The sequence below is a fragment of the Oncorhynchus mykiss genome, chromosome 2 (genome assembly GCF_057628025.1).
Source record: "Oncorhynchus mykiss isolate SJ-2025 chromosome 2, ASM5762802v1, whole genome shotgun sequence".
Classification (NCBI taxonomy): Eukaryota; Metazoa; Chordata; class Actinopteri; order Salmoniformes; family Salmonidae; genus Oncorhynchus; species Oncorhynchus mykiss.
Window position 1 is genome coordinate 66,115,317 of NC_143023.1, and position 273,085 is coordinate 66,388,401.

General features: G+C 42.8%; 13 protein-coding genes, 2 long non-coding RNA genes and 1 pseudogene across 51 annotated transcripts; 12 read left to right on the top strand and 4 right to left on the bottom strand.

The window, feature by feature from the left end:
- Positions 1–3,205: 3,205 nt before the first annotated feature.
- Positions 3,206–4,374, bottom strand: LOC149985191 (uncharacterized). The gene is made up of 2 exons (XR_016487888.1): positions 4,104–4,374; positions 3,206–3,682 (listed from the first exon to the last, which is right to left on the bottom strand). It is a non-coding gene; the product is annotated as an uncharacterized LOC149985191 (long non-coding RNA).
- Positions 4,375–9,963: 5,589 nt separating this feature from the next.
- si:ch211-194m7.8 (olfactomedin-4) lies at positions 9,964–12,504 on the top strand. The gene is made up of 5 exons (XM_021568771.3): positions 9,964–10,243; positions 10,482–10,640; positions 10,801–11,013; positions 11,249–11,381; positions 11,539–12,504. Exons 1-5 carry the CDS (start codon positions 10,211–10,213, stop codon positions 12,375–12,377), a joined length of 1,377 nt encoding a protein of 458 aa, XP_021424446.1. The 5' UTR covers positions 9,964–10,210; the 3' UTR covers positions 12,378–12,504.
- Positions 12,505–12,576: 72 nt separating this feature from the next.
- si:dkeyp-50b9.1 (uncharacterized) lies at positions 12,577–25,107 on the bottom strand. Of its 3 annotated transcripts, none has more exons than XM_090205308.1 (12): positions 24,831–25,107; positions 23,449–23,584; positions 21,010–21,202; positions 17,901–18,065; positions 16,439–16,526; positions 15,759–15,883; positions 15,616–15,677; positions 15,464–15,530; positions 15,156–15,240; positions 14,836–14,907; positions 14,625–14,696; positions 12,577–12,957 (listed from the first exon to the last, which is right to left on the bottom strand). In XM_090205308.1, exons 1-11 carry the CDS (start codon positions 24,972–24,974, stop codon positions 14,670–14,672), a joined length of 1,164 nt encoding a protein of 387 aa, XP_090061434.1. In that variant the 5' UTR covers positions 24,975–25,107; the 3' UTR covers positions 12,577–12,957; positions 14,625–14,669. The 3 variants fall into 3 exon arrangements, with proteins under 3 accessions (XP_090061434.1, XP_090061432.1, XP_090061440.1); XM_090205306.1 differs by having other exon boundaries at positions 14,832–14,907; XM_090205314.1 differs by lacking the exons at positions 17,901–18,065; positions 21,010–21,202; positions 23,449–23,584; positions 24,831–25,107 and adding an exon at positions 16,787–16,988 and having other exon boundaries at positions 12,779–12,957; positions 14,832–14,907.
- Positions 25,108–25,122: 15 nt separating this feature from the next.
- Positions 25,123–58,041, top strand: smpd3 (sphingomyelin phosphodiesterase 3). 3 transcript variants are annotated; one of them, XM_036953530.2, is made up of 8 exons: positions 25,123–25,654; positions 40,667–42,372; positions 48,907–48,982; positions 52,843–53,001; positions 53,164–53,253; positions 54,221–54,284; positions 55,217–55,376; positions 55,891–58,041. In XM_036953530.2, exons 2-8 carry the CDS (start codon positions 41,002–41,004, stop codon positions 55,990–55,992), a joined length of 2,022 nt encoding a protein of 673 aa, XP_036809425.2. In that variant the 5' UTR covers positions 25,123–25,654; positions 40,667–41,001; the 3' UTR covers positions 55,993–58,041. The 3 variants fall into 3 exon arrangements, with proteins under 3 accessions (XP_036809425.2, XP_090061426.1, XP_036809435.2); XM_090205300.1 differs by lacking the exon at positions 25,123–25,654 and adding an exon at positions 31,248–31,423; XM_036953540.2 differs by lacking the exon at positions 25,123–25,654 and adding an exon at positions 36,833–37,129.
- Positions 58,042–63,519: 5,478 nt separating this feature from the next.
- On the top strand, positions 63,520–67,126 carry LOC110494096 (C-C motif chemokine 4). Its single transcript, XM_021568818.3, has 3 exons — positions 63,520–63,832; positions 64,064–64,184; positions 66,522–67,126. Exons 1-3 carry the CDS (start codon positions 63,763–63,765, stop codon positions 66,634–66,636), a joined length of 306 nt encoding a protein of 101 aa, XP_021424493.3. The 5' UTR covers positions 63,520–63,762; the 3' UTR covers positions 66,637–67,126.
- Positions 67,127–67,786: 660 nt separating this feature from the next.
- Positions 67,787–99,808, top strand: LOC110494104 (septin-7). Of its 3 annotated transcripts, none has more exons than XM_090205324.1 (13): positions 67,787–68,387; positions 79,400–79,496; positions 87,356–87,462; positions 88,944–89,044; positions 89,215–89,349; positions 91,943–92,060; positions 92,146–92,238; positions 92,405–92,501; positions 95,066–95,117; positions 95,237–95,365; positions 95,608–95,743; positions 97,674–97,819; positions 97,960–99,808. In XM_090205324.1, the coding sequence occupies exons 1-13, from the start codon at positions 68,349–68,351 to the stop codon at positions 97,997–97,999; spliced, it is 1,290 nt and encodes a 429-aa protein (XP_090061450.1). In that variant the 5' UTR covers positions 67,787–68,348; the 3' UTR covers positions 98,000–99,808. The 3 variants fall into 3 exon arrangements, with proteins under 3 accessions (XP_090061450.1, XP_090061442.1, XP_021424525.3); XM_090205316.1 differs by having other exon boundaries at positions 67,797–68,387; positions 79,397–79,496; XM_021568850.3 differs by lacking the exon at positions 67,787–68,387 and adding an exon at positions 78,983–79,129 and having other exon boundaries at positions 79,397–79,496.
- LOC110494122 (C-C motif chemokine 4 homolog) lies at positions 99,805–101,129 on the bottom strand. Its single transcript, XM_021568881.3, has 3 exons — positions 100,829–101,129; positions 100,483–100,603; positions 99,805–100,292 (listed from the first exon to the last, which is right to left on the bottom strand). Exons 1-3 carry the CDS (start codon positions 100,890–100,892, stop codon positions 100,211–100,213), a joined length of 267 nt encoding a protein of 88 aa, XP_021424556.1. The 5' UTR covers positions 100,893–101,129; the 3' UTR covers positions 99,805–100,210.
- A 6,229-nt stretch (positions 101,130–107,358) lies between these two features.
- anln2 (anillin, actin binding protein 2) lies at positions 107,359–133,127 on the top strand. 16 transcript variants are annotated; one of them, XM_090205369.1, is made up of 25 exons: positions 107,364–107,544; positions 107,767–107,864; positions 108,136–108,312; positions 108,460–108,555; positions 108,669–108,844; positions 109,034–109,126; positions 110,119–110,208; positions 113,376–113,487; positions 113,647–114,480; positions 116,874–117,178; positions 119,153–119,247; positions 119,403–119,532; positions 122,444–122,579; positions 122,789–122,986; positions 123,226–123,352; positions 123,668–123,716; positions 123,845–123,901; positions 125,215–125,247; positions 125,366–125,387; positions 125,480–125,589; positions 126,393–126,446; positions 126,741–126,827; positions 131,194–131,301; positions 131,603–131,748; positions 131,945–133,127. In XM_090205369.1, exons 2-25 carry the CDS (start codon positions 107,774–107,776, stop codon positions 132,054–132,056), a joined length of 3,438 nt encoding a protein of 1,145 aa, XP_090061495.1. In that variant the 5' UTR covers positions 107,364–107,544; positions 107,767–107,773; the 3' UTR covers positions 132,057–133,127. The 16 variants fall into 16 exon arrangements, with proteins under 16 accessions (XP_090061511.1, XP_090061495.1, XP_090061532.1 ...); XM_090205406.1 differs by having other exon boundaries at positions 113,647–113,943; XM_021568953.3 differs by having other exon boundaries at positions 113,911–113,943.
- A 1,299-nt stretch (positions 133,128–134,426) lies between these two features.
- On the top strand, positions 134,427–140,014 carry LOC110494179 (uncharacterized). The gene is made up of 4 exons (XR_016487923.1): positions 134,427–134,805; positions 135,422–136,523; positions 136,704–136,801; positions 136,977–140,014. It is a non-coding gene; the product is annotated as an uncharacterized LOC110494179 (long non-coding RNA).
- A 481-nt stretch (positions 140,015–140,495) lies between these two features.
- On the top strand, positions 140,496–141,339 carry LOC118937288 (protein arginine N-methyltransferase 7-like). Its single transcript, XM_036934652.2, has 3 exons — positions 140,496–140,657; positions 140,794–140,893; positions 141,153–141,339. Exons 1-3 carry the CDS (start codon positions 140,562–140,564, stop codon positions 141,242–141,244), a joined length of 288 nt encoding a protein of 95 aa, XP_036790547.2. The 5' UTR covers positions 140,496–140,561; the 3' UTR covers positions 141,245–141,339.
- A 3,824-nt stretch (positions 141,340–145,163) lies between these two features.
- LOC110494195 (anamorsin-B) lies at positions 145,164–156,044 on the bottom strand. Of its 3 annotated transcripts, none has more exons than XM_021569030.3 (9): positions 155,905–156,044; positions 148,036–148,198; positions 147,711–147,854; positions 147,534–147,613; positions 147,277–147,445; positions 147,111–147,187; positions 146,895–147,016; positions 146,612–146,693; positions 145,164–146,504 (listed from the first exon to the last, which is right to left on the bottom strand). In XM_021569030.3, exons 2-9 carry the CDS (start codon positions 148,190–148,192, stop codon positions 146,394–146,396), a joined length of 942 nt encoding a protein of 313 aa, XP_021424705.3. In that variant the 5' UTR covers positions 148,193–148,198; positions 155,905–156,044; the 3' UTR covers positions 145,164–146,393. The 3 variants fall into 3 exon arrangements, with proteins under 3 accessions (XP_021424705.3, XP_090061626.1, XP_090061622.1); XM_090205500.1 differs by having other exon boundaries at positions 155,893–155,971; XM_090205496.1 differs by lacking the exon at positions 155,905–156,044 and adding an exon at positions 153,568–153,626.
- Positions 155,940–159,420, top strand: LOC110494184 (ubiquinone biosynthesis protein COQ9, mitochondrial). 4 transcript variants are annotated; one of them, XM_021569009.3, is made up of 9 exons: positions 155,940–156,058; positions 156,582–156,822; positions 156,994–157,129; positions 157,239–157,381; positions 157,511–157,595; positions 157,908–158,108; positions 158,383–158,538; positions 158,689–158,742; positions 159,014–159,420. In XM_021569009.3, the coding sequence occupies exons 1-9, from the start codon at positions 156,001–156,003 to the stop codon at positions 159,047–159,049; spliced, it is 1,110 nt and encodes a 369-aa protein (XP_021424684.1). In that variant the 5' UTR covers positions 155,940–156,000; the 3' UTR covers positions 159,050–159,420. The 4 variants fall into 4 exon arrangements, with proteins under 4 accessions (XP_021424684.1, XP_021424692.1, XP_090061618.1 ...); XM_021569017.3 differs by having other exon boundaries at positions 157,908–158,012; XM_090205492.1 differs by having other exon boundaries at positions 155,963–156,231; positions 157,908–158,012.
- Positions 159,421–159,869: 449 nt separating this feature from the next.
- On the top strand, positions 159,870–164,984 carry LOC110494202 (DNA-directed RNA polymerase II subunit RPB3-like; annotated as a pseudogene). Its single transcript, XR_016490496.1, has 8 exons — positions 159,870–159,946; positions 161,621–161,668; positions 161,950–162,001; positions 162,110–162,238; positions 162,337–162,386; positions 162,501–162,669; positions 162,772–162,844; positions 164,700–164,984. The product of XR_016490496.1 is annotated as a DNA-directed RNA polymerase II subunit RPB3-like (transcript).
- A 7,105-nt stretch (positions 164,985–172,089) lies between these two features.
- Positions 172,090–176,460, top strand: LOC110494222 (diacylglycerol O-acyltransferase 1). 4 transcript variants are annotated; one of them, XM_036953675.2, is made up of 19 exons: positions 172,090–172,216; positions 172,314–172,458; positions 172,622–172,835; positions 172,934–173,021; positions 173,139–173,179; positions 173,259–173,344; positions 173,461–173,513; positions 173,605–173,710; positions 173,879–173,983; positions 174,142–174,201; positions 174,310–174,413; positions 174,519–174,557; positions 174,704–174,745; positions 174,833–174,877; positions 174,978–175,090; positions 175,183–175,248; positions 175,380–175,467; positions 175,665–175,727; positions 175,829–176,460. In XM_036953675.2, the coding sequence occupies exons 3-19, from the start codon at positions 172,705–172,707 to the stop codon at positions 176,003–176,005; spliced, it is 1,407 nt and encodes a 468-aa protein (XP_036809570.2). In that variant the 5' UTR covers positions 172,090–172,216; positions 172,314–172,458; positions 172,622–172,704; the 3' UTR covers positions 176,006–176,460. The 4 variants fall into 4 exon arrangements, with proteins under 4 accessions (XP_036809570.2, XP_090061649.1, XP_090061645.1 ...); XM_090205523.1 differs by having other exon boundaries at positions 172,622–172,768; XM_090205519.1 differs by having other exon boundaries at positions 172,114–172,458; positions 172,622–172,768.
- Positions 176,461–176,873: 413 nt separating this feature from the next.
- Positions 176,874–223,306, top strand: LOC110494212 (NEDD4-like E3 ubiquitin-protein ligase WWP2). Of its 4 annotated transcripts, none has more exons than XM_021569080.3 (24): positions 176,874–176,992; positions 178,005–178,086; positions 178,815–178,968; positions 179,110–179,231; positions 179,617–179,754; positions 190,334–190,415; positions 191,582–191,727; positions 191,895–192,117; positions 192,240–192,329; positions 193,761–193,935; positions 209,660–209,717; positions 213,059–213,140; positions 213,960–214,088; positions 215,172–215,250; positions 215,399–215,470; positions 215,670–215,758; positions 216,999–217,158; positions 220,162–220,295; positions 220,447–220,587; positions 220,767–220,887; positions 221,047–221,151; positions 221,249–221,345; positions 222,375–222,447; positions 222,600–223,306. In XM_021569080.3, exons 2-24 carry the CDS (start codon positions 178,017–178,019, stop codon positions 222,697–222,699), a joined length of 2,640 nt encoding a protein of 879 aa, XP_021424755.3. In that variant the 5' UTR covers positions 176,874–176,992; positions 178,005–178,016; the 3' UTR covers positions 222,700–223,306. The 4 variants fall into 4 exon arrangements, with proteins under 4 accessions (XP_021424755.3, XP_090061660.1, XP_090061662.1 ...); XM_090205533.1 differs by lacking the exon at positions 176,874–176,992 and adding an exon at positions 177,168–177,733; XM_090205534.1 differs by lacking the exon at positions 213,960–214,088.
- A 12,146-nt stretch (positions 223,307–235,452) lies between these two features.
- On the top strand, positions 235,453–260,917 carry adat1 (adenosine deaminase tRNA specific 1). Of its 4 annotated transcripts, none has more exons than XM_021569147.3 (9): positions 235,458–235,807; positions 235,936–236,001; positions 236,111–236,165; positions 236,267–236,397; positions 239,992–240,616; positions 241,144–241,289; positions 248,597–248,696; positions 248,902–248,988; positions 260,038–260,917. In XM_021569147.3, exons 1-9 carry the CDS (start codon positions 235,525–235,527, stop codon positions 260,168–260,170), a joined length of 1,626 nt encoding a protein of 541 aa, XP_021424822.3. In that variant the 5' UTR covers positions 235,458–235,524; the 3' UTR covers positions 260,171–260,917. The 4 variants fall into 4 exon arrangements, with proteins under 4 accessions (XP_090061681.1, XP_021424822.3, XP_021424832.3 ...); XM_021569157.3 differs by having other exon boundaries at positions 239,992–240,487; XM_090205555.1 differs by lacking the exons at positions 248,597–248,696; positions 248,902–248,988; positions 260,038–260,917 and adding an exon at positions 243,571–246,072 and having other exon boundaries at positions 235,453–235,807; positions 239,992–240,487.
- The last annotated feature ends 12,168 nt before the right edge of the window (positions 260,918–273,085 follow it).

Below are 273,085 nucleotides of genomic sequence, written 5' to 3' on the forward strand. Positions count from 1 at the left end.
GTAGACAGGTAACAGGCCTCAGGTGAACAGTAGACAGGTTACAGGTGAACAGTAGACAGGTGAACAGGCTACAGGTGAACAGTAGACAGGTAAACAGGCTACAGGTGAACAGTAGACAGGTAACAGGCTACAGGTGAACAGTAGACAGGCTACAGGTGAACATTAGACAGGTAACAGGCTACAGGTGAACATTAGACAGGTTACAGGCTACAGGTGAACATTAGACAGGTTACAGGTGAACAGTAGACAGGTAACAGGCTACAGGTGAACAGGTTACAGGTTACAGGTGAACAGTAGACAGGTCACAGGTGAACAGTAGACAGGTAACAGGTTACAGGTGAACAGTAGACAGGTAACAGGCTACAGGTGAACAGTAGACAGGTAACAGGCTACAGGTGAAAGGTAGACAGGTTACAGGCGAACAGTAGACAGGTAACAGGTGAACAGTAGACCGGTAACAGGTGAACAGTAGACAGGTAACAGGTGAACAGTAGACAGGTAACAGGTGAACAGTAGACAGGTAACAGGTGAACAGTAGACAGGTAACAGGTGAACAGTAGACAGGTTACAGGTGAACAGTAGACAGGTTACAGGTAAACAGTAGACATGTAACAGGTTACAGGTGAACACTAGACAGGTAACAGGTGAACAGTAGACAGGTAACAGGTTACAGGTGAACAGTAGATAGGTAACAGGTTACAGGTGAACAGTAGACAGGTAACAGGTTACAGGTGAACAGTAGACGGGTAACAGGTTACAGGTGAACAGGTTACAGGTGAACAGTAGACAGGTTACAGGTGAACACTAGACAGGTTACAGGTGAACAGTAGACAGGTAACAGGTTACAGGTGAACAGTAGACAGGTAACAGGCTACAGGTGAAAGGTAGACAGGTAACAGGCTACAGGTGAAAGGTAGACAGGTTACAGGCGAACAGTAGACAGGTAACAGGTGAACAGTAGACCGGTAACAGGTGAACAGTAGACCGGTAACAGGTGAACAGTAGACAGGTAACAGGTGAACAGTAGACAGGTAACAGGTGAACAGTAGACAGGTTACAGGTGAACACTAGACAGGTAACAGGTTACAGGTGAACAGTAGACAGGTAACAGGTGAACAGTAGACAGGTAACAGGTGAACAGTAGACAGGTAACAGGTGAACAGTAGACAGGTAACAGGCGAACAGTAGACAGGTAACAGGCGAACAGTAGACAGGTAACAGGCGAACAGTAGACAGGTTACAGGTGAACAGTAGACAGGTTACAGGTGAACAGTAGACATGTAACAGGTTACAGGTGAACACTAGGCAGGTAACAGGTTACAGGTGAACAGTAGACAGGTAACAGGTTACAGGTGAACAGTAGACAGGTAACAGGTGAACAGTAGACAGGTAACAGGTGAACAGTAGACAGGTAACAGGTGAACAGTAGACAGGTAACAGGTTACAGGTGAACAGTAGACAGGTAACAGGTTACAGGTGAACAGTAGATAGGTTACAGGTAACAGGTTACAGGTGAACAGTAGACAGGTTACAGGTGAACACTAGACAGGTTACAGGTGAACAGTAAACAGGTAACAGGTTACAGGTGAACAGTAGACATGTAACTTCCGTTCATACTGCATTACACAATGAAATCATGTCAAATATCAGAGATCCGTTTCTCACTATAGGTAATTGCTTTAGAGAGTGAATGTTTAGAAATAGGATTTCAGAAGCCTGTCTCTTACCTGCTGTGGAGTGATGTTTTAGTGCACTTTGAGGCACTGTCCTTTACAGTATCAAATCAAAATCAAATTGTGTTCGCACATGCTTTGTAAACAACAGGTCTAGACTAACAGTGAAATGCTTACTTAGGATCCCTTCCCAACAATGCAGAGAAAGAAAATACAGAAATAATAGAATAATAAAAGTAATAATAAATACATGAGTAATGATAATGAGTAACAATAACTCGGCTATTCACACTACATGACAAAAGTATGTGGACATCTGCTCATCGAACATCTCTTTCCAAAATCATTGGCTTCCCCCGTTTGCTGCTACAACAGCCTCCACTCTCCTGGGAAGGCTTTCCACTAGATGTTGGAACATTGCTGTGGGGATTTGCTTCCATTCAGCCAAAAGAGCATTAGTGAGGTCGGGCACTGATGTTGGGCGATTAGGCCTGGCTCGCAGTCGGCGTTCCAATTCATCCCAACGGTGTTCGATGGGGTTGAGGTCAGGGATTTGTGCATTCCAGTCAAGTTCTTCCACATCGATCTCGACAAACCATTTCTGTATGGACCTCGCTTTGTGCACGAATCCACACATTTGAAGGGGTGTCCACATACTTTTGCATATATAGTGTTCACATGGGTACCAGTACCGAATCGATGTGCAGGGGTATGAGGTAATCGAGGTAGATATGTACATATAACTAGGAATAAAGTGACAGATAATAAACAGTAGCAGCGTATGTGATGAGACAAAAAAAGTTAGTGCCAAAAGGGTCAATGCAAATAGTCCGGATAACTATTTGGTTATCTATTTAACTAACTACATGGCTTGGTGTATCAGTACCGCTTGCCGTACGGTAGCAGAGAGAACAGTCTATGACTTGATTGGCTGAAGTCTTCCTCTGACACTGCCTGGCATAGAATTGCTCTAAGACCCATGTAAATATGAGAGGGATATGTGACTCCCTCTTGTGAAAAAGACATAAGGCATTAATGCTGATAAGAATAACGGTAAGAAAAGAAAAATGTGAAGAAAAAAAAGATGGGAAGTTAATTTTTATAGTTTGTGGGTTTGCAAATGAAATATGACCAAATGTGTGTGGTAGGGAAAAAAATATTAGGAACAGAAACAAAAACATGTTCTACTTCTGTTCACAAGGCAACACGATAGATGAGAAAAGATATCGGATTGTGCAAGAGCTTATTCTAACTCGCTCTCAGTTCCACTCTTTGTCACGCTTGGTTTGTGCAATTAAATTATATAGAAAAGTTGCCCCCGTAAAAGAAAGAATGTCTGTTCTTCGTCAAGCCTGTCTGATCTACGGCAATGCCAGACTTTAGCTATACACTTTAGTGAGCAGCTTCAAGTCTACTGTACGTTCAGTAGAGATGTAGGGCCATACAAGCCACACCGAGATGGATCTTCATTTAACATTTTAGAGCTAGTGTGGTGTTTAAAGGATTTCAAATGTAAAAATATCAAGTAGTAGTGGGGTTAGCTTATCTGATAACTTTTTAAAGAGGTCCTCTAGAAAACCATCTGGGGCTATAGGCATTTCACATGGCAATGCTTGGGTGCTTGTCTTAAGAATGGTGACTCAAACTATACCTCCAGCTCAGAATGAATGTACAAATCATTAAGAGCATCGGCTCTTTCCATGACATAGACTGACCAAATGAATCCAGGGGAAAGCTATGATCCTTTGTTGATGTGACTTGTTAAATCCACTTCAATCAGTGTAGATGAAGGGGAGGAGACAGGTTAAAGAAGGATTTTGAAGCCTTGAGACAAGCCAACATTGGACAAGACAAAAAATGTAAGTGCCTTTGAACGGGTTACAGTAGTAGGTGCCAGGGGCACCTGTCAAGAACTGCAACCCTGCTGGGTTTTTCACGCAGAACACCTCCTCCAATTCTCCCTTGTGTACATAGAGTGGAATGGTGATTCAGCTGCCAGCCTTTATGCTCTTTAAAATAAAATAATAATAAAAAACAGTTAGTCTGATACCAAAACTAAATCACAATGTATTTATTATGAGCACGCCCCACTATTGGTTAGAATGAGATTTCAGAAATCATGATGCTGTCTGCAATTCAAAAGCCAAACAGCGCTTGTGATAAACATCGTTACAGGCAATTTATAATAAAGCCAAATTTAAGCAGTTATTTAACTGGCTGCTGACTGGTTGAGTATCTATTCTTCCCGAAAGTCCTTCATAAGGATGAGTGACATGTCAAAAACATCGCCATCCAGACAGATTGAGAGGAACCTCTGACTGGATGTAATATAGCCATCATCCGCTGGGATTTTGTGCTGTATTGCTACCATCTCGCTACAACACATACACTCGTACTCTCTAGCCATTATCTGGCAGCATCCGCACTCACCCAATTGTGGCACAGCTACACCGAACCTCTAGCTGAGGTGTTTCAGGCGGCGTATCTGTGTCACTGCTACGAGAACAAACTCTTTGATCTGGGGCATCGAGCAACTCAAACATGAACGGCTTCAGTAGGTTGATTGGCTCCCCAACTGACTTTATTTCATCCTCTGTTATTAACTCATTCTCATACTCGGAGCTACTCTTGGTAAATTCAGACATTTTTGGGAGTTCCAACATGTTCTCTCCTGCCAGTGACGCAACAATACCAATATGGCGGCTAATAGCTGGCCGGCGTTCTAAATCCTAGTTCCCCTTTAAGGGTTGGTCCGAGCGTTCTGACCTCACAACCACAGGCAAGATAACTGGCTAACGTTGGCTCCTGTAGCTTACTAGCTACTTCCATACACAAATGAGAGAATAGCTCACTGACCATTTAACTCACCCTAACAGCGCTGGTTAGGCTGTTATGTTATCCAGTGCGTTGGTTACTGCAACTGTGCTGCAGGCAACAATTGACGCTTTTTGACAACGTTTACTGACACCAGCCAAAATCAACAGGTGTTGGGCGTTCATAAAGTAATCAGTTATTCTGCGCTCTGGCAGACGAGAGTGCTCTGATATCGGAGCGGATAGCCAGAGCGAATTTACCAGCTACGTCTATCAACAGTTGTCGCAGTGACATTCTATTGAAACGGTTACTTGCATAGTGGAGTCTTTTGTTCAGACAAATAGCTAGCTATGTAAACAATGAACCATAATCCCCTCTCATGACGTTAGTACCCTGCATGAATCTGCAGGTAGCTAACCAACCAGGTTCACTGTTAGGTAGCTGAGTCTTTCTACAATTGGAGGACATTTTCTGTCCCACCCTGGAAATGTCTAATAATCCAGGCCCAAAATGCTAAAACATGCACTTGTGTAAATTATACTTGTCATGAGACAAAATGTATATATAGTTGTAGAAAAGTGGTGCCAAAATTATTTAAAATACCAAATAGCTCTCGAGCACCCCCTAAAATGGCATTAGTCTTGTCCCACCTTCTTGATGACCAACTTGCACATCAGATATAACAGTTAAAATAAGTTTTAAATCTACTTAATTTGGTATGATTTTGTTATATGTCTCTTGTAATTGTTTAAAAAAATCATTAATATTAATAATAATTTAATCATCAACATATTTTAAATGACATAAATTATGCACTGAAGTTGTGTCCCACAACATGCATGCAGCCCTGTTACCAGAAACCTATTTATGTCACACCCTGATCTGTTCACCTGTCCTCATTATTGTCTCCACCCCCTCCAGATGTCGCTTGTTTTCCCCAGTGTATTTAGCTCTGTGTTTCCTGTCTCTCTGTGCCAGTTCATCTTGTATGTTCCAAGTCAACCAGCGGGTTTCCCGTACTCATGCCTTTCCTTTTCTCCATTTTTCTAGTCCTCCTGGTTTTGACCCTTGCCTGTTCTGGACTCTGTACCCACCTGCCTGACCATTCTGCCTGCCTTGACCACGAGCCTTTCTGCTACTCTGTACCTCTTGAACTCTGATCTGGTTTTGACCTTTTGCCTGTCCACGACCATTCTCTTGCCTCTTCCTTTTGGATTATTAAACATTGTAAAACTCCAACCATATGCCTCCTGTGTCTACATCTGGGTCTCGCCCTTGTGTCATGATAATTTAGCCTGGCAGAGGACCTAAAAAAAACTGAGTCACATGGCAGAGGAAATATCATCAAGCCATTTGCTAACACCATGGGTAGACCAAAGGTATGTCCTTTCTTTTATATTCCTCCAATCTTTTCAGCCTTGATTGAGTGTCACTCTAACCAACACAACCCTGTTACTCATTATCAGAATAAGACAAATTCATTTCAAAGTTCTGTTTTTATTTATGTAAAACTAAGTTTGTCCATGACCTTGACAGTAACGCTACATTCCACAGCTAGCATCTATTCCTGAGAAAAAGCTTACATTAGCATAGATTGCACTACAGTATTAGGGTTGAATCTCCTTCAGTTCAATCTGCAGGTGAAATAGTGAGGTGACAATATATTTGTTTCTTTTAGGCAACGTGATCTTCGGATAAGAAAAAGGAGGGCTGCCAAAGAAATTCAACCGTGAGCTGCAGAAACTACAAGATCAGTTGAGGAAAGTCGAACAGCGAGCAGAAAAATACAGAAAGCGGCTCCAACAATCGAAATGGAACCACCCTTCTCCAAGATCCAAAGTCAACAAGTTGGTTCCGCAAATCTCGGGCACATCCTTAAGGAGAACCCTGTTGTTTCATACAGCAGTAGCTGAGGAAGTATGTAACAAGTACGCACATTCAAAGAGGGAGCGTGACAGACAAGTCATTGCAGGAATAGTCACCAGCAGAATCCTGAAAAAGTACAGGTTGCAGAGATTGGCAGAGGAGGTTTTTGGATTTTCAAGGAGGTGGACAAAACTGGCAAATGAAAATGTCTACAGGTACCAGAGGAAGAAGCCTGAGGGTATTGCTGCCACGATGAGATCAGCGGTGAGATTATTATTTTTACTTGACGATGTCAGCAGGATCACAACTGGGGGAAAAAGCAAACGGTGACAAGAAAATGCAGAAAAGATTACTGGTGGATTCAATGAAGAACCTCAATTTGAAGTTCCTGGATGAGCATACCAACCTCCGTCTATCATATTTACCGCTCTGCACACTTCGCCCCTACTGGGTTGTGCGTCCAACATTGGCAGATCGTGACACATGCATGTGCAAACAACATGAAAATCTAGACTTTATTGCCAAAAAGCTTCACCAGATGCAAATCATCGACTCATCCGATGTGGAGAGCCTGACACATGACATCACGTGACCCCACAAACAAGCAATGTATGTATGGGGAATGTAAGCAATGCAGCAATTAATATCTATCCCCTCAAAAGCCACTACAGAGCATCTCCTACCTTCAGTAGGCCACTGTGGACAAAGAGCACAAAAATTATCCAGACTGAAGGGACCACCTGCCATATAGCAACACCTGGAGCCCATCATGAGGGAAATCCAAGAGAGATGCCCGGATGTGACAACCGTCCATTTAAAAAATATATATACATATTTTTAGCAATGATCCCTGCACACAGTACAAGCTATGTACCTCTAATTTGTACCTCTTTTGTACTGACACTTTTCAAGAAGGGGTTTACAAGAGGAACCTGGAACTACTTCGAACCCAGTCATGGCAAAGGTGCCCCAGGTGGTGTGGGTGGCACATTGAAGAGGATATCCCCACAGAGTTGATATCCCCACAGCAATATCCCTGTACCAAGCTCTGAGTGAGGGACAATCAAAGGTGAAATTGTTTTACATCCAGGGGCAAGCTGTGGAGGATGCAGTGAAAGAAATGCCCGCTGACCTTCCAGCCGTACCGTCCACAATGAGGCTCCACCAGGTGGTCACTCTTTCACCTGGTAAAATTCTCTACCGCGACGTCCTCTGCCTGTGTTCTGCAACAGGGAATCTGGAGTGTGATTGCCAAAAAACTTTAATCTCACAGATGACCACACAGAAAACCCCATACACAGCACACCAGAAGAAGTGCAGTGGCACAGTCCAGAGGTTGTGGGGAAATGGTGTGCCCTGGTGTACGACCACACCATCTACCCAGGGATCATCCAAGAGGTGAATAAGACCCACTGCCAGGTGAAATGTATGCAGAGTGGGGGTAAACCGTCCCACAACGGCCAGAAAAAAAACCTTTGGTATCCCTTTGAGGATGTGCTGGCCCTTATTCCTCCCCCAGAGAACATTACCATGGCCATCGCAAGTGAGGTATGGGATACTCTGGCAAGCCACAAAAATGATCTGAAAAGAACATCAGCTTTCTAAAATATTGATCAGTGCATGACTATTTTTGATATGCTCATTTAATGTCGCCCTACTGTAATATGACTATTTATTTTTTATATTTGTCCATTTTAATATTTTATCAGATCCAGTTTGTGGTCTTGTTGTCATGTTTATTTTTTATCATTCATACTCATCCTGTTGATCCTCCTTTGAAAATATATATTAAATATTATTAAACAACGTTCCTGTGGTCCTGGTTATTTATTTGTCAAATTTATGTCATGTTACTTTGTGCAACCCTGTAACTCTCATTTCAACCCTGTTACCATATCAGTTTTAATAAAATAATCTTAAATCATTTTCTAAAATCACAAGGGTTTAACCTATTGTCCTTCTAATAGTTGGAATGATTATATGCATAACATATTTGAAAATACTGAAATTAGTTTAAAAAAAACGTGACTATTGAATGGTTGGGCAAGCTAGATTTCATAAGTCAAGTCTTATCTGAAATTGAATGTGACTTTCTTTACATAATTGTAAAGGATTTATTAAACAATAATTTAAAATATACTTTTTTCAGGTTCCTGAGTATTTGTATCAGGTTTGCGCCAAGCATAGCACACAAAACATCATAAAAAGTGTACTTTTGATGCTTGAGCTGGAGGAATCAAATAATTTGACGGTTTATTACCAGTTTTTTTTTTTCATAACAGAAAATGATCAAATAAAGGGTTCATTTTTCAAAAGTGACTCATTTGTCCTCCAATTCTGGAATGACCCAGCTAACATTAGGTTATAACTAGCAAAGCAAATGGTTCTGCAATACGAATAATATCATACACATATCGTTATCTAGCTAACAGTACACTTTAACTTAAAATGAAAACGACTTGTTACACAATTCAAATTTTGACAATCTGAAAATGTGGCTAGCTAGACTCTTACCCGTGTTCTGATATCGGAGCAGAAAGCCAGAGCGAATTAACCAGCTAAGTCTATCAACAGAAATGGTTACTTGCATAGTGGAGGAGTCTTTTGTTAATAAGACATGTAGCTAGCTAGGTACACAATAAACCATAATCCCAACTCATGACATCACTACCCTGCATGAATATGCAGGTAGCTAACCAACCAGGTTCAATGTTAGCAAGCTAACATTAGACGAACTAGCCAAGCAAATGGCTCTGAGATAGGAATAATAAGATCATATACACGTATCGTTAGCTAGCGAGCCAGCCAGCTAACATTAGCTAGCTAGCTAACAGTACACTTTCATTTGAAATTAAAATGCCTTTGTCAAAATTAGAAACTTGTAATATCTGAAAATGTAGCTAGCTAGACCATTTTACCCGTATACATCGTCACGGATGCCATGGTTGCACTTAGTTTGAAGATGTAATCTGGAGACAGGTGTTTTCTCCATCTCTTTAGCAATCATGCTCTAATTCAATTCCACTGATTTCAAAACTTGGTCCTCCAGAACGTGGAGAGCAACATGTATACAGTTCTACTACAATGCATTTAAAAAAAGCCACGATAGACAGGATTACCTACACATTCTGACCAGGTCAAATTGACAGAAGCGTGCTATATGGCAGACCAATCCGAACTCATCTCTCGGTGTGTCCAGCCCACTCATTATCTCAGCCAATTGTGCCTTAATGGAAGGTTGCTTTCTTTGTATGTGGCTAAACCAGCTAGACTTGTAATTTAACACATATATTTGTATTTACAGATGGCATACAAGTCTGTTATTAAGGCACATGAAAGTTCAAATGTTCCAGAAGGCATTTCTCCCCAAAAATGCATTTAGATTAAAATGGCTCTGCTGTGAAGTAGTGACCCGCAACATACACCTATTCTCCTGAAACAAGTCACTATTAGGAAGGTGTTCTTATTGTTTTGTACACTCAGCGTAGATATGCAGGTATGTAAATGTGTCCACACATGTTTCATAACATATTTTTTAGTGAAATGTGAAGACCTCAGCAAAGTGGGTTGCGCAGTAAGGGAAGCATGAATTGCACAAAGAGGTAGGAATATGGAACACACTTCCTGTCACTGATTCCGCCACAACCACAGTACATGTCCATATTTTGGTTTAATGGTTTCACATCCTAGTGATGAGCTAGATCTTTCTCGAGCTCTGCATTTACATAGAAAAACCTGCCTTCTACAGCAAAAGTAGTAACATCTGTGGCTGTGTACATCTGTGTGTCTGTGTGCTTAAAAGCCAAAGTCGTTCCTTTTCGTTTCAGTGTGCCGTGGGTACTCTAACACTGACCACCATGCTGTTGCTCCTGTTGCTCCTGACATTGACTGTGAGTGCTACTCTTTGTCCACACTGCCTGTGTACTATTTTACATGACCTATATCATACATCTAATATATTTTTTAAACCTCCACAGGTTTATGTTCATTGTAATTACAGCACACCTGAATTGTTCATATCTTCTTTTTTTTAAGGATTGATAGCATATTTCTGTTCAAGTAGATGTTTTTATTTTGGTGTGTGTGAACAATTTAACATGCTTTTCTCTGCATGCTGTGCATACACAGAGTAATGGTGATGCCCAGCGTATTCCTGGCTTGAAGAAGGATGACTCATGTTCATGTCAGGTCAACAGTAGTGTCTGGGCGTTCCCTGCCAGGAAGTTTGAGGGGGTGCTGCAGCTGGTGCAGGACTGTGGCGACAACCTGCAAAGCCTCCAGGCACAGGTAAGGCGTGTTACAGTGGGCTATGATTATGTTCTGAAATGTTTTCCTGTTCCACAAACAACATGACCCTGGATATGGGATATTAAAAAAATTATCTCGTAGGGTAATACTAGTGTGTTTTAAGTTGATTGATAGCTGATATTCTCAACTGATTGTTTAGGTGAAGCTGTCCAACGAGAGGCTTCCTGAGATCCAGGCCATCATTAAGAATGTGACAGCTCGCCTGGAGCCGTACCAGTACCTGAACAACCAGGGTCTGTACACCGCCCTGCACCTGCGTCAGCTAGCTAAGGAACTGAGGGAGCTGGAGGAAGACATCAGTTCTATACACCAAGACAAGCCAAGTGATCAGACTCAGAAACTGACCCAAGAGGTACATACAGTGTAGCTCGCTTTAGTACATGTCTTTTTGGACAATCTTACATGCTATCACAACAACAACCCTCTCAACCTACAGATATATAGATGAATTACAACATGTTATACAATCTGGCCATGGTGGTTATACATGCATCTCAAATGGGGAAGAAATGAGAGCTTGCCAAGGTCTTTCTCTGGGTAGTCTAATGTGTAATATGCTAATTTTGTCACTTCACTGTGTCTCCCAGATAGGTACGGTACGTAAGGAGGTAGATAAGATACATTTGTCAAACACCTTTAACATGAAGACGGTGAAGGAAAAACTCCGCTCGCTGAAGAATGGCGTGGAGTCCTGCAGGACAATCCCAGAGGAGTTCATAAGTGAGTGTTGTGTTTATGTATGTTTATGTGAGATAGCTAAAATATGTTATGGATTTTTTGTTGTTGATTGCCATCATTTGGACTTTTATTGATGTAGAAAATCAATCCTGCCCTGACTGTATGACCATCTGATTGACTCCATTGTCTCTTTTCCCAGGCAAGCAAGGTGTTTGCTCTCAACGCATCATGTCCAACATCAGTACCCCTGTGATCACAAAGATCAGCCCGTATGGCAAAAGCTATACATCTGGGTCCTGGGGTCGCCAGGCCAAGCAGGTCATGGAAGACCAGGAGGGCAGTGGGGTGTTCTACTGGGTTCAGCCCCTCGTGAACAGCCACAGACTGGGGAACATCGTTCGACGCTACCGCTCCTACGACGACTTCATGGCCTCCAAGAACCACGAGGATGTGTCCGTGGCACCGTCCTACAGCCATGCTAATGCCATCCAGGGCTCCGGCACGGTGGTGTATGGTGAGGCAGTGTTTTATAACTGCTACTACTCCCCTGAGCTGTGCCGCTATGACCTACAAACCAAGGTCACAACTCGTCTGAAGATCCCAGACATCGGTACCAACAACGAGTTTCCCTACTGCTACTACAACTGTAAAGACTGGACAGACACCGACTTTGCTGCTGATGAGACTGGCCTGTGGGTGATCTACAGCACACAGGGTAACCATGGGAACCTGGTGCTGAGCCGGCTAGACAGCGAGGCGTTCAACGTGACACACACTTGGACCACGCGCCTCTTCAAGAAGTCAGTGACTAACGCCTTCATGGTGTGCGGAATACTGTATGCCACCCGTTACATTGACCGGTTCCATGAGGAGGTGTTCTATGCGTTTGACACAGCGACAGGTAAAGACGACAACACCCTGGCTCTTCCCCTGGAGAAGATTGAGAACGGTGTGGCCAGTCTGAGCTACAACCCCATTGACAGGCAGCTCTACATGTACAATGATGGTTACCTTCTGTCTTACCAAGCTATCTTTTAAAGTCAACCTTGTACATGAGGTATAAACAGTGTATACTGTGCGACAAATCCCACATTTTGCTGTTTTTCTGCGTGTCTTTCTAAACTTGACTTCTTCCTAAAAAATAAAACCACAGCAATGAGCCTCACTTATTTTGATTTTAATAAGAGTGGGTTTTAACTGTGTTGAGGTGCTATAAAACACAATTAACAGACTGAACTGAGCTCTAAATTACTTTATTCAGTCAATCTTTTTTCTCAATGGGGGCATTTCACTTTCCTTTCCCCAAAGCTACTAAGGTAGACATGTAACACACACACACAGATGATATGATCTCTCAGTGTAGTCTTGTTGTATCCATAATAGTGCTCTTGTGCCCTGAAAATAAATACATAGAAAATTCCATTAGTTATGAGCCCTTTTTTTTCAAAAATAGACAGCATTGTTTCTCTTGTCCTGCAAATTGTACCGGAATCTTTTTCAGCTTGATTTCATTTTCAGCCTCTCTCCTACATCTCTGCATCTAGCGACATGTCCAAAGGACTGGGAGGTGAGCTGATGGGTTCACTGGGAGATTCCGGGTCATTCTGGTTGGGATCATCTGAAAAACAGAACATCCTTAAAGCAAATGAATACTGTTTAATGTTCACATTCAAACATAGATATAAATATACAGTGCCTTGCGAAAGTATTCGGCCCCCTTGAACTTTGCGACCTTTTGCCACATTTCAGGCTTCAAACATAAAGATATAAAACTGTATTCTTTTGTGAAGAATCAACAACAAGTGGGACACAATCATGAAGTAGAACGACATTTATTGGATATTTCAAACTTTTTTAACAAATCAAAAACTGAAAAATTGGGCGTGCAAAATTATTCAGCCCCTTTAAGTTAATACTTTGTAGCACCTTTTGCTGCGATTACAGCTGTAAGTCACTTGGGGTATGTCTCTATCAGTTTTGCACATCGAGAGACTGACATTTTTTCCCATTCCTCCTTGCAAAACAGCTCGAGCTCAGTGAGGTTGGATGGAGAGCATTTGTGAACAGCAGTTTTCAGTTCTTTCCACAGATTCTCGATTGGATTCAGGTCTGGACTTTGACTTGGCCATTCTAACACCTGGATATGTTTATTTTTGAACCATTCCATTGTAGATTTTGCTTTATGTTTTGGATCATTGTCTTGTTGGAAGACAAATCTCCGTCCCAGTCTCAGGTCTTTTGCAGACTCCATCAGGTTTTCTTCCAGAATGGTCCTGTATTTGGCTCCATCCATCTTCCCATCAATTTTAACCATCTTCCCTGTCCCTGCTGAAGAAAAGCAGGCCCAAACCATGATGCTGCCACCACCATGTTTGACAGTGGGTATGGTGTGTTCAGGGTGATGAGCTGTGTTGCTTTTACGCCAAACATAACGTTTTGCATTGTTGGCAAAAAAGTTCAATTTTGGTTTCATCTGACCAGAGCACCTTCTTCCACATGTTTGGTGTGTCTCCCAGGTGGCTTGTGGCAAACTTTAAACGAGTGATCATGGGCCTCTTGGCTGCATCTCTGATCAGTCTTCTCCTTGTATGAGCTGAAAGTTTAGAGGGACGGCCAGGTCTTGGTAGATTTGCAGTGGTCTGATACTCCTTCCATTTCAACATTATTGCTTGCACAGTGCTCCTTGGGATGTTTAAAGCTTGGGAAATCTTTTTGTATCCAAATCCGGCTTTAAACTTCTTCACAACAGTATCTCGGACCTGCCTGGTGTGTTCCTTGTTCTTCATGATTCTCTCTGCGCTTTTAACGGACCTCTGAGACTATCACAGTGCAGGTGCATTTATACGGAGACTTGATTACACACAGGTGGATTGTATTTATCATCATTAGTCATTTAGGTCAACATTGGATCATTCAGAGATCCTCACTGAACTTCTGGAGAGAGTTTGCTGCACTGAAAGTAAAGGGGCTGAATAATTTTGCACACCCAATTTTTCAGTTTTTGATTTGTTAAAAAAGTTTGAAATATCCAATAAATGTCGTTCCACTTCATGATTGTGTCCCACTTGTTGTTGATTCTTCACAAAAAAATACAGTTTTATATCTTTATGTTTGAAGCCTGAAATGTGGCAAAAGGTCGCAAAGTTCAAGGGGGCCGAATACTTTCGCAAGGCACTGTAACAACAAAGCTTCATGGAGATATCAGTAACTTGGTATGGCCAGTGCAGGGTGCTAGAAGGACTAGCAATGCAATCAGAACATGTTGGCAGAGCTAGCCACACTGACCTGACTCGTAAATCACCTGCCTCTCTAGGAGCTGTCGTGTCTTCCTTAGTTTGTACTCCAAGAACTGCTGCTCTGTACACACAAACAACGCACAACAATGCTACATAATCTTAATTCTGTACAGCATTGTGGATATGTCTGATCAAAACGGAGTAGGGCCTATGTCTGAGTATATTATATGAGTATATAAACCCATGTGAAACGGACCTACTCTGTGCCGTCGCTCTCTCTCCTTGTCCAGCTCATTGTTCAGGTTGTCCACATCTCTCCTCTGTAACTCCAGCTGAATGTGTTAACACAAATACACATGATGTATATTTTATTGTGTACCTATTTTTAGTTTGTTAATTTTCGGACTTTTTAACTCTGGCTTGTTGGGAAAGGACCCATAAGAAAATATTTCACAGTAAAATCTACACCTGTTGTATTCGGCGCATGTGACAAATACAATTTGATTTGATGTACAGTTATCTATCCAGGCTATATATTCCATAGGATATCCTCAAAGGAGGAGTGGCTGATTAGTCTCACCTGTTCTCTAAGGGTCTTGACCTCTCTGACTAGCCTTGTCACACACACGGCCTGCTGCTGATAGGCTGCCAGGGCCTTTGTCCTCCTGACAGAGATAGAGGAGACAACAATTACCTTCTGACAGGGCACAACAATCATAGTGTGTGATCTCACTTTCTATGCATTATGTTCCACCATGTAATAACACTGAGACATTGCTGTGCAACCTATGTGCTACTTTATATAGTCTCTGCTCAAATAAACAATGTTAGGGGTGGTCTCTATGGCCACAGCTGGGGAGTGTCACGTTGTGTGCTTAATTAACTCACGCCATCTCCACCTCCAGCTTGAGCTCCGGCAGCATCAAGGAAAACCCAGGGTTACGGCTCTCTGACTCTAGAGGAAGAGAGGATGGTAAAGGCTGGATTTATTGATATGACCCGTATGGAGCTCCCTATGTGGTAAATGTCAGGTGGCTCACCTGTGGTGAAGGGAGGTAGATAACTCATTAGGGTGGTGTTGGTCCACTCATCCCTCACTTCTCTGATGAAAGATAGACAGAGGTAAGATGTAAACAACATGTTGAACATGCAGACTGCTGCCGGCGAGGATGTGTTTCAGTACCTGAACTTGTCGTTGAGCAGGGCGTCGTCAGTGAGGCCACAGCGTGAGAAGAAGTCCACCGCGTCTGTGTCAGCGTGAGCGAGGAACGCATCGTAGGCCCCACACACTGATTGGGTCTTTAGCAGCTGACCACCACAGAGGAATAACGAAAACAACGCTAAGCTTTTATAATAGTATATCATCATCAAACACAGATGCTGGTAGATTTGGAACTGACAGGTACTGCAGAACCATACAGTAGTAGTTCACTGTAAAGATCTGCAAATCCTCTCATGGCAAGCAGGGGGCCCTCTAACCGCACAGAGACAGAGAGAGGATCAGAGATGCTGTATGACTGCGCAGCAGACAGAGAAGAGCGCTGCCTTGATTTGACTGACACACCCAAACTCCTGACATAATAACAGACCGCTGGTTCATAGTTAAAGAAAATGTACATTCTGTATAGTTAACGCTCTGTGGTTACAGCATTTTGACCTTTCATCATGTACAACTTTTAGTTAGTAATATTATTTTTAACTGGATTTGCCAGTTAGTATTTTTCAAACCAGTATAGCCCAACATTACAGAGGGAATTTCTTCTGATTTCAGGTTCTCACTAAAGCACGGTTCACATAGCTACTGGGAACCTCTACTGTATATTCCCACTGAGCAGACAAACACATGCCCCAGCCCCACCCTACCTCTATGATGTAGCGACCCACTCCACAGTTCCGATAGCGCTTCCTGGTAGCCATCAGAGATAACTGTAGCACCTTCTCTCCTGTTGACCTGGTAGGGTGAAAGAGAGGTCAGACCTTTGCGTTTCCCAGTAGTGTTGTTGTTTGCTTTTGCTCAATGGCATGTCCATATTTCCGCCAATAGCCATTACTTTAGCGGTAATGCACATGATGGCCACACTCCTATCATCCCCATTACCAGTGATGCTCTTATACTCCTGCATTGCATGCATTAGTGATGATCCCACCAGTTATGACGATTAGCTAGCAAGCGTCTATAACTGAGTTGATCCCTCTCCTTATGGCCATTACCATCTCTGTTAATACTGCTTGTTATGTCCATAAGTAACCACTAGGGGTAATACTTCCAATTGTGATTAATATTACAGTTCCAATTTTAAGGACCACGTTCAATGGACTGGTGTGCCTCTAAAGCAGAAGATCTGAAACACTGTTGAGCTGCAGACTCTAAGCACAGTTTCTCACTCTGCCACCACCATCCACTTCACTGGACAAACTGTGAAAGTGTGGAGGCTCGGGTTGGCAGAGGGGAGAGGTGGAAGCCATTGGCAGGGAGAGGAGAGGGGAGGGTGGGGGCAGCAGTGGGAAGGGAAGCAGAATGCTGCTGCTGCTCTCTCATTGGGAGGTAATTACACACTACCTCCCTCACAGCTCAGCGCAGTGTTCAGTTCAGCCATCTTCTGGAAATAAAGGCAGGCAAGCCGAGAGGGTGTGGGAGGGATGCAGGCCACAAAGGGTGGGACCTAGACTTGACTTCCAGAAGGGGACTTATAATGACAAGGCCTCTTTCAGCTTGAAGATATACATTTTTTTTAAACTCTTTAAAAAACCTGGAAGGAATCCACCCAGTCCAAGAGGAGAGGATGGATGGAAATGGTAATGCCTGCTCGACACTGTACCCAGTCTATTCCCTATACTGACTGGGTCATTGTGTTTAAGGGCACTTCCCGGACGGCCTTGGGGCAAAAACATTCCATTTTAATATGTCCTACCAGATACATAAAAATGTGGGTTCAAATAGAATGTTGAAAACATGGTTCCACACCCTGATGTAAATGCATTTTCTTCTGTGCAAAAACAGAGACAGGTGCTCAGGAATTCCTATGCTGTTGACAGAGGACTGAAAAAGGATAAATAACAGGAAACCGATTTTGGGAGAGAAATGTAGATGAAGACAGACAAGGAAATGATGTTCCTGTGGCAAAACCTGGGCTAGAGCTCAGCAAAAAGTATAGTAACTCTTTCAGGGTGTAACCTGTCCCAAGTTTTCACCGAAAGCCCCATCACCTCACCTAGGATCATTTTCCTGTGTTACATTTTGACTGTAATCTTTGTTCATTTTTCCATAGTACCACATATCCCTGTGTACCTGATGTCTTACGCCTGCCCTCATACTGCTACTCACAATGTCTTTAACTCGTACGCTGCAGCCCCTACGATGAGTGACTCAGCTCCCACAGCTGTGGGCAGGAGTGGCTGGTCGTCTCCTGGAGTGTCTCTCTGTGCCCTCCGCTCCCGTGCCCTGGCCAGGAACTCCTCCAGCCCCGTACAGAAGGTCTCCCACGCAGACCTACAGGGATGGATCCCTGCACAGTTAGACACACAGAGAGGGACTAACTGGGCCAAACAGTCCTCCTACTATAAGACGACTAGAGGTATGGCGACTGCTACACAAGCTAATGAGGCACACCGAGGCACACAAGCTAGTAAACAAACACTACAAGGTTTTTCACTACAAATCACGAGAAGATATTTAGCCATGCCTCTGCTGTCTGATAATCAATCTGCAAAACGGTGTCGGCACACAAGTTACATATCATAATGTTTCCATGCTCTAAAAGCTCTGTATAGGTTTGTGTCTTCCCTGTGATAAAGCTGTACTGCAGGCAGGAACTGAGTAGTGGGTGTTTTTACATGGACTCTCCCTTCCAGGAAATGTCATCTCCAGAGCATCAGTGCTAATGTTAGTTGGGCCTGCTCTGCTCTGCTCTGCTCTGCTCTGCTGCAGGGAAGCTAAACTCTAGTTGGACAAGTGAGAGCACTTGGCTGACAGCAGTGTCAGCCTTGGGAGTGGATATATCCTCATAGTCCCGTAATCTCATTATCTTTAATAGAGTCGCTCTTGTTAGCCGGGTCTCGCCTTGGGTTTACTTTGCCCTCATTTGTCATTCATGTCCATTAGCATCACATCAAAATGCAGAGACACAACCTTACAGCTATCAACACACTTACGCTCACACATGCACTCTCACACGCACACCCGCATATGTGCGCACATGAACACACACACCTGGAGGATATTGACACAACAAGCGGACAACTCACAGTCCTCAGACCACGCCACAACGTATGTAATACACTCAAACACAGTCGGACACTACTCACTGGGCACAGAAGTCAGTCCAAGGTTTAGTTTTGATTTACATTGGATTGATTTGAAATCAAATCAAAATCAAATCAAACTTTTTTTGCGCCGAGTGTAGACTTTACCGTGAAATCCTGACTTACAAGACCTTAAGCATTATTTGGACAGTGTTGTACTGCAGGAAGTAGTATATTGCTATCATAATGGTGAGAGGGGGATACAATTAACAAAGCAAGACAGACAGACCACTATAACCCTTAAAAGTGTAGTTCTTTCCTTTAGAGAAGTTGCAAAGTAAGCCAAGGTGTCATTGAGTACAGTTTCATACACCATCAAAAGGCACTTGGAGACTCTGACGGGAAGAGGTCTGTCAGACCCAAAGCCACAACAGAATCGGGTGTTTCTGAGAGTCAACAGCTTGCGTGACAGGTGGCTCACAGGACAACCGCTTCAAACACAGCTTGACACTGGTCAACGTAAGCAAGTCTGTTTCAACTGTGAAGAGAAGACTTCGAGCTGTAGGTTTGAGCCGTCGAGTGGCAGTAAGAAAGCCATTGCTAAGATGACAAAATAAGAAAGAGGCTTGCCTGGGCCACGAAGCACTGCCAGCAGACAACTGAAGACCTAAAGGGGGTCTTCTGGACCGATAAATCAAAATGTGAACTCTTCGGTTCATCGTGCAGGGTTTTTGTATGCCGTCAAGTAGGCGGAAGGATGGTTCCTCAGTGTGTGACAGCAAACATGGAGGAGGAAGCGTGATGGTCTGGTGCACTTTTGCTGGATCCAGAGTTGGCGACTTGCACAGAGTGAGTGGCACCCTGAACCAAAACGGCTATCACAGCCTTTTGCAGAGGTTCATCGTACAGCAAGATAATGACCCAAAACATACCTTCAGGCTATGTCAGAACTACTTTAGAAGAAAAGAACAAGACAGTAGGCTTCAAATCGTGTGAATGGCCAGCCTTAAACCCCATGGAGCTGGTTTGAGATGAACTGGGCAGAAAGGGTGAACGCAAAGCAACCTACAAGTGCAACACATTTGTGGGAACTTCTGCAACAGTGTTGGGAAGAACTTTCCCAACACTACTTGATTTCCATCGTAGAAAGAATGCCACAAGTGTGTTTGGCTGCAAAAGGTTATGTTAACCAACAGTGCCGTTCAAGAAGAAGAAAATATTTACCAAGTAGGCTAAAATAAAAATTAATTGTAAGAATAACGAGGCTATATACAGGGGGCATCGGTACCGAGTCAGTGTGCGGAGGTACAAGCTAGTTGAGGTAATCTGTACATGTAGGTGGGTGCGAAGCGACCATGAATAGATAACAAACAAACAGCAAGTAGCAGTGTGCAAGGGGGGGGGGGTCAATGTAAATTGTCCGGTGGCGATTTTTATGAATTGTTCAGCAGTCTAATGGCTTGGGGGTAGAAGCTGTTGAGGAGCCTTTTGGTACTAGACTTGGCACTCCGGTATGCTTGCCGTGAGGTAGCAGAGAAAACAGTCTATAACTTGGCTGACTGGAGTCTCTGACAATTTTCTGGGCTTTCCTCTGACACTGCCTAGTATATAGGTCCTGGATGGCAGGAAGCTTGTCAACTAACGTGAATTCAAAGTAAAATCAACAACAACAAAAACACAATCTCATTGGATTTAGGGTCAAAGTTGGATCTGCCCTGTTATTCCAGAGCAGGGATTCTGGTAGCCCCTCTTCTGTTCTTGTCTTTCAGCCCATCCTATTTAGGCACCAAACAATTATATCAGCTTTATGGTTCCCCTGAGGATCTACCTTTATATTAATCTTCAACCCAGTATTCAGACCAATAAATATAATTTCCATGGCACTTACTACGGCAATGCATTTGGAAATGACTTCAATGTGCATAAATCCCTTATTTCATTCATTCGTTTGTTTGTTCATTCATTCGTTTGTCTTAAATGCTTGAATTGTTTAGGGATTAGTGAGACTGATGTTGGCATTCTAAGTCAGTGCTATATAGATCCATCATGTATTAGTGTGAGCTCATGGATCAACACACCTGCCAATACCAAGAAGAGCTTTTTGAAATCAGGAGTGTTACAGTACTATGAGCCAATGTAACAGTGGGTCAAAAGCAGTAAAATGTGATGCATGAGTTACTGTAGCACTGTACCTGGGCTCTGTGCCCTCCTCGCCATCTTCATGCTCATCAGAGCTGTCATCTGAACTGTCTTCTGATTCGCTGAACACTTGGAGGTATCGTCCCTCTGATTCTCTATCCCCATTTACCACTGCAGGTACATGGGACCTCACCGGTTCCCGTCGAGGAATGGGCAGTGGTCTGCTTCTGTACTCTTCTAAAACATCTGGAGAGAGAAAGGAACAGGGGGAAAGCGAGAGAGGAGCAGTGGGGAAAGAGAGAGAGGAGCAGAGGGGGAGAAAGAAAGAGAAGAGCAGGGGGAAAGAGAGCGAGGAGCAGGGGGAAGAGAGAGGAGCAGGGGGAAAGCGAGAGAGGAGCAGTGAGGAAAGAGAGAGAGGAGCAGAGGGGGAGAAAGAGAGAGAAGAGCAGGGGGAAAGAAAGAGAGGTGTGGGGGTGAGAGGAGGAAAGAGAGAGAAGGGCAGGGAGAAAGAAAGAGAGAGAGGAGCAGGGGGAGAGAAACAGGGGGAAGAGAGAGGAGCAGTGGGGAGAAAGTGGGGAGAAAGAGAGAGCTGAGCATGGGGTAGAGAGAGAGGACCAGGGGGAAAGAGATAGAAGAGCGGGGGAAAGAGAGAGAGGAGCAGGGGGAAAGAGAGAGAGGAGCAGTGGGGAGAAAGAGAGATGAGCATGGGGTAGAGGTAGAGGAGCAGGCGGAAAGAGAGAGAGGAGCAGCGGTAAAGAGAGAGAGATGCAGGGGGAGAAAGAGAGAGAGGAGCAGGGGGAGAAAGACAGAGAGGACCAGGGGGAAAGAGAGAGAGGAGCAGGGGGAAAGAGAGAGAGGAGCAGCAGTAAAGAGAGAGAGATGCAGGGGGAGAAAGAGAGAGAGGAGCAGGGGGAGAAAGACAGAGAGGAGCAGGGGGAAAGAGAGAGAGGAGCAGGGGGAAAGAGAGAGAGGAGCAGGGGGAGAAAGACAGAGAGGAGCAGGGGGAAAGAGAGAGAGGAGCAGGGGGAAAGAGAGAGAGGAGCAGCGGTAAAGAGAGAGAGATGCAGGTGGAGAAAGAGAGAGAGATGCAGGTGGAGAAAGAGAGAGAGATGCAGGTGGAGAAAGAGAGAGAGGAGCAGGGGGAAAGAGAGAGGAGCAGTGGAGAGAGAGAGGAGCAGGGGGAGAGAAACAGGGGGAGGAGAGAGGAGCAGTGGGGAGAAAGAGAGAGATGAGCATGGGGTAGAGAGAGAGGACCAGGGGGAAAGAGATAGAAGAGCGGGGGAAAGAGAGAGAGGAGCAGCGGTAAAGAGAGAGATGAGCAGGGGGAAAGAGAGAGAGGAGCAGGGGGAAAGAGAGAGAGGAGCAGGGGGAAAGAGAGAGGAGCAGCGGTAAAGAGAGAGAGATGCAGGTGGAGAAAGAGAGAGAGATGCAGGTGGAGAAAGAGAGAGAGATGCAGGTGGAGAAAGAGAGAGAGGAGCAGGGGGAAAGAGAGAGGAGCAGTGGAGAGAGAGAGGAGCAGGGGGAGAGAAACAGGGGGAAGAGAGAGGAGCAGTGGGGAGAAAGAGAGAGATGAGCATGGGGTAGAGAGAGAGGACCAGGGGGAAAGAGATAGAAGAGCGGGGGAAAGAGAGAGAGGAGCAGCGGTAAAGAGAGAGAGGAGCAGGGGGAGGAAAGAGGAGCAGTGGGGAAAAAGAGAGAGATGAGCATGGGGTAAAGAGAGAGGAGCAGGGGGAGGAGAGAGGAGCAGTGGGGAAAAAGAGAGAGATGAGCATGGGGTAAAGAGAGAGGAGCAGGGGGAAAGAGAGAGATGAGCATGGGGTAAAGAGAGAGGAGCAGGGGGAGGAGAGAGGAGCAGTGGGGAAAAAGAGAGAGATGAGCATGGGGTAAAGAGAGAGGAGCAGGGGGAGGAGAGAGGAGCAGTGGGGAAAAAGAGAGAGATGAGCATGGGGTAAAGAGAGAGGAGCAGGGGGAAAGAGAGAGGAGCAGGGGAGGAGAGAGGAGCAGTGGGGAAAAAGAGAGAGATGAGCATGGGGTAAAGAGAGAGGAGCAGGGGGAGGAGAGAGGAGCAGTGGGGAAAAAGAGAGAGATGAGCATGGGGTAAAGAGAGAGGAGCAGGGGGAGGAGAGAGGAGCAGTGGGGAAAAAGAGAGAGATGAGCATGGGGTAAAGAGAGAGGAGCAGGGGGAAAGAGAGAGAGGAGCAGGGGGAAAGAGAGAGAGGAGCGGGGGGGGAAAAGAGAGAGGAGCAGGGGGAAAGAGAGAGAGGAGCGGGGGGGGGGAAGAGAGAGGAGCAGGGGGAAAGAGAGAGAGGAGCAGGTGGAAAGAGAGAAAGGAGCAGGGGGAAGAGAGAGAGGAGCAGGGGTGGAGAGAGAGAGTTGCTGAGACAAAGATGGAGCAGGACATTATAGAACATGTTTGATGTCTGATGTCTATCTCCAAAAAGGCCCACTCTAACTGTGTGAATAATAACCATACTTTAGAAAGTGAAGTATACCTGAGGGTTGCCTGAGCAGGATAATAGTGTGCATTCCATGGCTGTATACCGTGTCATGGACATCTCGAGGGCCAACATCAGGGAGCGACACATCAAACAGAGCAACCACTGAACTCAGGATATCCTTATTTTCTACCTGTGGAAAACACACACACTCATGAACACACACACACACACACACACAACCCTTCCATATCCTACTCTTCCAAGACACTGGGATTTAGCAGGATTTGAAAGTGTAATCAATTAATAATTATAGTTATGGGACAATTAAAGGCCTGCGGCAGGAGGAATACTATTGATGATAATATGACCTATATGCATAAAATACGCATCTGTACAGACAGGCTCGTGGGAGGCAGAGAGCCAGGAAATGGGAGGCAGAGAGCCAGGAAATGGGAGGCAGAGAAGTCGAAGGGGTGGAAAGAATATCATAATGAAAGTATGAACGAGAGGAAATGAGATGGGTGACGAGAAAGAGATAATGGTGTGTGTTTTGTGTGCGTGTACAGTTGTAAGATCTTAATTTGAACACTCTTGTTGCTTAGAATTAAATGCAGACGAGATTCATGATTCACATAAATTTACTGATGACCTGAACTAACACTTGGTTATATTAACAGTATTGCACTTTTCATATATCCTCATTTTGTCCAGCTAATAGCCTAACCACCAGTCAGTCAAGCAACATTATGGACTAAGCGTTCAAATCCTGTTGCTGCAGGATTATTTTACTGTGACAATACTGGTCAAATTAAGATCCAACACCTGTATGTGTGCACTTGCTATTTTTCTCTCCCTTTCTCTCCCTTTCTCTCTCTACCCTCCCTCTCTCTCTCCTATTCTACTGTAGCTATTGCAATAATTTGTTTAGTCATCTACAGTGGTTTCGCAACAAATGAACTTCACAACCGAAGCTAGGTTCAGTGTGTGTCTATGAATAGGATGAGGGTAAACCGCAAGCAGCAACACATGCACACAACCCACACAAATGCGCATGAGAATACAGACTTGGCTGCACTACTATACAGTATCTTCTAATGATCAAACATAAGGGCATTTGTTCTATATGTTGCATCGTGGCTACACAGCAACACTCCCTAACCCCTTTGGCAGAGCCAGGCATTACTGTCGTTTATTTTTAGTGGTTCCAGAAGAGTGGATGCATTTGGACTGCACTCTATAATTAATCTGATTGCCTGTGAGAGGAATTCATCATAGAGTCGGTGGGTTTGATGACACTTGTGCTGTTTCCAGCGGAAAAGGGACGCTACGGTAGGGAGGGGATGGACAGATGCACACAAGTTATTCAATGTGAGCGAGGTAGTATGTCTAAATAAGAAGGCAAACGGATGCAGGGGAGTGGCAGGAGTTGCGAGTACCTGTGGAACGAGCTCATTGGCATCACTGATTCCCAGCAGCTCGTAGAAGTGAACTTTGATGGGCTGTGCAGTAAAGTCACCTCTGCTGCCATCTATTTTGGGCTTGAATTTCACTGTGTGGAGACGGACCACACAACCATCCATATTCACAGGCTCTTTATTTACCCTGCAGTAATGACAACAACAACACAAATACTTGTCATGTTATCATTCAAGTCGAAGCTAACAGTTAATTAGCTAACTAGTGTCTGATACGAGCTATGCCACTTACTTGCCTGCTGCTGGTAGCCTACAAAAACTCCAACGTTATGTTATGGTAACTATGGAAACACTGTGGCCGACTGTGCATTCTGGGAATTGAAGTCTAAGAAATGTGACAGCGCAGAAGAAGCGAACTAGAACCTCACTGAGAAGTGACCAGTGGTTTCAGGACGCGTGTGTGAGTGGGCCATGCAATCTCACGTTTGAATTTCTACTTAATTCAAATAGTGCATTTAATGGAGTTAAAAACAACCCAACTGCCCGAACGAGCACCAGAGTGGTCGTCATGAGAGGCTTCAGGGATTGTCTCTGCCTTTCGATTGGCGGTGATCGTTATGAAAAGGGAGTGGCATCGTAGCCGGTGAGCTATGACGTCAATGGAGCTGTTCAAAGTGTGGTGGTGCTGGAAGGAATCTCACGCAGTTCATCAGCACAGGCTCCGCGGCCATAAAGTGGACTGGATTTGAGAGCATCAAAGGCTATTATCACGGTTCAGAGGGGGAGAATACCGAAGAGAAATAGTGCTCCACCTGTTAGAAATAAATCAGCGAGATCTGAAAGAAGTGAGTAGCTATTCTGAATCGCATGATTTGCGAGGGAAAAAGGGGTTGGGTTCATGAAGAAATGTGGCTTTTAGAACATCTTGAGCACGTTGCGATAGTATAACATTTTATTTGCCCTTTCAACCATACACAAACGGTCCTGAATGGTTACTTCGGGTTACCACCTGCCTATAATAGCTTTATTGGTGCGCTTTTGTCTTTGTAATCCGCTCCTTTCACCTCAAGGACTATTGCATACACAATGGGATGATTTGACTGGTATTTGCATAAGTCCCAAGGATCGAATGTTCAAGGCACGTCGAGTGTGTGTTTGTGTGTAAAAGACGAGGGAGAGCGAGAAAGGGAGACGTTGTTCGTTTCACATAGACTAGTCTAGTAAATCAAACCAATGGAATTTAAAAAAACGTTATGCGCGCACATTTCATGTAGCCTACTCCTCGTAATTAATTGTCTCTCTACATATTATATTCTTCTTCAACGGGCGGCTAGGCGAAGTTACTTGGACATGGTGGCTAGGAGAAGTCACTTGGACATAGTTTGAAAAATATACCCTTTTATGAGAAGTCGTAATAACAGTTTGCATGAAATCAGTAGGCCTAGATATCAACACTGTCTGGACAGAATTGTAGCCTACACTCTTTCCAAAAGGGTTCTTTGCGGAGATAGGGTTCTACCAAGAAGCGTTTTTATCTGAAGAGCCCTTTTTGGAAGCCGTGGGTTCTTTGAAAGGCAAAGGGTTCTATCGAGAACCTTTTTCATCCCAATAGCCGTTTTTAGAAGAAAGGGTTATTTTATGATTATTTGGAAGGAAATAAGGATTCTTTGGAAAGTAAGAAAGGTTCTACATATATTGAACACTTTGAATATTAATACTTTTATTTTTATTTTACCTCCGTGTTTAAACTTGAACATCAGGAGTTTGAGTAATCTTAAAAAGATAGGTGTGAACATGTTTTAAACTGTACCAATAAAGACATATTTGTAGGCTAAATGTATCTGGTATTCTCTTATTGATTTTATATATACTGTACTGACATAGTTGATATCTTTGCCATGGTTTCTATCTTTAGAATTAGTATTTTCTGTGATTTTATTGAGCATTGTAGGATAATAGAAGGGAGTATGTGTGGTACACAGTAAATTGGCCAGTTTGACTGACCTCACGTTGATTATTCAGTGTAACATTTCTAGTGTTGATTCAGGAGTTAAGTTAACTTAACACTCAGTGGCATGAAATAACCTACAACCAGAGTTGAGTGTAGAGTAAAAGACTCAAAACCACACCCATCATTATGATATTTCCCAGCATGGTCTATTGCAGGTTGATTTTCAGAATTGTTTGTTTCAATATCTGTGTTTTTGCATGTAGGTTGATTAGTTCATTAATCTTATGCTATACACAGATAAATAATATACATTTTTCTAAATGAAACCAAACTGTTAGTAGTTGGACTTATTGCACCCATTACTGAGATTGATGTTCCAGTTTAGATCATTTACGTACTCTCATTAATTAATCTTCCCTACCCTGACATGTGTTCTGTATGCATGTTGTGGGTGATTAAAAGTACCAATTGTTGGCTATCCTCACTCTGGCTGGATTCCAATAGGAATTACACATCACTTTGCAAGCCAGCATAATGTGACGTGAAGACCTGATGTGGTCTGTAAACCAGGAGTTTCAGAGCACTGTTTTAATGTATAGCTAAGCCCTCAACAAAAGGCCTAATGATATATGTAATGTATTGTAATAAATCATTTTTTTAAAGGCTATTACGACTGGTGGAAGCGTTCATAGAGGGTTCTAGAAATAACTTTTAGATGATAAAAGGGTTCATGGTGGAGCCATTTATAGAGGATTTTATAAGAAGAACCCGTCATAGAGGGTTCTAGGTAGAACAATTTACAGAAGGTTCTATGAATTACCCTTCATAGAGGGTTCTAGGTAGAACCCTCTATGCAATTTTCAACCTTTTTTTCTAAGAGTGTATTGAAATAGGCTAGTGTTATTGACTGAACATGACTATTGATTTAGCCCCCATGTTGCTGTAGATTCAGTGGAAACTAAATCTTTGATTTCGGATGGTGATGATATAGGTGTGGCACAGCCGGTGTGCACAGGCTGCTCTCTCAGTCGGTGTCCATCTCTGATCCGCTTTTTGGCTGACGTGGTGAGAAAGAGTCAGGTGCTATAAAACTCCTCCCTTCTCGTGGATAGACGCTGAAAGCTGAGGTGACAAGGGAGGGAGCATGAGGATGCTGGGAGCTGATAGGCCTAAGTGTGCCCCATTAATTAAAACACAACCTGCAACTCGTGGCCAAGTGTGATAGGCTGTCTTCAAAATGTGGGTAAAGAAAATATAGGCATTCAATCTTCAAAGTAGCCTATAATTGGATAGAATTGAGTGGGTCTACTTTCACTTCATCACAGACCTGCCCGGTGTATGTCTGGCTTGCCTATCAAACACCCATCTAACCACTGTTCAATAATGAACCAGGTGGTCGGGCCAGATGGGGGTTGATGGGCCTTGCACAGGTGATACAGGATACTTCAGGATTCGGTTTCTTTTATGTGTAACCTACATTACAGTCTCATGAGTAAATGACAGCCAAATGTAAATAAGAGGCCAGTGACAGTGGTGACAGAAAAACATTCATGTTCAGTGTCACTGTCATTATAATCTTCAATACATAAGCCTGTGTTTTTGTCCATGCAGTTCCAGATGGAGTAGGGCCCATAAAGGAAAAATCCACCCAAACAATACATTTTGGTATTTTTTTCATTAGTGTTAGCTATCAAGTTTTCAAGATATAGGACTTATAAGCAAATTGTCACCTCCTACGTCATCATGTATCATGTATCAACAGTGGACAAATGGGCTCCTTTAAAGTGCTATCAAGTGAGGCTGAATACACGACTCGGTACATGGAAATGCTCTGTTGTGTATCCTGCAGGCAGGCAATTTTCTCAGCTAGAGGATGCAATCATTAATCAAATGCATTGTTGAATGCTTTTAGCAAAATAGCAGCAATACAACACTGGTCCCACTGTGAACATCTACAGTCTTGGTGCCAAAAAGTCGTTCCTGAGCTTCAAGAGGGGATGGGGCCCTACACTGCTTTCACTCTTTGTGACACTGAGCAAGTTGACAAGGCTCTCTCTCCATTTAGGCCCATACACTTAGAAAAAAGGCGCTATCTAGGACCAAAAAGGGTTCTTTGGCTGTCCCCAAAGGAGAACACTTTGAAAAACCCTATTTGGTTCCCGGTTGAACCCTTTTTGGTTCCATGTAGAACCCTTTCCACAGATGGTTTCACGTGGAACCCAAGAGAGTTCTACCTGGAAACAAAAAGGGTTTTACCTGGAGCCAAAAAGTGTTCTCTTTATGGGGACAGCTGAAGAACCCTTTTGGAACCCTTTTTTCTTAAGAGTGTGCCTTCTTCCTTCTTTCTTTCATTTACTCCGTTCTGACCATCTGCCTCATTTTCAACAGACATCATATTTCCATCCAAGTCTACTTGTCTACTACTCTCTCCTCTCTCACACAACCCTGTCCCTCTCTGTCTGTCTCTGCCATCTCCCTTTCCTCTCCGTCTGTTTGTTTCCATTCACAGTGCCCGGGTTAGGTTGTCAGTGTTGTGTAGCCTGATGTTCCCGCGGATGTATTATTATACAAAGCGAAATGGTCCAAAACTCAGCGAAGCTGGCTCAATTTAGTCTAACCCACGTCACAGTATTGACACAGCAAACTGAATCACATAAATACATCCCGTACGATTACCGGAAAAGACTTCTCTCAATGCCTCCACTTTTCAGCATAAGACATGTTGGCTCGGGACAACAAACATCATGCAAAAAATATATTTCAGTAAGATTTATTTTAACACTGATATAATGATTATTCATATACCTGAATAGTTACACAAACTATGAACCCCACTTTAAACACTCAAGCCTAAGGACAGATGATTTACTGCAGGTTTATTAACTGCACATGACCCCTCTGATTCTATGGCATTTAGAAAAGATTACCGACATCTCAGACGTCATTCAGAGTGAGCACTCAAAGAACACACAGGGAAGGAACAATATAACAAGGTTCAATTGATGATCCCACACGGTACAGCAGATTTGATTTGTGTGCTCTAAAATCGGATTTCTTCAGATGAAAGTCACTGTACAGTGTTTACAAATTTCTCTGAAATATGACCTATAATGAATTACAATATGAGTGAAATAGTTGCTAATTAAGTATGGTAAAGTGCAGCTTATCTGTGTTGGAATGGTGTGGGCGTACCCCAACAACCAAATGGTGTGGGTGTATACCTGTCATTACAAATATTAATGCGAGTACACCGCTGATTGGCCAGCTCATCCTACTCAGGATGACATCATCTCTGTGAGGAAATAGCAAGCTTTTTTTTTTTTCATGTCTGTTTGAGATACAAGTTTAAGGTGGGGTTTTTTAAGTGTTTTTTTCTCCAATGTATGCTTATGCCACAAATACAAGTATAGGATGAGTAAACAACATTATTTTGGAATGAGCTAATCGAATATGAACTTTTAAAAGTGAGATTTTCATTGGACGGTTTAGGAAAAAAAACATTTGCTGGTGGATTTTCAAATGCTAAAAATATCACTCAAAGTATTGGACAGAGCAGCCTACAATTAGTCTAGTAGAGTGCCATGGTGGGATTTACTCAGCAGGGATATGCTAAGTTTTATTTAATGACCTCTCACTGATCATGTGTTTAAGCCAGTTCATAGTATGTGTGTTCATAGTATGTGGTAGGGAAGGAGGGAGGGGGAGACCTGGGTGATATTGGCAGTGTTGTGTGAACAGACTTTGTGAACATGGAGAGATGATGTGTTCTCCACCGGTAGAGGGGAAAATATGACTGACACAAGTGGGGGAGGATTTGGGTTTTGTTCACTAAGCCAGGGTTTTGTTTTAGCCTATGTATGTGCACATGTGCGTGTTTGTGTGACCACCAGCCCTCAACTTGTCCTGTCTGTCTTTGCCGTCCACTCATCAATGCACTCAGCCACCCACACTGCCAGGCTTGACCCATGCCATCCTCTCTCCTACAAAGCCAGAGCAGAGCTGTGTCATTAGGTACAGTATGCTGCCGGTTGCTGGTCTGGGTGAGTGTGTAATTATGGTGCTGTATGGGTGCTCAGGGTGGTGCTATAGTCTTGCCCCAGACGGTGGATCGTGTGGAGACAGGCGCTTCCAACTCTGGGTCTGGAGAGGTTTCCTCTTCAAGGTCTTGGCTACAGGCTGATCACAGGGGGAGAAGTCAGTGTGGGACCTGGGTCTGGGTGGGGTTCACTCCCCCATACCAACACACCCTGCCTATCCTTCTGGAACCTATCAGATGGTCTTTCATTACCTAGAGGCCATGCTCTGACCTCAAAAGTGTGTGTGTGTGTGTGTGTGTGTGTGGTTTTGTGTGTGTGTGTGTGTGGTTTTGTGTGTGTGTGTACATTTGTGTTGTGTTGTGCATTTGGTTTGCGTGTCCTGTACATGCGTGTGTGAGCGTGTGGAGCAAGGCTTCTGTGTCTTTAGCCTACTACACTCTGTTGGCTTGTATACTGTGATTGGAGATGGGATGGACTGGCGCGGTGGAACATTTAGCAGACTGCTTGCTGCCTCAGCTACACACAGACCTGGAGAGCAGCTATAGGAGGGCTGCTGTACAACATGTAGGATGTGGTGCGTTCTTTAGAACCTGTTCACACGGTGGTGCTTGCTGTGATGGGCAAAGGTACGGACACTCGTTTTCTCTCTCTCCATCTCTCTCCCTCTTCTCTCCTGTCTCTCTCTCTCCGCTCCTAGATGGTCTTGTACTCACCTGGGTTTGCCGTTGCCTGAACTTTGAGTGGTTTCCGTGGCAACCTTCACCTCACACTTCAGGGAATACCTGTGATCTCTCTCTTTGTCTGTTCTTTCTCAATCTGTCTTGTTTTTCACATTTTGTTACTCCTGTTATGAGTAGCTATGTGTGTTGTTACCATTACATAATTTTACGTGCTGATATTGCGTTATCCCACTGCTAAAGGGATTGCCATGTTTATTATGCCAGGCCTTTGCTTTGAAGCTAAGCAGCTTATTCAAAAAGTGGCAGTTCCTTCAAGTGGCAGTTGGTTTAGTTTCTAAAGACCATATAAATGGAAATATGGTCTCTCAGTGTGCAGCTCTTTGTGGAACTTCTTTAAAATTACTTATATCGACTATTACCTGGTTGAAGAACCCTAGAAAATATCACTCTCAAGTTCCACACCTAAATGACGAGGGGCATTTTAACTGTATGGCCTTCAACCTTGCAGGAAGGGTGCAACGTAACAGTTCATGCCAGAGATTTTCAGTCCAAGGCTGGTTTCCGTTCCAATGCTGGCTTATACACGTTTTCTCTATCTGTATTTTGAATATGAATGTATTTGTTTTCACTGTCTGCAAGTTATCAGACTGAAACAAACAGTTTTGACATTTCAGATCAGTGTTGCCGTAGCCTTTAACATGACAAATGTGGAACAAATCAATGGAACAACCAATCCATATCTGTCTGTAGAAAACCAGGGCAGGGTTCGAGCTAGTGATGGATCACTTACTGTTTGTCTGTGCGTGTATGTACACTACATGACCAAATGTATGTGGACACCTGCTCATCGAACATCTCATTCCAAAATCATGGAGTAGGTTCCGCCTTTGCTGCTATAACAGCCTCCACTCTTTTGGGAAGGCTTTCCACTAGATGTTGGAAAATTTCTGCGGGGACTTGCTTCCATTCAGCCACAAGAGCATTACTGATGTTGGGCAATTAGGCCTGGCTCACAGTCGGTGTTCCAATTCACCACAAAGGTGTTCAATGGGCTTGAGGTCAGGGCTGTGTGGAGGCCAGTCAAGTTCTTCCACACTAACCTCGACAAACCATTTCTGTATGGACCTCGCTGTGTGCACTGGGAAATTGGCATAGGGAAACATGAAAGGGCCTTCCCCAAACTATTGCCACAAAGTTGGAAGCATAAAATTCCATTGAATGCTGTTGGAACTAAGGGGCCTAGCCCGAACCATGAAAAACATCCCCAAACCATTATTCGTCCTCCATGGCACTACGCATCTGGGCAGGTAGCGTTCTCCTGGCGTCCGCCAAACCCAGATTGGTCCGTCAGCTTGCCAGATGGTATAGCATGATTCATCACTCCAGAGAGCGCATTTCCACCGCTCCAGAGTCCAATGGCGGCGAGCTTTACACCACTCCAGCCGATGCTTGGAATTGCGCATGGTGATCTTAGGCTTGTGTGCGGCTGCTTGGCCATGGAAACCCATTTCATGAAGCTCCCGACGAACAGTTCTTGTGCTGACGTTCCTCCCAGAGTCAGTTTGGAACTCGGTAGTCACTGAGCTCTTCAGTAAGGCCATTCTACAGCCAATGTGTGTCTATTGGCTGTGTGCTCAATGTTATACACACAGGTGTGGCTGAAAAAGCCAAATCCACTAATTTGAAGGGCTGTCCACATACTTTTATACATATAGTGTATGTGAGCACACATGCATGCAGGATTTGCTGTTACTGTAACGAATGTGAGAAGGCATGATGTCAGCCCATATGTCTGTCTGTGAATGTTTTTCAAGGGCAGGGGAGTAGCCTCCACATTTACAGAAAGAGGAAGCTGGAGTATTTTTAGTGGTCATGGGTGTTACAGTGAGGAGGGAGGTGGGGTCCAGATGTGTGACTGAGGGAAGGTTGGAGTCAGAGTTCATAAGTCGGGGACAGAGAAACAGGGGACAGGCATGGTGCAGATGTTAGTGTATAGTCGAGGCACGGTGGGGGGAGGGGCACAGTACATTGCATGAATTGTATGATGGCACATCAGCTCATTCTTATTGATCCAGCATGATCTAGATTTGAAAGTATATTTAGTGCAGCTGCCCAATGGCAGTGTGAGCCCATATAGGCCACAGCCCAGAGGCATGCTGGGTAATTCTGAATCATCATCGTAATCCCCCATGTCAGCAGACGCCAAGCCAAGGAGGTCTCTGTATACATAGCCCAGCAGTAATACTCCACAGCAATACTGTATACTATTCCAGTTCTCACTTTCTCTTTCTCTTTCTCTCACACATCTGTTTTCTTCTTGGTACCCCTTTAAAGTACAGTAAATGTCTCTTATACAGGGTTGGGTAGGTTACATTCTAAATGTAATCCTTTACAGCTAGTTACCTGTCTAAAATTGTAATCAGTAATGTAACTTTTGGTTACCCAAACTCAGTAACGTAATCTGATTACTTTCAGTTAGTTTTGGATGACTTTCCCCTTAAGAGGCATTAGTAGAAGACAACAATAATCCATCAAATGCATGGTGTGTCATAATAGTGGTCTCTGACTCGCTCAGGTGGAGCAAACTTAAACGTGCGCCTTTTTTCAATGCTGATTTGACTGTCATTGAGAAAACAGAAAGGTTTTCACAAACATCCTTTCTGAATTTAAAAGTAATCCAAGAAGTAGGCCTAATCATCTAGTTTTTCGAAAGTATCTGTAATCTGATTACAATATTTTAGCTGGTAATGTATCTGATTACAGTTATAGTATTTTATAATCAGATTACATGTAATCGGTTACACCCCAACCCTGATCTTATACCTGTGCACAGTAATAACTCTTTAGTTACTCACCAACAACATTAATTAACAAGTTGTTACATGATAAATTAGTAAATCTGTTTAATCACTAAATAACACAAACATACACAAACAGAGACCAATTTCCCTGTGCAAGCCCTTAGAGGGAAGCTTGAGGAATGATTGTTCCTTACTAAAAAGCAGGTGGCAGGAGGGGCTGATTGAGTTATAGTGATGATTGCATTGTGGTAATAGTGATGGCATTATCCATTTCCTCTAACAGTATTACATTCCCAATTACACCCAGCCCAGAGCACACTGTGGCTCCCACATGGGCTTCCGTCTCAGTGCAAGAGGTGTCACTGCAGTACCTGGTTCGAATCCAGGCTGCATCACATCCAGCCGTGATTGGGAGTCTCATAGGGCGATGCACAATTGGCCCAGTGTTGTCCGAGTTTGGCCGGGGTAGGCTGTCATTGTAAATAAGAAATTATTCTTAACTGACTTGCCTAGTTAAATAAAGGTTAAAAAAATATTTTAAAAATGTAACTGTCCTGTCCGGCATAGAAAGGGTGATGAAAGAGAGAGAGAAACTAATAAAATGATCCAATGGGCTGTTCTAACCCAGTCTTCTACCAGCATGCCAAAAACAACCAGTGCTGCTGAGCAAAACCCTTGAGACTGTTTGTCCGGACACAGCCAATCCAACAGCGACAAAACAATAATAGACTGACCCTGATACCATAGAATATTCAGAGCATTTGGCAAAGATGCTAATCTGGCCAATATGCTTTCTGGGTTTGGAAAGGCGTAATGATGATGGATTGATTGTCTAATGAGGCTTTGGGAGGTATTGTTTTCAGCCTGCCTTTCTCATGGGGACTTAGTCAATAGTAGAAGCCAATCTTATGACATTTAAGAATGACAAATGCTTATTTATATCCCACGTGGACAGACTAGACAGGGCCAGGGGTCTGTTACAGACACCTGAGTTAGTGCGTCAGGGTGTCGATCTGCCTGTTGAAGTGTGGATCTGAATTACACCTGAATGCTCTACCTGTGTCTCAGGCTCACTGTTATTAGATTGCTTGTTCAAATTTTAAAAGGTACCTGTATCCTTGACCAGGCGTGTGTGTTTGCCAGAGTGTGTGTGTGTGCATTTGATCCAAAGTGCAGTTGTGTAGAGTGTAGTGTAGAGTTACGGTTAGACACAAACATGTGTGTGGCAGGGGAGTTGGAGGTGGGCAACATTCCCCGCCACACACCAACAGGCCTCGCTAGTACCTGAGTGCATGTGACTAGGTCACCATGACAACCAAAATCCCTTAAGCATACTCGGAGTAGCGTCATCGCTGGCTCTGGAAGTGGAGGAAGAGCGGGAGGCAACTTTCAAAGCTTACGGGGAAGAGAAAGAGATCCAGAGAAGGACCATCCTTAGGGGAGAGGGAAACAGCAGTGGGTCTGCTCCAACGCTATTCTGATCGTTTTGGATCCTACTGGTCTGTTTTAGTGCTATGCTCTGAACACAGACATCTGCCGGTGTCTCTGGTCGTCATTACTCACGATGTAGCAGCATCGTACACTTATAAACGCTCCACAATTCTGCACCATTAATAATGAAACAGAAGGAAACCACCACAGCCGGCTAGATGGGCTACATCGATCTCTGTGGTCACCGGATACTTAGCAGTACATCACTCATTTGCCCACTCTAAAACGTATTGACACAAACAGAGCCTCCACACACAAGCACACACACAACATACACACACACGCACGCACACGCGCACATGCACACGTATTTACCCAGGATTCAGCAGGAGCTTTCTCCCTTTGTCATTATCAGTATTGATCTAATGGAGGAGGACATTTCGTAAAACAAATCCATGGGGAGCGGTTGAGGCCCCCGGACCCCATTCATTTGTCATGCTCGTCCCCATTGAAGCTTGCTGATGAGTCTCTGGGTTGGTTATGCTTCAGTTGAGTGTGAATTTTTCAGGCAGGAAGACCCCTTGGGTAACTTATGAAAGATGCCAAAACATTGCTTGGAGATATACGTCACGATTATTATCCAAGTCATTTTAATTCCAAAACAAACACATGCTTGGCTAGCTAGATGAAACAGATACCACCCCTCTCAGCGGGGGATATATTCCTAGATTCCTTCCAGCAAACAGATAACAGTTGTTAGTCATGTAAACACAGTAAATACCAGAGAGCTGACTACTGTGTTAGCTACTCAGGCAGTCAGACAGCAAGGCTCTCTCAATGTCAGTACTAGATGGAGGTCAGGACACTGCTGTGCACTCTGTGGGTATGTGTGTTTGTACCTGTGTGTGTGTGTGTGTGTGTGTGTCTGTGTCTGTGTGTGTGTGTGTGTGTGTGTGTGTGTGTGTGTGTGTGTGTGTGTGTGTGTGTGTGTGTGTGTGTGTGTGTGTGTGAGTGTGAGTGTGAGTGTGAGTGTGAGTGTGAGTGTGAGTGTGTGTGTGTGTGTGTGTGTGTGAATGTGCGCGTGCGCGGGTGTGTGTGGGCGTTTGTGTGTGCGTGTGGTCTTGTGTGGCTACAGACTGCAGAAGCATTAGAAGCTGTCGAGATTTCTATCTCTTCCTGTGCTCAAACCCTGACTACAGCATTATTTAACTTTTTATGTTCTGCCCGAGCACAAGTAGTGTGTTCAGGCAGAGATCGTCACATTCAGGCCTGGTCATACTGTAGGTTCAGCATCCTGCCGTCTAGCACCACCAGGGGTGGGCTACAGTGATGCACTGGCCTGTCTTCAGCAGGAGTGGACCCAGCAGAGCAAACACTGCAACAAAATAGCAGATTGTTTCTGACAGCAAACACCCTCTCTGTAAGTGTTCCTCTGTGTTTGGTTGTGTCACTGTGCATCTGTGTCTCTGAGAGAACTGCTGTTTGTGTATGAATGTTTTATGTGTGCGTATGTGCAATTATATGTCTATGAAACTGAAAGTAGATAGGATACTATTCATACCGTTTTTGCAATGTGGCACTGTGGTATGCGTGTCTCTGTGTCCTTTTTATGTGTGGGTTAGAGACAGAGAGAGACAGAAATGATGTGTCGGCTCTTACACAACCCAGTGATATTTTCTCAATCCTCACTGTGGAGATGTATGGTTAGTTGAGTCTGGATAAGACATAGGGTGACTGTTTGATAAAACAACTGGTGTTTTTCTCTCCATTTCCCCCATATTGATCCTGCCATCCGTCACCAGGGTTGGGGAATAACGTATTACATGCAATCAGTTACATGTAATCTGATTACAAGGAAACTGTAACTAATCGGTTACGTTACCAGCAAAAATGTTGTTAATCAGATTACAGATACTTTTGAAAAACTAGATGGTTACTTCTTGGATTACTTTGAAATTCAGAAAAGGATGTTTGAGAGAAAACAACACATTATGACACCTCTATGTGCATTTGATGGATCCTTTTTGTCTTCTTCTAATGCCTCTTAAGGGGAAAGTAATTGTGGTGGAATATTCTAATCAAGTGAGAGTCATTTCTTCAAACAATCATCTTTATTCAATATCCATTAATTATTGCTAAAATGAGGCTGGTCGATCCCCCACCCTTGAATGTTGGACCGAATAACCTAACCTTTACACAAATGCAGAGTACTATATATAGCTGACACTAAAAATGCTTAGTCATGGTTGGTTCCACCCATCCCATGCAGATTGGGGCATCATAAGCCACTCTGGGTTCATCCGGTCGTTTTCTGCACGGGGTTGTTGTCTTAAACCCACCCTGGTTTAGTTTCCCAGATGCAAGGATGATTTTGAGACAATGAGGGATTGTTCTACTCCTAAACTATCCCCAGTAAAACACATTTTTGTCTATGTAATGCCGTCTTTAACTCATTTGTCAGCTCAAGCCATCTCTAGTGACCATACGCCCAGATTAGCTGCAGGGAACTAGAGTGGAGACCATACAAACACAGAAATGTTTTACTATAAGTTAAATATTTATTGTTGACCATTAATATCAAATAAATCAGGTAAATATGTCATTTTTCTCTCACTTTATCCAAAGTAACCAGATTACGTTACAGATCCAAAGTGACATTACAGATAACAGTTTTGGACAGGTAACTAGTAACTGTAACGGATAACATTTCAAATGTAATCTACTCAACCCTGTCTGTCACCCACCCCTAGGATGCAGAGGTGCAAAGGGAGATAAATGATGATGAGGACAGGAACCGGCTCTGCACCTGCTCTTTCTCTCCTCTCCATCTTTCCTCACTTCTTCTCTCCTCCGCTCTTCTCTTCACTATATCTCTCCATCTCTAGCTCTCCTCTGCTTTCTCTCCATCTCTATCTCTCCTCGACATCTCTGTCTCTCCGCCTCTTTTCTCTCTTCTCCTCCTCTTTTCTCATCTCTCATGCTCCGAAACATTAGGTGCATGGCGCCTCCGCTCGTGCACGCAGATGTGCTTTGTCTAATTCCATAAAAGGGTCCAGTGTTGTTGTACTCTGTGTTAATCACCATGACACCGCTTTAACCTGTCACCCTGAACAACGAGATGCATTAAGAAAATTGCATATGATCAAAATGTAGTACGCTAGCTGATTCAAAACAGTCGCCAAAGCCCTATAAAAAGGATCCATGCCAAGTCTGAGGCCTCAATATGATTAGTAGTAATTGCAGTTGTGATGGTGCATTATATTACAGACATACGGTGCAGCATTGTAGCTGTCTTGCTGTCATCCGGACATCAAGATACCAAGATGATCTATCTAGCCAACAAAACCTGTACAGTTTTACAAAATACAGTATCTTCCGGATAGAAATGGCTCATATTGTTGTATAGCGTTGCATACACATCATTATCTTGTTAAATGAAGTGGCACATACTCTATATTGAAGATAGAATGGATCCCCATTATTATGGCTTCATTCCAACAAACACTGACAGTTTCGCATTGGAAAGGAAATGAGCGTGTCAAGACAGCTAAGAAGAGTTCACATTGAAACGGCTTATCATCGGAGCAAAACCTACTCACAGTTGTCCCCACTGCCATTTCAGCCCAGAGGAGAAGGTCACAAACAGCCCCGGGTGCTGCCTGAACTCCAATTCAACATAGCCATGGTCAGAGGTCCAGAGACAGATGCAGTTAGTGTGCAGCCAGCCTCATCCCAGGGCATACTCCTCATTTAGCAGATAGACAGACAGACACAGGGTCTGCATCCCAAATGGCACCCTTTTCCCTATATAGCGCACCACGTCATGCTGTATGTCATCAGGGACAGATAAGGGCCCTGGTCAAAAGTAGTGCACCACTTGTGTGATTTGAGACACAGACAGGGCCTGCTCTGGGCACTATCTGTCCCTGATGACATAGAGCGTGACATCCACAACATGATAGAAGGTTTGACATTAATCATAGTGGTGACAAACAGTGACGTTACACATGAGGAGACACTATGTAACCAGAGATGGTCTATAATCTTGTAACAGGCTTTGATGTACGAGATGGATGATGAGGTGATCTTATTAAGAGAGCTAGTAGCATCAATATATTTCTGATCCATTGAAAGTGTTTTTGGCATCAGTCCTAAAAGGACTCACTAATTGCTTTGTTATCTTAAAAAGTCCATTGACAGGGACTGCATAGTCCATTGACAGGGACTGCATAGTCCATTGACAGGGACTGCATAGTCCATTGACAGGGACTGCATCATTAATTGACAGCAGCTGCACTATTCGTTCTGTTTCGTAAAACAATGACATTTTCATAGGATCCTGATCGATTCAGAGCAGCATACGTAATGGTTGTTTATACAGTGTTTGTGACACGGTCCTGCCCCAGGGTCGTGGTGGCACACTGTCCAGAGTCATATTGCTGTTGCAGTGCTGAATATGGTTTGGTGGCTCTGGGGTTAGGGTAAGGCCAGTGGCCCTTCAGTGTTTCAATTCATGAATTAACAATTCATGATTTATTTATATTGTGTGGATTGCTTCACTTTCCACTCAACCCTATATTTATATAAGGTTACCCCACTGAGTGCGTCCTATGTCTGATCATTGTTGACAGCAGTGTTATTTGCTAGGAATTCTGCCAATTTATAAACCATGTTTTGGCACTAAAACCCTTTGGTGTTTTTGTCGTGTTATGTTAAAAACAAGTCTGATTTTGACTGTTTAAAAACACGGAGAAACGAACAGGAACTGTGTATCACCTGTGATGCAGTTTTTCTAACCATTGGGGGACATTAGGGAAATGAACAAGGCCCATTTAGCTGACCACACATTTTCATCACAGTGAGTCATTGCACAGCTGATGCCCCTTCCCTTTTTTCTCCCTCTCTCCCTTCGACTCTCTCTCCCTCTATCCTTCTGTCCTCCCTCTCCTCTCGGCAGGTTCTGAAGCTGAGATGGTACTGAGATTCACTTCTTCATAGATCCGCCTTCCTGGTGTCCATGGTTTCCTTCTGACTACAGCAGCTAGTTCCACATCATCAAGATGATCTCCACCCAGAGACTCTAGTTCCTCATTCCTCCATTGGAGGACCACTGTGGTGAGGGGAGGGGGAGGGTGAAGGAGCCTCCTGCCATCAGGCAAATAGCTGCAGAGCCTGCTGGTGAAAGCGAAGGGAACCATGTAGTGTTCATTTCTCCACCCAGGGGGAGGGTAGATTTGAGTCAAGTTTGTTTTCCATTGATTTTAGTGTGAGAGTGTTTTATGTGAGCCAGAGATGGTCCTCCACACCTCTCCCTACTCCAGTGCCTTCCTGCGGTGCCTCACTAGCCTGTCATGGGGCTTTATATTCCCCTGCTACTGGCTGCTGGACCGCCTGCTAGCCTCCTGTGTGGCCACCTCTCTGGAAAAGCGCCGGCGCTCCCAGGACCCCTGCTCCTTTGTGACGCTGTATGTGCTGGTGTCCACTCCGCTCTACCTGCTGCTCCTCCTGGCCTCGCTGCCCTTCGCTCTGCTGGGCTTCCTGCTGTGGGCTCCCCTGCAAGCGGCCCGCCATCCCTATCTCTACACCCACCGCAGCCCGAACAAGCACCAGGCAGAGCAGGGGGGCGCGGCATCACTGGCCGACTGGAGGCCGCAAGGCCGCAGCTTCTGCTTCGGCAGTGCCAACGTGTGCCTACTGCCAGACTCCCTGGCACGCTTCAACAACCTGTCTGAGACCCAGCGCCGTGCCCGTGAGGTGGGAAAGCGCATCCGTAACGGGGCCAGCCGGCCGCAGATCAAGATATACATCGACTCCCCCACCAACACCTCCATCAGCGCAGTCTCCTTCAGCAGCCTGGTCACGGGGTTCCCACGCACCTCCTCACTGGACCAGCGGCCTGACAACACAGCCGAGGCCGAACCCCTCACTGGGTGCCCTGTACACAATTCTAGTGCAGACTGCCCAATACACACTGCCGGTGCAGACTGCCCCATACCCACCACTGGTGATGACTGCCCCATACACCCAACAGGGAACCAGAGCTCCTCAGATTGTCCCGTCCACGTAGCTGGTGGAGAGAACACACCAGAGTGCCCGCTTCACGCTGCTGGTGCCCATAACAGCTCTGACTGCCCTGTTCACACCACAGTGGCCCAGAACTCCCCAGACTGCCCAATGCACGCCTCTGGGGTCCAGATTAGTATCAGTGCCCCAGAGCCAGACCCCCCAGAGGCCGAGACAGGAAACCACCAAGGCGAGGGTGACGCGGAGAGCCTGACAGGGGGGGTGCCTTCTAACAACACCCTGTCCCACCGCACCTCCATGTTCAAGAAGCACAGCGGCCGCAAGCGGCGCCAAGGCGACGACGGCATCGACCACGAGATCTCTGCCTTCTTCCCTGCCAACCTGGACTTCCTGTGTCTGCAGGAAGTGTTTGACCACCGGGCCACGTCCAGGCTGAGGCGGCAGCTGCAACACTACTTCCCCTATATCCTGAGTGATGTGGGCCGCTACGCCTGGAAGGGCTGCTGCTCCCGCTTCAAGTTCCTCAACAGTGGCGTTATGCTGGTCAGCCGCTACCCCATCCTGGACGCCCACTATGAGTGCTACCCTAACGGGCGAGGAGAAGATGCCCTAGCAGCCAAAGGAGCTCTCTTTGTCAAGGTTAGGTGTTTTTCTCTCTCCTAATGATAGCATAGGCAAGTGCTGTAAATGTGTAAAAGGCTGAAGGAATGATCATAATTAGGGTAACACTTTGAGTGTTAACAATAAGTTACTGCCTCTTATTGGACCAGAACTTTGGTAAAGGAGCTAAATTTCCTCCAGGCTGCATCCTCACATCTGGCTGCTTTTTGGGGTTGGACGTGTTTCCACTGTTGTTAGACAGATATATTCAATCTTACTGTTGCAGAAACTTTGTGAACACAACGAAGTTGAATTATTTAGGCATAGTTCCCTGTACCCTTGGCTTGGGGGTAATTGAAAGTTGAAAATCTCTAGCAATTTTTTTGCAGAGACCAGGAAAAAATAAATGCCCTTTTGTTATTCAGTCTCAAATTAAATAATACATAACTGTAGACCTTATTTTTCATTTGAGGGTTGCAGATACAGGACCAGTCAAAAGTTTGGACACACCCACTCAAAGGGTTTTTCTTTATTTTTACTATTTCCTACATTGTAGAATAATAGTGAAGACATCAAACTAGGAAATAACACATATGGAATCATGTAGTAACCAAAAAAGTGTTAAACAAATCAAAATATGTTTTATATTTGAGATTCTTCAAAGTAGCCACCCTTTGCCTTGATGACAGCTTTGCACACTCTTGGCATTCTCTCAACCAGCTTCATGGGGCAGCCACCTGGAATGCATTTCAATTAACAGTTGTGCCTTGTTAAAAGTTAATTTGTGGAACATCTTTCCTTCTTAATGCATTTGAGCCAATCAGTTGTGTTGTGACAAGGTAGGGGTGGTATACAGAAGATTTGGTAAAAGATCAAATCCATATTATGGCAAGAACAGTTAAAATGAGCAAAGAGAAACGACAGTCCATCATTACTTTAAGACATGAAGGTCAGTCAATGCGGGAAAATTTCAAGAACTTTGAACGTTTCTTCAAGTGCAGTCGCAAAATCCATCAAGCCCTATGAGGAAACTGGCTCTGATGAGGACCGCCACAGGAAAGGAAGACCCAGAGTTACCTCTGCTGCAGAGGATAAGTTAATTAGAGTTACCAGCCTCAGAAATTGCAGCCCAAATAAATGCTTCACAGAGTTCAAGTAACAGACACAGCTCAACACCAACTCACCAGAGAAGACTGCGTGAATAATTGCCTTCATGGTCAAATTGCTGCAAAGAAACCAGTGCGAAAGGACACCAATAAGAAGAAGAGACTTGCTTGGGCCAAGAAACACAAGACCAAATTGGAGATTTTTAGTTCCAACCGCTGTGTCTTTGTGAAGGTAGGTGAACGGATGATCTCTGCATGTGTTGTTCCCACCGTGAGGCATGGAGGAGGAGGGGTGATGATGTGGGGGTGCTTTTCTGGTGACACTGTCAGTGATTTATTTAGAATTCAAGGCACACTTAACCAGCATGGCTACCACAGCATTCTGCAGCGATATGCCATCCCGTCTGGTTTGGGCTTAGTGGGACTACAGTATAATTTGTTTTTCAACAGGACAATGACCCAAAACACACCTCCAGGCTGTGTAATTGCTATTTGACCAAGAAGGAGAGTGATGGAGTGCTGCAGCAGATGACCTGGCCTCCACAATCACCCGATCTCAACCAAATTGAGATGGTTTGGGATGAATTGGCCTGCAGAGTGAAGGAAAAGCAGCCAGCAAGTGCTTAGCATATGTGGGAACTCCTTCAAGACTGTTGGAAAAACATTCCAGGTGAAGCTGGTTTAGAGAATGCCAAAAGTGTGCAAAGCTGTCATCAAGGCAAAGGGTGGCTACTTTGAAGAATCTCAAATATAAAATATATATATTTTGGTTACTACATGATTCCATATGTGTTATTTCATAGTTTTGATGTCTTCACTATTATTCTACGATGCTATTCCCAAATCTAGCCTACAGCATGTCTTTGATTATAATTTTGTGGGCTGTCTATTTATACTGTGACCGTATTTATTAAGTATTAAAACAAGGGGTTCAAATGTGAATTAGCACAGGGCACAGGAACAAATTGTAGAATATTTCATATTTTTAAGGATAATCTTCTGTTATAGCTGTTTTCGGGCTTTCGAGTTGCTCCAGAACTACAGACCTCTGCTATTTCAGAACATGAATTAAGTCATATTTAGCTAGTATAACCCATTTTCATCAGTGAGCTTCAGTCGTTTTCTAGTGTGGCAGCGCCATGCCGTGAGCTGCAGGTGACTGACGAGGCTCCATTGGGGAAACTGATGACAGGCAGAGCAAAGCAGAGTTTGGGTTCATTGATCACTAACCTGCGAGGTTAGGGCTACATGGCTGGGGCTGGGGCTGTGTGGCTGGAGCTAGGGCTGGGGCTAGGGCTATGTGGCTGGGGCTAGGGCTGTGTGGCTGGAGCTAGGGCTGGGGCTGGGGCTGGGGCTAGGGCTATGTGGCTGGGGATAGGGCTGGGGCTGGGGCTGTGGCTGGGGCTGGGGCTGGGGCTGGGGCTGGGGCTGGGGCTAGGGCTAGGGCTGGGGCTGGGGCTAGGACTAGGGCTGGGGCTAGGGCTGTGTGGCTGGGGTTAGGGCTAGGGCTGTGTTGCTGGGGCTAGGGCTGTATGGCTGGGGCTAGGGCTGTGTGGCTGGGGCTGTGTGGCTGGGGCTAGGGCTGTGTATCTGGGGCTAGGGCTGTGTGGCTGGGGCTAGGGCTGTGTGGCTAGGGCTAGGGCTGTGTGGCTGGGGATAGGGCTAGGGCTGTGTGGCTGGGGCTAGGGCTGTGTGGCTGGGGATAGGGCTAGGGCTGTGTGGCTGGGGCTAGGGCTGTATGGCTGGGGCTATGGCTGTGTGAATGGGGCTAGGGCTGTGTGGCTGGGGATAGGTCTGTGTGGCTGGAGCTAGGGCTAGGGCTGTGTGGCTGGGGCTAGGGCTGTGTGGCTGGGGCTAGGGCTGGGTGGCTGGGGCTAGGGCTAGGGCTGTGTGGCTGGGGCTAGGGCTGTGTGGCTGGGAATGGGGCTAGGGCTAGGGCTGTGTGGCTGGGGCTAGGGTTAGGGCTATGTGGCTGGGGCTAGGGCTGTGTGGCTGGGGCTAGGGCTGTGTGGCTGGGACTAGGGCTGTGTGACTGGGGCTAGGGCTGTGTGGCTATAGTTGTGTAGCTGGGGCTGTCTGGCTGGGGCTGTGTCCGGGGTTGTGTCCCAAATGGCAGCCTATTCACTTGGTGCCATTTGGGATGCATCCCTGGTTCTGGCTGGGCTCCAGGTCCTGCTGGGGCAGCTCAGCAGTTCTCAGCCTGAAGGTGATGATGGGTCTGGGAGATGCTGGCTGACAACAACCCTGCTAAGTTCTGTATGCACCTTTTAGTTCCACCACTCTGACAACCATACCTCCCCCTGTTGCTTATTGATTCAGATAACAAGCTCCTATGGCTTTGCCTCTATGTGCCTCCCTCCTCCGTAGGGTCATTCTGGGTCATCATCTCACTCTCTCCAGAGCTCTTGTAGGACTGACCCTTAGCTTCAGGGTCCTCGTGCAGCTTGACCCCACAGACCAGTAGTCTTTCGAAAGAATGATGTATCCAAGGGGTCTTTCTCTGCAAGATTGGGAGTCTTGTGACCCAACAAACATTATCAAACCACATGGTAATTTTTCTCTAACAATGTACGTTCTTAGCAGACCTACATGAAGTGTAAGTGGCAGATTTAATTTGCAATACAAAGTGACAAACTCAGACATTACAAAGACATGAGCTCCGGAGGAAAAGGGAAGAAGGGTGAAAGGGAGGGAGGGAGGGAGATACAGGGAGGGAGGGAGGGAGGGTGGAAGGGTGGGAGGGAGGGAGATACAGGAAGGGAGGGAGGGAGGGTGGTGGGTGTGTAGAGATACACAATTAATTAAAAATGTCTCCCTGAAGAGCAACCCAGTAATTAAAGCCTTTCGGTCTCAACATTTATCCCTCTTATTATTATTTAAAACCACAAAGTGCAAGGTTGAAGGAGGAGTGTGTGAGTGAGTGTGTGTGCATGCGTGCGAGAGAGCGTGCATCTTTGTGCATGCTTGTGCCTGTTTGTGTGGAGTTTGAATACATTACAGAGAGAACCTTAAAGCAGGCCCACTCAAAGTACACATTGAATGGAAATCAATGAAAGAAATAAACCTTAGCTTCTCCCTTTGCTTTTAATGACCAAGAACTCCTTTCAGTGCTGAGGTCGACTCCATTTGTTGATATAAATTACCTTCCTTCCTGGGGATAAAGGGACTTGCTTTTACTCTGCCTGTGTTGACGTGAAAGTCTATTTAAGCATTGGACACAGTAATGGGGTACAGTAGAGGTCGTGGCTCCTCTCTCTAGCCTCCATGCTGAGAGAGAGGGTTGCAGGAGAATTTAAAGTGGGTCACATAAACTACATGACCAAAGGTATCTGGACACCTGCTCGTCGAACATCTCATTCCAAAATCATGGGCATTAATATGGAGTTGGTCCCCCGTTTGCTGCTATAACAGCCTCTGCTCTTCTGGGAAGGCTTTCCACTAGAGGTTGGAACTTTGCTGTTGGGACTTTCTTCGATTCAGCCACAAGAGCATTAGTGAGGTCGAGCACTGATGTTAGGCAATTAAGCCTGACTCGCAGTCGGCGTTCCAATTCATCCCAAAGGTGTTCGATGGGGTTGAGTTCAGGGCTTTGAGCAGGCCAGTCAAGTTCTTCCACACTGTTCTCAACAAATCATTTCTGTATGGAACTCGTTTTGTGCACAGGGGCATTGCCATGCTGAAACAGGAAAGGGCCTTCCCCAAACTCCAATTGACTCAACTGATGTCAATTAGCCTATCAGAAGCTTCTAAAGCCATGACATCATTTTCTGGAATTTTCCAAGCTGTTTAAAGGCACAGTCAACTTAGTGCATGTAAACTTCTGACCCACTGGAATTGTGATACAGTGAATTATAAGTGAAATAATCTGTCTGTAAAACATTGTTGGAAAAATTACTTGTCATGCACAAAGTAGATGTCCTAACCGACTTGCCAAAGCTATAGTTTGTAAACAAGAAATTTGTGGAGTGGTTGAAAAATGAGTTTTAATGACTCCAACCTAAGTGTATGTCAACTTCTGACTTCAACTGTATAGTGTATCTTGTCCTTTGGGTTCACATTGAACTTTTACCCTGCTACTAGTTTACTCAAGATGCAAGGAATTCTGATTTTCATAATCATCATTATCATTTATTTATTTTCTAACATGTAGCCTATGTAAAGCACAAACACAAACACACACACACCCGCACATCCACCCACACCCAAGCGGACCTAGACACATGACCATGATTCCCTTCAGGCCTGTTGTCAGTTTTAGAGCACACAGCTACCCAAGCATGGATAAGCCTCTGAAATATTCATACACAGGGACACAGGCAGAAAAAGAGAGACAAGTGAAAGGAGAGAGAGAGAGAATGGGGAACAGGAACAGAGGGTAAGAGAGTTGGAAAGGGAGCTGCTCTACAGACTGGGTCAGGGAATGTACAGTGCATGTGTCAGGCCAAGTGGGCAGAGGATGGCTCCAAATCTCTGTGGAGGGAAAAAATGTCACAGAATGTATTATGTTGTTGTCTAAAACGTAACCCTTGCATTTCATTTTAAAGTCTCGCTAATTTGGCTAAGGCTTTATTGTGGTCCTAAGTGTTTTCTATGAGGCCCTTGTCGGTGAGACCCAAGCCAAGACTGCGATACAGTGATTGGATGACTGCACAGTGACTGAACAGAGAGCTTGAACACACTGTAATCAAATCTAATCAAACCTGCAATCGCCCTGATGACAGAGGAGATATATTGAACAAGTCCTGAAAGGTCTTTAGATGGATATTTTCTGACACTAGGTAACACTTCAAAACACTGCACATTTCCAACCCACTCAGTCAAATATTGTAGTCCATCCCTATTACCTGCACCCAACTGTGTGGTCCACCCGCTCCTGACACTCAAAAGCACCAGTCTATCCATTCAGTATAACCATTTTTGGCCCGGGCTCACAGGCCCAGTGTAATCTGCAGTAAAAGCCTCTCCATTCATTCCAGGATCATCAGTGTTTCTATGGCCAATTCGGGCCTGTAAATCGAAACAGTGACGAACAGACTATCTCCACTGAGGGGATTTCAAACAGGGACAATGTCAGAGTAACGAGTGTTGGGAGGGAGGGAGGGAGGGAGGGAGGGAGGGAGGGAGGGAGGGAGGGAGGGAGGGAGGGAGGGAGGGAGGGAGGGAGGGAGGGAGGGAGGGAGGGAGGGAGGGAGGGGGGGTGATCGTTTTTGGATTGGGCCAATGACAGAGAAAGTGAGGAGCAGAAAGGAGGCTAGAACTGCCTTGTTCTGGGGCAGAACAACAGATTTTTACATTGTCAGCTCAGGGATTTGATCCAACAAGCATCGAGACAGAAGTAGGTCTGCAGATGTACAGGTTACATTAATATATGATATTATGTGGTATTAAATATTTTCTAATTCACTGTCCAATCTGCTTGTTGTCAGAGATATTTAACTTCCTATTTTTCTCTCCCTATTCTCTACAGGTGCAGGTGGGAACCTCCCATCAGGAGCAGAGAGTTGTGGGATACCTCACCTGCACTCATCTACACGCCATTGAAGGTATTTTTATGTTTACAGTATACAGTACAGTACATGCTCACACACAATACATTTTTGAGCTTCTTTGCTAATTGGATCTTAGCTTCTCCTCCCTACTGTCTGAATAGGTCTATGCTGTTACATGAATATCAGAGGTAAATGGAACAAATGTTTGGAAATATAAAAGGGTTTGAGAGTCAAATCAAATCAAAGTTTATTGGTCGCGTACACAGATTTGCAGATACAATAATAGAGTAATATACACACAGCAATAAAACAACAATACACATATTATCCAAAAAGTTTTAACACATCTGAAATTTCAAAACCAGCAATGTCAGAGTCCTGAATATACATACAGTTGAAGTGAGAAGTTTACATCCACTTAGGTTTGAGTCATTAAAACTCGTTTTTCAACCACTCCACAAATGTCTTGATAATAAACTATAGTTTTGGGAAGTAGGTTAGGACATCTACTTTGTGCATGACAAGTAATTTTTCCAACAATTGTTTACAGATTATTTCACTTATAACTCACTGTATCACAATTCCAGTGTGTCAGAAGTTGACTGTTGACACTAAATTGACTGACAAAGATTGTACTTTTTGGAGAAATGTCCTCTGGTCTGATGAAACAAAAATATAATTGACCATCGTTATGTTTGGAGGAAATAGAGGGAGGCTTGCAAGCCGAAGAACACCATCCCAACCGTGAAGCATGGGGGTGGCAGCATCATGTTGTGGGGGTGCTTTGCTGCAGGAGGGACTGGTGCACTTCACAAAATAGATGGCATCATGAGGGGGGGAATTATGTGGACATATTGAAGCAACATCTCAAGACATCAGTCAGGAAGTTAAAGCATGGTCGCAAATGGGTCTTCCAAGTGGACAATGACCCCAAGCATACTTCCAAAGTTATGGCAAAATGGCTTAAGACCAACAAAGTCAAGGTATTGGAGTGGCCATCACAAAGCCCTGACCTCAACCCTAACGAAAATTTGTGGGCAGAACTGAGAAAGCGTGTGCGAGCAAGGAGGCCTACAAACCTGACTCAGTTACACCGGCTCTGTCAGGAGGAATGGGCCAAAATTCACCCAACTTATTGTGGGAAGCTTGTGGAAGGCTACCCGAAACGGTTGACCCAAGTTCAACAATGTAAAGGCAATGCCACCAAATACTAATTGAGTGTATGTAAACTTCTGACCCACTGGGAATGTGATGAAAGGAATAAAAGCTGAAATAAATAATTCTCTCTACTATTACTCTGACATTTGACATTCTTAAAATAAATTGCTGATCCTAACTGACCTAAGACAGGGAATTTTTAGTCTGATTAAATGTCAGGAATTGTGAAAAACTGAGTTTAAACTTCTGACTTCACCTGTATATTTATAATGGTGTGTATAGACGGTATGGACAGGATATGAATATAAAAGGTGTGTATATAATGTTGTGTATTGGTGTGACTTGACTTTAACATTAATCTGAAGACTGTTATTTATCTAATCAACTAACTATATTTAATTGTTACCTGATTAAATTAATCAGGTAACAATGAACTCATATGGGGCACCACGAGAGCGGTTCTTTAAAGAGTTACCATCTCCCGAATTAAACTCTACTTATCACATCTATAAACAGTCAACTTATTCATCATTAACTTTGTTAAAAGTAAATAATAAAATAAGTATAATTATTTTGTTGTTATTTGTAAACTCAGGTTCCCTTGATCTAATATTAGGTTTTGGTTGAAGATCGGATAACATTCAGTAATCAGAAAAGGGTCAAATACTTTTTCACTGCACTGTATACATATAAAGTCAAATAGTATGTAAACATTGTTCAAGTGACCAGTGTTCAATGTCTCTATATACATGGGGCAGCAGTCTCTAAGGTACCGGCCAGAGTACTGGGCGGTGGCCTGCTGGTGATGGCTGTTCAAATGTGTGACGGTCTGGAGATAGAAGCTGTTTTTCAGTCTCTCAGTCCCCGTCTTTGATACACCCGTCGCCGTCTGCTAGATGAGCAGGGTGAACAGGCTGTTGCTCGGATGGCTGAGGTCCTTGATGATCTTCTTGGCCTTCCTATGACACCGGGTGCTGTAGATGTCCTGGAAGGCAGGCAGTGTGCCCCAAGTGATGAGTTGGGCTGAACGCACCACCTTCTGGAGAGCCATACAGTTGAGCGTTGTGCAGTTGCCGTACCAGGCGGTAATGCAGCCTGAAAGAAAGCTCTTAATGGTGCATCTATTGAAGTTTGTGAGGGTTTTAGGGGCCTTGACGAATGTCTTCAGCCTCCTGAGATTGAAGAGGCACTGTTGCGCCTTCTTCACCACAGTGTCGGTGGAACCATTTCAGGTCCTTGGTGATGTGCACGCCAAGGAACTTGAAGCTTTTGACCCTCTCCACTGCGGCCCTGTCGATGTGGATGGGGACGTGCTCTCTCTGCTGTCTCCTCTAATCCACAATCAACTCCTTTGTTTTATTGACAATGAATCACATGGCCACCGCACTATTTACATTGACACCCCTCCCCTACATTTGTTTTGTACACTACTGCTACTCACTGTTTATTATCTATGCATAGTCACTTCACCCCTACCGCTATGTTGAAATTACCTCGACTAACCCGTACCCCCGCACACTGACTCTGTACCAGTAACCCCTGTATATAGCCTCGTTATTGTTACTTTTTTACATTTGTTTTTTACTTTATTTGGTAAATATCTTCTTAACTCTTTCTTGAACTGCACTGTTGGCTAAGAGCTTGTAAGTAAGCATTTCACGGTAAGGTCTACACTTGTTGTATTCGGTGCATGTGACAAATAAAGTTTGATTTGATATTGGAGCAAGTGGGACGACAGACTGAGATAGGGAGAGATCTGAGTGATTGTACACGAGTCTGTGAACACAATAGTAGTAGACAGATGGTGTAAGATGGATAGTGTGTTTGTAGTAGCCTACTCTGCTTTCTACCTTAGAGCAGATAAATGGATGCATGAAACCACACACTTGCTCTGCACACATGCTCTGTTCCCATGGCGATGGGCTCAAACTGTTTTAAGAGTCAGGCCTATTTAAAGCCTCTGGTCTCTGGGTCTCGTTTTTTTTAAGACATATCTCCCTGCTATTTTTGGAGCATCCTACACCTCTGAGAGTCTGCTCACTGGGCTAACTATAGAACAAGGGCTATTTCTAAAGACAAATGGAATTTAGGGAAGAGAGAACAAGGGAGGCCTTATTATGTTCTAGGTGATGCTTTACACAGTACAAAACTGATCTTTACAACAAGGCACATTCCTATTGCTGCTTGTTTTTCATGTCCCATTTTCCCCTCCCTCTTACTGCTTTACTGCTTGTTCTGTGTGTGTGTGTGTGTGTGTGATTTCTGCTTCTACTTCTGTTTATTTTGGCCTTTGCTGCTTATAACCCATGTTTTCATTGTCTTGTTGACTCATAAATGATCAGCATTGAATAGATGTTGTCAAGGGTTCCAGACCACCCCTGCTCTCCCCACACACAGATCTGTTTAGTAGCTTGGTCGTTCTTGCTGGCCACAGGGAGACTCCCCATTCCCCAGCCATCAGCCCATAGTGACCAGTATGCAGTGTGCTGTAAATACTGTTTGAGTACACTCTATGTATTTTTTCTCCCTCTTTCCTTGTGCTTCAGCCAAAATCCCATCCAAAGCTAAGCCACTCACATTTTGTATTTCCATCCTCCTAACCACCCTCCTCTCTCTCTCTCGCTCTCTCTCTCTCTCTCTCTCTCTCTCTCTCTCTCTCTCTCTCTCTCTCTCTCTCTCTCTCTATCTCTATCTCTCTCTCTCTCTCTCTCCCCTATTTCTCTCTCTCCCTCTGTCTCTCTCTCTACGTCCTTTAGGAGATGCAGCTGTGCGTTGTGAGCAGTTGGATCTACTCTTGGAGTGGGGGACGGATTTCCGCAAGGCAACGTCCCGCCCCTCAGAGGAGAAGGGTCTGGAGGACCAGGTGGCCTTTGATGTTGTCCTCGGCGACCTCAATTTTGACAATTGCTCTTCAGGTAGCTAGTTCTCTGACTGTGTGAAAAGCTTCTATTCTCTGACATCCTTCAGAAATTGCATGTTTGGGTGTTGTACTTATCATTCCATGTATCTGGACTAATGACTGGGGGATCTGGACAGACAAGCCCCTCTTTGTTTCTCATCTTATCCCTCCATTTCAGAGGATAAACTGGAGCAGCAGCATTCCCTCTTCACGCAGTACAAGGACCCGTGTCGCCTGGGGCCAGGGGAGGACAAGCCATGGGCTCTGGGTGAGTGGACAGGAGTTTGGGCTGGTACTGGTGGGAGTGGGTGTGCTTGTGTCAGGGAACTAGGCTTTGTCTCTTTGGCAGCAAATCTGGAAACACATTGTGCAGATCAAAATAAGTACAATAGATTATGAGACATCAGCAATGCTGGCATAAACCTGGAGAATGATGGTCTGGAACTGAATCTAAAGGAGAAGGAACATTAGCAAATCAAATCAAATTGTATTGGTCACATACACATATTTAGCAGATGTTTTGCGGGTGTAGCGAAATGCTTCTCTAGGACACACAGTGATGTTTGGAAAGTGATATGCGCTGTGATGGCAGGGAGATAGTAGAATGGATGTTGGCGTATATTCAACCAAGTCAAGTTTATTGTGCATTAGAGTCAATGTGTAGATACTGTATATGGGAGTTATGTTAATCACTGTGAGTCACCATGTTCTCCTTCCCATCTACTGCTCATTTATATGTTGTCTCGCCCTCCTCCTTGTGGGAGACATCATTAGCCTAAGCCTAGGTCCTCAGAGGTCCTCATTACTGTTACTACACATGTGTTTGCTGATCACAATTCTCTAAATTAACATTTTCGAGGTCCGGTGAGAGATCTGTTATGTCACAGAGGAGGCAGATACTGGAGTGTTCTTTTTTTTTGCCCAACTACAGTTCATCCATTTGTGTTATTGTTGAGTTTTCGAGAAATTATAGAGAAAACAGGCTTCAGAACTACAGGTTTCTATGAGCTGCCATCCATTGTCAGATTACGAAATTGGTCAGGTGAACTCAAATTCCTCCCTGTCAGCTGTTCTCTAACCCAGGTGTGTGTGTGTGTGTGTGTGTGTGTGTGTGTGTGTGTGTGTGTGTGTGTGTGTGTGTGTGTGTGTGTGTGTGTGTGTGTGTGTGTGTGTGTGTGTGTGTGTGTGTGTGTGTGTGTGTGTGTGTGTGTGTGTGTGTGTGTATACGTTAACAGGAACACTACTGGACACCAGTGGGCTTTATGACGAGGAGGTCAGTTCACCAGAGAGTTTACAAAAGTAAGTAAAACAACCGGTATCAACTCACACACAGACATAATAATAATAACACGTAGTACATAGAATACATATCACCCAGCTCGCACCTTTGGTTCCTTGGAAATTGTGGGAACATGTGTTTTTGGTTTCACATTGGTTATCGGAACGAAGCCACATGTTTCCTGACTGGTAAAAAAAATGTTTTTGAAACATTCTGAGAATGCAGTCTTGAAGGAGTTCCCACACATGCTGAGTACTTGTTGGCTGCTTTCCTTTCATTCTACGGTCCAACTTGTTCCAAACCATCTCAATTTGGTTGAGGTCGAGGGATTGTGGAGGCCAGGTTATCTGATGCAGCTCTACGTCACTCTCCTTCTTGGTCATATAGATCTTACACAGCCTGAAGGTGTGTTAGGTCATTATCCTGTTGAAAAACAAAAGATACTGTAGTCCCACTAAGCCCAAACCAGATGGGATGGCGTATCGCTGCAGAATGCTATGGTAGCCATGCTGGTTAAGTGTGCCTTGAATTTTAAATAAATCACTGACATTGTCACAAGCAAAGCACCCCCACACCATAACACCTCCTCCTCCATGCTTTATGGTGGGAAATACACATGCGGAGATCATCAGTTCACCCACACCACGTCTCACAAAGACAAGGCGGTTGGAACCAAAAATCTCCAATTTGGACTCCAGACCAAACAACCAATTTCCACCGGTCTAATGTCCATTGCTCATGTTTCTTGGCCCAAGCAAGTCTCTTCTTCTTATTGGTGTCCTTTAGTAGTGTTTTCTTTGCAACAATTTGACCATCAAGACCTGATTCACATAGTATCCCCTGAACAGTTGATGTTGAGATGTGTGTGTGTTACTTGAACTCTGTGAAGCATTTATTTGGGCTGCAATTTTAAGGTGTTTTTAAGTAAGTGGTTCATTGATTCCATTGACAGAGTGATGGAGAATGAGGAGGGGAGGAAGGAATACCTGGTGTTCCCCACCAATAAAAACCACTGTCCTAATCAGAAGGGCAGAAAGATCCCCCTGAAAGGCAACGGGAGGAGGATCGACTACATCCTTTACAGTGAGGCGGTGCAGCAGGACTGGAAAATGGTACGTTCATTGACAAATATGGAAACCCTGGCCAAATACCCTCAAGATCCCAAGGAGGTCGAGATGTAGAAACACACAAAAGAAGGAGGCTGAGCATAACAGAACCACAGCTGATCAAGACCAGATCAAATCAATTGGGAAAGAAGGGTTAGGACAATGTTTTCATCACATTTTGTTTATGGGTCAAAGAGGATTAGAAAACCAAATTACTTTATTTGCATAGATTGCAAATCTGTGCTCAACAACATCTCGCTTTTCTCATTATGAATCATGGCACTGAACTGCCACCTTGTGATTAAATGTAGCTATGGCAAGAATTCTGAGTGACATACATTTTCAGATAAACCATATTTTCAAGGACATTATGCACAATGGCTCAGAAGATTATGATTTAAAATATGCTGCGTTGTAATCTAGTATTATGATAACGTGATATAATTAATCTGTAATCCCATAATGTTGTATTATGAAATTATAATGATGTCATGTACCTACTCTCTGTTGCCACCTGCAGGACATTGAAGAGTTTAGCTTCATCACCCAGCTGGCCGGCCTCACTGACCACCTGTCTGTGGCCATGCGTCTGGCTGTGTCCACAGGAGAGGAGGAGCCTTAGGCCTACACCCTTTATACTGCCACGGAGGAAGAACGGGGACAGAAGAGGCAGAGGGAAGGCAAGGAACTCAGGCCTGAGAAAGACAGAGCTTGAAAAAGGAAAAGAAATGGGTGGACATAACGAAGAAGAAATAAAGGAGCAGATGCAGAGGAGTCATGTGATTCAGAGAGAACCTGGTGGAGAGAGATAAGAGAGTGGTTGTTGTGTGTGCCAGAGGTCTGGACCGGGCCCAATGCGGACCTGAGGGACTGAGCCAAAGACTCACACAAACACACACAGTCTGAGGTTGACTCACACACCTACAGGTCTCCACCGTACCATGTATCACCTCTGGTCCTCGGGGTCTATCAGCTCCCTGATGATGGAGTCACAATGATTGACTTACTATGACTAATTTCCTGTATTTAGATACTTTTATGTTTTTAGGCCTCATTTATGTCTGACCTTTTTCTGTTTTTACCTTTTGGGCTCGGAAGCGTCTAAACGTTGTTCTTTATTTGATTTAAAACGGTGACATGAGACTTCTCTTGACTCATGGAATTTAGAGTGTAGCCTGGCTTACTGTGTCTCTGTGTTGGTGTGTTTGTTCCTCTCTTACCTTAACCCCAATTCATGGAACCTCGGCATAATGTCTTTTTTTCTAACTCTTTCTAATGGTTTCTATGGTCAACGTACCATCTTTGTAGGGAGTTGAAACACCCACATTTAATACTTTAAATTTATAATGAGGTATTGTATGAAAAATAACATCTGAAAGGGATCTATCTTTTCGGGGCCAATCTGACTGGCATCTCATGTTTCAGTGGTTGTTTGGTTGTTATGCAGAGCTGAGCAGTGAGGAACACGTGATATGATTAGATAAGAGGAACTTAGTTAGGAGGGCCTGGGTGGGGGAGCGGGGGGGGGGGGGGTTCTGCATGGGGAGTGTAGTGAGGATATCAGATGCAATCCCTCAATAAGAATTTTAATCACAGACTGTTTGGGTTGAAAGCCTGGTCTCCAGGGCAATAAGCATGTTCCCCTGACAATGCAATCTCAAATGCTGCCAATGCAATGAGTCTGCATGAAATGCCACCCTGCCAAAACCCACAAACACACACACCTGCACACTCATTACATACACAGACACCATTGGCACTGATGCCTGCCTCATTTGTGACAACACCTTTTTACTCTCTCACCTGTTCTTATTGACACTGTTGCTATTGCTGGCTGTATCACAGGATGATAAGGGATGTGCGTATGTGTGCAGAACTGGCTTTGGGATATGTGACGACCCCATGTCCCACTTTAGCATGGTGCAGTATTTATAGATCTTATTCCTGGTTGTGGCCACAGCCGAGGCAACAGTTTACACACCTGCTTACTTGTTTCAGGTCATGGAGGGATCCTGGTCGGTCAGAATATCTCTGTACTTTAATATGTATGTACTGTATGTATGTACTGTATGTATGTACTGTATGTATGCCCACCTGGCGTTTCTACTCATCTACTATCACCTGGCTGCTTTTATACGCTCTAAAGCCTCTTTATTATTCTTATTATTAGTAGTATTAGTAGTAGTAGTATTGGTAGGGTTTATATTTGTGCTTTTTTAATACAGTACATGGTCCATCTTGCATTGATCTGTTCCATATTTAGGATGCTGCAGTTCCCTGGTTTAGTTCACAAACTCATAGAGATAACATCTCCCTTGTGCTGGTCTGACTCTCCAGTCCCTCAGCCTCTCCGCGGTTGGGTCTGTTTTTGAGTCAGGGACTGGGGGGGTCAAGGGGCAGGCAGGGGGACTGCTGTAAAGTGTTATGATGATGCTCCATGGCTTCTAGTCTCTCCACAGATAATGCATCACATTGCTATTCTTTTGATTTTGTTCTCTATAATAACTGATGGTCACTGATGGTTTTGTAAAAATCATTTTGTGGGGAATGCTGCTTTGGGGTAGCCTCGTTATCTGAGTGATGTGGCAGGGAATTGGCTCTCTTTTTTTAAGCTTATTCAACAGCTTATTTTCTTCTGCTTTAAAAAAAATATATATTTTCCCTCTTTGAATCACTGGTTTCTCTGTGTCTTTAATTTGAGTGTGGAGTATATGTCTGAAGGAGTCTAATTCACCAACAGTCATTCTTTGCCAAGCCTCCAGTGGAAAACACCACAGAAGCCTTCTGTCTCACAGGGACTTAGGGACTGTGTGTGTGTGCATGCGTGACCCAAACTGACCCATAAGTGTGTGTTGTGTAGGTCTTTGTACAGCAAGCGGTGCCGAATAAATGTTGCTTTACCTTTGCTGAGCATCAGATACCCAGAGGAAGAGTGGTGGGTCACACAAAGACCAGCCAGAGGTGCGCGCGTACCTGTGTGTGAATTTGTTTTCACTACCTCAAGTTGTGGAAGTCATGCCCATGAACATACCACAGCTCACAGCTATTTTCTGAGCTTCACTGTCTTAGAGTTACACAGGGTAATTGTGCTTAGTGCCACATTGTATAGGACATGGAAAGGAAAGGAACAACTTGTGCATAGAAAGAGAGAAAAGTGACAAGGAAGTAAAACCTTGTGTGTACTTTCCTCGTATGACGTGGACTTCTGCTTTTTAATATCAGGGGAGAGGGGAGTTCTATGTTACACTTGACAAACAACAAAGCACTCTTCGCTGTGACAGCATGCCCTTGAATTAGCTTTTTTGAAAACCCCAAGGAGGGGAGTCCCTGTGAACATAAACCAAAAACAAACAGAGACACAAGACCAAATGTGAGATAAACATTTGGCCATTTTGGCATCTTTTGCCAACCAGAAGGGTCCATAATAATTGCATTCCTCCAAACCAATAACGCATGCCTTATAATTTGTATTGTTTATTTGAGCTTGATGATATGCCCTAAATGCTAACGAGTTCTGCAGATTGCTTGTCCAGTCAACCAAACACATTTGTTGATAATAAAAAGCATCTCTCATTTCTAATGACAACATTCAGGCATAAATACAGTGAATCTGTGCCAACGGCAATTCTCTACTAAAGCCTTCTACATGCATGACTAGAAACACATGCAAAAACACTGTAATAGGAGGACTTTTAATAAAGAGGGGAAATCACCTGCTTGTGTAAAACTTAACATACAATATACTGTACGTTTGTCACAGACGTCGTCGTGGAAATGACCGGACCAAGGTGCAGCGTGTTGAGCGTACATTTTCCTTTATTTATATAAATGTCACCAACAAAACAAGAAACAAAGTAACGACCGTGAAGCTTACTAGACTATAGTACCACTAACAAAGATAACTACCCACAAAATACAAAGGAAAAAAGGCTGCCTAAGTATGATTCCCAATCAGAGACAACGATGGACAGCTGTCCCTGAGTGAGAAACATACCTGGCCAAGACATCGAAACAGAAAACATAGAAATAAAGAAACTAGAATGCCCACCCGTCACACCCTGGCCTACCCAAAATAGAGAATAAAAGCCTCTCTATGGCCAGGGCGCTACAATGTTAGTGGTGCGTGGGTCATCTGTTTGTTCACCCACAACCGTCTGCAATTGCTAATAACCCCTCCACAACCGCCTGACTATACGTGATGAAGTGAAAATCTGAGGCCTGCACCCAACCCTAACCATAAACACAGAAAATGCGCTATAGGCTACAGTCAAAGACTGCAGAACAATTTTTTGAAAGGGGGTGCAGGTTTTGTTTTTGCCTGAAGTTTCTGCTTATAATTTCCAACATTTTGGTAGGCTGTTTGTTAGTCTATTTATCTATAATTAAATTCATGTAGCTTCTCTTGTCATTAAATGTTGCCCTAGAAAACGAAATAAATCCTTGCTCAACAGAATCATGTCATAGATCAACATATGTCACGGTCGTCATATGGAGGAGACAAAGGCACAGCGTGGTAAGCGTACATACTCTTTTAATGAAAGAACGAACACTGAACAACACTATACAAACTGAACCGTGACGCTATATGACTAGTGCAAACAGGCAACTAAACATAGAATAACAACCATAAAATACCCAATGAATATGGCTACCTAAATATAGTCCCCAATCAGAGACAACGATAAACAGCTGCCTCTGATTGAGAACCAATCTCGGCAACCATAGACATATAAACACCTAGACTAGAAAAACAAAAACCCCTAGACAATGCAAAAAATAAACAAACCGCCCTTGTCACACCCTGACCTTACCAAAATATTAAAGAAAACAAAGATAACTAAGGTCAGGGCGTGACAATATAATTCATGCTTCAATCTAGTTGACATCAGTAAAGTTGTCTCTGTCATCTTTCGAGGAGAAAAAAATGTTTAGGGACTTAGGAGGAAACACAATAATGCAATAAAAAAAAACAGGAAAGGTTTTCTGTGCAAAATGTCCAAATGACATCAGTTTGAACGGTTGTAAGGAAAAAGAAAGCTGTAAAAACGACCCAAGGTGTTTCTGATCAGATTTCAGTTCAGCTTCGAGGTATATTTTATGTAGTTGAAATACAATCAGCTTTTACTATGCTTTTCTTAGGAAGACAGCACCTCTACAGATGGTATCGAACTGTGCATTGCATTCTCTCAAGATGCAGAAAGAAATCATATTTCTCCACTCCTGTTCCCATAAAAATGTTGCCTAGATTTGGTGTATAATTGTCCTGCAAGAAAGGCTACATTCTGCAGGAGTTATTATTAAGGCTATGTGAGAGGTTATAGACCTACAGTCAGTGTCCAAATTTCAATTTAACCCATCTAAGCAGTATAATAGGCTACAGTACCTGTAACAGTCAAATTGTATAACGCCTCACAATCATCACACATAACACCCACCAGCACTGCTGTCATCCTCTTTTACAACTTAAATATTTCCCAAACATTGCTTTTCTGGCCCTCACTTCTCTTTATTTTCAACTCTCCTTTCGCAGCTTTTGTCTTATTGAATTAAACTTCAACAACGTATTTTTTGCCTCCGTGGATTGACATTCAATTTTCTGCCCGTTCCCCGAATAATTACAGTGCCTTGCGAAAGTATTCGGCCCCCTTGAACTTTGCGACCTTTTGCCACATTTCAGGCTTCAAACATAAAGATATAAAACTGTATTTTTTTGTGAAGAATCAACAACAAGTGGGACACAATCATGAAGTGGAACGACATTTATTGGATATTTCAAACTTTTTTAACAAATCAAAAACTGAAAAATTGGGCGTGCAAAATTATTCAGCCCCCTCAAGTTAATACTTTGTAGCGCCACCTTTTGCTGCGATTACAGCTGTAAGTCGCTTGGGGTATGTCTCTATCAGTTTTGCACATCGAGAGACTGACATTTTTTCCCATTCCTCCTTGCAAAACAGCTCGAGCTCAGTGAGGTTGGATGGAGAGCATTTGTGAACAGCAGTTTTCAGTTCTTTCCACAGATTCTCGATTGGATTCAGGTCTGGACTTTGACTTGGCCATTCTAACACCTGGATATGTTTATTTTTGAACCATTTCATTGTAGATTTTGCTTTATGTTTTGGATCATTGTCTTGTTGGAAGACAAATCTCCGTCCCAGTCTCAGGTCTTTTGCAGACTCCATCAGGTTTTCTTCCAGAATGGTCCTGTATTTGGCTCCATCCATCTTCCCATCAATTTTAACCATCTTCCCTGTCCCTGCTGAAGAAAAGCAGGCCCAAACCATGATGCTGCCACCACCATGTTTGACAGTGGGGATGGTGTGCTCAGGGTGATGAGCTGTGTTGCTTTTACACCAAACATAACGTTTTGCATTGTTGCCAAAAAGTTCAATTTTGGTTTCATCTGACCAGAGCACCTTCTTCCACATGTTTGGTGTGTCTCCCAGGTGGCTTGTGGCAAACTTTAAGCAACACTTTTTATGGATATCTTTAAGAAATGGCTTTCTTCTTGCCACTCTTCCATAAAGGCCAGATTTGTGCAATATACGACTGATTGTTGTCCTATGGACAGAGTCTCCCACCTCAGCTGTGGATCTCTGCAGTTCATCCAGAGTGATCATGGGCCTCTTGGCTGCATCTCTGATCAGTCTTCTCCTTGTATGAGCTGAAAGTTTAGAGAGACGGCCAGGTCTTGGTAGATTTGCAGTGGTCTGATACTCCTTCCATTTCAATATTATCGCTTGCACAGTGCTCCTTGGGATGTTTAAAGCTTGGGAAATCTTTTTGTATCCAAATCCGGCTTTAAACTTCTTCACAACAGTATCTCGGACCTGCCTGGTGTGTTCCTTGTTCTTCATGATGCTCTCTGCGCTTTTAACGGACCTCTGAGACTATCACAGTGCAGGTGCATTTATACGGAGACTTGATTACACACAGGTGGATTGTATTTATCATCATTAGTCATTTAGGTCAACATTGGATCATTCAGAAATCCTCACTGAACTTCTGGAGAGAGTTTGCTGCACTGAAAGTAAAGGGGCTGAATAATTTTGCACACCCAATTTTTCAGTTTTTGATTTGTTAAAAAAGTTTGAAATATCCAATAAATGTCGTTCCACTTCATGATTGTGTCCCACTTGTTGTTGATTCTTCACAAAAAAAATACAGTTTTATATCTTTATGTTTGAAGCCTGAAATGTGGCAAAAGGTCGCAAAGTTCAAGGGGGCCGAATACTTTCGCAAGGCACTGTATTTGGCGATTGGCTGTGTAGGCTATTTGGCACGTGTACAGTTAAGCCCTAAAGTTTAGGTTTATGCACTTATACCAGATAGCCTAAATATAACCTGGCACAGAATATGTATTCATTTATTTGAGCATTACAGTACATGAGATCTGACAAAAAGGAATGTTCTTAATGGTTCTCAGCTCTTAAGATTCCTTGGACAACTCTTGCCTGATAAAGAACCTTTGAGTTAAATGTGGGTTTCTTGACATAGCATCTACGGTTCTTCAGAATTCTAAAAGGTTCTTGAAATGTATGGTAACCTGCAGAAGTATCCCTTTCATACCACACAGCATATTGGTCAGATTTAACCTCTTAAAGTCTAAGCCTTTGGTGGCTAAAAGTCTAAGCCTTTAGCTATTTGACTTCTAGTTTTAGGACTTCTATAGGTGTATAAAAACATTTTTTTGCCATTGTGTTCGTGAAGTCTCATCTTTCCATAGAGTGGTCATATGACTTCGTAGAGCTCGGGCAGGTTCCACTACCAATGCGGAAGGCCAACATAGGTGGATGTGGTAGATTGAGACCAGCCCATGCAAAAAAACATATCTCTAGTTTAAACTGACAGATTTTGATGGCACACGGGTGCGTCAACAGTAACTAGTGTTGTTTTTCAGTGTAGCATTTCTAGTTTCTAGAGAAACAATACCTTAAAAAGTCCATAAATGTATATACTTCTTGTGCAATTTATATAGGCTACTTTGAGGTTTTTCTTTCATTATCTAACTCTAAGAATAGTTTTGCTGATCAACAGATCAACAGGCTATAGAAATAAAAGTCCCACAAATGATGTACTTCTGGTGTAAAAACCAATGGCGAAAAAGGGAAGTGAAATACAGGCATGTCATAACGGGAGAAGGCAACACACTGATCCATGGGATGAAACCCACCCACATGTACACATACTAAATGTCAATCAGATGTAAAAAAAAAATAAAAAAAAATAAAAGGTGACCGAGACTATCACTTTCTGGATATTCCCCTAACACTCTCACCAGACTATAAATATTGGTCCTCTGTTCCCTCCACCACACAGCAGACAAGAAAGCTTGAGACCAGCATTCACAGCAGACTTCTCCTCATCTAATCTCCACCCCACCTGAGCCAGCATGTTCACCCCTCGTCTTGCTATGCTGTCTGTGCTTGTTCTTGTACTGAGTGCCATCACATTTAGCGAAGGTAAGTGACAATTGGAATGTTTGTATGTTTGAGTGTGGAAGTGTTTAACTATATTTGTGGGGGCCAGACGTGTGTGTGTGTGTGTGTGTGTGTGTGTGTGTGTGTGTGTGTGTGTGTGTGTGTGTGTGTGTGTGTGTGTGTGTGTGTGTGTGTGTGTGTGTGTGTGTGTGTGTGTGTGTGTGTGTGTGTGTGTGTGTGACCCAAACTGACCCATAAGTGTGTGCTGTGTAGGTCTTCGAATGTCAAGCGGGCCGGAGAAGTGCTGCTTTACCTTTGCTGAGCGTCAGATACCCAGAGGAAGAGTGGTGGGTTACACAAAGACCAGCCAGCAGTGCTCTAACCAGGCAGTTATGTGAGTAAACCCTATTGTACTTATGCTATTGATGTGTGTGTAAGTGGATATGTGTGTGGCGATGAGAGTTAGGCTTATTACAATTTGATTCAAACACTCAAGATGCCGTACTGTAAACGGTGATATGTTGTAAAAGTAGTGTGAAACAGGTGTCAGACAGACATAGTCATTGATTCAATTATGCTGTGACTGGGACAGTTACAGGGGGTTAGGGTTACCCATTAGTGGCCGAATCCTCAAAGCAATCTGTGTTAGAGATCAATCCACAAGGAGAGACACAACAACCTCTCATCATCCAGGGGTCAAATTCAATGTTTAGACTTTTTTGTGAGTTTACCCCTGTTGTAAAATGCAAAATGTGCTATATTCCTCCATCATGTGATTGATTTTCACTACTTCACTTTCACATTGGGCATTTTCCTCTCAAATAAGATCATTTGATTTATTTAACTATGCAAGTCAGTTAAGAACAAATTCTTATATACAGTGCCTTGCGAAAGTATTCGGCCCCCTTGAACTTTGCGACCTTTTGCCACATTTCAGGCTTCAAACACAAAGATATAAAACTGTATTTTTTTGTGAAGAATCAACAACAAGTGGGACACAATCATGAAGTGGAACGACATTTATTGGATATTTCAAACTTTTTTAACAAATCAAAAACTGAAAAATTGGGTGTGCAAAATTATTCAGCCCCTTTACTTTCAGTGCAGCAAACTCTCTCCAGAAGTTCAGTGAGGATCTCTGAATGGTCCAATGTTGACCTAAACGACTAATGATGATAAATACAATCCGCCTGTGTGTAATCAAGTCTCCATATAAATGCACCTGCACTGTGATAGTCTCAGAGGTCCGTTAAAAGCGCAGAGAGCATCATGAAGAACAAGGAACACACCAGGCAGGTCCGAGATACTGTTGTGAAGAAGTTTAAAGCCGGATTTGGATACAAAAAGATTTCCCAAGCTTTAAACATCCCAAGGAGCACTGTGCAAGCGATAATATTGAAATGGAAGGAGTATCAGACCACTGCAAATCTACCAAGACCTGGCCGTCCCTCTAAACTTTCAGCTCATACAAGGAGAAGACTGATCAGAGATGCAGCCAAGAGGCCCATGATCACTCTGGATGAACTGCAGAGATCCACAGCTGAGGTGGGAGACTCTGTCCATAGGACAAAAATCAGTCGTATATTGCACAAATCTGGCCTTTATGGAAGAGTGGCAAGAAGAAAGCCATTTCTTAAAGATATCCATAAAAACTTTGCCACAAGCCACCTGGGAGACACACCAAACATGTGGAAGAAGGTGCTCTGGTCAGATGAAACCAAAATTGAACTTTTTGGCAACAATGCAAAACGTTATGTTTGGCGTAAAAGCAACACAGCTCATCACGCTGAACACACCATCCCCACTGTCAAACATGGTGGTGGCAGCATCATGGTTTGGGCCTGCTTTTCTTCAGCAGGGACAGGGAAGCTGGTTAAAATTGATGGGAAGATGGATGGAGCCAAATACAGGACCATTCTGGAAGAAAACCTGATGGAGTCTGCAAAAGACCTGAGACTGGGACGGAGATTTGTCTTCCAACAAGACAATGATCCAAAACATAAAGCAAAATCTACAATGGAATGGTTCAAAAATAAACATATCCAGGTGTTAGAATGGCCAAGTCAAAGTCCAGACCTGAATCCAATCGAGAATCTGTGGAAAGAACTGAAAACTGCTGTTCACAAATGCTCTCCATCCAACCTCACTGAGCTCGAGCTGTTTTGCAAGGAGGAATGGGAAAAGATTTCAGTCTCTCGATGTGCAAAACTGATAGAGACATACCCCAAGCGACTTACAGCTGTAATCGCAGCAAAAGGTGACGCTACAAAGTATTAACTTAAGGGGGCTGAATAATTTTGCACGCCCAATTTTTCAGTTTTTGATTTGTTAAAAAAGTTTGAAATATCCAATAAATGTCGTTCCACTTCATGATTGTGTCCCACTTGTTGTTGATTCTTCACAAAAAAATACAGTTTTATATCTTTATGTCTGAAGCCTGAAATGTGGCAAAAGGTCGCAAAGTTCAAGGGGGCTGAATACTTTCGCAAGGCACTGTACAATGACAGCCAAACCTGGATGACGCTGGGCCAATTGTGCCCAGCGTGGAATTGAACTATGGTCTGTAGTGACACCTCAAGCACTGAGCTGTAGTGCCTTAGACCGCTGCGCCACAAGTCACATCATAATCTAAAAAAGGATGGCGTCAGTATCAACGGTATCTTGTATGTGCATTTCCCTATGGGGTTTATACTGTTATGCTGTGCTGATAACAGTGCATTTCTATGTTCAGGTTTAAGACCCAGAAGGGGAGACAGGTGTGTGCCAGGCCCTCAGACAGATGGGTGAAGGACTACATCAACATCCTGGACGGCAAGAACTTTGGGAAGCAGACGCCACTCCTGTAACCATGGTGATGTGACCCTCATCTATGTCAACGTCAAAGCAAATCCTTCAAAACCTATTTTATTACTCGGTTACACAAGAAGGACATGGCCAGAACTCTGCCTCAGAGAGAGCAGTCAAGGTCCTGAGCCAAAACACCACCTGGGTCTATCTGGGCAAATAGATAAGCTAAATGATCTCCATATAACTGTAATGCTGTGTATACCTCTCTCTTTACCATTTCATGCCTGTGATCGATAGTCAATATTTATTTTTTGAATCCGTAAAACACATATATGTGCTGAATGAGTTGTGCATAGTGATGATTAGATTAAATTAGAATGTAGTTCCATAGAATGTCCCATGGAACAACATTCTATAGGCCCATTCTGTTTGATTGCCTTCAATGAATTAAAATGCATGTGGATAAACCATTTGTTGGTTTTAATGCATCTCTCTATGTTTTAATGCTTACCTGATGAAACAGGACTGTAAAAATATATCTAAACCACATTCAGTTGTAGGCTACTTAATTGTGTCTGTGTCTAAACCTCTCAGCATGAAGCACATGTTATATGCCATTTAGCAGACACTTTTATCCAAAGCAACAGTCATGCATGCATACATTTTACATATGGGTGGGCCCAGGAATCAAAACCACTACCCTGGAGTTACAATTGTCATGCTCTACCAACTGAGCTACAAAGAACCACAAAGTGGCCAGCTAATTCTGGTGCTCATCTGCTATCTGCAACTGACCTCTAGTGGTGGATTTCTAACTTTTGTGTGTGTGTGTGTGTGTGTGTGTGTGTGTGTGTGTGTGTGTGTGTGTGTGTGTGTGTGTGTGTGTGTGTGTGTGTGTGTGTGTGTGTGTGTGTGTGACCCAAACTGACCCATAAGTGTGTGTTGTGTAGGTCTTCGAATGTCAAGCAGCCAGAGAAGTGCTGCTTTACCTTTGCTGAGCGTCAAATACCCAGAGGAAGAGTGTGTGTATGTGTCACGTTCCAAAAATGTGCGTTGGCCCCAAAAAAATGGTTTACACTCAACAAACGTGCATTCTAACAGAACATAACTAATAGGCCTAATTCAGCTACTTCAACTGCACAGCCACAAGAGAGCGCAACTAGACTGTATACGGCGGGTGTCAAAAGACAATGTGGGATGAATTAATTTACGTTTCTGTTTCTTGATCATCCTGTTGAGAATCCTAAGAATAAGCACACATGTATGCGATACTTGACCTGTGAAAATATACAAATCAAACTGCGCATTTTTGGTATTTACGTCCAAGGCATTCGTAAAAGATTCGAGGTAGTAAAAGGCTCGGCTGGCCACAATGCAGACAGTTCACCTTTAGAACCAATAGAATTCGGTAGGCTGTCGGATCTTGTCTGACATCACAATTTTAGATGTCTTTAGCCAATAGGCATGCAGTTCCAAAGGAGGACACAATCGCCTTTTGAGATTTGTAGCTTGGGGAAAAAAAATCCCTTCTGCTGTTCATGATGCTTTACTAGTGGTATGTCGATACCACCTACCCAATTTCATTATTTTGGGCCCGTTTAGAGGCATTAGGGTTCTGTTGCTACATTTTTAAAAAAAAAACGTTAAATTGCCTGAATAGGACGTGTCTTTTGAAAGCAGCGTCTCTAACGCTTTTGTTTCGTAGTTTTCTTATTTTTTGTATGCCTGATTTCTTCGGCTCCTGGGTGGGTGGTGTCACACTAGTACTACAATGATCGAACGACCAGAATCTACAGTTGCCAGCATTGCAGTAAGTGTTATTCTGATCACATTAAATCAATGTTGATATTCTGTCTCGCGTGAACTGGATTTAAACATTTCCATGAATGGATTGAAACCAATGACTTTATGCAACCGACGTTGTCTCCAACGTTAGAACTCCATTATGGTCCATGGCAATACTATAAGAGGAATGTGACCGAAAATGCTGATTTCATATAGACAATTCCTATTCCATATAGCTCTCGGCCAGAGTACGGGTTTATTCGACTCCATTATCGCTTATAATTGACAAGAAGAGAAGGGTTCCGCGCCCGGTCGTGGAGAGGAATGGACATGCATACTTATGCGCGTTTAAGAATCCACAAGGGAATTTATAAGATGACGTTTCCATTCATTTTTTTTGTTTCCACGCCTAGGCCATTTTTCAAATTTGCGTCCGTGATGAAGGCTATTATGTAGTCTTTGATGATGTCATTATAGGCCTAGGCTATAAAAAGTGGTCTTAGTCAAATATTGATTGACCATGTTCAGTTCATTATTGTATTAGAATGCAGAAAAACGTGATAATTTGAGACATTTGCATTGGCTAACAGAGAATCAGAATGCAGTTGCTATCATCCAGCTAACCCTGGTGTGCTTTTCATTCTGCACCACACACATCTTTATTCACAGTCCTCGGATCTCTCTCTCTCTGTCTCATACTCATGTATTTATTTATACCTACGTCAGTCCTTCTTCAAAAGGTCCCCAATAATTCTAGTTTCTACCGTCTGTTAGTGTTAACTCCAGGTGATGAGAGAGCTGAGATTACATCACAGCAAAGTTATATAACCCAGCATGGGTAGGGAGGGAGTATGGAAATTGCTTTGGGGCCATTTAAAATCACTATGTGCCTGTACACATAGTGAACTGTAAACAACAGCAAGATATCAATATTGGATTGACGGTCATGAACCCTTTATGTATGTGACCTTTTGCTTGGACCTGTTATTTTCCACCAATAATGTACATGTGTAAATTGAAAAACTCTTGATTGCCACTAGGGTTGCAAAGGGTTGCAAACTTTCCGGTAAATTTCAGACATTTTTCCAGAAATTTTCCATGAAGTTAAGCCTGGGAATTTTGCTTAAATTCATCAAAAAAAGTTAGCTTATAACAGTGAACCTTTTTTTTGTGGGATACACAAGGCAATTCTAGGTCTTGCGGCATATTTTGGTTCAACTATCACCAATTCAATGGAATTGCAACCCTCTGCATGCACAGTGCATTCTCCCATCACATGTACAGCTGATTCTCAAGATCTTGCGCACTAATGAGATGCTATTGAGCCCACACTACTACACTGTCTGAGCCAAGGACTAGAAGCTTTCTGGTAAGTTTTTATTACAATACTGGGTGGGGTGAATATATTTTATATCACATAATTTTTTGTTAACTAGTAAATGGTAGCCTACTGCAAAGTGTGTTTAAATCATTTCTAACTTGTTAACCATTTCTGCTAGTTAGTTTTTGCTACCATGTGAGTGTTAATACACCTGTTTCCATACATGTTTCATTTTAACATTTATCTAACAAAGGAGTTGATTAATATAAATGCTTAACTATTTATCTGTACATGGAATTGTTTTTGTTTTTTTACTTTTTTTTTACAGGAAAATGCCACGGGCACTATCTGATGTGTGAAGACATTTCACTACAGCTAATGTAGAAGGAAAAGCTGTGTACATGTGCAAATACTGTGCCAAATCCTATGTGAAGAATGCAACAAAGATGCAGAATCATCTGACCAAGTGCATCAAGTTCCCTCAGCCCTCACAACAAACAACCTCTGACAAAAGTCCCTCTACTTCTATTCGAGGTGAAAATGATGAATCAGACACCTTATCGATAGCAACAGCTCAAGATCTTCCTGGAATAAAATGTTTTTTTGACTCAATTGAGGAAGTTAGTCAGAGAAATGCTGATGAATGTCTTGCTGGAGCTATGTATGCGACTGGTTCACCTGTGATGCACACAGGCAATGTGTATTGGAAGAGATTTTTGAATGTTCTTCGCCTAGCCACCCCTCCAAGCAGACATGCTTTATCTACTCATTGGCTGGATGTTGAGTTCAACAGAGTTCAAGTGAAGGTCAAGCAAATCATAGAGAAAGCAGACTGTATTGCAAACATCTCGGATGGGTGGTCGAATGTTCATGGGCAAGGAATAATTAACTACATAATCTCCACCCCTCAACCAGTATTCTACAAGAGCACAGACACAAGGGACAACAGACACACCGGTCTCTACATTGCAGATGAGCTGAAGGCAGTCATCAATGACCTTGGACCACAGAAGGTATTTGCACTGGTGACAGACAATGCTGCAAACATGAAGGCTGCTTGGTCTAAAGTGGAGGTGTCCTACCCTCACATCACACCCATTGGCTGGTCTGCTCATGCATTGAATCTGCTCCTCACAGACATCATGACAATGAAAACAATTGATACACTCTACAAGAAAGCTAAGGAAATGGTTAGGTATGTGAAGGGCCATCAAGTTATAGCAACAACCTACCTCACCAAGCAAAGTGAGAAGAATAAGAGCACCACATTGAAGCTGCCCAGCAATACCCATTGGGGTGGTGTTGTCATCATTTTTGACAGTCTCCTGGAGGGGAAGGAGTCTCTCCAAGAAATGGCCATATCACAGTCTGCCGATTATAGACAGCCCTACCAAGAGGATCCTCCTGGATGATGTATTTGGGAGAAAGTGGTAAGCAGCCTGAAACTACTGAAACCTATAGCAGTAGCCATTGCACGGATTGAGGGAGACCATGCCATCCTGTCTGATGTTCAGACTGCTTGCAGATGTAAGATAATAAATCCGTACTGTCCTGCCCACTTCACTGTTGATCAAATCAGAGGAAACTGCAGTTCTGAAATACATCAAAAAGCGTGAAGACTTCTGCTTGAAGTCCATACAAATGTCGCAGCATACATGTCGACCCCAAGTATGCTGGCAAGAGCATCCTGTCTGGTGCAGAGATCAACAAGGCCTATGGTGTAATCACTACAGTGTCTCGCCACGTTGGCCTGGAGGAGGGCAAGGTTCTTGGCAGTCTGGCAAAATATACTTCCAAGCAAGGGCTTTGGGATGGAAATGTAATATGGCAGTCGTGCCAACATATCTCATCAGCCACCTGATGGAAGGGAATTTGAGGATCTGAGGCTCTTTCCCCTGTTGCCTCCATCCTCCAAATCCCACCAACATCAGCCTCCTCTGAGCGCAACTGGTCCTTGTTTGGGAACACGCACTCCAAAGCACGAAACAAGCTGACCAATATAAGGGTCGAAAAATGTATGGCCATCCGGGCAAATTTGAGGCTTTTTGAGCCTGACGACGAGCCATCCTCAATAAGGTTGGAAAGTCACAGTGAAAATGAGGCCTCAGTCTGATGTTCAAGACATGAACGCCTGAGAGGAAGACAACCAATGCTTTAGTTTCTAAACTATCATTTTACAGATTAATGTTGAAAACGTTTTTGGGATATGCGATGGGTCATTCAATATTCCCTTTTGTTGTTCAATGAAATTTCCCATATGAAGAGTCAACTCATTTAATTAAAGTTCAATTCGTAACAATTACAGTTGAAGTCGGAAGTTTACATACACCTTAGCCAAATACATTTAAACTCAGTTTTTCACAATTCCTGACATTTTAATTCTAGTAAAAATTCCCTGTCTTAGGTCAGTTAGGATCACCACTTTTTATTTTAAGAACGTGAAATGTCAGAATAATAGAAGAGTGATTTATTTCGGCGTTTATTTCTTTCATCACATTTTGCCGCAACTTTGGAAGTATGCTTGTGGTCATTGTCCATTTGGAAGACCCATTTGTGACTAAACTTTAACTTCCTTCCTTGAGATGTTGCTTCAATATATCCACATAATTTTCTTTCCTCATGATGCCATCTATTTTGTGAAATACACCATCCCTCCTGCAGCAAAGCACCCCCCACAACATGATGCTGCCCCCCCCGTGCTTCACGGTTGGGGTGGTGTTCTTCGGCTTGCAAGCCTCCCCCTTTTTCCTCCAAACATAACGATGGTCATTATGGCCAAACAGTTCTATTTTTGTTTCATCAGACCAGAGGACATTCCTCCAAAAAGTACTGTCTTTGTCCCCATGTGCAGTTGCAAACCGTAGTCTGTCTTTATGGCGGTTTTGGAGCAGTGGCTTCTTCCTTGCTGAGCGGCCTTTCAGGTTATGTCGATATAGGACGCGTTTTACTGTGGACATAGATACCTTTGTACCTGTTTCCTCCAGCATCTTCACAAGGTTCTTTGCTGTTGTTCTGGGATTGATTTGTACTTTTGGCACCAAAGTACATTCATCTCTAGGAGACAGAACGCTTCTCCTTCCTGAGCGGTATGATGGCTGCGTGGTCCCATGGTGTTTCTACTTAAGTACTATTGTTTGTACAGATGAACGTGGTACCTTCAGGCATTTGGAAATTGGTCCCAAGGATGAACCAGACTTGTGGAGGTCTACAAATTATTTTTGAGGTCTTGGCTGATTTCTTTTGATTTTCCCATCATGTCAAGCAGAGGTACTGAGTTTGGAGGTAGGCCTTGAAATACATCCACAGGTACACCTACAATTGACTCAAATTATGTCAATTTGCCTATCAGAAGCTTCTAAAGCCATGACATCATTTTCTGTTTAAAGGCACAGTCAACTTAGTGTATGTAAACTTATGACCCACTGGGATTGTGATACAGTGAAATCATCTGTCTGTTAACAATTGTTGGAAAAATGACTTGTGTCATGCACAAAGTAGATGTCCTAACCGACTTGTCAAAACTATAGTTTGTTAACAATACATTTGTGGAGTGGTTGAAACACTTAGATTGGAGTCATTAAAACTTGTTTATGTAAACTTCTGACTTAAACTGTATAGTGTATCTTGTCCTTTGGGTTCACATTGAACCTTTTACCCTGCTACTAGTTCAAATTGTATTTGTCACATACACATGGTTAGCAGATGTTAATGCGTGTGTAGCGAAATACTTGTGCTTCTAGTTCCGACAGTGCAGCAATAACCAACAAGTAATCTAACAATTCCACAACTACTACCTTATACACACAAGTGTAAAGGGATAAAGAATATGTACAATAAAGATATATGAATAAGTGATGGTACAGAACGGCATAGGCAAGATGCAGTAGATGGTATAGAGTACAGTATATACATATGAGATGAGTAATGTAGAGTATGTAAACATAAAGTGTCATAGTTTAAAGTGGCTAGTGATACATGTATTACATAAAGATGGCAAGATGCAGTAGATGATATAGAGTACAGTATATACATATACATATGAGATGAGTAATGTAGGGTATGTAATCATTATATTAAATGGCATTGCCACACAATGCCACTTGATATAATGATTACATACCCTACATTCCATACCCGACATAGCATTGAGTGGCAAGTGATACATTTTTCCATCAATTTCCATTATTAAAGTGGCTTGAGTTGAGTCCGTATGTTGGCAGCAGCCACTTAATGTTAGTGGTGGCTGTTTAACAGTCTGATGGCCTTGAGATAGAAGCTGTTTTTCAGTCTCTCGGTCCCTGCTTTGATGCACCTGTACTGACCTCGCCTTCTGGATGATAGCGGGGTGAACAGGCAGTGGCTCGGGTGGTTGTTGTCCTTGATGATCTTTATGGCCTTCCTGTGACATCGGTTGGTGTAGGTGTCCTGGAGGGCAGGTAGTTTGCCCCCCATGATGCGTTGCGCAGACCTCACTACCCTCTGGAGAGCCTTACGGTTGTGGGCGGAGCAGTTGCCGTACCAGGCGGTGATACAGCCCGACAGGATGCTCTCGATTGTGCATCTGCAGACGTTTGTGAGTGCTTTTGGTGACAAGCCAAATTTCTTCAGCCTCCTGAGGTTGAGGAGGCACTGCTGCGCCTTCTTCACAACGCTGTCTGTGTGGGTGGACCAATTCAGTTTGTCCGTGATGTGTACGCCAAGGAACTTAAAACTTACTACCCTCTCCACTACTGTCCCGTCAATGTTGATAGGGGGGTGCTCCCTCTGCTGTTTCCTGAAGTCCACAATCATCTCCTTTGTTTTGTTGACATTGAGTGAGAGGTTATTTTCCTGACACCACACTCCAAGGGCCCTCACCTCCTCCCTGTAGGCCATCTCGTCGTTGTTGGTAATCATGCCTACCACTGTAGTGTCGTCCGCAAACTTGATGATTGAGTTGTGGGGCCCCAGTGTTGAGGATCAGTGGGGTGGAGATGTTGTTACCTACCCTCACCACCTGGGGGCGGCCTGTCAGGATGTCCAGTACCCAGTTGCACAGGGCGGGGTCGAGACCCAGGGTCTCGAGCTTGATGACGAGTTTGGAGGGTACAGTGGTGTTAAATGCTGAACTGTAGACGATGAACAGCATTCTCACATAGGTATTCCTCTTGTCCAGATGGGTTAGGGCAGTGTGGTTGCGATTGCGTCGTCTGTGGACCTATTGGGGCGGTAAGCAAATTGAAGTGGGTCTAGGGTGTCAGGTAGGGTGGAGGTGATATGGTCCTTGACTAGTCTCTCAAAGCACTTCATGATGACGGAAGTGAGTGCTACGGGGCGGTAGTCGTTTAGCTCAGTTACCTTAGCTTTCTTGGGAACAGGAACAATGGTGGCCCTCTTGAAGCATGTGGGAACAGCAGACTGGGATAAGGATTGATTGAATATGTCCGTAAACACACCAGCCAGCTGGTCTGCGCATGCTCTGAGGACGCGGCTGGGGATGCCGTCTGGGCCTGCAACCTTGCGAGGGTTAACACGTTTAAATGTTTTACTCACTCGGCTGCAGTGAAAGAGAGCCCGCAGGTTTTGGGGTCCGTGTCAGTGGCACTGTATTGTCCTCAAAGCGAGCAAAACAGTTACTTAGTCTGTCTAGGAGCAAGACATCGTGGTCCGCGACGGGGCTATTTTCCTTTTGTAATCCGTGATTGACTGTAGACCCTGCCACATACCTCTCGTGTCTGAGCCATTGAATTGCGACTCTACTTTTTTCTCTATACTGACAGCTTGTTTGATTGATTTACGTAGGGAATAGCTACACTGTTTGTATTCGGTCATGTTTCCGGTCGCCTTGCCCTGGTTAAAAGCAGTGGTTCGCGCTTTCAGTTTCGCGCGAATGCTGCCATCAATCCACGGTTTCTGGTTTGGGAATGTTTTAATCGTTGCTGTGGGATAACATCGCCGATACACTTTCTCATGAACTCGCTTACCGGATCAGCGTTATCAATGTTGTTGTTGAACGCAATGCGGAACATATCCCAATCCACGTGATTGAAGCAGTCTTGAAGCGTGGAATCAGATTGGTCGGACCAGCGTTGAACAGACCTGAGCGCAGGAGCTTCTTGTTTTAGTCTCTGTCTGTAGGCTGAAAGCAACAAAATGGAGTCGTGGTCAGCTTTTCCAAAAGGAGGGCGGGGGAGGGCCTTATATGAGTCGCGGAAGTTAGTTATGCTGATAGAATTTAGGGACTATTGTTTTCAGATTAGCCTTGTTAAAAACCCCAGCTACAATGAATGCAGCCTCAGGATATGTGGTTTCCAGTTTGCATAGAGTCAAATAAAGTTAGTTTAGGGCCATCGATGTGTCTGCTTGGGGGGAAATATATACGGCTGTGATTATAATCGAAGAGAATTCCCTTGGTAGATAATGCGGTCGACATTTGATTGTGAGGAATTCTAAGTCAGGTGAACAGAAGGACTTGAGTTCCTGTATGTTGTTATGATCACACCACATCTCGTTAATCATAAGGCGTACCCCCCCCGCCCCTCTTCTTACCAGAAAGATGCTTGTTTCAGTCGGCGCGATGCGTGAAGAAACCAGCTGGCTGCACCGATTCCGTTAGCGTCTCTCAAGTGAGCCATGTTTCCGTGAAGCAAAGAATGTTACAGTCTCTGATGTCTCTCTGGAATGCTACCCGTGCTCGGATTTCATCAACCTTGTTGTCAAGAGACTGAACATTGGCGAATAATATGCTAGGGAGTGGTGCGCGATGTGCCCGTCTCCGAAGCCTGACCAGAAGACCGCTTCATTTGCCCCTTTTTACGGCATCGTTGTTTTGGATCGCCGGCTGGGATCCGATCCACTACTGCATAGTTTCCTAGGAACGCGAAGTGAGGCGGCCATCTCTTTCGGTGCCAGAATTTACGTTTACTCAAGATGCAAGGAATTGTGCGATTGAATCATTTGCAATTATGTCTACTTATGATAAGGTAAACGGTTTATGTTTCTGTCTCCATATGATATGGTAAATATAACCAATGCAAAAAACATCTACATTTAAATGGTATTAGTATTCATTTGCATATATTCCTGTTAAATCCCATATATTCCCGTTAATTCCAACGAAAAGTTTCCGCTTCTTCTATTCCCCAAAATGTGCAACCCTAATTGCCACAATCGATACAGATCGCATCATTTCGATGTAGGGTGCTGTGGGTGATTACACCACTGTCACATGCTGATGTACAGACCTGATTACATGAATGTTCCAATTTCCCTGAAGGAACATACTTTTTTCTTACCACTGTATAGCATGTGAATCCTTTGGAAATACCTGCATTTCTGCATCAATTGGTCATAAAATTTGATCTGATCTTCTTCTAGGTCACAACAATAAACAAACAGTCTGCTTAAACTAATAACACACAAACAATTACACGTTTTCATGTATTTTTTGAACACACAGTGCACGGTGGGAAAAGTATGTGAATCCTTGGATTTAATAACTGGTTGACCCTCCTTTGGCAGCAATAACCTCATGCAACTGCAGAAATCATTTTGTTATCAGACCTGCGCAACGGTCAGTAGGAATTTTGGACCATTCCTCTTTACAAAACTGTTGGGATGAGATTTTACAGTTGGGATGAGGATTTGATGTTGGTGTGCTGTGCCTTTTTTTCTCCACACATAGTGTTGTGTGTTCCTTCCAAACAACTCAACTGTAGTTTCATCTGTCCACAGAATATTTTGCCAGTAGCGCTATGGAACATCCAGGTGCTCTTTTGCCAACTTCAGACATGCAGCAATGTTTTTTTTTTGGACAGCAGTGCCTTCTTCCGTGGTGTCCTCCCATGAACACCATTCTTGTTCAGTGTTCTACGTATCGTAGACTCGTAAACAGACGTTGGCATGTTCCAGAGATTTCTGTAAGTCTTTAGCTGACACTCTAGGATTCTTCTTAACCTCATTGAGCATTCTGTGCTGTGCTCTTGCAGTCATCTTTGCAGGACGACCACTCCTAGGGAGAGTAGCAACAGTGCTGAACTTTCTCCATTTATAGACAATTTGTCTTCCTGTGGACTGATGAACATCAAGGCTTTTAGAGATACTTTTGTAACCCTTTCCAGCTTTATGCAAGTCAGCGATTCTTAATCTTAGGTCTTCTGAGATCTCTTTTGTTTGAGGAATGGTTCACGTCAGGCAATGATTCTTGTGAATAGCAAACTCAAATTTGGTGAGTATTTTATAGGGCAAGGCAGCTCTAACCAACATATCTCATCTCATTGATTGGACTCCAGGTTAGCTGACTCCTGACTCCAATTAGCTTTCGGAGAAGTCAGTAGCCTAGGGGTTCACGTACTTTTCCCAACCTGCACTGTGAATGTTTAAATGATCTATTCAATATAGACAAGAAAAATACAATAATTTGTGTGTTATTAGTTTAAGCACACTGTTTGTCTGTTGTGACTTAGATGAAGATCAGATCAAATTTGATGACTAATGTATGCATAAATCCAGGTAATAATTTTTGCCACTGTAGGTAGGCAGAGATGGATCTGGGCTTTGCTATAGGGCCTATTTGATGGTCAAAATAGCCTAGGTGTTTTTGTCCCTGCTACTACGGCTTATCTGGTTTTATAAGCCACTTCTCTTTGACAGGATGTGCCCTGATTTTCTCCATTGACCTGTTATCATTTTTTTTTCTAGCACAGTGATTTTACTGTTACACTGAATCTGTTAAAATACGGAAGGGGATGGTGAGGAAGGTTTCCCATCTGCCCCTTGGTCTATTTCGGGGCAAGGAGTCTTAGGACACATTTGTTATCACAGCCTATAACAATGACACAATTGTTATTACATCTTCAATCAGGGTTAAGGATTAAATCCCCTCAAATCGACCAGCTTCTGATCGGTGTGGTGTTAATGAAGCCTGAGATGTGGAAAAGGATACACACGAAGATTGTCGTAGAGCTTTTTGGCTTAATACTCCACTAACTCCTTTCCTCAAATGGAAGCATTTAGGGCAATTGCCTGCACACCTCCGACATACCACAACAATGCGTTTGCTCCCAACGCAGCCCTGTTGTGTGTCTCCTGACTCTCCTTGTTACTATAGGAGTGAGACGACACGTTTTCAGGGTGGTAGTGTCTGACTGGGCTGTTGTGTGGGAGTGACTAGTGTGGCCCCTCTCCCTTTTCTACCCCTGTGTTGTCCATTGGGACACGCATGAGAGGTCCTGTGAACAGGGGCGAGCAGTGATCAATTGTGTTTGCCTTGTGTAGCGTGAGTGACAACGCGCTGGGAGAGAGAGAGGATGAGATTAGAGCAGGCAGAGGGAGGAATGGAGAAATACGGTACTCAAGAGAAGGAGAACACACAACTTGGGAACGCGTTGGCTGTCATCTGGTGTGAGATCCACTGTCTCCATGACGACGTCTCTCAGATGATGGATATGATGGATATGATACGACTTGTAAATAAACACAGGAGGATCAGTTAGAGTACCTTATCTCCTTCCTCTCCTTTTGTACCTATTTTTGTAGTAATTTTACTCACCTCAAACCCATAACCCTGTTTCCGTTTCACCCCACTCTTTCAAAGGTGCTTGGTCACTCTGGGCCAGAGAGATACTAATCATGGCCTCTAAAACCAGCTCTTTGTCTCTCTGTGTGTCTGTGTACGCAGAAGTGCTTTTCTCACCCCAGGAGATTCCAGAGTAACTCTGTGTGTTTTCTTCCAGCAGAGGAATCTGGAGGGGTATGTGGGGTTCGCCAACCTCCCCAACCAAGTGTACAGGAAGTCAGTGAAGAGGGGCTTTGAGTTCACACTAATGGTTGTTGGTGAGTCATTTTGTCTGCTTCTCTTTTTATGTGTGGGTCTCCCTGGTCGGGTTAATTTGTCTGTCTATATGTGTCTGCTTGTGAGTCTGTCTGTTTGTGAAAAAGTGTTATGTCATTTGAGGTCCCATATTTGGTTTGAATGCATTGTATAGATCAATGTGTGTTTCATATTTCTCTGCATGGAATTGAAGTAAAAATGTCACTGAACTTTTAACTCTAGCTCTGTGAATTGGTAAACTGAGTGCATTTAAGAATTATTGAACCACAGAATTCCAATGAACTTGGAATGGAATCTGGTGGCTGAGGAGATTAGATGAGAGTGGAGGAGTGATTGGTTATACCAGCCAGGTTGCTCAAGATCCACTGCGAAAGTAGACATCCATCCAGGTAAACAGGACGTCAGGAGATTACTTCAAAACCGACCACTAGGGGCAACTGTGAATGCTATTAGAATCATGTAGGCCTGGGTTTTGCTTTGTGGACTGTTCTGAGGGTCGTGTGTTCTATCCCAGTGCTAAGCACTTGTTTTTGATGTATATAACTTAACCTGCCTAAACGTAACCTTCGAAATTTGACGTTAATGGACAAACTTCTGATTCTTCAGTGTGACTGTGAGAGCTGGTTGGTTATACAATCACACGCGCACACACACATTCACAGACCACAATCACATGTTTATTGAATTGTTACTCTGCATGAGGCGATTGATGTGAGGAAATACAGTATTGATCATACTTCACTGATGTAAGGGCTGCCTTCCATGGGAATCAAGACTGGATATTTTGTTTTTTGTCTTATGTATGCCAGCTGTGCACTCTTGCGCTTCCTTGCGAGACACACACACACACACTCTTTCTCTCACAGCCAACCAGCATGACATGTCCCACATACAGAATATCTCCCTCTGGTTTGGGTTTCCTGTTTGGTAAAGTAACACTGTGAAAGGGCTGCATGTGCCAGAGGGAGAGTGGCAGAATTCAATGTCAACAGGATTGGATTTCAGCCTTGTTACATATGGGCCTTTCCTTCCTTTTATCTCCAACCACTGCATACCCCAGCTGAGCCAAACATTACACATAACTAATGTGAAGTGTGGCAGAGAGAACAAACACAACAGTGCCTCGAACATAAAGATGAGACACTCACACTGACACACACTCACACAGTATAACTTTCGCATTATAACTTTTACACTTTAAGACACTACTATTGTGAAACTCTACCAGTTAAGACTTCTGGAGCAATCTCATCCATTCCAGCTCTGACAGACAGACAAGCACCCTCTCTCTGTGAGAGTTCTAGAGAGTGTTAGAGAACGCACACCCAGGCTCAGGGCCAGTAGAGCGAGCTGTAGCTGTAGTCGTGAGAAGATTGGCCTGTAATGGAAGCCAGCTGGGTTCACTGTTTTGACAGACTGGGGCTCTTTTTGGGAATCCGCTCGTCTGTTAGAGCCCGGTCACTTGGAAGTGTCTCCACTGTTCCAATGTCACTCTGTGAGACTGACGCCACAGGACTTTGGCTTGGGACAATTTTTTCCCTCCAAAATTCTGGAATGGAAAAAACCTGTTTCCTGGCCTTTGGGCCAGCTGGCAGAATTTCTGTACTGAACCTGGGAAAGATTGGAGAGAGCCGGGCTGCTCTACAAAGCAGGTTGTCCAAATCCATGATATACTATAGGAACAAAGTAGAGGCTAAATAGACCTCTGTTACAGTTCACCTCACAAGACTTAAGAATTTACAACACTTGGAGCTTGAGCTTCTCTTTACTCACAAGTGCCAATAGTAGATCCCAGTCTCTGTTTACAATGACGGCCTATACCGGCCGAACTTGGATGACGCTGAGCCAATTGAGCACCACCCTATGGTACTCCCAATCACGGCCAGATGTGATATGAGCTGGATTTGAACCAGGGACTGTAGTGACACCTCTTGCACTGAGATGCAGTGCCTTCGACCGCTGCGCCACTCGGGAGCCCTTAAGCAGCGCAGTTCCTCATCTGTTAGATTCACTATACGCTTGTTCTGTTCGGTCAAATGCTTTGCTTCTTATTATTCTATTTCTATGATTCGGTTCACCCAAGTTTTTTGATCGACACGGAGTGTACAAAACATTAAGAACACCTTCCTAATATTGACTTGCACCCCCTTTTGCCCTCAGAACAGCCTCAATTTGTCAAGGCATGGACTCTCTACAAGGTGTCAAGTGTTCAACAGGGATACTGGCCTTTGTTGACTCCAATGCTTCCCACAGGTGTTTCAAGTTGGCTGGATGTTCTTTGGGTGGTGACACATTCTTTATACACACAGGAAACTGTTGCGCCTTCTACCATACCCCGTTCAAAGGCACTTCAGTATTTTGCCTTGCCCATTCACCCTCTGAATGGCACACATACACAATCCATGTCTTAATTGTCTCACGGCTTAAAAATCATTATTTAAAAAGGGGGAATACTGAGTCAGTTGTACAACTGAATGCCTTCAACTGAAATGTGTCTTCTGCATTTAACCCAACCCCTCTGAATCCGGGGATAATAGCTTTCACCTGTTCAGTTTGTCATGTTCCTAATGTTTTGTACGCTCAGTTTAAAGCGCAAGTACAATCGCAATATTTGGTCAAAAAAAATTGCAATTACATGTATTGCCCATATCTTGCAGCCCTACCTACTACCCATTCATACTCCCCTCCCACTATCCCATCCCTATTCCAGCCCTACCTACTACCCATTCATACTCCCCTCCCACTATCCCATCCCTATTCCAGCCCTACCTACTACCCATTCATACTCCCCTCCCACTATCCCATCCCTATTCCAGCCCTACCTACTACCCATTCATACTCCCCTCCCACTATCCCATCCCTATTCCAGCCCTACCTACTACCCATTCATACTCCCCTCCCACTATCCCATCCCTATTCCAGCCCTACCTACTACCCATTCATACTCCCCTCCCACTATCCCATCCCTATTCCAGCCCTACCTACTACCCATTCATACTCCCCTCCCACTATCCCATCCCTATTCCAGCCCTACCTACTACCCATTCATACTCCCCTCCCACTATCCCATCCCTATTCCAGCCCTACCTACTACCCATTCATACTCCCCTCCCACTATCCCATCCCTATTCCAGCCCTACCTACTACCCATTCATACTCCCCTCCCACTATCCCATCCCTATTCCAGCCCTACCTACTACCCATTCATACTCCCCTCCCACTATCCCATCCCTATTCCAGCCCTACCTACTACCCATTCATACTCCCCTCCCACTATCCCATCCCTATTCCAGCCCTACCTACTACCCATTCATACTCCCCTCCCACTATCCCATCCCTATTCCAGCCCTACCTACTACCCATTCATACTCCCCTCCCACTATCCCATCCCTATTCCAGCCCTACCTACTACCCATTCATACTCCCCTCCCACTATCCCATCCCTATTCCAGCCCTACCTACTACCCATTCATACTCCCCTCCCACTATCCCATCCCTATTCCAGCCCTACCTACTACCCATTCATACTCCCCTCCCACTATCCCATCCCTATTCCAGGATTTCCCAACTGGCGGCCCACGGGTGTCTGTATTTGGCCCCTCAAGATTTTTAAGTACATTTTGGTTTTATTGTTAGACATTAAAGACTGTAAAAACACCAGGAAATCAGCTCCGGGTCATTTTAGATTTGGGAATCTGTTCTTAAATATTCCAGCGCAAAAGAGAGACGTGATTGTATATAAGCAAGGTTTAAATTTATTCTGTTTTAGTCAAATATTATATCCGTTTGTGCTTTTTGCGGTAAATTTGTAGTCTACAAATGATTTCTAATTATGTTCTGGCCCCCCAACCTTCCACTGAAGAAAAACTCGTCCTGCAGCTGAATCTAGTTGATGATCCCTGCCCTGTTCTATGGCAGTTTATTTCCACCTATTGGTTTCCGCTTCGTCTTCTTACTGTCATCTACTGACTCTTGTTCACTGACTAAAAAGATGGCACTACCTCAAAAGCGTAGAACCATGAAAAGAAAGGATGTTTTCAGACACAGATTTTCCAGGTGAAGGACATGTCATCACATTGTAACAAGATGAGCCACTAAGAAAAGGAAATGTATTTCACCAAGACTTACTATGGCCCTTGTGCATGAGACACAGCAGGAGCGCCTTTGTTTGTGTGAGATCAGTTGGACTGCTTCAGGGTGTGTGAGTGACTCTGTGTGGGGGGGGGGGGGGGGGAGCTGCTGCTGCTGCTGTATAATGCAGTGTGCACATGTCCTGTATGACCTCACTCGTGCTGATTGTGTCAGTTTCTGTTTAGACTCAGGGGTTCAAAGTGAATCTTTTATAGATTACCCGCTCTCTCACAAAAATCTTGGGAAACTGACTCCCATTGACTACACAGACCCAATCTTTTAATAGACAGTGGAGTAGCTAGTCCATCTGTAAGCCTACCAGAGCATCTCATATAGACTGCCTTATAGCATAGTATTTCTGGTATATCATCCTCTTTATCTTCCGCTGTATAGTAGTTGAGGTGTGTTGCAGATCTTGATCAGATTACCTTTTGACCCTACTGCAGCCATCCCATCTCCTGATTTATAGAGCTTATCTGACCCACTTAAACATCCCTTCTCACTTTCCTCTCCTCACACACACACTCTCTCTCTCGCTCTCTCGCTCTCTCGCTCTCTCTTCTCCCCCCCCCCCCTCATATAGACATTAGTACCCGTGGACCAGATGTCTCATTTTACACTCTGTGATTCAGGCCCACATGTCTGTTAGTTAGGGGAGGAGAGCTCTGTGTTTGTCAGTGGAAAAGAGCTACAGGCGTACAGACCAGAAGCACCAGGAGCCCCTTTATTTGGGGTGATGAGGAGCGGAGCAAGGGGTCTGGTCTGGCTGGGCTAAGCAGGGGAGTGTAAAAGTGGCCTGTCAGGATGTCTGGGGCCAGCTGCTACCCCAGGGGTCATTTTTGGTTGGGCATTAGTATGTTGACAGGAAGAGGGAGGAGAGATAAAAGTCCGGAATGTTAGGAATCTCTTGGGAAACGTGTCCTGTGTGTCCATCTGTATGTCTGTCCCCATACCCCTGTCAATCTGTCTCTCTCTAACTGCAGGTACTGTACTTCAGTACTGTACTTCCATTCCCTCCCTGTCAGTTGTTTTCTCTTCACCTGCCTCTTGGTCTCTCCCTCTCTGTCCCCCTCACAATGTTCCCATTATGAAAGAGGGGAAGTAAGGGGCGGGTCACCCAGCCAGCCAGCCAGCCATCCATGCAGCTTTTGGTCGTCAGGGACAGGGTCTATTTATGGAGAGTGCGTTTTCAGAGATCATGCGGACCAATATTTAATTAAAACTGAGAGGAAGGCTAATTGGGTTGGACTTGTCCTCCGGGGGTGGGGTAACTACTGCAGAGAGACGATCATTGGCGAAAGTGTCGGCTAGTTTGCACCACAAAACTGCCACTGATACTAAATAACTGTCTGTGGTATGTCGACTGTTGCTGTTCTGTGATTTTGACCACGATGTGTTACCATGAACTCCAAGGTCAGTGGTTGTTATAAGTGGAGTACACTGCGCAGGACATTAGCTGTAATTTGGCTTGCGTCCTCTTTGGAGCAGCTCTATGGTATTTGGTTAGTTCCCTGTGTTCTGGCTGTTGTGCAGCTGAGGTGGCGTGTTTGGTGAGAAAGAGGGGCCAGGGGGTGTAATTGATCCAGGTCCACAGCAGGAGGGGGATGGAGAGGAGATGAGCTGGGGGTTGGATTTTAGATGGTAGGCGAGGTGACCTTGAGTCACCTAAAATGGGTCTGGTTCTTTGTGGTAATAATGGGCCTACTGTATAAAGGATTATAGATATATGGACTGTTATCACGTTGTGATTGATGTCCTTTCTCGTCCACGTGTTTTTAGTTATTCATTTCCCTTCATTTGTTTTTCTAGCCAACATCAGCAGTCGCCCTCAAGCTAACAAAGGACGAGGAGGCTCTAGTCTAGGGACCAGAGATAAAAGCTCTTCGGCTATATTTTATACCAGGATTACAATAGAGTTCATACTGCATTTCTGCAAGATAGTTATTTAAAGTGTCCTGTGTTTTTTTTTTTTTTTTTTCTAATCAAGTGAACTCCGATCCTAATTCTGTCCTCCCCAGTGTCTCGTTCAACCCAAAACGCAGATTAGTGTCCCAGGAGCCAGACTCAGAACAGGGCCTCTCTCTATCTGGGACTTGTAGATCCATTTTGCATGCATGAGAGGCAGAGCGAAACAGGAGATCCCAGTGCCAGGTTTCAGGGCCACAGAGAGGGGCGGGAGGATGATGGGTATGACTGGCTTCCATTAAAATGCCTTCATACCTGCTATCAAGCTCCAGGGTAATGTAATCTGCAGGCACTCTGTCTGCTCTGCTTTAGATACATGCCCCTGACCCTCTGTTGCCCTCCACCTATTCCCCCAGAGTAGCGTAGGAGGTGCCTGCCTGCCCCTCTATCCTCTCCCCCTCCTGGTTTGGGTGACCTCCTCCAGCATAGGCCGGGTGCTGACAGGTGTACCCAGCAGACAGCGGGTGGGTTTGGTGTGTCTTATCTCCTGCTTAAACAGTGTGTTTTGAAGGGGGCAGGGGGGAACCTGTGACCTAGTGCTGTTTGTCAGCCAGATGTGAGCTGCCCAGAGTCTACACCTCAAAGAGAGGGTCTGTGTGAGGGGTGAAGGTTGAGACACACTATCTGAGGATTTCACAACTGGCCACGGAGTCATCATAATGACTGGTTTGGTTGAATTGCAGTATTATATGCAGAGCAGAGCACATGCAACCGCACAAATCAACTGTCAGTCATTATCAGGAAATGTGTGTTTCCATCAGTAGTGTAACACTAAAGACTTGGGGCAAATGGAATCAACAACCTCTGCATCATCGAGACAGTTGCTTTGTGAGGTGTTTTTATGGAACCTTTATTTAACTGGGCAAGTCAGTTAAGAACACATTGTTATTTACAATGACGGCCAAGCCCGGGCGATGCTGGGCCAATTGTGCGCTGCCCTATGGGACTCACAATCACGGCCGGTTGTGCTACAGCCTGGAAACAAACCAGGCTCTGTAGTGACGCCTCTAACATGCAGTGCCTTAGACCGCTGTGCCACTTGGGAGCCCGGGTTTAAAGTTCATAGTTAGCCATTGTTATGTAAATGCAGGCTGAAAAGTACCAGTGGCCTGGTATTGGCCCCAAGTCAGAGCAATATGAGCTTTTTGGGTGAATCTGATGGAAATTTGACATGAGTATGGGTTGATGTGGGAGTGTTGGGAATGGTGGAAAGCAAGGCGGTCGGGGTGCCCCCTGCTGGGGCAGTGGGGGTAATGCTGCTGTTGCTCTGCTGCTGGTGTGGTGGTCATGCTGGAACATGTCAGGCAACCCGCCCTTGACCCTCCCAGAGCACTAGAGCAGTCACTCCCAAGCACAGGTCTGAAGATGCTCACTCATTAATCACAGTAAGATGGAAGCTGTGTGTGTGTGTTTTATCCTCTGTAAATTAATAAGATCATATAGTCAAAGAAGAGAGGGTAAGAACGATTAGTGAGAGAGCGAAGGGGAGAGAAGAAATGTTTTATTCACTCGGACTTAAAGCTTACTTTCTGGCAGATAGGCTTTTGGCCTTTCCCAATGAGACAAGGAATCAGCTTTTATTTCCTGTGCTGCAGTTATCCGGGACAGAAATGACCTTCAAACGCTTGACTGTGACTATGCTACTGCAGGGTATGTGTATGCATGAGTTATTTTGGTGTATGCATACTGCATAGCCAGATAAAAGCTATATGCTGAATTCCTCACTGTGACAATGATGTAACTGACGTCAGATCTCCTCCCATAGGTGAGTCTGGATTGGGGAAATCCACGCTCATCAACTCCCTCTTCCTGACTGACCTGTACTCCAAGGATTACCCTGGCCCATCCCTACGGATCAAGAAGACTGTGCAGGTAGCCCCCCCCCCCCCCCACACACACACACACACACACACTTCCTCCACATGTGGAAGTGCAACACGAGCAAAGAGCACAAAGCTCTCAGGCCAATACAAACAAACCCAATAACCACTGGATGGTCACAGCGGCCAGACCAGAGGCAGTGCACCCAGAGCACCAGCAGCTAGAGATAGAGCCCACAGTGTTTTGTCCTTATATGTCCTTGATAAACAGAAGAGGGAGAGATAACGAGACTGGGGGGGGGGGGCTAGTTCACTCAATTGATGGGTGCACATTTTTGTTTTTTTTAGTTAAGGGTGTTTGGGGAGATTTATGTGGCCTCTCTTTAGGATGGGGACAAGAAGGAGGAGAGTTGGACTCTGGGGCTCTGGTTCCTCTTGGGGCCTGAAGGGGTCAGTAGGAGGTTAGGAATGTTCCCATGAAACAACACCCAGTGGTGACTTTCCCACCAAACACAAGACTCCCATCTCGGAGGCATCCTGGGCATCGGCGTTCTGTCTTTGTGATGTATATGCAAAGGGCGGTGTTTGGCTGCTATATTTGGGTTTTATCTCCATCACACGGCGAGCACTGAGGTGGGAGTTAGTAACCTTTGTGAGTCATCATTTCCTGAATTAGAACCACACTTTTGCAAAGCTGTTTTCAAGAAATTACTGTGTGACTTCATTTTGAATGTAGACCGACGTAAGTTGTTTTTCAGATTTGTTGAGGCCTAAGAATCCTGGTTGTGTCTCTGGTGTCCCCGTGGTTCCTGCTGATGTGTTTGATCCTCCATTGAAGAGTGCGTCCAATGTTTAGAAATGGAGCTGTTGGGGTAGACCAAAGCCACAGTGTAAATGTAGAGGGGTAGACTTGGGCCCAGTGTGCTGTGTGCGGCTGTCTGCTGCGGCTGCCGTGGGCTGGGGGGGGGGGGGGGGGGGGGGAGTATTTATATTCCAGAACAATCTCTTATGTCTGTCAAATAGTCACATTCTGTCTACTCAGATTTCACTCAATTGATGGGTGCACATTTTTGGGGTATTTTGTTTCTCTTTCACTGAAATGGATTTAAAAGCAGATATGCAGGCACGCGCACACACACACACACACACACACTCTTCCGAAAGTATTTTGAGTGCTTGATATATGCCCTGCTAGAAAAGAATGTGCATCTAAACTAAAGTGTTTTGCAAAGGCAAAGAATGTGTTTTTGCGTGTTTAGAGAGACTGAAAGAGGTCGCCCCAAAATAACTACCCTTGTGAAAGTATGCAGCAGCCGAACAGAGAGCAACTGAAACATACTGTAGTGGGAAGCTAATTATGTCTCCTAAACCGTGAAAAATCTACCAGCACCATATCACTGTCACAGCTGCCATTTTTTCCCCCCAGGACTAACATGATTAAGCTATAGATGAGCCGTAGTGTATGGGGGAGCTGAGAGATGAAATGGGAGCTATGGAGTTATGTCTTAGCGCCACTGTGTTACTGTTTTGCAGGTGGAGCAGTCCAAGGTTCTGGTGAAGGAAGGGGGTGTCCAGCTCACTCTCACCATCGTCGATACGCCAGGGTTTGGAGATGCAGTGGACAATAGTAACTGGTGAGTATTAAAAGTGAATGTGAGCATGTATGAAAGATATGGTGGAGTTTGTTTGTTGAGTAGGAGTGTGACTATATGCAATATTCTCTCTGTGTCAATGAGAGCCTAAATGTAGGTGAACAACATTTTCCTATTTTACTCTTTCTCACCTCTTTCATCCCCCCTCTCAGCTGGCAGCCTGTCATTAACTTCATTGACAGTAAGTGTGAGGACTTCCTGAATGCAGAGTCCAGGGTGAACCGACGACTGATGCCAGACAACAGAGTTCACTGCTGCCTGTACTTCATCGCCCCCTCTGGCCACGGGTGAGTACTGACAGACCGTGGGAGAACAGTCCTTTTGTGATCATGTACCAGTACTACATTGATGTCATAGGATGTATAGTATATACTCTTTGATGGCTAAATAAATGAAGCATATGCTACCCACCTTTCCTTGTCTGATAAAGAGACTCGTATGAGCTGAAACACATTTTAAATTATAACAAATGTTATACCGCATGTGTACTGTAATTATAAAGTGTTCTCTATGCTGCTTCTGAGTTAAGTGGCCATGTATTTCCATGTGCATTAACTCTGTTGTAGAAGTCATGACATTATGCTTTTGATTGCGTGTGTGTGTGCCTTTATCAATTACCTCTGCTTGCCTATGTATGTGAGCCCGAACGTGAACAGGAATGTATGAGTGGAGAGTAGGCGCATGCGTGAGTTCACATATGTGAGTGGGAAGCAAGACCGAGAGAGATGTCGGCTGCCAATGTTGTGACCTACAAGGTTGCATAACACCCACTAGACTGAGGATGAGATGGAAGCGCTCTCACCATCACTGAGCCAGCCAATCAGGAGGAGGCAGCTCACTGAGGAGCCCCTGAGCTCAGAATCCCTGGGAATGGGATGCTTTATTTTCAGCTTAGAAAAACGCCTCCGTAGATAGCCTCCGTAGCAAATCAGCTAGGCCCACTTTTTTGTGTTAGGATCTATCCAATCCTACATATTTTAACCAGTCAAATGGTTGCTGTAATTATATGTAGCCATATAAGGAGGACTATGGACACTGACGTGGTTGTGACATCATAAAAATGTCCGTTGATAGACCGACACAAGGTAATGGATTAAGAGATCAGAAATCATGTCAGTCCTTGCCTCTGCTAATGTGGAGACAAATTCAGAATGTGACCTTCCTCCTCTGCCAGGTCTGTCCCTGTCGCTCTCCTCACACTTCATATGCCCCCTTTAGTCCTGTGACCTGTAACAGCGGGTCTGTTGCTCTGTGTCTGTATATTCCTGGGATCCACAGCCATCCCCACCGCCCCCCCCCATCACCCTTACTGCTTTGCCCCCTCCAGCTCTCCCCTCCAGTCCCTGGACAGAACTCCGGCCACAGAGAAGAAGAGCCCCTTTGTCCACCTACTCCCTCATCAGCCAGAGTGAGAACATCACAGAGAGAATAACAAAGAGAATCCCTCATGATCCCACCATGACATAATTATTAGTGGTCACTGACTGGGAAAAAGAAAAGACATGAAAATACACTAAACAGTAAATACAAAAGTATTTGGACACCCCTTCAAATTAGGGAATTCGGCTATTTCAGCCACACCCGTTGCTGACAGGATAATAAAATTGAGCACACAGACATGCAATCTCCATAGACAAACATTGGCCATATTGAAAAGCTCAGTGACTTTCAATGTGGCACCACCATAAGATGCCACCTTTCCAACAAGTCAATTCGTCAAATTTCTACCCTGCTGAGCTGCCCCGGTCGACTTTAAGTGATGTTATTGTGAAGTGGAAAGTCTTTAGGGCAACAACAGCTCAGCCGCAAAGTGTTAGGCCACACAAGCTCACAGAATGGGACCGATCAAGTGCTTATCGTGTGAAAATCATCTGCCCTCGTTTGCAACACTCACTACGAGTTCCAAACTACCTCTGGAAGCAACGTCAGCAAAATAACTGTTCGTCTGGAGCTTCATGAAATGGGTTTTCATGGCCGAGTGGCCACACACAAGCCTATGATCACCATGCGCAATGCCAAGCGTCAGCTGGAGTGGTGTAAAGCTCACTGCCATTGGACTCTGGAGCAGTGGAAATGTGTTTTCTGGAGTGATGAATCACGCTTCACCATCTGGCAGTCCGACGGACGAATCTGTGTTTGGCGGATGCCCGGAGAACGCTACCTGCCCTGATGCATCGTGCCAACTGTAAAGTTTGGTGGAGGAGGAATAATGGTCTGGGGCTGTTTTTCATGGTTTGGACTAGGCCCCTTAGGGAAATGTTAATGCTACAGCATAGAATGACATTCTAGACAATTCTGTGCTTCCAACTTTGTGGCAACAGTTTGGGGAAGCACTTGACTGGCCTGTACAGAGCCCTGACCTCAAGCCCATTGAACACCTTTGGGATGAATTGGAACGCCGACTGTGAGCCATGCATAATCGCCCAACATCAGTGCCCGACCTCACTAATACTGTTGTGGCTGAATGGAAGCAAGTCCCTGCAGCAATGTTCCAATATTCTAGTGGAAAGCCTTCCCAGAAGAGTGGAGGCTGTTATAGCAGCAAAGGGGGGCCAACTCCATGTTAATACTCATGATTTTGGAATGAGATGTTCGACCATGTGTCCACATACTTTGGGTCATGTAGTGTAAATAAGACGGTCAGTGTTTCTTTGGTTCCTCCAGTGTTTTCTTGCCACTGGTGGCATAATGCACTGCGTGAGTTTGAGCAGAACGTGTATTAACTACAGAGAATTATTCAGGACTGTGTCACATCTACGCATAAGTCAGCCTTCCCTGCCTGCCTGCCTGTGTTTGTCTGACTGACTGTGTATCTGTTTTGACTGTGCAACAACAGAGCCTCAGAACATATATTTTTTAACTGTGTAAAATGCGTTGAAGGCTGAAGCCCCTGGACATTGAGTTCATGAAGCGTCTCCATGACAAGGTCAACGTGATCCCTCTAATCGCCAAGGCAGACACTCTGACACCTGAAGAATGCCAGCTGTTCAAGAAACAGGTGTGTGTATGTGTTCATTATTCGTGTTTGCACAAACACAACATGTGTATGGCAATTACTCATGTCATTTTTACCTTCAACTCAGATCATGAAGGAAATCCAAGAACACAAGATCAGAATCTATGAGTTTCCTGACACCGAGGACGATGAGGACAGCAAGCTCATCCGGAAGATCAAGGTAGTGTCCAATGAGAGAGACTGATACGGTCATTGGTATCAGTCCACACTAGTCCCCATCTGCCATTTTGTTTTGTCCCTGTCAGTTTGGTTATCTAATAGGTTGTCAATACTGTACAGGCTCACTGATTAACTATCACTTCTCCCTCTGTCTCCCTGTGCGGCAGGAGCGGATGCCTCTGGCAGTGGTTGGCAGCAACGTGGTGATTGAAGTGAACGGCAAGAAGGTCAGAGGTCGTCAATACCCCTGGGGCGTGGCAGAAGGTAGGTTCAGTATGGGCCTGGCTGGGTTCTCTGTTCTGTCTGAGATGAGACAGTGGCATGGTATTGTCTGTGGGTTGTTGTTCTGGAGAATGTTCTTTATTAATGTCACTCACTGTGCCATGCAAGTGGATGAAGCACGGAAGTGTGGAGACCTAGTGTAGGGAAACTGCATGGCCTCCCAGGAAATCCCCCCCTCCCCCCAGAGTGTTTCTGACAGGGATTCTGGAAAAGGGGGACAGGGTTCTTCTACTAGGATATAATGGTCTCTCTGGCAGTGAACACTGTACTGTACCACCCCAGGGACTTCAGAGAGGGAGACCTTGTCACCCCTTTTTTCACCATTGGCCACAATGAATCGTTGTTGTTCTCCACTTGATTTTCTTTTGTTTTAAGTTCCCTGAAATACATTTTTTTTTTCATTTTCAAGTGTTGCTCTGTGGTTGACCGTTGACCGTATCAGTGGTTGACCGTATCAGTCTTTCACTTTTTCATTCTTTCTTTTCTCTTTTTTCTTTCTGTCTATTCTTTTCCATGACTGACAGAGGGCATTTTTGGTAAACAAAACCATCTCTCACATTTGATACCCCTCTCCCTCAGGCCTTCCTCCCCTCTTCACTTTTTGTTGCTACGACATTAGGTTGATGGTCAAAGTGGAGCTCTTACTAATTGAAAAACCTATAGGCTGTTCAGCGCTAACGCTTCTCCTAGAATAGAGCAACATCACCCTCTAACTCATGTTAATAGGTACCTGATTATCTTCGAGGGATACTTTGGGATGTGGGCAATGAGGCCCTTTATCTACTTCCCCAGAGTCAGATGACCTTGTGGATTCCATTTTTTATGCGTCTGTGTCCAGTGTGAAGGAATTTAGAGGTAGTTTTGTGAGCCAATGCTAACTAGCGTTAGCACAATGGCTGGAAGTCTATGGGTATCGACTAACACGCTAGATGAAGGGCCTCATTGCCAAAATCCTGAAGTATACCTTTTTATATTAAGTCATACCTTTTCCAGAACTGCATGATCTACCGTTATTCGTTTTAGTCATCATTTGGCCACTCGTCAACACTCAATTGTAGCACTGTTAAGAGTTGAAAATGCACAAACTTATTGTATACATAGTATGTGAATGTATACATATTTTGCATGCGTTATCTAAGAACAGTCACTTATCTATATACACTCAGTTGCGCTAAATCCTTGCACCGTGATGCTGTTTGCTGACACTCCCTGTAGTTCCCACAGGGGGTCCATCACACATACTCCGTTGCATATTGATTCATAAAACATTTTACAATAAGTTCTTTGTCATGGGATAAGACATTTTTCCCTGTTCTTGGCTCATTCAATGGAAACCTCCATGCAGGTATCATAATCGAACGACCATTAGTAGCTAAAGCACTCGGGCTTAAAACTCCTGATGGGCAGCTGACCCCATGCGATAGCAGTGATCTTGCTCTCAGTGTTGCTCTGTTTTAACGGCAGAGCACTGAAAACAACAGTGAGGAGGCAACAACCATTCAGTCCAGCATACATCAGGAGTTTTCAGCCAATCGGCTGAGGGTGTGTCTTTCCATTAGAGCTACAACCATGCTTTGTTATGACCCTGTGACCCCACCTCAACCAAACCCTCCTCCACTCCCATCCCATCACTGAGGCTGGCCTGCCCTGCCAGCCCTCATCTCCCCTCATGTAACCCCTCGTTCAGTAGACAGTCAGGGTGGACAGACACGGGTTACAGGGGTCACCTGGGCAGGACCTGGGTTCCCGTGTGCCCTCTCCTCCCTCCCATCAGAAGTCACTCAGGTAGGTGACAGCAGGGGCTCTATGCATGCACCTCACGGGTAAGGTGTCCTCCTTCTCTTCCTGAGATCCACAGCTGACAGCGTGATGCACGTTAGGCTTAGCCCCAGATAAGGTGGGGCCTGGGGAGAGGAGCTATGTAGTAAAGGAGCCATGTTTTGATCAGGAAAGAGGAGAAATCCACATCCTCAGCAGCAGCAGCAGTGTCTCTGCGGTCCTTTTCCAGAATCCCATGTGATCTTTTAACCATGTGTGTGTTTAATCAGCTGAAATGTATGTCTTAGAGCAGTGGTCTGTCTGGTCTGTGACATGTCTGTCTGTTGACTACTCTATGTACTGTATACTATTGAATGTGTGTGTTTGAGCAGTGGTCCAGTGAAATGTGTCTCTGTCCTTAGGGATAGTTTTAACCATGTCTGTGTGTTCACTGAGCAGACACATTCTTGTTTACAGTCTGACTGTCTGAGCACGGGTCCTTTTGGCCAATGACTTTGTGTGTTGTCTGTGTGTTTGACTACCTAACAGTCTCATCGGGTAATTACCTGTAATAAGAATGTAGACTAGCTGAGCGACCCAGTGATTTTTGGCTCCGTGAGTAGAAATTGTCCCTTTTGATCCGAGAGCCTTTGTAATGTTACCGGGAATTCTGGGAACTGGTGTATATTCTACCAGTACCCAATAATGATTGATGGCGATGTGAAGAGAACAATCTCTGTGGGTCTCTGACATCTCTCTCTCGCTCTCTCTCTCTCTTCCTGTTTTAGTGGAGAACGGGGAGCACTGTGACTTCACTGTGTTACGGAACATGCTGATCAGGTGAGAGACAGAGGATGCATGTCAATCCTTTTATTCATCCATTATTGTCAGTGATTATACCACGGTATTTACAGTGATATAATTATTTGAGACCCAACTTCCCCAATTCTCTCCTGTAGGACCCATATGCAAGATCTGAAGGATGTGACCAACAACGTCCACTATGAGAACTACCGCAGCAAAAAGCTTGCTGCCGTAACTTGCAATGGAGGAGTGGACACCAGCAAGACCAAGAACCAAATGACCAGGTAGGAGAGAGACCTTAATCATCAGAGGAAATACCATACATCTGATATGTTCAATAGTAATCAGACAGGCTGAGAAAGAATCTAAAATATGCTGTAAAGCTTATTTCATAGATGAACCTGACGTTTGAGTCATAATGTCATTAAGTGACGGTGACCAGACTGTATAGGTTGGGATGTGCTTCGTTAATCACTGGTCACTGTTAGTGATTCTTGATGTTTGGTCCCTCACCTTTGACCTGTAGGAGCCCCCTGGCCCAGATGGAGGAGGAGCGGAGGGAACATGTCATGAAGATGAAGAAGATGGAAACAGAGATGGAGCAGGTGTTTGAGATGAAGGTCAAGGAGAAGAAACAGAAACTGAAGGACTCTGAGGCTGAGGTGTGTGTGTGTGTGTACGCCAATTGGGAGACATAAGGACTAGAAGTCGACCGATTCATCGGAATGGCCGATTTAATTAGGGCCGATTTCAGGTTTTCATAACAATCAGAAATCGTGGCCTCCCGGGTGGCGCAGTGGTTAAGGGTGCTGTACTGCAGCGCCAGCTGTGCCATCAGAGTCCCTGGGTTCGCGCCCAGGCTCTGTCGTAACCGGCCGCGACCGGGAGGTCCGTGGGGCGACGCACAATTGGCCTAGCGTCGTCCGGGTTAGGGAGGGATTGGTCGGTAGGGATCTCCTTGTCTCATCGCGCACCAGCGACTCCTGTGGCGGGCCGGGCGCAGGGCGCGCTAGCCAAGGTTGCCAGGTGCACGGTGTAGCCTCAGACACATTGGTGCGGCTGGGTTGGATGCGCGCTGTGTAAAAAAATATATAGCAGTATGGCTGTACGGCTGGTTGGGTTGTGTATCGGAGGACGCATGACATTCAGCCTTCGTCTCTCCCGAGCCCGTACGGGAGTTGTAGCAATGAGACAAGATAGTAGCTACTACAACAATTGGATACCACGAAATTGGGGATAAAAAGGCGTAAAATTAAAAATAAAATAAAACATTTAAAAAAGAAATCGGTATTTTTGGACACCGATTTTGCCGTTTTTTTTTTTATATATATTTTTTTACACCTTTAATCTTTATTTAACTAGGCAAGTCAGTTAACACATTCTTATTTTCAATGATGGCCTAGGAACGTGGGTTAACTGCCTCGTTCAGGGACAGGCAGAATGACAGATTTTCACCTTGTCAACTCAGGGGATACAATCTTACGACCTTTGTTAACTAGTCCAACGACCTGTCTCTCGTTGCACTCCACAAGGAGACTGTTACGCGATGCAGTAAGCCAAGGTAAATTGCTAGCTAGCATTAAACTTATCTTATAAAAATCTATCAATCATAATCACAGGTTAACTACACATGGTTGATGATATCACTAGATATTATCTAGCATGTCCTGCGTTGCATATAAACTGACTGAGCATACAAGTATCTGACTGAGCGTGGTAGGCAGAAGCAGGCGCGTAAACATTCATTCAAACAGCACTTTTGTGCGTTTTGCCAGCAGCTCTTTGTTGTGCGTCAAGTATTGCCCTGTTTATGACTTCAAGCATATCAACTCCCGAGATGAGGCTGGTGTAACCGAAGTGAAATGGCTAGTTAGCACGCGCTAATAGCGTTTCTAACGTCACTCGCTCTGAGCCTTCTAGTAGTTGTTCCCCTTGCTCTGCATGGGTAACGCTGCTTCGAGGGTGGCTGTTGTCGTTGTGTTCCTGGTTCGAGCCCAAGGAGGAGCGAGGAGAGGGACGGAAGCTATACTGTTACACTGGCAATACTAAAGTGCCTATCAGAACATCCAATAGTCAAATGTTAATGAAATACAAAGGGTATAGAGAGAAATAGTCCTATAATTCCTATAATAACTACAACCTAAAACTTCTTACCTGGGAATATGTTCTGAGCAAGGAACTTAAACGTTAGCTTTCTTACATGGCAAATATTGCACTTTTACTTTCTTCTCCAACACTTTGTTTTTGCATTATTTAAACCAAATTGAACATGTTTCATTATTCATTTGAGGCTAAATTGATTTTATTGATGTATTATATTAAGTTAAAATAAGTGTTCATTCAGTATTGTTGTAATTGTCATTATTACAAATAAAATTTAAAAAACCGGCCGATTAATCGGTATCGGCTTTTATTGGTCCTCCCAATAATCGGTATCGGCTTTTATTGGTCCTCCCAATAATCGGTATCGGCGTTGAAAAACCATAGTCGGTCGACCTCTAATAAGGACAGGAGAGGTAGAGCCTCAAGTCAATTTGGATGTGTGTATCTGTCTGTTTTATTCACAAGTAACACATTTGCCTCCCTTCTCAGCTGGAGCGACGCCACGAGCAGATGAAAAAGAACTTGGAGGTTCAGTATAAAGAACTGGAGGAGAAGCGGCGTCACCATGAGGAAGAGAAGTCAAACTGGGAGGCACAGCAACGTATACTGGAGCAGCAGAAACTTGACGCTTCTAAGTGAGTGGCTGACATATTTAATCGTCCTTCCTCTTATTCTCTCAGACAAGCATAAAGTATGTTTTTTGTCTATTTTTCTCAATTAAATGCAATTTTGAGATATTAAATAATTCCCTTTTTCTCTTTTTTTTTTTTTACAGGACCATGGAAAAGAACAAAAAGAAGGGAAAAATATTTTAAGTTGAACCTATTCCTCCAATTAAATATTGCAAACTTGTTTTTACATCCTTTTTGATGTTCACACAATCTATGACCCTCAAACCATATATACACACACACACACGCAAATAAGCCGCGTTCACACTGCACTTAGCTCAGGGCTAAGAGGGTGTTTACGCTTGCACTTTCTAAAGTGGGCTTGCTGACCCTATTGTACTATTTAGGTCATACATGGACCTCACATGCATCTCATTCAGTACATACAACAACACGCCCCAATGTCACACTCATGCACCACTATACACACACACATAGCCACATCCCTCTTTTGGGGGTCTGCCAAAACCTTTTATTTCTATTCCTGACAAGGAGGAAATTATTTCCCTCTGATCTTTGGAGTTTTACACATGGCAGGCATCATGCATAGCCATCCTTTATACTAGTGTACTACAATCTGTTCTCTAGCTAGCTCACCTGTTTCTTCCAGCAGAGGCAGCTCAAGACCATTCACAAGCACACTCCATTGTGACATATGTAAACACAATTACGTATGCTCGGACATTCCCTGAACTCCTGGGACATGTGCATGTTAAACACACACTTGTAGGTGGTTATTAAGGGTTTGAGTCAGGTGCGAGTGTACAAGAAACAGGAAAATAATTGTTTTGAATTATGACAGTCAAAAGCCAAGTCGAGATGAAAAAGCCAGGTTCAGGAAAGGGGGTGACCTATCTTAAATGTGTGTGTACTTGTGTGTGGGTGCCTGTTTGTGTGCACGTGCCTGTAAACCATGTGTTTGTGTCTTCTATTTTACTAATAGAAGACACACTTAACGGTATAAACAGTAACATTGTCAGTGTCATAACATTCTCTGGATACTGAAGCAGATAATTATGTCCCTATTATATAGATAATGTTACACAAATCATATGGGTGTCTAAAACAATGATAACCGTGATTATGGCAATGTCTTATATTGTGAAGTGATGGATTTTGTCAAATACCTAAACCTAAAGCCCTATCAATCCCTTGTCCCCTGTTCTGAAGACTGTACCGAGAGCGCTAAATGCATGGGTTTGTCCCAAACGCATGGTGAGACTCTGACACTGAGACACATTGTGTGACACCTCTAAACCCTTACCTCTCTGAGGTCCGTCAAGTTTTATTTGAATATATTATGTATGTATGGTTGGACAACAATCCCTTGAATCCAGTAGGATCATTTAAGTGGTTCAACAATTATTATTTTAGTGTAGTCTTGATTTTTACAAACCTCTAGAAATCTTAAGATGCACTTGAAGACATGCAAAAGGGACACAGAAAATGCACAGATAAATACAACACACATATTTAAAAAAACTGTCATTTTCTTCTGGTTCACATACATCATGAAATTGACTGTAAATTGTTATATACTTCACAACTGAACACAAGCCCCAAATCCCAGAAGACAACCTCTGACCCAACCTACACTGCCTTCACAAGCCACACTCACACACACAATAATACTCTATGCCAACTGTATGCTTTCTCAGGACCAGTCTCTTGTTGCAGGTCTCTGAGTTGTAATAGTCAGAAGTTAGTCCGTGGTCTGAGAAGTCTTAAAGGCTCATTTGAGCTAAGGTCTGAGACAAACTTTTCCTAAATCATTCTTTAACCACTCCCCTATCTAATAATGTTGAAGGTAGCCATAACTTTAGGAGTTGTTTTTTTATTTTTATTTTTTATATATATCTACACTCTTCAGCTTTATTCTGTTCTTCATTTTATTATCATCTGTTCTCTCTAACTGTACATTATTAATATTAAAGATGAGAAGGTTATGCTTAAGTGAAATGTTTCCTCTCCTTTTATTAAAGCAGTGGATTCTCACATACAGTACATGAAAACACAATAACGTGCATGTGCATCTTAACTCATATCAATTCCATATATTGCAAAATAGTTATTGCTGCATTTCAAAGTGATAAACATGTCCCTTATTGTTAAGTGTTATAGGAAATAGTTCTGAAAGTTTTTATAGTAAAGTGAACATATACAGTGAAACATGGGGTAAGATGATAACCAACCGTTTGGTGCCATCCAGTGAGCTACATTAAAACTCTGTCTCTGCTTGTATGTCGAGGATAGAGTAGTCTTCATGGAGCTGGTGAGGCTTGAGTCATGATGATGAGGAGGTTGTCAAGGATGACTGGAACTCTCAATGCCTCTACATGTGGCCACAGCTGCTGGCTATTTGAGCCGGTTGAAGGCTTTCTGTACCCACCGCTCACTCGACTGGAAGCAAATCAATTTCCCCTTGACAGTTTTGACCCTGTAGTAGAAAAATAATGGTACAAAGAAAAGGGTACTATTCAGATGGGTACTATTTCTTTTATGACTGTTGCAAGTCAGTGAAAGTCACTAGTTCTTTAGTCTTCCATAATTGAGACAATGCAATGGCCTCAAACTAAGCGTTTGTGCTGTTGGACTGTGGCATCACTGGAAGAGGAACAAACACTTACACAAATGCTGGTAGGGGGCAGCCACTGTGAGTCTTCTGGATTGAGACAATCTTCTTGTGGGGGACACTCACTTTGAGGAAGCGGAAACAGCAGCTTTCTGGTGATGTCTGCAGTCCAAGAGCTGTGGGGGGATAAGATGGGTCAATTAGAACATCCTTGTGACTTTTTCCTAGCATAAGCCATGAGGCAATCAACCCAAGATAAGCATGACAATCTTACAGGTATATAATCAAGCTCATAAAAGGATAACTTATCCAAGTGCCCCTATCAAGAGGGCACATAAGCACCCACTTGGGTTACATCCTTCTGTTAATGCACAATCCTTATGAAAATGTAATGAACTTACGGGTAGCATAGGAGTGGAACACTGTCAGCAGCAATAACCCAAGAGCCAAGCAGGTAGTCTTCATGATGGTTTGAGATGTGTCGAAGGTCTGGCTTTTGCCCTGTTGTCTTGGTTCCTCTTTAGTCTGAGTCCGTAAGAGTTACATCTCCCCATATAAATACTGTCCAGATGCATAATGGAACTTCCAGAGTTATATTAATATTTTGTTGAAGAGTAGGTGCCATTACACACTACCATTATAATCTCAAAATGTCCCTACGCCCCCATAGTTTGCCAAGTTAACCACTACTGATCAATGGCTGTAGTCTTTATATTCATTTCCTTTTTGAGAGGTAGGGGACTCTGTAAACATGATTGTGTGAAGATAAGATTCAATGCAGTGCCACCACAGTGCTTACAACTTCTCTCCAGCAACCCTCTGTCAGTGGAAAGCTGATGACGAATCTTCACAAGAAGTGGATCAAGCAGGAAGGGGTCATAGTGTATAACAAATTTTGCTAAAAATATTTTTTCCTCTTACTGTATTTCATCAGCTATTTGAAAACATGACATCATCAAACAACATCAGCAGTCCTGGAAGAAGCTGAATCTTCAGATGTGTGACTTTGTATGTTGTCCTCCTGAATTATTTAGTTGTAATAGATCAAATATGGGTATACAATCACAATTACTGCAAGCCTTAAAGCGGCAATCAGCAGTTAAAGCAATATCATGGATAGGGTTGGAGAAATGTAACCACTCTCAAATTCATAGAGCTATGTAAAACATTGGAGTAAAACACACTTATATTTTGAGTTCTGATGGTGAAAGACAGTTGAACTAAGCTACATACATAAGTCCAAAAATGGATGTAGTAACTACAGATTGCCCCTTTAACTGAATTAATATAAACATACTATTCACACCCCTTGACTTTTTCCACATTTTGTTGTGTTACAGCATTTAAAATGAATTGAATGTCATTTTTTTTGTCACTGGCCTACACACAATACCCCATAATGTCAAAGTGGAATTGTGTTTTTTGAAATTTTTACAAATTAATACAAAATTAAAAGCTGAAATGTCTTGTAACAATAAGTCAACACATACAATTAGCTGTAAGGGCCCTCAGTTGAGCAGTGAATTTCAAACACAGATTCAACCACAAAGACCAGGGAGGTTTTCCAATTCCTCACAAAAAAGGCACCTATTGGTAGATGGGTAAAAAAAACACTATTGAATATCCCTTTGAGCATGGTGAAGTTATTAATTACACTTTGGATGGTGTATCAATACAGCCAGTCACTACAAAGATACTGGTGTCCTTCCTAACTCAGTTGCCAGAAAGGAAGGAAACCGCTTAGGGATTTCACCATGACGCCAATGGGGATTTTAAAACAGTTGCGGCTGTGATAGGAGAAAACTGAGTATCAGGGGTGTAGGTAATGCTTCAGGAGCACTCCCCCACCTTTTTCAATTTGAGAATACATGGAGCTGGTAAAACTATTTCTGGAAAATGTATTCTGATTAATTCTATTAAATTACCATGAAAAACCATTTAATGACAGACCAAATAAATACGTAGGCTATAGCAGCCTAGAGGTAGGTAAATGGTGGTTTCATCTATAAAAATACACTTTTATGAATTGATAGTTCACCTCTCTATTTTATTTTATTATTTAATAGGGTATATTGTAGCCATGTGTTAAAGCTAATTCAATTAAAGTGTATTTATGATACAGTGCAGTGTGCAGTAGTGGTGCACCCATAATTCATATGCCTTGCTACCATGATATACTGTATTTGCTTAAAGGCTGAGACAATAAAAAGACACAGTGGCAGAATAAATTCAACCAAGCCTTTGTTTTATCACAAAACCAGATAGCAACCTCTGTCCAGTAAAGTATATTGCATGTATAGGCCAGGGGCACAATGTATGAATTAATGATTGGATCAGAATCGTCGTCATAAACATTGGCCAGTATGGAGAATTAAGTAAAACCACAAGTCCAAATCCCTATCTCCATCCATGGCTAATTTAGGAAAGGAACAATTTTAGCTAGCTGGCTAGCTAGCTACCGGAGGACAACAACAAGATGCAACAATTCAAGTTTTTCTGTCAATGGTGTATGCTCTCAATGGGATTTGATAGGAGTGATGCCAAATCCAAGCTGGCTTCCCTTTACACTTTCAGGACCATTCACAGTTGAGCTCGCTCAGTTTAGCTCAACGCTGATTGGATTTTTTTTAAATACTTTTTTGTCAAGGGAAGCAAAGATCGTACTTTTTGGAGAAATGTCCTCTGGTCTGATGAAACAAAAATAGAACCGTTTGGCCATAATGACCATCGTTATGTTTGGAGGAAAAAGGGGGGACGCTTGCAAGCCGAAGAACACCACCCCAACCATGAAGCACGGGGGTGGCAGCATCATGTTGTGGGGGTGCTTTGGTGCAGTAGGGACTGGTATACTTCACAAAATAGATGGCATCATGAGGGGGGAAATTATGTGGATATATTGAAGCAACATATCAAGACATCAGTCAGGAAGTTAAAGCTTGGTTGCAAATGGGACTTCCAAATGGACAATGACCCCAAGCACACTTCCAAAGTTGTGGCAAAATGGCTTAAGGACAACAAAGTCAAGGTATTGGAGTGGCCATCACAAAGCCCTGACCTCAATCCTATAGAAAATTTGTGGGCAGAACTGAAAAAGTGTGTGCGAGCAAGGAGGCCTACAAACCTGACTCAGTTACACCAGCTCTGTCAGGAGGAATGAGCCAAAAGTCACCCAACATATTGTTGGAAGATTGTTAAAGGCTACTTGAAACGTTTGACCCAAGTTCAACAATGCTACCAAATACTAATTGAGTGTATGTAAACTTCTGACCCACTGGGAATGTGATGAAAGAAATAAAAGCTGGAATAAATAATTCTCTCTAATATTATTCTGACATTTCACATTCTTAAAATAAAGTGGTGATCCTAACTGACCTAAGACAGGGAATTTTTACTAGGATTAAATGTCAGGAATTGTGAAAAACTGAGTTTAAATCTATTTGGCTAAGGTGTATGTAAACTTCTGACTTCAACTGTATATTATTGGCTTCCCTTGGCATCCATGGATACACGCCACTGGTGTAGTGTAAGCTACACAATGCAACTCATTTAACGTAATTGAGCGATCCTGGCGGGTACTCCAATCTTTTAAAATAGCACTCATTAAGATCTGTTGCCTACGCCTAATAGTCCAACTCATCAAATTATTGTTATTATTACAAATAGAAGGTTATCACTTTTCACAATGGGTCTTTTCACAAAGAACCTTCTTCTGAAACTCTTCAGTCTATTCTTGTTCTGAGAAATGAAGGCTATTCCATGCGAGAAATTGCCAAGAAACTGGAGATCTCAACGTCAACAGTGAAGAGGTGACTCCGGGATGCTGGCCTTCTAGGCAGAGTTCCTCTGTCCAGTGTCTGTGTTCTTTTGCCCATCTTAATCTTTTTTTTTTTATTGGCCAGTCTGAGATATGGCATTTTCTTTGCAAGTCTGCCTAGAAGGCCAGCATCCCGGAGTTGCCTCTTCACTGTTGACGTTGAGACTGGTGTTTTGCGGGTACTATTTAATGAAGCTGCCAGTTGAAGACGTGTGAGGTGTCTGTTCTTCAAACCAGACACTCTTATGTATTTGTCCTCTTGCTCAGTTGTGCACCAGGGCCTCCCATTCCTCTTTCTATTCTGGTTAGAGCCAGTTTGTGCTATTCTGTGAAGGGAGTAGTAAACAGCGTTGTACGAGATCTTCAGTTTCTTTGCAATTTCTCGCATGGAATAGCCTTCATTTCTCAGAACAAGAATAGACGGATGAGTTTGAAAAGAAAGTTCCTTGTTTCTGGCTATTTAGAGCCTGTAATTGAACCCACGAATGCTGATGCTCCAGATACTCAATTAGTCTAAAGATGGCCAGTTTTATTGCTTCTTTTATCACAGCAACAGTTTTCAGGTGTGCTAACATAATTGCAAAAGGGTTTTCTAATGATCAGTTAGCCTTTTAAAATGACAAACTTGGATTAACTAACACAACGTGCCATTGGAACACAGGAGTGATGGTTGCTGATAATGGGCCTCTGTACGCATATGTAGATATTTCATAAAAAATCTGCCGTTTCCAGCTACAATCATAATTTACAACATTAACAACGTCTACACTGTATTTCTGATCAATTTGATATTATTTTAAATGGACAAAAAATAGCTTTTCTTTCAAAAACAAGGACATTTCTAAGTGACCCCATACTTTTGAACAGTAGTGTATATCAATTAGATATTTCTGTATTTAATTTTCAATACATTTACAAAAATGTTATCAATTTTGAATTCAGGCAGTAACACAACAAAACGTGGAATAAGCGAAGGGGTATGAATACTTTCTGAAGGCACTGTCTATGCATAGTCACACTCGGTCTACTGTATGACAATTATTTTAGGAAACCCCCAAGCATATGTTCTTCTTTTTTTTGTTGATGTGAAAAGCGTAGGATGCTGTTTTCCTCTTTTGCAGAAATCTGTGGTGTAGAGCTATCTGTGTCAAGTGGAGATGCTACAGACAGCAGATGTTATCAGATATTTTCACATGCGTACAGTAAGATTTTTTTACAAAGTTCTTATCAGGCTGACTCACACACTCACACACATTTTCAACCCTCACCAATTTCCACAGACAATTCATCATTGATATTCTGCAATAACGCAAATGATATAATTCTAGACCTCACATGTATGTTCAATAAATGTTAAATGAATGTAGACAATATGTTTTGTTTTGGACTTGTATTAGGCTTTGGTTGTAAATTTCAATTAGACCAATTTTACAACCCAGTGTAGACTGCAAAACGTTGATGACACTGACTCACGTTATAAACTAATTAAGTTAGTTAGATAGATTAGATATGAATTTATGAAGTTCATTGCCTCACCCTTTATGGAAGTTCATCATCTAAGATACTCACAGTAATTTTCACCTCTCAATGTCCTAGTCTGTAATCCCCAGAAGACTTCAATCATTCTAGTTCACAATAACTCCATGGCTTCATACCACAATGGCTACCACCCTGTAGCACTCACATCTGTAATCATAAAGTAATTTGAAAGGCTGGTTATGGCACACATCAACTCCATCACCCCATTCACCCCCAGACCCACTCCAATTTGCATATTACCCCAACAGATCCATAGACAATAGAATCTCAATTGCACTCCACACTGCCCTCACCCACCGAGATAAAAGGAATACCTATGTGAGAATGCTATTCATTGACTACAGCTCAGCTTTCAACACCATTGTTCCCTCCAAGCTCGTCACCAAGCTTAGGACCCTAGGACTGGACACCTTCCACTGCAACTGAATCCTGGACTTCCTGAAGGGCCGACACCAGGTGGTAGGGTAGGCAACATCTCCTCCGCCACGCTGACACTCAACACGGGGGCCTCACAGACGTGTGTGTTTAGTCCCCTCCTGTACTCACTGTTCACCCACGACTCTGTGGCCACACACGACTCCAACACCATCATCAAGTTTGGGATACAGGAAATGTGGGGACGAGCACACCCACATCCACATTGACTGGGCTGCAGTGGAGTCGGTTGAGAGCTTCAAGTTCCTCGGTGTCCAAATCACTAAGGATTTCAAATGGTCCACTCACATGCACACTGTCAGGATGAAGGTGTGACAGTGCCTCTACCCCCTCTGGAAGATGAAAAGGTTTGGCATGGGCCCTCAAATCCTCCAAAAGTTATACAACTGTACCATTGAGAGCAACTTGACAGCACCGCCCTTGTTCGCATGATGTTAGAGAGGGTGGTGCGGACAGCCCAGAACATCTCTGGGGCTGAGCTCCTCGCCATCCAGGACCTCTATATCAGGCGGTGTGAAAGGAAGGCCTAGGAAAATCATTAAAGACTCCAGCCACCCAAGCCATAGACTGTTCTCTCTGCTTCCACACAGCAAGTGGTACCGGTGCATCAAGTATGACAACAACAGGCTTCTATTCCCAAGCTGTAAGACTGCTAAATAATGGCTACACAGACTATTTGAGTTGACCCTTGTATTTTATTTTAGATTTTTGCATTGTCTCTATGCACAATCACAGGACTCTACATACATACGGACACTGACACTCCAACACACATAACATGAATACACATTTATACTGACTCTACACACATACACGCACACACACTCACATACAATCATAATTGCGGCAACTCTGTTTATCATACATCCTGATGCCTAGTCACCTTACCGCTACTTCTGTCATTCCAGTATCCCTGCACATTTTAAATATAGTATTGGAATTGACTCTGTATATAGCTTCTTACTTTCTCATCTAATTTTTTTTATTTCTTGTGTGTTTTTTCTCTGACTTACGTTATTTTTAGTGCTACATTGATATTTATTACTGCATTTCGGGGTTTGGCGCTTGCAAGAAAGACATTTCGCTGTACTTGTGCACGTGACATTAAAACTTGAAACTTAATCTACCGTAAACACAAGAACAAAATTATTGCGCGCTCGGTCTTGGCGTTATGGTAATTTATTCACCCACCACTGACGCACTTCCAAAGACCCGCTGAAATTCAAAGTGTATTTGAAAAGGCGTCAAATGAACAGCCGTACGAATCTTTTCGCAGTTTATGCTCAGTTGTGACTTGTTTGCGTGACCTACACGGACACTTCTGTTGAGGTAAGGGAATGTTATATTCGACACATTATAGGTGAATAGCTGAAAGTATGTTCAACCAGCTAGCAGCAGTAACATTCAGCTATCTGCATTCTCCAGAGTCCAGTTAGCTAACGTTAGCTTGTAGCTAGCCAGCTAAGTTATTGTAACGAAACTGCCGAATAAATCAATTAGTTAAGTTGCATGAACGATAGCTAGGAACTTAATTTGGTGTTTATTTCACAGGAAGATCATGGATGGGGAATTTCGAAATGGGTTGGCGACAGCTTTGAAGAGACATAGAGACCCTTTGTCTGACACGGAAGACAATGTCCACTCGTCTGGTGAGTGTCAACATCACTGCGTGCGTATGAGTGCTTGTTAATTAAACCCCCTAAGGTGGACGTGTCAAATGTCAAAATGATCTTTGATATGACCTTAAAACAATTCCATATCGCTAAGCAGACCCCCCCCACTTCCCTGGCTTAGACAGGTCTTAGACTTCTATTAAAGGCTTGAACAAGTATTAATTAGTGTCAACTTATGTCATCCATCAACAGTGCAGTGTTGGGGCATACCCATTATTATTGTGAGCTTCCCTTTGCTGTCTTACAGATGTCAATGATGTTCAGAAAAGGCGTCGCCTGGAGGTGTTGGGCGAGGAGAATGTCAGCCCTACAAAGAAGTCTTCAACTAGAGATCGCCTCCGGTGTGCAGAGCTGGTGAAGCCTGACACCCCTGCAATCTGCTCTGTCCGCTCCAGAGTACAGCAACTAACCCAGAGACGTGAGGGTAAGAGGATAACGCCCCCTCCTAAAATAACCAACTCGCAGCCTGTATACAGTATCGATAGAATTAGAATATGGCAGTATCCATGCAACACTCAGATCTGTAGTCATTGAGAAACAGTGACTCCAACAGGGGATGTTTTGTTTACAGGAGGGCATGTGCTGGCTCAGAGATGCCTCTCTGATCCAGGGTCTGGGGTACCATCCATTAAATTCCAGGATGGATTCAAAGAGCACCATCTTATTGGTGAGTTTTCTTATACATTTACCTTCCAGCTTCTTTACCATTCATTGAATGCGAGTGAGGACACATCTGCACTAAAGTGGTTAAATGATAGGAGCATCTGGTCTGTTTTTCAGGTGAGGCAGAATTCAGCTCGCGGGTGGAGCGGTTTAAATCCCCCACCACTCCTCAGGCCAGCCCCCTGCCAGCCAACCGGTGGCCCCGTACCCTCTCCAACGCTGTTACCAACTTACAACTGAAACTCGAGGCCAGTGACACGCCCAGCTCCAAACAAGCCTCCCGAATACGCCAGGTCTGTGCCACACACAGGTGAAAAATCTGTCTGTGCCCTTGAGCAAGGCAGCATCTGTTAAATGACTAAAATGTACATGTAAAATGTACCAGGAGTCTTGAGGTATGCAATGCATTCTGAAATGTTGATGTTGCACAATTCTTAAAATTCCTGTGAAGTTTAACGGCTTCTATTTGTCTGACCAATCAGGAGAGGGAGGAGGAGCTGCGTCTTGTAAGGGCCCAGCCAATCACAGAGAATGTCTTCCTAAAGCGAAGCTTCTCTGATTCCTCACTGACTGAGGTAAGTTTTGTTACCCTCTCTCTTGTCTGGTCACAGAATATTGTTAAGGGTTATGTTTTTTGGCTTCTGCTCAGCCCAGTCAAAGTTCTTCTCTGTCTTGGCACATCAAGGCGGAATGAGCTTCTCGCTGACACTAGGACAGCAGAGTCCCTGCCCGTCTTTCGGAAATGCCTGTAACTCTACATCTTCAAACAGTATCTTAAATTGTGTGCACAAATTCTGATCTGTTTCTCTTAGTTGTCTAAAACTCTAAGATCATATTTTATAACTTGTTGGCAATGGAACAAGCTTTCAAGTCATGCCCACCTGACTCATATTGCGATTTATAATGGACCCTTTTTGAATTGCGTAAAGAACAGTAATTGTGTGATGGCGGTTATGCAGGGCTGTGTTCCAAATGAAATGACTACAAGTATGCTTCCTCTAGTTCCTCAACAGCACAGCTAGGAGAACTAAAAAATATATATTTTATAGTTGAACTCTTTGTTATAAAATTGCTTAGGAACTGCACATGTTGGAGAGGTGTGTGTGTGTGGCCACTTGGAGACACCAGTTAGTCCTCTCACTCTACCCTTAATTTCTTATTTTTATTTTGCAGATACCCCACATTTTCCAGGAATAGGCTTATGTTACTGAATGTATCCACAGTATTTTCAGATTTTGTTGTAAGGGAATGCGACAAAGTACAGTAAATGTAATATGCACATAAAATCTGTTATGTTGTGTAATGTTTGGTTTCAGTCCTGTCAGGTGAACTGTTGTGTACTCACCATTTGGTCTAATAATTTTTCCATTATCTCCAAACGGTTCCCTTTCAATTACTACTGTGGTTATGCATTTTCATATTTCTTAGGCATTTGCTACAGTATATTCAAATGTTTGTGTGTAAAGGGTTAATCGCTCTGGATAAGACCGTCTGATAAATTACCAAAGTGTTGAGTTCAAGGTCCTGTTTCCTGATAGAACAATGATACTTGTTGTGATATCATTAGAGGGCGACCCCACCCGTCTCCTCATTCTCCCCTTGGATGATGTTTAGACGTAGCAGGAGACTGCAGTGGCCACCGTTCCAACCATGGAATGTGAGTTTACTTATATGGACTGAGTGTAACTGGTTCTGAGGAGAACAGGGTGTCTTGAAATGTCACAGGTGTCATTTTCATCCTCCAAGTCACTTGAATGGTAATCGGGTGTAGGGTTCACTTGGTCCTTCATAAAGTGGTACATAATCTTTATAATACACTGCTCAGGAAAATAAAGGGAACACTTAAACAACACAATGTAACTCCAAGTCAATCACACTTCTGTGAAATCAAACTGTCCACTTAGGAAGCAACACTGATTGACAATACATTTCACATGCTGTTGTGCAAATGGAAAAGACAACAGGTAGAAATTATAGGCATTTAGCAAGACACCCCCAATAAAGGAGTGGTTCTGCAGGTGGGGACCACAGACCATTTCTCAGTTCCTATGCTTCCTGGCTGATGTTTTGGTCACTTTTGAATGCTGGCGGTGCTTTCACTCTAGTGGTAGCATGAGACGGAGTCTACAACCCACACAAGTGGCTCAGGTAGTGCAGCTCATCCAGGATGGCACATCAATGCGAGATGTGGCAAGAAGGTTTGCTGTGTCTGTCAGCGTAGTGTCCAGAGCATGGAGGCGCTACCAGGAGACAGGCCAGTACATCAGGAGACTTGGAGGCCTTGGGAGGGCAACAACCCAGCAGCAGGAAAGCTACCTCTGCCTTTGTGCAAGGAGGAGCCCTGCAAAATGACCTCCAGCAGGCCACAAATGTGCATGTGTCTGCTCAAACGGTCAGAAACAGACTCCATGAGGGTGGTATGAGGGCCCGACGTCCACAGGTGGGGGTTGTGCTTACAGCCCAACACAGTGCAGGACGTTTGGCATTTGCCAGAGAACACCAAGATTGGCAAATTTGCCACTGGCGCCCTGTGCTCTTCACAGATGAAAGCAGGTTCACACTGAGCACATGTGACAGTCTGGATACGCCGTGGAGAATGTTCTGCCTGCAACATCCTCCAGCATGACCGGTTTGACGGTGGGTCAGTCATGATGTGGGGTGGCATTTCTTTGGGGGGCCGCACAGCCCTCCATGTGCTCGCCAGAGGTATCCTGACTGCCATTAGGTACCGAGATGAGATCCTCAGACCCCTTGTGAGACCATATGCTGGTGCGGTTGGCCCTGGGTTCCTCCTAATACAAGACAATGCTAGACCTCATGTGGCTGGAGTGTGTCAGCAGTTCCTGCAAGAGGAAGGCATTGATGCTATGGACTGGCCCGCCCGTTCCCCAGACCTGAATACAATTGAGCACATCTGGGACATCATGTCTCGCTCCATCCACCAACGCCACGTTGCACCACAGACTGTCCAGGAGTTGGCGGATGCTTTAGTCCAGGTCTGGGAGGAGATCCCTCAGGAGACCATCCGCCACCTCATCAGGAGCATGCCCAGGTGTTGTAGGGAGGTCACACAGGCACGTGGAGGCCACACACACTACCAAGCCTCATTTTGACTTGTTTTAAGGACATTACATCAAAGTTGGATCAGCCTGTAATGTGGTTTTCCGCTTTAATTTTGAGTGACTCCAAATCCAGACCTCCATGGGTTGATAAATTTGATTTCCATTGATCATTTTTGTGTGATTTTGTTGTCAGCACATTCAACTATGTAAAGAAAAAAGTATTTAATAAGAATATTTCATTCATTCAGATCTTGGATGTGTTATTTTAGTGTTCCCTGTATTTTTTTGAGCAGTGTATATAATGCCTTCGGAAACTATTCAACCCCCTTGACTTTTTCCATATTTTGTTTCGTTAAAGTATGATTTAATTGTGGAAGAAAAATTCTACATTTTATGAAAATGTCATGAAAAATAAAACACTAATATATTTTGATTAGATAAGTGTTCAATGCTGCTATTGCTGTTTCTAACATGCAATCACAGATGTGTGTTTCTGGGTAAGTTCTTAAGAGCTTTGCACACAAAGATTGTGCAAATATTGAACATTCTTTTTCAAATTCTTCAAGCTCTGTCAAGTTGGTTGTTGATCATTGCTACACAGCCATTTTCCAGTTTTGCCATAGATTTTCAAGACAATTTAAATCAACTGTAAATAGGCCACTCAGGAACATTCAATGTATTCTTGGTAAGTAATTCTATTCTGTAGATTTGGCCTTGTGTTTTAGGTTATTGTCCTGCTGAAAGGTGAATTCCTCATCATGGAAAGCAGACTGAACCAGGTTTTCCCCTAGGATTTGGCCTGTGCTTTGCTCTATTCTGTTTTTTATCCTAAGGAAACTCCCTAGTTATTTGCTGATGACAAGCATGCAGTACCCATAACACGATGCAGCCACCACAATGCTTGAAAATATGACGTGGTACTCGGTGATGTTGGATTTGCCCCAAACATAATGTTTTGTATTCAAGACAACAGTTCATTTCTTTGTTGCAAACAGGATGCATGTTATTGGAAATGTAAACCATGTTTATTATGCACATGCTTCCTCCTTTTCACTCTTTAGGCTAGTATTGTGGAGTAACTACAATGTTGTTGATCCAGACTGTTTTCTCCTATCACAGCCAATAAACTCTTAACAGTTTTAAAATGACTATTGCCCTCATGGTGAAATCCCTGAGCGGTTTCCTTCCTTTCCGGCAAGGTGTATTGATACACCATCCAAAGCCTAATTAATGACTTCACCATGCTCAAATGGATATTCAGTGTTCATATTTCTACTAATCGGTACCCTTTGTGAGATTTTGGAAAACCCCCCCTGATCTTTTGTTTGAATATGTGCTTGAAATTCACTACTTGACTAAGGGACCTTACATATTGTATGTGCGGGTTGCAGAGTTGAGGTAGTCATTCAAAAATCATGTTAAACATTATTGCACACAGTGAGTCCTTTAAACTTATTATGTGACATGTTAAGCACATTTTTACTCCTGAACTTATTTAGGTTTGGCATAACAAAGGGTTGGATTATTTATTGACTCAGCTATTTCATATTTTCATTTGTTTAAAAAAATAAATGTATCCACTATTACATGGGATATTGTGTGTATATTAGTGGCACAATCTCAATTTAATCCATTTTAAATTCAGGCTGTAACACAACAAAAAGTGGGAAGTCAAGGGGTTTGAATACCTTCTGCTGTAGATGCATAGACATGTGCATAAGAGGAACACTGTATTTTAGGGGGCTAATTTGTCTGTGTCCAGCAGGCAGACCTCAATGTGACTGATGAACCTTTTGGGGTGAAGGACGGCAGCTTTACCGAGACATCTGTCTTCACTAAGGTCGATGGAGTGGAGCCTCCAATTCAAGACACCGGTAAGACACTGCAAGAGGAGAAGTCAATGCATTATTTCAGTTTGAGCTTGAAGGTAGATAAGTTAATGGTATATGTTGAGAAAAATCTGACTAAAATGTAAGAATCTGAATTTTGTGCAAATATCAGTGTAGAGAGGTCAGATTGTGATTATTCAACAGGTGAGGTGGCAGAGTCCTCAGTTCGCATGGATGTCCCACCAGAAGAGGTGAAGGGAAGACACATGGCTGAGCGACAGGCAGAGTGCACTATGGTCATTTGTCAGGGAACTTCTCTCCCAGATGATCAACATGAGGCAGCAGAGGGTCCTGTAGTGAAAGAGCAGCAAAAGGCAGTCTCTCCTGCTAGTGACAAGCATGTGGAAAGGGATTTAGTGGTGAGGGTGGTGAAGTTCTATGTTAATGCTGAGTCCCATTTATTTTTAGATAATCCTGTGGCAATGGAGTCAAAAGGAGATGGTGAGGAGTTGGGTTCTTCTGTAGTTGAGCAGATGGGGTCCCTACAAGAGAAGGAGATGAGGTCTTCTGTAGTTGAGTTGGGGTCCTTTGTAGATGAGGACGATGTGGGTTCCCCTTTAAGTGAGAAACAGGTGGGGTCTGCTGTAGGTGAGGAAGAGGGGGTAGTTCAGTCCCAACTAGAGAAGGTTGGGGACCTATTAAGTGAGGAGATGGAGTCTTCTGGAGTTGAAGAACAAGGGAAAGCAGAAAGTACTTTAGTTGACGTCCAGGGTGAGAAGTCTGTTCTAGGTGAAGACCAGGGGGAGTTGGGTCCTTCTTTGGGTCCAGAGCAGGGAGAGGCCGCAAACACATCAGCTGTGTCAGACAGAGAACAAGGAGACTCTGAGCTGCTTACAGACGAGGAACTGACTGATAAACCACAGTCAGAGGCCAGAGGGTTAAAGAAAGTCACATTTACCCTGGAGCCAGAAATGATCAATGACTCAACTCTGTCTGAGCTGGACTCTTCATCTAACTGGAAAAGAGAAAGTATGTCAGGTGAGACATATCTAGGTTGTTGGCACAAGTTGGGCAGGAGGTGAGACACAACCACGTTGGGTTACACATAGTTGCGCACACACCTGGGCATAAAGTCAAAGATACTGGTCAAATTTTTCTGCCACTGCCATTGTCTAAACAAGGGATTCAATGGGTCACGGCCAACACTTTGCACCTCATCTTTTTTCTACACTATGAACAGCCAAATTATGACATTTTAAAATACTTGTAAATAGATAAGTAAAGAAATAAAAAACGTAACATGACAGTGAAAATAACAGTAGCGAGGCTGTATACAGTTGGTACAGAGTCAATGTGCGGGGACACCGGTTAGTCGGGCTAATTATATGTACATTTTGAGGTAATATATTTGTAGACTGCGAATTGACCGCAAGAAGCCTAAACGGATATACAGTGCTTTCGGAAAGCATTTCAACCCCTTCACTTATTCCACATTTTGTTACGTTACAGCCTTATTCTAAAATGGATTTAATTGCCCCCCCCCCCCCCCAATTTATACACTTCCCCATAATGACAAAGCAAAAACAGGTATTTAGGATTTGTTTCTAATTTATATATATAAAAAAAAAAAAAATTGCACATTTAGACAAGTTTTCAGACCCTTTACTCAGTCCTTTGTTGAAGCATATTTTGCAGCGATTTACAGCTTCAAGTCTTCTTGGGTATGACGCTACAAGCTTGGCACACCTGTATTTGGAGTTTCTCCCACTCTTCTCTACAGATCCTCTCAAGCTCTGTCAGGTTGAATGGGGAGTGTCACTGCACAGCTATTTTCAGGTCTTTCCAGAGATGTTCAAATCTGGGCTCTGGCTGGGCCACTCAAAGACATTTAGACACTTGTCCTGAAGCCACTCCTGCATTGTCTTTGCTGTGTGCGTAGGGTTGTTGTCCTGTTGGAAGGTAACCCCAGTCTGAGGTCCTGAGCGCTCTTCATCAAGGATCTCTCTGTACTTTGCTCCGTTCATCTTTCCCTCAATCCTTACTGGTCTCCCAGTCCCTGCCACTGGAAAAACATCCCGAAAGCATGATGCTGCCACCACCATACTTCGCCGTTGGGATGGTGCCAAGTTTCCTCCAGCCGTGATGCTTGGCATTGAGGCCAGAGTTCAATCTTGGTTTTATCAGAACAGAGAATCTTGTTTCTCATGGTTGGAGAGTCCTTTAGGTGCCTTTTGGCAAACTCCATGCGGACTGTCATGTGCGTTTTACTGAGGAGTGGCTTCCGTCTGACTACTCTACTATAAAGGCCTGATTGGCGGAGTGCTGCAGAGATGGTTGTCCTTCTGGAAGGTTCTCGCATCTCCTCCCTGAGCCCCTTCTCCGATTTCTTAGTTTGTTTTGGTACTCTTCCCCAGATCTGTGTCTCGAGACAATCCTGTCTCAGCTTGGTTTTTGCTCTGACATGCACTGTCAAATGTGGGACTTTATATAGACAGGGAAGTGCCTTTTTAAAAAATAATTTCCATCAATTGAATTTACCACAGGTGGATTCCAATCAAGTTGAAGAAACATCTCAAGGTTGATGAATGGAGACAGAATGCACCGGAGCTCAATTTCGAGTCTCGTAGTAAAGGGTCCGAATACTTATGTAAATGTATTTGTTTTTATTTTTATAATACATTTGCAAAAATTTCTAGCCCTGTTTTTGCTTTGTCATAATGGGGTCTTGTGTTAAATCATCAATTTTAGAATAAGGCTGTCACGTAACAAAATGTGGAAAAGGGGTCTGAATACTTTCTGAATGCACTGAAATTACGTTTAGTCAAATATTACAAACCTTGATTACATTTCTGAACATTGTCTTGCAAAGGGTCTTTGGGACAGTAAAACGGGTGTCCTGACTCTCTATGGTCTCAATCCCGTGGTGTTTATTGTAGGGGTGTTCAACCCAGTGTCATGGCTAAATTCCCAACCTGGCCACATTCCATCATGGCCACCTAATCATCCACCTCATTCCTAATTGGAATATATCATTCCTCACCTCTCCAACTGATAGTTGACGTGTGGTGAGAGTTCTGGCACCAAATGGTCGCCGTGCTTCACCTTGATGGTGGATGAGGTGAGTTTCCCTCTACTATGTAAAGCGCTTTGAGTACCTCAGTTGGTAGAAAAGTGATATATAAATCCAATCATTATTATCTCTCGTGTGTGGGAATACTTGAACAGATTTCCAAAATTAAAATAACTTGTAGCTGATTTCCTGGTATTTTTAGGTTTATGTCCAACAACAAATTAAACAATTTTATGTTTTTGGGGCTCAGAAAACTGCCAAATAAAAACACCGTCAATTGGGGAACCCTGTTGTAGACGCACTAGGGTGACATTTTTTAATGTCTGGATGTAACTTGCTGCATATGGGGATTTATCCACAGACACTGAGCTGAGCTCTCGCGATGAAACCAACACCGCTGAGATGATTGACCTAATGTTTGATGAGGTGCTGGAGGCTGCTGCCCAGGGAAGGATGGAAGAGGACACTGAGGATCACAATAGTGGCATAGCCACAGCGATGCGTGGAATAGAGGAAACAGACACAGAATTGGACAAAGCTGAGGAGGGTGAAGACCTGGAAGAAACCAAGGAACTGGACTCCAGTGCAGATGAGCTGCTGTCCTTCCCACCCAGCTTTATCCTCTCCCCTCTCAGCAAGTCTGTGGAAGCTGTGGTCACTCCTATGGTAAGGCTCTGCAGACAGACAGTGGTGCCATGGTCACCTAGTTCAATGTGATTCTGAACGTGATTGGTATTTTATTAGGATCCCATTAGCTCTTGCGAAAGCAGCAGCAGCAGCTACTCTTGCTAGGGTCCACACATGAAACATGACATCATACAGAACATTAATAGACAAGAACAGCACTGCATACTTACAAACGGCACATACAGCCTACACATCATTACATGGTCACAATATCGAAGTCAATAAGGGAGAGGTGTTGTCGTGAGGTGTTGCTTCATCAGTTTTTTAAAAAAAAAACAGGTTTGCTTTTCATTTGAGCAGTATGAGATGGAAGTTCGATGCAATAATGGCTCTGTACGCTAACAATACTGTACGCTTTCTTGAATTTGTTCTGGATTTGGGGACTGAAAAGACCCCTGGTGGGTTGTGTTTGTGTGTCAGAGCTGTGTGTGTAAGTTGACTTCGCAAACAATTTGGCGTTTTCAACACAATGTTTCTTATAAGAAATGATGCAGCCAGTCTCAACTCTTAGTCAAGAGAAACTGGCATGCGTTAAATGTATATTAGCCCAACAACTAGAGCCTGCAAGTGCGGTGTCAAAAGCAGTGCATCTCTTTATTATGGACAGACCTCTCCCCTCTTCATAACCACTTAATCTATACAATGCGTTTAGAAAGTATTTAGACCCCTTATCTTTTTCCACATTCTGTTACGTTAGTCTTTAAAATTGATTAAATAAACAATTGTCCTCATCAATCTACACACAATACCCCATAATGACAAAGTGAAAACAGGTTTTTAAAAATGTTTGCAAATTTATTACAAATAAAAACCAATGCCTTAATTACATAAGTATTCAGACCCTTTGCTATGAGACTCATTTGAGCTCCGGTGCATCCTGTGCCCATTGCTGATCCTTGATGTTTCTGCAACTTGATTGGAGTCTACCTGTGATAAATTCAACCGACATGTATATGGTTGAATCATCAGCATACATGGACACAGGCTTTGTTTAATGCCAGAGGCAGGTCGTTGGTAAACTTAGAAAGGAGTACCTAGAGCTTTCCTGCGGTACACCACATTTTACATGTTTGACATTCGAGAGGCTTCCATTAAAGAAAACCCTCAGTTCTATTAGGTAGCTCTGAATCCACAATGGCAGAGGTTGGAAATCCATAAAACATAAGTTATGGCCAATAATATCAAAGTCTGCACTGAAATCTAACAGTATGGCTCAAACAAATTTAATACATTTCTTTCAACCAATCAGTCATTTGTGTCATTGCAGCACATGTTGAGTGCCCTTCCCTATAAGCATGCTAATTCTCTGTAAACAAATTGACAGACTTTCAGCATTGTATTTGGTCATACACCATTTTTCCTAACAGTTTGCTAAGAGCTGGCAGCAAGCTGATAGGTCAGCTGTTAGAACCAGTCAAGGCCGCTTTACCTGTCTTGGGTTGTGGAATGACTGGTTTTCTTCCAGGCCTGAGGATAAACACCTTCCCCTAGACTCAGATTAAATGTATGATAGACAGGAGTGGCCAGTCAGCTACCATCCTCAGTAGCTTTCCATCTGTCAATGCCAGGTTTGTCATTATTGATCGATAACAATGGTTGTTCCACCTCTCCCACACTAACTTTACACAATTCAAACTTACAATGCTTTTCTTTCATTATTTGTTTTTTAATGCATGTATACGATGGCTCACTGTTCATTGTTGGAATTTCCCGCCTGAATTTCCCTACATTGCCAATGAAGTAATCACTAAAATAACCTGCAACAACAATGGTTTTGTGACGAATAAGCCATCTGATTTGATGAAAGATGGAGTTTAATTAATCTTTCTGCCCATAATTTCATTTAAATGACTAAAGTTTTTTTCCATCGTTTTTTTTGTCATTGTTCTTGGCTTTCAAAGTTTTGAATGTTTTACACTTAAATGTTCCTCCACGTGTTTGATATCCCCACAGAGACTTGCAGCCAATCAGCTAGCCAACCCTCCATCCCTACTTCTGACTCCTGAAGAGCTGACCACTCCCCCTGCTGATAGTGCCCCTCTCTACAGGTGAGTCATCTTGTCCTCTACACTTCAGGACAAGCAGAACTGAGTGGTCAGCTAACATGAGTGAAATTAAACTCATTGACTATGAAAATCTTTCAATATATGATTGGCTTGTTATTTATACCTGTGACGACTCCAATGTGTTTTGTGATTGACAGCATCGATGCCTACCGCACCCAGAGACAGAGCACCAAGCCAGCCATTCAGAGTGTAACCCCAAGGGTGCAGAGGCATGCCGCTGAGAAGTCTCATCCCCAACACTGTGTCAACACCAAGGAAAGGATCATGGTCTGTAGTAGGACTGTTGGAATGGTTGAATCTATTCTGTATGTCTTCCGTGTCATGGAGAGTGACTACCTGTGTAGCATATCATCCAAACTTTGCATGTCCTTTATGTGGGCATTGACAAATGTACCACCAGGATAACATTGGCTTTGGCACTGACCACGTTTACATACGTGCAGTATTCCGGATAGTAGCTCATATCCTGCTTAAGGTCTTTTTCGGGAGAAGCTGTTGCCATGCATCCTTTGATATCCCTCTCATGAGTATCCCTGTATCCATGAATACAAAATAAATTCCTTATTTAAGTTCATGTGGGTTAAATGAAATATGGACACTGTAGGCCTATAACTTCTCACGTAGCGTAGTATTAAATCCTTGCAGTGAAATTAGACAACAAATGTTAGTTGTCTTGGGAACAGGAGTGGAGAAATAATTTCTTATAGCATCTCTTGCGGAAATGCAAGTACACGTGTAATGTGTTATCTTTGACACTGTTATGCAAGCAGACAGTATTTCAACCACAAGATATGCACTCAAGACGAACTGAAGTTTTATCAGGAATGTGTTTCGTCATTTTCTTAGGTTTTCATTTCCTTAAAACCGGTCAAACGGATGACATTTTGCACAGGACCGATCTTTTCACTTTCAGAGTTATTCCGTTTTCTCCCCGGTCCCCAAATGAAACGGTAAAACCGACAACTTTACCGATATTAACTGCTGTAGATTACTCGTGCATTCATTCTATTGATGTAAGACATTATTCTGGTGAGCTTTACTTTATTTAGTCTTATGGGGAAACAATTTATAACAGAAGAGACGCTGCATGTCTCAAACTGTAGTTGACAACCAAATGTCGGAAATGTATAATATGACCAGGTAGTCTACTTTTTGAAGTGGTTTGTTTGTGATAGGAGAATTATGTTCTCGTGTTCATTAACCAATTGTAATTACTCAGTCTGCTATATCAGGATTTGTAAGATACTGATAGAAATGAAAACAGTCAAATGTCAAATTCACGGGAACGTTCTGACTTGCACAGTACAAAGACCTTCATTTTATAGCGACACACATACTTCCACACAAAACATCAGGTATCTACCCAGCCGACAGAGATTGGGGTCCGTGAGAATAGCTTCTCCCCTCCTTCCCCCAAGATAGGGAGAGACCTGGGAAGTTCTCAGTGTCCCAGTCAAGGTCGGCACAGAATCTGACTCAGTCTGTTATCCCCAAAACATTAATTCCCCAAATCATTAATTCTGACTAAGAACTACACTAAGGTATAATATTATTCTACTGACTATAACCACACACAGGATTATAATAATCTAACGATTCAAATCACTTTCATACATGCATTAAAATCTAACGATTCTAATCAGTTTTGATTCCAATCAATTTCATACAATCATACGGTTTCGAAGTTATAGTTTCAGAGTAATATTCTAATCATTTATTAAACAAAAGTAAAACATTCCCTTAAATTTGACAATCTGATGACATCACACAACACCCATGATATGTGAAACTGAGCCTGCACAGACCACAGTAAAGGGGATGAGATGTTTACATGCCACAGTATCCCGTCTTACATCAGCATGTCCCAGGCATCTAATCTGGGTTTCTCATAACCGGGATACAAGCGTTTTCGGGTTATTGCGAACTGGATATGTTTTATATGCATGAACTCAAAAACAATACTTGAGTGTCCCAAATAATAACCGGATATTGGTGTGCATGGATTTGGTATTTTATTAGGATCCCCATTTAGCTTTTGCAAAGGCTGCAGCTACTCTTCCTAGGTTCCACACAAAACATAATACATCATTAGTATTATGTAAAGGACAGAACTACATATGTTTTTTAAAAGGCACATGTAGCCTACATATCAATGCTTAAACTCAAACTATCTAGGTCAAATAGGGGAGAGGCGTTGTGCCGTGAGGTATTGCTCGGTTTTTTTTTAACCCAGGTTTGCTGTTTATTTGAGCAATTTGAGATGGAAGGAAGTTCCATGCAGTAAGAACTCAATATAATACTGTACGTTTTCTTGAATTTGTTCTGGATTTGGGGAATATGAAAAGACCCCTGGTGGCATGTCTGGTGGGATAAGTATGTGTCGGAGCTGTGTGCAGGTTGACTATGCAAACAATTTGGGGTTTTCAACACCTTTTTATGTTTCTTATAAAAAGAAGTGATGCAGTCAGTCTCTCCTCAACTCTTAGCCAAGAGAGACTGGCATGCATAGTGTGACGACCCTATTAATATTAGCCCTCTGATTACAATTAAGAGCAAAACATGCCGCTCTCATCTGGGCCAGCTGCAGCTTAACTAGGTCTGTCCTTGGCGCACTGAACCACACGACTGGATAATAATCAAGATTAGACAAAACTAGAGCCTGCAGAACTTCCTTTTTGGAGTGTGGTGTCAAAGCAGATCATCTCTTTATTACGGCTAGACCTCTTCCCATCTTTAAAACCATTGAATCGTTATGTTTTGACTATGACAGTCCAAGGTAACGGCAAGTAATTTAGTCTCCTCAACTTGTTCAACAGCCACACCATTCATTACCAGATTCAGCTAAGATCTAGCACTTAAGGAATGATTTGTACCAAATACAATGCTCTTAGTTTTCATGACCAGTTTATTACTGGCCAACCATTCCAAAACAGACTGCAACTCTAAGGGTTTCAATGACTTCATTAGCTGTGGTTGCTGGCTTGTGATGGTTGAATCATCAGCATACATGGCCACATGCTTTGTTTAATGCCAGTGGCAGGTCATTGGTAAAAATAGACAAGAGTAGAGGGCCTAGAGAGCTGCCCTGCGGCATGTAAATGTGACCAATGTAAAGAAAGAGTATTTAAATGAGTATGGCTGGTTGGAGTGAATCTCATATCCTCCTGTGATTGGTCAGGTTCTGAATGAGGATGCTGCCAAGCTGCAGATGGTCATCAAACAGACGTTGCAGGCCCTGAGCTGCTGCACTGACGAGGACCACGGCAGGGGCTCCCTGGAGGAGGCAGAGGCTGATAAACTGCTGCTCGTCTCCTGTGAGTCTCCATCCACTCATATCCCACCCCTAGCTTCGTGACGTTTTCTCTCCTCTCCCTTAATTTGTCTGCTGAATTAGTGTATAATTGTCAACCTCATCCATCTCACTGCTATTGCTTTTTTTCTCCTGTATACGTCTATGCTGGAAGGTATGATGGACCTCTTGATTTGTTCCATTGCTTGATCATCTGTGTCTCCTGTGTGTCAGGTGAGAAGCGGGCAGCCCTGCTGGCTGAGGTGGCCAGGCTGAAGGAGAAGGGGGGCTCAGTCTCTGAGGATCTAGAGGGGGGTGATGGTGAGGGGGACTCCGGCATGTCCCAGCAGCCCTGCAGGGGCACCGTCAGCATCAGCCGTGTTCAGCTCCCTCTCAAGGTGGAGTTTGTCTGCTCTGCCCGCACACAAACAGGTACCTACAGTCGGTTAGGCTACGTGTGTTATCACCTTTGTAGTATGACATTTGTTGCATAATTTATTTTGAACCATTTACTCTGCTGCTGCTTGCTGCCAAGGTGAGTTGTTTGCCTGCTCATTTGGGTTAAATGTTCAAGTAGTAAAGTACAATTAATTCATTTTCAGTTCAAGACACATTTGAAACCATACCAGGTGATTAAAGAACAACCCTCTTGACTATTTCTCTCCTCAAAGGTCGGCCCACTCATTATTTCTTTGTCCTGATTCGTTATGGACCCTGCAACATCGTTGCGACCCCATTGGCCACGGCAGTGGACGCCCAGAATGGCGACACCATCTCCTTCCCCACCTCCATCACCCTGTGAGTCCCGCTACTGGTTCCATATGGAGGAAGTGAAGAGTAAAGGAGAACTCACCAGACCGATTGTCGGTCTGTACTGTAGGGGGCTGTTCACTTGTCGACGCATGTGTTGTAAGGTTCATGTTGAATCAGTTTTGTAAATTACGGCCAGCACTCTGTTTAGAGTAGCTAAGTTCTCTCGGCAGGCAATCCTACTGGTCTGTCTTTGCCTTTAAAGGAGATGCTTGTGTAATATCTGCTGTACTACTGCTAAAATGGCTCTCACCCCTAGTCTGTCCAACTCTTTCTGTGACTGACTGTATTATGTCCCTTCAGGCAGGACATTCGCTCCAACTTTGAGATTGATGTGGAGGTCTACAGCCTGGTGAGATGGAACATATGACTTTATTTCTCACCTAAAACGTGGTTATTAGTAAATATCGTAGATGATCAGTGATAAGAATGTGTTGACAGGTTGTATGTAAAATTTACAAATTGTCTTCTATTACTCAGTCCCACACCTCGGGGAACACCTGCAATGTGGATCTCCGCAGCTCCACCAAGTCACGGGTGAGTGCGACATCTTCTGATTTACGAATGCTATCCAATGTTCTATGGCTGACAATGAGAGATATACAGTGGGTCAAAAGTATTTTGTCAGCCACCAATTGTGCAAGTTCTCCCACTTAAAAAGATGAGGCCTGTAATTTATCATTGGTACACTTCAACTATGACAGACAAAATTAGAAAAAAAATCCAGAAAATCACATTGTAGGATTTCTTTATGAATTTATTTGCAAATTATGGTGGAAAATAAGTATTTGGTCAATAACAAAAGTTTATCTCAACACTTTGTTATATACCCTTTGTTGGCAATGACAGAGTTGAAGACTTACAGAAAACATTTGACAAGGTTTTCACACACTGTTGCTGGTATTTTGGCCCATTCCTCCATGCAGATCTCCTCTAGAGCAGTGATGTTTTGGGGCTGTTGCTGGGCAACACGGACTTTCAACTCCCTCCAAAGATTTTCTATGGGGTTGAGATCTGGAGACTGGCTAGGCCACTCCAAGACCTTGAAATGCTTCTTATGAAGCCACTCTTTCGTTGCCTGGGCGGTGTGTTTGGGATCATTGTCATGCTGAAAGACCCAGCCATGTTTCATCTTCAATGCCCTTGCTGATGGTAGGCTTTGTTTCTTTGGTCCCAGCTCTCTGCAGGTCATTCACTAGGTCCCCCCGTGTGGTTCTGGGATTTTTGCTCACCGTTCTTGTGATAATTTTGACCCCACAGGGTGAGATCTTGCGTGGAGCCCCAGATCGAGGGAGATTATCAGTGGTCTTGTATGTCTTCCATTTCCTAATAATTGCTCCCACAGTTGATTTCTTCAAACCAAGTTGCTTACCTATTGCAGATTCAGTCTTCCCAGCCTGGTGCAGGTCTACAATTTTGTTTCTGATGTCTTTTGACAGCTCTTTGGTCTTTGCCATAGTGGAGTTTGGAGTGTGACTGTTTGAGGTTGTGGACAGGTCTTTTATACTGATAACAAGTTCAAACAGGTGCTATTAATACAGGTAACGAGTGGAGGACAGAGGAGCCTCTTAAAGAAGAAGTTACAGGTCTGTGAGAGCCAGAAATCTTGCTTGTTTGTAGGTGACCACATTTACCACCATAATTTGCAAATTCATTAAAAATCCTACAATGTGATTTTTCTGGATTTTCCCCCCCCTCATTTTGACTGCCATAGTTGAAATGTACCTATGATAAATTACAGGCCTCATCTTTTTAAGTGGCAGAACTTGCACAATTGGTGGCTGACTAAATACTTTATTGCCCCACTGTACATGTCAAAAGCTCAGTTCTGATCATATTTATTTTTTTAGGTCACTCCAAGGAAGCTTCTAAGCACCATCAAGGTAAATTATCTGCTTTCTTATCTGTGTATTACTTGAAATGGTGAGGGGCGTATATTTATACCCCCTTTCCGGTTACATGTTTCTAATCTGAAAACGTTATCTTGTTTCTTTTCAACAGAGATCCAACCAAAATGTAACATGTAAGTATTATTGTCCTAGTTGCAAATGATCTGAAGATGACATTTGGTCCTGAGTGATGACAGTTTGATTGAATTGAATCAACACCCCACAGCTTCTACCATGCCGCCCCTAAACACCCAGCGCACCAGCAACTTCTCTCTGGTTGGTTCTCACAAGATCTCCCTGGCCTCCCTGGGCCAGAGCAAGTTCCCCCTGGACAAGGTAGGCTCATCTCACCTGGCTCCCTGTCTCAGTCACACCTGCTGCAGTGCTCCAACCTGGATGATATATGTTTAGTGTACCTGCCTGCACTCCTACAGTATGGGAAGATGTAGGGAGGCATGTTTTGTCAGTCCATTCCTTGGTTTTATCGTACCTCTTTAAAAAAAAAAAAAATGTTTTGAACCACCTGCTTGCTAGATTGTATCTCACTGTCTCTTGAGGATGTGTGCCACTATCTTTTAATCTATTTGGCTGAATCTACTGTAAATCCTGTTACATTTTCAGATTTTCCACCCATTGTAGTTCTTTCAGTTGCGATATCAGATCAGATGGTTGTCATTTCCTCACATGACTTGTTTTTCTTTTTTCTTCGTGGTGTTAAAGTTTTCCAGTCTGGGCTGGGTCACTTGTAGGACTGTGATTATGGAATTTGGGGTAACAATTAATTGTCATGCAAATTGATATTGGCATTTTTTTGGTTGGCATTTTTTTTTTTTAGCTTGTAATGCATCTTTGAGAATTATCTATAACATACCTAATATAAAACAGCTTTGGTACCACCCCTGTCAAACTTTACCCACTTCATAAAAAATAAAAAACGATTATTGTGTAACTATATCTACTTGAATATGAAATTGAATCGCCCCCCAATCTTCTAAAATGAATGTATTAAGATGTTTATGACCCCCAAAAAATTCACTCTTACTGTCTGTTACATAATTATACGATAACTGTGCCAGCCCTAGTCACTTGGGATGTTACCTCTATCCTTCCCTGTTCTGTCTCTCTCCACTTGTGCACAGATGAAGTTTGAAGGCAAAATCAGGAGACTCCTGGGAGATGAGTTTCAGGAAAAGGTTTCACTCTTTCACTTTTCCCCACGTTGCACACTCACCTTTACCCCTTTTTTCTCTTTGCTTCTCCATTTGACTCCTTTCATGCGGCCAGCAAAACTAGTATCAATAATTAGTCTTCGCTACACTGGCTATAATATCAGTGATGGAGTGCTCCATAGGTAGATTTCTAAGCACATTTCAATCAATGTTCATATGACTTCAAATTTTCTTTATTGCATGTTTTGTTTACCTCCCTAGCTAGATGAACAACAAGCAGCTTAACCCTGGTATCCATGTAATTCCACCTTTGTACAGGTGCCCTTCCTGTCTCCACTAGAGGGAAACATATACCTGCAACTGGACAGCGAGAGCCACTCTAATGTCCAGCACCAGGGCTTCCTTGTGAGTTTATTTTTTGTTGACTCAATTCGCTTCGATCTCTCGTGCATATTATCCTGTTCCTGTCCTCTATACTTTCTTTATTGTCGCCAGCAGCATACCACTCTGCATACCACTGCTGGCTTGCTTCTGAAGCTAAGCAGGGTTGGTCCTGGTCAGTCCCTGGATGGGAGACCAGATGCTGCTGGAAGTGGTGTTGGAGGGCCAGTAGGAGGCACTCTTTCCTCAGGTCTAAAAATATCCCAATGCCCCAGGGCAGTGATTGGGGACACTGCCCTGTGTAGGGTGTCGTCTTTCGGGTGGGACGTTAAACGGGTGTCCTGTCTCTCTGAGGTCATTAAAGATCCTGTGGCACTCATCGTAAGAGTAGGGGTGTTAACCCCTCCTCACCTCTCCACTCACTGGACCCTTTTGATCACTCGACTGAGCATGCCTCTCCTTCATGTCAATATGCCTTGTCCATTGCTGTTCTGGTTAGTGTTTATTGGCTTATTTCACTGTAGAGCCTCTAGTCCTGCTCATTATACCTTATCCAACCTATTAGTTCCACCACCCACACATGCAATGACATCTCCTGGTTTCAATGATGTTTCTAGAGACAATATCTCTCTCTTCATCACTCAATACCTAGGTTTACCTCCACTGTATTCACATCCTACCTTACCTTTGTCTGTACATTATACCTTGATGCTATTTTATCGCCCCCAGAAACCTCCTTTTACTCTCTGTTCCAGACATTCTAAACGACCAATTCTTATTGCTTTTAGCCGCACCCTTTCTATGCCGCACCGCATTCTACTACTACTCTGTTCATCTGGCGATGTAGAGGTGAATCCAGGCCCTGCAGTGCCTAGCTCCACTCCTATTCCCCAGGTGCTCTCTTTTGACGACTTCTGTAACCGTAATAGCCTTGGTTTCATGCATGTTAACATTAGAAGCCTCCTCCCTAAGTTTGTTCTATTCACTGCTTTAGCACACTCTGCCAACCCGGATGTTCTAGCTGTGTCTGAATCCTGGCTTAGGAAGACCACCAAAAATTCAGACATTTTAATTCCAAACTACAACATTTTCAGACAAGATAGAACTGCCAAAGGGGGCGGTGTTGCAATCTACTGCAAAGAGAGCCTGCAGAGTTCTGTCCTACTATCCAGGTCTGTACCCAAACAATTTGAACTTCTACTTTTAAAAATCCACCTCTCTAAAAACAAGTCTCTCACCGTTGCCGCCTGCTATAGACCACCCTCTGCCCCCAGCTGTGCTCTGGACACCATATGTGAACTGATTGCCCCCCATCTGTCTTCAGAGCTTGTGCTGCTAGGCGACCTAAATTGGAACATGCTTAACACCCCAGCCATCCTACAATCTAAACTTGATGCCCTCAACCTCACACAAATTATCAATGAACCTACCAGGTACCTCCCCAAAGCCTTAAACACGGGCACCCTCATAGATATCATCCTAACCAACTTGCCCTCTAAATACACCTCTGCTGTTTTCAACCAAGATCTCAGCGATCACTGCCTCATTGCCTGCATCCGTAATGGGTCAGCGGTCAAACGACCTCCACTCATCACTGTAAAACGCTCCCTGAAACACTTCAGCGAGCAGGCCTTTCTAATCGACCTGGCCGGGGTATCCTGGAAGGATATTGATCTCATCCCGTCAGTAGAGGATGCCTGGATATTTTTTTTAAATGCCTTCCTAACCATCTTAAATAAACATGCCCCATTCAAGAAATTTAGAACCAGGAATAGATATAGCCCTTGGTTCTCCCCAGACCTGACTGCCCTTAACCAACAAAAAAACATCCTATGGCGTTCTGCATTAGCATCGAACAGCCCCCGTGATATGCAGCTGTTCAGGGAAGCTAGAAACCATTATACACAGGCAGTTAGAAAAGCCAAGGCTAGCTTTTTCAAGCAGAAATTTGCTTCCTGCAACACTAACTCAAAAAAGTTCTGGGAAACTGTAAAGTCCATGGAGAATAAGAACCCCTCCTCCCAGCTGCCCACTGCACTGAAGATAGGAAACACTGTCACCACTGATAAATCCACCATAATTGAGAATTTCTATAAGCATTTTTCTACGGCTGGCCATGCTTTCCACCTGGCTACTCCTACCCCGGTCAACAGCACTGCACCCCCCACAACAACTCGCCCAAGCCTTCCCCATTTCTCCTTCTCCCAAATCTGCTCAGCTGATGTTCTGAATGAGCTGCAAAATCTGGACCCCTACAAATCAGCCGGGCTAGACAATCTGGACCCTTTCTTTCTAAAATTATCTGCCAAAATTGTTGCCACCCCTATTACTAGCCTGTTCAACCTCTCTTTCGTGTCGTCTGAGATTCCCAAAGATTGGAAAGCAACTGCGGTCATCCCCCTCTTCAAAGGGGGTGACACTCTTGACCCAAACTGCTACAGACCTATATCTATCCTACCATGCCTTTCTAAGGTCTTCGAAAGCCAAGTCAACAAACAGATTACCGACCATTTCGAATCTCACCATACCTTCTCTGCTATGCAATCTGGTTTCAGAGCTGGTCATGGGTGCACCTCAGCCACGCTCAAGGTCCTAAATGATATCTTAACCGCCATCGATAAGAAACATTACTGTGCAGCCGTATTCATTGATCTGGCCAAGGCTTTCGACTCTGTCAATCACCACATCCTCATCGGCAGACTCGACAGCCTTGGTTTCTCAAATGATTGCCTCGCCTGGTTCACCAACTACTTCTCTGATAGAGTTCAGTGTGTCAAATCGGAGGGTCTGCTGTCCGGACCTCTGGCAGTCTCTATGGGGGTGCCACAGGGTTCAATTCTTGGACCGACTCTCTTCTCTGTATACATCAATGAGGTCGCTCTTGCTGCTGGTGAGTCTCTGATCCACCTCTACGCAGACGACACCATTCTGTATACTTCTGGCCCTTTTTTGGACACTGTGTTAACAACCCTCCAGGCAAGCTTCAATGCCATACAACTCTCCTTCCGTGGCCTCCAATTGCTCTTAAATACAAGTAAAACTAAATGCATGGTCTTCAACCGATCGCTACCTGTACCTACCCGCCTGTCCAACATTACTACTCTGGACGGCTCTGACTTAGAATATGTGGACAACTACAAATACTTAGGTGTCTGGTTAGACTGTAAACTCTCCTTCCAGACCCATATCAAACATCTCCAATCCAAAGTTAAATCTAGAATTGGCTTCCTATTTCGCAACAAAGCATCCTTCACTCATGCTGCCAAACATACCCTTGTAAAACTGACCATCCTACCAATCCTCGACTTTGGCGATGTCATTTACAAAATAGCCTCCAATACCCTACTCAACAAATTGGATGCAGTCTATCACAGTGCAATCCGTTTTGTCACCAAAGCCCCATATACTACCCACCATTGCGACCTGTACGCTCTCGTTGGCTGGCCCTCGCTTCATACTCGTCGCCAAACCCACTGGCTCCATGTCATCTACAAGACCCTGCTAGGTAAAGTCCCCCCTTATCTCAGCTCGCTGGTCACCATTGCATCTCCCACCTGTAGCACACGCTCCAGCAGGTATATCTCTCTAGTCACCCCCAAAACCAATTCTTTCTTTGGCCGGCTCTCCTTACAGTTCTCTGCTGCCAATGACTGGAACGAACTACAAAAATCTCTGAAACTGGAAACACTTATCTCCCTCACTAGCTTTAAGCACCAACTGTCAGAGCAGCTCACAGATTACTGCACCTGTACATAGCCCACCTATAATTTAGCCCAAACAACTACCTCTTTCCCTACTGTATTTTATTTATTTATTTATTTTGCTCCTTTGCACCCCCATTATTTTTATTTCCACTTTGCACATTCTCCCATTGCAAATCTACCATTCCAGTGTTTTACTTGCTATATTGTATCTACTTAGCCACCATGGCCTTTTTGCCTTTACCTCCCTTATCTCACCTCATTTGCTCACATTGTATATAGACTTGTTTATACTGTATTATTGACTGTATGTTTGTTTTACTCCATGTGTAACTCTGTGTCGAACTGCTTTGCTTTATCTTGGCCAGGTCGCAATTGTAAATGAGAACTTGTTCTCAACTTGCCTACCTGGTTAAATAAAGGTGAAATAAAATAAAAATAAATAAAAAAACCCTGGTGTCCTGGCTAAATTCCCAATCTGGCCCTCAAACCATCACGGTCACCTAATAATCCCCAGTTTACAATTGGCTCGTTCATCCCCCTCTCCCCTGTAACTATTCCCCAGGTCGTTGCTGCAAATTAGAACGTGTTCTCAGTCAATTTACCTGGTAAAATAGCGGGGGGAAAAATGTTTTTTAAAATGTGATTCATCTTCCACCCACCCCTTCGTTCTCCCTCATTCTATCCAGACAATGTTTGAGGTGGTGAATGGATTTGGAGCTTGGCATCGACGCTTCTTTGTCCTGGAGGGAAGCCACATGTCCTATTGGAACCACCCCAATGACAGAGGCAGCAAGGTGGGCATTGAGTTATGACAGAGATGACTGGGCTGGAGCTCTTGGTTCCAAGCTCTCAGGTTATCAGAAGGATTTTGAAAAAAAGAAACTAAGGTTAACAATTCCATTATGTTTATTGCATACATGATAATACACTTGATAATATTTCTGATTTGTAAGTTGTCTATGTACCTTTCCTGCTGCAAAATGCATTGCCTCTTGGGGACATTAACGTTTTCTCTTAACTGAATATACAAAGTCACACTAACTTGATTTAAACATTCCCTCATCTCCTCTACTGTTCCCTCTGTTGTACTTGCAGGCAGCAGAAGGCAGCATCTCCCTGTCTAGTTCCTCTAGTCAGAGTGTGAAGCCAGTGATGAGAGACTCCTGTGCTCGCCCCTATACTTTTGAACTGGTCAGCAGCGTCCAGACTGCACAACAGGATGACCAGGGCGCTCTGGCCAAGTAAATAATATTACATATTTTCTTACTCCCTTATGACACAAGCAAATTAGCTTGACAGCAAGTGGTCATATTTTCAATATTAATGTTTTGTGGAGGACTGACACTGCTAAAGTGAGCCTGTCTGTATCTGATAGACAGTGGTCTATTTTCATTTATCTTGTTATATTTCTCATAACATGTTCTCTCTGTTCTTCAGGTGCTGGTTCTCAGCAGATACTGGGGAGGATCGAGGGGACTGGATGGAGAACCTGAACCAGGTTCTCCTGGACCTGCATACCTGGACTCGCTGCACCCCTGAACCATGCTAAATCACAGCCCAACAACCAGGCCAGCTGTGGGAACATGAGGGACAGCAGTCTGTAACACACTGTTATAATCATATCTTTATGAATTCTTATGATTACCATTGGGAGATTATTTTAGACTTGGGGATATTTTGACTTTCCTTCTATTTGTCACTTTCAATAGCCATTTAAAATAGAGCTCCATCTTGTTGCTTGATATGTATACTATTTACCTGAGCTTGAAGTAGATGATTTAAATGAATCCATATAATCTACAAACACTATTAAATACGTATCAAACCTAGTGTAGAAGAGCACTAACACTAAACACATGATTAGTCCAATAGTGTAGTTATAATTTTCATAAGACTAACAGAAAAATGCCAGACATTGCTGTTGGACAATATGATTTCACTACTACAGCATTGCTGTAATACCCTCAAGTGTAGAAATATGTCTCTCGGAAATAAGAAATCTGTACCTGACACACAACCTACCTAATCTAGAAACTTGTGAATTTAGTGATTCAACTAGAATTGCAGTCAAGTTGAGTTATAGTACTGTACTTGAAAAACTGAGCTATCTGCTACAAGGTAAATATGGACTATTTCACAAGTTAAATTCTTCATGTTCCTTAACTGAATCTATTGCTGTGTTGTGCATAACACAACATGGGCCTGTCAACAAAGATGGTACCCAAGCACTTCAACTGGACTATAGAATGATAAGGTGTATAATGTTAGTGCTTCATCTCATGATAAATCCTAGTAGCAGCCTAAAAGGTGGTGAATGTATATGCTGACTGTAGTCAACCTAGTTTTTTTTGTTTTTCCTTCATCTATTTACTGTCAATCGGTCATTCTCTTTCTGTATGTGGATGTTATCCCTATAAAATACCTGTCAACATTCTTTATATGCACATGATTGATGAAGGTACTACCAGTAAATAATACAAATGGGTCTAATGGCATACACTCTCTGAATTTGTTTTCAGTCCATGCAGTTTGTCATGCTCTTCTGTAAATTTGATATGGAAAATATTTGCAATGTTTTTGGTGCATGTGCAATTTGAGTTTATAAAACCATAAGCTCAAATATAGCTTTCATTGTCCTCCGTCTTAAAGCTGACATCTTCCTCCATAATATAGTTATGGCAATATTAGCATATGAATGAGTGAGCCATACAGTGTTTACAACATTGTAAAGTATTGAGGGAATGGGGTTGGCTATGGAGCAGGAACTCGGGTCAGGAATGTCATACAGGAAGTCATGCCTGTGTTTGATGTGTACTGCTACAGAAAGAGAATTCCTGGAGCCCTTTTGGGGGGAGGTGGGGCAGTTGGTTCTCAGCTCAAGGTGATGATTGGAAGAGTGGCCCAACTGTACATCCCAGGGCTCATGCCTCAGTGTCGTATTCAGCCAGAACACTGGGCAGAGTCTGGTAAATGACACCATAGTCCCTATTTAGTGTATTATGGGCCCTGGTCTAAAGTAGAGCACTTTAAAGGGAATAGAATGCCCTTCTGAATACATACTGGGCCTATAGCTAGCAGGACATTGATATGAGTGGTGAGATGCCCAGGGACGAGGCCAATGTTATAGGGGAAGTAATGAAAGACCGGTGTCTTTAGTGATCGGGGTGGTCCGTGAGATACAGTAAGAACAATGGGGCACTGGTCTCACCCTAAGAGGAACTAATATAACATCCTCTCCCCAATCTGTAACTGTCATTCCTGGTAAATTTGTCTCAGTCTCTATTGTTAGATACTGTACCCTCAACCCGTTATGGTACTTGGCATATGAACCCCTAAAGACATGTTACCAGAGTCTTTACATCTAATAAACCAATTGACCGTTTCACTGATTTGTGGAAGCTGCATCTGACTGGATTACCTTACAAACTGGAAAGAGTTTTAAGAAATCCCATCACACGTACAAAGGCTGTAGTAATACTCCCACTTGGGGCATAATTCTGTGTTTTGAAGAGGTTCAGGAAATGGGGAGAGAGACAGATGTGGGGAGAGGTCAGAGGACTTGCTGATACACAAATTAACAAACTCCCTTTAGAGGTAGCAGTTGCGTAACATCCCTAGTTTGTCCCAGATCTCAACAGCTGTGGAAGATCAGAGGACTTCGCTCCTCAAAGCTACCAATGTTAAGGGCAGTACAGAATTCCCTTATTGAAATGTCATACCAAGACGGATTAGAGTTTTCCCCCTTCATTTCTAATGACAAGTACTGTAGGTATGCATTCTATCAGCAAGTATGTATAAAATGATTTTGCCCATTTAAAGAAAATCCGTTTCAGACGCAGAGCGCCACTGTTTGATACAAGACCACGCCCCTTCGAATGACGAAGGTTCCCTTTACCTCTGCCTCTCTCCCTCCCTCCCTGCCGGCCTCTCCATAGAGGATGTGTCTGGGAGAGTGAGAGGGGAAGACCGTCAGTAGAATGGATATGTGCTTTCTCTCCTTTCTCTCTCTGTGGTGTTCTGGTCCTATGTGTAGGGCTCTCGTTGGTGTTCTGGTCCTATGTGTAGGACTCTCGGTGGTGTTCTGGTCCTATGTGTAGGACTCTCGGTGGTGTTCTGGTCCTATGTGTAGGGCTCGGTGGTGTTCTGGTCCTATGTGTAGGGCTCTCGTTGGTGTTCTGGTCCTATGTGTAGGGCTCGGTGGTGTTCTGGTCCTATGTGTAGGGCTCTCTTGGTGGTGGATGGGTGGACCGCTGAACTTATGGCAGACGGAGACAAGAATGGTGGTGACAAACCTGAAGGTACAGACGTCTACATGCTCACGTTCAAATCACTAACAACCACCACCACAGACACTACCAGCTGACTCACACCAACACCCACTTCTCACAACAGAGAAAACAATACATGGCTTTAATGTGTTTGAGTTGGCTGTAAATGTGCATGCATCTAATTCTCTTACCCTCACCGACTGGAATTGTTTCTGTGCTAGACAAGGGAAGCTTATTCTAAGTGTTTCTCTGACAGCATCTCCAGCTTGCCTATTTTAGACTAGTCATATTTTCCATAGGTTTATTGTGCCGCAGAATTGATGATGTCATGCTTGGTCATAGTTAATGCTCATGGCCACCACTGAGACAGGCGGTGCTGTTTGTCTAAATGGCACATACATACACACACATCGTGCTGCTCCCCATTGACTCATAATTGCTCATGACCACACGCTCACACACACACATCGTGCTGCTCCCCATTGACTCATAATTGCTCATGACCACACACTCATACAAGCAAAACAACAAAACTGATATCTTTCCAGAAGTACAGACAGACGTATACTTTTAATGTGGATCCTGTCACATATATTGTTTGATTTGAATATCTGGTGAATTGAGCTTGTTTACATCTGACTGACAGCTGCTGCAGCAGCGCTCTGAGGTGTGGCCAGAGGTGTGGAGGACAGAGAGCTTGGCCTGGGACACTGCCCTGAAGTGGGTATTGGGTGTGTTCTGTTGCCCTGAGCATTTGGAGAGGTTGGGACAGTACCACAAAAGGGAAAGTCTGAGGACCTCATCCATCCACTCCAGACTCAAGGTATCATGTAATTACAAACACACCTGCTCTCACTAGAAGCAATTGTCATTTCCCATGTGAAATGATATAGACTTGAGGGAGAAATTGATACCATTCCCCAGATCTGTGCCTCGACACAATCTCGGAGCTCTACGGACAATTATTTTGACCTCACGGCTTGGTTTTTGCTCTGACATGCACTGTCAACTATGGGACCTTATATAGACAGGTGTGTGCCTTTCCAAATCATGTCCAATAAATTGAATTTACCACAAGTACACTCCAATCAAGTTGTCGAAACATCTCAAGGATGATCAATGGAAACAGAATGCACCAGAGCTCAAATTGTAGTTTCATAGCAAAGGGTCTGAATAAAAAGGTATTTCAGTTTATTTTTAATACATTTGCAAAAATGTATAAAAATCTGTTTTCACTTTGTCATTATAAGGTATTGTGTGTATATTGATGAGGGGAAAAAATGATTTAATCCATTTTAGAATAAGGCTGTAATGTAAAACAAATTAGGGGAAAAGTCAAGGGGTCTGAATACTTACTGAATGCAGTGTATGTACACAGTGAGAGTCAGAGAGAGGGTTGAGCATCATTCAAGAGCCCACATTGCTAACTGGAGTTTGTATTGTGTAGGAGAAAAGTGTCTGGGTGGAGTTTGTATTGTGTAGGAGAAAAGAGTCTGGGTGGAGTTTGTATTGTGTAGGAGAAAAGTGTCTGGGTGGAGTTTGTATTGTGTAGGAGAAAAGTGTCTGGGTGGAGTTTGTATTGTGTAGGAGAAAAGAGTCTGGGTGGAGTTTGTATTGTGTAGGAGAAAAGTGTCTGGGTGGATGCACAAGCCCTGGAGGTTGAGCTGACAGACTGGCAGAGAGACCAGGAACCAGACACTGACCATGAGGGATTTTACCGCACCAGCCTGCCAACCATCATCACACAGGTTAACAAACATACAATCTACATTAAGGCTGCTTTAAAATGGTCAGTATATAAAATGTTTCCAATGTGGTTGTGGTAAATGTTATTTGAATGCACATACTTGAGTTGTGTTGGTGATATGTTGTGGAGGGGTTTGAGGCCTGTGAGTTGTGATGTTCTGTTTGTGTCATTGTTGTGTTAGATGCTGGAGGGGAATGTGCAGGTCGCTCTGATGATCAGTGAATCACTTTAGGATCAGACCACACAGGTGGGGCTCTATGAGATGGAGAACCTCAATAGGTGGGTCTGTTTTTTTTTGTGTATGTATGAGAATGGTGTAGAGAATTTGTGCTACTTTTCCTATAACCTATATATCACCTATAATATTTGCTTGTGCGTGTAATCACTGGATCCGCTTTCTCTCCACATCAGTCTCCATGTCCAAGTCTCTCATTTCGTCTCCCTCTGTTTCCAGTTTCCGGGAGGTGCCTGTTGAATTTGGGAAGGAGCATCGCTGGGATCAAAGCACAAATAACAAGTTCCACCTCTATCTACTGGCCTCTAAGAGACTGCATCATCCTCATCCTCTATCAACCCCTGGCTGCTCTGTTCCGGGTTGTGAGGATGGCCTGCCGTCTGGCGATAGGTCAACTACTGCTGGAGCTCCAGCCCTTCCTGCAGGGACTCCTGTCTCGCTCCTGACTGGCCCAGGGATACATCACGCTCACTTCGAAGTTATGTGGCGTCCTGGAGCGCCATATTGAGATGTATAGTTGTGTTCGCCCACCCTGCCAGCACCTTTTGACAATCATATTAGTCTGTAGCTGACTTATACCAGTGTCCCGAGTAGCGTTTGCATGCAGTGGCTGATGGTGGTGGAGTATGTGAGGGTGTTGATGCAGAAGAGGCTGGTGTGTTGTAATGCAGAGGAGCGACGCGAGCTGGCCCAGAGAATGGCACTGGATGCCCAGTATCTGAGGGATCTCTTCCAGGGCCTGGTTGTGAGGATACACTTGAGTTTAGCCACAGGCAGTTATACCCAATCCAGTGGGAAACTCTGCCCAGCTCTGCTCTCTTCTCTATCCCACAGACTACACACCCAACTCACAGCCGGTCCACACCATACCCAACATACACCTCAAACCACACCCTCCTTCGTTTTAATTCACTGCACCATTTTATGTAGTTTCAATTTTCACATAAATACAAACACACTGTACACTAGCAGTCAAAAGTTTGGACACCAACTAATTCAAGGATTTTTCTTTATTTTTACTATTTTATACATTGTAGAATAATAGTGAAGACAAACTATGAAATAACACATGGAATCATGTAGTAACCAGAAAATTTGAGATTCTTCAAATAGCAACCCTTTGCCTTGATGACAGTTTTGCACACTCTTGGCATCCATCTTCTCTGACACCCTGGTGCCTATTCCTAGCATGCCATTCTGTCTGCCTACTGCCATCTGTGCCTGACTACCAATTTGCACCTTTTAAATTCACTAATCACACACACAAGCTTGCGGTTATATAAACTTGAAATGAACAGTAATACAATTTAAAATGTGTGAAATTCATGACTTCTTTATTGGAATAATATGTTGATGAATCTGATAACTTTAAGTGTTTGATCACTGCCAGAAAGAAATACAGGTAACAAAATAAATAATTCATTAAATGGGGGATACAAAGTCTATTGAAAGCAGGTTCTTCCATACAGTTGTTGTTTCTGAGTTAATTAAGAAATTAACCTCCCATCATGCTTAAGGTAATTTATAAAAATGCCAAGTTGTGCATTATGTTGCCTACCATGGCTAGAAGAGATCTCAATGAATTGACTTTGAAAAAGGGGTCCCAAAGGTACATAGGAGACAGCGTTTCCCACCACCTTCGACAAAACACCCAATTGTGGAATTTTTCATGGAAGAATGGCGTCGCATCCCTCCAATAGAGTTCCAGACACTTGTAGAATCTATGCCAAGATGCATTGAAGCTGTTCTGGTAGCCCAACGCCCTATTAAAGAGAAAGGAAAGGGGGGTACCTAGACAGTTATACAACTGAATGCATACAACTGAAATTAAGACACTATGTTGGTGTTTTTTATTTATTTTGGCATTTCCTTGGAGCAGTTATCTCGATCGTTAACTACAGCTAAGCATTAATATCATTGTTGCCTTTCCACCGGCACTGTACTGTAGATGGCCTAAATACTGTACATCTGCAACGTTGAAAAGATGGGATTCCCCGATATTAAACAGTAGCCATGTAATTGCGACAACGTTAAAACATATTCTAAGAATAGCATAATTGACAAATAACTTGCTGTGCATAGATCTCCCCTGAAACATGAATATTTGAGGCTTATATGAATAAACATGTCTAGTGGGAGACCTTGCTCTGAAGTAGCCCACCTTATCCACCTGTTTCATTGAGTTAGGGAATAATTTTATAAAGACAAAAGTATTTGGTTGTATTGTTGCACTATTTTATATCAAGTGTGGCAACCATCCTCCAGGATAGCTACTGGGTGGCAACCATCCTCCAGGATAGCTACTGGGTGTGCATGCAGTTGTTCAAGCCCTGATCTAACCACATTGTAGCCTAAACATCAGCTGCTCAACAGGACCTTGATAAGCAGACTTGGGTGTTTCAGGGCTGGATCCAGATAGAGGGTTGAACACATGTTGACAACATCTGACTAACAGTGCAGTTATACTTTGTGTGTGTGTGGGGGGGGGGGGTGTTAAGTGCCTTGATCAAGGGCACAATGGCAGGAGATGGTAGGCCTACATGGGATCAGACACTGCAGCCTTCCAGTGTCAATAATACTTACTATTTCATGTAGGGTATAATAATGGTTGAAAGTCATGGGGAAGTCATTGAAAATGTTTATGAACCCCTTAACAGTGAATAACTAGAGGTCTCTATAGCATAATGTCATTTTAGAATTTCTGTAAATATAGTCTTTAATAGACTCACTTGGAAAAGGATAGCTCCTGCACTTCTTTCATCCAAAATCAAGTACTGACTATAACCAGTTAGCAAGTTCACACTCAGATTACAAGGGGTTAATGCCGCATTCAAAACAACTGGGAACTTCGACTTCAGTGCGTTCAAGACAACTGGGAACTCCGGGAAAAGCGGGCTCCGATTGGGGAAAAATCTTTTTGAACAGTCACCCGACTCGGAATTCCAAGTCAGACTTGGGTATCTTTCTTGAGCTCCGACCTGAAGATCACTGATGTCATGATTTGATCTCATTTTTGTCCGAGTTCCCAGTTGTCTTGAAAGCGCCAAATTTTGACACCAGTGTATGACTTGGGGGATGACGTCAGGTGACATTTCTAGGGAAAACATGTCTGCCCCGGTTGAGGCAATGCTGTCATAATCCATTTTTTTAGGGATTGGTGTAAAAACATTATTCTTGTGGAATACAAAAGACACAGCATGTAAATATGCTATTTCTGTTTTGTTATTTGTAATAAAATAGCAGAAATGTATAAAAAACCTGTTTTCGCTTTTTCATTATGGGGTGTTGTGTTTAGATTGAAGGGGATAAAAATATTTGATCAATTTCAGAATAAGGCTGTATCGTAACTACTGTATCGTAAATGTGGAAAAAGAGAAGGGGTCTGAATACTTAACGAATGCACTGTAGATATGCAAGCTAGTTGACCCTGTTTTGTTGGTATATAATTTCATGTTAATGTATTGCAATATGCAACGCACTAGCTACCTAATGTTTTAGTTCTTTATCAATCACTTCAAGTCATGTTGCTAGCTATAGTTGAATTGGGGGGAGTTCATTTAAATGTGTGATATCCATGATCACCAGGACCTGTGAAACTGATATGCTGCACAATCACGATAGGGTGAGTATGTGGCCTGGCAGGAAACGCGTCATCCAATACAGCTTGTACAATACATGGTGCACACTTCTGCGAGTTGTGGAAGCTGTCTTGTTTCTTACCCTGTACGTAAACCACAATCTGTCTATCTCATAGAATGAGAAGTACTACTAGGATATTAATGCTGCTGTGAGCAGAGTGAAGGCATGGTGAGAGTCATAATTCTGGATTTTGGCACTGGAACAGGACTGCTTTCCATGATGGCTGTCACAGCTGGTGCTGGCTACTGCCATGCTGTGGAGGTGAGAATGACAATTCTTGACTTGCTGAACCCCAGGCATCGTTGCCTAATCTATCAAAGTGCATTGACAGTTCACCGTCAATTAGAAGAAAGGGGAAAGGTGTTCTCTGACTGTGTTTGTCTGTCTGATCCAATAGGTTTTCAAGCCCATGGCAGATGCTGCTCTCCGAACAGTGAAGATAAATGGCTTCTCCGACAATTTCACGATCATCAATACACAAGTGACAGTTCGACCAAGTGAGTAACACACATTGTACGCACAGTCCTGTAATTTGTAGTCCACAGTTGTTTTGGTTAAAATGTTACTTTTCAAATTCCTTATGCTGCAGCAACGGTAAATCATTCATGTGACAAATTCTGTGACCTGAAATGCAGTATTTCTGAAAAATGCAGTATTTCTGAAAAATGAGGTTTTTTTTCGACTGCAGTGAAACTTTTCAACTAGATCAACTGTATTTTACCATCAGAATGTTAGATGAATGTGTTGTCATTGCAGATGGAGACATGCAGACTCGAGCCAACGTCCTCGTCACAGAGCTGTTTGACACAGAACTGATTGGAGAGGGAGCCTTACCCAGCTATGAATAAGCTTATTTGGCCCCCGAGTGGCTCAGCGGGCTAAGGCATTGCATCTCAGTGCTAGAGGCGTCACTACAGACCCTGGTTCGATTCCAGGCTGTATCACAACCGGCCGTAATTGGGGGAGTCCCATAGGGTGGCGCACAATTGGCCCAGCGTTGTTAGGGTTTGCCCGGTGTTGTTAGGGTTTTCCCGGGGTAGGTCGTCATTGTAAATAAGAGTTGTTTTCTTAACTGACTTGCCTAGTTAAATACAAATAACATTTTACATTTGGTCCAGGTAAGTGTGTTTGTGTGTAAGAGGCAAAGAAAGAGGCAGATATGTATTTCTCCTGCAGGAGGGCTGTGCCCACTAGTTCCACGGTGTATACCCAGCTGGTGGAGTCAGAGCAGTTGTGGAGCTATTTTTACTTTGTCATGCTCTTATTTGTATGTTTACATGCCTATTATTATGTGAAATTATTCCAACACAGCCACACAATTAGTTATATCTGTCTGTATCCATCCAGGTGTTCAGTTTGGTAAACTGCAATGTTGAAGCAGGTCTTTGAACAAGTGAGTGGAATCATGTAAATAAAGCATTAATTTAGTTGAAATATATTAGCAAACCCTCAATGACTACAGGGTTGCTAGTTGCTAAGGCGTGTATCTCTGTAGGTGCTGGATGCCAACTGCATAAGGGGAGAAGCTTTTCGAGCTGAAAGACGATGGCCAGAGTTTACCCATGATGTTGCACAACGATTTAAATCAAGTCATCGTTTTAGTCAAAGTATGATATATTTGGGCATGAAGTGACAAATCCCGAGCTGCCCACTTTTTGCAAATCTGTATGAATACGGTGTCTTTTCCTATGTTATGATGTAGATATTATTTTAAGCCTACGTTTCGTTTCAGGACTGGGTTTTGTTTTAATGTTACCACTCACCAGCATGGCATTGTTTATTAACCAAAACAAGCTACAAAGTTATTCCTCTTTGCGAATGAGAGGAGCTGAACAGCCTTCTTATCACTTGCCGCCATGGAGCAAATTAAAATGGTGGGGTGCAAACATGTTTTTGCACCTCCACTTTTTTTTTTACCATTATCATAATCCATTGTATAATTTGTACATTTTCACTTATTTATAAGTTTATAATTTTAGCTAGTCTTTGTAAAAAATATATATATATATATATATATATATATATATATATATGAACCATTTTATAAATGGTATAATTGCGTGATATGATAGCACTTTCCAAACCCCCTCGCCCCAAGATGAATGGTTTTGACCACTAAAGTTTTGCGTCACTAAACGCGACACTGCTCAAATCAAATTTTATTGGTCACATACACATATTTAGCAGATGCTATTTCGGGTGTAATGAACTGCTTGTGTTCCAAGGTCCAACAGTGCAGTAGTATCTAACAATTCACAACCATACACACAAATCTAAAAGTAAAGAATGGAATTAAGAAATGTCTGAGTGGCATTGACTAAAATACAATATATACATATGAAATTAGTAAAACAGTATGTAAACATGATTAGTGTTCCGTTTAAAGTGACCAGTGATTCCATTTCTATGTATATAGTGCAGCAGCCTCGTAAGGTGTTGGGTTGAGTAACCGGATAGTAGCCGGCTAATGATGGCAATTTAACAGTCTGATGGCCTTGAGATAGAAGCTGTTTTCAGTCTCTCAGTCCCAGCTTTGATGCACCTGTACAAACCTTGCCTTCTGGATGATAGTGGGGTGAACAGGCCATGGCTCAGGTGGTTGATATCTTTGATCTTTTTGGTCTTCCTGTGACATCAGGTGCTGTAGATGTCCTGGAGGGCAGGCAGTGTGCCCCCTATGATGCGTTGCGCAGTCCACACCACCCTCTGGAGAGCCCTACGGTGCAGTTGCCGTACCAGGTGGTGATACTGCCCGACAGGATGTTCTCCATTATACATAAGTTTGTGAGGGTCTTAGGGGCGAAGCCACATTTCTTCAGCTTACTGAGGTTGAATAGGCGCTGTTGCGCCTTCACCACACTGTCTGTGTGGGTGGACCATTTCAGATTGTAAGAAATGTGTACTCCGAGGAACTTGAAGCTTGTCACTTTTTGGAGGTGATATGATTCTTAACTAGCCTTTCAAAGCACTTCATGATGAAGTGAATGTTACGGGGTGATAGTAATTTAGTTCAGTTACCTTTGTTCCTGTATCGAAGAAAGCGATGGTGGACAAGTTGGGACAGCAGACTGGGATAGGGAGAGATTGAATATGTCCATAAACACTCCAGCCAGCTGGTCTGTGCATGCTCTGAGGATGCAGCTAGGGATGCCGCATGGGCCGGCAGCCTTTCGAGGTTTAACACGCGAATGCTGCCATCTATCACAGTTTTTGGTTTGGGTAGGTTTTAATAGTCACAGTGGGAACATCCCCTAAACACTTCCTGATGAACTCAGTCACTGTGGCTGCATTCCAAACATGTAAAAGACACACCCTCTCCCCTCAGCCCTCAAATTAAGTGGACACTTCTGATGACATCTGATGCGTTTACACTTGCAGGGCAAGGGAAGAATTAATTCATTTTAAATGGCCAGCTCTTGCCCAGTAATGTCACTCCTTCGTCCCACGGTTCTCCATATTAATGTTGGTTTTAAGTTTTGGCTGACTTTTCTTAGCAGATGTACAATCATCAGAAATTGAATTATGGGGCGTTTCAGGCCCCATGGTGAACATAATTGGACACTCGCAAACTCAATCAAAAACGAGGGCTGAGGGGCTAACGTTGCCAACTTCCCTTGCTTGGCTAATCAAATCTAATTTTATTGGTGACATGCACCGAATACAATAGGTTAAGACATTACCGTGTATTGCTTACTTTCAAGCCCTTAACCAACGATGCAGTTTTAAGAAAAAAATATTTATTAAATAAACTAAAGTAAAAAATAAAAGAGCAACAATAAAATAACAATGAGGCTATATACAGTGGGTAACGGGAATGAGTCAATGTGCGGGGGTACAGGTTAGTCAAGGTAATTGAGGTAATATGTACATATAGGTAGGGGTAAAGTGACTGCATAGATAAAACAGCAAGCAGCAGCAGTGTAAAAATGGATATAGTCCGGGTTGCCATTTGATTAGCTGTTCAGGAGACTTATGGCTTGGATCCACAGACGATGCAATCTCTATTGCACTCAACACTTCCCTAAATAGACCTTAGCACGGGTACTTCCAGTTTGAGTTTCTGCCTTTCGGAAGGGAGAAGGTTTGCTGAAGGGAGGGCGGGGGAGGACCATGTAGCCATCCCGGAAGGGAGAGTATATGTATTTACAGTACCAGTCAAAAGTTTGACCACACCTACTCATTCCAGGGGTTTTCATTAGTCTACAATGTAGAAAATAGTAAAAAAAAATAACAGTGAAGACATCAAATCTATGAAATAATACATATGGATTCATATTTTTTTTATTTTGTGTTATGTTCGTTTGTGTGACTGTTTTGTTGCATTGCTTTGCTTTATCTTGGCCAGGTTGCATTTGTAAATGAGAACTGGTTAAATAAAGGTGAAATAAATAAAGTAAACAAAAGTGTTTGAAACAAATCAAAATATATTTTGAGATTCTTCAAAGTGGCCACCCTTTGCCTTGATGACAGCTTTGCACACTCCTGGCATTCTCTCAATGCATTCCAGGTGACTACCTCATGAAGCTGGTTAAGTTAATTTGTGGAATTTCTTTACTTAATGTGTTTGAGCCAATCAGTTGTGACAAGTTTTTAAAAAAATGTAACCTTTTAACTAAGCAAGTCAGTTAAGAATATTGTTATTTACAATTACGGTCTAGGAACAGTGGGTTAACTGCCCTTTTCAGGGCCAGAACAGTTTTTTACCTTGTCAGGTCAGGGATTCGAGCTAACAATCTTTTGGTTATCCTGAAAAAAATGAACTTGTACTATGATTAACAGATTTTTTTATTGTTAAAAAGATAGTAAAATACACACGATTCACTGAACTGACAAATCAACACCTGTATGTTCCAGTAATACTTGAAATATGGTGACTGCTCTGTGAAATCTTCACTGTATCCAGTAGCATATTGTCGTTTTCACATGGTCGTAGCCTGGATTGATGCAATGATTATGATGAATTCAGTCATGCTTGCATACTTTGAATTCTACTCCTAATACATGTATTACAACTGTATACAACCAGCAATAACACATTTCTGACTGCAATTCAGTGCATTAGGCCTTCATTTTCTTAAACTCAATCTGGTTTTTGCTCTCACATAAATGAGATGTAGAACCACTCTCCTCATTGAGAACCCGGCATTGAACAAGTACTGCAGGGCAATGTTTCCTCTAAGCTGCAAGTGGGTGCGCAGTAGCCCCGAGACTGCCGTGCAGCTCCCCCGGGACTGCGGAGCAAAATAAATATCAGCCCAAAGAGAGAAAGAAGCATGGGATTAAACTTCAGAGCTGCAGTAAGCCTATTTGCAAATAAAACATTGCCATATATGGATCTGTGCTGTTTCCTTTGAACTGGACTGGACAGCATGAGTGGTCATTAGTAGATGCGCTTGTGTTGAGATCAAAGCAAGAGCTGCATGTTGCCATGTGTGCACATTTTGTTAATATACTTTGCTAGTTAGTGAGTTAAGTAGCCAATATATAGAGGGTAGGGATCATTTGTCTGTCTGTAATAATGGTATGGAAATAATAAATGTATTTTATTTTGTAAAGTAGTTTCTTGCATCAAACAATATTTTTTGTCACCTTGTCTGAAGGACAAGTGGATAAACAGGTTAATGTCAAGCCCTGCATGTTTTTTTCTAAAGTCTTATGGAATGTAGACCTACATTGAACACCACACATTAGCTGCTACTGTAGGCTGAATGATAGCTGTTCTATTTCCATGTTACAGGATGCATATTTTCCTTGTTTTTGATGGTAGGCCACACTGATAGGCCTACATTATGTTTCAAATAGCAACAGTAGCGTACTTGACCACTGTTAAAACTAACTTAAAGTGGGTACAGCCTCAGTGTTCACAGTAAATGCGAGTTTGCACAGCAGACCTGAAATTTGCCCAGTGCTGGAGAAAAGAGGGAACATTGCTCTAGGGGGTGGTAGGTTAGCAGTGTGTAAGGAATGTAAATAATGTGACACTACATAAATGTGTTCCTAGGCATCATTTAGCCCCATGTTGGCCAGGACAACCTTCTCCCCAGGTTTAAAGGCAGGCATCCCAAGATACGGACAGCTGGCACACCGGAAGGCATCACCCAGGTAACACTGAAATACAGATCCAAAGGTCAGGTCACCAACTACAAACTGGCTTCACAAAGAGACATGTGCCAACACAGAAAGCTACAGTATGATGGGAAAAGAGTGACACTCACACTTCCACACGCTGACTTGGGCTGGCTGATCGTCTGGACACCCTTGCTTTCTTGTTCCAACTCCTCAGCAAGACCACAAGAGCTACATAGGAGGAGTAATGACAAATTACAATTATGATACAAGGCAACTATGTGTGATTATCTCCATATTTGCATAAGGGATATTCAATAATCAGTTGAACTTCATCACTCATGTCTCTTGGTTATGACTCCAGCGATCTTGTTGGTGTATGGATGAGCCCTCTTTTCTGTAACCAAAGAAAGGGTGAGGGGTGTTTCTCACCAGTTCTTGCAAGCTTTCTTTTTCTTGGTTGTTCCGTCACCACAAGAGGGCGCCTTGAGGGAGGCTGCATCTGGCTTCTTTAGATCATCTGCATCCAGGAGAGCATCGGAGTCCACCAGGTCCTGAAGGGACAGGGGAAAGGCATATTGAGACCATCATCGAATGCATTAAATCATAGATTTATAGATCTACACACAAATACAACCAAACACACACCACATCATCATCATCCATGTCATTGGCTGACAGGGTCCACGCCTTTTCAACATTGGGGTCAAGAGCTGGTTTGTCTTCTGCAACAAGAAAAGGAATACATTTGTAAAGGCCAGAAGCAAGAGGAAAAGTTGGAAATAGTAACAGAAGGAGGGAGAACTTCACATACCTGGTTTTAGTGTCTTTTTCCCAAAGGAAAGCTTCAGCTGGCTAGAGGAGCCCACCTCAAAGTTGGGTTTAGAAGCAGACATGCGCACCCTGGAGAGAGTGTTCCCCTGGAAGCCTGTAGATGTCCTCAGGGCAGACAACGTTTTTGGAGTCAGGGGTCCTTTACTGATCTGCCAATGTTGGTTAAAAAAAAAATGTGTCAGTGTATAAAGAGCCTGGAGGAGTGGATATTTACCAATCCAGTGCTGGTTTACTCACCTCAGTGACAGACACCAGGCCAGACAACTTCAAGGCTGACATAAGTTTTTCAGCAGTCCTCACCGATTGGTCATTAGTTCCTGAGAAAAAGGACAGGTTTCAAGTGTCAAGAGTCAGTCATTTACTATGTGTCCTCAATAATGACCATGGAGACTTTGCTCTCTTCACCCCTCTTACCTGTAACAGGTTCCTCTAGCACTAGTTTCCCACCAGGTTTTATCACTCTGGCCATCTCTGCTAGCGTCTCTGAGGTGTGAATGGAAGAGCTGTCAGGGAGTAGACTTGAGAGGACCCAGTCATAAGTTGATGCTGCATGTGAAGCTGAGGAAAGAAGAGGATTGGCAGGTATTTTGGTGGCTCACCTTATCGTTAGAGTAGCAAGTACAATTTTACAATGCAATGCCTTTTAACAAGTGCATAGAATATCACACCTATAAATGCAAGAGTTTTGATATAGCATTGGCCAACTGTTGAAACAGAAACTTAGGAAAGGGTCACTCACACATTAGAAGTCTCTCCATATTCTCCAGTGACACTCGGCCCTCAGAGCCAACCATGGACCCTAGACTCTCTGCCAGCTCCTTCAGGGTTGTTGGGGATGAGGGTTGGCTCCACACCAACAGCACCTTATCCCCCGCTTTTATACCAAGGTTTGCCATGGTCTCCTGCAAACAGAACAACAGTCAATACATTAACACACTTACTAGCATTTAAAGTTAAATCAATCCAAAGAAACCACCAGAATGTGGACACTGCCACCTAACGGACTCCTCCCAAAATTGAGATACCCAAGCAGACAGAACATACAGTGCATTCAGAAAGTACTCAGACCCTTTGACTTTTCCACATTTTGTTACGTTAGTCTTATTCTAAAATGGATTTTAAAAATATCACACAATACCCCATAATGACAAAACAAATTTATAAAACATTTGAAACTGAAATATCACATTTATGTAAATATTCAGACCCTTTACTCAGTACTTTGTTGAAGCACCTTTGGCAGCGATTACAGCCTTGAGTCTTCTTGGGTATGACGCTACAAGCTTGGCACCCATGTATTTTGGGAGTTTCTCCCATTCTTCTCTGCAGATCCTCTCAAACTCTGTCAGGTTGAATAGGGAGCGTTGCTGCACAGCCATTTTCAGGTCTCTTCAGAGATGTTCTATCGGGTTCAAGTCTAGGCTCTGGCTGGGCCACTCAAGGACATTCAGACACTTGTCCCAAAGCCACTCCTGCGTTGTCTTGGCTGTGTGCTTAGGGTCGTTGTCCTGTTGCAAGGTGAACTGTCGCCCCAGTCTGAGGACCTGAGCACTCTGGAGCAGTTCATCATGAATTTCTCTGTACTTTGCACGGTTCATCCTTCCCTCAATCCTGACTAGTCTCCCGGTCCCTGCCGCTGAAAAACATCCCCATAGCATGATGCTGCCACCACCATGGTGTCAGGTTTCCTCCAGATGTGACGCTTGGCATTCAGGCCAAAGAGTTAATTATTTGTCCTTTAGGTGCATTTTGGCAAACTCCAAGCGTGCTGTCATTTTACTGAGGAGTGGCTTCCGTCTGGCCACTCTACCATAAAGGCCTGATTGGTGGAGTGCTGCAGAGATGGTTCTCCTTCTGGAAGGTTCTCCCATCTCCACAGAGGAACTCTGGAGCTCTCTCAGAGTGAGCATCGAGTTCTTGGTCACCTCCCTGACCAAAGCCCTTCTCCCCCCAATTTCTCAGTTTGGCCAGCTCTAGGAAGAGTCTTGGTGGTTCCAAACATCTTCCATTTATCAACTCAAATTTTATTTGTCACATACACATGGTTAGCAGATGTTAATGCGAGTGTAGCGAAATGCTTGTGCTTCTAGTTCCGACCATGCAGTAATATCTAACAAGTAATCTAACAATTTTACAACAACTACCTTATACACACAAGTGTAAAGGAATTAATAAGAATATGTACATAAAAATATATGAATGAGTGATGGCCGAATGGCATAGGCAAGATGCAGTAGATGGTATAGAGTACATTATATACATAAGAGATGAGTATTGTAGGGTATGTAAACATTAATGCCCTTGTTTAAAGTGGCTAGTGATACATTTATTACATCCATTTCTCCATTATTAAAGAACGATGGAGGCCACTGTGTTCTTGGGGACCTTCAAGGCTGCAGAATTATTTTGCTACCCTTCTCCAGATCTGTGCCTCTAGACAATCCTGTTTCGGAGCTCTATGGACAATTACTTTGACCTCATGGCTTGGTGTTTGCTCTGACATGCACTGTCAACTGTGGGACCTTAGGGAGGTGACCAAGGCACAGGTGTGTGCCTTTCCAAATCATGTCCAATCAGTTGAATTTATCACAAGTGTAGAAACCTCTAGGATGATCAATGGAAACCAGATGCACCGGAGCTCAATTTCGAGTCTCAAAGCAAAGGGTCTGATAAGGTATTCTAAAAACTTGTTTTCACTTTGTCATTATGGGGTATTGTGTGTAGATTGATGAGGAAAATGTTACATTTAATCCATTTTAGAATAAGGCTGTAACATAACAAAATGTGGAAAAAGTCAAGGGGTCAGAATACTTTCCGAATGCACTGTATCTGTCATGCTGCTAAGATACCAAGTGTTGGGGACAGAGGAGTAAACTCAACCACCCAATAGTTTATCGGTACCTGATAGTAGCTGTCTCATGAGTCGTAGATTCAAGATTGAGAAACAGAAGTGAAAGTGACCTTGTTCCATACAGAATGCTTTACTGACTTCTGTTGGGATATCAAAATTGTTCTGAATTGGTTACTGCCAGCACCAGTTACAGACATAAGGATTAGGGTTAGTGTAAGGTGACCAGCCCTCAGTAAGAAAAAGTTTAAATTGCGGGTGATATTTCAATAATCAAACGCTGTATCCAATCAGATTTGCATTTACAAATTATGTCTATCCCTGTACCCAACTGCATAGGCTACCAAACATGGGTGACTAAAAAATGTACGAGATAGGCCAAGATTTAAAAAACTGTGGAGGGGTAATCAATTGCTGTGTTATAATTAATAAAAGGACTATAGTGAAAATACATTTGTAAATTTAGTTCCATGTCATTGTTTTTTTCCCACCAAGCTAGAAAATCAGATCACCTCACCTCAGCAGTTCAGAGTCCAACCTCATGAACACAGGTACAGTAGAAGTTGGAAGTTTACGTACACCTTAGCCAAATAGATTTAAACTCGGTTTTTCACAATTCCTGAAATTTAATCCTAGTAAAAATTCCCTGTCTTAGGTCAGTTAGGATCACCACTTTATTTTAAGAATGTGAAATGTCAGAATAATGGTAGAGAGAATTATTTCTTTCATCACGTTCCCAGTGGGTCAGAAGTTTACATACACTCAATTAGTATTTGGTAGCATTGCCTTTAAATTGTTTAACTTGGGTCAAACATTTTGGGTAGGCTTCCATAAGCTTCCCACAATAAGTTGGGAGAATTTTGGCCCATTCCTCCTGACAGAGCTGGTGTAACTGAGTCAGGTTTGTAGGCCTCCTTGCTCACACATGCTTTTTCAGTATTCTAGTTAGGATTGAGATCAGGGCTTTGTGATGGCCACTCCAATACCTTGACTTTGTTGGCCTTAAGCCATTTTACCACAATGTTGGAACTTATTTATGGCGGTTTTGGAGCAGTGGCTTCTTCCTTGCTGAGCGACCTTTCAGGTTATGTCGATATAGGACTCGTTTTACTGTGGACATAGATACTTTTGTACCTGTTTCCTCCAGCATCTTCACAAGGTCCTTTGCTGTTGTTCTGGGATTGATTTGTACTTTTGGCACCAAAGTACGTTCATCTCTAGGAAACAGAACGCGTCTCCTTCCTGAGCGGTATGACGGCTGCGTGGTCCCATGGTGTTTATACTTGCGTCCTATTGTTTGTACAGATGAACGTGGTACCTTCAGGCGTTTGGAAATTGCTCCCAATGATGAACCAGACTTGGGGAGGTTCTAAAATTATTTTTCTGAGGTCTTGACTGATTACTTTTGATTTTCCCATGACGTCAAGCAAAGAGGCACTGAGTTTGAAGGTAGGCCTTGAAATACATCCACAGGTACACCTCCAATTGACTCAAATTATGTCAATTAGCCTATCAGAAGCTTCTAAAGCCATGACATAATTTTCTGGAATTTTCCAAGCTGTTTAAAGGCACAGTCAACTTAGTGCATGTAAACTTCTTACGCACTGGAATTGTGATACAGTGAATTATAAGTGAAATAATCTGTCTGTAAACAATTGTTGGGAAAATGACTTGTGTCATGCACGAAATAGATGTCCTAACCGACTTTCCAAAACTATAGTTTGTTAACAAGAAATTTGTGGAGTGGTTGAAAAACAAATTTTAATGACTCCAACCTAAGTGTATGTAAACCTCCGACTTCAACTGTAGCTACAGAGTTGTTATAACAGGATATGTGATGCTCCATACCCATTACATGGAAAGCTACGCAAGGATCCAATCGCTGGGGGCTTTGTTTTGTACAGTGCCCCTCCTCACCACAAATGACTTAAATGATGGCAGTCTCAGACTCATTGTGTTTAAGACAACTGGGAACTCGGGTGGGGGGGGCGAAATCAAATCATGACGTCAGTGATCTTCAAGTCGGAAAGTTGGAGCTCTAGAAAGTGCTTCAAGACAACTGGGAACCCGGTTAAAAATGAGCTCAGATTAAAAATAAATAAAAAACATTGGTTTGAACGGTCATCCAACTCGGAATTCTTAGTCTAAACTTTTTCTAGAGCTCCAACTTGGTTTCCACAGCCACAAAGTGAATATTATCTATATCGTAAAAATATATGAAAAAAAAAAAATGCTTTTTGGTCTTATTTTAAGGCTAGGGATGTGGTTAAGGTTAAGTTTAATATCCGATTTACTGTGAAAAACTGTAGAAATAGGCGGGGTTTTATGACTTTGTGGCAGCCAGTGACACTTTCTGACCTGAAGATCACTGACATCTTCATTTTACCTCGTTTTTTCCGTGTTCCCAGTTGTCTTGAAAGCACCATGTAGGTAGCCTGATGGTGCTTTCGAGACAACTGAACTCCAGAAAAAACTAGGTCAAATCATGACGTCAGTGATCTTCAGATCAGAAAGTGGGGTTCTAAAAAGATGCCAGAGTTTTCGACTTGTAATTCCGAGTTGGATGATCATTCAAAACATTTTTTCCAGTTGTTTTGAACAAGACATCATGAGTAGCAATCTCTATAGCTAACATTCCACTCCTTGTCGTTGACAAAAAGACTGGTCTTTCAGCAATTTAAAACTTTCAATATGCGCTGGATTTATGGCAGAATTGCTTAAAGGGTTGTTGGAAATAACATTAATATTTTCTACGACAACATGTGGAGCCTCTAATAGAATTTGAATTTATAACGTCAAAAACATTTAGCTCTTAGCTAGGCAAATGGTTGAATTTTGAGGCTTAAACTCTAAACGAAACAGTTTTGTGGTTGAATTGCAGAATGTAACTATTTAGTTTGAGAATTTAGACATTTGAGCTAGCATCTTTTGACAAACTGGTTTCATCTACTCTGGACAATCAAAAATCGGTTGCTTAGCAACGTGTTCTGTGGAGAGAAAAAAGTGATATAGTTCCAATATTTGCATTATAGTTGTACTTTGAGCATAGCTGAGGGTAATCAAATCAGGATCACGTCCTCTGAACTCTAGCTCATTAATGATGGAATGTTCATATTTGAAGATGGTAGAAAGCAGTGGAGGTTACTCAGGAGGGGGAGGACCATCCTACTCAGTGAATTTCCTAAAAATAAAAAGTGAAACAAAAAAGTTGTCCCTTTTAGATAAAACTACACTATTCAAGGCACCAAATAATGGATTAAAACACACTGTTTTGCAATGGTCTACAGTGGCCTCAACAGCACTCTCTGTGGTAGCACCATGGTGAAGCCAGAGGACAGCTATTTTCCGCCCTCCTCTGGGTACAACGAACTTCAATACTAAACCTTGGACGCTAATGGTTCCCACCCCCTTCCATAGACTTACACAGTAATTATGATGACTTCCGGAGGACATCCGCCATCCTATCAGAGCTCTTGCAACATGAACTGACATGTCCACCCAATCAAAGAATCAGAGAATTAATCTAGTACTGAAAGCATAAACTACCGCTAGTTAGCACTGCAGCACATAAAATTTAAAGACTTAACTTAAAGAGAGAAAGACAATAGTTTAACAGTTTTGAACAAATTAATGTCTTAAATTGAGAAGAAAAAGAAGAGATTTTGTATACATTTTTTCCCACTTACTTAGCTAATGCACCTAGCTAATTTAGACTTTTCAAACACTTGGCTCAAACAGAGGTATTATATTTATGTTAAGCTAGCTGGCTCACACCGAACCCAAACAGGCTGCGCGCGTGCCCCATCGTGCATAAATGTATTTCACCTTTATTTAACCAGGTAGGCTAGTTGAGAACAAGTTCTCATTTACAACTGTGACCTGGCCAAGATTAAAGCATAGCAGTGTGAACAGACAGCAACACATAGTTACACATGGAATAAACAAGTCAATAACACAGTAGAAAAAAAAAAGAGTCTATACACATTGTGTGCAAAAGTCATGAGGAGGCAGGCGAATAATTACAATTTAGCAGATTAACACTGGAGTGATAAATTATCAGATGGTCATGTGCAGGTAGAGATACTGGTGTGCAAAAGAGCAGAAACGTAAATAAATAAAAACAGTATGGGGATGAGGTAGGTAATTTACCGATGGACTATGTACAGCTGCAGCGATCGGTTAGCTGCTCAGATAGCAGATGTTTAAAGTTGGTGAGGGAGATAAAAGTCTCCAACTTCAACGATTTTTGCAATTAGTTCCAGTCACAGGCAGCAGAGAACTGGAAGGAAAGGCGGCCAAATGAGGTGTTGGCTTTAGGGATGATCAGTGAGATACACCTGCTGGAGCGCGTGCTACAGGTGGGTGTTGCCATTGTGACCAGTGAACTGAGATAAGGCGGAGCTTTACCTAGCATGGACTTGTAGATGACCTGGAGCCAGTGGGTCTGGCGACGAATATGTAGCGAGGGCCAGAGTTCTATTTTAGCCCTTGGCGTCGCAGAGGCTCGTTGGCGCAATAATTGAATAACATGGATTTCTACATTTATTTTGCGACGCTCGCGCACGCGACGTGTCCTGTCTGGTCAGCATGTAAGGCTGTCCAACACTGGAACTCTTCCAAGTCAAGGTAAGCTTTTGGTTGTATGAATGTATTGCCACCGGGGCACGCCAGTGTAATTGATCAACTGTTTGCTGTACTGTGGGTTTACTAAGTATTTTTTTCACCTGGTCACAGACAGCTGTTGTGGTGTTCACTGAAGTCCACAAGCGAAGGAAAAAAGTGAGAGGAGGAGAGTGCATAGATGCAAGAAGGAATTATACAACAAGTAAAGCGATGATGCTGTTTGTATGTGGCTGATATGAATGTGATCTGTGGGTGCTGCTGATATTAATTCTGTTGGAGAAAAAAAAAAATCTTAAACAGAAGCAAACCAAACAGAGAGACTCGTTTTGGTTGCAAAGCGTAACTGTTTGGATTTATGATTACACCCTAGATCAACTAGATGCAGGCAAGAGCGTGCAATGAGGTACTGAATGTGTCACTCAGTTGCCTTAATTACACCCATTTGTACCGACATGTGCACCTACGTTATAAACTTGAATTCGTAAACTAGGTTATATCAACCTCATTATAGGTCGAGTATCATATAGTAGTCTTAACCTATCGATGTTACATTGAGCTGGGTGAATGGAATATGAATGACAGTCATCCTATATGCTGTAATAGAAATAAAGCCATGCTCTTTAAAAAAAAAGAAATCCTCTCTAATCTTAAAACGGCACAGTCTGCAACTGGCAGAAAGGCCAGTCTCTTTGGCACATGACAGGGAGTAGATTAGCTAAAGAGACTGATATCCAGGCTATCAGGTGTAACTAGAACGTAATATGGAATACTCTAGAGCTGACTAGAAACCAAACGTTTATGGAAAATGTACTGCCAGTCATACAGACATCATCAAGCCCATTTTAGCACATCACGTTTAATACATTATCTTGGTCTTGACTCTTAATTAAAGATGTTCAAATGTGCTTTTCTCTTTGTGACAAGTTACCAACCAGCTAAGTTAGTTAGCTAGTAAGCTAACGTTGTTTAACGAACAGCTAACAAAACGTCCACCTCAAAATGTATGTTTTCGCTGTGCAAATTCACTGCAGATTAACAAAACCTGTGTGTGGTAGTTCCGCTTTGATTTTGAGACTTTCTGAACGTGAAATAAGGCAAAAAGGTTTTCGGTCAATGTTAGCTGACCTGCTAACTTACCTCTCCGGTCAAAGCAATGATGTGTATTACGTGCTGCGTAAGTGAGTCGCGTAAAAATGATGCGTCTGATGTCTAAATATCTGTTAGCAGCTGGATATGGCGGCGCTGCTACGAGGACTACGAGTTGGAAGGGCCCTGCGGGGTTTTGGCAGCGGTGAGCCAAGACTTGCTACTTGGTCTTTGTCTGTAGGCATTAGCCAGTAGCTCAGGGACTTGACTTTGGTAATCGTGTACATTGATTTAGGTTTAAATCGCGAGAGAACTTGGGAACTAGCTAGCCAACCAATGTCACTTTAAGCAGAAGGTGATCATGAAGGACAGAATCTGGTAATATAATGTTGGCTACTCATTGCAATCTAAATCTCAACGCAAGAAAACACATGTAGTTATCACAACTGCAAGTATTGAGCTCTTCAATCCAATAAACATAGTTAGCTAATTAGGCTAAACCCGTAAATTGTGACGGGGGTTACGTTATCCACGTATTTTCACAATCTGCTTACATAGGGACTACCGAGTTCATACTACCGAGGAACTACCCCCCCGTCACAATTTACGGAGCTTTAATTATTTGGCAATATTAGGCAATTTAGTTAATACGTGCTCAGTCAGAATACAGGATGCATTGTGTCAGTATGAACATCATTAGAGCATACTTTTCTGATTATTTCTTGTAGTTCCAAAAACATCCAGTCCCCAATGCAATGGCCTGAGACGAGGCTTCCACTGTGCTGCACTTCGTCTTCAGGAGGACAAGGACAAGTCCATCCCTGTCCCCCCATCCTCTGCTGCATCCTCAACTACAACCTACCACGAGCATTACCAAGCCCACCCATCTAAAAACAACACTGCCACACATATGCAGGAAGCGCCTGCACCCGAAGCTGGTGCTAAGGAGGCTCCCCAGCCCAACACTAGGTTAGGTTCCACCAAACTGAACTGACACCCATTTAACCAATGCATAATAACATTACAATACCATGTTGTGGTTTTTCCCTCTGAAACATTTATGTGACATTTTGTTCTTAAGTTACTTATGACGTGTGCATGCCAATGGTCTATGCTGTGTGCTCTCTATTGTCACTGCAGTTATGCAGACCAGAGTGGAGAACAAGGAGAAGAGTATGAAACAGAGGAGCAACTGCAAGCACACATCCTTAACGCTGCACTGGACTTTGTCCAACTACATGGTTGGACTCTTGAGGCCATTTCAGCAGGGGCTGAGGTAAGTGAGTGGAGGGAAGTTGGATTTACTGTAGTTGTGTGGATGGAGAGATTTACCTACGTGACTAAATGTAATTGTTTCTTTCCTGTTACTGTTTTCCTCGGAGCAGACACTGGGCCTCTCAGCAGCCTCCAGTGGAATGTTCCAGAATGGAGCAGGGGACCTGGTTTTGCACTTCATTGCTCAGTGCAATGCCCAGCTAACAGAGCAAATGGCAGAGCAGCACAACCAGGTCCAACTTGGTCAGGCTGAGTAAGCTCCCTCACACTCAAATTAGCAGGTGCAAGAATAGTGCACTTTTCGTGCGCAGTTAGGATTTAAACATGGATGTGATTGTTATTGGTGTGTGTGAGCATGTGTTAACCACGTGATTTCTTGCAGACCAAAGAAAACTGCAGAGTTTCTTAGAGATGCTGTGGAGACTAGATTGAGGATGTTGACGCCATACATGGATAATTGGCCACAGGTATCTTGCACACAACACAGTATAACAATTAGACTTTAGACATCAACTAGACATGTGATAGTTAATCTCTTCACCTTAAACCAGTTCAAGCTACTGATTGGTATAAGGTAGCCTAATCTTGTAACATCGTCTTGATACACTAGTAGAGGCAACCATTTATTACATCTGTGCGTAGATGTGCCATATAGCTTACTTGATCGAATGTATCACTTTGCCATCTACATTAGTCTCCCTCAAATTATTACACTCAGTAACAGACATCTGTTTTTTTTCTGCTGATTTAAAGTGTATCTTCCTTTCTCCTCTCTCCAGGCTATGAGTATTCTGCTCCTCCCACACAACATCCCAGACAGTCTGAAGCACCTCTCCACCCTGGTGGATGATATCTGGTACTACGCTGGAGACCGTTCCACAGATGTGAGTCGACCTTCTCAGCCTAAGTACCCCTCTCCCCATGTCTTCCTCACCCCCGTTCATCAGGCACCTCATACTATCCGACCAGCCTCTGCGAAGGTTACTACTCGCCACCTATCCTCACACTGCACTCTCATTGTCCCTCTCACCTTTAACTCGGTCTACCCTATTAATCTCCATATTATATGTCCTCTATGTCCTCTCCTCTCATTAATTGTACATGTGGGTACAATTGACATGATTTGTCAATTGTTTATAAATCAGCCCAATCCAAATGTTTCCTTTTAAGTTTTTGTCTTTCAACAACCACTTTAATAGTATGTCTATGTATCAAAATCTTTGTTATTCAGTTTTCACTTTTTTCCTATATCAGTTGAACTGGTATACGAAACGGGCCGCACTGACAGGGATCTATAACACCACTGAGCTGGTGATGATACAGGACTCCTCAGAAGACTTCCAGGACACCTGGAACTTCCTTGAAAACCGAATCCAGGATATTGTCAACATGGCTGGCGCCGCCAAACAGGTACCATTTCCTTAGTCTGTGCATAGTCCCCTTAATAAGGTAACGGGTCACTAGTGATAAAATATAAATCATTAGAAAGAACTCATACAACCTATATTAAGGGAACTCAATATGTGTAATTGACACCTATTTTGCTATTGTGTCCTGTAGGCGGCATCTACAGGAGAAGCAGTGGCACAGGGGCTTTTGGGGGCTGCTGTTACGGTGAGGGTGCTAGAGAGATAAAATGCACAAAACAAAGGATTATTATTACGAATTGACTTTTTAAACACTTCTCCAGGCATTGTGAAGATCTGTTGTATCCGCGCAGAATGTGTCTTGAACATACACAGCAGCATTGCTTGGAACCTTGGATTACTTTTTTTCAGAATCCTAGATTGTTTAAATGTTTTAATGTCATGCACTGTATTTGTTTAATACCAATTGTATTCTGTGTGTTTAGTAGTGACTGGAGATTTTTTTTCTTTTTTTCCAGCTGAAGAATCTAACAGGGATTAACCAAAGACGATGAAAAAAGATGGCTATTTCTGTTCCACCATCCCCTTCCCCTCTGATCTCTGCCAGTCAGTGGTTTGTGTGTGAGGCATTGAAGATCAGCTTCTGTGCTCACAGCTCAGACATTTCTTCTCTTATCTGTAATACCCTATAGTGTTGGTTTGTTTTATTGCTTAGTCGCCTTTTATCCACAATACAAATATAATTGTGCCTTAGGTCTGGAATTAGGTTTCATTTTCATCCAGTTTGAAACGGTTTTCCCTCAGATCCACTTCCTATCCATTTTTCTTTTGTATAAAGGATGCAAAAATATGATTGTATTTTAAATGCTTTTGGTCGGGTCCATTGAGAGTTCCTAAATAAATTACAGATCAGTTACAACAACAATCTTGTTGATTTTTTTCAGTTATTGATTTAGGATGAGGGGTCCTTGGGATGAACAACACTGCATGGATTTTACCATGCGATGCTGTTGGTGCTTTCAAGACAACTGGGAACTCAGGAAAACAATGGGGTCAAGTCATGACATCAGCGATCTTAAGGTCAGAATGTCGGGAGATCTGGAAAGGTGCCAGTTTCGATGAACGTTCAAGTTGATTTTTCCAAGTCAGAGTTAGTTTTTTTTCAGGAGTTCCCAGTTGTCTGGAACAGGTCATAAGTGTTTTACCTAGGCGCACTAAACTTGTATTTTGAAACATCTTAAACATCTTGAAACATGTTAAACACACCCACAACGAATTGGTAACCAATCACAGACTATTTTATTTTGGCCAATGAGGTGTTTTTTAGACGGATCGATAAAGAATTTATATCTGTGCTTTTCTCATACGTTAACAATGCCGTATGCTAACCAGCCAATCACAGAATTGACGGATGAGAATGTTAAATGTGTCATAGTGAACACAGATCTGTCGTGAGTAACCATTTAAATTAATTATCCAAACGTTAGCTTGCTAGTGAACGAGTTCGTTACGTAGCTTGTGAGAGCGTAGCCAGTGCAATGAATAGCTGGCGCCCGCTGATACTTAATTGAAATAACTACAGCATGACATATGTCCATGTTTTAATATTTCTGTATGCACGTCAATGATGACGCAGCAATGGAATATTAGACCAAATCATGTGTAAAGTTACATAGCGTTAGGTCACTAGTTGGCTTTCTGGGAGGGAGCAGCCGAGAGACGGGTTGCCTCCCACGATGTAACCAATGTATGTTCCAACATACACTGAATTACCAAAAGTATGGGACACCTGCTCGTCGAACAACTCATTCCAAAATCATGGATATTAATATGGAGTTGGTCCTCCTTTTGCTGCTAAAACAGCCACCGCTCTTCTGGAAAGGCTTTGCACTACACGTTGGAACATTGCTGCGGGGACTTGCTTCCATTCAGCCACAAGAGCATTAGTGAGGTCAGGCACTGATGTTTGGTGATTAGGCCTGGCTCACAGCTGGTGTTCCAATTCATCCTAAAGGTGTTCAATGGGCTTGAGGTCAGGGCTCTGCGTAGGCCAGTCAAGTTCTATCACACCAATCTCGACAAGCTATTTCTGTATGGACATCACTTTGTGCACAGAAGCATTGTAATGCTGAAACAGGAAAAGGCTTTCCCCCAAGCTGTTGTCACAAAATTGAAGCACAGAATTGTCTAGAATGTCATTGTATATTGTAGCATTAACATTTCCATTCACTGGAACTAAGGGGCTTAGCCCAGACCATTATACCGCCTCCACCAAACTTTACAGTTGTCACTTTGCATTTAGGCAGGTAGCATTCTTCTGGCATCCGCCAAACCTAGATTCGTCCGTATGACTGCCAGATGGTGAAGTGTGATTCATCACTCCAGAGAACGCGTTTCCACTGGTCCAGAGTCCAATGGCTGCGAGCTTTACACCACTCCAGCCGACGCTTGGCATTGCGCATGGTGATCTTAGGCTTGTGTGTGGCTGCTCGGCTATGGAAACACATTTCATGAAGCTCCCGACGAACAGTTCTTGTGCTGACGTTGCTTCCAGAGGCAGTTTGGAACTCGTAGTGAGTGTTGCAACCGAGGACAGACAATCTTTTCCCACTTCAGCTCTCGGCTGTCCCGTTGTCAAATCAAATATTTTGTGAGCTTCTGTGGCCTACCACTTTGCGGCTGAGCCGTTGTTGCTCCTAGACGTTTCCACTTCACAATAACAGCACTTCCAGTTGACTGGGGCAGCTCTAGCAGGCCAGAAATTTGACAAACTGACTTGTTGGATCCTTTGATGGTGCCATGTTTAAAGTCACTGAGCTCTTCAGTAAGGCTGTTCTACTGGCAATGTTTGTCTTTGGAGATTGCATGGCTGTGTGCTCAATTTTATACACTTGTCAGCAACGGTTGTGGCTGAAATAGCAGAATCTACACATTTTAAGGGGTTTCCACGTACTTTTGTATATACAGGTCAGGTCTGGGATTTTCGAAGCAAGTGCAGGGTAGTAGTGCCTGCTCATCACCCCGGAGGGCTAGCTAGATCATAAGCTTAAATATTACATGAGACTGCTATTGGCTGAAGTTACAATGTTAATGTGTTCTTTCACATGTGTTGTCTGATTATACAGGGTTGCAAATTCCATCCGACGTGTCTTTGTCAGAGGTTGCAACAATAGGTAAGATACTCTATCGCCTGTGCTTGTTCTTATTAATAAGATTATGAATGTGTAGCGGTTTGTAAGATCCATGTCCTTGCCACAATGGTTCGTGTAAATGTTAATCTCACGTCTCATTTTAGCTATTGATTGGATTCAAATTGATGCAAATTCTTCTGTGATCCACGATGAGTTCATTGCTCAAGGAGTGGGAATGTAGTGACTTGTACAACTTTGTTTTTGTCCCTTCTAGTGCCTCCTGTGTTCCAATATTGCACTGATAACTATGATCACATTTTCAGGTCTTTCCCCCTCACAAGTGATGATGTTGTGGACAAGATGCAGTACTCCAGAGTAAGCATTTGAACACCTGATGAAGATGGCTGAAAGTATCATTGCCAGCCATGCTTACTTGAAGATGAAACTCCTAATGCTTTGTCCCTCTCTTCCCTTCTACCGCAGGACTGTACATGTGACGATTTCTGCCCAGAATGCTCTGTTGAACTGACGCTGGACGTTCGCTTCACAGCGGACCAGACACGGCATGTGACGTCACGAGACCTGCTGTCCAACCACCCTTGAGTCATCCCTGTGAGTGAGCTTCCATTCAACCATAATTCAACGTAGACTTTCCTCCCCTTATTATTTTCTTCAGAACTGAGTTGACTTCTATATTATCTGATCTTCAGGTGACCTCCAAGAGTCGAGACAATGATCCCAATGACTGTTGAACAGGATGGTGAGCTGCTCTTCCCCATGGTCTTCTATTACAGCATTTTATTATAAATATTTGGTGTCTTACACACACTACCTCTGTTTCTCTCTCTCGACTCTGCCTCCTTCGTCTTGTCAGACATTTTGCTGGTAAAGCTTCGAAAGGGTCAGGAGCTGCGTCTCAGAGCTTGTGCCAAGAAGGGCCTTGGCAAGGAACATGTCAAGTGGAACCCTACAGCCGGTGTATCCTTTGAGTGTGACCCAGACAATGCACTGAGGCACACTGTGTACCCACGGCCAGAGGAATGGTGTGTTATTTTGTAATGTTAAGGGACAGACAAAGTATTCTGTGAGGGAGAGTGTCACTTATTGTTATTTATTAGAATTGACCCTGCTATTCTCTGTCTCAGGCCAAAGAGTGAATACTCAGATTGAGGAGGATGAGGTGCAAGCCCCATTTGACCCCAATGGCAAACCTGAGAGGTAAATTACATGTCTGTTATGGAGCATTTAGGGTGTGCATCATCAGCAGGAATGGGCACGGTTATTCAAATATTCAAACAGACATTGGTATTCGATTACTTGGGAGAGTATTCATTTTTGAGGAGAACAAATATATACTTTTTCTAAAATGCAATCTACATACAATACCCCATAATGTCAAAGCGAACTGATTGGACATGATTTGGGAAGGCACACACCTGTAAGGTCCCACAGTTGACAACATGTCAGAGCAAAACCAAGCCATGAGGTTGAGAGAATTGTCTGTAGAGCTCTGAGACCGCATTGTGTCGATGCACAGATCTGGGGAAGGGTACCAAAACATTTCTGTGCCATTTAAGGTCCCCAAGAACAAAGTGGCCTCTGTCATTCTTAAATGGAAGAAGTTTGGAACCCTTCCCAGAGCTGGTCGCCTGGCCTAACTGAGCAATCGGGAGAAGGGCCTTGGTCAGGGAGGTGACCAAGAACCCGATGGTCACTCTAACACCGCTCCAGAGTTCCTCTGTGGTGATGGGGATAACCTTCCAGAAGCACAACAATCTCTGCAGCACTTCACCATTCAGGCCTTTATGGTAGTGGCCAGACTGAAGCCACTCCTCAGTAAAAAGGCACATGACAGCCCATTTGGAGTTTGCCAAAAGTCACCTAAAGACTCTGACCATGAGAAACCAGATTCTCTGTTCTGATGAGACCAAGATTGAACTTCTTGGCCTGAATGCCAAGGATCACGTCTGGAGGAAACCTGGCACCATCCCTACGGTGAAGCGTGGTGGCAGCATCATGCTAGGGGGATGTTTTTCAGCGGCAGGGGCCGGGAGACTAGTCAGGATCAAGGCAAAGATGAACAGAGCAAAGTACAGAGAGATCCATGATGAACTGCTCCAGAGCGCTCAGGTCCTCAGACTGGGGCGACTGTTCACCGTCCAATTAGACAACAACCCTAAGCACACAGCCAAGACAACGCAGGAGTGGCTTCAGTACAAGTGTCTGAATGTCCTTGAGTGGCCCGGCCAGAGCCCGGACTTGAACCTGATCGAACATCTCTGGAGAGACCTGAAAATATCTATGCAGCAACACTCCCCATCCAACCTGACAGAGTTTGGGGGTTTGCAGAGAAGAATGGGAGATACTCCCGAAATACAGGTGTGCCAAGCTTGTAGTGTCATACCCAAGAATAATCATTGCGGTAGTCGCTGCCAATCGGTGCTTCAACAATGTACTGAGTAAAGGGTCTGAATACTTATGTAAAAGTATATATCAGTTTTATTTTATATAAATTAACGAACATTTCTAAACTTGTTTGTTTTGTCATTGTGGGGTATTATGTGTAGATTGAGGGGGAAACATGTTTGATCAATTTTAGAATAAGGCTGTAACGTAACAAAACGTGGAAAAAGTCAAGGGGTCTGAATACTTTCCGAAGGCACTGTATGTGACGATGCTACATAGCCTACAAGGATAGACTGTGACATTCAACACATGTTGCGCCCCATAGAATAAGTCACCTCTAGTTTACACACATTTCGGTCAATCAAAGCAGCGCTACAGTCGGTCTCCATGTGTAACAAGCGAAGTGGGAGATTAATAATCAATGCAAAATATATGAATGGAGTTCTTGTAGACCAGTTCTTGTAGACCAGTACGGGGTGCACAGCAAACTTTTCTCAATTAGCCATGCTACTTTAGCTAGCTAGCTGGCTAACTTAGATGGCTACTGTAGCTGGCTAGCTTCTTTAGGTACAAAGATTTGATGCAGTCAAAACATGATGATGATAAAGGTGATGATAAAGATGGCAGCGACGTCACGGTTCATTTCTGTTGTCTCAAACTTTTGCAGGTTCTATTACAATGTGGAGACGTGTGGCTCACTGCGACCTGAGACCATCGTCATGTCTGCTCTGGCAGTGCTGAAAAAGAAACTGAGTGATTTACAGACCCAGCTGAGCCACGAAATCCAGAGTGACGTCCTCACTATCAACTGAGACCTGCAGTTTTAGCCAGTCCTACAACATTGAGACTTGGAGAGCAGATCCAGTTGCAAATCAAACTTTTTGGATGACAACAAACCTGATGTAGGCAGGACAAAAGTTTATTCAAGAGCTCGCCAACTGAAATCAGCAGTTTTTATATCGTCCACCACATTTTGTCCTTTCTCTTCGGTATCTGCTATGTTAATATTTGTCCTTTTTGTTGAAGTTGTTTGCGGGAATATGTTTTGAATTGTTTATTTTGTCTACCGAAAGAATAAACTCAAATTTTCATCCAGATTGAATGTGCTTGCCTTTGAATATAAATAAGGTGATGAATGCGAGCATAGGTGAGCAGTCACTGATGTGGGACTAAATTCTACAAAGAATATTCTAAATGCAAACAAGCCCTATATACCTTCTCTTGCAAAGTGGTCTCAGAACATTTCGTATTATTCTGTATGTAAATCAGAGAGACTCCATTTAGTATGTTACAATTCATTATGTATTATTAATGTCCATCCATTTCGTATGTTAAGAATTCCATTTTCTTGTGGCTAACGTTAGCTAGGCTAGGGTTTAAGGTTAGTAGTTGGGTTATGTTAAGGAAAGGGTTAGCTAACAGAAAGTATTGCAAAAAAGTAGTAAGTACTTAACTTTTGCTTTCTAGCTAATAGGCATCCATGATGAGATTAACACGCAACCTTTGCGTTACACTCCTACCAACCACCCTGCTTTCATTTTTGCCTTAAACTCTGGTGGCGTTTTCTAAACGAAGCATAAGATTGTATACTACCCAAATAAAGTACATTTCGGTTTCAAATATAAGTCCTACAAACATGATAGTACTGTTAGAAAGGTTTCAGATAAAGGTGTCAGTGACTACTGCGGATCCCAACAACCTCGGTCCCCCTGTTGGGGAATAAGTTATTTTAAAGTGTGTTATATAAATATTCATACACATAGCTCATATAAACAAAGACATTCCGTCGTAAGAACACATACACCCAGCCAGAAGACTGACCCCCTCTTCCTTATATAAACACACATCTCATCTCCCTCTAACTGGCCGGTCCCAAGAGCAAAGAACTTTTGCTGTGCACCAATGGGGCCCGCTCTGGCTAGAGCAAGGCCCGCCTCCAACCCTCCGACCAGTCAAGAAGACCGAAACGACAAGACTCCACCTACTTTATTCTATGTATAAAAATGTATGTAACCATTGTATAGGCCTCTTTTTCACCTGGCTCCTTGCCGAGTTATGTGAACTAGGTCCGTGCACGTAAAACTGCGGGACAAGATATCTCTGACTCATTAAAACTGTCTTTCGTTACAACTGAAATCCACTCTGTCCAGCGTCCGTGATTTGGTCTCAACTCTCCAGTATTTGAACACTAACAAGTGTAAGTATGATATGACGTGTCAGTTACTGTTCCAAAAAGAATAAACATGCGCAAATTCCCATTGGAGCAGGGTTTGCGCAATGTGCCATTTCTTAATTTTTAGTCTTACAGAAATTATATACATATGAGGAAGTCGCGGCTGGTGGGGGGAGCTATTGGAGGATTGGCTCATTGTTATGGTTGGAATGGGTTAAACACCAAACGTGGAAACCACATGTTTGACTCCTTTCCATTTACTCCATTCCAGCCATTACAATGAGCCCACCCTCCAATTGCCACTCTCACCAGCCACTGATAGGAGAACGCTGAAGCCTCTACCTATTATCAATTTATGTAAATATATACTTTACTATTAATACTTTTGACAATTTTCACTCCACTACATTCCTAAAGAAAATAATGTGCTTTTTACTTCTTACATTTTCCCTGGCACGCAAAAGTACTGGTTACATTTTGAATGCTTAGCAGGACAGGAAAATCCCTGGTCATCCCTACTGCCTCTTATCTGGCAGACTCACTAAACACAAATGCTTAATTTGTAAATTATGTCTCAGTGTTGAACTGCCCCTGGCTATTTGTAAATGAATAAAATAAAATTGTGTCGTCTGGTTTGCTTAATATAAGGAATTTTAAATGATTTATACTTTTACTTTTGATACTTAAGTACATGTAAAACCAAATACTTTTAGACTTTTACTCAACTATTTTACTGTGTGACTTTCACTTTTACTTTAGTCATTTTCTTTTAAGGTATCTTAACTTTTACTATGAAAATTGTGTACTTTTTCCACCGCTGAGGTTTAGCCACGATGCTCCTGTACTGCAAATGTCTGAGTGATGGAACATCATCATCCCGGAAACCCTATAACCACTCCAATTCGTATACTGACCCACAGATAACACAATCTGAATTGCACTCTGCACTTCCCTTTCCCACCTGGACAGAAGGAACACCTATGTGAGAATGCTGTTCATTGACTACAGCTCAGTGTTCAACACCATAGTGCCCACAAAGGTCATCAGTAAGCTAAGGACCCTGGGACTAAATACCTCCCTCTGTAACTGGATCCTGGACTTCCTCCCTCTGCAACTGGATCCTGGACTTTGTGACGGGCTGCTCCCAGGTGGTAAGGGTAGGCAACAACACATCTGCCATGCTGGTACTCAATATGGGCGCCCCTCAGGGGTGCGTGCTTATTCACATCCTGTACTCCCTGTTCACCAATAACTGTGTGGCCAAGCACGACATAAACACCATCAGTAAGTTTGCTTACGACAAAACAGTGGTAGGCCTGATCACTGGAAATGATGAGGGAGGAGGGAGGAGGAGGTCAGAGACCTGGCAGTGTAGTGCCAGGACAACAACATCTCCCTCAATGTGAGCAAGACAAAGGAGCTGATCGTGGTCTACAGGAAAATGAGAGCCAAACACGACCCCATTCACATCGACAAGGCTGTAGTGGAACGGGTCGAGAGCTTCAAGTTCCTTGGTGTCCACATCAAGACAGTCGTGAAGAGAGCATAGCAACACCTATTCCCCCTCAGGAGACTGAAAAGATTTGGCATGGGTCCCCAGATCCTCAAAAAGTTTTACAGCTGCACTATCGAGGGCATCCTGACCAGTTGCATCCCCGCCTGGTATGGCAACTGCTCTGGATCCGACTGTAAGGTTCTACAGAGGGTAGTGCGTAAGACCCAGTTCATCACTGGGACCAAGCTTCCTGCCATTGATGACCTCTATACTAGGCATGTCAGAGGAAGGCCCAAAAAATTGTCATAGACTCCAGTCACCCAAGTCATAGACTGTTCTCTCTGTTACCGCATGCCAGCGGTACCGGAGTACCAAGTCTAGGTCCAAAAGGCTCCTTAACAGATTCTACCCCCAAGCCATAAGAATGCTGAACAGTTAATCAAATCGCTACCCGGACTATTTTCATAGCTACTCGCTGTTTATTATCAATGCATAGTCACTTTACCCATACCTACATGTAAATATTACCTCAACTATCTCAACTTACCTGTACCTCTGTACATAGACTCGGTACCTATACACCCTTTATATAGCCTTGTTATGGCTATTTTATTGTAACTTTTTTACCTTAGTTTATTTAGTAAATATTTTTTGTAACTCTATTTTTCTTAAAACTGCACTGTTGGTTAAGATCTTGTAACTAAGCATTTCACGGTAAGGTCTACCTGTTGTATTTGGCACATATGACAAATACAATTTGATTTGATTTTAAGTGGGGAGAAATGGCTGTGGCTCTGGTGGCTGAGGTCTCTGATGATATTGGCCTTCCTTTTGAAGGTGTCCTGGCTTAGCTACAATCCTACCACAATACTAGTTGACAACAACTATTGCCCCTGACATGACCACTAGATTGCGCTGTAGGGCTACTACATCTAGCCACAGGTATAAACGTAAACAGACCATCAGTCCCGACCGTGTTGCCTCACCCCTATGTATTGACCATTGAGAGGCTTTGAAGCCACCTTTCAGCCATGTTGGCACTCCCCAGTAGGAGCAGTCCTTCATAGGAATCAGTGGAGAATTCTACAGTATTTCAATCAGTGGAGGCTGTTGAGAGGAAGACAGCTCGTAATAATGGCTGGAATGGAGTAAATGGAATGGTATCAAACACATGAGAAAAAAACCAAAACATTTGTTTGATACCATTCCATTTACTCCATTCTGGACATTATTATGTGCCGTCCTCCCCTCAGTAGCCTTCACTGATTTGATTAAAGGCAGACTCAGCGATATTTATTTTATGTTTAATTTCACCTTTATTTAACCAGGTTCTCATTTGCAACTGCGTCCTGGCCAAGATAAAGCATAGCAACAACACAGAGCGACACATACAACAACATAGAGTTACACATGGAATAAACAAAACATAATCAATAATACAGTAGAACAAAAGAAAACAAAAAGTCTATATACAGTGAGTGCAAATGAGGTAAGATAAGGGAGTTAATGCAATAAATAGGTTATGGTGGCGAAGTAATTACAATATAGCAATTAAACGCTGGAATGGTAGATGTGCAGAAGATGATGCAAGTAGAGATACTGGGGTGCAAAGGAGCAAGATAAATAAATAAATAAATAGTGTATGGGGATAAGGTAGGTAGATAGATGGGCCATGTACAGGTGCAGTGATCTGCGAGCTGCTCTGACAGCTTGTGCTTAAAGTTAGTGAGGGAGATATGAGTCTCCAGCTTCAGAGATTTTTGCAGTTCATTCCAGTCATTGGCAGCAGAGAACTGGAAGAAAAGACAACCAAAGGAGGAATTGGCTTTGGGGGTGACCAGTGAGATATACCTGCTAGAGCGCGTGCTACGAGTGGGTGCTGCTATGGTGACCAGTGAACTGAGATAAGGCGGGGCTTTACCTATCAGAGACTTGTAGACAACCTGTAGCCAGTGGGTTTGGCGACGTGTATGAAGCAAGGGCCAACCAACGAGAGCGTACAGGTTGCAATGGTGGGTAGTGTATGGGGCTTTGGTGACAAAACGGATGGCACTGTGATAGACTGCATCCAGTTTGTTGAGTAGAGTGTTGGAGGCTATTTTATAGATGACATCACCGAAGTCAAGGATCGGTAGGATGGTCAGTTTTACGAGAGTATGTTTGGCAGCATGAGTGAAGGATGCTTTGTTGCGATATAGGAAGCCGATTCTAGATGTAATTTTGGATTGGAGATGCTTAATGTGAGACTGGAAGGAGAGTTTACAGTCTAACCAGACACCTAGGTATTTGTAGTTGTCCACGTATTCAAAGTCAGAGCCGTCCAGAGTAGTGATGCTGGACAGGCGAGCAGGTGTAGGCAGTGATCGGTTGAATAGCATGCACATAGTTTTCCTTACGTTTAAGAGCAGTTGGAGGCCACGGAAAGAGAGTTGTATGGAATTGAAGCTCGTCTGGATGTTATTTAACACAGTGTCCAAAGAGGGGCCAGAAGTATACAGATTGGTGTCGTCTGCGTAGAGGTGTACCAGAGAATCACCAGCAGCAAGAGCGACATCATTGATGTTAACAGAGAAGAGAGTCAGCCCGAGGATTGAACCCTGTGGCACCCCCATAGAGACAGCCAGAGGTCCGGACAACAGGCCCTCCGATTTGACACACACACTGAACTCTATCGGAGAAGTAGTTGGTAAACCAGGCGAGGCAATCATTTGAGAAACCAAGGCTGTCGAGTCTGCCAATAAGAATGTGGTGATTGACAGAGTTGAAAGCCTTGGCCAGGTCGATGAATACGGCTGCACAGTAATGTCTCTTATCGATGGCGGTTATGATGTCGTTTAGGACCTTGAGCGTGGCTGAGGTGTACCCATGACCAGCTCTGAAACCAGATTGCATAGCGGAGAAGGTACGGTGGGATTCGAAATGGTCGATAATATGTTTGTTAACTTGGCTTTCGAAGACCTTAGAAAGACAGGGTAGGATAGATATAGGTCTGTAGCAGTTTGGGTCTTTTGAAGAGGGGGATGACCGCGGCAGCTTTCCAATCTTTGGGAATCTCAGACGATACGAAAGAGAGGTTGAACAGGCTAGTAATAGGAGTTGCAACAATTTCTGCAGGTAATTTTATAAAGAGAGGGTCCAGATTGTCTAGCCCGGCTGATTTGTAGGGGTCCAGAGTTTGCAGCTCTTTCAGAACATCCGCTATCTGGATTTGGGTAAAGGACTAATGGTGGGGACTTTGGCGGGTTGCTGTGGAGGGTGCCGGGCAGTTGACCGAGGCTGGAGTAGCCAGGTGGAAAGCATGGCCAGCCGTAGAGAAATGCTTATTGAAATTCTCAATTATAGTGGATTTATCGGTGGTGACAGGAGGTGCTCTTATTCTCCATGGACTTTACAGAACCTTTTTTAGTTAGTACTACATGATGCAAATTTCTGCTTGAAAAAGCTAGCCTTAGCTTTCCTAACTGCCTGTGTATATTTGTTCCTAACTTCCCTGAAAAGTTGCATATGACGGGGGCTGTGCTGGTCAAGGGCAGACAGGTCTGGAGTGAACCAAGGACTATATCTATTCCTAGTTCTACAATTTTTTGAATGGGGCATGCTTATTTAAGATGGTGAGGAAGGCACTTTTAAAGAAAAGCCAGGCATCATCTACTGACGGGATGAGGTCAATGTCATTCCAGGAAACCCCGGCCAGGTCAATTTGAAAGGCCTGCTCGCAGAAGTTTTTTAAGGTGCGTTTGACAGTGATGAGTGGAGGCCGTTTGACCTTTGACCCATTACGGATGCAGGCAATGAGGCAGTGATCTTGATTGAAAACAGGTGTATTTGGAGGGTGAGTTAGTTAGGATTACATCTATGAGGGTGCCCGTGTTTACGGATTTGGAGCCGTACCGGGTAGGTTCATTGATCATTTGTGTGAGATTGAGGACATCAAGCTTGGATTGTAAAGGTAGATATGATGTAGACGCAAAGAGTAAACATCATAGTGGGTCAATTTCTGCAACAACTAAGAGTGTTGAATGGCAAGGCTCCACTTCTACGCTATTTTGGTCCCGTGGCTACCACGCTCTAACAGCCTGAAGCAAACCCATGCGCGTGCGCAGTGACTGTGTCTTGCATCTGGCTTATTTCAATATCTGCGGTGCTGCTGGTGGCAATGTCATTTCGCTGAGTCTACCTTTAAATGTTTCAAGGACAAAATTACATGTATTTAAGTTTTTTTATTTTTATTATTGTTGTATGGGAGACCGAAACATTCGTGATCTAAATATATATATATATACACACACTTTAAGGTTTGTGTTATTTTACATTTTTTATGTTTAGCTCACATAATATAATAAAAAAATATGCATTAAGGTGTCTGTAATATAATAAATGCATTTCTATAGCTTCCAAAATATTTTTTTCAACGGTGGAGGGAGGACTTCAGATGGAGGCACGCTGGCTTTAACACATCATTGGTCCCGACAAACTGTACCATCTGCATCATGATGACTTGCACGCTAACGGAATGGTGCGTGGATCGTGAACATGCAGAAAAATGGAGACGTGAGATGAGTAGATATTCATGTTCAAATGATTGCCAATATGTTTTCCACATTTCTTTGTAGAAAGATCATCAATTCGAGGCAATTGATGTCAGGTCAGAACCGACTATTATTGCATGATATCAGTCATAAAAACAGCAACAATGTTGCGACAGAGACGAGGAGCAACAATATTGCGTTTGTTGAACGCTGCCTCGTAATCTACAAGGTGGGGGTGGCTCATGTGCAATTTATTTTAAAGCCTAATAACTCACTATATAGTAAAATGAATGAACATTTGTTTTTTTTAATACCTTTGTCATTTTTACATTTATGAAGATTATAGCAATGCTTGCAAGTTGCAACAAGACAATCTCTGCTTTTTGTTTCAGATAGAGAAGTTGATGTGGATATCTTGATGTGCCTTTTCAACTTTGTCTGATGTACTGATGACACCATCAACACAGAGGCTGAGATGTCTGCAGCAGAACCAGAGGCCTGTGCCCTCTCCTCTTCTTCACTTGATGTGGAAGAGAAATGTCAGTACTATGGCAATTCTAGCTCTGATCCTCCCACTGAACCACATCCAGACATGGACATGTTCTGGTACACATTCATATTAAACCTATATCTCTAAATCTCCAGATATTCCCATGATTGAATTGTTATTGACTGAATATGTTGATGTCATTTTGTCACTGCAGCTGTCACAGTGTCCAGGATTCCTTACTGAGCTCTGACAGCCGCTTCACAAACTATAGAGGGATTCTCAACTGGATCATTATCCTTCTGGTGAGTCATTCTCTCTGGATACTAAATGTGATCCTACTAAATGTGATCAAGTTCTATACGCTATGCAGGGAAAGAGAAGAGACCAATATTGTTGTATTTTGTGTGTTGTTTTTTCAGATCTTGACCCATGCTCACCTGTTCCTGGATAACTTTATACAGTGAGTACACACACGGACACACACTCAATTAGCAATGAATGTGTTTTATTTTTTCTCTGACATACCCTCATCTGAACAGACATGGCTTCTTGATTGACTTGAGGAAAGTCTTGGAGCACCTTATGGAGGACCATTACAACTGGCCGTCTGTCAACCTCATACTGGGTGAGGCTTTGTCACCACTGCACTATTGTCAGCTTAACCAACTGCACAAGGAATATACTGTTAATGAATTTGAGTAATAAACTCACTCATCCTTCATGCTTCTCTCACCTTTGCAGCTGCCAATATGTTTGCTATTGCTGCTCTGCTACTTGAGAGGTGTCTGGATAAGGTGAGACAGTTCTACCCTTGGCTTTTCAAATAAGAGAGGCTAGGCTATGTGGACTGTCTCACAAAGGTTGATATGTGGGTGTTGATTCTAGGGAACACTATCCCCAAGTGCAGGGCACTGTTTACACCTGGGGAACCTGGGATTACTAACACTTTTCCCTGCTGTCATCATTCTATATGATACTTCAATATCAACAGGTAAATACCGCAAGTATGATCTGCACAGATATTGACCTGTACCTGAAATTCCAGGTTGTTATGGCTCCATTGCAATAGAGTATATTTAGCTTTGTGTGGATGTGCAACCTCAATTTAAGATGATGACTCACCCTGTCTGGTGAAACTGTTTCACTATCTGCCTATCAGGGGGAGCATATTTCTCACTCTGGACCTACACTGTTCTTGGGCTCAAGCTTTATTCTTACCAAGAAACCAACAGTTGGTATCGTCAGGGGTCTGTTCCATCTCCAGGTATGTCAGTGGGAACCGTTTTGTTTTTCCTTCGTGGCTGCAGTTACCGCTGGTTGATTTCCTGCAGTTATCACTAATTCTAATTACTGCTTAGGCTGAAGATAATTCCTCTGTTGTTTGGATTTCTGGTGTGGTGAATATCTGTATCTGTTTTCCAGGAACGGACAAGTGTGTATTACATGAGACAAAAAAACATATAGAACACCTACCTATTAAAGGTGAGAACGTCATTCTTTCTCACGCGTAATGGCTTGTGCACAATTTCTGCCTGTCTAGTTGTAGACTAAGAACACATAGACAGTTAATGACATTGTTCTCTCTGTCAGACCTTTACTACTTTCTCCTGGCGCCCACTTTATGCTACCAGCGAAACTTCCCCTTCACACCGAGGGTCCGCATCAACGTTCTTTGTAAGACGCTGATAGAAATGGTGAGATAAAACCTCACCCACACAATACCTATCCTGTGTAATTATAATGTTAAATGTTAATATGCATTGATTATCCACCATCTTATTTTGGGCCTCTACTTTCAGGTGGTCCTTACTCAAATTATTGTGGGAGTTGTGCAGCAGGTGATATGTTTTAACTTCTAGGTTTGGTATTCAATTATCCTTCTGTTTGCAAGTCTATCCTTCTATCTAGAATTAATTTTGAAATAGCTTTATCTTTGTTATCCATTGTAATTCTATTCCATGCGTACCTTTTGTTTTCCTATCAGTGGATTGAACCCATCTTCCAGAGATCAGAAAACTCCTTCTCTGTGAGTGAAAGCAATATCCCCTTTTCATCAAAAATGTAATGATATAATGATCTCACATTATTTCCTCTGACTTTTCCTTTCCTCTAGAATATGGACATCACTACCAGGGTGGAGCACTTGATGGAGCTTGTGGTAAGCATGTTTGTGTTTTAGGGTAGTGGAGCATTATTAGTATGTTTTGGTGGTATCAAACAATAGCCGTGTCAATAAAGAGGTGCAATTTCCTTTACAGGCTCCCAACCACTTCTTGTGGCTGATGTTCTCTTTCCTGTTTTCTCACTCCTACCTGAACTTCTGTGCTGAACTGTTGTGCTTTGGAGACCGCCATTTCTATGGGGATTGGTGGTCTGTTATATCCTAATCCTTCATTTTGGATGATCCACTTGTATGTGTTTATGTGTAACATATGTTTAATAGATTCATATTTTCATCTGCAGGAATGCTAAAACACTCAAATGTTTTTGGGGGAATTGGAATATTCCTCTTCATAAGTGGCGCTACAGGTAGTAGTGACCCTTGACACCTAAGTAGACTTTTCCCATTCTCTCTCAGAAGAGGTATGGACTGTGTGTGTAAAACTAACTTCTATCACTTTTTATCCCTCGCTATCTCTGTCTCTTTCTCTGACATAAAGACACTTGTATACACCACTACTGAAAAAGAGGGTGTCACAAAAGCAAGCAGATCTGCTGGTCTTCCTGATGTCAGCTGCCCTTTGCGAGGTAGGACTGGTCATAGTAGGACTGGTTGTTGTTGTTGTTGTTGTTATTATGGTGTAGATGGGTGAGTACAATCAGTTCAGTTATCCTGTGCGAAATAATGATTAGTTGCTAACTGCTTAAAGCTGTCCCCTGTGCTACTAAGAGACAATCCATGGTAATGGGTAATGTATTTACATTTAGTTTTTTGTTCCTTGCAGTATGTCATTGCTCTGCCCTTACACAGCTGTCGTCTATGGATCTTCTTCATGATGATCTTTGAGGTGAGGGAAACTGAAATACCATCAAGTATATACTGTATGTGTTTATGCAGTGTGTGTGTGAACATGCATGTTAACTCCTCCCTCTTTTTCCCCTGTCCCAGCTCCTGGTAGATGTTTACCTTGGAGACTATTTCAAGGGTAACTATGGCAATGGGCTGGTGTGGCTGTGCTTTCTACTGGGTCCTCCCCTGGCTATGATGACCTATTTCCATGACCACTACATGAGTCACCATGGCCAACATCCTCCTGGACTGTCCGTTGCTGAGTGTTTGTCATGATCACTGTCGTATACACAATTGGATATAGCACTTTCGGATACCTTTGATAAGACTTATGTCCAGCAATGGACCATTTGTAGGGACAGTTGGCATATCAGACAAATTGTTCCCATTTTTGTTGAAAAACTCAAGAAATTAACACCTTCACAGCTATTCATAATGCTTTTGAATTTGAACAATCAGTGGATACGTCATGTAATGAATGATATGACTCAACCTCACATGAAAGATATGGCTGCTTATTCACTGTATATCAACAAATGGTTTTGGTTCACCCAATGTTACTGTAAGCTTATGGATTATAGCCAATTTATTTCAGACAACATTAACTGCTGGGTGAAAATATTGGTGAACCACAACATGTTGAATTTAAGCACTGTTTGAAATATGTAGCTTCCAATTGTTGTTACTCAGTATGGGGAAATGTGCTTTTAAATAAACAGCATTTGAAGCTTTGTTATCTTTGGTTTATTAAAGGGGCAGTCAGCAGTTGCTACATACATTTTTGAACTTGTAAATTCATGAAATGTACCCATTGATTCTTGAAGAATATAATTTATAAAATATAACTTAGAAATGCCTCATGAGCTTAGTTCAACTGTACCCCATCAGAACCGAAAATATAAGCTTGTTTTACTCCAATATTTGTAAACAAAGTAAATGTAATAAAAAAAAACACTATTTAGCATGGTTAGATGTATAATGTTGATATCATGGATGGTCAGTCCTTGCATCCATAGCTCTGTCTATGAATTTATTTGAACGTGGTTACATTTCTCCATCCCCATGTCCTCAGTTATGTACCAAAACGAGTGGGGATACAGCGTTAACTGCTGTAAAGCCGTCAGATACTGTACATGTGTTTGCATGTTGTGAACCACAATTCAATGCGCTGGCCATTAACGAGAATCACGTGACCCCGTCATTGAGGCAGGCGGAAATGAAAGTTAACTAGCTAGTTGAACCAGCGGACCACAGCTAAAAAAGGTAATTACGCTAAAATTAACAAAATACGTTACCAACATTGTCAAGTAATATAGTATTGTTGAATACATTTCTTAAATAGTACACATATCCATCTACGTTTACGAGAAAATGTGACAATTATCTTGTCCTTATGCTGACAACAAAGCTGTTCACTAGCTTGCTAGGAGCTATCATCAATCTTCCGTGTTTTGTTTTTGAGTGCAGGATATTTAAATACGGAGCCAATGAGCCAATTTGAGTTACTGATATGTAGCTACAGTTAATCGATACGTTTAGCGACCTAGTAGTTTGCAGCAAATGCGATGTCTCACCTTGGAACTAGTTCGCTACATCTCTTACAGGCAGTAAATGTTGATGTTCTCGTCTTGTCGGTTTCGTTGGGTTACGCTGTTTACTAGTAACGTTAGATAGCTACGGCTAACCGATCCGCTAGCTATATGCTTTCATAGTCGACATCAGTGATGCAATTACAAGGTGATTCACAAGGACTCGGCCACGACCCAAGTTATTGGCTAAGAGATAGCAAACCTTATCAGACTAGCTAACCGTCTCTTCGATGATGTATGTGATAGCTAGCAAGGAGTTTGCTTTGCTGGACGGAGGACGTGTATTTTAAGACGTGATAACACCCAGATATGAGTCGAAACTATTCGAGCTACTACTGTCTACTATGCTAGCTAGATATGTAGAGGAAATACAATCCACTGCCAGTTGTCGTTGTGCCAGACAGTTCTTTCCAAGGTGATGAAGCTAAGGTGCCTAGATAGCTAGTATATGATCATTTGGCTGTAGTAGTGTAGATGGCATTGGCATGATATTGTTGGCTAGTTCATGTCTGTTGTAAGGATTCACTGAGACATGCTATTTTACTATGTATGTTGTTGTGGATGGTACACAGGGGAAATGCATAACTCATTGTTTTGAATTGCAGTCTGTGATTTAGGCCTACTTTACAGTTTGCCTTCATGTTGGTTATGTGTGTTCTCTGATTGTGCCTGTGTGTGTGTCTCAGGGCTGTGATGTCATGGCAGCTGCCAGCGTGACAAGACCTGGCAATGTCCAGACCACAGAAAAATCACAGTTGACCTTGAAAGGTAATAATCAATATGAAACTTTTAATTCCTCTCATCTATCACCTTCTATTGTAACCTACTCTAATACTCATCCTCCTCTTCCCTATGTATGTCTGACAATTTCTCTCATGCCAACCACCCCCAGCTCTTTTCATCATCCATTGTTATTCCAGTTTCCCATTTGCTCTCCCTGCCATTTATTCCCTCCATTTTGCTCTCTTTTCCCTCAGTGAATTGTTCATGAACTACTAATATGTCACTCATCACTCGCTCCCCCTCTTGTATAATATCAGATAAAACAGGTTTAATTCACCTTGACAGTTTAAAACTATTGGAAGATTTCTGGTCTATTGAAAAGATACAGCAGTAGCCTAACAGGTATTCGGCGCATGTTTTCCTTAGCGGATATTTAATTAAGTTCAAAGTTCATTCTGACATGGATAGGCAGACAGTTGTGACATTTCGAAGGCCAAGTGAGTATCACAGTAATATGGAACAATCAACAACTAATTTATTAACAGAACATGCAATCCAAGGGGCAATATCCACCTTGTTTTTCATGTATCAGCTAGAGGGCGATATTTGCATTTTTGTGTTTTCTTGCCATACATACAGTTACAAATGCAGAGTAGCTGTAATAAGAATGTTTTAATGGTTGATCAGAGTTCGGTGTACCACAGTCATTCAAATGGTCTCTTTTTGTCATTTGCATATATGTTCATCAATTGTAATTTTTTTTCTTGCCGCAGTGGTCTCAGCAAAGCCTCAGTCACCTAAGCTGCCCACCCGTTCCAGACTCAGCTCTTTTGTGGAGGTGACTGCCGATGGCCTGACTAGTGAAACCAAGAAAACAGGAAAACGCACTGGACACCTTGAGTTACAGTGGAACGAGGACCTCACCCTGTGAGCAACCCCCCCCCCCCCCACCTTCTCTCAATTCTGACACAACATGCCAATGCTATGCCGCTGTCCAGTAATACCACATGAATGTGTAATGTAGGTTTTTCTGTCTGCGTAGCTGATTTTGACTTGTGTGTTGTGTAGGAATGTGACGCCTCAGAGCCACTTAGATCTGAAGTTGTGGAGCTGCCACACCTTGAGGAAGGAGTTGCTGGGAAGTGCCACCATTGACCTGCTTGACACCCTGCGTACACATGATGGCAAGAGTAAGACAATAAGACAATAAAAGTGTATTTTTAAAGTTGTTTTAATTTTTATGTAGGCATATGTTCATGGATTGTTAATAGGATTCCTAGTCATGCAACTAAAGTAGTCTTTCCAGTTGAAAATATTTGAGGTTATCCTCTTCAGAAATGAAGGGTCAAATTTACACTTGTGAAACAGACTCCCTCAGGATGTGTTTTTATACAAACATGTAAGAAGAAGAGAGAAAGAACTTTGGTTGCCTTTACGCAATTGATAGAGCACATCTTATCATCTCTTTACTCGCCCTAATCCTTCATTTTCTTTCTCCTTCATTTTCTCTTTCTTCACACTCTCCTCCATCTATCCCTCCCTCCCTCCATTCCACACTCCCCACTTTCCCTCCAGTGGAGAATCTGCAGCTCAGTCTGGTCTTGCAGACAGAGAACAAAGGCTCAGTTGTAGCAGGAGGCGAGCTGAACGTCTGTCTGGACGGCCTGGTTGTTGATCTGGGATCTTTGCCCAATGGCAGCACAGCAACAGACAGTGAGTCCCGCCTTACAACCCACATTCTCACACACACACACACACACACGTTAATACTTACAAAAAAGTACACACTATTCTTAATGCAAACAAAATGCTCCCACACACACTTTCACTCTTTCTTGCATTTTCTCTCTCTCTTGGTCTCTGGTATATATTCACACTCATTACATTTAGTGACATGTTTGTGGTTACTTATATTTGTTCTTTTTCAGACTCCACCCAAACGAAAAGTGGGGCTCATTTGGAAAAAGCCAAAGAGTTTTTACTTTGAAAGTGTGGTGGTCTCAAATGTGATGGAATATGAGTTTTTTGAGCCATCTTTGCTCGTGTGCAAGTTTGCACACAGTCTTTCATGGGTTTTGGCAGTCTTTCACATGTTTTGAAACATGTGGACAGAAATACTGGGGAGAACTATCTCTGTTTGACCACTTTCCACACTTTCTTGTAGGCCTAGTTGATACTCTTGCTTAACATTCACTAGGCCTATAACTTGTGGACACACTAACAGAATTAGATTTCAACAACAGTAACGGACCTGTCAATAGTTGACTACACGTATCCAAACAAGGGGTGGAAAAAGAGCCCAAACAGCAGACAAACTTTTGTAAGACAAAGATTGGGCTTTTGACAAAGATTGGGCTTTCCTCTAGAATCGTTTTTAATGAATAACAACCCATTAAACTTATTTATAGGGGTTACTTGAGTTTCCCAGTTCATGCATCTCCCATCTTTGTATAAAACAACACACAAGCCTTTTCATACTGAATCACAGAGCCAGAGTGTTTCCTAGTGAATGAGCACCGCACAAGTCAGGGTTGGGTCTCTGAGCATATGGTTCATAAATGTGTCTCTGTGTGTTTTATACATATCTAAACATGTGTGCATGAACATTAATATTGTTCTTAAAGCGATGAATAAGCTTCACATCCTCTTCCTTTTGGATCTGTAACATTGGTGTTCTCCAAGCACTGTTTCACACACGCACGACATCACGCACAGCCATGCACACTTACGCACATGCTTGGGAGTACTTATGTGTAATTTGTTTCTCAGACTTGCGTAATTGAGTCTTATTTCTGTGAGCTGTGCAGGACAATCAACTCCTGTGATCCAGGACTGGGGGGGGGGGGGGGGGGGAAATAGGTGTATTAAGGCAAAGAAATGTGCTTTCTGATGTCATAATGGTCTTGTTTGTTGGGGACGGTTGTTAGTGAATAGAGGTCTTGAGTGTGCCCTCTGAGGTCAGATTTTTTTTTTGGGGGGGGATGTTTTTTCGGGGATGTATGAAGGTCTGGAGTGTGTGCTCTCTGGCAGGTTGGTGTATAAAGGTTCAAGTGTGTGCCCTGTTGCTGGGGGAAGGTGTATTAAGACCCTCTGTGTTCTCTCTGAAGGCAGCTCTGTTACTTTAGTGTTTTAAATCATTTCCCCTGGCAGATTTTCTTTTGACACGCTGACATACACTGCCACCATAAACAGGCCTTTGTGCTGCAGCCAGTAAAAAAACACTTAGGCCAGACAGTACTCACCTTTATGTACAGTGGGGTCTGAAATAGATACCTGTGATAAAGATGAGCAAAAACTTACTGGATAAAATGCATATTTAAAATACTGAGCTACGTGTAACTGCCAAAATAAAGGATACGCCAACATAGTGTCTTAATAGGGTGTTAGGCCACGACGAACCAGAACAGCTTCAATGCATCGTGGCATAGATTCTACAAGGGTCTGGAACTCTATTGGAGGGATGCAACACCATTCTTCCATGAGGTGTTTTGTTGATGGGGTGGAAAACACTTGTCTCAGGAGCGGCTCCAAAATCTCCCATAAGTGTTAAATCCGGCTGTGATCTGGTGACTGAGATGGCATATGGTTTACATCGTTTTTGTACTCATCAAACCAATCAGTGACCACTTGTGCCCTATGGATTGGGGCATAGTCATGGTAGCCAGAATAATGGCCTGGCAAGCATTTTTATACATGACCCTAAGCATAATGGAGTCTTATGATAGGGAAACATTTAGATTTCTGCCTAAATAGACATACCCAAGCATACATTATTTTCATGAGATGGCTATAAACAATTATTGGTAATGTTGCATCGTTTTAGAAAGATCGGGAACTCACCTTTTTCAAGTAGTAGGACTTGGAATGACTAAGATGCTTTCTAAATATAGTAGCAATCAAATAATTAACAACTTATGATAAGGTTTCACATTTCTTATAACTGTAAAATAAATATGATCATACTTAGTGACAGTACAATATTGGCACTATTTCATACAACTGACAAAATATAATTTTCTCCTTAACATCCACTGAGTGGTGCAGAGACACCATTCACATGTGTGCAGACTCGTTACAACTTCAGCTTTAAGCACAAAGTGATTCTGTCCGTCTGTGAGAAAGTGGTCTTGTTTCAATGCTATGAAATTATTTTAGTATTTCTTCATGTTAAGAGCTCTAAACCTTCCTGTAGGTTTTCACCCCAACCCCAGTTGTAACTAACCTGGTTCAGCTTATCAACCAGCTAATTATTAGAATCAGGTGTGCTAGATTAGGTTTGGAGCGAAACCCTACAGGACAGTAGTTCCCCATGAACAGGGTTGGAGAGCTCTGCGCAAGACTGTCAGATGGGGCTTACTGCCACTATAAGGCACGGGAACCTTATAGTGCACGAGTGCTTTATACAATGTATTCGCAAAGTATTCAGACCCCTTCCCCTTTTCCACATTTTGTTATGTTGCAAACATATTATAAAATGTATTACCCCATAATGATAAAGCAAAAACAGGTTTTTAGAAATCTTTGCAAATCTATTAAAAACAGAAATCCCTATTTACATAACTATTCAGACCCTTTGCTATGAGACTCAAAATTGGGCTCAGGTGCATCCTGTTTCCATTGCTGATCCTTGAGATGTTTCTACAACTTGATTGGAGTCTCCCTGTGGTAAATTCAATTGATTGGGCATGATTTGGAAAGGCACACATCTGTCTATATAAGGTCCAACAGTTGACAGTGCCTGTCAGAGTAAAAACCAAGCCTGAGGTTCAACCTGAGGTTGAAGGAGTTGTCCATATAGCGCGGAGACAGGATTGTGTCGAGGTACAGATCTGGGGAAGGGTACCTAAACATTTGTGCAGCATTGAAGGTCCCCAAGAACACATTGGACTCTCATTCTTAAATGGAAGAAGTTTGGAACCCCCAATACTCTTCCTAGAGCTGGCTGCTTGGCCAACCTGAGCAATCGGGGGAGAAGGGTCTTGGTCAGGGAGGTGACCAAGAACACGGTGGTCACTCTGACAGAGCCCCAGAGTTCCTCTGTGGAGATGGGAGAACCTTCCAGAGGGACAACCATCTCTGCAGTGCTTCACCAATCAGGCCTTCATGGTAGTGTGGCCAGACACAAATCACTCCTCAGTAAAGGCACATGACAGCCCACTTGGAGTTTGTCAAAAGGCACCTAAAGGACTCTCAGACCATGAGAAACAAGATTCTATGGTCTGATAAAACCAAGATTGAACTCTTTGGCCTGAATACCAAGCGTCACGTCTGGAGGAAACCTGGCACCGTCCCTATGGTAAAGCATGGTGGTGGCAGCATCATGCTGTGGGGATGTTTTTCAGCGGCAGGGACTGGGAGACTAGTCAGGATCGAGGGAAAAGTGAACGGAGCAAAGTACAGAGAGATCCTTGATGAAAACCTGCTCCAGAGTGCGCTGTACCTCAGACTGGGGCGAAGGTTCACCTTTCAACAGGACAATGAACTTAAGCACACACCCAAGACAATGCAGGAGTGGCATCAGGACAAGTGTCTGAATGTCCTTGAGTGGCCCAGCCAGAGCCCGGACTTGAACCCGATCAAACATCTCTGGAGAGACCTGAAAATAGATGTGCAGTTACACTCCCCATCCAACCTGACAGAGCTTGAGAGGATCTGCAGAAAATAATGAGAGAAACTCCCCAAATGCATTTGTGCCAAGCTTGTAGCATCACACCCAAGAAGACCTGGACTATAATCGCTGCCAAAGGTGATTCAACAAAGTACTGAGTAAAGGGTCTGAATTCTTATGTAAATGTGATTTCAGTTTTTCAGCAGAAATGTGTAAAAACCTGTTTTTGTTTCATCCTTATGGGGTATTGTGTGTAGATTGATCAGTGGGAATGTAATACATTTTAGAATAAGGCTGTAATGTAACAAAATGTGGATAAAGTCAAGTTGTCTGAATACTTTCCGAATACACTGAACACCAAGATGTCAGTTGGAACTGGTCCAGAACCACTCATAGTCCCCCATATGGGGGACTTAACATTTTAAGACTCAGTAACCACACTTTCAAAACACTTTGTAACCCTCATTTACTTAAGTGTTACCATTATTTTGGCAGTTGCCTGAATATTGAGACATTATATTATTTTATACTAATACAATTGCTCAGAGAAAGAGAATTTGTTTAACAGGTAATACTTTTTTCTCTCAAAGGTTGGGGTCAAAATCAATGACACCAATACCTTTCAATTCCTCACCTTATGAGGATAATGGCACTGAACCTTTTTCTAAACTGTTTAACGAGTTGGAGAACATGTTGGGAGGGATCTTGGACCATTCCTCCATACAGAATCCTTCCAGATCCTTGATATCCATCGTCTGCGCTTATGGACTGCCCTCTTCAATTCAAACCACATGTTTTCAATGGGGGTTCAAGTTCGGAGACTGAGCTGGCCATTGCAAAATGTTGATTTTTGTGGCCAATTAACAATTTCTTTCTGGATTTTGAAGTGTCCTTGGGTCTATTGCCTTGCATGCAGATTCACTTGCGGCCAAGTTTCAGCCTCCTGGTAGAGGTAACAAGGTTTTATGGCTAAAATGTCCCGGTACTGGGTAAAGTTCATGATGCCATTGACCTAAACAAGGGCCACAGGATCAGTGGTAGCAAAATAGCCCCATAACATCAAAGATCCACCACCACATTTTAAAGTAGATATGGGGTTATTTTCTGCTCATGCGTTCTGCTGGTGTGCGTGGCCAAAGAGCTCTATTTTCATGTATGGTTTAATAGTCTAAGATCCCGCCAAATGTGTTCTCCAACTATTTTATACAGTCATTTTTTTCTCATCTTTATCAAGGGTGTCAATCATTTCGGATCCCACTATATATAATGGAAACACCAGGCTGAATCACATCCGGCTGTGATTGGGAGTCCCACGGGGCGGCTCACAATTGGCCCAGTGTTGTCCAGGTTTGGCCGGGGTAGGCCGTCCATTGTAAATAAGAATTTGTTCTTAACCTGTCTAGGACTGGGGAACCCCTCGCCAACAGCAAATGAAATTGCAGGGCACCAAATACAAATCAACAGATCTCAAATCAAATCTCTCAAACCTACAACTATTAGGCACCATTTTAAAGATACAATTCTCATTAAAACCTTTACTGACTCCCCATCCCGCATGCGGGAGCGTAATCATCGCCTGAAACTAATTAGCATAACGCAACGGACATAAATATCCCTAGAAGATATTCCTATTCATGAAAATCACAAATGAAATATATTGAGACACAGCTTAGACTTTTGTTAATCACCCTGTCATCTCAGATTTTCCAAATATGCTTTACAGCCAAAGCTAGACAAGCATTTGTGTAAGTTTATCGATAGCCTAGCATAGCATTTTGTCCAGCTAGCAGCAGGTAACTTGGTCATGGAAATCAGAAAAGCAGTCAAATTAAATCGTTTACCTTTGATGAGCTTTGGATGTTTTCACTCGCGAGACTCCCAGGTAGATAGCCAAAGTTAACTTTTTCCCAAAATATTATTTTTGTAGGCGAAATAGCTCCGTTTGTTCTTCACGTTTGGCTGAGAAATCGGCCAGAAATTGCAGTCACGAAAACGGCGAAAAATATTCCAAAATAGCTCCATAATATCGACAGAAACATGGCAAACGTTGTTTCTAATCAATCCTCAAGGTGTTTTTCTAATATCTATTCGATAATATATCCGTTGAGACAATTAGTTTTTCAGTAGGACCGATTGGAGTAATGGCTACCTCTGTATTTTATGCGAGAGTCACCCTGGGAGTCATCAGGTGACCACTTGCGCAATGTAGCCGCCTACGGCTATTCTTCAACATAAATGCGTAAAACTACGTCACAATGCTGTAGACACCTTGGGGAATACGTAGAAAGCGTAAGCTAGTTGATGGCACATTCACAGCTCAATAGGGACTCATTGGAACGCAGCGCTTTCAAAATATGGGGCACTTCCGGATTGAATTTTTCTCAGGCTTTCGCCTGCAACATCAGTTCTGTTATACTCAGACAATATCTTTACAGTTTTGGAAACGTTAGTGTTTTCCATCCAAAGCTGTCAATTATATGCATATTCTAGCATCTTGTCCTGACAAAATATCTAGAGTCGCAACAGGTTAATCCAGCCACAGTGTCTGATTTTCAAAAATGCTTTACAGCGAAAACTCCACACGGTTATGTTAGGTCACCACCAACTCACATAAAAACCCAGCCATTTTTCCAGCCAAAGAGAGGAGTCACAAAATGCACAAATGGAGATAAAATTAATCACTAACCTTTGACGATCTTCATCAGATGACACTCATAGGACTTCATGTTACACAATACATGTGTGTTTTGTTCGGTAAAGTTCATATTTATATCCAAAAATCGTATTTTACATTGGCGTGTTACATTCAGTAGTTCCAAAACATGCAGTGATATTGCAGAGAGCCACATGCATTCACAGAAATACTCATTATAAATGTTGATACAGTGTTATGCATGGACCTTTAGATACACTTATCCTTAATGCAACCGCTGTGTCAGATTTTTAAAAAACTTGACGGAAAAAGCATAATCTGAGAACTGTGCTCAGAGCCCAAACCAGCCAGAGAAATATCCGCTATGTTGGGTAGTCAACATCATTCATAAATAGCATTATAAATATTCACTTACCTTTTGATGAGGTAACTCCCAGGAATCGCAGTTCCACAATAAATGCTTGTTTTGTTTGATAATGTCCATCATTTATGTCCAATAGCTTCTTTTGTTAGGGCGTTTGGTAAACAAATCCAAAAGCGCGATCTGGTCCAGTCAGACAAAACTTTCAAAAAGTTATATTACAGGTTGAAGAAACTTCTCAAACTAAGTATAGAATCAATCTTTAGGATGTTCTTTTCATAAAAGTTCAATAATGTTCCAACCGGAGAATTCCATTGTCTGTAGAAAAGCCATGGAACGCAGGTCGCTCTCATCATTCAAACAGTTTTAGAAACTTCAGAGTGTTTTATATCCAATAATAATATGCATATATTAGCATCTGGGACTGAGTAGGAGGCAGTTCACTCTGGGCACGCTTTTCATTCAAAAGTGAAAATGCTGTCCCCCTATCCCAAATAAGTTTTAACTGACTTGCCTGGTTAAATAAAGGTTCATATATATATATATATATATATATATATATACGCACGCACTCTTATGTCCAGTGCGCACACAACATCATCAGAGTATATATGTTCCGAATAATTGTGTGAGCTGTGAAACCATATGGAAATTTTGTCAATGCCAAACAGCAAACAAAATAAACTTTATTGGAGTTGGTGGGGAGGCTGGCTGCTGAGGATTGTTTTTTAGGGGAGCACATGAAATCCAAGAGGCTTTGGCTCAATTAGTTGAAACATTGACTTTTGCGAGAATTTCAATAAGCAGTATTCACCAGCAGATGGTCGACCCTTTAACCACATTCCAACTTACTTTTCCTCCGTCTCCGGAAAGTTAGCTAAGGCAACACAAACAAACATACATACTTTTGTATATGTAGTGTATGTGGACACCCCTTCAAATGAGCGGATTCGGCTATTTCAGCCACACCCTTTGCTGACAGGTATATAAAATTGCTCATACAGCCATGCAATCTCCATAGACAAACATTGGCAGTAGAATGGCCTTACTGAAGAGCTCAGTGACTTTCACTGTGGCACTGTCATAGGATGCCACCTTTCCAACAAGTCGATTTGCCAAATTTATGCCCTGCTAGAGCTGCCCCGGTCAACTATAAGTGCTGTTATTGTGAAGTGGAAACGTCTAGGAGCTTCAATGGTTCAGCCGTGACGTGGTAGGCCACACAAGCTCACAGAATGGGACCGACGCCTGCTGAAGCGCATAAAAATCATCTGTCCTCCGTTGCAACCCTCACTACCAAGTTCCAAACTGCCTCTGGAAGCAACGTCAGCACAATCATTGTTCATCGGGAGCTTCATGAAATGGGTTTCCATGGACGAACAGCCGCACACAAGCCTAAGATCACCATGCGCAATGCCAAGTGTCGGCTGGAGTGGTGTAAAGCTCGCCGCCATTGGAATCTGGAGCAGTGGAAACGAGTTCTCTGGAGTGATGAAGCAAGCTTCACCATCTGGCAGTCAGACGGACGAATCTGGGTTTGGCGGATGCCTGCCCAAGTGCGTAGTGCCAACTGTAAAGTTTGGTGGAGGTGGTATAATGGTCTGGGGCTGTTTTTCATGGTTCAGGCTAGAGCCCTTAGTTCCAGTGAAGGGAAATCTTAACGCTACAGCATACATGACATTCTAGACTATTCTGTGCTTCCGACTTTGTTTCCACAGTTTGGAGAAGGCCCTTTCCTGTTTCAGCATGACAATGCCCCCATGCACAAAGCGAGGTCCATACAGAAATGGTTTGTCGATTTCAGTGTGGAAGAACTTGACTGGCCTGCACAGCGCCCTGACCTCAACCCGATCGAAGACCTTTGGGATGAATTGGAGTGCTGACTGCGAGCCAGGCATAATCGCCAAACATTAGTGTCCGACCTCACTAATGCTGTTGTGGCTGAATGGAAGCAAGTCCCTGCAGCAATGTTCCAACATCTAGTGGAAAGTCTTCCCAGAAGGGTGGAGGCTATTATAGCAGCAAAAGGGGGGTCCAACTCATGCCCATGATTTTGGAATGAGATGTTCGGCCAGCAGGTGTCCACATACACTACATGGACAAAAGTATGTCTCATGTCTCTCAGGCGGTATATGCGGACAACAGCTAGACTAGACGAGCTCTGTTATTATTGGATGATGCATTCAGAGCAATATGACACGATGGTTTCTCCCCAACTAGACCGATATGGCCTCTCACAAGGCCTTTTCAGATGGGTGAAACAGTAGCAATCCCTGGACAGACACACAGGCTTGTTTTTCTCAATGATTACATGTTAAGGTAGGATCTGAGTTATCTGTAAACGCAAAGTATTGAAGCTGTCGAGCTTCAGGAGCCGGTGTTAGACTGTATTTTTTTTCTTGCCGATTAGTTACTGCCGCCCGTGCCCCACTCCTTATGAGTGTCCCTGTTTTTATAATGAAAAGCATGTTATATGGCTGGGGTTTCAGTCAGGGGAGAAATGGACATATAGACTCATATAGTCACAGACCACATTCGATAGCAGTGGAAATGTGTCTCTGTGAAACAGTAACAGTCGTTTCATGACCACATCCTATAGCAGTGGAAATGTGTCTCTGTGAAGCAGTAACAGTCGTTTCATGACAACATCCTATAGCAGTGGAAATGTGTCTCTGTGAAGCAGTAACAGTCGTTTCATGACCACATTCTATAGCAGTGGAAATGTGTCTCTGTGAAGCAGTAACAGTCGTTTCATGACCACATTCTATAGCAGTGGAAATGTGTCTCTGTGAAGCAGTAACAGTCGTTTCATGACCACATCCTAATAGCAGTGGAAATGTGTCTCTGTGATACAGTAACAGTCGTTTCATGACCACATCCTATAGCAGTGGAAATGTGTCTCTGTGAAGCAGTAACAGTCGTTTCATGACCACATCCTAATAGCAGTGGAAATGTGTCTCTGTGATACAGTAACAGTCGTTTCATGACCACATCCTATAGCAGTGGAAATGTGTCTCTGTGAAACAGTAACAGTCGTTTCATGACCACATCCTATAGCAGTGGAAATGTGTCTCTGTGAAACAGTAACAGTCGTTTCATGACCACATCCTATAGCAGTGGAAATGTGTCTCTGTGAAGCAGTAACAGTCGTTTCATGACCACATCCTATAGCAGTGGAAATGTGTCTCTGTGAAGCAGTAACAGTCGTTTCATGACCACATCCTATAGCAGTAGAAATGTGTCTCTGTGAAGCAGTAACAGTCGTTTCATGACCACATCCTATAGCAGTGGAAATGTGTCTCTGTGAAACAGTAACAGTCGTTTCATGACCACATCCTATAGCAGTGGAAATGTGTCTCTGTGAAGCAGTAACAGTCGTTTCATGACCACATCCTATAGCAGTGGAAATGTGTCTCTGTGAAGCAGTAACAGTCGTTTCATGACCACATTCTATAGCAGTGGAAATGTGTCTCTGTGAAACAGTAACAGTCGTTTCATGACCACATCCTATAGCAGTGGAAATGTGTCTCTGTGAAGCAGTAACAGTCGTTTCATGACCCGGGGGGTTCTGGAATTTTGATCTGGTGTGATTTCCTCTTTAGATATTGGATGGTATATTATGAAGTTTGATATATCGATGGTGTGTCCTTTGTCTGTCCTGTTTGTACAGAGATGCTGCAGTCGGACAGACAAAACCTACGCAGGACCCAGAGTGAGGAAACCCCCAGTACAGCCAGCGGCCCCCACGGCAGGTGAGCAGCAAACATGCACATTTTAATTGACCTGTATACTATTTATACTTTGTTGTATTCATACCCCTACAGAGTACATACTGTATGAACAAACACTTTCACACACATGGTCATATAGATTCATTTCACAACTTAGATGTACAGAGACTCACTGTTTCTCTACCCTCTCACACATGCACTCACTCACTCACACAAACTCTCAGAAGTCTAACTTAAAACACAAATATACTTCTTTGAGGGTAATGGTCAGTGTAGTGATCCAACACAGAGATGCCCTAATCAAGTCAATGATAAGGTTCAGATAGGGAGCGTGCCCACGTGTTAGACAATAGTCTGCTCTACTACAAAGCACAGATTGTATTTTATGGTATTTCCCTGAAAACATTAGAGGGCACTGCTCTGGACCTTTTTTTTCCTTTTTTCTCGAACCCCGCATTCAACGGCTCCATCCATCTGCCCCCTAAAGAGGGGAGCAGGAGAAAGGGTGGTGTAGATGGAGGAAGGAAGAGACAGGAGTGCAGAGTTTTCTATGTCGTGTTCTTTTGTTGCTTCTGCATTCTCCCATGACGAGAACCATGCCCCAGTGTCGGGTGCTCAAAGTTAATATTTTCTCCTGTCCTTTTCCAAACGGCTGTTCCTCTGTCCCTCTTTTAGTATAGGTAGTTGGTGATTTTTTAAAACATTTTCTGCAAGACAGTTTCAGAAGCTTTCTAATAAAGTTTCCATTGATAATTTTTTTTGTAATCAAATTTTGTACTCAGAGTTCCAATGTCTGGGGGGTAAAAACCGACATGTTTTCATTGTATGAAAGAAAAGCTGTATTTAGCTTCAGAAAGATTAGTATATTTTGAGTGGAAAAGGAGCTCACACTGACTCCTCTTTGTGCATGTGTGTCCCGGCACCTTGTTGTGTGTGAGCTGTGCTGGGCTACTTTTTAAAATGTTCTTGGTCGTTTGGGTCATTCCTAAGCAGCACTCCAAAGAATAAACTGCAAACCAATTCTATATCTTTTACAGTAGAAATGCACATTTACATAAGTAGCTTTGGTTTATATCACATTCATATTCTGTTCATTGTCACACAGTGTGAGTTGAGAGTTCAAGGGTCATTTTGTGTGTTGTGAGGGATCCTGACCCCTCCCCTGTTTCTGTCTGCGTTCTGGTCAGGACTCACAGACACTCTGCAGGGGGTTCGCGAGGGGGTTCCCCGGGGGGCTCTCTGACTAACGGAGAGCTGAGTGAGGACCAGAGTCCTGGGGCTTCTGGTCACCTCCGCTCGGTCAAGAACTCCCACAGCAGCCCTGGGAGTGCAGGTACGATAACCTTGGAGACAAGAAACCATTTTTCTGTGACTCTCCATTCACAGTTTCATAAATCAGCTGTGAACTTCCATACTAAATTCAAAGTGTTTTAATCATTGACATGTAGCTTTTTGTTTCCGGTGTGGATCAATCAACTCCTTTAACGACCCACCCCACAGGTAAAGTTGAGCTGACTGCCAACGGGCTGGAGAATGGCCGGAGTGGTCTGGCTCCTCATACACCCCCACCCTCCTCCCCGTCGGTCCGGTCCCCAGCCCCCAGCAGCAGCAGCCCCTCTCCTGGGCCAGACAGCACAGTCCTCCCCCCTCCTACAGAGGCACCCCCTGCCAGCAGCAACCCATCCACTGCTACAGAGCCTGTTCCAGAATCACTACCGAATGGGTAAGATTTTGCGTGTGTGTTTGTGTGACAGATGATTGGGGTTACGTTCAATCTCTCTTTCCTCACCTGTAACTAGACATGACCTAATATGCCTTCTCTTACTCTATGTCTCTCTCTGTCAGCTGGGAGCAGCGAATCCTGCCCCATGGCAGGGTGTACTACGTGGACCACAACACAAAGACCACCACCTGGGAGAGACCTCTTCCACCTGGGTCAGTCGGTGGAAAATGTTGAAATCCCAGTGTGGCCCTTGAGTCAAGATTACTGCCCACCCCTGGCCTACACACATTGACCTCTCCTCCTCCTACCATCAGAGAAGAGTGAACACAGTTAGCCAGCCCAGTGCATGATGGGAATGTCTCTCTTTGGAGGGGAGATGTTGCCGACTTGTGAACATTCTCTGTGAAGTGGGCCCAGCAGGGAGTGGCAGAATCCCCAACTTAGACTATACTATCCAAGTAGAGGAGTCCTTTACTTACAGTATATGCGTGTCAGGTCTTTAAGTGTGTGTTTTATGTGTTTGGGCATCCATACATTAGTGATCTCTCATCTTTTTAACAGGCTTTGAATCACCGGCACTGATTATTTGAGTCCAGTGGTGTTTCTCACTGTGTGCTGCGGAAACCCAGCTCTCTCTTTTGGGGTTACCAGAGCCAAGCCTTTTATTGCCTTTTTATTTCTGTGATTATTTATTGATTTTCGCTTCCACTGTGTTTGAGGGAAAGGTCAATCCCGCCCCATCTCACTTTTTCCACTGGAGGGAACGGGCCGGAAAACAAAAGTCCTTTCTTAGAAAGAGCAGATGTATGCAGTGCTACGCTGAGCCCATCCTGAGGCTCCATTAGCGTCTTGCCTCTTGGCGGCAGGGCTGGCTCTGTTTACAGCTGCAGGGTTTGGTGCTTAGTTCTTTGGCTGCGTATCTAGTCTGAGTTAGCATGGCGCTGCAGCCCATCGTAGTGCAGCTCAGATGAAAGGTGTGTGGTGCGGGGCTGCATTATTGGGCCTTGGGCTGAGCTCTTCTCTAGCAGTGTTGGGTTTAACTGCTCTCAGGTTCCCCCTCTAAGGACAGACTGTATGGGAGCTGTAGTACTGCTCTGTTTGATATAGTACGAGTCATTGTACTCCTCTGTAGGATAGAGGCTGGCACAATTATCATTTAACCCGGTAACCGATGGTTATGAAAATAAAATGACGGTCATAACCGTAAAAAGGATAGGGGAGCCATAGTACTGCTCTGTAGAGGACCTGTTTTCTCAGTGGAACAGCAGCACAGGGAACAGGGAGGGATTTTATGTTGTAGTTCTCAAAGCTTTTTTTTTTTGAATTTCTCCTTTTTGAGTTCTGAGCGGTGTGTGTGTTAGCAAATGGAACTCTTTGCTGTTTTCTCTTCCAAATTCTGTTCTGGTTGAGTCAGAGATATGAGAATAGCAACAGCAGCCTCCACACTTGAAAAAACACTGCTGCACTTTGCTGGAAATGCGCTCATGTGTTGTTTTTATGTGTGTGTCTGTGGGATAATGCATATCTTAATCTTGTGTTTGCATATCCAGCCTTGTCTGTGTCCATGTCTGTCTGTCCTGTCTGTCCTGTCTGTACATTCGTATGAGTCTCACTCCTCTCTCTCCGTGTCTGTCCCTCTCCAGTTGGGAGAAGCGTGTGGACCAGCGAGGCAGGTTCTATTATGTGGACCACAACACCAGAACCACCACGTGGCAGCGGCCCACGGAAGAATCAGTCCGGAACTATGAGCAGTGGCAGTCCCAACGCAGCCAGCTCCAGGGGGCCATGCACCAGTTCAGCCAGAGGTTCCTCTACCAGGTAACTCAAACTCAACATGAAATACTGTACTGTCTGAACTTCCTCTTTAGTCCCTTTAGGTGTGGCCCTCTGAAAGCTTCCCCTCAGCAGAGCGTTCTTGGTAAAACGCAAGGGTACAAAAGGGCGTTCGTTGAGATAAAAATAATGAATCTGAAATGGGCGTTCCATGGTACAAACAATTACTGAAATGAGCCTCACTGTCATTGGGTTCTATTAAAACCTGCCTGCTCCCACCCAGGCTGCTCGACAAGCACAGTTCTGAGTCTCTTTCAAAATAACATCCACCTCCTCGTGTATTCTGAGTAACAATGGGTCTCTGAGAACTGGATAGCATGTCTGCTTCTGATCAGTGTTTCCACTGCACAATGACCCCCCCCCCCCCCCAAAAAAGTAAGTAAAAAGTATTTATTATTTGTTTTAATAGTTTTTCAGTAAAGTTTTTTTTTTTACATTATAGTTCTTCTACCAGACAATGCACATTCACTCTTACTCAGTAAATAGACCATCTAAAGATGATTTATCTCATTGTGCCACTGTGGCAGCCAAACCTGCCTGCGTTCAAAACACAGTGCACCGTCCTCGAGAGAGAGAGAGACCCAGAGAGCCAGCATGACAATCACTGGTTCAGAATAAATATTAGGAACTTCATCATTCCTGTTCCTCAGACCTCACCCCTCACCTAGTCAAGTCTCACCCTTCCTCCTCAGCCATCACTCCTCCCCTAGTCAAGTATCAACCAGTGGCTTAGAGCAGTTTCACGAGGCTCCTCTCAAGGTTCCGAGCGAAGTATAATATACTTAAAAAATATTTAGTGGGTAGATCAGGTTTAACATTGCAGGTTGATTGTGGTTTCAATGTAATTGTCAGCATCATTTCCATCCCCCCATTTTTTTGGTAAATGTATACAGTATATACATTTTTTAAATGTTTATAATGTTCCTTTATTATATTTGCCTAACCCTACCACCCCTCTCTTAATTGAAGTAAACTAATGGACAACAACACTTAAGCTTCTACTTCCATCTTATATATATACTGTATACATTTTACAGGCAAAGTATATTTTACAATAGTTGTATTTATGTTTATTTTTACTTCCACCATTTAGCTACTCTCAACTCCTCCCATCTATCTCTGAAGACCATCCAGTTTTGATTTCTATTTGCCATATATTTTTCAACTGTGCTGTGATGTTTCATAACACTTCTGAACCTTTCTATTCTCATAGTTTCTAGGGATTGTAAAGTGATATTATTGATTGTTTGACAATTACTTTTCAAATCACCCAGCAGTGCTATTTGCTGAATTAGCTCCAGGTAAATGTTAAAATGTTTTAACCATTCCTGAACCTGCAAAAAACAAAGCTACATATGGACAGTACCAAAACAAGTGATCTAATGAATCTGTCTCTTCGCAGTGAAATCTGCAGAGCTGGTATGGTTGTATCCCCCATATATATAACATTCTATTGGGTGCAAGAATTTTGTAAAATAATTTAAATTGAAAAACTCTTAAGTTTTGTATCCAGCATCATTTTGTGTGTCAGTTCATAAACCATGTGCCATGGAATCGGTACATCGAAAATCTCTTCCCAACTATTTTGCAATTTATATTGCACAGCTGTACATTGTTTGGTCCATAAATTAAACTGGTATACTTTTATTATTTATCACAATTTTCTTGAACCAATTTAGGTCTTTAAAGCTGGGCCGACAGACAGGTTTCTTACTTTCTCCCCCTTCCACTTGCCTCTTTTGCGGTAATGCTGCAATTAGTTGGTTGTAATTTTGGGTAGAGCAGACATTTCCATATACTTTTGTTAGCTGCATGTGTAACAACTCCACCAGCCCTGTTTATGATATCATTCACTAAAATTATACCGTTTTTTTAAACCATAAATATTGTTTAAAAAAAAAAAAAAAATACTATATTTCAGTTTAACCATAATATTGGTTTTTTTTTTTCTTTTCTGGTGGATTAAACTGAAATTGCAACCAACTTTCTATAACTTGTTTTAAAAATAGCCATATTTTGGAGATTATTTCATTTTCAAATAACTGAAAGTGAGAGGTTGTAATCTGGATAACAAGAAAAAGGCCATTCTTGAACATGGGGTGAGACATTCTTACTAATCTGCTGGAGAACCATTTCGGATTTAAGTGGAACTTTTGTTTGACTGAAGCCTTTAGTGAGAGGTCTAATGCTTTAATATTTAATCATTTCTGCCCTCCCAATTCATATTCATTATATAAATAGGCCCATTCCATTTTGTCTGGCTTGCCGTTCCAAATAAAGTGGAATGTATTTTGCTCATAATTTAAAAAACAAGTTGCTAGGTGTAGGCAAAGCCATAAGCAAATAGGTCAACTCAGATATACCTAAAAAGTTAATCAGGTGATTTTCCCACAAATATTATATACTTCTTGCAATTCTACACATTTTGTCTGCAAGGCTGAGCCCCTCGGGTGTGTGCTTAGTCCCCTGTACTCCCTGTTCACCCACGACGCAAACACCATCATTAAGTTTACTGATGACACGACGGTGGTAGGCTTGATCATCGACGACAATGAGACAGCCTATAGGGAGGAGGTCAGTGACCTGGCAACAACCATTCCATCAACGTCAATAAGACAAAGGAGCTGATCGTGGACTACAGGAAAAGGAGGGCTAAGCACGCCCCCATCCACATCCACATGGCTGTAGTGGAGTGGGTCGAGAGCTTCGAGTTCCTTGGCGTCAACATCACTTAGGAATTAACATTGTCCAACACACACCAATACAGTCACAGGTTTTTTTTAAAAATCAAAATGGAGCTTAGGTGGTGTGTGTGGCGTGGCCAATAGCCCACAATTTAGAGGCCCTCCTGTTTTTAGAATGTTAGATTCTCCCTGACTGTCTACCTTTTTTGATTTTGATAATTGTTAGTTCTCAAAGATGATCTTTGAGAAAAATATATAGGTCTGTTATCTTTTCTACTTACTTAATCTGGTTTAAGATTATACTGAAAGGTTTCCATCCCAAATGTAAAAAAAATATAAAAAAATATGAGGTATTATTAGGTACACCCATCTAGTACCAGGTCAGAACCCGCTTTGCTTTCAGAACAGCCTGAATTCTTCAGGGCATGGAAACCTTGCTCAATTGATATCAAGGGACCTAACGTGTGCCAGGAAAACATTCTCCACACCATTACACCACCAGCAGCCTGAACCATAGACACCAGGCAGGGACGGGGCCATGGACTCATGCTGCTTATGCCAAATCCGGACTCTGCCATCAGCATGACGCAACAAGAACTTGGATTCGTCGGACCAGGCAATGTTTTTCCATTCCTCAATTGTCAAGTGTTGGTGACCGCATGCCCACTGGAGCCGCTTCTTCTTGTTTTTAGCTGCTGGAAGATAGGACCCGGTGTGGTCCTCTGCTACAATAGCCCATCCGTGACAAGGACTGACGAGTTGTGCCTTCCGAGATGCCGTTATTTACCTGTTTGTGGCTCGCCTGTTAGCTTGCACAATTCTCCTTTGACCTCTCATCAATGAGCTGTTTTTGCCCACAGGACTGCCACTGACTGGATGTTTTTTGTTTGTCGCAACATTCTTGGTAAACCATAGACACTGTCGCATGTGAAAAGCCCAGGAGGCCAACCGTTTCTGAGATACTAGAACCGGCGCGCCTGGCACTGACAAACATACCACGCTCAAAGTCACGTAGGTCGCTTGTTTTTCCGATTCTAATGTTCAATCGAGCAGTAACTGGATGCCTTTTATATAGCAAGCCACAGCCACGTGACTCACTTTCGGTAGGAGCGAGCCATTTTCGTGAACATGGTGGTGTACCTAATGAACTGTGAGTATAAATGCACAGTCCACAAAATATGAAGAACATCTTCCTAATATCGAGTTGCGTTACCACCTTTTACCCTCAGAGCAGTCTCACTTCGTTGGGACATGAACTCTCCAAGGTGTCAAGTGTTCCACAGGAATGCTGGCCAATTCTGACTCCAATGCTTCCCACAGTTGTCAAGTTGGCTGGATGTCCTATGGGTGGTGGACCATTATTTATACACACGGGAAACTGTTCAGCATGTAAAACACAGCAGTGTTGCAGTTCTTGACACAAACTGATGCGCCTGGCACCTGCTACAATAAACCGTTCAAAGGCAATTACATCTTTTGTCTTGCCCATTCACCCAAATCACAATTGTCTCGAAGCCTAAAAATCCTTCTTTAACCGGTCTCCTCCCCTTCATCTACACTGATTGAAGTGGATTTAACAAGTGACTTACTCACACACTCACTCCACTCCATGTCGAAAAAAATGAGAACACCTACTCATTCAAGGGTTTTTCTTAATTTCTACATTGTAGAATAATAGCGAAGACATCAAAGCTATGAAATAACACATGGAATCATTTAGTAACCAAAAAAGTGTTAAACAAATCAAAATATATTTTAGATTTCAGATTCTTCAAATAGCCACCCTTTGCCTTGATGACTGCTTTGCACACTCTTGGCATTCTCTTAACCAGCTTCACCTGGAATGCTTTTCCAACAGTCTTGAAGGAGTTCCCACTTATGCTGAGCACTTGCTGGCTGCTTTTCCTTCACTCTGCGGTCCGACTCATCCCAAACCATCTCAATTTGAGTTGAGGTCGGGGGATTGTGGAGGCCAGGTCCTCTTATGCAGCACTCCATCACTGTCATTCTTTGTAAAATAGCTCTTACACAGCCTGGAGGTGAGTTGGGTCATTGTCCTGTTGAAAAACAAATGATAGTCCCACTAAGCGCAAACCAGATGGGATGGCGTATCGCTGCAGAATGCTGTGGTAGCCATGCTGGTTAAGTGTGCCTTGAATTCTAAATAAATCACTGACAGTGTCACCAGCAAAACACCATAACAACAACACCTCCGTGCTTTATGGTGGGAAATACACATGTGGACATCATCCGTTCACCTCCACTGCGTCTCACAAAGAAACGGCGGTTGGAACCAAAAATGTCCAATTTGGACTCTAGACTAAAGGACACATTTCCACCAGTCTAATGTCCATTGCTTGTGTTTCTTGGCCCAAGCAACTCTCTTCTTTTTATTGGTGTCCTTTTAGTAGTGGTTCCTTTGCAGCATTTCGACCATGAAGTCCTGATTCACACAGTCTCCTCTGAACAGTTGATGTTGAGATTTGTCTGTTACGTGAACTCTGTAAAGCATTTATTTGGGCTGCAATGTCTGAGGCTGGTAACTCTAATGAACTTATCCTCTGCAGCAGAGGTAACTCCGGGTCTTCCTTTCCTGTGGCGGTCCTGGTGAGAGCCAGTTTCATCATAGCGCTTGATGATTTTTGCGACTGACAGAAACTTTCAAAGTTCTTGAAATGTTCCGGATTGACTGACCTTAAAGTAATCTAAAACTTTTGTGTGTGTATATATATATATATGTGTGTGTGTATATATGTATGTATATATATATATATGTGTATGTGTGTGTATATATATGTATGTATATGTGTATATATGTATGTATGTATATGTGTATATATGTGTATATATATATGTGTATGTGTGTGTATATATATGTATATGTGTGTGTATATATATGTATATGTGTATGTATATGTGTGTATATATATATATATATATATGTGTGTGTGTGTGTGTATATATATGTATGTGTGTATATATATACATACACACACACATACATATATACATATACACATATATATATATATATATATATATATGTATGTGTATATATGTGTGTGTATGTATATATATATATATATATATAAGTATTTAGTCAGCCACCAATTGTGCAAGTTCTCCCTCTTAAAAAGATGAGGCCTGTAATTTTCATCATAGGTACACTTCAACAATGACAGACAAAATGAGAAAAAAAATCCAGAAAATCACATTGTAGGATTTTTTATGAATTTATTTGCAAATTATGGTGGAAAATAAGTATTTGGTCAATAACAAAAGTTTATCTCAATACTTTGTTATATACCCTTTGTTGGCAATGACAGAGGTCAAACGTTTTCTGTAAGTCTTTACAAGGTTTTCACACACTGTTGCTGGTATTTTGGCCCATTCCTCCATGCAGATCTCCTCTAGAGCAGTGATGTTTTGGGGCTGTTGCTGGGCAACACAAACTTTCAACTCTCTCCAAAGATTTTCTATGGGGTTGAGACTGGCTAGGCCACTCCAGGACCTTGAAATGCTTCTTACAAAGCCACTCCTTTGTTGCCCGGGCGGTGTGTTTGGGATCATTGTCATGCTGAAAGACCCAGCCACGTTTCATCTTCAATGCCCTTGCTGATGGAAGGAGGTTTTCACTCAATCTCACGATACATGGCCCCATTCATTCTTTCCTTTACACGGATCAGTCGTCCTGGTCCCTTTGCAGAAAAACAGCCCCAAAGCATGATGTTTCCACCCCCATGCTTCACAGTAGGTATGGTGTTCTTTGGATGCAACTCAGCATTCTTTGTCCTCCAAACATGACGAGTTGAGTTTTTACCAAAAAGTTATATTTTGGTTTCATCTGACCATATGACATTCTCCCAATCTTCTTCTGGATCATCCAAATTCTCTCTAGCAAACTTCAGACGGGCCTGGACATGTACTGACTTAAGCAGGGGGACACGTCTGGCACTGCAGGATTTGAGTCCCTGGCGGCATGGTGTGTTACTGATGGTAGGCTTTGTTTCTTTGTTCCCAGCTCTCTGCAGGTCATTCACTAGGTCCCCCCGTGTGGTTCTGGGATTTTTGCTCACCGTTCTTGTGATCATTTTGACCCCACGGGGTGAGATCTTGCATGGAGCCCCAGATCGAGGGAGATTATCAGTGGTCTTGTATGTCTTCCATTTCCTAATAATTGCTCCCACAGTTGATTTCTTCAAACCAAGCTGCTTACCTATTGCAGATTCAGTCTTCCCAGCCTGGTGCAGGTCTACAATTTTTTTTCTGGTGTCCTTTGACAGCTCTTTGGTCTTGACCATAGTGGAGTTTGGAGTGTGACTGTTTGAGGTTGTGGACAGGTGTCTTTTATACTGATAACAAGTTCAAACAGGTGCCATTAATACAAGTAACGAGTAGAGGACAGAGGAGCCTCTTAAAGAAGAAGTTACATGTCTGTGAGAGCCAGAAATCTTGCTTGTTTGTAGGTGACCAAATACTTATTTTCCACCATAATTTGCAAATAAATTCATTAAAAATCCTACAATGTGATTTTTCTGGATTTTTTTTCTAATTTTGTCTGTAATAGTTGAAGTGTACCTATGATGAAAATTACAGGCCTCATCTTTTTAAGTGGGAGAACTTGCACAATTGGTGGCTGACTAAATACTTTTTTTGCCCCACTGTACATGCACAACCGTTCAAAAGTTTGGGGTCACTTAGAAATGTCCTTGTTTTTGAAAGAAAAGCTATAAAATTGATCAGATATGCAGTGTAGAAAGAATCAGCCGTTCCAGCTACAATTGTCATTTACAACATTAACAATGTCTATTTCTGATCAATTTGATGCTATTTTAATGGACAAAAAATGTAGCTTTTCTTTCAAAAACAAGGACATTTATGTGACCCCAAACTTTTGTGTGTGCGTATGTGTGTATTTTATATTTATGTACCTACTGTTTGGACATATGCGGCCCTCACAAGACTTTTCTGTGCAGAAAAAAAACACTGCCGTTGTGAAGGCACGACAACGACTCTTCCCCCTCAGGAGGCAGAAAAGATTTGGTCCCTCAAAAGAATACAGCTGCACCATTGAGAGCTTCTTGGCTGGCTGGCATCTTGGCTGGCTGGCTCACCGCTTGGTATGGCATGGCGCAGTACATGACTGGGCCTGTAGCTCCCTGCCGTACTGGACCTCTATACCAGGTGGTGTCAGAGGAAGGCCCTAAAAATGTTCAAACTCCAGCCACCCAAGTCATAGACTGTTCTCTCTGCTACCTCACGGCAAGTGGTACCGATGCAGAAAGTGTGGAACTAACAGCACCCGGAACAGTTTGTACCCCCAAGCCATACGTAGTTAGCCAAATAGCTACCCATACTATCAGTACTGACGCCCCTTTGCACCAACTCCTTTGGCTCATCACATGCACTGCTTCTACTGCTTATTATCTATCCTGTCACTGTACCCTCTACCTATATGTGCATACTGTATCTACCTCAATTAGTTCATAACCCTGCACATCAACTCGGTACTGGTACCCTGTGTATATAGCCAAGTTATTATTATTCATTGTGTGTTTATTCCTCCTGGTATTATCTTTCTATTTTTCTCTGCATTGTTGGGAAGGGCCCTTAAGTAAACGTTTCACTGACGCAAGTCACCAGAGCCAGCCTTTTCAGTTTATCTACAAACCCCCCCTACTACAATTACCAGAGAAAACACTGGTGCTGATAGTCGTGTTCTGTTTCGGAATGCCTCCTCTGTTGATGGTTTGGTTATTTTTAGGCCGGTCTGTGTGAAAGTGAGTGGAGCTTGGGGAGGTAACATACACCACCCCTCCGTCCTGGGGGTTGACTCCAACCTTACAGCTGTGTGAGCACACACAGTTGCGCGCACACACGCAGTTTTGTTAAACAAAAAGACACACAATTGTGACACAGCACACAATCCACCCCAGGGCATATAGAAAGTATTCACACCCCGTGACTTTTTCAAAATGTTCTGTCACAGCCTGAATTTTAAAATGGATTAAATAGATATTGTGTTACTGGCCTACACACAATACCCCATCATTTCAAAGTGGAATAATGTTTTTTTTAGAAATGTTTTCAAATCAATTAAAAATTAAAAGCTGCAATGTCTTTAGTCAATATACATGTACGTAACAAGTCACATCATACGTTGCATGGACTCTGTGTTCAATAACAGTGTTTAACATATTTTTTTATGAATACCTCGTCTCTGTACCCCGTACATACAATTAGGTCCCTCAGTCAAGCAGTGAATTTTGAGCACAGATTCAGCCACAAAGACCAGGAAGGTTTTCTAATGCCTCGCAAAGAAGGGCACCTATTGGTAGGTGGGTAAAAAAACATTTTTTTTAAATGACATTGAATATTCCTTTGATCATGGTGAAGTTATTATTTAGACTTTGGATTGGTGTATCAATACACCCAGTCGCTACAAAATACAGATGTCCTTCCTAACTCAGTTGGAAACTTCACCATGAGGCCAATGGTGACTTTAAAACAGAGTTTAATGGATGTGATAAGAAAACTGAGGATGGATCAACATTTGATTTACACCACAATACTAACCTAAATGACAGAATACAACTTTTCCAAAACATGCATCCTGTTTGTAGTAAGGCACTAAAGTAAAACTGCAAGTAAAACTGTAAAAAATGTGGCAAAGAAATGTACTTTATGCCCTGAATACAAAGCGTTATGTTTGGGGCAAATCCTACACAACACATCACTGAGTACCACTTTTCAAGCATGGTGGTGGCTGCATCAAGTTATGGGTATGCTTGTCATCGGCAAGGACTAGGTAGATTTTTTGGGATAAAAAAAAACTGAATAGAGTTAAGCACTGGCAAAATCCTAGAGGGAAAAACACTGGTTCGGTCTGCTTTATAAACATACACTAGGAGATACATTCACCTTTATTGTCCAACCTAAACACACAAGGCCAAATACACTGGAGTTGCTTACCAAGACAACATTGAAGGTTCCTATGTGGCCTAGTTACAGTTTTGACTTCAATCGACATGAAAATAATCTGTGGCAAGACTTGAAAATGGCTATCTAGCAATGATCAACAACCAACTTGACCGAGCTTGAAGAATTTTAAATGGAATAATGTGCAAATATTGTACAATCCTGGTGTGTAAAGCTCTTAGAGACACAGAAAGACCGCTGTAATCGCTGCCAAATGTGATTCTAACATGTATTGACTCAGGAGTGTGAATACTTATTTATATAAGATATTTTTTGTATTTAATTTTCAATGAATTATCTATATTTTCTAAAAACATGTTTTCACTTTGTCATTATGGAGTATTGTGTGTGTATGGGTGAGGGAAATAATCTATTTAATCCATTTTCGATTCAGGCTGTAACACAACAAAATGTGGAAAAGGGGTATGAATACTTTCTGAAGGCACTGTAGAATAAGTAACGCATACACACTGGGGTTTTGTGTGAGTGTGCCTGTACGCATTTGGCCAGTAATTGCAGCTGATTAGGAACTCCCGAGAGAGCAGTCTCGGAGTCATTAACTGCTGTTTCCGGCTCCTCCCAAATCCCCCCTTTTCTCCCTCCTGCTTCTTATTTGCTCTGTCCATTCTCACTAACAGAAGGACACATGCAGTAACACCACTGGAACTGGACCATTGTCTCAGTACTTGACTACCTACTTAAGACATTATTGTACACCTTTCTAAGATACCTCATTGTTATACAACCTGGTTAAAGCAAGTTTTGGTATTTTAGTCGCTGTATCTTATTATGGGTCCTCCTCCTATCACCCCGCTTTGTTTCTAATAGCGCTAACATTAGTTACTAAATCAGAGAGACACTACAATGTATGCCAGAGTGCAATGTAGGTCTGTGACTTTTCCCACTCAGTCATTCATAACTGCCCCTTTTTTATGCAATTCTCTGATCCTGAAGTAGGATAGCAGGAGTCTTGCTATTTACGTGCATTTATCACAAATAATATCTCAACTCAAATTACCTACTTACCACTCCATCGCCATATTTTGTGTTTTAGCGCTTTCACTTTATTATCCCAATTTCTTACGACCCCGCTCTTGTTTTCCCTGACTTTTCCTCCTTCTTTCCCTCTCTCACTCTCTAGCTCTTTCTATCACTCTTGGAACTGGTTAGGAACTGAATTATCAGGGCATAGGAGATAATGTCTTCATTTCATTCTTGTCTTCTTTTTTTGTTGTCACAAACACAGAAGGGTGGGTCTCATACATATACTGGCTTGTTGATTGAGTGAATACACACATTCCCCTTTAACCCCATATGCGTCCTCTTCTTCCTTCGCACTCTTTACCATCTTATTCCTTACGTTCTTCTCAAAGTTTCCATGATGAATTCTAGGGCTGTGATGTTACCAGTAAAAAAAAAAAAATGAAAACATGAAGCAGACCATGTTTTTGGTCTTTGGTCCTGTATGTAAAATAGTGTGTGCTATAGCTTGAAAAATAAATAAATGTGACTGTAGATGGGATGACAACATAACAGACTATGTGAGTTGAACGGTCAGAAATCCAGCTCATCGCTCACGGAGTTGTGCAGAGGGATAAACTGCCGCTCCAAATTCACTCCATTCATTTCATTTAAAATCACCATTTAACCAACACCCAACTATTTTTGTGACTACCTGGACCAACCATTTGGTATCGAAACCATTTTGGTATTTGAATAAACAACATGACAAGGTGACTGTAAGAAGTGGTCATCATTTCAAAAAGGCTACATGTCGTATTAAACAGCATATAAAAACTTCCAGGAGAAGGCTATATTCTAAATAATACCTTTTTGTAACATGTTATTAGCCTTTTATTTCAAGTGAAATAAAAATCACCCCTAAATGAAATGAGAAGTGCCTTTATTAGGCTACAGTGCTTTTTTTAATTCACTTTTAGAAACGCAAATTTGGCCAGAGTCTGTGGCTTCAGGCTCATGTGACGGTGCCTGAAGAGCAGTCCAGTAGCGGAGAATACCCTCTATGCGCTTGCAGAGCCACTGGGGATGCTAAACACCCTTCGGGCCACTCTTGCCAGGATGGGCAGGGATGCGGAGTTGTTTTTAAAATATTTTTTTATATAGGTAGGCCTCAAGGTTTTTAGGCTAATAACCCAATAAAAACAGAAAGCTCCTTGAAATGAGGTAAAATGTCAGGCCTATTGGGCCAAAATCAATGATAGCCTATTGTATAGATAATAAAATGAACTAAACTTTTAAGAGATCTGATTTTTTGTCAATAAATACTTTGCTACAGTGACACACTTAGCTAGCCACCTACCTCGTTCCTTTCTGTTAGCATGTGCACGTAGTACACCATCATGCTTTTGGGATACATGTCTTTTCAGGTTCCACAATGATTCTCTTAGTCGTGGACACTACATCCCAGCACTCCCCCTCTTACTGTTGGTCCTCCTCATCTTTTTAAGTCACCTTGATTTTTGCACCTGTGTTTTATCAGTTTCTTTCTGGAAAATATTTAGCAAACTCCATGACAGTAGCTAAAGCAAGAGGCTATAGCAGCACTAGTGCTGAGTGATTAACCAAAATGTTTTTTTTTTTAAACAACTAATTGATCAACGTTGAAATCAATTTTGCATTGTGAGCTCAGAGTGCACATTGCACAGTTTCTCTAGTTTCTCAGATCTAACCTGAACTGTGCAATGTAGTAGGTACAGTGCATTCGGAAAGTATTCAGACCCCTTGACTTTTTCCACATTTTGTTACGTTACAGCCTTATTCTAAAATTTATTAATTTGCCCCTCCCCATCAATCTACACACTACCCCATAATGGCAAAGCAAAAACTGTTTTTTAGAATTTTACCAAATGTATTACAAATAAAAACCAGAAATATCACATTTACATAAGTATTCAGTACTTTGTTGAAGCACCTTTGGCAGAAATTACAGCCTTCGGTCTTCTTGGGTATGACGCTACAAGCTTGGCAGACCTGTATTTGAGGAGTTTCTCCCATTCTTCTCTGCAGATCCTCTCAAGCTCTGTCAGGTTGGATAGGGAGCGTCAGCTTATTTCAGGTCTCTCCGGAGATGTTCGATCGGGTTCGAAGTCGCTCCTGTGTTGTCTTGGCTGTGTGCTTAGGGTCGTTGTCCTGTTGGAAGGTGAACCTTCTCCCCAATCTGAGTTCCTGATCACTCTGGAGCAGGTTTTCATCAAGGATATCTCTGTACTTTGCTCTTCATCTTTCCCTCAATCCTGACTAGTCTCCCAGTCCCTACCACTAAAAAATATCCCCACAGCATGATGCTGCCACCATGCTTCACCGTAGGGATGGTGCCAGGTTTCCTTCAGATGTGACACTTGGTATTCAGGTCAAAGAGTTCAATCTTGGTTTCATCAGACCAGAGAATTTTGTTTCTCGTGTTCTGACAGTCCTTTTAAGTGCATTTTGACAAACTCCAAGCGTGAGGTCATGTGCCTTTTACTGAGGAGTGGCTTCCATCTGTCCATTCTACCATAAAGGCCTGATTTGGTGGTGTGCTGCAGAGGATGTTCTCCTTCTGGAAAGTTCTCCCATCTCCACAGAGGAACTCTGGAGCTCTGTCAGAGTGACCATCGGGTTCTTGGTCACCACCATGACCAAGGCCCTTCTCCCCCGATTGCTCAGTTTGGCCGGGCAGCCAGCTCTAGGAAGAGTCTTGGTGGTTCCAAACTTCTTCCATTTCAGAATGATGGAGACCATTGTGTTCTTGGGGACTTTCAAAGCTGCAGACATTTTCTTTTACACAATCCTGTCTCGGAGCTTGGTTTTTGCTCTGACAGGCACTGTCAACTGTAGGCCCTTATATAGACGGGTGTGTGCCTTTCCAAATCATGTCCAATCAATTGAATTTACCTCAGGTGGTCTCCAATCAAGTTGAAGAAACATCTCAAGGATGATCAGTGGAAACAGGATGCACCTGACCTCAACTTCGAGTCACATAGCAGAGGGTCTGAATACTTATGTAAATAAGGTATTTCAGTGTTACATTTTTTTTGTTAATTTGCAAAAAATGTAATGGTATTGAGTGTAGGTTGATGTTATTTTATTTAATCCATTTTAGAATAAGGCTGTAACGTAACAAAATGTGGAAAAAGTCAAGGTCTGAATACCTTCCAAATGCACTGTAGTTGTAGTTTACAAGAGGCCAATAATCTACATAGTTTAGTGTATTGAATGTGGTAATTAACTGCAATGACCATAATCCATTGCACATCTACTAGTCCTGTGTTTCTTTTACACCTGCTACAGAAGAGGCGGCAGAATGCCTGATCGTGAGGGGATATAGAGAGCACCTGTTGCTTCGCTATCTACTTGAAAATACATGATCTAAGTGATTGATAGTTGGTATTCAGCAGGCATAAAAGTATGCCTCATTTACTTTGAAGAACTACAATATAGTGATTTTGTCAGCAGCAGCTCTATAGAGATGAGATGATGACTTGGAATTAAATTATAAAGTTATCAGATAAAACAAATGTAATATACAAATCAACTGAAATATTTTGTTAAACTAATGTGAATACATGGTTAATAATTGATAAGCATTAATGGGCAGTCACTACCATCATGGGACTTTGATTAATTGTTTTATTCTGTTTATTCAACCCAAATAATTTAAACTGAAATCAGAGAAATGAAATAAAAAATAATAAATAAATAAATAATCAAACCGAAACCGAACCCAACCTCAAAAATAACTAATCGCCCAGCACTAAGCAGCACACAAGTAGACTGCAAATGCATGCTGGAGCGGGCGAGAAGGCCGACTCTCCAGCCATTGAGGAAACTCGCTCCAATCAAATTTGGCACGATCCACTCCTTGTGCCGCTCCTCTTTCCGCGCCATCTCCGCTCACATATACTCTGCAACATAATGATGTTTGTTTCCAACATTAGTGCTGTTTTCCTAAAGAAGTTAAATCCGCTTCATGTTTTGCTTCCTTGCCGTCCCGGCCCTAGTTCATTCTCATGAATGGGCACAGTATGAATATTCTGGGGAAATGCTGGGTGAAGTTGTGTGTTCAGTGACACATGGGCTGCTGTGAGGTACGTTTTGTTTCATTATAGGAAGAAATTGAAGACCTTCTGAGGTGTGGAGAATGAATGAATTAGATTTGCTCTGGAATTTTTCATCCACAACTACAACTCTCATAGTCATGAATCCAACAGTATGGGCACTAACTCCTCTCAAACATCTTAAACATTTAATTTCTACTTGGAGGCAAATGTACACACACACACACACACACACACACACACACACACACACACGTATTCAAACACAAGATCATACTCATTCAATTAGTATTTGTTATACACATTTTCCATACAGTGCCACACACACTCTGTCTTTCTCTGTATGCACAGGCTGAATAAACCACACTGGTTCCAGGGCTGGGTGAATAAAGGTGCTTTTGTCATGAGGGGGTGGGCAGTCTGGAAAATGGATGAATGTTCTCTAAGTTGGCTCAGACATCGCGCCTCCCTGCTTACTTTCACAGCACATCTAGATGAGGAGGACCTCTGCAGATGGGTGGGGTAGGGAGGGGTGCCAGGGGGGCAGGAGACAGGGTGGGGCTTGAAGCCAGCCAGTGAGCTCATTGGAACAGCATGTTTTTTCTATCCTGAGCGTGTCGTTTTTGGAAGGCATACGAGCTGCGTCTGAGCCTCTCTGTCAGTCTCCTGTTCCAGCTGCATGAGAGAGGCCACCTCAGCCTTCTGGGGTACCCCTCTCTCGGGTACCCCTCTGCCTGCTCCTGCTCCACCAGACTCAGGCTGTTAAACTGTGTGCTTTTTGAGGCATTTGCTGCATTCTTTCTTTCCCCCCCTGTATGTTTAGTTTTTTTTCTACCTCACACCAGTGTGAGAACTGAGTTGGGAGCTGTGTGGACGGACAGAAGAATTTCACACAGAGCCGCTGCCATGAAGCGAGTGTGAGAAGAAGACAAAGGTGGAAGAAGGTGGAAAGTGTCCTAACTGGAAACGTATTCTCTCTCTCTCCCTCAGTCATCTGGTGTTCCTGCTGTGGAAAATGACCCTCTCGGCGCGCTCCCTCCAGGATGGGGTAAGTGTTCCCTCCACGTACACCTATATCTTCTCACCACACTAAGACTAGTAGTAATCAGTAGTCCCAGGGCATGAGACCGGACTGATGAGTAAATGGAGATGCTATTGAGTCCAGTGATGCTGAAGAGGGGAATTGGTTACATCGACACCTGCACTGGTTGTTATGAGAGTGGGTTCTGAGGCTTTCAAGGGCACAGGACTTTGTTTTTGTGTTGAGGGGTAGAGCTGGTTTGTGTGTTTTTCTCACGCGTACACTCTCACACAGACTCACAGCACTGTTGGCCCACATCTATTGTTTGGTATCTTGTAAACATTGTGATATACAGCCTTGTCCTTAATCAAATAAGCTCATACAGAAGAATATTTTATTCTTACATTCAGCCAAACTCGTCTTCCAATTAGTTATTGGCCAACAAAATATGATTTGATTGAATTGTTGTTGTGGATTTCAGTCTTTTCCCTTATATTATTGATTAGTTGTTGGTTCAAGTGTAATCTCAAAGAATTGGTTGTTATACTTGTATGGCCGTTTTGTGCTCTACTCGTATATTCCTATGGCGCTCTGTTCTCATGCGTTCGTATATTCATTCATATTCTCAAAAGCGCATATTCGACCAACATTCCCACCAACGCAATTATACAGGGTGTACACACAAACTCCATCACTCAGAATTAATGGTCATTGGCATTTTTTCTCTCCACCTCACATTTTCACATACTTACATTCGCGCTCACCCACGTGCACACTCCTATTTTCTAACCATGATGCGTTTTCAACAAGCAAAAGCCTCAATTATACATTGGACTTTAATTTGGATGAATTTCCTTTCATGCATTTCTGTGTCATCTGTAAATGCCCTCTTTCTTTGGGGTGTTGAAGAGGGGATGTATTGAAAGAAACTCTTTACAGGAAAAAGAAAGGAGAGAAAGACTTGACCAAGCGCGGGAACAGTCAAATAAATGAGGGCTAGTGGAATAGAGGGGGTTAAGTGAAGGAGAGGGGGGAAATTAGCAGCCTAGTAAGAGTTGCAGCGTGAGCACTACTCTTCCTGCGCCCTCCACACACATCTGCTAATGAGAACAAGATGTCAGAGAGAGTGGTGGGGGTGGAGGGGGCACCAACTATGGTCACAAAATCAGCGGGTCGGGACAGAAGCAGCACAGGGATGCCCAAAGTTGAAGATATCAACGCACCCAACATACATTCTTGGTGGAGGAAGTTGTCATGGTTGCCATGTTATTATCTTCCACGTAGCCATGTTATTATCTTCCACGTAGCCATGTTATTATCTTCCACGTAGCCATGTTATTATCTTCCATGTAGCCATGTTATTATCTTCCACGTAGCCATGTTATTATCTTCCACGTAGCCATGTTATTATCTTCCACGTAGCCATGTTATTATCTTCCACGTAGCCATGTTGTTATCTTCCACGTAGCCATGTTGTTATCTTCCACGTAGCCATGTTATTATCTTCCACGTAGCCATGTTATTATCTTCCACGTAGCCATGTTATTATCTTCCACGTAGCCATGTTATTATCTTCCATATAGTCATTGTTTCCATGTAGCTATGTTATTATCTTCCACGTAGCCATGTTATTATCTTCCACGTAGCCATGTTGTTATCTTCCACGTAGCCATGTTGTTATCTTCCACGTAGCCATGTTGTTATCTTCCACGTAGCCATGTTATTATCTTCCACGTAGCCATGTTATTATCTTCCACGTAGCCATGTTATTATCTTCCACGTAGCCATGTTATTATCTTCCATATAGTCATTGTTTCCATGTAGCTATGTTATTATCTTCCATGTAGCCATGTTATCATCCTCCACGTAGCCATGTTATTATCTTCCAGGTAGCCATGTTAATATCTTCCACGTAGCCATGTTAATATCTTCCACGTAGCCATGTTATTATTTTCCATGTAGTCATTGTTTCCATGTAGTCATGTTATTATATTCCATGTAGCCATGTTATCATCCTCCACGTAGCCATGTTATTATCTTCCAGGTAGCCATGTTAATATCTTCCACATAGCCATGTTAATATCTTCCACATAGCCATGTTATTATCTTCCATGTAGTCATGTTATTATATTCCATGTAGCCATGTTATCATCTTCCACGTAGCCATGTTATTATCTTCCATGTAGTCATTGTTTCCATGTAGTCATGTTATTATATTCCATGTAGCCATGTTATCATCATTCACGTAGCCATGTTATTATCTTCCATTTAGCCATGTTATTATCTTCCATTTAGCCATGGTATTATCTTCCACGTAGTCATGTTATATTACCTTCCATGTAGTTATGTTATTATTTTCCATGTAGCCATGTTATTATCTTCCATGTAACCATGTTATTATCTTCCATGTAGTCATGTTATTATCTTCCACGTAGCCATGTCATTATCTTCCAGGTAGTCATGTTATTATCTTCCACGTAGCCATGTTATTCTCTTCCATGTAGTCATTGTTTCCACGTAGCCATGTTATTCTCTTCCACGTAGCCATGTTATTCTCTTCCACGTAGCCATGTTATTCTCTTCCACGTAGCCATGTTATTCTCTTCCACGTAGCCATGTTATTATCTTCCACGTAGCCATGTTATTCTCTTCCACGTGGCCATGTTATTCTCTTCCACGTGGCCATGTTATTATCTTCCACGTAGCCATGTTATTATCTTCCATGTAGTCATTGTAACCATGTAGCCATGTTATTATCTTCCATGTAATCATTGTAACCATGTAGCCATGTTATTATCTTCCATGTAGTCATTGTAACCATGTAGCCATGTTATTATCTTCCACGTAGCCATGTTATTATCTTCCATGTAGTCATTGTAGCCATGTTATTATCTTCCATGTAATCATTGTAACCATGTAGCCATGTTATTATCTTCCATGTAGTCATTGTAACCATGTAGCCATGTTATTATCTTCCATGTAGCCAGGTTATTATCTTCCATGTAGTCATTGTAACCATGTAGTCATTGACTCCGACTGCTAGAAATAGAAAATAGTCAGCAAATTGTCTTTTTCCTGCTCCCCCTCCGTTTAGTTTTTTGCCTTTTACACCTCTGTAACATTCTGTCTGAGGTGGATTGTAGGAAGGGATTTTGGAACAAGCTCGAGTGAAATGCCACACCGACACGTCAGTTTTCAGTCAGCTTTGCCAGATTCAGCCATCCTTTTTTCTCTTTCCTCCCAACAATTCAACGTCTACTGCGGTTGACGTTCACATCTCCCCACACAGTCACTCTGTACTGAAACCAAATCGTAAACTGTTGATCTATCCTGTTGTTAACTGTAGTCACTTCTCTTGGTCCCTGTAGAGAAACGGCAGGACAATGGGAGGGTGTATTTTGTCAACCACAACACACGGACCACACAGTGGGAGGACCCAAGAACCCAAGGGTAAGCCAATCTGTCTTTGCTCCACTGTGAAAGTGTGTGCGTGTGTGTGTGTGTGTGTGTGTGTCCATGTTTGTACACACAGGTGTCTCAGAGAAATGCCACCATACATTGCTATTTTGACTGATATTACATTAACTAGTGTAGGATAGGGACTGGTAGCTTGAGAGCCCAACGCTATGCAGCACACTCATCAGACATCCTTATAACGATAGGAATGAATCATGTAGTCATAGAGTCATAGACATAATGTACCAGTAATTGAGATCCATATTTTGAAATCATTCTGCACAGGCCAATAGGGAAGTGTCCTATGTCGCCTCAATTGAAGGCTGCGTCAACATATCTCTGAGCCGTGTGGGTGTGGTTTAGATTAGTATTGTAAGCTATTGGTCAATGAGGGACCTAGGGCATCTTCCATGGAACTAGTGTGGGTGGTACTGCTGTCCCCTAACATCAAATCGAACAACAAAACTACATCAAATGCGGATGGCCGAAGTATCCAAATTGTATCATTGTGGGTTTTTTAGGACATTTTACAGTGTCATAGCATTTTATTCATTCATCAATTAGTTAATTCACTCCCTCATTCACCCCCTCAGCAAAGTTGAGTCATATTTTCCCTCATATTTATATTTTCATGTTGTTTAACTACATCCATGTGGTCTCAGATGCATCACCACTGAGGTCAGAGGTTTTGAGTCCTGGTCAGGGAGAGCTGATAGTGGGACCGGGCCAGGGCTGGGGCCAGGGGGGGACAGGTGTGCATCGTTTGGGGAGCCTCACGTTTAGGCTCTGCTCACTGCCCTTTCCCTCTTACAGGATGATCCAGGAGCCCCCCCTGCCCCCTGGCTGGGAAATGAAGTACACCACGGAGGGAGTCCGATATTTTGTGGATCACAACTCTCGCACCACCAGCTTTAAAGACCCTCGTCCCGGGTTTGAGTCAGGGTAAATATTATTCTGCAGACCCATTTTTGAGAAGGGCAGTTACAGTTTCTGATCAAATCTACTGATAAAAGCACCGAATTGCTTTTTCCTTCAGGGATGGTGTGTGCAGGGATTCTCTCATCATAGTCTGCTTTAGTTTGGATTTCTTTCCCTTTTCCTTTTTTTCCCCCGTTTCTTTGAACCAGAGGGAATTCACGTTGACAATCTTTTGGGCATAGATAGCTAGCCTAGATATGAGAAAGGGTATTATAAGTACGTACACACACACACGTAAGCACACACTCTTATGAGCATATGTGTCTTGCCTTAAAGCATGGCCCTATTTTGAAATCTTCCAAAAAAAGAATGTCATGAAAATTAACAGGGCCAACGAATCAAGTCCAAAGCAGACCGCTCTGCTGTCTGACTCTGTCTGTGTGTACGTATGGATGTGTGTGTATGAGAGAGCGCAAGTGTTCATGCTGATGTTGAAACATAAGGAGGTCTTGGTGTTATATTTTTAGATGAGTGTTCATCTAGGGTTTTTAAACTGTCTTAAATGTTTTACATTTGATACTGCTGCAGTCCATATCTGTTGCCAAAGGGTTGCCTCTGTGGTCTGAAACTTCCTAACCAAGATGTGCCTGGCAGCGTTCGACAAAGCGAATATTAGAGGCCCCTCTCTCTCCCTCGGGCTCCATATTTCCCCTTCCTTGCCCTCTCGGTTTATCCTCTGCTGACGAGGCACATATCCAGTATGTCTGTAGTGAAGTGGTGTAGCTTCTACTAACACAGCTGCACACCAAGGCATACCTCCATCTCTGGGCTTAACCCAGTTATTTCAATCCTGCTGCACGTCACATCTGACCACTTCAATAGAATAAGTCCTCATTGCGCAGCTCGGCAACAGGGCTCAGCTCTATAGCGATGCCCATTTTTCCAGTCTCTTAAGCATATGTGCATGGGACAGCCATATTGGCCTGTCCTTTCCCAGTACAGCTACAGTATCCTTCGCTGACATGTACAAATGTAAAACCTGGCTTTGAGATTTCCTTTGTTTCTTGCTGGAACAGCAAAAAATAAGCTCATTTTGTTTCTCTGTAGGTCGAGGACAGGTGGTTCCCCTGGGGCCTATGATCGCAGCTTCAGGTGGAAATACCACCAGTTCCGCTTCCTGTGCCATGTAAGTGCTGACTCTCGTCTCTTAGACCTCTGTTATGAAAACAGGCTCTTACCTCGAGCCCAGTTCGTTTCTACGGTTCAGACCTGAGATCTCTTTGTCTGCCTAGTATTGATGAAATGGATTTTTACACTTCTCTCTGCCTCTCCAGTCCAATGCCTTACCCAGTCACGTGAAAATCTCAGTGTCCAGACAGACTCTGTTTGAAGACTCATTTCAGCAGGTAAGAATGACATGGAGTCATTTTCCCTACTGAGGATATTCTATTCTAAATGTTACATGATTAAACATGCATGAGGGTTGCTATAGTTGTATTCATTAGTACCACCTATTTGTATTTGAACAACTACTATATGGTCGTAGGGTGGAAGTTTATTTCTGATGTGCTGTATGTGCCTGTGTTTTTTGTTCTATTTCCTCAGATCATGAATGTGAAACCCTATGATTTGCGTAGAAGACTCTACATCATCATGAGGGGAGAGGAAGGTCTTGATTATGGAGGCATTGCTAGGTAAGATGACCGTTTCCTGCCTGCATGTCTGGCCTGCTGCCTCTTATAACAGTTGTCTTTCTTTCTACTACCTCAGCTCTTAGTCTTCCTGGTCTACCCTGTGTTCCTTACTTAAATGTCCGTCATCCATCGTTCATCATCTCCCTCACAGCCCCTGTCTCTTGCACTGTCATCTGTTGTCTGTGTGTGTGTGTTTTGGTGTTTGGGGACTGGTGACAGTGTGTGTCCACTTCTGGTTGATGTCAGCGGTGGGATCCCGGGCTTTGTTCCTCCCCCTCCTCCTCCACGTGGTCTGTGTTTGCGTGTGTCTCTGTCTCTGGTGTCGCGCCAGTGGTTTTACCCTATGGTAGGTTACGTCATGCTGTTCTACCACAGGGTAGAACCACGGACGGGATGTTTGGAGGTGTCTGCACTGCCCCGGTACGACCCCCGGGACTAGCTGGCCGGCCGTGGGGGCAAAGGTCAGGGGCTTGGTGGTGGCCGGGGCTTCATTCTCTACATGCATTTCATGTTCCACATTATACTGCTTGTCTTCATGGTGTTTTGTGTATATGTATATCTGTATGCCCATGTGCTTAGTGTGTACATGTAATGATTTGAAACAACAATTCAGTGATTGGACCATTCCCCAGTGTGGCAGCTTCTCTTTTTTATTTTTTTGCTGACAGAAAATTGACATTTGAAAGCCATTTCTGAGTTTGGTTATTGGGTTGCTATATGAACATTGTTTGGGGTTCATTAGCATACGTTGCACTACATTTACACCACTTAGTATGATGCTAAATGGAAATGTCATGACCAGAAGAAAATCAAGACGTGTTCTTCAGGAGTACACGTTTTTGTTGAAACTGCCGAACCGTGAATAACCTCCATATGTAGAATAATTTATGAATTTGACATTTTTGTTTTGCTTGTTTTAGTTGCAGGTGTGTGCATAAACCAGACCCCATTTTGACAAAGTATTTTGAAATTGTACCATCTATTTTAACAACCATGCAACTTTTTTGTGCTGTCAAAGTCACTGATTGTGTCATGTTTGCTGCTGGTGTCAAATGTTGTGTGGTTTTGTAATGTAGGAGAAGTTTTGTAAAATTCTGCACGACTCAATACAAGGAACAGGTATGGCAAAAAGTAACAATTTGTAGCCCTCAAGCCCGTATACACCCTGCTTTTCCATGAGGGAAAACAATGTTCTGTCTCTAGATATAGATGTGTAATGCCCTTTCTCTCCCCAATACAGAGAGTGGTTCTTCCTGCTGTCCCATGAGGTGTTGAACCCCATGTACTGTCTGTTTGAGTACGCTGGGAAGAACAACTACTGTCTGCAGATCAACCCCGCCTCCTCTATCAACCCTGACCACCTCACATACTTCCGCTTCATAGGGCGATTCATTGCCATGGTGAGCAATGCCTCATTGGCAAATTTTGCCCAGATCTGCAACAACCGAAGTCAACTACAACAATAGTTATGGTTAGAATTGAGGAACATATGGTGAGGATGTGTAGCACGCAGTTTTTTTTAAGGAACAGGAGCGGTGAGGACAGTGTATGATTGTCTGTGGGGGAGTGTTCTTCATCTGTCAGTCGTTTCTAAAGCTGTGTGTCCTTAAGCCAAGTCTGTTATACTAAGAACCCTCCCCTCCCCCACCGCCCATCTTGCCAAACCCAACTCTCTCTGGGACACTATCCAGAAGCTACAGGCCCCAAAACCAACAGCTCCCCCCTCTCAATCCCCTCCTCTCCTCCAGAGCATGACCTCACTGCCACACACAGCCCACACCCGCCAATAATGGCCTATATTTAGTCTGCTAGCACACTTCACACAACACCCCTTATAAAGATGCTTGTCTCATCTAGCCCATGTCTTCTCTCCCTCTTTTCTGGGCTCCTTTCTCCTCTTTTTCACTGCCCTCCATCTCCTCCTGCTCCCCACTTCCCCTCTCTCTCACTTTTCCGTCTCTCCCTCCCTGCTTCATGTCCTGTTGCTCAGAGCAGAGGATGACGCTAGTACTGACGTTGCAGACTGAACAGACTGAGTCACACAGTGGAGGGTGTCTATGTTGTTTTTGGACAGATATACACTGGGGCTCTGTGCTATTACATTATACAGTCTGGGTCTTAGCAACCGCTTCAGTACTAACTGAATCAATCAGTCTTTTCCACACAGAGACAGACTTGTGACTGACTAAGTGTTTGTGTGTGTGTTAACACTTAACTGTGGTTAGGCTAATAGATCAAATTTAATTTGTCACGTACCAAATACAACTGGTGTAGACTGTGTCATGAGATGCTTACTTACAAGCCCTTAATCAGCAATGCAGTTAAGAAAAATAAGAGTTAAGAAAATATTGAATAAATATCAAATCAAATGTATTTATATAGCCCTTCTTACATCAGCTGATATCTCAAAGTGCTGTACAGAAACCCAGCCTAAAACCCCAAACAGCAAGCAATGCAGGTGTAGAAGCACGGTGGCGAGGAAAAACTCCCTAGAAAGGCCAAAACATAGGAAGAAACCTAGAGAGGAACCAGGCTATGAGGGGTGGCCAGTCCTCTTCTGGCTGTGCCGGGTGGAGATTATAACAGAACATGGCCAAGATGTTCAAATGTTCATAAATGACCAGCATGGTCCAATAATAATAATCACAGTAGTTGCAACAAGTCAGCACCTCAGGAGTAAATGTCAGTTGGCTTTTCATAGCCGATCATTAAGATTATCTCTACCGCTTCTGCTGTCTCTAGAGAGTTGAAAACAGCAGGTCTGGGGACAGGTAGCCGCAGGCAGAACAGTTGAAACTGGAGCAGCAGCACGGCCAGGTGGACTGGGGACAGCAAGGAGTCATCATGCCAGGTAGTCCTGAGGCATGGTCCTAGGGCTCAGGTCCTCCGAGAGAGAAAGAGAGAATTAGAGAGCATACTTAAATTCACACAGGACAAGACAGGAGAAGTACTCCAGATATAACAGACTGACTCTAGCCCCCCGACACAAACTACTGCAGCATAAATACTGGAGGCTGGGTCAGGAGACACTGACCCCACCTAAAGTAAACTAAAATAAACTAAAGTAAAAATAAGTAACGCACTAAAATTCCAATAACGAGGTTATATACAGGGGGTACTGGTACCGAGTCAAATGTGCTGGGGTACAGGTTAGTCAAGGTAATATGTACATGTAGGTAGGGGTAAAGTGACAATGCATAAATAATAAACAGTAGCAGCAACAACAAATATTCCAAGTAGCCATTTCATTAACTGTTCTGCAGTCTTATGGCTTGGGGGTAGAAGCTGTTCAGGAGCCTTTTGGACCTAGACATGGCACTTCGGTATTGCTTGCCATGCGGTAGCAGAGAAACGGTCTATGACTAGGGTGGCTGGAGTCTTTGGCCATTTTTAGGGCCTTCCTTTGATACCGCTTGGTACAGAGGTCCTGGATGGCAGGAAGCTTGGCCTCAGTGATGTACTGGGCCGTATACACTACCCTCTGTAGCACTTTGCGGTCTGATGCCGAGCAGATACCATACCAGGTGATGATGCTCTCGATGATGCAGCTGTAGAACCTTTTGAGGACCCATGACAAATATTTTTAGTCTCCTGAGGAGGAATAAGCGTTGTCGTGCAGTCTTCAAGACTGTCCTGGTGTGTTTGGACCATGATAGTTTGTTGGTGATGTGGACACCAAGGAACTTGAAGCTCTCGAGCTGCTCCACTACAGCCCCGTCGATGTGAATGGTGGAGTGCTCGACCCTCCTTTTACTGTAGTCCACGATCATCTTCTTTGATCACGTTGAGGGAGACGTTGTTGTCCTGGCACCACACTGCCAGGTCTTTAACCTCCTCCCTATAGGCTGTCTCATCGTGATCAGGCCTACCACCGTTGTGTTGTCGGCAAACTTAATGATGGTGTCCTGCTTTGCCGTGCAATCGTGCGTGAACAGGGAGTACAGGAGGGGACTAAGCACGCACCCTTGAGGGGCCCCTGTGTTGAGGGTCAGCGTGGCAGATCTGTTGCTGCCTACCCTTACCACCTGGGGACTGCCCGTCAGTAAGTCCAGGATCCAATCGCAGAGGGAGGTGTTCAGTATCCGTTTCCTTAGCTTAGTGATGAGCTTTGAGGGCACTATGGTGTTAAACTCTGAGCTGTAGTCAATTAACAGCATTCTCACGTAGGTGTTCCTTTTGTCCAGGTGGGTAAGGGCAGTGTGGAGTGCAATAGAGGTTGCGTCATCTGTGGATCAGTTGGGGCGTATGCGTTATTGGAGTGGGTCTATGGGATGATGGTGTTGACGTGAGCCGTATGTGTCTGTATCTAGGTGTGTATTGGCCCATAGGAGGGATGACGCTTATGGTATATTTTAGTTTTGGTATGGTACTTATTGCAACCTCTCCTCCCCTCTCCCTTTCAGGCCCTGTACCATGGCAAGTTCATCGATACTGGCTTCACTCTGCCATTCTACAAGCGTATGCTCAACAAGAAACCCACTCTGAAAGACTTGGAGTCTATTGACCCTGAGTTCTACAACTCTATCATGTGGGTCAAGTAAGTACACCGCCCCTTCATTATGTGTGTGTGGGACTGTTTGAATATGGTCGCCCCTTGTGGCAAACAGTGTATGTGAAGATGGAAGTGTGTGACAATTCCGTAGCTTAAAGCTTTATGTGTATGATGTGTCTGTGTGTTATGTCTACAGAGATAACTGTCTGGAGGAGTGTGGAGTGGAGCTGTACTTTGCTCAGGATATGGAGATTCTAGGGAAGGTGTCCACCCACCAGCTGAAGGATGATGGAGAGAATGAGCTGGTCACCTCGGAGAACAAGGAGGAGTACATCAGGTCAGCCATCTCCGTCACTACTTTGACTCCCGTCTGTATGCCTGTCAATCCCTGTGATACCAGACATTGGTACTCCACAGACTAGCATTAATGTTGTTTCATGTTGACACTCAACTTGTTTCAATAAATATCCTCCCTTGTTGCTTAGAAAATGCAATATCTCATCCCTGTTTCCTCAGTCTGCTGACAGACTGGCGGTTCATGCGTGGTGTGGAGGAACAGACCAAGGCCTTCTTGGATGGCTTCAATGAGGTCGTGCCTCTGGAGTGGCTACGCTACTTTGATGAGAAAGAGCTGGAGGTATATAAAGAGTCTGCAAGAACATGCTGGGTTAGCTAGGGCGGTGTTATAGGTTATGAAGCTTTTGCAAAGTCTTATAAGTTGGTAGAGGGGACTATTTGTTGCAGATTCCCTCTCTTTGACTTTGGATTAATGGTACGGTCTCATTCCTTCCTCCAGCTGATGCTATGTGGCATGCAGGAGATAGACCTCAGTGACTGGCAGAAGAACACCATCTATCGGCACTATACCAAGAACAGCAAGCAGATACACTGGTTCTGGCAGGTATGGTGGCCTCTCTTCACAGCATCTTGTGTGTATATGAGACTGTCTATATCTCACTATGTGCATCCTTGACATGTCTTACCTGTGTGTAATACAGGTGGTAAAGGATATGGACAATGAGAAGCGGATCCGCCTGCTCCAGTTTGTCACAGGAACATGCCGTCTGCCAGTCGGAGGGTTTGCTGAACTCATAGGTCGGTTGCTCCACCAATTTGGTGCCTTTTCAGATGTATAACTTGGTGGGGGAAAAACTGTTTGATTTCACCTAATTTAAACATTCTGTCGTACCAGAGCACATGTCCAACTTAATAAAAAAACATTCTCAAGAGGTTAAAGAAAATAATTACTCTACTAAGTGTATATTAAGTGCCAAATAAAGTAACAGTGTTGACAATTTTGTCTTAAATCAGCCTTGTGACAGGGGGAATGGTAGGTTGTGTGCAACAGGAAGTGGCAATGGATGCAAAAACAAGTATGTAGTTAAAACATTTCGAGCCTGTCTATCTATGGGTAACAGGGTTGATGTGTTATGCTCGACCCGCTCAGTCTTCCACCACAAAACACCAGAAAATGGTCAAAAAGAGAATCAGTTGTTCAATGTTTCTTTTGAAAAAATGATTAAAAAAAATATTTTTCATCATATTAAAACGACAGCTCAGATCAAGTAACAGGGTTGACCTTAAAATGAGAGATGTTATTTTTTGTCATTGAATGAATCACATTGAATGAATCACATTAAATGAATAACAATCTTCAGAAATGACTTTGTCAACGCAACAAAATAACTAAACCTTTACAATGATGGTGAAAACCTGGAGACATTTTGGGGTTAAGTAGGTTAAAATCTTCCTGGAACCATGGGTTGCACGGAGGGACATGTCAAAATGCAGACATGTAGCACTTTAGCTAATCTTTATTCAAATACAAAATGTATTTATTGAATTCTTCATTGCCTGCCGTTGTGCCCTTGAGCAAGGCACATAACCACCCACAACAACTGCTCCAATGGCACTGTGTGGCAGCTCCAACCTCTCTAACCTGTATAAATATGTGTGTGTCTCAGAGGGGTTGAAATAAAGCGGAAGTCAAATTTTGGTTTGGACGTTGTGTACAATTGGCAAATAAAGTTATCTTAATACAATAACCACCTTTACTGTCAAATGTCTTTTGACAGAAATGTAATTCCCTGCCCAAGAATCTTACATGGTCTGTCTTTCCCTTAGGGAGTAATGGACCACAAAAATTCTGTATAGACAAGGTGGGGAAGGAGACTTGGCTTCCAAGAAGTCACACCTGGTGAGACTGACATTTTCCTAAATTCCTCTGCCAAAGTTGATTTCTCTTTCCCATGACCATGTCCATTACTTTTGTATCTATGAATGTACCCCTGCTAACCACAAATGTATCCCTCACTGTCAATTTTCTTTTAATCTTGAACACTCACACAGCTTCAATCGTCTGGACCTGCCACCCTACAGGAGCCTGGAGCAACTGAAAGAGAAACTTATGTTTGCTATCGAGGAGACAGAAGGATTCGGGCAGGAATAAGGGATAAAAAATAATAATAATCACATTATGAGTGAGGGAAGGTGGATAGAGAAAGAAGAGTCATTCATTCAAATAGTTTTTTTTTGTCAATCATAGGGATATGAACTCTCCAATCATCTAGACCCCACTTCCAGATCATGTGTGGTTGGGAGACCATAGAGAACCATAGGACTGTGGGTGCCCACCTGTATCTATCATACTAGGCTGTGGAGGATGCTGAGGGGTACAAGGGAACCAGTAGGGAAAAGGTGTGTGTGCTGAGGGGATGGTCCAGACAGGTTAGTGTTATATTATATGACCATAAACCCCCTCTCCTGCCTGAAGACCCCACCCACTAGATCTAGAGACACAACAAAACATAAAGGATAATGTCTTCAAATAATTATATCAACTGCAAATCGCAACGACAGCACAGCTACAGCAACTATATCTTTTGAAGATAAATGAACATTTTAAAAAGAAGTCTATGTGAATGGAAGAGAGAAAGAGGTTATAATTAGTGACCTCTTAAGAGGATTGATTGGTGAAATGTGATTGTATTTATTTTTTGTTCATTGTGAAATTCAGCATTACCTGTACATAGCTCAAATAAATGACTCAAATCTTAGTGGGTTGATTGTGATGGTAAGAAATCACATTTTTTTTCAGAGCCTTGGTTAATTGTTTTTGACCTGAATCTGATTTTGGTTAGAATGTCATTCTACTGCTAGAACACTAATTGGGTTATCCAGCCAGCCATGTTAGTCTGCTAACAGTATTACTGTGAAACAGCTGTGCCCATGCCTTCCCATTTCAAACAGAAACTAACTGCTGATACTAACAGGAGACAATGACAATGGAAGCAAGTGATATACATGATGATGCAATCGCCATTGCACTGCACACTGCCCTATCCCATCTGGACAAGAGGAATACCTATGTAAGAATGCTTTCCATCGACTAAAGCTCAGCCGTCAACACCATAGTGCCCTCCAAACCTCATCACTAAGATTGGGGCCCTGGGCAGTGGTGTGTATTCATGGATGCTAAGGGAAGCCAGACTTCCCCCAAAAAATTATAAAGAAAGAAAACGTATATTTTGTCACTCTGTGTTTCATACATTTCCTTCAATTCGCAAGAGGCGCATGGTATCTCACCGGAGAAAGCATCCAAGCAAACTAAACAGCGCCCCTCAGTGTCTGTGTGTAGCCCATCTGTGCTGTCTGGTCAAAAAGAGTATGACATTGTTGCCACCTGTAGCATTGAATGCAAGGAAAGCCAGTGAGCATTTAGCCTCCCTTGATAATTTCAAAAATAAAATAATAGCCAATCAGCGTTGAGCTAAAGCGAGTGTGCTCAGTTGTGAAAGGTTCTGGCACACCCAGAAAAAAGCTTAAAGGGAAGCCAGTTTGCATTTGGCTTCACACCAATCACATCACATCACATTAGAAGTCAAACGTTATTGACAGAACTTGAATTGTTGTGTCGTTGTCCTCCGGGTGGCTACCTAGCTAGCTAAAATCGTCCCTTTCCTAAATATGCCATGGATAGAGATAGGGATTTGGACTTGTGGTTTTACTCCATTCTCCATGCTGGCCAATGATTTATAACGGTGATTCGGATCCAACCATACATTGTCATAGGCCTGAGAGGATGGAAGTTCAACATAGCTAGATGGAGTAACGGCTAATGTTAACTAGCTGGCGCATCGTTGCCCATGAAAGGAAGCATTTTAGCAAGGTAGCCTAGGACAACAAAAATTAAGTGTGTATGACAGGGTCATAGACCATTTAGGCAACATGAAATAGTAGGATGGCATTGGCCTTTCTACAAGTAGTGAGTCAACATGTTTTTTTCTAATTGCATGCACACACACACATAAATCAGTACCATGGACAGCCATACCATATTTAGATTAGCTTTGGATATTTTTGAATTGTCATTGTATAAGACTAAGCATAGGTGATTAGATTATGTTGAAATTGTGCTACAAAACTGGAGGCAGCGCCTGTTTTCTTTACGACTTAAAGTTACGACAGTAACAATCCATGGTTCTAAATCAATATTTGTTTAGTAGTTTGAAAATGTTGGAAATTTTAACTTGCTTGACCATGCTGTAGGTCATGTAACTGTTTGTTACATGCAATATGGTTTGTGGACTTCCCCGGACAGCTGTTGCTCTCCGGTTTTGTAATGAAACATAGGTGTGGTTGAATTTATTCTGCAACTGTGTCTTATTGTCTTGGCCTTAGGCCTATATATCATGGTGTTTTTTCTGGCTTGGCTTCCCTACTGATTTTAACCATGCTCCGCTATTGGCCCTGTGTCAGAATCGCACCTTGTGCAACTGGGTCCCGGACTTCCTGACGGGCCGACCTCAGGTGGTGAAGGTAGGCAACAACACCTCCACTATGCTGAGCCAAGGGGGTCCCACAAGGGTGTGTGGTCAGCCCCCTGCTGTATTCCCTGTTCACCCATGACTGCGTGGCCACGCATGCCTCTAACTCGATCATCAAGTTTGCAGACAACAACAGTGGTAGGCCTGATTACCAACAACAATGAGACAGCCTACAGGGAGGAGATGAGGGCCCTGACGTGATGCCAGGAAAATAACCTAAACGTCAAGAAAATGAAGGAGCTGATCGTGGGCTTCAGAAGACAGCAGAGAGCATAGCTAGGTCAGATAAGTAGGTTTGCCAGCCAATGACTTAAATACATACATTCCAAATGCCACATATAGCCTATATATCAGTACATACACTATCTAGGTATAATATATAGTACAGTGTACAATACAATATAAGTACAATATATCTTCACAGTCCCATTTGTGCAGTAAGATGATCTTTTATCTTGTATTTTTTTACTTGTTTTATTGCTAGCTTGAGTTACCTGGGGTGGCAGAGAGTTACATGTAGTCATGGCTTTATTTAATGCTGTGAGTTTCCTTGCCTTTGTTCTGGACCCGGGGGCTGTGAAATTACCTCTGGTTGCATGTCTTGTGTTTTACCGATGAATGTCCGAACTGTGTGCCAACTGCTTGAACAGACAGTTTGGTACCTTCAACACATCAATACCTTACACCAAGACCAATAGTGATTGCAGTCAATCTCTCAACTTTGAGCCAGGAGAGACTGATATGCCTGTTACTGATACTTTCCCTCCGTCTACATCTAAGTGTGCTGATTTGTTCTGGACCAACTGCAATTTACTTATGGCCTTCTTTGTTGCACATGACCACACAGCTGCGCAGTAGTCCAGGTGCGACAAAACTAGGTCCTGTAGGACCTGTCTGGTCGATTGAGATGTCGAGAAGGCAGAGCAACGATTTATCACGGACAGATCTCTAACCATTTTAGCAACCCGTCTATATGTTTTGACCATGACAGCTTGCTATCTAGTGTTACACACGGCAGTTTAGTCTCCTCGACTTGCTCAAAAGCATCATTATTCAATGATGGATCTAAATCCAATAAATCTATTTTATTAGCTGGCAGCATACCACCCTGCATACCACTGCTGGCTTGCTTCTGAAGCTAAGCAGGGTTGTTCCTGGTCAATCCCTGGATGGGAGACCAGATGCTGCTGGAAGTGGTGTTGGAGGGCCAGTAAGAGGCACTATTTCCTCTGGTCTAAATATAAAATAAATATATAATAATATCCCAATGCCCCAGGGCAGTGATTGGGGACACTACCCTGTGTAGGGTGCTATCTTTCGGATGGGACGTTAAACGGGTGTCCTGACTCTCTGAGGTCATTAAAGATCCCCTGGCACTTATTGTAAGAGTAGGGGTGTTAACCCCAGTGTCCTGGCTAAATTCCCAATCTGGCCCTCAAACCATCACGGTCACCTAATAATCCCCAGTTTACAATTGGCTCATTCACCCCCCTCCTCTCCCCTGTAACCATTCCCCAGGTCGTTGCTGTAAATGAGAACGTGTGGAAAAGGCATTGTTCGTCACCAAACTGTTCCTGGATGTTTGGGCGAAGTTGATCTCGGAGGATGTGTTGGTACCATTCTTTATTCATCGCTGTGTTCTTAGGCAAAATTGTGAGTGAGCCCACTCCCTTGGCTGAGAAGCAACCCCACACATGAATGGTCTCAGGATGCTTTACTGTTGGCATGACACAGGACTGATGGTAGCGCTCACCTTGTCTTCTCCGGACAAGCTTTTTTCCGGATGCCCCAAACAATTGGAAAGGGGATTCATCAGGAAAATGACTTTACCCAAGGCCTCAACAGTCCAATCCCTGTACCTTTTGCAGAATATCAGTCTGTCCCTGATGTTTTTCCCCGAGAGAAGTGGCTTATTGCTGCCCTTGACACCAGGGCATCCTCCAAAAGTCTTTGCCTCACTGTGCGTGCAGATGCACTCACACCTGCCTGCTGCCATTTCTGAGCAAGCTTTGTACTGGTGGTGCCCCGATTCCGCAGCTGAATCAACTTTCGGAGATGGTCCTGGAGCTTGCTGGACTTTCTTGGACGCCCTGAAGCCTTCTTCACAACAATTGAACTGCTCTCCTTGAAGTTCTTGATTAATGGTTGATTTAGGTGCAATCTTACTGTCAGCAGTATCCTTGCCTGTGAATTCCTTTTTGTGCAAAGCAATGATGACGGCACGTGTTTCCTTGCAGTTAACATGATTGACAGAGGAAGAACAATGATTCCAAGCACCACACTCCTTTTGAAGCTTCCAGTCTGTTATTCGAACTCAATCAGCATGACAGAGTAATCCCCAGCCTTGTCCTCGTCAACACTCACACCTGTGTTAACAAGAGAATCACTGACATGATGTCAGCTGGTCCTTTTGTGGCAGGGCTGAAATGCAGTGGAAATGTTTTCTGGAGGATCCAGTACATTTGCTTGGCAAAGACGGACTTTGCAATTAATTGCAATTCATCTGATCACTCTTTACATTCTGGAGTATATGTATATTGCCATCATACAAACTGAGGCAGCAGACTTTGAAAATTCATATTTGTGTCATTCTCAAAACTTTTGGCAACAGCTGTATATTGCTGAGTCGTCAGCGTACACAGACACATAGGCTTTATTCAAGGTCAGTGGAAGGTCATTTGTAAAAACAGAAAACAATCATGGTCCTAGCCAGTTGCCCTGCAGGAAACCACACTCAACTGAATTTGCATGAGAGAGGCGTTCATTAAAGAAAACCCTTTGTGTTCTATTCAATAGGTAACTCTCAATCCATAGTAAGGCAAAGGATGCAAATCCATAACACCAGAGTTTTTTCAGCAATAGGTTATGATCAATGACATCAAAAGCTGCACTGAAGTCTAACAAAACAGCTCCCACAATCTGCTATCAATTTCTTTCAGCCAATCAGTCATTTGTGACAGTGCCGAGCATGTTTAGTGCCGTTCCCTATAAGCACGCTGAAAGTCTGTTGTTCATTTGTTTTCTGTAAAATATGATCAAACACAATGATTTCCAAAAGTTTGTGACTCTCTAGTGACTCCCCACTCCCCATCCCGCATGAGGGAGCGTAATCATCGACTGACACTAATTAGCATAATGCAACGGACATAAATATTCCTAGAAAATATTCCTATTCATGAAAATCGCAAGTGAAATATATTGAGACACAGCTTAGCCTTTTGTTAATCACCCTGTCATCTCATATTTTCAAAATATGCTTTACAGCCAAAGCTAGACAAGCATTTGTGTAAGTTTATTGATAGCGTAGCATAGCATTTTGTCCAGCTAGCAGCAGGTAACTTGGTCACGGAAATCAGAAAAGCAATCAAATTAAATTGTTTACCTTTGATGAGCTTCGGATGTTTTCACTCACGAGACTCCCAGTTAGATAGCCAATGTTCCTTTTTTCCAAAAATATTATTTTTGTAGGCGAAATAGCTCCGTTTGTTCTTCACGTTTGGCTGAGAAATCGCCCGGAAATTGCAGTCACGAAAACGCCTAAAAATATTCCAAATTAGCTCCATAATATCAACAGAAACATGGCAAACGTTGTTTATAATCAATCCTCAAGGTGTTTTTCAAATATCTATTTGATAATATATCCACCGGGACAATTGGTTTTTCAGTAGGACCGATTGGAATAATGGCTACCTCTGTATTTTACGCGAGAATCACTCTGGGAGCCATCAGGTGACCAGTTGCGCAATGTAGCCGCTTACGGGTATTCTTCAACATAAATGCGTAAAACTACGTCACAATGCTGTAGACACCTTGGGGTATACGGAGAAAAAGTAATATGGTTGATAGCCCATTCACTGCTCAATAGGGACGCATTGGAACGCAGAGCTTTCAAAAGATGAGTCAATTCCGGAATGGATTTTTCTCAGGTTTTCGCCTGCAATATCAGTTCTGTTATACTCACAGATAATATTTTTACAGTTTTGGAAACTTTAGAGTGTTGTATATCATACGCTGTCAATTATATGCATATTCTAGCATCTTGTCCTGACAAAATATCCCGTTTACCTTGGGAACGTTATTTTTCCAAAAATGAAAATACTGCCCCCTAGTCACAAAAGGTTTTAAGCACTTGTAACAGGCTGATTGCTCAGCTGTTTGAAACATTAAAGGGTGCTCTGCTATTTTTGGGTACCTGAATGACCTTTGCCTCCCTCCATGTCTAAGGGCACACACCGCCTTCTAGGCTTAAATTGAAGATGTGGCAAGCTGGACTCACGATGTATTCCGCTACCAACCTCTGCAATTTGCCATCCAGGTTGTTGGTACCAGGTGGTTTATCCTTATTTATAGATAGATGGCAACAATGTTTTCACCTCTTCCACACCCACCTTGTGGAACTCAACTACAGTACTTGTCTTTCATTAGTTGGTCCATTATGCATGAATATGAAGGCACGGCCTTTGTTGTTTGCATGTCATAACTACGTTTGCTAATCTTGTCAACAAAAAAATTATTAGTGGTTGACAATATCAAAGGGTTTTCTTATGAACAAGCCATCTGCCTCAAGAAGAATAGTTTGCCTTTTTGCCTAGAATTTTATCCCAAGTACTCCAGAGCTTTTTACTATCATTCTTTCTATAATTTATCTTTGTTCCATAGTATATTTTCTAATTATTTTTGTTTAGTTACGTGATTTCTCAATTTACTGCATGTTTGCCAGTCTGCTGTGTTGTCAGACTTCCAGTATTTGCTATTCTCTTTGCCTCCTCTCTCAGCCATACAGTTTTTCAATTCATCATCTATCCATGGGGATTTGGCAGTTCTAACAGTCAGTTTCTTGATTGGCGCATGCTTATCAGAAACTGGAAGAAGCAGTTTCATAATTGCAGCGTCCGGATATTCCTCATAACACACATCAGATCACCAAATATTTTTAGTAGGAATCATTGCAAAACCTCCTGTATTATCGTTTATACACAATTTTAGGTCCAGTCTTTGGAACATCGATATTTCTAGATATGGCTATTATATTATGATCACTACATCTGCCAGATATCTACTGTAGGTCCATCCGCCCAGCTAGATAACAAGGTCCGACTGGCCAGATAGCTACAGTTGAAGTCGGAAGTTTACATACACTTATGTTGGAGTCATTAAAACTAGTTTTTCAACCACTCCACAAATTTCTTGTTAACAAACTATAGTTTTGGCAAGTCGGTTAGGACATCTACTTTGTGCATGACACAAGCCATTTTTCCAACAATTATTTACAGACAGATTATTTCACTTATTATTCACTGTATCACAATTCCAGTGGGTCAGAAGTGTAAGTTGACTTTGCCTTTAAACAGCTTGGAAAATTCCAGAAAATTATGTAATGGCTTTAGAAGCTTCTGATAGGCTGTTTGTCTTCATTTGAGTCAATTGAAGGTTTACATGTGGATGTATTTCAAGGTCTACCTTCAAACTCAGTGCCTCTTTGCTTGGCGTCATGGGAAAATCTAAATAAATCAGCCAAGTCCTCAGAAAAAAAATTGTAGACCTCCACAAGTTGGGTTCATCCTTGGGATCAATTTACAAACGCCTGAAGGTACCACGTTCATCTGTACAAACAATAGGACGCAAGTATAAACACCGTGGGACCACGCAGCCGTCATACCGCTCAGGAAGGAAACGCGTTCTGTCTCCTAGAGATGAACTTACATTGGTGCAAAAAGTGCAAATCAATCCCAGAACAACAGCAAAGGACCTTGTGAAGATGCTGCAGGAAACAGGTACAAGGGTATCTATATCCACAGTAAAGCCGGTCCACATAATATGAAAGGCTGCTCAGCAAGGAAGAAGCCACTGCTCCAAAACCGCCATAGTAAAAGCCAGACTACGGTTTGCAACTGAGCATGGGGACAAAGATCGTACTTTTTGGATAAATGTCCTCTGGTCTGATGAAACAAAAATAGAACTGTTTGGCCATAATGACCATTGTTATGTTTGGAGGAAAAAGGGGGAGGCTTGCAAGCCGAAGAACACCATCCCAACCGTGAAGCACGGGGGTGGCGGCATCATGTTGTGGGGGTGCTTTGCTGCAGGAGGGACTGGTGAACTTCACAAAATAGATAGCTTCATGAGGAAGGAATATTATGTGGATATATTGAAGCAACATCTCAAGATGTCAGTCAGGATGTTAAAGCTTGGTCGCAAATGGGTCTTCCAAATGGACAATGACCCCAAGCATACTTCGTGTTGTGGCAAAATGTCTTAAGGACAACAAATCAAGGTATTAGAGTGGCCATCACAAAGCCCTGACCTCAATCCCATAGAAAATGTGTGGACAGAACTGAAAAAGCATGTGCGAGCAAGGAGGCCTACAAACCTGACTCAGTTACACCAGCTCTGTCAGGAGGAAAGGGCCAAAATTCACCCAACTTATTGACAGAAGCTTGTAGAAGGCTACCCAAAACGTTTGACCCAAGTTCAACAATTTAAAGGCAATGCTACCAAATGCTAAATGAATGTTTGTAAACTTCTGATCCACTGGGAATGTGATGAAAGAAATAAAAGCTGAAATAAATCATTCTCTCTACTATTATTCTGACATTTCACATTCTTAAAATGGAGTGGTGATTAAATATCAGGAATTGTGAAAAACTGAGTTTAAATGTATTTGGCTAAGGTTTATGCAAATGTCCGACTTCAACTATATGTCTGTTCGGCCAGCGGACCATATAGGTAGCTCTGGCCAGCCAGATTAAACAGCATGATCATTACATAGGTGAATCTTGTGCTTGGGACAATAAAAGGCCACTCTAAAATGTGCAATTCTGTCACACAACACAATGCCACAGATGTCTTAAGTTTTGAGGGAGCATGCAATTGGCATGCTTGACTGCAGGAATGTCCACCAGAGCTGTTTCCAAATCATTTAATTTAAATTTCTCTAACGTCGTTTTGGAAAATTTGGCAGTATGTCACAACCGCAAACCACTTGTAACCACGCCAGGCCAGGACCTCCACATCCGGCTTCTTCACCTGCGGACAGACCAGCCACCCGGACAGCTGATGACACTGAGGAGTATTTATGTCTGTAATAAAGCCCTTTTGTGAGGAAAAACTCATTCTGATTTGCTGGGCCTGGCTTCCCAGTGGGTGGACCTATGCCCTCCCAGGCCCACCCATGGATGCACCCCTGCCCAGTCATGTGAAATCCATAGACTAGGGCCTAATAATTTGATTTCAATTGACTGATTTCCTTCTATGAACTGTAACTCTTTGAAATTGTTACATGTTGCATTTATATTTTTGTTCAGTATACCATCCCCTATAGTACAAACGTTTACCTATTCTATTGGTCAACTTGTCCTTCTGTGTGAGAAATAAATATTCCAAACATACTCTGGGAAAGTTGTGGGATGCAATAGATCTCAAATTAATACAACCACCTTTTAAACGCAATGAGTCTGATGCAACAGATCAGAACGTTTAGCTTAACATGTTGATAAACTATTAGGCTATTTCTTCACATTATAAGTGCAGCACTAATGTTCCAAAATGCAATCAATTAGCGAGAAAACACAGTTCTCAAAAGTGAACTGGACATGATTTGGAAAGACACACACCTGTCTATATAAGGTCTCACAGTTGACAGTGCATTTCAGAGTAAAAACCAAGCCATGAGGTCAAAGGAATTGTCCATAGAGCTCTGAGACACGATAGTGTCGAGGCACAGATCTGGGGAAGGAAACCAAAAAATGTCTGCAGCATTGAAGGTCCCCATGAACACAGTGGCCTTAAATGGGAGAAGTTTGGAACCACCAAGAATTCTTCCTAGAGAAGAAGGGCCTTGGTCAAGGAGGTGACCAAGAACCCGATGGTCACTCTGACAGAGCTCCAAGGTTCCTCTGTGGAGATGGGAGAACCTTCCAGAAGACTTGCATCACTCCACCAATCAGGCATTCATGGTAGAGTGGCCAGACGGAAGCCAATCCTCAGTAAAAGGCACATGACATTCCGCTTGGAGTTTGACAAAAGGCACCTAAAGGACTCTCAGACCATGAAAAACAATCTTCTCTATTCTGATGAAACCAAGACTGAACTCTTTGGCCTGAATGCCAAGCATCACATCTGGAGGAAACTTGGCACCATCCCTATGGCGAAGAATGGTGGTGGTAGCATCATGCTGTGGGATGTTTTCAGCTGCAGGGACTGGGAGACTAGTCAGGGTCGAGGGAAAGATGAACGGAGAAAAGTACAGAGATCCTTGATGAAAACCTGCTCCAGAGCACTCAGGCTGGGGTGAAGGTTCACCTTCCAACAGGACAACGACACTAAGCACACAGCCAAGACAATTCAGGAGTGGCTTCAGTTCAAGTCTCTGAATGTCCTTGAGTGGCCTAGCCAGAGCCTAGACTTGAACCCGATCTTACATCTTTGGAGAGACCTGAAAATAGCTGTGCAGCGATGTTCCAGATCTTGAGAGGATCTGCAGAAAAGAATGGGAGAAACTCCCCAAATACAGGTCTGCTGAGCTTGTAGCGTCATACCCAAGAAGACTCAAGACTTACGTAAAAGGGATATTATTATTTTTTAAATCATTTGTAAACATTTCTAAAAACCTGTTTATGCTTTGTAGTTATGGGGTATTATGTGTAGATTGATGAGTGAAAAAAACTATTTTATCCATTCTAAAATTAGGCAGTAAAATAACAAAATGTGGAAAAAGTCAAGGTGTGTGAATACTTTCCAAATGCACTGTATATCAGGAAAATATGCAGTCCACAAGAAACCGCAACAGATAATTTAAGATACTAATTGCATAAACAAGGTAACGGGAGTATAGTACAGTAATAAACTCATCTCATTAAAACAACACTTCTATATGTTATGATTATGCTACCATAATCGTTCCATTAACTCAGGTGATCTGAAATTCACCAATGTGAAAAAGGACACTTTTGGAGCCTATAGTGGTTGTTTAGAAATGTTATTTCTGGCCAAGTCAGGATATTAAACTGAGGACCTTTAGGTCCATTCTTCCACTTCCTCAAACACAGCAAAAACATAATTGTCATTGTTTTTCAGCTTATCATGATGAATAATAAACACATATTATGAAGAAGCCTCAATAGCATTTTTTAAATCTTTTTCCTAATTTCTTCCTCCTTTTTCTTCTACCCCCTTTCTTCCCCTTCTTTCTCGCACTTAACATATTATTGTTCCCCAGCTCCACCAGAAGCAACGCCAGGACAGTGGGTTCGATTCCCTGGACCATGCATACATAAAATGTATACACGCATGACTGTAAATCGCTTCGGATGAAAGCTTCTGCTCAATGGCATATATAGTATTATTATAATATATTGCACCGTAAACTATTTGCTGTACATTGTGTCACAGTAAAATGGTGGTCCATTCTACTCAGGAGATTTTGTCAGGCGCTATACTTTTGCTATGTTCCGTGTTTTTTGGCACGTTATTGTTCTTATGTGCTGTCATTTTTGGACCGGAATTAAAGTGCGCCTGTTTATTACACTCTGCTCTCCTGCACCTGACTTCGCCTCCCGTACACACCCCTGACAAGTGTTGTAGAGACTGGTGTCCTTCTGGCAGGTTCTACAATCTCAGCCAAGGAACTGTAGTTCTGTCATAGTGGTCAGTGGGTTCCTGGAGAACACTGTGCTCTTGGAAACGTTCAACACTCTATAAATAGCTTTATACCTTTCTGCAGATATAAGCCTCCTCACAATTATATCTAAGAGTTCTACAGACTGTTATTTGGACTTCATGGTATAGTTCCTGCTCAGACATACACTGTCAACTGTGAGACCTTATATAGATAGGTGTTTCTTTCTAAATCAAGTTGTTGTGACATCTCAATGATGACTAAAGAAAATTGGATGTACCTGAGGTTAATTTGGAGTGTCATCATAGCAAACGGATGTGAATACTTATATAAATTAGATATTTCTGTAACACAACACCATATTTAAATAAGTCAAGGGGTATGAATAATATGAAAAAACAATTGGCCACTCTTTAAGGGCCACAAAATGAGCAGAGTCTCTCCTTGGGGTGTAAACTCTGGATTTGGAAACTAGAAGTGCTCCTGAGTAGAATGGACCCCATTTTTACTGCAATACAATGTACAGGAAATTGTGTAGAGTCCAATAAATTATAGAAGTATATACAGAAAAAACATCGTTGACCATTTAGGCTTGAAAAAATAAACAAATGAATCACATACCTTGTAGAAATACTTAAAATTATTTGTATGATAACTACAGGTCTATCGATAACTGTACACATTTTCGCCCTAATTATTCATTTACAAAGTATACAGGATTGGACTCTTATTCTGAAGGATTCCATATATCCGTGACCTGGAAGTGATTAGCTATTCTTGCCTGCTTCACACGGAGCATGTCTTGTGTGCAAATAAGAATGTGTGTAATGCAATGAATATTGGCTGTATCGTTGAAATACATATACAAGAGAGACTACGAATAACCGTGTTTTATTCACTTTACGTACCTTCACAACAGGCTGCTGCCACCATAGTTAACCAGATAGCTAGTTTGTTTAAAACTCGCTGCAATATGTGGACCGCCGATGAGATTTCCAAACTGTGCTACCAGCGCTTTAGCGAGTTGCCCAAGAGAGGAAAGCCCGAGCCGGGCAGAGAGTGGACGCTTTTGGCCGCCGTAGTAAAGTGTTCAGTGTCCCCGAATCAAGAGAAAGGTGATATATAAATGCATGTCGTTAGCTTTGCGTCATCCCCTTCAGTTCATGTTAATACAAATATTGTACTTGATTTTTCTACCAGAGTGAATGTCAGTACAATAAAGGCTGTTTTATCTCCTTCACAGTTGAGGAGGTAGTGTCATTGGGAACTGGCACTAAGTGTATTGGGCGCTCAGCCATGAGCTCAAAGGGTTGGTATACCTACACAGCCCCACACATACACACACACACTTTATCTTTCACACACACACACACAAGGCATAGACAGGTAGTGGCTCACTCACTTTCTCGTCCAATCAGGAGATGTGCTCAATGACAGCCATGCAGAAGTCATTGCCAGGAGGGGTTGCATTAGGTGAGAGTGTGTCATGCATGAGAGCAAGACCTGTTGGTAACATTTGTTTGTGTGTATGTATGTTTCACCCATAATAACATACGCCTACTTTGTTTGTGCAGGTATCTGACTGAGCAGCTGCGGATGGCAGTATGTGGGCAAGGCAGCACTGTGTTCTGTCAGGGAGAGGAGATGGGAAAGTGGAAGGTGCAGTCAGGGGTGTCTTTCCTGTTCTTCACAAGTCACACACCATGTGAGTTTGGTTGTTTGACATTTTGTTGTTCATGAGAACTATAGGCCTTATAGTCCCAGTCAGTATTAAAGTCCAGGTAGCAGATAATGGACCCCATCAGATATTTATGTAATTGGTGCTGTATATTTACGCAATAAGGCCCAAGGAGGTGTGATATATGGCCAATATACCATGGCTAAGGGCTGTTCTTGAGCGCAACGCAGAGTGCCTGGATACAGCCATTAGCAGTGGTACATTGGACATATACCACAAACCCCCAAGGTGCCTTACTGCTATTATACACTGGTTACCAAAAGTAATTAGAACAGTAAAAAGTTACAAATCATACCTGTGGTATATGGTCTGATATTGAAACTTTATTTAAATAGGCAAGTCAGTTAAGAACAAATTCTTATTTACAATGACGGCCAAACCCTGGTGACGCTGGGCCAATTGTGCGCTGCCCTACGGGACTCCCAATCACGGCCGATTGTGATACAGCCTGGATTCGAACCAGGGTGTCTGTAGTGATACCTCTAGCACTGAGATGCAGTACCTTAGAGGCTACTCGGGAGCCCAAAATACACCACGGCTTTCAGCCAATCAGCATTCAGGGCTCAAACTACTCCGTTTATAATAACTAGTATACATGGGTTCTAGCTTGAAAAATTACCAAGACTGCCAGAAAGGCCCAAACGCAAGATCGCAATTTTGATGACTCACACGGTGAGCTTACCGAAGCATACTGTACATGGTAAACTGGTGCGCACCAAATTGTACTTCACGTTTTAGTATGGGAAACGGCTGTGAGGATTTTGACAAAATTCACAACATATTGACACAATTACAATCTTTATAGAATAAAATGTAATTGAATCAATTACATGTTATGCGTGAACATTATCAAGCCAGCAGCAGATGAAACAAAGTGAATTATCTCCCTGGTTTTAGCTTGCTGTCTAGATGGCCAGCTTTAGGATATTTACTAGCCCATACCAGTGACAAACTTGGATATGTTATCAACGTATGGCAGTACACATACAAAATCTAGCTCACTTATTTTGCCAGCTAGAAAGGAAACAGACAACTAACTAGCTCCCCCGGCGCCACAGACACCATCCAACGAGCCATCCACACACAGAGAGCCCAAGTGCAGACAGCCAGCGGCTTCTTAAACACAACTCATGCAGCAAGCTCCAGAAATGCACTTGTCCCATTGAGCAAAATCCACAATCCACCCCTCTAAAGAGAACCTGGCTCCTTTCTCCGAAATGCCACCAGATCTATGATTGAATACATGGCTGACGCATCTCTGTTTAGCCCGACATCTACGTAGACACACAATATTTCGGCCACAGGGCTCTTTACAAAAACATTGACCTCCATCGTGACCAAATCTACTCTTTTCCAATAGTACAAGCCTATCTATAGCTCTCAGCCAGTTCTACTGCTTTTTTTCATTGTTCCCCTCTAATCAGGGATTTAGACCTTCGACACCAGGTGGGGGTACAATTGAGTATCAAGTACAACAGAAAACCAGCAGGCGCTGGACCTCGTAGGGTGAGAGTTGAATATCCCTGATCTACAGTATGACAGCACCAGCAGTTAGCTACCAACAGCTGGCAGACATGTTAATTTGGTTACTTTAGCGTTAATCAGTGTTATTTAGATGGAAGACGTGAGCTAAATGCGATAGGTCTATAACTTTAGTATTGAGGTAGGAAGATAGCTCTTTCACGTCCCCGGTGAAGCCCTGATAATGCTCTGTCTCTGCCGGTGCTGCTAGCTGTTTGTAATACTTTATATGCCAGGTTGTTGGTATGAGCAGATGCCCAATTCGCCAGCCTAATTCTCACAAATGTATCCCACTTTTTACGAAGTGTTTAATTTGCATGGCCATAGAGGCATACAGACATTTGCATAACAAGTGTTGCTACACCCTGCTACTAAACAAAGCTTGGCCATCTTGATAAATAAAAATGCAATTGCAAGCTAGCTCCATTAGGTGGTGGGCGAAGTCGGGAAAAACGTGAAGTTGATCAATCCCCGTCGAGGGAGGAGCAGATTTTTTGTGTGTATGACAGTAAAACATTCTTATGATGACTATAAAATGTGTTGGCACCTTCAATTCTGGCACATTTTCTCATAAAAAGTATATTTCAACACTGTCCGCTCAGGCAAATTTTCCGAACTGCTAAACTTGAAACCAATCAGAACTCCCGTACAAACCCTTCTATCTACGATGTAAAAACAGCCTCTTAGATTTAGCGGATGGAAACTTGTGGAATAGACACCAGCTGGAATGCGGTTTTAACCAATCAGGATTAGGCCCACCCGTTGTATAAATACTACTAACCCACAGGTGTTTTTTTGGGGGGGGGGGAAGAAAAGTCTGTATACAATACATAATAAGTACATACATAGACAATGATAACATATGCTAGGGGGTACAACAAATTGCAGATTATACAAAGACCTTAAAAGAAACACACATTGATTGTTTTAACAGCTTTCTTATTAGAAGAATGTAGAATGGTCTTAATGTACTGCTCGTATTCCTTATAGAAAACACAACCAACCTGTCTATGAAGGGTGAGCCTCACTGTGACGCTGACCGTTGTGGGATTGTTTCCAAAGATAAAGCTGATGTGGAGAACACCTCAAACCCAACTTTTAGAACAATATTACAGTACTATAAAACCTTAAGAGTTTGTAATTTGGGAATGTTCTCTCTGGGTGCTGTAAGTTACTATTATATGTGTTTCTGGCATTGAGGAATAGCTGCTACATGTTGTTTAAATAGAATGTTGTGGCCCTGCCCGCCTGTGGAGAAAACAACCCATGTTACCCTATTGGCTCACTGCTTGTTTTGGTCAATTACAAGTCTACGTGTAAGAAAAGTGCATGCTTAAAATGTATTTTCAGCGTGGCCTTCTCCCAAGCGTTGTAACTACTTAGAAAAAGCATAATACTTTTCCTTCCCTCAGTTACATGACGGCACAAACGTTAGCCACGTGAGTGCTAGCTACCGTACCAACCAGAACTTTAAGCTAGCCAAGACCAAAAACACAAACTGACTAGCTATAAAGTTACAACTAGTGAGTGGAGTTGCAAACGGCCTATGCTAAAATAGTTAAATGTCATACCAGTGATGCAATGTTTTCCACACATAGCTACGTGTAGCCTACTTGGACACCGGATCCCCACATTTTTCCCGCTCTTCCACACCGAATAGCCTTAAGCCACAGGGCTCTTCTTGCAGAACCTTTTTGCATGTTTTTTTTATTTCTGTAAATTAAAGAAATCTACGACAAAGTTGGCTCATTTACAATGAGGGTCAATCAAATTGTATTGGTCACACATAAACATGGTTAGCAGATAGATGTTAATGCGAGTGTAGCGAAATGCTTCTGCTTCTAGTCCCGACAGTGCTAACAAGTAATCTAACAATTACAATGGGAAAGAATGTTTGTTTTCCCCAATTTCCAACTGAGTTATGTGTTTGCTAGCATTATATATACATGCATGCATAGTTGACATACCAGTTTCCTATGATGGTTAGAAGTTGTTAGAGCTGATATGCTTAATCAGTATGTTTCGCTGTTATGTCTCCAGGTGGAGATGCCTCCATCATTCCCATGATGATTGACCGCCAATCCCAACCCTGCCCACCAATAAGGTCAGATGAGATCATCTCCAATGGAACCAATGAAAAAGCAGAAAGACTGAACCCGAAACGCAGAGCGGAGACACAGACTGATGGGATCAATAAGCATCCTCGATTAGAAGAACCGGAGAAGTCAGAGTATGAGCTACAGTGTGGTGGGAGCCTGGTTGAAAATCTTACTGACAGCCCTGCACAGGCCCATGCAGAGAGTCCAAGGCCGGAGGGGAAGAACGCTCTGACCAACGTGGTGTTAAGACAAAGGGACAATGTTTTGACACAACAGTCTCTACAGGACATACACCGGACAGGTGCTAAGTGTGTCCCTGGAGGACCAGAGGATCCCCTCCAGCCCGGGTTAGGGTACCACAGTACTGGGCTGCTGAGAGTGAAGCCTGGTAGGGGGGAGCCCACTCTGTCTCTCTCCTGCAGTGACAAGCTGGCCAGGTGGGCAGTGCTAGGTTTCCAGGGTGCGCTGCTCTCCCATTACCTACAGGGGGCAGTCTACTTCAGCGCAATAGTGGTGGGGAGATGTCCATACAGCCATCAGGCCATGCAGAGAGCTCTGATCACCAGGTGAACTACATATGGAAAGGGGGACACCTTAAGGGTTTAGGACTCTGAAAGAGTAAGATTAATGGAAAGTTGAGAGAAGATGTTAGAAGATGTTGAATGTGGAGGTGGGGCAGCTGGGGTATGAGTACAGTTTGTTAGTAAATACAGAGGGTTACAGTTGAGTGGGAGGGACACCAATCTTTAAATTCCCACCATGTCGTCAATGTCCTGTTCGGCCTCTTTGCTGGCATGTGTTGTTTGTGTGAGCCACCCGCTGTAGTTTTGTTGACCACCATCTCTGGTGGCTCATCATGTTACATGGCTGCTCACTAAGCCCTGGTGGTGTGAACTGTAAAGGAGCAAAGCCTATAACCTGTTAATGATATAGTCTTGCAAACTGCCTTTTTTTGTCCCATATTTGTGTTTTTATGTTTCTGTTTAGTTGTGTGTGTGAGACAGAGTAGGGAAACAGATAGTGATTAGTGACCTGTTTAAGCAGATTTTAGTATAACTAGAAGTGATTGATTGGTTCCTCTGTGTTTCTACAGGTGTTCTGAGGTGACAGCCCTGCCTGCTGGCTACACAGTGCAGCCTCCAGAGCTTCTGCAGTCCAGCCTGGAGTTTGCTCACAGCCAGGCACAGACTGAGCACAATCATCAGCCCGGCAAGGGCAGAGTCTCACCTTGTGGCGCAGGTGGGATTTAAAACATGTTTTTACCCATCTGTACAGTGCCTTGCGAAAGTATTCGGCCCCCTTGAACTTTGCGACCTTTTGCCACATTTCAGGCTTCAAACATAAAGATATAAAACTGTATTTTTTTGTGAAGAATCAACAACAAGTGGGACACAATCATGAAGTGGAACGACATTTATTGGATATTTCAAACTTTTTTAACAAATCAAAAACTGAAAGATTGGGCGTGCAAAATTATTCAGCCCCCTTAAGTTAATACTTTGTAGCGCCACCTTTTGCTGCGATTACAGCTGTAAGTCGCTTGGGGTATGTCTCTATCAGTTTTGCACATCGAGAGACTGACATTTTTTCCCATTCCTCCTTGCAAAACAGCTCGAGCTCAGTGAGGTTGGATGGAGAGCATTTGTGAACAGCAGTTTTCAGTTCTTTCCACAGATTCTCGATTGGATTCAGGTCTGGACTTTGACTTGGCCATTCTAACACCTGGATATGTTTATTTTTGAACCATTCCATTGTAGATTTTGCTTTATGTTTTGGATCATTGTCTTGTTGGAAGACAAATCTCTGTCCCAGTCTCAGGTCTTTTGCAGACTCCATCAGGTTTTCTTCCAGAATGGTCCTGTATTTGGCTCCATCCATCTTCCCATCAATTTTAACCATCTTCCCTGTCCCTGCTGAAGAAAAGCAGGCCAAAACCATGATGCTGCCACCACCATGTTTGACAGTGGGGATGGTGTGTTCAGGGTGATGAGCTGTGTTGCTTTTACGCCAAACATAACGTTTTGCATTGTTGCCAAAAAGTTCAATTTTGGTTTCATCTGACCAGAGCACCTTCTTCCACATGTTTGGTGTGTCTCCCAGGTGGCTTGTGGCAAACTTTAAACGACACTTTTTATGGATATCTTTAAGAAATGGCTTTCTTCTTGCCACTCTACCATAAAGGTCAGATTTGTGCAATATACGACTGATTGTTGTCCTATGGACAGAGTCTCCCACCTCAGCTGTAGATCTCTGCAGTTCATCCAGAGTGATCATGGGCCTCTTGGCTGCATCTCTGATCAGTCTTCTCCTTGTATGAGCTGAAAGTTTAGAGGGACGGCCAGGTCTTGGTAGATTTGCAGTGGTCTGATACTCCTTCCATTTCAATATTATCGCTTGCACAGTGCTCCTTGGGATGTTTAAAGCTTGGGAAATCTTTTTGTATCCAAATCCGGCTTTAAACTTCTTCACAACAGTATCTCGGACCTGCCTGGTGTGTTCCTTGTTCTTCATGATGCTCTCTGCGCTTTTGACGGACCTCTGAGACTATCACAGTGCAGGTGCATTTATACGGAGACTTGATTACACACAGGTGGATTGTATTTATCATCATTAGTCATTTAGGTCAACATTGGATCATTCAGAGATCCTCACTGAACTTCTGGAGAGAGTTTGCTGCACTGAAAGTAAAGGGGCTGAATAATTTTGCACGCCCAATTTTTCAGTTTTTGATTTGTTAAAAAAGTTTGAAATATCCAATAAATGTCGTTCCACTTCATGATTGTGTCCCACTTGTTGTTGATTCTTCACAAAAAAATACAGTTTTATATCTTTATGTTTGAAGCCTGAAATGTGGCAAAAGGTCGCAAAGTTCAAGGGGGCCGAATACTTTCGCAAGGCACTGTAGCTAAAAGGCCCAATGCAGGCTTTTTTTTATGTCAATATCAAAAAATGATTTATGTTTAACAATTAAGTACCGTAGTCTAGTAGATGTCCATTAAAATGGGCAAAAATAGCTAACATTTTGGGAGTGGTCTGAGTGGGGAGGGGAAAACTAGCTGTTATTGGCAGAGAGGTTTGGAACTCTTTGTCGTTGGTCTATTAACCAATTTACCGCATGGTGATGTCACCATGGAAAGCTGAAACTCCCGCCCATGCAAACCTGTTGATTAGAAGTTCCTGTGTAGTTACTGGTTGGAAATAGAATCTATCAGGAAATAACACTAATTTTAAAAAAAAATAGTTTCAGCTGTTGTACAATATCATGTAAAAAAGAGGAAAAATATATATGTTTGATTGAAATGGGATTTAATTTTTTAGAAATAATACATTTTTCGCTTAGAAAATAGATGTGACAATTGCCTGCTACAGTGCCTTTCCTTTTAACGGTCTTGTGACAATTTAAAACAGCTTGATGTAATGACATCACACTAAACAAAAAACTAGAATGTGGATAAAAAAATTCCACAGGGCACACCACACAATTTCAACATTGCTAATTGGGGTTATATTTGGTTTACAGATTGTATTTGGAACCCCATCGCCCCCGTTGCCTCGATGAATTGGTTTGACCTCTCTTTTTTGTTCAGTGCTTTTAGAAAGCATTAGTTACACCACTGGTGTTTTTAAAATGAAAAGACAATTATTTTGCAGGTGCATCTGTTTTGTTGTGCTGTTAGATTTGTGTCATTATTTCATGTCCGATGGTGTTGGTCCAATGGTGTTGTTAGATATAATTTGAGCTGCGTGTACCATAAGGGAATTCATTATAATTTTACTTTGCTTGTAAGAACCATGATGCGCAATGGCATGTCTGATTAGGCTTTGCTGTAGGGCAGACTCTGTGTAGCCTTCCATCAGCCTACCAAAGGTTGCACCTTAGCAAACAACTGCATGTCCGGTAGCTCGCAGACTGTCAATGAGTAGCTCGCAAGTAGATAAGTGAGAAATAATCAGTAGGCCTTATATTACATGATTAAATGTTTTAAAAAATCATCCTCCCCAGGCTGTTTACAGGCAATTAACACCATTCTGCATGGATGGTGCCAGGTTTCCTCCAGACGTGACGCTTGGCATTCAGGCCAAAGAGTTCAATCTTGGTTTCATCAGACCAGAGAATTTTGTTTCTCATGGTCTGAGTTTCATTTAGGTGCCTTTTTGGCTAACTCCAACCAGGCTGTCATGTGCTTTTTACTGAGGAGTGGCTTCCGTCTTGTCAATTTACCATAAATGCCTGATTGGTGGAGTGCTGCAGAGATGGTTCTCCCATCTCAACAGAGGAACTGTGGAGCTTTTTCAGTGTGACCATCGGGTTCATGGTCACCTCCCTGACCAAGGCCCTTCTTCCCCAACTGCTCCGTTTGGCCAGGTAGCCAGCTCTAGGAAGAGCCTTGGTGGTTCCAAACTTCTTTCATTTAAGAATGATGGAAGCTACTGTGTTCTTGGGTACCTTCAATGCTGCAGACATTTTTTGGTACCCTTTCCCAATCTGTGCCTCGACACAATCCTGTCTCTGAGCTCTACGGACAATTCCTTCGTCCCCATGGCTTGGTTTTTGCTCTGACACGCACTGTCAGCTGTGGGACCTTTATATAGACGTCTGTGTCTTTCCAAATCATGTCCAATGAATTTAGTTTACCGCAGGTGGACTCCAAGTTGTATTTGTATTCATTATGGATCCCCATTAGCTGCTGCCAAGGTAGCAGCTGCTCTTCCTGGGGTCCAGCAAAATTAAGTCAGTTTATACAATTTTAAAAACATTACAATACATTCACAGATTTCAAAACACATTGTGTACTCTAAGGCCCCTGTTCTACCACATATCTACAGTACAAAATCCATGTGTATGTGTTTGTGTAGTGCGTATGCTATCGTGTGTGTGTATGCATGTGTCTGTGCCTATGTGTTGCTTCACAGTCCCCGATGTTCCATAAGGTGTATTCATATCTGTTTTTTAAATCTAATTTTACTGCTTTCTTAAGTTACTTGATGTGGAATAGAGTTCCATGTTCTCATGGCTCTATGTAGTACTGTCTGCCTCCCATAGTCTGTTCTGGACTTGGGAACTGTGAAGAGACCTCGTGGCATGTCTTGTGGGGTATGCATGGGTGTCCGAGCTGTGCGCCAGTAGTTCAAACAGACAGCTCGGTGCATTCAACATTTCAATACCTGTCATAAATACAAGTAGTGATGAAGTCAATCTCTCCTCCAATTTGAGCCAGGAGAGATTGACATGCATATTATTAATATTAGCTCTCTGTGTACATCCAAGGGCCAGCCGTGCTGCCCTGTTTTGAGCCAATTGCAACTTTTTTGTGGCACCTGACCACACAACTGAACAGTAGTCAAGGTGCAACAAGACTAGGGCCTGTAGGACCTGCCTTGTTGATAGTGATTTTAAGAAAGTAGAGAATCGCTTTATTGTGGACAGACTTCTCCCCATCTTAGCTACTACTGCATCCATATGTTTTGACCATGACAGTTTACAATCTAGTGTTACTCCAAGCAGTTTAGTCACCTCAACTTTCTAAATTCCCACATTATTTATTATGAGATGTAGTTGGGGTTTAGTGAATGATTTGTCCCAAATACAATGCTTGTAGTGTTAGAAATATTTAGGACTACCTTGCCACCCACTCTGAAACTAACTGCAGCTTTTTAATTGTTGCAAATAATTTCAGTCACTGTAGTATCTGACATGTATGGTGTTGAGTCATCCGTATACATAGATCCATTGGCTTTACTCAAAGCCATTGACATGTTGTTAGTGAAGATTGAAAAAATGAAGGGGCCTAGACAGCTGCCCTGGGGAATTCCTGATTCTACCTGGATTATGTTGGAGAAGCTTCCATTAAAGAACACCCTCTGTTCTGTTAGACAGGTAACTCTTTATCCATAGTATAACAGGGGCTGTAAAGCCATAACACACCTATGTTTTTCCAGCAGCAGACTATGATCAATAATGTCAAAAGCTGCTCTGAAGTCTAACAAGACAGATCCCACAATCCTTTTATCAGTCATTTATGTAAGTGCTGTGCTTGTTGAATGTCCTTTCCTATATGCATGCTGAAATGCTGTTGTCAATTTGTTTACTGTACAATACCATTGTATCTGGTCAAACACCATTTTTCCCCAGAAGATTACTAAGGGTTGGTAACAGGCTGATTGGTTGGCTATTTGAGCCAGTAAATGGGGCTTTACTATTCTTAGGTAGCGGAATGACTTTTGCTTCCCTCCAGGCCTGGGTGGCACACATTTTCTAGTAGGCTTAAATAAAAAATATGCCAAATGGGAGTGGCAATATCGTCCGCTATAATCCTCAGTAATTTTCCATCTTGGGGAAAAAAATACTACTACTCCCTTCACAGAACAACCCAAACTGTCTCTAACCAGAAGGGAAAGAGGAGTGGGAGTACATTTAGTGTCTAGTTTGAGAAACAAGTCCTCAACTGGCAGCTTCATTAAATAGTATCCGCAAAACACCAGTCTCCACGTCAACAGTGAAGAGGGAACTCCGGGATGCTGGCCTTCTATGTAGAGTTGACTACCATTTGATTTACAGTTGTGCACCGGGGCCTCCCACTCTTTCTATTCTGGTTAGAGCCAGTTTGTGCTGTTCTGTGAAGGGATTATTACACAGCGTTGTACGAGATCTTCAGTTTCTTGGCAATTCATCGCATGGAATAGCCATAATTTCTCAGAACAAGAATAGACTGACGAGTTTCAGAAGAAAGGGCTTTGTTTCTGGCCATTTTGAGCCTGTAATCAAACCCACAAATGCTGATGCTCCAGATGCTCAACTAGTCTAAAGAAGGCCAGTTTTATTGCCCTTTTAAAATGATACACTTGGATTAGCTAACACAACGTGCCATTGGAATACAGGAGTGATGGTTGCTGATAATGGGCCTCTACGCCTACGTAGATATTTCCAGCTACAATAGTCATTTACAACATTAACAATGTCTATACTGTATTTCTGATCAATTTCATGTATTTTAATGGACAACAAAATGTTATTTTCTTTCAAAAACAAGGACATTTCTAAGTGACCCAAAACTTTTGAATGGTAGTGGACTTGGATGTGTAGTGTCAGGCATGACATGCCAGCAAAAAACGCTAAGGTTGCTCATCTTGTCAATGAAAAAATCATTAAAGTAGGTGGCAATATCAGTTGGTTTTGTGATGAATGAGGCATCTGATTCAATGAATGATGGAGCTGAGTTTGTCTTTTTCCCAAAAATGTAATTTAAGGTGCTCAAACTTTTTACAATCCTTCTTTGTCATTTATCTTTAATAGTTAGTTTAGTTTCTTCTTTTTATTCAGTTGAGTCACCTGATTTCTTCATTGCATGGTCTGTGAGATTTGGTGGGCGGTCCTCTTTTGGCAGGGTTGTGGTGGTGCTATATTCTTTCCATTTTTTTAATAATGGATTTAATGGTGCTCCGTGGGATGTTCAAAGTTTCTGATATTTTTTTAGAACCCAACCCTGATCTGTACTTCTCCACAATTTTGTTCCTGACCTGTTTGGAGAGCAACTTGGTCTTCATGGTGCCGGTTGCTTAGTGGTGTTGCAGACTCTGGGGCTTTTTAGAACAGGTGTGTATGTATGTATGTATGTATGTATGAATGAATGTATGTGTACATACATGCATACATACTGATCATGTGACACTTAGATTGCACACAGGTGGGCTTTATTTAACTAATTATGTGACTTCTGAAGGTAATTGGTTGCGCCAGATCTTATTAGCAAAGGGGGTGAATAGATATGCACGCACCACTTCTCTGTTTTTTTTGTTGAATTTTTTGAAATAAGTAATTTAAAAAAATGTCACTTTATCAATTCGGACTATTTTGTGTATGTACATTACTTGAAATCCAAATAATCTATTTAAATTACAGGTTGTAATGCAACAAAATAGGAAAAACGCCAAAGGAGATTAATAATTTTGCAAGGCACTGTATCTATTACCTCGTACCCCTGCACATCGTTTCGGCACTGGTACCCAGTGTATATAGAAGTTATCATTACTGATTGTGTATCTATTATTACTTTTATTATTACGTGTTTTATTTTTATATTATTTCTCAATTTTCTTTGTCTGAATTTTTGGGATTGGCCCGTAAGGAAGCATTTCACTGTTAATCCACACCTGTTGTTTATGAAGCATGTGACAAATTTGATTTATAGTTACGTGATGATATCGCATGCTCCGCGTACCTTCAAATTATTTGCCAATCATTGTTAATGCGAAAAACATAGTTTCCATTTTTAGACCAGTTCTCCTGTAGCTGCGGTTTCCATTACAATGTATTCTTTGCGATATTGCTTTTGTTGAATTAACCTGGGTCAATGGAAACCTGCCTACTGTCTCAACAGGTGACACCTTGTTCTTCATTCTTCACCCTATTTGTCCTCTGTCATCTCATTTCACCGCATGTGTCCTTTCTAACCAAATGGTTTTTCAGCCTAAGGGTCTTGTCTGTTTTTATGTGATATATTTGCTGATCTACATTGAGTCATGAATGTTATCTCTCCTGTTTTCAGCAATCAGCTGGTGCGCTGTGTCGGATCAGCCACTAGATGTCACTGCTAATGGCTATAAACATGGAGTGACCAAGAAGGCTCTGGGCACATCAAAAGCAAGGTAACAGCCGGTACTTAAAAAAAACAAATAGGTTTGTTGTTTAGGCACAAGTTAGAAATATTTCTATCTGGCCAGTTCCCTTTTCATGTGTTAACCCAGAATTATGCACCTTTAATGCACAGGCTGCCTGCCTCTCATCACATTGGTATATGTATTGTGTTAAGTCCCCTGAACTTCAGATTGACGCCTGGCTTTGTCTTTTCAGGTCTCTTATTTGCAAAGTGGAACTATTTCATTCTTTCCTGTCACTGCTGGCTGTCACTGACAAGTCCCACCTCCCTGAATCTCTAAGGTAATTGTCCCTCTGAGAAGAACAGATGACTGCCGTCATCATAATGTAATTTCTAAATATCCTGTTCTCAACCACTTATTCTGTTTGATTAGTGGATAGCGTGCTGTCTGTGAAGTGCCAAAAATATTATATTAATTCATTTAAAAGGGGTTTCAATTTCCTGCATATGATTTGATATTAGATCAAACGTGTGTGTATGTGAGAGAGAATCCATTAACAGCACATTTAAACAACAATACCCAAGGATTCATAGGCATTTAGGGTTCGCTTTGCTTTCCCGTTTTTTTAATTTTTTAAAAAGTCATTGCAATTTAAGTTACATTTTTCTTTATCCCATTTACATTTATGTATAAAATATTTACCATACATCATAAAAATATTATTTATGTATACTTTGTTCTGATCCAAATCCTGATATATTAAATAAAATATCCTTACCATTAAGCTGAAACCTAGAACCAGTTAAAAATAATGCTCAAGATCTGTCCCAAAAAATCTTAGTGCCAATACAATCATAGAAACTCCAAGTCATTTATTCTATTTGACAAAAAGCACACTTTAAAACAATGTCAATTTAAAATCGTGGAAGTACCTGGTTAACTGGATAAAATAAGTGAATGATTTTAAAAGACAATTCACGGACTTTGTAAGTGACGCAATACTTATTATTTCAATTCCATACCGCTGGGGGCCTCCCGAGTGGCACAGCGGTCTAAGGCACTGCATCGCAGTGCTTGAGGTGTCACTACAAACTCGGGTTCGATCACAGGCTGTGTCACAGCCGGCCGTGACTGGGAGACCCATGAGGCGGCGCACAATGGGCCCAGCGTTGTCTGGGTTAGGGCCGGCCAGGATTTCCTTTTCTCATTGCGCTCTAGTGACTCCTTGTGGCGGGCCAGGTGCCTGCAAACTGACTCTTAAGCGAGCAGTGTGTCAAGAAGCAATGCGGCTTGGCAGCGTCAGGTTTCGAAGTACGCATGGCTCTCGACCTTCGCCTCTCCCGGGTCCGTAGGGGAGTTGCAGTGATGGGAAAAGTCTGTAACTACCAATTTAGATATCACGAAATTGGGGAGAAAAGCAGGCTCGGTACATATCTTCCGAATATCACTATTAGTGCACTTTTTATAATCCTTGAGGCGCACACCATGTAATGGGATGCTAAAACGTAATTCCTCTCATAAACATAATTTCCCTGTCTTTATAAGACTTGTGGGTATTGCATCAACAAACTATGGCATACTCCTTCACATCACTGGAATTCCATATTTATAAAAAAACTCAACAATTTATACAGTTGTCCATTTTCATTAAATAATTGTCTTTTCAGCTTCTGTGCCCTCTAAAATAATGGCATGGATTATACAACAAGAAGAGTAACACGGAACCCAAACCGGCTGCGTGCGTGCTCCATCGTGCATACATTTATTTTGCCCCCCCACACCAAATGCGATCATGACACGCAGGTTAAAATATCAAAACAAACTCTGAACCAATGACATTAATTTTGGGACAGGTTGAAAATCATTAAACATGTATGGCAATTTAGCTAGTTAGCTTGCACTTGCTAGCTAATGTTAATTTGACCTATTTAGCTAACTTGCTGTTGCTAGCTAATTTGTCCTGGGATATAAACATTGAGTTGTTATTTTACCTGAAATGCACAAGGACCCCTCTTCTGACAATTAATCCACACATAAAATCGCATCTTTCATTGTATTACCACGACTACTGGCAAAACAGATCACCTTTCAATCACCCACGTGGGTATAACCAATGAGGAGATGGGAGAGGCTGGACTTGCAGCGCGATCTGTGTCAGAAATAGAAAGGAGTTCTATTTTAGCCCTTGGCGTCGCAGAGGCTCGTTGGCGTAATAATTGAATAACATGGATTTCTAAATGTATTTTGCGACGCTCGCGCACGAGAACTCAGACACAGGAAATTAAGCAGTGTTGTCAGGGCATGGAGGGTTGAGGTGGATGTCCAGGCTGATGCAATGCAGGGTCTAGGCCTCAGAGCCCCGAAGGGCATCTTTACACTAGACTACTTTGACGCCACAAACTAGGTTAATGAGAGATACTTGTGTAGTGTAAAGAGACAGATCTAGATTCAAATCTTTCACTACCTCCGGAGGTAGTGTGGGAGACATCTACGCTAGAGGTTGATTCTGGAACAGGACTCCTGTGGGTCTTGCCGGAATGGGAGTGAAGGATCAACAGTCATAAACAGTTTAAAATATATATTTTATGGAGCGTTTAATATATTTTACTAAGTGAAAATGTATTTAAACATCTTTTAATTTCCCCCCTCCCCCTTTAGTTAGCTTACTCTTACGCACCTTCCTCCAGTTGTAGCCAGTTACTACTTTACCTCAGATGCACAGAGACATACACAATTCCACATGTCAATATGATGAGTTCATCTGACTCAGGGTGAGTAGAAGGGCTGCCTTCATTGCCAAATTCTCATAATGTGGTTATCATCATCAGTGTGCGCTGTGCAGAAAACTGTCTCGTGGGTGCTGAGCAGCAGCTACTCACACGCAGAGCACACTATCCACGGTTTCGTACAGTTATGAATATTCATGCCTTTTTAAAATGGGGTTTTCCAGGCCTGGAAAAGTTCTGGAAAATGATCAAATCCAAAAAGTTTTGGAAAATTCAAGGAAATTAATATTTTTTTATTTAACCTTTAACTATTTCTGTTAATGTGATTTATTTAGACATCGTTTTAAAATATTGTATCAATAAAAATGTCATCAACATATCAGCCAGGATCAGCATGTTTGCTCGACGAGTGGGCCGTTGCTCATGGAGAGAGACAGTCGGACATTGCAGCAGCAGGTAGGCCTATAAAATAGGATATAGAACAGACTAATAACTAGGTAGCCAATTCAAAGACATATATTGTACCCTCAAGTTAACTGTTTAGCTATTATTCGCATGTATTAATGTTTTCATAATTTTACGTCACTCGTGAATAAAAGTTTATTCGCTTTTTTTAACGATTCATATGATTAATTTCAATTTTTTTTTTACGAAACAAACAATTCACTTTTGCCATTGTATTAGTTGGGATTCGATTCAATCGTGGTGAATGGATTCATGTGAATAAAATATTTGTGAATCACAAGCAATTATTTTAGGAAACAAGATTTGATGTAGCCTTTTGGATTATGTGTCTTCTGAACTTGTTTTGTAGATACTTGCAGTTGATTTGGACATCCAATGTATGGGACGTTGCGACGGGTTTGAAAAGAATGTGAATTAAGACTACTGTGAATAGTGTCTTAATAATAAAGGAGTCTTTTTGCACCAGGTATGGTTGTTAAACATTTGCCAGATGTAAGTTTAATTGCAAAGTAAACACTTCTGGTAGCTAAGCTAAATATGACTAAACTTGAAAAGGTACATCCCCTGAAGAAAATGTGTGGGCTTGATTCAGCTGAATAAAAAGATATGTATCCTACCATAGACATTTGATCTTTGATGTATTAAAGTAGCAAATTATTTCAAAAGGCATAAAACGTATTTGGTTGCTATGTTATAGTAAAGGGTGGTCAACCATCCTCCAGGAGAGCTACCTGGTGTGCAAGCTTTTATTCCAGTCCCCCTCCAACAAACCACGTTTTAGAAATGAGCTGCTCAACCGGACCTTGATAAAAATGTCTCTGATGTGTTTGAGCAGGGCTTGATCAAAAGCCTGCACACCCAGTAGCTCTCCAGACTGAGGGTTGATCACGTGTTTTATACCGTTGCCTAACAGGCATTCTGATTTCTGGTGGGTTAAGTGCTGTGTAGAACGACAGGAGATGGTACATGGGATCAGAGAGCAGCCTTCCAGTGTTGATTCCACATTCCTCTGACGTTTTATATGTACATAAAAAAGTAAGCGCTAATTGTTGGTCATGGAAATTTGGTTAAAAGTAATGGAAAAGTAATGAAATCAGTCAATGTGTATGAACTGGTTTTGGCTAGCAGAAGTTACTTTTCGTAGCAGGTTAGGAGAACTTGCGCAGCACATAATAATTAACGTGGCAGGTTAGGAAAAGGGTTAGGGTAAGCTAAAATTGTCCCGTCGCGACTCGAACATACAACCAGGCCAGCCATGATTCTGCATGATGAGCGGGGGACAGACGGACGAGCAGCTAATTTGCTAAGGAAGTTATTTCTGATTTCTGTGCGTAAAAAGTAGCAGGGGACGGGAGTGATTTTCATCGGGAGAACACAGGAAAGTTCTGGGGTTATAGGACTGTTGCCGGATTGGGACTGGAATGAATTTTCACTCCTGTGTCATCCTCGAATCTACACCACATACCCCCCCCCCCCCCCCTGAAAAGTACAGTCAACAGCTCTCCCACACCACATGCAAGAATTACCTTAAAACCAGTAGACATAATTTTTGCTCTGTTATAAGCAGTCTCACATAGCCCTTTACACTCGTAAACCGTGTACGGTTGAAAATGGCAGATTTGAACATTGATAAGCGCCTAAATTGGAACTGTACTGTAACATGCTATACACTGCTATTCATGCTTGACAATTTCTACTCCCCTTTCTGGGATAGCTACAAGCCCCCCCTTCGGCAAATCAGATCACGCTTCCATTTTGCGCCTCCCCTCCTACAGGCAGAAATTTTAACAGGAAGTACCTGAGGCAAGGACTGTTTGATGTTGGTCAGACCAATCGGTATCTATGCTTCGGTCACGCGGACTGGGATATGTTCTGGGATATAGTATGGACGTATAGTATGGACGTATACAGGATGTTCAATATCTCTCTCATCACTCAATACATAGGTTTACCTCCACTGTATTCACATCCTACCATACCTTTGTCTGTACATTATACCTTGAAGCTATTTTATCACCCCCAGAAACCTCCTTTTATTCTTTGTTCCGGACGTTCTAGATGACCAATTTGCACAGCTTTTAGCCGTACCCTTATCCTACTCCTCCTCTGTTCCTCTGGTGATGTAGAGGTGAATCCAGGCCCTGCAGTGCCTAGCTCCACTCCTATTCCCCAGGCGTTCTCTTTTGATGACTTCTGTAACCGTAATAGCCTTGGTTTCATGCATGTTAACATTAGAAGCCTCCTCCCTAAGTTTGTTTTATTCACTGCTTTAGCACACTCTGCCAACCCGGATGTTCTAGCCGTGTCTGAATCCTGGCTTAGGAAGAACACCAAAAATTCTGAAATCTCCATCCCTAACTACAACACTTTCAGACAAGATAGAACGGCCAAAGGGGGCGGTGTTGCAATCTACTGCAAAGATAGCCTGCAGAGCTCTGTCCTACTATCCAGGTCTGTACCCAAACCATTTGAACTTCTACTTTTAAAAATCCACCTCTCTAAAAACAAGTCTCTCCCCGTTGCCGCCTGCTATAGACCACCCTCTGCCCCCAGCTGTCCTCTGGACACCATATGTGAACGGATTGCCCCCTCCATCTATCTTCAGAGCTCGTGCTGCTAGGCGACCTAAACTGGAACATGCTTAACACCCCGGACATCCTACAATCTAAGCTTGATGCCCTCAATCTCACACAAATTATCAATGAACCTACCAGGTACCACCCCAAAGCCGTCAACACGGGCACCCTCATATCATCCTAACAAACTTGCACTCTAAATACACCACAGCTGTTTTCAATCAAGATCTCAGTGATCACTGCCTCATTGCCTGCATCCGTAATGGGTCAGCGGTCAAACGACCTCCACTCATCACTGTCAAATGCTCCCTGGCCGGGGTATCCTGGAAGGATATTGATCTCATCCTGTCAGTAGAGGATGCCTGGTTATTTAAAATAAATGCCTCCCTCACCATCTTAAATAAGCATGCCCCATTCAAGAAATTTAGAACCAGGAACCGATATAGCCCTAAGTTCTCTCCAGACCTGACTGCCCTTAACCAACACAAAAACATCCTATGGTGTTCTGCATTAGCATCGAACAGCCCCATGAAATGCAACTTTTCAGGGAAGCTAGAAACCAATATACACAGGCAGTTAGAAAAGCTACGGCTAGCTTTTTCAAGCAGAAATTTGCTTCCTGCAACACAAATTCAAAACAGTTCTGGGGCACTGTAAAGTCCATGGAGAATAAGAACACCTCCTCCCAGCTGCCCACTGCACTGAGGATAGGAAACTCTGTCACCACCGATAAATCCACTATAATTGAGAAGTTCAATAAGCATTTTTCTATGGCTGGCCATGCTTTCCACCTGGCTACCCCTACCCCGGTCAACAGCACTGCATCCCCCACAGCAACTCGCCCAAGCCTTCCCCATTTCTCCTTCTCCCAAATCCAGTCAGCTGATGTTCTGAAAGAGTTGCAGAATCGGAACCCCTACAAATCAGCCGGGCTAGACAATCTGGACACTTTCTTTCTAAAATTATCTGCCAAAATTGTTGTCCTGTTGTCCAGCCCCTGGCAGTCTCTATGGGGGTGCCACAGGGTTCAATTCTTGGACTGACTCTCTTCTCTGTATACATCAATGATGTCGCTCTTGCTGCTGGTGAGTCTCTGATCCACCTATACGCAGACGACACCATTCTGTATACTTCTGGCCCTTCTTTGGACACTGTGTTAACAACCCTCCAGACGAGCTTCAATGCCATACAACTCTCCTTCCGTGGCCTCCAATTGCTCTTAAATACAAGTAAAACTAAGTGCATGCTCTTCAACCGATCGCTGCCTGCACCTGCCCGCCCTTCCAACATCACTACTCTGGACGGTTCTGACTTAGAATACATGGACAACTACAAATACCTAGGTGTCTGGTTAGACTGTAAACTCTCCTTCCAGACTCACATCAAACATCTCCAATCCAAAGTGAAATCTAGAATTGGCTTCCTATTTCGCAACAAAGCATCCTTCACTCATGCTGCCAAACATACCCTTGTAAAACTGATCATTTTACGGATCCTCGACTTCGGCGATGTCATTTACAAAATAGCCTCCAATACCCTACTCAATAAATTGGATGCAGTCTATCACAGTGCCATCTGTTTTGTCACCAAAGCCCCATATACTACCCACCATTGCGACCTGTACGCTCTCGTTGGCTGGCCCTCGCTTCATACTCATCGCCAAACCACTGGCTCCAGGTCATCTACAAGACCCTGCTAGGTAAAGTCCCCCCTTATCTCAGTTCGCTGGTCAACATAGCAGCACCCACCTGTAGCATGAGCTCCAGCAGGTATATCTCTCTGGTCACGCCCAAAACCAATTCTTCCTTTGGCCGCCTCTCCTTCCAGTTCTCTGCTGCCAATGACTGGAACGAACTACAAAAATCTCTGAAACTGGAAACACTTATCTCCCTCACTAGCTTTAATTAAGCACCAGCTTGTCAGTGCCCATCTATAATTTAGCCCAAACAACTACCTCTCCCCCTACTGTATTTATTTATTTATTTATGCTCCTTTGCACCCCATTATTTCTATCTGTACTTTGCACATTCTTCCACTGCAAATCTACCATTCCAGTGTTTTACTTGCTATATTGTATTTACTTAGCCACCATTGCCTTTTTTTTGCCTTTACCTCCCTTATCTCATTTGCTCACATTGTATATAGACTTATTTTTCTACTGAATTATTGACTGTATGTTTGTTTTATTCCATGTGTAACTCTGTGTTGTTGTATGTGTCAAACTGCTTTGCTTTATCTTGGCCAGGTCGCAATTGTAAATGATAACTTTTTCTCAACTTGCCTACCTGGTGAAATAAATAAATGTTGTTCCCACTGTGACAATCAGAACTTATCCAAACCAAAAACTGGATCGATGGCAGCATGCAACAGATTCAAGAATGACGCAATCGACATCGCACTGCACACTATCCCATCTGGACAAGAGAAATGCCTACGTGAAACCCTCATGAACTTCTACAGTTGCACCATTTGAGTGAGTGCTGTTGGGCTGTATCACCACCTGCTACGGCAATTGCACCGTCCGCAAATGCAGGGCTCTCCAGAGGGTAGGGAGGTCAGCCTAACTCATCTTTGAGGACACAAAGCCTGCCTCTAGGACATCTACAGCACCCGGTGTCACAGGAAGGCCAAGAAGATCATCAAGGACCTCAGCCACCTGAGCCACAGCCTGTTCACCCCGCTACCATCTAGAAGGCGGGGACCGCACAGGTGCATCAAAGATGGGACCGAGAGACTGAAAAACAGCTTCCATCTCCAGGCCATCAGACTGTTAAATAGTCACCACTAGCCGGCCTCCGCCCAGCCCCCTGCACTGAATTTAGTCACTGTTACTAGCTGACTACCACCCAGTACTCTACCATGCATCTCAGACTGCTGCTCTATGTACATGGTCATTGTACATTGTCACAATGTCACTTTAATAGTGTATACATACTGCTTTACCCACTTCATATGTATTTACTGTATTCTAAAGGCTCATCCTATATAACTACTGCTGTACACACCTTCACTATTCATATACTGTCTATACACACCATCTACAGTACATTTGTAAAGTATTCAGACCCCTTGACTTTTTCAACATTTTGTTACGTTACAGCCTTATTCAGCAGTCTACACACAATACCCCATAATGACACAGTTAAAACAGTTTTTTAGAAATGTTTGCAAATGTATTACAAATAAACAGAAATATCTTATGTACCTAAGTATTCAGACCCTTTGCTATGAGACTTCGAATTGAGCACCGTTGCATCCTGTTTCCATTTATCATCCTTGAGATGTTTCTACAACTTGATTGGATCCACCTGTGGTAAAGTCAATTGATTGGACATTATTTGGAAAGGCACACACCTGTCTATATAAGGTCCCTCAGTTGACAGTGCGTGTCAGAGCAAAAACCAAGCCATGAAGTCGAAGGATTTGTCCGTAGTGCTCTGAGACAGGATTGTGTTAAGGCACAGATCTGGGGAAGGGTACCAAAAAATGTCTGCATCATTGAAGGTCTTCAAGAACACAGTGGTCACCATCATTCTTAAATGGAAGAAGTTTGGAACCACCAAGATGAGCAATCGGGGGAGAAGGGCCTTGGTCAGGGAGGTGACCAAGAACCTGATGGTCACTTTGATAGAGCTCGAGTTCCTCTGTGGAGATGGGAGAAACTTCAGAAGGACAACCATCTCTCCACTAATGCACCTAAAGGACTCTGACCATGCGAAACAAGATTCTCTGGTCTGATGAAACCAAGATTGAACTATTTGGCCTGAATGCCAAGCATCACATCTGGAGGAAACCTGGCACCATCCCTACAGTAAAGCATGGTGGTGGCAGCATCATGCTGTGGGGATGTTTTTCAGCGGAAGGGACTGGGAGACTAGTCTGGATCGAGGGAAAGATGAATGGAGCAAAGTACAGTGATCCTTGATGAAAACCTGCTCCAGAGCTCTCAGGATATTCGAATGGGGCGAAGGTCCAACTTCCAACAGGACAATGACCCCAAGCTCACAGCCAAGACAACGCAGGAGTGAGAAACAGACACCTCACAAGTCCTAAACTGGCAGCTTCATTAAATAGTACCCGCAAAACACCAGTCTCAACGTCAACCGTGAAGAGGCGACACCGGAATGCTCGCCTTCTGGAGAGCCTTGCAGGTGCAAGCAGTGCATTTGCCATACCAGGACGGTGATACATCCTGACAGTATGCTTTCAATTGTGCATCTGTAAAAGTTTGTGGGTTTTAAGTGACAAGCCAAATTTCTTTAACCTCCTGAGGTTTAAGAGTCTCTGTTGCACTTTCTTCACCACACTCTGAGGCGGCAGGTAGCGTAGTGGTTAGGGCGTTTGACTAGTAACCGAAAGGTTGCAAGATCGAATCCCTGAGCTGACAAGGTAAAAATCTGTTGTTCTGCCCCTGATCAAGGCAGTTAACCCACTGTTCCTAGGCCATCATTTTAAATAAGAATTTGTTCTTAACGGACTTGCCTCGTTAAATAAAGGTAAAATATATATTTTTTAACTGTCTGGGTGGTCCATTTCAGTTTGTCAGTGATGTGTACACCAAGGAACTTGAAGCGTTCCACCTTCTCCACTGTGGTCCACTCAATGTAGATAGGGGGGTGCACCCTCCGCTGTTTCTTGAAGTCCACGATCATCTCCTTTTGTTTTGTTGACTTTGAGTTAGAGTTTTTTTTCCAGGCACTACACTCCCAGAGCCCACACCATCTCCCTGTAGGCTCTCATCATCATTTGTAATCAAGCCTACTACTGTTGTGTTGTCTGCAAACTTGATGATTTAAGTTGGAGGCATGGGTGAAAAGGGAGTACAGGAGGGGGCTTAGCACGCACTCTTGTGGGGCTGCAGTGTTGAGGATCAGCGAAGTGGAGGTGATGTTTCCTACCTTCACCACATGGGGTTGGCTGTCAGGAAGTCGAAGACCCAGTTGCACAGGATGGGGTTGAGACCCATGGCCTCAAGCTTAATGATGAGCTTGGAGGGTACTATGGCGTTGAATGCTGAGCTATAGTCAATGAACAGTGTTCTTACGTAGGTATTCCTCTTGTCCAGATGGGATAGGGCAGAGTGATGGCGATTGCATTGTCTGTGGATCTATTGGGGCGGTAAGCAAATTGAAGTGGGTCTAGGGTGGCAGGTAAGGTTGAGGTGATCCTTGACTAGTCCCTCAATGCACTTCATGATGAATACTTATTGACTCAATACATTTCAGCATTTTATAAATGAAAAAAACAATTCCACTTTGACATTATGGGGTATTGTGTGTTAAGGCCATTATTAAGACAAAATCAGAATTATTCCATTTTAAATTCAGGCTCTAACACAACAAAATGTGGAAAAAGCCCAGGGGTGTGTCTTACGTCAGTGTGTCGCTTAGGAGTGACACGATCTGATGTAAGACGATGCCCACAGAGGACAGGAATCCTTGGGGCATGTTTCCACACCCTGGAAAAATCTTTAATTTCCTCAGTGACAAGGGTTCATTCCACATAAATAGAATGATTCATTCTTATTCTATAGTTAATTTATCTAATATCTTGTGATTTTAAGAGGTTAATATTCCATGGTAACTGCCACTGAGGTTCTGTGTTTGTTGATTGTGTCTGTAGGGGAAAGGAGCTCCAGACGTACTGGGACTACAAGCAGGTGGCTCAGTCGTACCAGCAGGCCTCGCTGCAGCTGCGCTCACAGGCCTTCCCACTGTGGCTCCGCAGTGATCGCGACCTGCTGCAGTTTCACTGAAACACAGCACAACTGTGTACTAACCAGAAACTGGTTAGTACAGAATGCTGTGTGACTATTAGAGGGACATAGCCAAAAACATGTGAAAGGACACAAACATACTGTCAGGAAGCATTATTTTACTTCTGGATGTGCCAAGGAGACCAAATTTGGCAGTACATGCAAAGACATGAGTTTAGAAAGGGCTTGGAGCTCACATAGTCAGTATCCCCATGTAGCCAACTCAGATATAAATCACTTGGCTTGGAATGTGTTAAAATTCCACTAGAACAATGCATGACCTGTTTTTCAAATGTATTTATCTGTTCATTCTCATTATGTTCATGAGATCTGCGTCATTGATTTGTGTGACAGTCTTTGTTCCTGTATGTCCATAATGTTATGTTATATTATTACAGTATTACTTCTGAATATTTTTCTGTTGCTAAAAATGGATTGGTTGTTTTGAATGAGTACAGATAGTAATTTTTTAAAAAATTTTTTATTAGGTAGTCCAGCTACCTTTAATATATTCAACATATTTGGAATATACTGTCTTTAAAGATAAACAAATTCAACGTTGTTAAATTAAAACAAAAAAGTTATTACTGTATAGCTGATTATCTTTAACTGCTAATAGTACTGCAATAACATTGCCAAACGTATTTTTCCTTTTCCATCCATCACTACCACAGAGAGGCGGCTGCCTACTTAGACTTGATATCATTGGCCACTTTAATAAATAGAACACTATTCACTTTAATGCCACTTTAAGAATGTTTACATATCTCGCATTATGTTCAACTATACATCTCATATTTATTTGATTTATTTTACCTTTATTTAACTTGGCAAGTCAGTTAAGAACAAATTCTTATTTTCAATGACGGCCTAGGAACAGTGGGTTAACTGCCTGTTATATGTACAGTTGGAAGTCGGAAGTTTACATACACTTAGGTCGGAGTCATTAAAACTCATTTTTCAACCACTCCACAAATTTCTTGTTAACAAACTATAGTTTTTGCAAGTTGGTTAGGACATCTATTTCGTCCATGTCACAAGTCATTTTTACAATTGTTTACAGACAGATTATTTCACTTATAATTCACTGTATCACAATTCCAGTGGGTCAGAGGTTTACATACACTAAGTTGACTGTGCCTTTGAACAGCTTGGAAAATTACAGAAAATTATGTAATGCATGGTTTTAAATCAAATCAAAATCAAATCAAATGTATTTATATAGCCCTTCGTACATCAGCTGATATCTCAAAGTGCTGTACAGAAAGCTTCTGATAGGCTAATTGACATCATTTGAGTCAATTGTAGGTCTACCTGTGGATGTATTTCAAGGCCTTTTGCTTGACATCATGGGAAAATCAAAAGAAATCAGCCAAGACCCCAGAAAAAAAACCTCCACAAGTCTGGTTCATCCTTGGGAGCATTTTCCAAATGCCTGAAGGTACCACGTTCATCTGTACAAACAATAGTACGCAAGTATAACACCATGGGACCACGCAGCCATCATACCCTCAGGAAGGAGACTCGCTCTGTCTCCTAGAGATGAATGTACTTTGGTGAGAGAAGTGCAAATCAATCCCAGAACAACAGCAAAGGACCTTGTGAAGATGTTGGAGGAAAGAGGCACAAAAGTATCTACATCCACAGTAAAACGAGCCCTATATCGACATAACCTGAAAGTCGCTCAGCAAGGAAGAAGCCACTGCTCAAAACAGCCATAAAAAAGCCAGACTACGTTTTGCAACTGCACATGGGGACAAAGATTGTACTTTTTGGAGAAATGTCCTCTGTTCTGATTAAACAAAAATAGAACTGTTTGGCCATAATGACCATCGTTATGTTTGGAGGAGAAAGGGGGGACGCTTGCAAGCCGAAGAATACCATCCCAACCGTGAAGCACGGGGGTGGCAGCATCATGTTGTGGGGGTGCTTTGCTGCAGGAGGGACTGGTGGACTTCACAAAATAAATGGCAACATGAGCAAGGAAAATTATGTGGATATATTGAAGCAACATCTCAAGACATCAGTCAGGAAGTTAAAGCTTGGTTGTAAATGGGTCTTCCAAATGGACAATGACCCCAAGCATACTTCCAAAGTTGTGGCAAAATGGCTTAAGGACAACAAAGTCAAGGTATTGGAGTGGCCATCACAAAGCCCTGAGCTCAATCCCATAGAAAATGTGTAGGCCGAACTGAAAAAGCGTGTGCGAGAAAGGAGGCCTACAAACCTGACTCAGTTACACCAGCTCTGTCAGGAGGAATGGGCCAAAATTCACCCAACTTATTGTGGGAAGCTTGTGGAAGCCTACCCAAAACGTTTGACCCAAGTTCAACAATTTAAACGGTAATGCTACCAAATAGTAATTGAGTGTATGTAAACTTCTGACCCACTGGGAATGTGATGAAAGAATATAATCTAAAATAAATCATTATCTCTACTATTATTCTGACATTTCACATTCTTAAAATGGAGTGGTGATCCTAATTGACCTAAGATGGAATTTTTACAAGGATGAAATGTCAGGAATTGTGAAAAACGGAGTTTAAATGTATTTGGCTAAGGCGTATGTAAACGTACGACTTCAACTGTATATACTGTATTCTACGCTATCTATTGCATCTTAGCTGCTCCATCACTGCTAATCCATACATTTATATATTCTTATCCCATTCCTTTACTAGATTGTGTGTTTTTGGTTTTGTTGTGGAATTGTTAGATATTACCTGTTAGATACTGCTACACTGTCAGATCTACAAGCATAAGCGTTTCGCTACACTCGCAACATCTGCTAACCATGTGTATGTGACCAGTAAGATTTGATCAAATGTACAATTTATAGTTTCAATAGGATACTGAACTCGGCAAAAAAAGAAGTCCTCTCACTGTCAACTGCGTTTATTTTCAGCAAACTAAACGTGTAAATATTTGTATGAACATAAGATTCAACAACTGAGACATAAACTGAACAAGTTCCACAGATATGTAACAGAAATTGAATAATGTGTCCGTGAACAAAGGGGGTCAATGCGATGTGCAATGTTGCCCCACTCTTCCATCAAGGCACCTGCAAGTTCCTGAACATTTCTGGGGGGAATGGCCCTAGCCCTCACCCTCCGATCCAACAGGTACCAGACGTGCTCAATGGGATTGAGATCTGGGCTCTTTGCTGGCTATGGCAGAACACTGACATTCCTGCAGGAAATCGCGCATAGAACGAGCAGTATGGCTGGTGGCATTGTCATGCTGGAGGGTGATGTCAGGATGAGCCTGCAGGAAGGGTACCACATGAGGGAGGAGGATGTCTTCCCTGTAACGCACAGCGTTGAGATTGCCTGTAATGACAACAAGCTCAGTCCGATGATGCTGTGACACACTGCCCCAGAAAATCCCCAATTCGATCCTGCTCCTGAGTACAGGCCTCGGTGTAATGCTCATTCCTTCGACGATAAACGCGAATCCGACCATCACCCCTGGTGAGACAACCGTGACTCGTCAGTGAAGAGCACTTTTTGCCAGTCCTGTCTGGTCCAGCGACGGTGGGGTTGTGCCCATAGGCAACGTTGCCGATGATGTCTGGTGAGGACCTGCCTTCCAACAGGCCTACAAGCCCTCAGTCCAGCCTCTGTCCGCAATAGGATGAGAGTCTGAACACTGATGGAGGGATTGTGCGTTCCTGGTGTAACTTGAGTAGTTGTTGCCATCCTGTACCTGTCCCGCAGGTGTGATGTTCGGATGTACCGATCCTGTGCAGGTGTTGTTACACTTGGTCTGCCACTGCGAGGACGATCAGCTGTCCATCCTGTCTCCCTGTAGCGCTGTCTTAGGCGTCTCACAGTACGGACATTGCAATTTATTGCCCTATCTGTAGTCCTCATGCTTCCTTGCAGCATACCTAAGTCACGTTCACGCAGATGAGCAGGGACCCTGGGCATCTTTCTTTTTGTGTTTTTCAGAGTCCGTAGAAAGTTTTCATAACTGTGATCTTAATTGCCTACCGTCTGTAAGCTGTTAGTGTCTTAACGACCGTTCCACAGGTGCATGTTCATTAATTGTTTATGGTTCATTGAACAACATGGGAAACAGTGTTTGAACCCTTTACAATGAAAATCTGTGAAATTATTTGGATTTTTACAAATTTACTTTGAAAGACAGGGTCCTGGAAAAGGGACATTTCTTTTAGTAATACAGTTGAATCTGTTTAGTAATACAAATGAATCTGTAACATGATTAATGTTGAGGTTTTTCTTCCACACCAATCTCTCTATTTTGATAGTGATACAATCAAGCTTTTCTGGGAAAAAATGAGGGGGTTGTGTCAACTCTAAAGTGAAGGCCTACAACCAAATGTGTGTTTTCCACTGTACGCCACGCACAGAAAGCCGTCCTCGTCTCTCTCTTTCTCATACAGCTGGCCCATTGTCAGACTGCAAGACATTGGTCAAACATTTTGAACATACAGTTTCAAGAACACACAAATATTTAACACATACATTCTTCTCCATCCAAACACACTCAGATCCCAAACTGATGCAAATGCATTCAGTCCTATACTAGTCTCGCAATGCTATACTCCCAAGTCTCGTGGGAAAGCTGAAAATCAAGGTTCCTCTTATATGTGCCCCACACAGAATACACATGCAGCAAATCATCTGATATCTGAGTCAACCGTGATTTGTTAGAAAATGTCTTCAAACATCGGAATGGCATTGTCTAGGAAAGATGAAGCAATTGCATAAGGAGGCCAAGTTATCCATCTAATTCCAAGGCCTATTCAATCAAACGTGTACTGTCTACGCCAGTAATGCATTAGTAGGTACAGTGCCTTCAGAAAGTTATTCCACATTTTGCCTGAATTCAGAATGGATTAAAGGATTTTGTATCTCACCCATCTACACACATGACCTCATAATGACAGTGAAAACATGTTTTTTTTATATATTTTTAGCACATGATTAAATGAAATCCAGACACGTCTAATTTACATACGTTTTCACACCCCTGAGTCAACACTTTATAGAAGCACCTTTGGCAGTGATTTAAAGCTGTGAGTCTTTCTGGGTAAGTCTCTAAGAGCTTGTATTGTACTGGATTCTACAATATTTGCACATGTTTTTTTTAATTCTTCGAACTCTGTAAAGTTTGTTGTTGATCATTGCTAGACAGCCATTTTCAAGTCTTGCCATTCATTTTAAAGACGATTTTAGTCAAAGCTCTAACTAGGCCACTCAGGAACATTCAATGTCATCTTGGTAAGGACCTCAAGTCTATATTTGGCCTTGTGTTTTAGGTTATTGTCCTGCTGAAATGTGAATTTGTTTCCCATATCTGTTGGAAAACAGAATGAACCAGGTTTTCCTCTACGATTTTAGCCTGTGCCTTGCTCTATTCTGTTTTTTTTTTGTTGATAAAAACACCCCAGTCCCTCGATAACGAGTATACTCATAACATGATGCAGCCACCACCATGCTTGAAAATATGAAGTGGTACTCAATGATGTGTTGTGATGGATTTGGCATAAATATAACGCTTTGTATTCAGGACATAAAGTTAATTTCTTTGCTTCCTTTTCAGGATGTTTTGGAATATTTTTTATTCTGTACAGGTGTCCTTTTCACTCTGTCATTTAGATTAGTATTGTGGGCTCCTGAATGTCACAGCGGTCTAAGGCACTGCATCTCAGTGCTAGAGGCGTCACTACAAACCTTGCTTTCATCCCCGGCTGTATCACAACCGGCCCTGATTGGGAGTCCCATAGGGCGGTGCACAATTGGCCTTACTGGCCATTCTACACACCTCCGGGCTCTGTATGGGCCATTTGACCAAGAAAGAGAGTGATGGAGTGCTGTATCAGATGACCTGGCATCCACAATCCCCCGACCTCAACCAAATTGAGATGGTTTGGGATGAGTTGGACCACAGAGTGAAGGAAAGGCAGCCAACAAGTGCTTGGCATATGTAGTAACTCCTTCAAGACTGTTGGAAAATAATTCCAGGTGAAGCTGGTTGAGAAAATACCAAAAGTGTGCAAAGCTGTCATCAAGGCAAAGGGTGGCTTTTTGAAGAACCTCAAATATATAATATACTTTGATTTGTGTAACACTTTTTTGGATACTACATGATTCCATATGTGTTATTTCATAGTTTTGATGTCTTCACTTTTATTCTACAATGTAGAAAATAGTAAAAATAAAGCCTTGAATGAGTAGGTGTTCTAAAACTTTTGACCGGTAGTGTATGTGTGGAATTATTTTTGATTAGAATGGCCCACAGCGCATTCATCACAAAGCCCACTGATATTGCAAAGTACTTTAATGACTTTTTCATTGGCAAGATAAGCAAACTTCGGGATGACATGCCTGCCACAAACATTAACACTACACATCCAAGTACATATCGGACCCAATTGTGAAAGACAAGAATTGTACTTTTGAATTCCGTAAAGTCAGTGTGGAAGAGGTGAAAAAATTATTTTCTGTCAACAATGACAAGCCACCAGGGTCTGACAATCTAGATGGAAAATTACTGAGGATAATAGCAGACAATATTGGCACTCCTATTTGCCACATCAATTTAAGCCTAGTAGAGAGCGTATGCCCTCAGGCCTGGAGGGAAGCTAAAGTCATTCCGCTACCCAAGAATAGTAAAGCTCCATTTACTGGCTCAAATAGCCGACCGATCAGCCTGTTACCAACCCGTAGTAAACTTCTGGAAAAAATTGTGTTTGACCAGATACAATGCTAGTTTACAGTAAACAAATTGACAACAGCATTTCAGAATGCATATAGGGAAGGACACTCAACAAGCACAGCACCTACACAAATGACTGATGATTGGCTGAGAGAAATTGCTGGCTAAATGATTGTGGGGTCTGTCTTAGACTAAAGTGCAGCTTTTGCCATTATTGATCATAGTCTGCTGCTGGAAAAACTTGTGTTATGACTTTACACTCCCTGCTATAATGTGGATAAATAGTTACTTGTCTGACAGAACACAGAGGGTGTTCTTTAATGGAAGCATATAATCCAGTTAGAATCAGGAATTCCCCAGGGTAGCTGTTTAGGCCCCTTGCTTTTTTAAATTTTTACTAATGACATGCCACTGACTGTGAGTAAAGCCAGAGTTTCGATGTATGCGGATGACTAAACACTATACATGTCAGCTACTACAGCGACTGAAATGACTGCAACACTCAACCAAGAGCTGCAGTTAGTTTCAAAGTGGGTGGCAAGGAATAAGTTAGCCCTAAATATTTCTAAAACTAAAAGCATTGTATTTGGAGCAAAACACTCACTAAACCCTAAACCTCTACTAAATATTGTAATACATAATGTGGAAATTGAGTTGAGATGACTAAACAGCTTGGAGTAACACTAGATTGTAGGGGGAGAAGTCCGTCCACAATAAAGCGATTCTCTACTTTCTTAAAATCACTATCAACAAGGCAGGTCCTACAGGCCCTAGTTTTGTTGCACCTGGACTACTGTTCAGTCGTGTGGTCAGGTGCCAAAAAAAGGACTTAGGAAAATTGCAATTGGTTCAAAACAGGGCAGCACGGCTGGCCCTTGGATATACACAGAGAGCTAATATGAATAATATGCATGTCAATCTCTCCTGGCTCAAAGTGGAGGAGAGATTGACTTCATCACTACTTGTATTTATGAGAGGTATTGACATGTTGAATGCACCAAACTGTCTGTTTGAACTACTTGCGCACAGCTCGGACACCCATGCATACCCCACAAGACATGCCTACTAGGTCTCTTCACAGTCCCCAAGTCCAGAACAGACTATGGGAGGCACACAGTACTACATAGAGCATGGAACTCTATTCAACATCAAGTAACTGACGCAAGCAGTAAAATTAGATTAAAAAAACACAGCGGGGACTATGAAGCAACACACATTGGCACACACACACACGATAACATACTCACTATACATACACGTGGATTTAGTACTGTAGATATGCCTGCACTGGAATAGCAAATGGAGGTTATGTGTGGTTACATTTTTAATATGCAAATGTAGGAGGTGCATCCATAAAGCTAGGGGAAGCTTTTCCTAAAGTAAATTGAATTGTCAAACTCAAATAGCCTTATTAGCCTACTCCTCTGTCTATACAGAAATAAATAAAAGCATTCAAAATAGGCTACTAAATCATGACTTGGCCACAGAAGATAGGCCTATTTAGCTTATTTGAAACAAATGTATCGTGGATTGTTTTAAATCGCATTGCCTATAGTTGGAAGGAAAGGCAGCGGCACAATATTTCAAAATACAATTGGGGGAAACATAGTTTGGAAAGCAAATGGTTATTGCTGTAAATAGAAGACAATGAAAGGACTAATCTGTCTTTTAGTCATCAAAATTCACAACTTAATTGAGCATTAGTATAGCTTATCAAATTGTCACAAGCAGAGAGCATTGGCAATATCCCTGGTGAGTGCCTACAGCGCGTATTTATTCACTATTTATCATTGTTTAGCGCTACTCAAGTTTTTTGGGGACATTCATTTCTTCCTCCAGTTTAGATGGACGTCGTATTATATTTGTGTCTCCCCTTTTAGTAGGCCTATTATATGGAGAACGTAATTTTTATTAATATATTTGTCACTGTCAGCAGAATAGCTAAGCTATCCTTTAATTTGTCATGTTAATAAAAGATTCTGATGTCTCCAGTCATATATAAAGTTTTATTTTTTTATAAAGGCCACATTTTTCCCATGCAAAGAAAGAAGGAAGGTATCTGTTATAGCCTAGACCTACCATATGCTTTTGGAAAGTATTCAGACCCCTTGACTTTTTCCACATTTTGTTATGCTACAACCTTATTCTAAAATAGAAAATAGAATTCTACACACTATACCCCATATTGACAAGGCAAAAACGGTTTATACATTTTTGCTAATTTATAATAAAAAAAAAACAGAAATATCCTATTTACATAAGTATTCAGACCCTTTACTCAGTACTTTGTTGACGCACCATTGGCAGCGATTACAGCCTCGAGTCTTCTTGGGTATGACGCTACAAGCTTGTCACACCTGTATTTCGGGAGTTTCTCCCACTCTTCTCAGAAACTTGTCCTGAAGCCACTCCTGCGTTGTCTTGGCTGTGTGCTTAGGGTTGTTGACCTGTTGGAAGGTGAACCTTCACCCCAGTCTGAGGTCCTGAGCCCTCTGGAGCAGGTTTTCATCAAGGATCTCTCTGTGCATTTTTGCCTCAACCCTGACTAGTCTCCCTGTCCCTGCCGCAGAAAAACATCCCCACAGCATGATGCTTTCACAGCCATGCTTCACCGTAAGGATTGTGCCAGGTTTCCTCCAGACGTGATGCTTGGCATTCAGGACAAAGAGTTCAATCTTGGTTTCATCAGACCAGATAATCTCGTTTATTATGGTCTGAGAGGCCTTTAGGTGCCTTTTGGCAAACTTCAAGCGGACCGTCATGTGCCTTTTACTGAGGAGTGGCTTCCGTCTGGCCCCTCTACTATAAAGGCCTGATTGGTTGAGTGCTGCAGAGATGGTTGTCCTTTTGGAAGGTTCTCCTATCTCCACCGGGGAACTCTGAAGCTTTTTCAGTGGCCATCAGGTTTTTGGTCACCTCCCTGACCAAGGCCCTTCTCCCCCGATTGCTCAGTTTGGCCAGGCGCCCAGCTCAAGAAAGGGTCTTGGTGGTTCCAAACTTCTTCCATTTAAGAATGACGGAGGGCAATGTGTTCTTGGGGACCTTAAATGCTGAAGACATCTTTTAGGTACCCTTCCACAGATCTGTACCTCGACACAATCCTGTCTCTGAGCTCTATGGGCAATTCCTTTGACCTCATGGCTTGGTTTTTGCTCTGACGTGCACTGTCAACTGTCGGACCTTATATAGACAGGTGTGTGCCTTTCCAAATCATGTCCAATCAATTGAATTTACCACTGGTGGACTTCAATCAACTTGTAGAGACACCTCAAGGATGATCAATAGAAACAGGATGCACCTGAGCTTAATTTTGAGTCTCATGGCAAAGGGTCTGAATACTTATGTAAATAAGGTATTTCTGTTTTTAATTTTGTTCATAAATTTGCAACAATTTCTAAAAACTTGTTTTTACATTGTAATTATGGGTTATTGTGTGTAGATTGAGAAATACAATTTATTTAATTAATGTTAGAATAAGGCTATAACGTAACAATGTGTAAAAATTCAACGGGTCTGAATACTTTCTGAATGCACTGTAGGTCCTTGTTTTATAGCCTACTAGGCCTACATGTTGAAATGTTGAAGCTTCTTATTACGATAGCCTACTTCAAAACCAAAAGGTACTGTCACGAAAGTAGATGGGGTGTTTGTTAAATTATCTTTATAAAAAAAAAAAATTACGGGGGTGAATTTGGAGCAGCAGTTTCTTTTTTTTCTGTGAACACTGAGCGATTTTTAGCGAAATAGGGAAAAGGACTTTGAGTTCCGGAGCAGTGCGAAAATACTGTCATGTCTAGATGGAATCCAGCTTTTGTCAAATGTACATTAAAAGTGTTTCCTTTTTCATATTAGCTAACCATTTTCCAAACCTTAACCTATTTCAAATCAAAGTTTATTTGTCATGTGCGCTGAATACAACAGTTGTAGACCTTACAGTGAAATGTTTACTTACAGGCTCTAACCAATAGTGCAAATAGTGCAATAGTGCAAATTCTCCCAACCTACCAGGTGATTTATCCAAACCTGCTGCACAAGTTCTCAAAACTTGCTATGAAAGGTGAATTCGGACAAAACCTGGATCCCTTCTGGCCATGACCTGCAAAGAACGCTCCTTGTGCATGAGTGGGATTTCCGATTGTCCTTGCTTTCAGGGATCATTGGGACAAACATGGTCTCTTTCTTGCTTCCTGGAGTAAGGCAGCTCCAAAATGCAGGTGTTTCAGCCTAGCTCAGTACTTTCTGAGGTAGAGGGGCAGCCAGTGGAAAATGCAGAGCGGAGGCATTGGTAATCTTCTCTAATTGTGCTGTGATATGCTCAGTGTTCTGTCACTCATGGGGACACTACCTCACCACAGAATCTACAGGGAGAGCTAGGCAGTTCAAGACCCCTTGGATGCTGACATAGGCTGTATTCCAAACACTTAACAGACACACCCTCTCCCCTCAGTCCTCAAATTAAGTGGACACTTCTGATGACGTATCATGACGTCTGACGAGTTTACACTTGCAGGGCAAGGGGTGAGGGAGGAAGGAATCCATATTGACGTGAAGGTTTTACGTTTTGGCTGACTTTTCTTAGCGGATGTACAATCAAAGGGAATTGAATTATGGGGCGTTTCAGGCCCCGAAGTGAACATAATTATACTCTCGCAAACTCCATTAAAAACGAGGGCTGAGGGGCTTACATTGCAATCTTCCCTTTCTTGGCTAATCATTTGGACCGACGACAAATATGGCTGCAGGGACTCTCCCAAGATCATAAGGCGAGGGAAGTGGACAAGGGTGTGTCTTTTATGAGTTTGAAGCTCAGCCATAGATTTACATTAGAAGTGCCCATCCAAGAAGGCTCAAGGTCATTGGCCACAGATGAAATTCCGTCAAATCATGCTATATCTACCGTAGCTTTGATTGTACTGATCATGTCAACATTTTTTAAACTTATTTTTTACTTATCTATTTTGTACTTAACACTTTTTTTTGTTCTTCTTAAAACTGCATTGTTGGTTAAAGGCTTATAAGTAAGCATTTCACTGTAAGGTGAAACAAATAACTATTTGATTTGATCCTACTTTCAAAATCTTAACAAGCAAGCTGTCACATCTGTTCCTGCTACTCCCTCTGGTGGTAGTCTGGTGTCTCCTTGACCTACAGTTCTTTCCCTGTTCTCTATCTCCCTCTCTGTTTAATTGTGTGGTTGGAGACAGGTGTGCTGGAGTCAGAGCAGATCCCTACCAGCTGCAACTCATCCATAAATCAAGACCTCTACATATACCCATTCCTGCCACTTCCACTCTGCCAGATTGTAATCTCTGCTCATTCAGTTATCATTCTAGCCTTTTGTCTATTCTCAAGATCCTGTTGCTCTGCTGTGCTCGTTTTCCTGCTTACACCATTTTTGTCCTCTCCTTGCAGTTACCTCTCTGGCTCCTGTCTCCTGTTCCACATCTCACCACCAACCACCTTGCTCTGGATATCACTCACCACCATTACCTTGGATTCCCCTCAGGACCTGTTCTACTCAGCCAACTCCAACCTCACTCTACTCTCCTGGTTTTTGCAACTCATCTGAGCTACCCTGGTTCTGCACTCCCCATTTCTCTGTGTTCAATAAACATTTTTGTGCATTCATCCCGGCTTCCTCTTCTGAGTTCGCTCTTGGGTTCCCCCCTTCGCTCAGCGTAACACAAGCTAGACAAGCAGTCATCATCATGAATCACGTAGACAATCTACTAGCAAATCCTTTTCAATCCTTGTCATATGAAGAGAAATTATAGACAAAATGTATCGGTGCTCATCGGCCATTGGACATTGCACAACAAGTCGGAAATGTAAAATTCAACAATGAGTGGTTCAGAAGTAATCAGTGTCTAACTGCAAGCGTTGCAAAGCAATCACTATGTTGCTTCCCCTGCCTGCTATTCGGTTAAGAGGGCCTCTTTCTAGAGCTTCAACCTGAAGATCACTGGTTCAACATTGTTTTCCCGGTAGTCTTGAAAGGGCCATAAATCCAGAGAATGACAGACTTTGATGACAGAGTTTGCCCACAAGGACAGTAGCGCCACATTGCTGTTCAAGTGAACATAGCACAACAACAGTCTATGGCTTGGGTGGCTGGAGTTTTTAACAATATTCTGGGCCCCCCTTTCACACCATCTGATATAGAGGACCTGAATGGCAGGGAGCTCGGCCCCAGTGATGTGATCGAGGGCAGTGCTGTTGCCATACCAA

What these genes read in the sequence shown, in the direction of transcription:
- si:ch211-194m7.8 (XM_021568771.3), top strand. Translation starts at nt 10,211, where the DNA reads ATGCTGTTGCTCCTGTTGCTCCTGACATTGACT. An exon ending in TGCAAAGCCTCCAGGCACAG is followed by an intron (nt 10,641 to 10,800) that starts GTAAGGCGTGTT and finishes CTGATTGTTTAG; the next exon opens with GTGAAGCTGTCCAACGAGAG. An exon ending in CTCAGAAACTGACCCAAGAG is followed by an intron (nt 11,014 to 11,248) that starts GTACATACAGTG and finishes TGTGTCTCCCAG; the next exon opens with ATAGGTACGGTACGTAAGGA.
- si:dkeyp-50b9.1 (XM_090205306.1), bottom strand. Translation starts at nt 24,974, where the DNA reads ATGGATGGTTGTGTGGTCCGTCTCCACACAGTGAAATTCAAGCCCAAA. An exon ending in GCGTACGAGTTAAAGACATT is followed by an intron (nt 16,527 to 17,900) that starts GTGAGTAGCAGT and finishes TCACCCTACCAG; the next exon opens with GTCAACAGGAGAGAAGGTGC. An exon ending in TCTACCTCCCTTCACCACAG is followed by an intron (nt 15,531 to 15,615) that starts GTGAGCCACCTG and finishes CTCTTCCTCTAG; the next exon opens with AGTCAGAGAGCCGTAACCCT.
- smpd3 (XM_036953530.2), top strand. Translation starts at nt 41,002, where the DNA reads ATGGTCCTCCACACCTCTCCCTACTCCAGTGCCTTCCTGCGGTGCCTC. An exon ending in GGACAAGCCATGGGCTCTGG is followed by an intron (nt 53,254 to 54,220) that starts GTGAGTGGACAG and finishes ATACGTTAACAG; the next exon opens with GAACACTACTGGACACCAGT. An exon ending in TGCAGCAGGACTGGAAAATG is followed by an intron (nt 55,377 to 55,890) that starts GTACGTTCATTG and finishes TGCCACCTGCAG; the next exon opens with GACATTGAAGAGTTTAGCTT.
- LOC110494096 (XM_021568818.3), top strand. Translation starts at nt 63,763, where the DNA reads ATGTTCACCCCTCGTCTTGCTATGCTGTCTGTGCTTGTTCTTGTACTG. An exon ending in TGCCATCACATTTAGCGAAG is followed by an intron (nt 63,833 to 64,063) that starts GTAAGTGACAAT and finishes TGTGCTGTGTAG; the next exon opens with GTCTTCGAATGTCAAGCGGG. An exon ending in TGCTCTAACCAGGCAGTTAT is followed by an intron (nt 64,185 to 66,521) that starts GTGAGTAAACCC and finishes TTCTATGTTCAG; the next exon opens with GTTTAAGACCCAGAAGGGGA.
- LOC110494104 (XM_021568850.3), top strand. Translation starts at nt 78,998, where the DNA reads ATGGAGAAATACGGTACTCAAGAGAAGGAGAACACACAACTTGGGAAC. An exon ending in TTACGGAACATGCTGATCAG is followed by an intron (nt 95,118 to 95,236) that starts GTGAGAGACAGA and finishes TCTCTCCTGTAG; the next exon opens with GACCCATATGCAAGATCTGA. An exon ending in CAGAAACTTGACGCTTCTAA is followed by an intron (nt 97,820 to 97,959) that starts GTGAGTGGCTGA and finishes TTTTTTTTACAG; the next exon opens with GACCATGGAAAAGAACAAAA.
- LOC110494122 (XM_021568881.3), bottom strand. Translation starts at nt 100,892, where the DNA reads ATGAAGACTACCTGCTTGGCTCTTGGGTTATTGCTGCTGACAGTGTTC. An exon ending in GTTCCACTCCTATGCTACCC is followed by an intron (nt 100,604 to 100,828) that starts GTAAGTTCATTA and finishes ATCCCCCCACAG; the next exon opens with CTCTTGGACTGCAGACATCA. An exon ending in TGCCCCCTACCAGCATTTGT is followed by an intron (nt 100,293 to 100,482) that starts GTAAGTGTTTGT and finishes TTTCTACTACAG; the next exon opens with GGTCAAAACTGTCAAGGGGA.
- anln2 (XM_090205369.1), top strand. Translation starts at nt 107,774, where the DNA reads ATGGATGGGGAATTTCGAAATGGGTTGGCGACAGCTTTGAAGAGACAT. An exon ending in GATAGTGCCCCTCTCTACAG is followed by an intron (nt 119,248 to 119,402) that starts GTGAGTCATCTT and finishes TGTGATTGACAG; the next exon opens with CATCGATGCCTACCGCACCC. An exon ending in ACACCAAGGAAAGGATCATG is followed by an intron (nt 119,533 to 122,443) that starts GTCTGTAGTAGG and finishes GTGATTGGTCAG; the next exon opens with GTTCTGAATGAGGATGCTGC.
- LOC118937288 (XM_036934652.2), top strand. Translation starts at nt 140,562, where the DNA reads ATGGTGAGAGTCATAATTCTGGATTTTGGCACTGGAACAGGACTGCTT. An exon ending in GCTACTGCCATGCTGTGGAG is followed by an intron (nt 140,658 to 140,793) that starts GTGAGAATGACA and finishes CTGATCCAATAG; the next exon opens with GTTTTCAAGCCCATGGCAGA. An exon ending in ACAAGTGACAGTTCGACCAA is followed by an intron (nt 140,894 to 141,152) that starts GTGAGTAACACA and finishes TTGTCATTGCAG; the next exon opens with ATGGAGACATGCAGACTCGA.
- LOC110494195 (XM_090205496.1), bottom strand. Translation starts at nt 153,597, where the DNA reads ATGTCCTCCGGAAGTCATCATAATTACTGT. An exon ending in GAAAAAGACACTAAAACCAG is followed by an intron (nt 147,188 to 147,276) that starts GTATGTGAAGTT and finishes TTCTTGTTGCAG; the next exon opens with AAGACAAACCAGCTCTTGAC. An exon ending in AAGAAAGCTTGCAAGAACTG is followed by an intron (nt 146,694 to 146,894) that starts GTGAGAAACACC and finishes CCTCCTATGTAG; the next exon opens with CTCTTGTGGTCTTGCTGAGG.
- LOC110494184 (XM_021569009.3), top strand. Translation starts at nt 156,001, where the DNA reads ATGGCGGCGCTGCTACGAGGACTACGAGTTGGAAGGGCCCTGCGGGGT. An exon ending in GTCCAACTTGGTCAGGCTGA is followed by an intron (nt 157,382 to 157,510) that starts GTAAGCTCCCTC and finishes GATTTCTTGCAG; the next exon opens with ACCAAAGAAAACTGCAGAGT. An exon ending in ACATGGATAATTGGCCACAG is followed by an intron (nt 157,596 to 157,907) that starts GTATCTTGCACA and finishes TCCTCTCTCCAG; the next exon opens with GCTATGAGTATTCTGCTCCT.
- LOC110494222 (XM_036953675.2), top strand. Translation starts at nt 172,705, where the DNA reads ATGTCTGCAGCAGAACCAGAGGCCTGTGCCCTCTCCTCTTCTTCACTT. An exon ending in TTCCTGGATAACTTTATACA is followed by an intron (nt 173,180 to 173,258) that starts GTGAGTACACAC and finishes TCATCTGAACAG; the next exon opens with ACATGGCTTCTTGATTGACT. An exon ending in GTAAGACGCTGATAGAAATG is followed by an intron (nt 174,414 to 174,518) that starts GTGAGATAAAAC and finishes CTCTACTTTCAG; the next exon opens with GTGGTCCTTACTCAAATTAT.
- LOC110494212 (XM_021569080.3), top strand. Translation starts at nt 178,017, where the DNA reads ATGGCAGCTGCCAGCGTGACAAGACCTGGCAATGTCCAGACCACAGAA. An exon ending in GAGAGACCTCTTCCACCTGG is followed by an intron (nt 192,330 to 193,760) that starts GTCAGTCGGTGG and finishes GTCCCTCTCCAG; the next exon opens with TTGGGAGAAGCGTGTGGACC. An exon ending in TAGGGCGATTCATTGCCATG is followed by an intron (nt 217,159 to 220,161) that starts GTGAGCAATGCC and finishes TCTCCCTTTCAG; the next exon opens with GCCCTGTACCATGGCAAGTT.
- adat1 (XM_021569147.3), top strand. Translation starts at nt 235,525, where the DNA reads ATGAATATTGGCTGTATCGTTGAAATACATATACAAGAGAGACTACGA. An exon ending in GCCAGGAGGGGTTGCATTAG is followed by an intron (nt 236,166 to 236,266) that starts GTGAGAGTGTGT and finishes TTGTTTGTGCAG; the next exon opens with GTATCTGACTGAGCAGCTGC. An exon ending in CTTCACAAGTCACACACCAT is followed by an intron (nt 236,398 to 239,991) that starts GTGAGTTTGGTT and finishes TTATGTCTCCAG; the next exon opens with GTGGAGATGCCTCCATCATT.